This window comes from Anabrus simplex, chromosome 1, assembly GCF_040414725.1.
Source record: "Anabrus simplex isolate iqAnaSimp1 chromosome 1, ASM4041472v1, whole genome shotgun sequence".
Taxonomy (NCBI): Eukaryota; Metazoa; Arthropoda; class Insecta; order Orthoptera; family Tettigoniidae; genus Anabrus; species Anabrus simplex.
In genome coordinates, this window is record NC_090265.1 from 858,614,131 (window position 1) to 858,902,488 (window position 288,358).

The 288,358-nt window shown below is 39.1% G+C and overlaps 3 protein-coding genes across 6 annotated transcripts; 2 read left to right on the forward strand and 1 right to left on the reverse strand.

Moving 5' to 3' along the window:
• The first annotated feature begins 33,803 nt into the window (after nt 1-33,803).
• On the forward strand, nt 33,804-163,759 carry LOC136874214 (CCAAT/enhancer-binding protein zeta). The gene is made up of 15 exons (XM_067147859.2): nt 33,804-34,128; nt 34,221-34,329; nt 43,393-43,584; nt 45,536-45,810; nt 51,092-51,237; nt 53,316-53,451; nt 56,632-56,834; nt 77,648-77,795; nt 91,720-91,890; nt 99,463-99,739; nt 112,202-112,439; nt 122,954-123,132; nt 133,782-133,999; nt 148,349-148,496; nt 161,749-163,759. The coding sequence occupies exons 1-15, from the start codon at nt 34,021-34,023 to the stop codon at nt 161,859-161,861; spliced, it is 2,661 nt and encodes an 886-aa protein (XP_067003960.2). The 5' UTR covers nt 33,804-34,020; the 3' UTR covers nt 161,862-163,759.
• A 14,904-nt stretch (nt 163,760-178,663) lies between these two features.
• On the reverse strand, nt 178,664-213,261 carry Elp5 (Elongator complex protein 5). 4 transcript variants are annotated; one of them, XM_067136455.2, is made up of 6 exons: nt 212,930-213,261; nt 212,608-212,787; nt 202,730-202,897; nt 202,457-202,605; nt 199,630-199,814; nt 178,664-180,274 (listed from the first exon to the last, which is right to left on the reverse strand). In XM_067136455.2, exons 1-6 carry the CDS (start codon nt 212,982-212,984, stop codon nt 180,166-180,168), a joined length of 846 nt encoding a protein of 281 aa, XP_066992556.1. In that variant the 5' UTR covers nt 212,985-213,261; the 3' UTR covers nt 178,664-180,165. The 4 variants fall into 4 exon arrangements, with proteins under 4 accessions (XP_066992556.1, XP_066992555.1, XP_066992558.1 ...); XM_067136454.2 differs by having other exon boundaries at nt 202,457-202,644; XM_067136456.2 differs by lacking the exon at nt 178,664-180,274 and adding an exon at nt 180,326-180,483 and having other exon boundaries at nt 202,457-202,644.
• Nucleotides 213,262-229,413: 16,152 nt separating this feature from the next.
• CycC (cyclin C) lies at nt 229,414-280,365 on the forward strand. Its single transcript, XM_067136458.2, has 5 exons — nt 229,414-229,768; nt 230,592-230,698; nt 265,059-265,265; nt 272,346-272,597; nt 279,969-280,365. The coding sequence occupies exons 1-5, from the start codon at nt 229,737-229,739 to the stop codon at nt 280,169-280,171; spliced, it is 801 nt and encodes a 266-aa protein (XP_066992559.1). The 5' UTR covers nt 229,414-229,736; the 3' UTR covers nt 280,172-280,365.
• Nucleotides 280,366-288,358: the final 7,993 nt, after the last annotated feature.

Consider the following 288,358-nt stretch of genomic DNA (forward strand, 5'->3'; position numbering starts at 1 on the left):
GGGTAGTTTGTGACGGTCTAAGGTTTGATGAAGTGTCTTTGGTGAATGACGTTGTAGGTTTCTCTTTATCTTTTATCTCTAGCAGGGGCGTATTCTCCTTGAATGCAAGGCATTCATTACATGCGTTATGATAACACAAAGAACTGTCTGATGTACGATTTTAGGTTGTTTCAAGTCGAATATTAACGATTTGAACTCTCAGAAGTTCAAAAGGTCCGCGCAGCTGTACTAGTTCCGTTGCTTGACTACGTGTGGTGCTGGTGTAGTCTCGCCGTCTACACCACTCTAGGAAGAAAGAGACAGATAATGTAGAAGTTAAGGATGTAAGGCATTCAATCTTAAAATTGTATTCGGTGGCAGACGTAGTTCTGAAACCCTCCGAACGATGTCGCTGCAATTGAATCTTGGTCAGAATTTGTCACACCATACCCGTGCTACCCTCTGCCATCTGTTAGCAACTTGGAGAAAGTCGGCATCTTTACAGCGAACGGGACCCACAGATTACCCCCCAGCGAGAACCCAACGTGACGAAACTGACCAATGCCACTGGGGTGACTTACCTCCAGTGCTTGAATTGTGGCTAACTAGTGAGTTAATTCATTGTGTTTTCGGTGTTTTATTATATTTTGCGCACATGTGGTATTAACGATGGATGAGTCTAAAACGGATATAATTGTAAATCAGTTTGAAAAACCATTTACCGGCCGTTCGTTTGATGAAAAGATTCAAATAGTTGAATTTCTTCTTCTTCTGCTTAATCTGCTTACCCTCCAGGGTTGGCTTTTCCCTCGGACTCAGCGAGGGATCCCTCCTCTACCTCCTCAAGGGCAGTGTACTGGAGCTTCAGAATCTGGGTCTTGGGATACAACTGGGGAGGATGACCAGTACCTCGCCTCACCTGCTATGCTGAACAGGGGCCTTGCGGGGGATGGGAAGATTGGAAGGGATAGACAAGGAAGAGGGAAGGAAGCGGCCGTAGCCTGAAGTTAGGTACCATCCAGGCATTTGCCTGGAGGAGAATTGGGAAACCACGGAAAACCACTTCGAGGATGGCTGAGATGGGAATCGAGCCCACCTCTACTCAGTTGACCTCCCGAGGCTGAGTGGACCCCGTTCCAGCCCTCGTACCACTTTTCAAATTTCGTGGCAGTGCCGGGAATCGAACCCAGGCCTCCGGAGTGGCAGCTAATCACACTAACTACTACACCACAGAGGCGGACCCTCGTAAATTTAAAAACAGAAAACAAGAATTGTGTACGCACGTTCAATCCAGAAACTTACAGTAAATTTGTTTGGCTCGAGTTCACCTACATATAATTAGGGTGAGTAGAATTGAAATTTACTTAATACATTGTGTTAACTGCATGGTTACTAGTTGCATGCCTCAGTGGAGATTCCAGGATACGCCACTGATCTCTAGATATTCTTGATATGCTCTTCTAGGTAAACTGTACATTATTGAAGAATTTTCTTTCTCTACCATTTTCTCTTTGATGTCAGTTTCTAGGAAGTTTACCCTTTGTGCCAGTTGGTCTATACGAGGATTCTTACTTACGATTTCCTCCAGTTCAAGCATCAATTGGTGCATTGCATCTCCTTGTAATTTTATTTACTTTAGTGTTGTTTTGAATTTTTCGCAAAGCCGTATTAGTTTGCAATTACTTCTACTGATGATATCGAATTCTCCTTGTTTTAAGCCCTCACGGGCTTTGGGATACCAGAGTTCACAGGCGCCTTCACAATGAATTGCTTGCAAGCCTAGTTCCTAATCCTGTCTGCAAGTGCCGCATTTATCTAAATTCTGGCAACCGTCTTGGTCGTGTTTACGGATAGGCATCTTGATCTATGCGGCCGTTAGGGATGTAGGCAGAGAACGTTCGCGCCAGATAGCGCTCGTGTATTACCGGGTAAGCGCAAGGCGATCGTCTTTGGTTTCTCCCAGTCAGCTGCGAGAAATGTTCAGATTGTGACCTAATTTTCTAAGCCAAAGCCGATTATATCTTCTCTAATTTTACTCCAAGACTATATTAATGAATTGTACAGGTATATCCCCTAGTATATTGTGGACGAATTTCAGCGTTTACGCGTTAAACAGCTGCAAAATGAGCTACGGAGCAGAAGCGTACAAACTAGCGGGAGGAAGAAACAATTAGTTCAGCGGTAATTACAACATTCTAACACGCTTTATTATCCAAATAATGAATAGGAGTCAGCATGCCTTTTCCTAAGGATTACAATTATTTGAGTATCGTACATTGATAAATATATAAATATACCTCCACAAGAGTTAAATCATAAATAGAGATTTAAATACGCACTTACTCCACTTTCTTATAGACTTCGATTCATGCACTTCTTTAGATTGATGTCTTACATGAAACTGCAGATACAGCCTTGTCCATCACCAAAGGCATGTGAATTTCGTGAGTTTTTCAGTGCCGGTTCCTTTGAAGATTTGACCATCAGCCATAAGGCGAAAATCACTATCACAAATAAGCATTTGATGGCTAATTTTGTATTTAGAAAATAAGAAATAGATGGAGCACCTGTTTCCAACTACAAATCATTGTGTAATGCTGAATACAGACTTTTCAGTGAAAATGTTTATTTCAATCGGGTGAAATTCTAATATGGAGTGCTGTGAAACCCGGGTACACAAAACATAAGACCTATAATGTCAAGCTTATTTTAGAATTACCTGCAGACATTATAGGAGGGGAATGTGAATGTGTTGCTGGAGCAGGACCCATGGCAAGTTGTAAGCATATTGCTGCTGTAAGCTATGCATTAAAGCACTTATTCAGTGTTCAGAAAAATGTACCCAAACTTTACACCATCCCCCTTCCAAATGGTTGAGGTCAGTTAACCCTATGAAAATGGAATGATTGCTCTTGGAACAAGTTTTCCAGGAACCCTGCCATGATGTTAGGACATTGTCATGAGTTAATAAGCCTGGATATCAGCAATATGTTGAAAGTATTGTGAAAAGTTCTCAACATAAGGTAGCTTTTCCTTATTCTCTCAAAGAGAACAGGCCAGCTGCTTTGATGTCATTTACGACCACCATTATGGTATGGATCCATGTGCAACACAAGCTGAAAATCTTGTAGGAATCAATGATGAGGAAAGGAATGAAATTGAGGAAAATACTAGATAACAATCCCAGAAAAGTCGATGGTTCAAAGAGAGGAAATATCATTTGACAGCAAGTAATTTTATTCAAGGGAAGTTTGTTTTGCTCCAGTGATATGAAATGGGGACCTCAAATGGAAGACTCAGCAAGGGACAGGTATTCTCAGCTAACAGGCCACATAGTCCAAACATATGGCTTCATTATTCATCCTACCAGACATTATCTGGCAGCATCTTTTGATGGATTAGTTGGACAGGATAGAGTCTTGGAGCTTAAAGGTTTACCAAGTAATAAAAATGAAGCAATTTCAATCAAATGTGTTCCATACTTGGGAAAGAGCAGTGGTGCACTGATACTCAAGAAAAATCACAACCGTTACTTCCAAATGCAAGGCCAGCTGTTTGTTACAGGCAGATATTATTGTAGCTTTGTTGTGTACACTGTTGTTGACATGCTAGTGTTGGAAATGGAGAGAGATGACATTTTCATTCATGTAATGGTGGCAAAATTAGACAAGTTTTACCAAGAATATTTTGGTCCAGTCATCCTAACCTGACATAATGGTTTTCCTGAAATTGCATAACATAAAACATACAAATATTATCCTCCCTGAAAAACGAATTTTCCTAACATGCAATTTGGACTGCAGTATTTTGTATGTTTTAGCAAGTCCTATAGCCCATTCGATGTATATTCTTTTAGAGGCTATCCTCGTTGTTTCAATGTTTTGTGATGGAGTAAACTGTCTTTGAATTTCAGAAATGGTGGGATATTCAATGCTACAACTTTAGTGCATAACAGATACTGAATGTTTAACCCCCTATCTGCCATAACTGAATATCCTTCTTCCAAGTGATCCAACATTCCTGATCTGTTAAATAACTGCCTAACTGACATTGCCCCACCATATGCATCAGATATGAAACTTATGAAACCAGATGGATTTATACCTATTAATACCTTCGTTGTGTTTGCATTTTTGTATCTAGAACATGTAGCTTGCTGCGCTGTAGAATTCTTTGGTTTTGCTATTATAATCTCAGTTTCATCAATTATAACTCTAGTCGAGGGGTACGTCTGTCTAAAAGCAAGGGGGCTGTTTTCAAGGACAGTTTCTCTACCAGGCCAAATGTTCAACTCTTTAAATTGGCAGTACATGACATTAAACCAACCATTAAATATTCTCCCAACAGTAGTTTTATGGATTCCAAAGTTAAGGCCTAGTTCCTGGTCAGATTTGTTGGTCCACAGCTTCATAACTGTCAGGAAGAAACACACTCTGGGTTCAAGAGGGAATATCTGTAAATTGTATCAGTTTTCTCCCAAAATAGCAAACACCAAATTAAAATGTTGGACGTCTATAAACCCTGTATAAAGCACTACGGCATCAATATTATTTATTATTTGCTCAACAACCAAATTACCGGTAATACTTGTCTGTGTACTGACGTATTTGAAAATGGGATTCACAAATGTTACATTCACTTCTTCGGGTATATTATCGATTTCTTTCCGTACTTCAATGGGGATGATTTCTGCAGATTCCGATATTGTAAGCTTATCGTGGTAGTCCGGCGATTTTCTGGTGTATGGCCTCTTCCTTGTTTTTGTTGTGTTCGTGGTCCACGGAAAAAGCGATGGAACAGCGCCGTTTTAATCTCGCTCTCTCACCTTTAAATACAAACGAATAAATTCGATAGCTGTTACTGAAATGCCTAATCACATTATAGGTATAAAATAGGAATTATTTCCGTTCGTCAATTGCACTTACGCAACAAAGTTTTCCTGAAGTCTTCGGGTTGAAAATGGTGGGAACACACTTTAATATTTTCTGACATATTCTTCTCACCGAATTTTTTCCCTCTAATAGCATGTAACCATTTCTTCCTCATTTCTTTATTTTGTGGAAACTAATGAAACGAAAAGGGGCTTCCCTGATGTTTTGCAAAGGGGAACACTGCATTAGCTCGGCATAGTCACGAAAATAAAAATTTAAACAACTTAAATTCCTGGATATTAGCGACATGAGTACACAGGAGACAAATGAAGAGCGCCTTGCGCTAACCCAGTACAACAGCAGTGCACTCTATCGGTGCTAGTTCTATACATCCCTAATAACGAAATCCAATATGGCGACGTTAACGGAGAAAAGAACACGTGTAAAATGAATATTATATAACAGTTAAAATCTTGATTTGCAACTTTCACTAACACAACCTATTGAAAAGAAGCACTTTCGAAATATAAACCATTCACTATATTTGTTATGTGGGACCACAGACATTATTTAATCGATGGAAAATATCTACGTCAATGACACTCGACAATCACCGCTACCGCGATAAACTTCTTCATTTCCTTCGGAATATTATGATCGTGGTTAAATATTAAACCACCAGAATTGGAAACAATATATACACCGTATATCACCATGAATTTAGAGCAACGTTATTCCAAATACAGTAGAGACAATACGCGACACTTAAGGATTTAGCCTTGTTAAAATGGGAGACAATTCGACGGTGGCGTTCGTAGTGACTTGACCTGAAAAGTCGCGCCAAATTCAAATATCAATGGAAATGCATATACGAAAATGGATACATAAATTACGTCTAGAAAGAACGTATTATTGAGATATTAACTTCGAAGTTGCTAAGGCAATTCTGGACAAATGAATGAAGAATTCTTTAAAAGGTTTTTATTTAAAGACTGAAATTAGAATATAAAAAAGGTGTGAAATGGACTGCTGTGAAATGGCTTGATCTTTCATTTATGCATTACTTTTTTTGCTTTAGCATTCCTTCCTGAACTTTTACGGTTAGATTTGTCTTTCTTCACATTTAAAAACATTGTATCATCACATTAAGACACTTGTCAATAAAAATATCGGCACATTCCTTACACACATGATGCAATGAATTACATTTAAAAGCTGGACAAATTTCCTCTTAACATGAAGCCTACTAACAGAAAGAAAATATATAAAATCTCGGCTTTAATCTGAGAAGAGGGATAAAAGAATGTAAAGTATGAAAATATTGTCGATAGTGATGCTTTGAGGAATATTTAGGCCTACGTACATTTAGAGTAAAAATGTAACATACCATTGGGTGTATAGTTGAGGATTTTTAAAGTCGCTGGCCTGGAAATGATCTGAACAGATCTTTTAATTCTTATATAAGTGTAACGTCTCTTCTTTCTCGTACACCTTATCAAAATCACTTCTGTGACATTTCAAAACCCACAGATCACACCTACAACAACACATCGGTATTGAAGGTTAACTGCTGCACTATACAATAAAATATGTGTGTTATATTTTAAGCCAGTTAAAATATGGTTCGAGCAGATCAGAAGATTATGAAGTACTATAAAAATCTCTTTGTCACTGGAAGAATATATATGCAAACACAATATTACTTACATTTTCTTGTCACGAGGGTAGCGAAAGAAAGACAGTTCATTCTTCTCTACTTCATAGTTACTGCAGCCAAACACAGCACATACCTTTCCCTCATGTTGGGAGGAGATATCAAGGAATGACACACGCTACTATTTAATTATGTCAACTCACTGAAAACGTATAAATAACACCAAAAACTTCACACAAAAATACACGTGCTCTTATGACAGAATCAGTAGTTTTCAGGTCTACTCGCTAGAGAGAGCTCCAATAGCTGTCCCTCGATATCTCGCTCAGTGTCGCGTATTGTCTCTACTGTATTTGGTTATACTCTATTAACTGCACCAATCACATACAAATCTTCACACTAGTGATGGGCAAAACTCTCGTTCGAGATACTCGAGACTGACGTCACCACTCTCGATGCATCTTCGAGATCTACGTAGAGATGGGCATAACTCTCGTTTGAGGTACTCGAGCCTGACGTCACTTTCTCGATGCATCTCGAGGCACGCTCCAATTGAACCTCAGCCAGGACGAATATAGTAGAAACAGAAATGATTAGTAAACATTGAACTCGAGCTTTTAGCGTGGCTCAGTTGTCTAAATATCATCGTTGGGCATTATCCTCCGCTACGTTTTGTGGTGGTTCGAATCTTATCTTCAAATATTTTTGTTTGTTCTTGTTTTGCAATCGGAGTTTCTGCTAACAAACACACAGCTGTTCGTGCAGAAACAACCAGATCGCTAATAGAAGTAATTGTAACGTTATTGAATATACAAAATAACCAATAGATAATAAAATCTCTTCCCCTTGAACACATGCAATATAAATCAATCAAAATGTAAACAAACCTGATTACCTCGTGGCCATGACATCAGATCAGTTAGCTTTGTATCTGTATTGCACTGAAAATAGTACTCATAATAATGTTATTTGTTTTACGTCCGTCCTAAATGCTAGTTCTTGACAGACGCCGGTGTGTGGGAATTATGTCCCGCAGGAGTTCTTTAACTTGCTGGAAGCCAACGACATAAAACAGTACACTGACAGAAAATATTGAACACACTGTGATAAAAGTGTACGTGTTTCTACAGAGGGTTATCGCATTACTGTGTTTTGTGTTGTATGTTTCGGTTATTACATATTACAGGCTCTGCTACTCTGGGTTTTGTGTTGTACGTTTTGGTTATTGAATATTGCAGGCCTTTTCTCTGTTGTGAAGGTATTTTCACAAAAAAAAAGTTTGTTTGCGGTAATGAAACCGAATAAATAATCATTTAATTACCGTTTCTACTCAATAACGAGCCACCGGAGACCATGGGGTATCTTCTACCATTATACACAGATGGTTTCCCTGAACAATTTCCGAAAATTTGTCGATGAGTTCGGCTTCATCCTGTATATGTGCCTTCAGGTCCGATAATATTGTGGCTGGTCTTGAATGATCCTTTTCAAGGAAACGATCTATTTGTTACCATACTTATATGAAAGTATCGATAGTCCAGAAGAAGACTTAACCCGAGAACGAGTCCCTCTTCGGATACATGCCCACACAAACCAGTATATGCCATTACCGGTATATTTTACTTTCTGTTCAAATTATTACACAACTCGGTGCGTCGTAAAAGAAATCGTTTCAATAAAATGTTAAAAATATATCACACTCTTCATTACTATTTATTTTCCATACCCAGTCCCCGAACCATAGGAACTAATCAATGAAGGATAAAATATCAATATCTTACCTAGCCGAGAATCGAACCCAGAGGCCCTTGGACTAAACGCCAGCACGCTAACCATTTTGCCACGGAAGCGGACAGAGCATAAGTAAAATGCAGGAAGTACAGGTAGGTAAGTTGACTGCGAGTAGATTATAAAGTAGTTGGCGTATCGTCGTTAGTTGTTATAATGATGTTATTTGCTTTACGTCACACTAACTACTTATTAAGGTTTTCGGAGACGTCATTAGTTGATCAGCAGGCGAAGTATAGTCGAGGGATAACATACCGCATGCGCATGATGTTCCGATTTAAACTTCGAGATAGGATTACGAGTCATGGACTGCATCAGTTCAAGACCAACTACAATTACATCAGACCGTAATCCAGAAAAAATGGCGGATATCGGTGTGCGATATGAGAGATTGTGGGAAAGGTTATGCATGCTTATTCCTAGTCATCTAAAGAAAATATCACAAGTCGAACGTCATGAAATACAACTCACTAACTCCAAATATGAATAATTAAACACCAAAAGTAGCTTTATCGCGTATTGTTAGTCTAAATGAAATTTCAGAGGGGAAAATAACGAAGGGGGAATTATTGTACCAATGTCCGGTTGAAACAGACACAGAGTATAAAAATATTTCACATATAAATCTCCGGTCAGAAAATACGATATATAGATGTCAACAAAGAACATTATTAACCTTACATGAAATACTATGTAACACCACCATTAACCATAGCCAATTATGTAACATTTCTCCAACAAAATTTCAACCCTCCAAAATCCACCTGTATTGTTGAGTAAGTAGCCTACAAGCTATATTTGTATGATACACTTGACCAACTAAACCACTCAGAATTGATGCCATAATAATATTTTATATAAAAAGAACATAATCCTCATGTTCACTCACGGGAAATGGGGTTAGGTTTAATTTACGCATGTTCATTTTAAAACGTTGAAAATTAATTACATTCTTGCACCACCGTCCAAGATTAATTTAGTCTCTAAATCATAAATCTTGGTCATGATTTTCCGGATCTTTCTGGGACTGGTTTAATTTTCTTTGTAGTTAGGTACCTATGTTGGCTGATTGGGCAAATGCTAGGATATGCATCATTAGTTTTAACTTCGGAAATTTGCTCGGCAATCGAATTAGATCACCACCTTCTCTGGGTATATAATGTCTTCCCTCACAATACATTTTATTTCGGAAATGATTAACCTGGATCTGGCCAGCGTGCCATATATGGCACGTCAAACTACACCGTTTTCTTGGTCTCTTATTATTGAAACCGCGTGCTCTGTATTGTTTACTGCGGTATTGTCGTGTTCAGAGAAGTCCCGCCTAACATCTTATGTGGTTTGTTTTAGTATCTCGTTCTGCTTGGTACGTTATAGCTAAATAAAAAAGAAGTCTTGTTTTCACGATTGCCAGTAATGGCAGCATGTTTGAAGTAAGTAATTCCTGCTTTACTTCTATAGTTATTTATATGGAGCCTGCTGTGCTGTATTTTTCTCTAAGGTGCTTATATGTGTGGGGATTAGCTAAGATATATCTTGGTGATGATTGGTGTCCTTTCATTTGAAGTAGAAGTTTGGTGGTACTTATCTGGCACGCTGGGCGGTAATGCTGTCTTTCTGCCCGGCACAACTCAGCCTATAATTGTTGTAGTTCTGATGTTCCTTTTTGTTTATTTCATTCTTTTTTATCAACCTAGCAATGCATAATGGTGTAGGCTGTAAGTTATATGTTTTTATTGAACAATTTTTAATCACGCAGATTAAAATTTTCACAAAAATTGACACTACATTGCGGCTTTCTTGTCGAAATGTATCTTTTATGCAGTTATTCATCCTATCTCTTCACGTGCTTCACATTTATGGGTTCATGCGTTTTTCTAGGAGAATCTCATTACGAGTAGTATTCTCCTTGTTGGAAAATGATGAATTTTCCGCCATAGGAAAAGTATTCATCGGGCCTCCAGATGCTGTAGTTTTGTCGGATGAAGATGAAGGTGGCTTTGCCGACAATTTACCTGGTAGCCAGCTTCGAGCGAACTCAGAAAAAAAAGTGGTGGTGGGCAATATATGCCTGGCTCGTCGATGAATGGCAGCTGAAACACATGTTTTGAGAAGGTATTTCTCATCTTGATTTTCGATGAGCATTTGTCCAGACTTATCCCACATGCTACAAAGCTACTTCCTTTTTCAGTAGATCTCATTGTTTTGGACATAATTCAGTGCAGTACGATGGAATGCATCACTGACCTTCTACAATTCCAGGAGCGAAGGGAAAATTGCCTTCCTAGGCCTAGAACCCAGTGTACCATGTGCAATATAGGTTTATGTGTAGACTGTTTTACTGATTATCATACGCACAAAGGTAATAAGTATTGTGTACTTGCCTTTCAGAACATCACCGTTAATGCAGACTGTCTGATTGCCTCAAGATGTAATAATTGATTAGGGTAGCTTGTGAGATTTCAGCATTATTATTTAAAATATAAATTCATTTCCTCCTACTATTAACAACTCAAGTCATTTACAACCCCTATAAAATCATCTCTCGCACAATTAATCAAACATCTAGGTATTTTTAATAGTTATGGGACAACATTATTTTTGTAATATGTGCAAATATTGAAGAAAAACTTGTATACTGATGATTTACAAAAGAAAGTATTGGATAAAAGCATATCGGTAAGCCAAATGCAGAATACTTCCTAATTCCCGTATGTGAAACAAAAGACAGCATTACCGCCCAGCGTGCCATATATGGCACGGGCCTTTTCTCGGAAATTACATGTCGAATAAATAAAATTAAAACTTTTTCAAGATCTTCATATGCACATTATCCAACGCTAAAAGTTACAAGTTGATTCTCAAAGAATAAAATCTTGGGCGGATTTAATGCACATAACATTATTAGGCCTATGATTCGGTTCGAAGTTTTCCTTACGAATGCTCTTAACCCAATTTTGACCTAATACTAGGTCTTTTGGAAACGGGAACATTGAAGCTCTTACTTACATCCAGGCACACAGCACATTAAACTATAAACATATTGCATAGGTAACTAAAGATGAAGAAAATACTTTCAGCGAAGAACAAGAGAATCAACATTAACCTAATCACCACCGATATTGTTGAAATAAATAAGCTCTTTGAGAACAAACAGATTCTTATGGCACTGAAAGAGAATCCATAACCTTCTTAAGACTATAAATAAATATAATGTACGATTAATAATATTCAAATTTCCGTAAATATCTGGTAACAACACGGCTTACACAAATCAAAACAAACCCATGCTATCACTCCAGCTGCCGTCATTATGGACAGTTTCTATAGGTCGGTTAAGGTCTGAGATATTGTAGTTGGTCTTGATCAGTTGCTCGATATGTCTTGTCTTGTCTTGTCTTGATCGTATAATTTGATGGGCTTCGCTTGGGAGCGGTATACCCAGCCACGCATCCTCTAAACAAACACCAAAGATGGAGGAGACGGAAACAGGATATGGAAAATGTAAAAAGGGGGATAAGGAATTCAACTACATATCTACTACACAGGAAAAGCACAAGGACACAAGGTACTAGACTTCACGCCAGAGTGACCGATACTTTGCGACTTTCTACCAATCACAAACTAGACCAGGTCGACACATAAGGGGAAAAAGAAAAACAACAACACCGAACCTACAGTAAACAGTTAGTGTCATAAAGGAAATTCGAGAGGGCAATTACCGTAGTAGGCGTAGGATCGGGTATCCAACACGTCAATTGAATGGGTAACGCGAATTGTGTGCGAAAAAAAGGTTGTAACCATTTACGCCTGCTAATTTCGAGTAACGGACATTGAAAAAGTAGATGATTAATGGTAGCAATCGACGTACGACACTGACAGAGGTTAGACGCGACCAACTTCATCCGAAATAATTGATCCGGCGTGCACATGTGGTTAAGCCTCAAACGGACAAGATTCGTAATATGACGTCGAGTATAAGGATGTTTTGTAAACCACGGAGAACGTGGGACATTCGGAAGAATTGTGAATAAGTTCCGTCCTTTTCGACACGCGGGGTTACTCCACTCAGTCTGCCAAATCTGTCGTAGAGTCTCGCAACAACCGCTCCAAAATTCCATGAAGGGCAACATCAAATAAAACGCCACACCCTGACCATGCGCAGCAGCCTGAGCTAAGCGATCAGCCTGTTCATTACCAGTGATATGGGAATGACCCGGAACCCAGATAAATTTAATCTTTTTACCTCGTTGATGGAGATCGAAACAAATTTTTCGAAGATTTTGAATGTACCAATGTGAGCGGTAATTGGGATTGTGTAAAGCCTGAATCACACTCAAGGAATCAGAAGCAATAGAGGCAGTTTCGAGGCGGGAGTACTTAACGTATAAGAGGGCTTGACGGATGGTGAAAGCTTCAGCCGTAAAGATAGAAGTCTCTGACGGGAGGGAGAATTGTTTACCTAGAACAAGATCTGGGGAGAAAAAGGCCGCCCCCACACCTGGGGGGGGGGTGCAAATTTTGGACCCATCAGTATAGAAGACTGGTGCTAATGTGTGAACATCCTGTGCCAAAATGTGATGGACATATTTCCGAGCACTTTGTGTCCGAGCCGGGCCAAAAGATGGGACCTCCCCTGACGTGGGGAGTATCATGTCAGGGACATAGTAGTTTGCCTGAAAGGGAAAAATTTAGTTAGCTGTGGACGGGTTACGCAGAATAGAGTTGCGAATATAGCTAAATTTCCAATAAGCCCAAGCCAGCGCGGGGAATCTGTGTAACGGAGTACCCATATCTTGATAATAACGAACGAGCAAAGATAATTTAGGGATGAGAGGGGAGAGTTTAGAGAAAAAGTCCGTAGAAGAAACTTGGTTGCTAGCAATTTTCGCCGCAGATTTAAGGGGAATTCCGCAGCTTCAACCAGGGTGGCATTGTTGGGGGAAGATGGTCGAGCCCCAAGACAAAGTTTAACAAACTGTACTTGCAATGAATCCAAGTGATTAAGTTTATTCTTGGCCGCCGTGTCGATAAACCCCGAGCCATAATCCAAAGACGATCGAATAATGTTACGATATAACAGAAGCATCGTACTAGGATCGGATCCCCAAGACCTATGTCGTAGGGCAACAAAGAGTGATTTTTTAGGAAAGACTTATCCACCAGGTATTTGAGGTGGGAGTGCCATAGTAATTTCCGGTCAAGGTAAATACCAAGATATTTAGTAGACTGGACTATCGGGATCGAAAACCCTTGGAAGAGAATAGGCGGGTGATCTGTACGCCGAGCCCAAGAGAAAACAATCGCACGACATTTGGCGAAAGATACCTCTAAGTTATGATCATGGAGCCACTTTCCAAAATCCAGTAACGTCAGATGTAATGACTTATAAACCTCTTCAAGTTGTGGAAGCCTGAGATATATCACGAGATCGTCAGCAAATTGGATCATACGTGCTCTGCGTGTAATAATGTTCTCGAGGGACATCGAATAGATTGAGAAGAGAATAGGACTTAGGATATCCCCTTGAGGGAGCCCCGTAGAGGTCATACGTGCTGAGATTTGTGGGAAGTGTTTGAGTTGAAGTGATCTGTGCCTTAGCATATTCAACAGGAGATTAATAAGGAGCGGCGGAAAATTGTAATTTAGCAATTTTTGGAGTAGCATTTTTAGGTCAACATGATCATATGCTCCCCGTAAGTCAAAGAAAATTGCCAACAAAGGTTCCTTTCGACAGCGTGCTAAACTAATATCTGTAACCAAAAGATTAATGGCATCAGAGGAAGAACGACCCGGGAGGAAGGCAAATTGATATTTTGGTAACAGGTTAGAGAAATCGAGAGACCATTTGAGGCGTTCCAGAAGGATTTTTTGGAAAAGTTTCCTAAGGCATTGGCCCAGGTAGATACCCCTATAACTATCAGTAAGGAGAGGATTTTTACCTGGTTTCAACAGGGGTACGAGATAAAAGTCATTTCATGTGCAAGGGGTTCGAGCCGTCTCAAGGCAATGATTGAAAATGTGAAGTAAGTGTTGCCTAGCTAGAAGGGGGAGTTGCTTTAATACGGAATAAGAGATCGCATCCCGTCCAGGTGTCGAATTGTTGGAAGTATTGATAACCAGATTTAATTCTTCTATGTCAATTGGGCTCATGAGTGACGAAAAGGTATTGGAACTAGGAGGGATAACGAAACCATACTGAGGGTCTACCGAATCCGGCGTGAGGTGATGAAAAAAGGTTATCAAAGCATCCATATTGAAATGTATAGTAGACGGTGGATTAAGGAGGTGGTTCGATAGACCAGCTATTGCTCTCCATATATGTTTGGACGGTGTCTGCCTATTTAACGAGGCAATGAAAGTTTTCCAAGCTCGGCGGCGTTTATCATTAGAAACCTTTTTTGATTGTGCTACTATGACTTTATAATGTAAATAAGATTGGAACGTACCCAAACGTCGAAAGGAGCGCAAAGCTGCTTTCCGGCGTGATATTAAGGCGGTGCATTCCGCGTTCCACCAGCGTGCATAAATGATAGATTTATGTGGGAAATATGGTTGTAGTGGATGGTAGAGATCTAGATATTCAGTGATAATAGCTGTGAAGGAACTGTAGGACACCGGTTGACCTCCTAAGGCTGCAAACTTGTGGACTAAAAAAATGTTGAAACTGAGAAGAATTGAAGTGGCGCATTCGTCTGCTTACTTTAACCGGGGGTTGAGCGGCGGGGAGACTGTCAGCCAACCCAATAAAGATAGGGAAATGGTCGCTGGAATGGGTGTCCTTGACAACCTCCCATTCCACACGGTGCGCCAGATTACTCGAACAGATAGTTAAATCCACAGCAATTTTATGCGTAGAAGGGGGCGTAACGCGAGTAGGTGACCCATCATTCAAAATCCGTAAATGATGTGATGCCGCTAATTTAGCTATTTTATTGCCCTTAGGACACGAAACGTCACATCCCCAACTCCGATGGTGCCCGTTTAAATCGCCCCCCAGAAGAAAGGGGTGCGGCAGGTGTGAGAAAAAAGTCGCCCAATCAGCATAAGTGCCTTGAATTCTCGGGGGGCAATAGATGGAAATAAAATGGATGTTGTCGATCACAATAGCGGACGCCTGTGTACCAGGTATTTTATACGTTAATGATACCGACGAGTATGGTAGGCTGTTATCGACCAAAATACACGCCCCGTCAAAACCATAATTGTCATGACGAATAACAGTATAATGGGGTATATGAAAATGTTTGGCCGGAGCCAACCAAGTTTCACTGATGAAAATGATATGAGGTTTGTAAGAATCAATGAGTAAGAATAATTCATGTCTCTTGTGAACTACGCTACGTGCATTCCACTGAAGAATGATCATTTAACGATATAAATGATACTAATGAATGGAGTAGTGACTGAACTTCCTCTTGCATGGTGAGGAGCATTTTAGACCATTTAGCATCGTTTTCAGCCGCCCGGGCATAAGCAGAGAGTTTGTTTGAAATAGCTGTAATGGTAGCCGATACCGGGTTCGAGGCCCGGGAACTGTCTTGCTTTGAGTATACAGTAGAATCTACATGCCTGGAAGTGGCCGGGAGGTTCGTCCCCGATATGGAAGGTATAGGATGTATAGCAGTTGTGACAGAGGGAGGCTGTTTGAGAAGAGCACGATATCCCTTGACATCGTAACCTGGCGAACGATCCGGACTAGGTGGAGGCGATGAAACGACCGCCGTAAATTTTCGCTTTCTCGTCGGCTGGGGTTGAGGAAACGGCGAAGTGCTCGGAAGCGGAGGAATGTTGTATAAGGTCAAAAGGGGGTTGAATCTATTGGCTGTCGGAGTAAAAAAGGACGCTGAGGATAACTAAGAGACGTCCAACGCCTGCTTTTTTTTTCAGTTCCTGTTGCCGTTTATGTTCTGGGCATTGAAGGGAACCTACGGAATGTTCTCTTGAACAATTGAGACAACGTCGGGTAGAATTCTTACATTCTGTAGTTTCATGTTCATGTGCGCAATTAGCGCATCGAGGGAGTTGGGCCCTACAGTTTTTTCTGGTATGGCCGTATCGTTGGCATCGCCGGCAAATCGTCGGCTGGAAAACAAATGGTTCGACCTGGGTACGAACCCGGTAGATGGAAATGAAAGCAGGGAGAGTCTGGCTGCGAAACGTGAGTTTAATGGTACCAGTTGGAATGTAACTGACGCGGCCATCCTGAAAGGAGCGTCGGTTCATTCTCTGTGCTTCGACTAAGGGGGCGGTTGATTCAGCAACCTTACAAATTTCCTCGACCGATAAATCTTTATCAACCCCTCGAATAACGCCTATCTTATAGAGTGTCGCGGAAGGAATAAACGCTTTAAGGTTTTTTTCCTTTAAGATAGGGTTGGTGAGAAAATTGTTAGCTTTTGTTCGTGAATTAAACTCAATTTGGATCCTATGGCGACCTCGCCGAGCAAGTTGAGTAACACCCTCAAATTTACGATCATAAACAATTTTTCCCAAAGCCATGGGATGTATGCTGCCCAATTTCTTACCGTCAGCAATGGCCTCCACAAATACTACGTAGGGTCCCGTATGTGTCTCATCATATGTCTGTGTGTCAGGTTTCAGAGAATACACATCAACATTAGGAGAGGGAGCACGGTTATTAACAGGTGGTGTTGGGTCATTTAACACGAGGGTGTTATCCAAAGAGAACTCACGACTATCTACCTCAATTGACTCCTTCTCCATACTCTGTCCCCCACTCGACTCCGCCGTGAGGTTCGGAGGGAGTTAGGAAATTAATACATATAATTACTCACAAGACTCCCACACCACTCCCAAGGAAGCGAAGAAACTTGAACACCTTACCAAAACCGAACCTACTCGCACACTATACCGATTAATACGCTAGCACCGATAGTCACGTCCACTCGCCACCGGGAACCAGCGCGAACTGATGCTCGATATGCATTGAGCGCTCTCGATACGTTTCCCAGCACTGGCTCGAGACAAAGAGCTCATGCGCCTGACGTCACTATACGACATCTGAAAGTGTCATGTGAGTTTTCATTTTCATACCATAAACACGTATACTTCTCTTAAAAATAGCCTTCTCTTCAATATTATTCATTTGGAAAAATACTACACCAGATATTTTACCTAGCTGTTTAATAACACCACAACAATCAAATGATTTTGGTTTTATATTAGTATGAACTGTAGGTTGCTGCAAACTAGAAACATTTGAAGACAGCTTCACGATGGCATCGTTAGAAGATTGTTGCAAATGTATGTCTTCCACTACAACAGCAGAAGTCTCAAAACCATCATCTCCTCATGCTTCTCCCAGGCTAAATAATACAGGTATACCAACTTTTATTAAAGAAAATAACACCTCTGAATCAACATTTTGCCAATAACATGAATGTTTTCTTTGTGAAAGACGGCTTTCTTAGTCTTACTGTTCATTTGGAATGAAATTGAGCCACCAACAGCAGACACACATTCAATAATACCTCAAAAGAGGAAAACTGTTCAAGGATGTCACTTCTAAATGGGTAACTTTATAATTGCGCTCTTTAAATCCAGTATAATTGATTGCTGTAAAAGAAACAGGCATTCCATTAGAAACCAATGTCAAGAGAGATGTCCTCTTAGAAACTGCTTCACCATTTATAAATAGCTCCTTTATGTATATTACAGCCTTTTCTTCCATACTGTCAATATAGAATGTAATTATACCATAAGATTCAGTCAGGATGAGCAATGTGCCATGGTGTTTTACACCTTGATCAATCGGTACTGATGAGGTACAGCAAGGAACATTTTCCTGTGATACTTCTACAGCCACAGCAATAAAATTAAAACCAGGTGTTGTACAATGGATGACCTTAATTGCAACAGGCATAGAAATATGAAGCAAATCCGACATAAGGCTGTCTTTTGATATTCTTTCCTTGTTAATGAAGACACTGTTTCTAAAATATATGGCTCTTTCAGCCTTGCCATTGACATGAAATCCAACAATCCTAGCTTCATTTCCTATCTTCTGAATAATACCATTCCAGACTTCTTCATTCTCAATGTTGTCAACAGTAGAAGGACAACAAGCTAAACCTTTAAGTCTCGGAATTACTACTGAAGTAGCAATAAAATCACAATTTTCCTCTTCAAAACCACTATACGACATCAGGGTTTCAAAGTTTCGCTCATACTGGAGGTAGTGTGTGTGTGTGTGTGTGTGTGTGTGTGTGTGTGTGTGTGTGTGTGTGTGTGTTAATTTTGAATGTACTTGATGAAGATCGGTGTATATTCATCGTTGATTTATTTAACAATATTATTCCCATTATAAGCAGTGTAGGATACGTGACATTGAACACCAAAGAGGATACAGAACAACAAAAAAGTAGGAATGAAAGGTCTATAGTTAAGACATGATGTCGTGTTATATCTTTCCTTGTTAATGAAGACACTGTTTCTAAAATATATGGCTCTTTCAGCCTTGCCATTGACATGAAATCCAACAATCCCAGCTTCATTTCCTACCTTCTGAATAATACCATTCCAGACTTCTTCATTCTCAATGTTGTCAACAGTAGAAGGACAACAAGCTAAACCTTTAAGTCTCGGAATTACTACTGAAGTAGCAATAAAATCACAATTTTTCTCTTCAAAACCACTATACGACATCAGGGTTTCAAAGTTTCGCTCATACTGGAGGTAGTGTTTGTGTGTGTGTTAATTTTGAATGTACTTGATGAAGATCGGTGTATATTCATCGTTGATTTATTTAACAATATTATTCCCATTATAAGCAGTGTAGGATACGTGACATTGAACACCAAAGAGGATACAGAACCACAAAAAAAGTAGGAATGAAAGGACTATAGTTAAGACATGATGTCGTGTTATCATAGTGTTCAGTGTTGTATATAGTAAGTTAATTATAATCTGGGAATATAAATATAAATGTGCAAGAGCAGTGTGAAAACTGTGATTGGTGCATATGATGCTGACGAACTCAATGTCCTAAAATTTAATGTGATCTGTGATTATCCATCGATCTAACCGTGTGTTTCATCTGATAAAGTGATAATTTGGAAACTACAAGAGAGTTACTCCGTATTCAAGTGTTCAGTTTTGTAGATACGGAGATAAATTAATTTAAGGCATTATTTTATTTATTCGTGATAAGTGTGTACGACTTAGTGCGAATATCCTTACATTACAGAAAACCAATTTAAAAATCTGCGTGAGCCATTGTTGATTTGAACAAGTATATCGATAGTGACGGTTTACTATTTGAAATCACGGCCTACCAGATCGAAGGAAAGACGATCGAAGTGCCCTAACACCAAAGTGACATATCAATATACCAAGTGTAGAGATAGTATTATAAAGTGATAGTGATTGTAAAGTTTAGTGCAGTGAGTCAATAGAAAGTTGAAGTGGTAAGGAATACAACGTAGAAATATCTTAAGACTTAAAACAATCATTTACTGAACATACGAAAAGATCCGCCATTTTGGGACCCAGAGTACATAGATACATAGATATACCAGGCGACCAGGCAACTGACCAGAGTGTCGACATGGAGAAAGTGGTAAACTGTGCCACCTGTGCGAAGGAAGTTCGTTCCAATGAAGAATCAATAGAATGCGAAGAATGCGATAGATGGCAACACCTTGAATGTAGTGGACTAACGAGAGGGGAATTCAACATCATGCAGAGGGAGCATTGCAAGCTCATATGAATTTGTGTGGATTGCAAACCACGCACCATAAAACGGAAAGATATAGAACAATCAATAATGACGAAACTCACGCAAAAAAAAAACAAGACGTAATGAACAACATGATCGCAAATATTGGAGTAATAATGAGAGAAGAGATCCAAATAGCAATAAAGACAGAATTTGACCAATGCCTCCCAAGAGTAACTGCAAGACGAAAAGCACCAAACATACCAAAAAGGGTGGAGAATGATGAACCGACTAGAAACGCCGAACATAGTCCAAATGTAGAAAATCAAAATGGTGAAAGCAGAGACAAAGAGAGAAGAGACATCGTTAAATTACCCAATGATCAAGACAAAGAAGATGGTATGAATCAAAGTGAACCGATACAGGACATCTCTACACAACGGAAGAATGACCGGGACACTGTAGAATAAAGGGCCGAGTTGCGAAGGAGACAGAAATGGAAAGTAGATGAATCCACAGGAACTAAACCGGATGATAGCTACGAGCTAAGGGCTGCGGAACGAAAAGTCTGGCTATTTATTGGTAGAGCAAGCAAGGGAACTTCAACAGAATCAATAAAGAAATATCTAGATAAAAACAAAAATAGAAGGGGAGACAGAATGTGAAGAACTCAGAACGGTTGGCAACAGGAAATCCTTCAAGGTAGGGATACCATACAAATATATGGATCTTGTATATAGTACAGACTTCTGGCCAAAGGATATAATGTTCCGAAGATTTCACTTCAAGCGAAGCCAAGGAAGAAATGAATTCGAATTTCCGCCCCAACACTAATAAAACTACACAGCTAAAACTACTGCTATGGAACACGGAAGGTGCGAGAAATGCCTCGATACATATTCCCCACGAAACACTTTTAAACATAGATATTATAATTGCAACAGAGACTTTCCTCTTAGAAACAGTACACATCCAAGGATTTTACAGTACACATTCATTCGCAAAGTCTACCGACGGTAGGGCGGAGGGAGGTGTTTCATGTTTCTTCAAACGGACTATTGGAAAGATAACCAGCGCCACGAAAGAAGACAATTTTCTAATTACAAGAACAACACTTCTCACAACAGTAGACCTGTACATGCCTCCACACTGGACAACGGAAGATGCAATAGAACGTCTAATGAAAGCATTGACGGAGGTGAAACATGATGTGTCAGTCCTTTTAGCAGGAGATCTTAACTGCAGAATAGATAAAATCAGTAATAAGACTGAACTGATTCTGGAAACACTCAGCGAGGAAGGCTTCAAACTTATAAACGACCCAGAACTCAAAACATACTTCGCACACAACGGCACCAGTTCAATTGATTTAGTATTTTATAGAGGAAAATATGTCCGAAATCTGGCCCAAGAAGGTTTATGGTCGTCTTCTGCAGCACCAATCAGAAAACATATTCCCATTGAAACTACATATGAAATAGAAAATATGCAGATAAAATACATTACTAAGACCACCAACGACAGACCATCAAGAAAGATTTATATAAATATCCTCAAACAAAACTAGACGCAAATAGAAACTTCAGTGCAGCTCATAGATGAGGGCAACACACTGGAGCATTAGAACTAATCAATAACATACTTCAACAAGCTCTTATTCCACCAAGACAACGTAGAGCTCAGCCCTGGTTTAATAAAAAATGTTACAAAATGCGTACGGAAACACTAGAAGCGTTATACGTAGCCAAAACGACAGGAAGAGATGAATATCTTAAAACCTATGCAACTAAGAGGAGAAATTACAAGCAACTTTTGAAGGAAACGAAAAACTGCATTCGTGGAAGAAGCGAATAGAATCGCAGAAGCAGCAAAGAAAGACCCATTTATTGCCCTGAGGAAACGAAATGTAACACAAGCCACAGTTATACCGATGAACGAATGGGAAGAACACTTCAAGAAAATACTAAATCAACAGAACATTAATGTAGCTGTGTGCAGAAGCATAACTGAGGAACGGACTCAAAATCCACCACCGATAACACCAGAAGAGATCACAGACGTCATCACTAAAGCGAAAAGTAGGAAAGCCCCTGGGCCAGATAATATTTGCATGGAAATCTTAAAAGACTCATTGGAAACACTACTTCCTTTACGAATCAATCTCTGCAACAAATGCCTGCAATCAGGGACAATACCGGAAAGCTGGAGAACTGCGAAGATTAAAATGCTATACAAAGGTAAAGGGGAAACAAATGACACAAATTCATACAGAGGAATAGCACTGGAGAATAACATCTTAAAAATCTATACTAAAATACTAACGAGGAGACTTGAACAGGAAGTAGACCCAAAAATACCAGAATGCCAATTCGGGTTCTGAAAGGGTAGAAACACAACACAAGCTGTAAAATTTCTTCTGGACGAGATAGAATCAGCACTAAGGATGCCCAAGGGAAAATACTACGCAGTCGTCATTGATTAAAAAAGGCTTTTGATCTTATAGACAGAAAACAACTACTACAAAACATCGAAGACATGATTGGAAAGACACACTACATTAGTAAAATAATAGAACACATCTTGACATACAACGACATTGTAGTAGATGATGGAATAACAACATCTAACAAAATCAGGCAGACAAATGGTGTACTACAAGGGGACCCCATTTGCCCAACACTGTTTAATATAGCCACTGCGAACATCACCAATATCCTTCGAAATACAATGGAGACGACTCTCCTGATGTACGTCGACGATATGGTCATAGCGGGCCCCAACAAAGAGGAATTACAGACGACATTAAACGCCCTGGCAAAATGGGCACTGGAGAATGGTTTCGAGATAAACATGAAGAAATCAGCGCAGATGACATTCAGGAAAGGGGGAACAGCATCACCAAAGGACACGCTGTTATTGAACAACGAAGAGATGGAAGTGGTTAATAAATTTAAATACCTAGGCATCACCCTGCAGACAACGGGTCGATCATTCAGCTACCATGTGGAAGAAAGGACAACAACGGCTATTAAATACATATGTGGACTCAAAAACCTTCATCGCTTATCGCTGAATACAGCTATGACTCTTTTCGACGCCACAATAACACCAATAATAACATATGGCATAGAACTAATATGGGAAAATCTAACGTACAAGAACCTGAGAGAATTGAAAAGGTGAAAGCAATATTCATAAAGCACTGCCTGCGAATAAGGAAGTATGCACCATCGAGACTTGCCTATGAATTAGCAAGAGAGACCTTCTTCATAGAGGATATCAGGTATAAGCTCAGCCTGCCATCTACTGACGCTTACCAGGCACTTCTAGCTGCTATACAAAGGAAACGAATGGGCATCGACTTGGAATTTTACAGTACCGATGCTATGCAAGACAGATCATGGACAAACGCTGACGAAAAACAAAGACACACAATCACAGGACTAGCTATTCATGGCTACCACCACAAATTATGTAGCAATAAGAAATTCCACCTACCAAACGGGAATTGCATATGTTCGCTCTGTGGAAAGTGCTGCGAAAAATACCACATTGAGTTATGTTCAAAAAGGACCAAAAGCATCACGCAAATTAGCAAAGAATAGTTTCAAATTTGATGTAATCATATTGTATATGCCCTTTCGGGTGCTTTTCCTATTAATAACTATACGACATCGAGATAGCATTATGAGGCACGTACTGCATCGCCTGCTCAGAATGCATCGAGAGCTTTCCATCACGCGAACCATCAAGTTCACACACCCAAGACCAACTACAATTATATCAGACCGTAATCCAGAAGAAACATGGCGGACATCGGTGTGCGATATGAGAGGTTGAGGGGAAGGTTATGCATGTTTATTTTGAGTCACCTAAAGAAAATATCACAAGTCAAACGTCATGAAATGCAACTCACTAACTCAAAATATGAATAATTAAACACCAAAAGTAGCGTTATCGCGTATTGTAAGTCTAAATGTATTTTCAGGGGGGGAGGACATAACTGTATCAACATCAGGTTGAAACAGACACAGAATATAAAAATATTTCACATATGAATCTCCGGTCAGCAAATAAGATATATAGATGTCAACAAAGAACATTATTAACCTTACATGAAATACTATGTAACACTACCATTAACTACAGCCCATTATGTAAAACACGCAAACAAATTTTTCCAATAGTATTTCAACCCTCAGAATCCACGTGTATTGTTGAGTAGGTACAAGCTATATTTGTATGATACACATGACCAACTAAAACACTCGTCAACTTAAAACTCACCAGAATCGATGGCATAATTGTATTTTATATAAAAATACATAATCCTCACGTTCACTCACGGGAAATGGGGTTAGGTTTAGTTTACGCATGTTCATTGTAAAACGTTGAAAATTAATTACATCATTCTTGCACCACCGTTTAAGATTAATTTAGTCTCTAAATCATAAATCTTGGTCATGATTTTCCGGATCTTTCTGGGACTAATTAAATTTTCTCTGTAGTAAGATACGTTGGCTGATAGGGCAAATGCTAGGATAGGCACCATTAGTTTTAACTTCGGAAGTTTGCGCGGCACTCGAATGTGATCACCACCTTCTATGGGTAAATAATGTCTTCCCTGACAATACATTTGATTTCAAAAATGATAAAATGATTAATGTACACAACATTTTTTGTCCAATTTTGCCGTAATACTAGGTATTCTGGAAACGGGAACACTGAAGTTCTTACTTACATCCAGGCACACAGCAATTAAACTATAAACATATTGCATGCGAAACTAAAAATGAAGAAAATACTTTCAGAGGAGAACACGAGAATCAATATTAACCTAATAACCAGCGATATTGTTAGAATAATTCAGCTCTTTAAGAACAAACAACTTATTGCGGCACTGAAAGAGGATCTATAACCTTCTTAAGACTAAAAATAAATATAATGTACAATTAATAATATACAAATTTCCGTAAATATTTGGTAACAACACGGCATACACAAATCAAAACAAACGCATGCTAGCACTCGAGCTGCCGCCATTATGGACAGTTTCAATAGGTCGGTTAAGGTCTGAGATATTGTAGTTGGTCTTGACCGTTGCCTACGTTGTAATACAAGGCCTGGAAATAGAGCCCGTAAAACGCTATGGAAGTGGTTACACTGAAGTTCAATGCCGGGCCGCTAGGTTCGCTTTCTTGCTCCCTGTCTACCAGGCTCGCGCCTTTGAACGTGTTCATTAAGTTAACTGTGTTGGTTGTGAATGTATTATGTATTTGTCTGATGTTAAGCATTCGCAGTTCCAGTCATGGTTTATTCACGAGAAATTAGTGGAATTTCGTTTCACAATTTCCAGTGAATGTTCAATGTTCGAAACATTTTAGGAAAAGGCTAGAAAAGCAACAGATAGGGAATCTGCCACCTGGGCGACTGCCCTAAATGCAGATCAGTATTAATTGATTGATTGATTGATTGATTGATTGATTGATTGGTTGGTTGGTTGGTTGATTGATTGATTGATTGATTGATTGATTGATTGATTGATTGATTGATTGATTGATTGAGATACGAATTCAAGCTGATCGAAGTAGGCCTCTGTTCCTAAGTTTTGATCCGAGGTAAGTTACATCATAAGAATCGGGCGATCCCAAAATTTGTCACTGGACTTTTTTTAAACTATGCTACGGTGACCGGCAATCATTTGAGAGGCATCTTCAAACTCAGAAATCTTAAATTAGGAAACCAAGCAGGAAAATAATTTGCCCAACAAATTTCACAAAAATGAAAGTAGCAAGAGCTAAAAATATTGTATTTTCCCCTGAAACAATCTCTGGTTTGAAAATTATGGAGGTGGTTTTGCCCGAGAGCATAAAATACAGTTTAAAATAAGCCATTTGTTTTATGGAGCATTTTATTAAATTGTTCAATGCGCATAACGTCTACAACACCTCACATGGGACATATTCAGGAACGAGAACAAACGAGCATCTTTTAACCGGGCGATTTGGTCGTACGGTTAGGGGCGCGCGGCTTTGAGCTTGCATCCGGGAGATAGTGGGTTCGAATCCCACTGTCGGCAGCCCTGAAGATGGTTTTCCGTGGTTTCCCATTTTGACACCAGGCAAATGCTGGGGCTGTACCTTAATTAAGGCCACGGCCGCTTCCTTCCAACTCCTAGGCCTTTCCTATCCCACCGTCCCCATAATACCTATCTGTGTCGGTGCGATGTAAAGCCACTAGCAAAAGAAAATAATCTTTTAGTACTGAAGATGAACTCCTCAGTTCGTTAACTAATGATTTCCTGTCATATATTAAGAAACTTAAAATGCATTCAGAGAAAGTAAAAACGAATCATGAGAGAAATGTATCAGGCACAGATCTTGACTACCCAGGCCACTGTGGCCTGCGTAAAATACCTCATAAGTATACATTTGCATTATGCATTGACGAGAAACCTAACGAGCTATGACATCGAGCTCTTCTTCAGCTACCTAAGACGCCAAGCGGAATACAATGACATTATGGTTCGTGTGGCAAAAGAAAAAAACAGACTGTAAAGGCTGTTTAGAACATATCTGTTCTCCAGCTACTCAAAGTCCAACATTGTGTCTTATTCGTTTTCAAGATCGAGGAGCCCTCAGATACCGAAAATCATCATCTGTGGCACTTCTGCAGTGAACGACGGAATTTGTCACTTCCGCTACGCAGTACTTGTCCCGAAGAGAGTTACTAAAAGGTGTACGTTTATTTTTTCGAAAGACATGTTCAACAGTGAAATTAAGTGTGGAAAGTGTAAAGGCTACAAACCACCTCTTTTTCTACTATGAAAATTTCTGAGACCTCTGTTAGACAACATTGCGTTGAGCCACTCAAGTAGAAGAGAGAAAGTTTTGAAACTTGATAAGAAGCCCCTCAGAAGGAAAGTTTTGAGACTTCATTGACATATCCAAGCCAATGCAGCACCGCTCTATAAATAAAGTACTGTTAATACTCGCAAAAACATTCAGTTCTTTTTATTTAGGATATACTTATTGACATATACGGCCATGCGAATACAAGGGGGGCAACACCGCGATCCTAGCGGCTGAATGGTGAACTAGGAAGCAACCCGTTTCCAGGAGTGCATTTCAAGGCCTTGTATTATAGCCAGGGGGGTGACACTTCATAGGGAGCGTCCGAAGCAGTTCTGAGATGGGCCAATCGATCTCCGCCAACTAATGAAAACTAAAATTCTCTTTTAGAGGGTTAATTTAGAAGGCAGAGGTTGGCATTACACATTCAGTTGCGTGGTACAGCAATTTCAAAACACAACACCGTTATCGTTGCGCTTGAAGGGACCTTGGTCGCATGGTATGTAATAGTGCTTGTTAGACGAAAATTTGTTGAGATTCTTTCGCATTGAACGAGATTTTTGATCCAGTTTTTTGAGAGTATGGCGTGAAATTATAATTATGCGCGTTCTTAGTGTAAAGAAATAGTCTTATGATCATGAACGTAGTGCACATTGAACTACCTAGCTGTTGCGAGTAAACGTCTGTGTGATTGTGCTTCTTACCTGCTGTTTGGAATAAATAAATTCAAAATATAAACTGTGTGCATTATGTTGTGTTTTACTTTCATCCTTTCCTTCTCGTGTTTTCCATTCCCATACATAAAAGTCGTGGGAAGGGTTCAACGAACGAAAGAATGAGGTTATGCTAGATCGTGATTTAGGCAAGAATGGGCGTTTTGGGGTTTTATATGAATTGCATTAACATTTTTAGTAATCAATGTTGCATTTATCACTTAATAGATGTAAATTTACATTAAAATGCGAACGGTGAAACAACGATACAAGCTAGTGATATCAGCATTGCCAACATACAAATACGGTAATTGCAATTTACTTTTCAAGTAAAAGACACGAGAGAAGCTTTAGATACAACTTTCTTACCGAAATACAATCATTATCTCTATCACAATTAAAATTTTAACAAAGTAACAACTATCATCATAGTGTTTACTACGAGGTACTATCGCGGGATTTATTTCCTTATGTTGGCAGAGAGAAAGTGGCCACTGTAGCTTCCATGACCTGTTTTCTCAGCCAACTTTATTATACAGGAGTGACGGATCTATTTCTCTTATATGATCCTTGATTATAGCGTAGGCACCGGTCTTGACACACCCAAAACCCTTCGATTTATAATGTCGACTACAGTCACGCAGTGACAGTGATACGGTACACTACTCTACTTGTGCGAGTTAGAGGTGCGCGGTAGTGGTAACCACTTGTGCTTTCGTTCGCGTGTGGTGCGGGAGTGCCGAGCAATGGAGTCCGACAGTGGAGGGACGTCGGCGGTAACCGGGAATTCCTTACGAGTGGAGCGTGAAATCGTAGTACCTATGGAAGAAGAATCCATCACCAATTCATCCAGTACTACGACACGACAGCAAGATTCTCAGTCCACTGAGTCTGATGTACAGAGAAGTAATACCGAAGTGGTAAACCGTTCTAATTCTGAACAATCTAATAATCAATCCGAGACGCCCCAAGTGGCTCCTGCACCGGAATACTATAATCGATTTCATCATGGGCCTTTCTTTGTCTTTGTTGAATCCATTAACGAACAAAACATCGCCAATTTACATCCTATGGCACTTGGTCGCCGTTTTTATGAAACCAAACTCAATGTCAAATCGATTCAACGTAAAGGCCGTAATCGCCTGCAAGTTACCTTTCATACGGCTTCTCAAGCAAACGCATTTCTAAGTAATCCTATGCTTGAAACGCTCAAAATTAAAGCGTTCATCCCATCCTCACAAGTATTAAGAGTCGGCATTATTCGAGGAGTCGAAAAGGGTTTATCGAATGATGACATATTACAGTACCTGGAATCCGAGGCACCAGTGAAAAGTGTGCAACGACTTAATCGCCGTGTCGTCCAAGATGGGGAAACCCAATACCTGCCTACGGGTTCAGTAAAAATTGTTTTTAGATCCCAAACATTACCCTCCCATGTCGCCTTATATAAGGTGTACATGGAAGTTGAACCATACATATTTTCACCCATTCGCTGCCGCAAATGCCAGCGATATGGCCACACCCTTCGACAATGTCAAGCGAAATATGCTCGTTGTGGGAAATGTGCTCAACAACATGAAACCCAGGCATGTACGGAACAATTTACGCAATGTGCGTACTGTAAAAAAAATCACGTCACAGGTTCATCAATTTGTCCAGAACATAAATATCAGGTCACCATTAAAAAATTAATGAGTACTGAACACATATCCTTTCCTGAAGCCAAAGCCCGAATCGCCCTTCCTGTTTATCATTCAGAGCAACAAGACCTCCAGTTCCCTCCTCTATCGTCAAATCCCCCATCCCCTTCGACTCCCAATCCGCGTAAGCGCAAGTTCACCCAAGTAATTATGCAATCTCCCCCTCCTACACCCGAACCCGGTTTCGACCGTCAAGGATACATGGCCATTCTACGAAACGAACCGTCAGTTCCAGTACATTCGATTCCATCAACGAGTGCCATACAACAACCTCTGTCTATAACATATCCCTCAAGTGCACCCACATCTGCTAGGCAGCAACCCTCTGCAACCCCTCAAGATATACATTATCCTCCTTCCAAGGAACGCCTACAACAAGAAATCCAGCAATTGCTGGTAATGCTAATTCAAAGCATGGGCCACGAGCCTCAACTTCACCATGTCCTATATAAGCTACGAGACTCCATCATGACCATACTAGCATGATTACTCTACTTCAATGGAATTGTCGAAGTGCCACCTCTAAAAGACATGAGTTACAAATCTTGCTGAATGAAACACGAGCTCATTTTATCTGTTTACAAGAAACGTGGTTTCAACCTCATATCATTTTTCGATTACGAAATTATCAAGTTTTCCGACATGATGGTAACGGCTTTGATGGAGTTGCCACATGTGTACATACTTCCTTATCAGTTACACATTTCCCTTTACAACATATCATCCCGCACACCTATGCTGTAGGAATAGTACACCATAACACATGTTTCATCAACATTTATTGCCCTCCCCACATTTACATTACTCAGAACCAATGGATGCATTTTATCCAACAATTTGACACATTTCCACATCTTTTTCTTCTCGGTGATTTTAATTGCCACCACACTGAATGGGGATGCATGGTCGATACAATCAAAGGTTCTAACTTACTTACTATTTCAACTCATCAGAATTTGTTTCTTTTAAATGACGGCTCCCCGACCCGTTTAACTCCGCCTGGATCTCCACCCAGCGCAGTAGACCTTACTTTCTGCCGCACCACTATGGCCCCTGTTACCACCTGGCATACATTATCTGATACGCACACTAGTGACCATTTCCCCATTCTCATCACATACGGTATTCACCCACCACATTCCCAGTTTCAGGCACCCTCCTGTATAAGTAACGTCCGATCTTATAAAAACTTCAATGTTTCTAATTACCAATCATACCTCAATTATATCTTGCAGCAGAAACATACGTCCCCTCTTTCCTTTTCCCTTTTAATCCCTTATTTAACCCAATATTTAAACATGTTTCATCCGTGCCGACCATTAAAAGTGACGACCCATCCACAGCAATACGAACTAAAATGGTGGGACAAAGAATGTCACGATCTTATTCATAAGCGCAAACTATTATTCAAACTATATCGCCAATCGATGACGCAGCAGCATTATTTTCAATTGCGCAACCATATCGCGAAAACTAAACTCGTCTTTAATGCCAAAAAGCGAAAAGCTTGGCAATCTTTTATTTCTCAATTAACCCCACAACTTCCAGCAACGAAATTTTGGAACGCGATCCGCATGATCACGAGAACTTTCCAATACCAAACTTCTTCTCCTTATCCGCGACAAGTTCTAGAAGATTTTTTATACACCCTTGCCCCGGTTACCGCCAATCCATTCTTTCTACCCACCTCACAGCATAATTCTTGTCCTTTTATTTCCCTTTTGAATCCAATTACCTATAATGAATTACACTCTGTATTATGTACCGTCAATAGCTCATCACCAGGACCTGATGCAATTACTTATCAAATGCTCAAGGCCTTACCCCCCCATGTCCAAATTTATCTACTCAAATATTATAATAGTATTTTCGAGACATTACATGTACCCGCATCATGGAACGAGTTTTTCATCACACCCATCCTGAAACCAACAAAACGACCTACCGAACCTGACAATTTCCGAGGCATAGTTCTGGGATCGTGTATACGCAAAGTTTTTTGTAAAATACTTATGAAACGCATGGTGTGGGTATTGGAATATCACTCGCTATTACCCAAATATCAGTTTGCCTTTCGACGGGGTAACAGTACACAAGACCCTATCATAATTTTCTTACTCGACATCTTATTAGCAAAATGGCGGAAACAATCTATCGTAGCAGTCTTTTTGGATATTAAAGGTGCATATGATGCTGTATTATTGCATATCCTCTGGGAGAAATTATTTAGTGTTGGATTCCCCATCCAATTTATTTCTATTTTAAATCAACTATTTACCAACCGCCGGTTAACTATTAAATCTCCCCAACACACAATTGATAGCCGTTACACATCACAAGGTTTACCACAGGGATCGATCCTCAGTGGAATTCTGTTTGCCCTGTACATGAAAGAGCTCGAATCTCTTGTGCTACCACACGCCCGTATTCTAGCTTACGCGGATGATTATGTTATTTATTGTGCTGACTCCCACATTGACCTTTGTAGAGACAAAATATCTCAGGTTCTAAGTTTAGTCTTTCAGTGGCTAACGGCTCATGGACTTTCCCTTTCTATATCCAAATGTGCCGCAATGATCTTTACACATAAACGAACCTTTGATAAAAGCCCTATTAACTTTGACACCTATAGCATCCCCTTGGTTTCACAACACTTATATTTAGGAATTTATATCGATCAAAAACTCACATGGCAAGCTCATATAAGACACCTTATTAGGAAATCAGATCGTTATATCACCATTTTACGAACGGTAACGAAACGTGCATGGGGTGCTGACCCTTTGTCAGCACTGCAGCTATATCATGCAACCATTCGGTCCATACTTGATTATAGCGCCCATATTATTGACTTAACCCCTCAACATAGTTTATTAGCGTTGGATCGTCTCCAATTTACAGCACTACGTATCAGCGTGGGTGCCCTCCGCACAACACCAACTAACGCTTTATTAGTAGAAACGCGGAAGAACCACTGTACATCCGCAGGATAAAACTATCCAAAAAATTCCTACTTAAACACATTAGTAGAACGAACTCCCTTATTGTCCCAAAATTACAATTATTATATGAATATTATCAGCAGCGTCCTCCTCCCAATCATAGGTATCCCGCCATATATATGGCTTATGCTGAAATCCACCATCTTACTGAAACTATATTTCGTACACCACGTATTAATACGTATTCATACCACTATAATATTCAAACATTCCGTCCTTCTGTTATCATTGCCCCTTCTGATGCATCAACCCAATCACTGGCTGCACCTTATCCCACATTAAATGTTCATAAGAAATTTAAAAGTTCCATAACTACACCAGATTACCACCTATTTACCGATGGGTCAAAATCTAATACTGGAGTCGGAGCGGCATTTTACGATCCTCAACTACTCATTAGCTTTAAATATCCGTTACCTAATAATTTAACTATTTTTACAGCAGAATTATATGCCATATATCAGGCCCTTGTATATGCTCAACAGTTACAATCCAAAAAAATAAATATATTCAGCGATTCCCAAAGTGTTTTACAAGCTCTGCATTCACTCGCCCCTCATACAAATACATATGTCTACGAAGTCAAATCTCTTCTATTCCAACTTGAAACATCCGGTTTTGTTATAACGTTAATATGGATCAAAGGGCATAATCGGCACGTAGACAATGACATGGCCGATATAGCAGCGAAAGATGCTAGTGCAGATACCGCGAATATATTACAAATCAAAATTCCGATTCTCGACTTCTTTCCAAATATCAAAGCTGCAGCTCAACACACATGGCGCACACAATGGCGATTATCTGCTCGTACAAAAGGACAATATTACTACCAACTTCAACCGAGTATTCCCACACTACCGTGGTTTGCAAATGGTACGTATACACGACGTCACATTACTAATATCATCCGACTACGATTTAATCATGCCCTCACCCCAGTATATTTAACTCGATTTCACATTACGAACGACCCAACTTGTTCCTGTGGAGAATCTGAGTGCGATAGTGACCACCTGTTCTTTCATTGCCCCCAATATGCACATCACCAGACCATTTTGATGCAGAAACTACTTAAAGTTCCAATATCTTTCCCTACAAGACTTTCAGTTTTGTTGCACCAACCTTCGCCTACGATCATTACTATTTTAAATGAGTACCTTGATAACACTCGTATAAAATTGTAATCACGATTTAGTTTTGCAGTTGGTTTTGTTCCGACATGTTTATGAGGTGGCACTTCTCAATGTCCCTGGTGAGTAGATACTGTTTCAAGGTTCTTATTATTTGCCGATCTCGTACAGCGTCACTTACTAAGTTCTTTGTGTCTTTGCTCAGTCCCGAATGTACTACCTCCATAACCCTCCTCATACCCGATATAATCTTACTTCCTTAAGTGCATCTATCTTCGTGTGATCCCGCTAAAATCGGACATTTGTGTTGTAAACGTGTGTTTTTGTGATATAAGTGTAACATATTAATGATCTTGTGACTGGGAAATAGTCTTTTCAATCCCAAATAAATATCCGCAAGACAAGACAAGACAAGAATGTCGACTACGCAAGTTTCGATTGGTTGATGGCTTGGATCGACACAGCTGCTTTTGCACGTGGTCGTGTTGTGTATTGAATGGGATTTGTGGGGTTTTACTATGGGAAATGCTCTTTATGTTTGGAAAGAAAATAACTGCAATGCAAGGCGTGTACGACATTGAGTTTTTGTTAATAATATAGGATTTAAACTGAGCTGTTAAACCGTATATCGCAGTAAGTATTGAACAGAATGGGGAAAATAAGGAAGAAAAGTAAGGTTAAGGATATGTCAGTTGATGACGGATTCTTCGAAGTTGCTGAAGTGACGAGGAAGTGGTACGAAAATTCATCCTTAGGTGTAAGTTAATAATTTTTGTTACATTTATTTTCGTATAAAATTAAACTATATGTTAATTGTATAAGAATTAAAATGGAATGTGATTTTTATAGTCTTCAGATGATTACATTGGAGATTCTACGCTCTCAGATTCCGAGATCAAGGAGTTAAGAGCAGAAGCTATAAGGGCCCTGGAAAATGAGGATCTTGCTTATAGCAACAGTGAGTGAAATATTGCTTATTTTAATGTTATCATCTTAACATGGTAAAACTCCCGGACGAAGGATGTCATTTCCGTCCCTTCTCTTTCATATGTGAAATATTGCTTATTTTAATGTTATCATCTTAACATGGTAAAACTCTCGGACGAAGGATGTCATTTCCGTCCCTTCTCTTTCATATGTGGGTATGCATTTAAATATCGCCGTTGATCCAGATGGGTAACCAGTGGTCGGAACGGCAGTGACACTCACCGTTTGAGAGTTTTACTCGGCAAATCTTCACTAACTAGTTTGCAAAGGAGAAGTTAAAATTCAACATGGAAAGCCAATGGTGTGGATTGGTTAGGTCTGCTCTTGACATGACCATTGGGCTGGATTGGTCATGTCTGATTAGTGACAAGGCCATTGGGCTGGGAGCAAGCAAAGGGGGATCTGCAGGCATTTAGTCCCCAGGTTAGCGCTACAAAGCAGCCCACAACGTTCTGGTATCCTTCTGTGACAGTACCTGAGTAGTGACAAAACTATTGGTCTGGATTGGTTAGGTCCCAGCCCGATGATCTTGTTACTAGCTGGACCTAACCATTCCAGACCAATGGGCTTGTCAGTAGTATGGTCTTTTCAGTATCCAGACTTACGTTCATACACCTGAGCCGTACCTATCTATCACAAACGGTCATCCACATTTCAAATACCACTTTCTTTTTTTGGCCACACTATTCATTTAACGTTGGTAATACTTGAGTAAAGGCCTGCCGATATGAATTACAATACGAGAGGCGTTTGAAAAGTCCATGCAAAAATAAAAACTACTTACGTGTTTGGGGTAACCCTTTTTTTATTTTTCGACATTTTTCAGTTTAGAGCCATCTTCAGTGAACTTATTAAAAGCTACATAGTTAAATTTAAAAGAATGTTATAAAAAAAAAACACAATGAAAAAATAATATACAAAAACATGTGCAACATGATGTTGATAAAATGTAAGGTTGTAGCGAGGTTGAGGATCTCAGAGTCAGAAAGCACAGTAGTCATACTAAAAACGGGGACGAAAATCACAAAATAAAATTTGAGGAATGGTCTGTCTTCAATTGAGTCACATGCTCGAAAAGTCTAGTTGGCAACATAAGTCGTCGTCATTATCATCATCATCATTTCCCATTATCCAGCTATAGCCTGGTAGGGGCAAATATGGTTCGTCTCCACTTTTTTAGTCTTTCCACCACTCCTCCTCCAACACTGTGTCGCAGTCCAGCTTTGTTTCTCTAATACTGCATTGGATTGTGTCCTTTACAAATATTAAAAATGACATGCAAATTCTAAGTACTAACCCCAAGAGCCCCTTACTCAATATAATGGAAGAATTTTATATAAACCTAGATCAGTATGTCAACCCAAATTTTAATTTGAACGAACTCACAGAAAAAACCAACATCCTTTTTGATGCAGTCATCCCCCTCTTAAAAAATAATTACCTAAAAAGAGTTAAGAAGCAACACCCGACACACATAAAAGAACCGCCAAGAGATACCCCCAACTCCAGTCTCACTCTCCCAGCAGCCGCTCCTTCTACCCCTTCAAACTTCCCCTCCGCAGCCACAAGCAACAGCTCTAGACAAACACGCAACAGTACTCAACGTGCTGCCGTGTAATGCACAACAGTGTCAACATCTATTGTAAGTACAACGCACACTCTTTTACCTCTAACTTAAAACCTAGTAGACGCAACTTCTCACACACTTCGTTTCTACTTACAGATAAATACGGCCTACAACATAAAAGGAAGAAGCCTTCACGCTATCTTTCAAAATTCAAGACGTCAAGTATTGTAAAACAAATTGACACTTGACAAAATTATACAACATCAAATTAAGAAGCACGTCACTAAAAACAAAAATTTGTATTCTTAAAAACGCATTTTATTATCAACTCAGCATTAGTATATATTATGAATCTTGTACATATATATTGACAATGCCTCAAACTGAACACTAGACAACTACCCAATTCCTCAAAAAGAGTGTCTAAGTCATTCCAAGACGCTCATACTACCAGCAGAGGAACACGGTGAAATAAACAATATAGTTATCACAAGAATAAACATCCGAAATGTTTTAATCAATTAGCCATAAGTTTTAACGCAAAAATAGTGGACACTTCAAGAATACTACTATCAGTGCATACATAACATTGCAAGTTCCAGTTTTTACGCTGATCAAAATAACAAAAACATTTGCAAATGACATGTCTTTTTATACTACGTAATACTTTTATAATCCAAGAAAAGAGGACTTATTTTATTATTTTAATTGTATCATTTGTTTTAGATGGTCTGTTGAATCGGACAATTGTCACAACTGTACAATATTTCCCATTGTGATGCTTTTTTAAGAACTATATTTGTAATTGTCAGCTGAGGATGACCCTTGAAGGGTCGAAACCGGTACTGTGAATGATAGTATGTAAACAAATGTATTGACAAGGTGGAGGCTTCAGAATAAATCTTATGTTGTAGCTACAATCAATACGGAAATGAAACTTATAAACTTTTGAGTTGTCGCGTGATAGGCGATCTACGCGCATATGAAAATGAGGCCCTACCTAGGATGAATAAATTCTAATGTTTAATTTGGCAAACAGACAGCCCCCGAACCGTTGGAATTAACCAAGGAAAGTTAAAATCCTCGACCTAATCGAGACTCCATGAACCAAAGGCCAACATGTGCTAACCATTTAGCTCATACTATACATACCGGTATCAAAATATTGCAACCATGATATAAGCCTACGAGATGAAAATAAAAAGTGTGAGTTTTATGCTGTTGCATTTCACATTTCTTTGCACATTTTGTAATAATTGATAACCTTTAAGTTCAGTTCTCTTATTGCAAATTAAAGATATACGTGGATATTACAGCTATAACCTGTATTTAGGAAAAGATTCCGTAGACCCTTTGCGAATGATAGGTTAGATACCCAACACAACGCGGCTCCCATAGCCTAGCACAGACGATGTCACAGAGCTTAGAAATTCAACGCGGCGCATCTCGAACGATGTCACAATGGCTTGTGTGAAGATGCCAACTTAGGAACTGAACTAGTTACAAGACTAGGCTATGGCTTAGTTAGATCTGGCTTGTAACAAGACTATTGGGCAGAGGGCAACAAAGCGGTCAACAGGCCTCTAGCATCCCACACACTCCACAAGGTACAACGCGATTAATTGCCCTGTGACTAAGTAAAACGTATCTGGCGCACTGTGCGATTTTCTCTTTTTTCCAACAAAATTGGCAGCCCTAGCCAGTCTATACCAACACAGAAAATTGTGGCGAATTTGAGTTTGACGTCTACGTTTTAATTCAAGTAAATAAGAATACTGCTAATGGTCGGTTAGTGGGCCGAGGAGAAGTTAGTTGGCACCAGGGAGTTCGTAGTGAGGTTGCGCATGAATAACCTACGCACAGCAGCCTACAAGATCCTTGTTCAAGACTAGCAACTCCGAATCGCTTGTACATTCTCGCATAACAAGTTGCCACTATTATATGCTAAGAGTATTGAGCAGTCCCTCTAAAATAAAAAAAATTGCGTATATTTTTCTTATGTACGATCGATCAATGCGGGAAAATTGTGACCGAGGACAAATAATCTTTCGATGATCGATGCAATAAAACGCTAGTTCAAGAAACGATGGATGTGGGGAAATTTAACATTGGTTTACATGAAACATTTTTGGGACCAAATAAATTCAAAAATGAATACGGGAAAACGGCAGTTCTGGGAACAATGCATCGAGGTTCTACTGTATTTGACTTGTATTAGTATTGTTTATAATCCCCCCCCCCCCCATGCCGTTCTTTTTCATTATGTCTCAAGACTGTTACACATGCGCATGTTAAAAATTTTCAGCTTAAGGATCTTTCGGATTTCTCTTTTTGAAAGTTGGCAGGTATGCTAAAGACAACGGGTTGGGATATAGTACCATATCTGAAATACTTATTTGATTATTGTTTGCATGAAGGAGCTAGACTATACCAAATGAATGGAGAGTTGCTATAGTAGCCCCTGTGTATAAAGGAAAGGGTGATAGACATAAAGCTGAAAATTACAGGCCAGTCAGTTTGATGTGCATTGCATGTAAGCTTTGGTTATCAATGTATGGAATTGTCTGAGATGTAAAGAAGTGCCAGATGAGATTATAGCTTGAGTAAAATAACTATATCGAGGAACAAAGAGTTGAGTGAAAATTCAAGGAGGCAGACCAAGTTGTTTTGAAGCCAAGAGCAGAGTCCAACAAGGAAGTTGTTTATCTCTTCATTACTATAATGGGTGAGGTTATAAAAGCAGTGAAAATGATCAGACAACGCATGTACTTTTGTATTTGCTGATGATGTTATGATGTTATTGCTGTGGAGTGAGACAGAAGCAGAACAAGCTAAACTAGATGTTTGGCTAGAAGAATTTGAAAGAATGGGAATGATGATCAGCCAAACTAAAACTGTTGGTTTAGTGATGAGTTGAAATACTGAAACAGTCCAAAATGAAGAAGTAGATATTATTAATAACTTCAGGTACTTAGGGAGCTTTGTTTCTTCTGACAGTACCATAAACCAAGAAATAGGCAACAGAATACAAGCTGAATAAAATTTCTACCATTCCCGTTCTTCAACTACTTTGGGATGACTCATTTCCCCAAGCTGCCAAGCTCACACTTTACAAAACGTATCTTGTGCCAATTCTAGCATATGGACTGGAAGCAGCAACATTGACTAGATCTGCAAAAAGTTGCCTACAAGCCAGTGAAATTAAGTTCCTTTGTTCTTTTCTCCAAAAGACAAGGAGAGATAAAATAAGGAATGAAAATATCCACCAACAACGTGGATTGGACAAGAGTCTGTTGGAAACCTTAGAATTAAGCAAATTATGATGGTATGGACATATGAGAAGGATGGCTCCAATTAGGAATGTTTTCGGGAAGAGTCCCAGAGAGAGACTTCATGATAGTTAGGAAAAGTGAATTTTCAGAAGAGACTGCAACAATGTGATGTAAATTGGCAGTAAAAAGTAGAACATGTGCTGTGGATGGACAGGATGAACTTGAAGAGGCTTGTAAATACCTGCATCTGGCTTGCTGGAACAGAGAATTAATGATGATGATCTACAGTAAATTTTTGTGACACAAGTGATGATATGAGACTTCAGTTTTAGTTATGTACCATTTTGAGGTACGAGTAATAGCATGTTAAAGTGTAACTATTCTTACTTTCAGTTGCAACTCACTGCATAGAATCTGAAGTACCAAATTCCAGCATCATGTGTGTTGTTTTCATTCTTCAGTTTTAGTGGTATATATTACGGACAATAAAGTTTGGTGAATAGTCCTGTACTATCAACTTAGGGCCGGTTCTACCATCTGCTGGTAAAGTGGCTGGCAGCTGCCCGGGAGGTAAACTACCTGGAGGTGTAAATCGGCTGGTACTTTGGCTTGCGTCCAACCACCTCCGTGCAAGCGCTAGGTAGCTACCCGGAGCTAGACACCGATATACGAAGTTGGCTAGACTGATTTTCAGCGACTTCTCGCTTTCGAGTGTGGTGCTATCTATCGTCAGATGCATGAAACTCATTTCGATTGTCTTATTTCCCTGTGCTTGCGTTTGCTGATTATCACCAAAAAGCCTAATAAGGGGAGTCTTAAGAGTTTCGTAATTTTAATCTATGATCTTCAATATCAATACCTAATTGGGATTAAAATCCTTTTTGAACAGTATTCTCGTAGTAGATTGATCAAGTCGCTCGCTCCGTAATAGAAGGTACACAGGTTTTCATTGTATTTCTAATTTACATTTTAAAATGTTTTCGTTCCCTGCCGTTGTTCTTAACTCTCTTTTACGCGCTTCCATATACGTAGGCCTATATACGCACGCACATCTTCTTTACGGACTGATTGCCTTTGAGCATTCTATCTGCAGGCTTCTGTGAATTGATTAAGTATCTCCACGATGGTCTATTTGCAACTAGTTCTGTGACATCGTTTAATTCCACATGCTTCCATTTATTGATAAAGCATTTCATCATCATCATCATCTGTTTACCCTCCAGGTTCGGTTTTTCCCTCGGACTTAGCGAGGGATCCCACCTCTACCGCCTCAAGGGCAGTGTCCTGGAGCTTCAGACTCTTGGTCGGGGGATACAACTGGGGAGTATGACCAGTACCTAGCCCAGGCGGCCTCATCTGCTATGCTGAACAGGGGCCTTGCGGAGGGATGGGAAGATTGGAAGGGATAGGCAAGGAAGAGGGAAGGAAGCGGCCGTGGCCTTAAGTTAGGTACCATCCCGGCATTCGCCTGGAGGAGAAGTGGGAAACCACAGAAAACCACTTCCAGGATGGCTGAGGTGGGAATCGAACCCACCTCTACTCAGTTGACCTCCCGAGGCTGAGTGGACCCCGTTCCAGCCCTCGTACCACTTTTCAAATTTCGTGGCAGAGCCGGGAATCGAACCCGGGCCTCCGGGGGTGGGAGCTAATCACGCTAACCACTACACCACAGAGGCGGACATAAAGCATTTCATTCTAATGTTTAACTTTATGAAGATAAAGTTGGAAGGTACTGTAAATGTAAAGAACTAATCGGGATAAATATCCATTCATAGGAAGAGGAATTCGGGAATGGAATAGTTTCCAATTTCTTCAAAATAATTTACAAGAAGGCTATGTAAACAACTAATAGGGAATCTGCTACCTGGGCGACAGTCCTATGTGCTATTAATCATAACACCACTTTCTATAAGTACCGTAGCATACATATAAAGCAATTTCCTAGTAGATATAATATTGTGATTAAATATTTCAATGAAATATATTGTTAACAAAAGAACGTATGAAACGAGGCATACAGATTAACACAACGCTAATAATGGAAATAAAAAAGATTTGTCATAATAGAGACTCGAACCTGCATACCTCACATTACAAAGTAAACGTGTTAGCCATTACGCTACGAGAACACTTACATTGTTAGGGTACATACATTAAGTTATACCTCGTCTCTGAAAACTGAAAAAGTAGAAAATTAAAGCCCATTTGAAATTATTTCCAAATATATTTTGATTTTATATCCTTTTAAAGTTTCTTTACGAAAGCTTGACTTATAAAATGTGTTCCCTACTAAGCTACCGATGCGAGAGGCTGGTGTGACCGTTGCAACACAAGGGAAGCATTAATGTTCAAGATCCTGCAATACAATATCGGCCACTGTTACAGCATCATGCTTTTTCAGTATACTAAGCTAATTTAAGTTGTATGTCACCAGAAATACAGCTAATAATGTTCAACTCTCAAAACTTGCCCGGCAGGTAAAGTCTTATCGGGCCCTCGAAGTGGCCGATAAATTACGCGCCGGGTAACTACGATTTATGCTGCCGATAGCGCTACCTGGGGGTGGTCGAACGGAAACATCCTTTTACGCGGAGGGCAAATTACGCGCTACTTTACCAGTAGGTGGTAGAACCGGCCCATAGATGAACAATGCACAGCAGTGACCTTACTGTCCTTTGAAATAGTCCCTTCCCATAACTATGCACTGCTAAGATTGGCTATACATGTCATGGAAACTTTGCAAGAAGGCTTCCTTTAGGATGGTGTTCAAAAGCCTCTTCACGTTTCGTTGGATGTCAGGAATATCGTCAAATCTCTTTACTTTCAAAGCGAGCTTGAGTCGTGAGAATAGGAAGAAGTCTGGAGGATTGAGATCTGGCGAGTATAGGGGCTGTTCAATTTGCACCACCCCCTTTTTTGCCATGAACTGTTTGATGATATTGGCTGTGCGTGGGCGAGTGTTGTCATGGACAAAAAACCATGAACCTTGTTGTGCGTACTGGGGTTGTACCCTACGTAGATGTTTCATGAAACGGGTCAAAATTTCAGTGTACCGTGCAGCATTCAACGTCATTCCCTCAGGTAGAAATTCTTTGTGGATAATGCCTTGATTATGGAAAAAGGTGATGGGCATCGTTTTGATGCGTGACTTTTCGGCTCTGACCTTTTTCCGATGAGGGGATCCCGGAGGACGCCATTCCATGCTTTGTCGTTTCGTTTCAGGGTTGTACCTGAGACACCATGTTTCATCTTTAGTGATGATACAGATCAAGAAATTTGGTGTCACATCTGCCATTTCGACAAAATCCTGTGAAGCCTCTAAATGTGCCTGCTTCTAATCGTCAGTCAAGTGATGTGGCACAAGACGAGAACACGTTTTCCTCTTCCCTAACTTCTAGGTAACGGTTTGTCGCATGGATTCATGGTTAATCTGCAGTTCATCCGCTATCATGCGCACAGTTAATCGCTGATCGTTCGTAATTAATGTCCTCACCTTCTCAGTGTTTTCGTTACTGGCGGTGGTCACCGGTCTTCCGCTACGGGGTTTGTCAGAAATGCTTTCCTGGCCTCCTCGAAAACGGGCGTACCACTTGAACACACACTTCAAGGACAGTGCTTGATCTTCATAAACACGTACCAGCATCGCGTGCGTTTCTTTCGGTGTCTTGCCAAGCTTAAAACAAAACTGTACATTGATCTTTTGGTCGTTCATGTCCCTGTTCTCAGTTCAGAGCCAATGCACTAAACACACACTATGTCAGACAGGTCTTACGTGGCATACACACGATGCTCAACTGAACAACGTTGGGAGCAGGTGGTCAAAACCTGCTGCCACGCAGGTGCAGTGTTGCCAGTGTTGCCGGATTGGCCGTTCTGACTTCATTCACCGGTACTAGCGTTTCTTGCTGATCGTGGTGTTATGTGCCCACTCTCAGGTATTTTCTATTAGTTGATGGGCAAAAGCTAGTTAAAATATGTGATGATTCCTACCTAGCGTGGAAAGTTAAAATAATTAATTTGATAATTATGATTAGGCCTATGCTTGTTGTTTAAAGGGGCCTAACATCGAAGGTCTTCGGCCCCAAAAATTAATTTAAGAACAAGAACCATTGTATGATAAAACTGACCTTTTGGTAGTATTGTGATTAGTAATATTCAGAAATGATAATATTATTTCTCTCTTTGTTTGATTTAGGAAGTAGCAAGTTACCTGGAAAATCAAACTATGAATGGTTACGAACTATCATGACAAAAGGAACAGTGTCTGACCGAATTGCAGCAAATACGATTATGATCCAGAATTCTCCAGTTCATAATTTGTCCACCCTGCGAAACTTGGTCAACATGGTTAAAGTTGGAAAGAAAAAGGAATGCATCACAGTTATAGGTAAGAAGTTTAATATTACATCGGTTGTGTGTGATAGGAAAGTTTTTGATGATATGATACCATGCTTGGCAACAGTTGTTATGTAACAAAGATAATATAGATTGTGCTTGCTGTCTTGGATGACTGTTTCAAATCATCACCCATCCTTCAGATTTATTTTGCTGCTGTTGTTGTTTCCCTGTTCTAGTTCCAGGGAACTATCTACTTGGTTATGGTTGACCATTCTGAAACATAATAGGGTTGTTAAATTAGAGCCTGTTGAATATCTCTCACTTTTGATGGGAACTTTTCACTTTTTTCTTCAGCTTATATGAAGTATTTCATGACTAATTTTGACTGTTAGTCTGAGAAGTGTGTATGCCGTTTCTGGAGCCCCACAATTTTTTTATTTTTTAGGTGAAAATTCCAACCCAGAATCTACTGGTATTTGAAACTTGACTGACTGGATCGACAGCCAGCAGATAAGCCACTGTAGTCATGTCCACCTTACTTATGACACTGTCTCTCATACAGAAAAGGACTGATAATTTTTTGTGTCAACAGTGTACTAAGCAGAGTTACCAGATATTTTCTTATTCTATGTTCACTTTCAAGTGAGTTTTATGACTTTGGATTGTCAGCTTTTTAAGATTTTTCCCACCTGTTCTTGTTGCATATTATAAACTTCATTTTAGTCTGTATTGACTGAGTATTACTTGAAAATTGTGTGACAGATACCTTGAGGTTCCTCCTACTCAATGCAACTTATAATCTTATACATTCCAAAAGATTAAAAGTTGTATTGAATCTTAAAGATTACAAAAGATTTGAAGTTGTATTGAATAGGTGGAACCTCAAGGTATCTGTCATGCAATTTTCACTTATTCTTGTTCAGTCAAATACCCTATTATTCCATAGAATGATTTGATGTACAGTAAAACTCCGCTAACTGAAATAAAGGGGTGTTAAGCGATTTGTATTCAAGATTTTGATTAATAAGTAAAAGGTGATCTTTGACATCGAATAGTAGGAAACGACCCGTACAGTAGTTTACATTGAAATAATTGTTTTGGTTGATTGTATTTAAGTTATAATACTAATTTACAGAAGCAAAATGTCAAACCAGTATACTAGAACAAAATCAATATGTACGTAACTTATTATTCTCAAGTACTATACTGAGTTTTTTTCAAAAAAGGACATTTCTGACTGGGCAAGTGGCCATGCGGTTAGGGACATGCAGCTGTGAGCTTGCATCCAGGAGATAGTGGGTTCGAAACCCACTGTCGGCAGCCCAGAAGATGTTTTCCATGGTTTCATATTTTCACACCAGGCAAATGCTGGAGACTGTACTATAATTAAGGCCATGGCTGCTTCCTTTCCACTCCTAGACCTTTCCTATCCCACCGTTGCCATAAGACTGATCTGTGTCGGTGCGACGTAAGGCAAAATGTAAAAAAACACACCTAGGCCTATATTTAGAGTTCAGCAAACACTGATTAGGCCTACATGATTAAACACCGGCTGGATAGTGACTTAAGGCCCAAGGGCACTGCCTCAGTGAATCACCCTTGTTGTTTTTGCTCTTAAAACTTAACTAATATTCTAGGCCCACATGATTGGACACTGGGTAGGTAGTGACTCGGGGCTACTGCCTCAGTAACTCACTGTCATTGTCTTTGTTCTTTACATTTAGGTAGATAACTTAACAAATATACTTTACAACATTGGTTAATGATGGTTTCAATTACGGGAGCTTTTGCAGTAATTGTTAATATTTTGTTTAGTTTTTCCTCCCTTGATAATTCTGAACTGTTATATGTTCTGTTTTCTTGTATATTATTTTTCCCAAATGAACACGCTATGTATTTTTCTAGTTAATGTTTGATTTACTATGTTTTACTTGCCTTCTTTCTTTTAATGATCTTTTATATTTTAAAACTTAATTATATTCATAATATTTCTTTGCCAGAAACACTGACAGAGTTATTCCTCACGGACCTGCTTGTTCCTGACAAAAAACTGCGGACCTTTGAGAACTGTCCTCTTGCTGCTGTATCTCAGCTAAAGGGATCATCAAGAAGTTCAAGACTGATTCATTGGTATTTTGAGGATCAGTTGAAGGAGCTATATCGAACATTCATCCAAGCACTTCAGACTGCTGCTCAAGATACAGTTGAAACTAACAAAGAGAAAGCTATTACTGCTATGTATAAATTACTGGCTGGAAATCCAGAACAAGAAAGTGTAAGACACTTTTCTTTTACTTCTCGGTTATCAGTTTAGTTTGTGTGGTAGTTGTTTATTGATTAACTTGAATTTGATTAACTTAAAAGTTAGGAATAATTGTGATTTCTTGTGATACTTATTGTTCCAACTTTGAAATAAACCAGTTTTGTTCTTAAGTGGTTAAGCCTGTTCAATAATAGGTTTTAGAAGCTTGAGGTTTGAATTCTGGTACTGCGAACAGCTACAGTAAAACCTCATTAAAATGTTTCTGCTGGCAACAAGGCAAAAAGAATTTGTTAAACAAGAAAAACATACTATTGAATATCCAATTAAAAACTATCAACTGAACGATTTGTCCATGTGGTTATGGTCACTCAGCTGTGAGCTTGCATTCGAGAGCTAGTGGGTTAAAATCCCACTGTTGGCGGCCCTGAAGATGGTTTTCCATTCTCACACCAGGTAAATGCTGGGGCCTTACCTTAATTAAGGCCATAGCCGCTTTCTTCCCACTCCTATCCCATTGTCACCATAAGTCTTATCTGTGTTGGTGCGACGTAAAGCAAATTTTAAAAACAAACCTACCAAATAGGGATATGGAACTGCTTCACACTTATTTTTCAATGTGCATGCATTTTATGTAGTAGGGCCTATACAGTAAATACAATGAAAGCTCTATCTTCCATTACTAAAGATGAGAGAGAGTATTAAAATGTGTGGAGTACATACCTTTTCCACTGGGGCCTGTAAAAGCATGGCAGGACTTTTTGCGCTGGAGCCCATAAAAGTAACATCATCATGGAATATCGATAATTACATACTGTCAGTCTAGCAGTTTCTATTTTTATAGGAATGGTACACTGCTTTGCATTGAAATAAAAACAGTTCCACTGGTACGGTCATGTCAGAAGATGTGATGAACACCATCTAGTACAGGAAGCTCTTGCCACTTAACACATTGCTGTCCGGCCCATCTGACGTATAACTGGCCCCTGTGGCCGGAAGGTTTTGGCAGAGACGTGGAGTTATTGCAGGGTATCATAATTTAATAATTTTAGATTCATTCACAGTCATATCTGTCCACTTTAAAGTTTTTGGTGAGATTTTATATCTCGGTTCATTCTGGTATTGATATCTGTTTGATTCCTCCACCATATATGCCAACAAATCATTACAAATGAACAACTTGACATCACAACCTATATTTTCAGGTTCACTCGGCAAAATTTTAACGCCAGGCGTCCACGAGAAAGACTCCAAAAACAGTATAATATCCTGTTAGGCCACTCACTGCCAGAAATAGGGAGAATATTATCAACAGTACTTACATCTAGACCATCTTTGCTATCTGAAGCATCAGGTCATTGCTCACATGGTGCAATAAACGTGTCATTCAACGCATCACTTCCACATAAATGCATGACACTAGCACTAGAATTATCATTAGACAATTCATCTTCATTCTCCTCACAATCACGGGAAACATATGACAAATTATCAGCGTATAATTCATGTAGGCCTATAATATCACCAGGAGTCAGTCCACTGTTTTTGTTTACCAGGGCTGCCATTTTGTTTACTAGCATTGATGGATACACGGAAGATATTCGAAGGCAAAAACAAATGCAACTGACGCACTAAAACGGGCAAAACCAGTACTGAAAGAAGCATAGTTTTTCTACCATTTAGGCACATCAACGATAATCTCCAAATAGTTCCTCAATAACCGTTAGATGGCGTCAGAAGATAGACTTGCACAAACACGTATTTATACGTGATCGGCTGCAGAGCACCGTGCTTGAAAACACGTATTGATACGTGAGCAGACAGCATTGTGTTAAGAGCTGAAGAGAGGAAGAGTGTGTGCTAAGGCAACATGGAATTGAACTGCCGAGGCTGCTTTAAGGGAAAGTGAAGTGTTGCTTGATCTAGTGCAAGAATATTAGCAATACTCTCTCCGAGTCAGATGAGCTAATCCTGAGTGTACTCGGGAGTGCCCGTTTTATGGGTACATATATGGCCAGGAAAGAAGAAGGTACTCTGCTGTGTATAACTTTTTATTGGAAGATATCACTCACCTAGATAGAATTAAAGCTATGTAGTAACGAAAAAGATGAGTTGAGGAGTATTGTTGTAAACTGTGTTATGTCCACAGAACAGAATTTTACTGGAACAGCAAAAAAACTGGTAGCAAACAAACAAACAAACAATGTACACTATCTCTAAATACTCAAATAGAAGTATAACTACATTAGGTGTGTATCAAGAATCTGCTGAAAATGAAATTGCTTCAAAATTGGTTCTGAATATAACACGGTTTGATCCTCACAATATGGTAATCGGGTTGATAATGAGACATGTAACTGGTCAAATTCCTATGTAATTAAAAAGAAACCACTGTTGTTATTACATGCACTTTATAATGCAGGTCAATTAGGTTGTTAAAGTGGAAAATCACACTGTTATTGTTAACAGTAGCTTGAGGGTACACTCTTTACTTTCACAAACTTTACATTCTGTTTATGCCTCTGGTTTGCTCCAAACAGTTTCATACGTCTCTATTGAAATCTTGCTCATTGTCACCAACAGCAGTTCCTGCATCAACAATGTGCAAGTAAAACTCTAAATCCCAGTTGTGTCTTCAGTTGCCTCCGAAACATTTCTTCAAGATGTTTTTCATGTCATTAATCTTTGCTTCATTCACTCTGCTGATGGATGCAATTTGAAATGAATATGACACAAGGTTCATCGGTTTCTCTTGTTTCAGGATGAGCATGGATTTCTTTGAAGGGTCATTAAACTGATAGTGGGCTCCATTTTAAATCTCATAGCTTCACCCTTCCTTCTTTTTTTTTTTTTTTTTTTTTAATACTTCTTATGTAAAACTTGTTTCATTTCATTTATGCCATCTAATTTCTTGAACTATTCACTCTGTAACTTGAAATAGCTTGAAATTTTTCATGTCCCAGTCTTCTCCTAAATAATGAACTTCTCCCAGTGACTGATGAATATTTTGATAGTCCCAAGGTGTCTACAGCTCAGAGTATTTTCGGAGCTGTTTCTCATCAACACCAAAAACTTTTATCTGCAGGTAGGAATGAATGGCCCCTGACAGGGAAGAAAACTGGAATGTTCTTTAACTGCTGAGGAGCTTTTGTAAGTAGGTAAAATACTAGAACATGAATAAAATGAATATTTCTAGTTTGGCTGCAACAGCCATCTTGAAAAGTTTTATGTCGATTTTCTTGGGGGAGGGGGGAATGTTTACTTTTTCAGAAAATTGTAAAAACATGAAGTGATCTCATCTGTGCCCCAACCGGCCTCGTTCTTTATCCAGACATAAAAATGAGGGGTTTATTAAAAAAAAAATATTTTTTTTACAAGTTGCTTTACATCGCACCGACACAGATAGGTCTTATGGCGACGGTGGGATAGGAAAGGGTTAGGGAGTGGGAAAGAAATGGCCATGGCCTTATTTAAGGTACAGCCCCAGTATTTGCCTGGTGTAAAAATGGTAAACCACGGAAAACCATATTCAGGACCGCCGACAGTGGGGTTCAGGTTTGAACCCACTATCTCCCGAATACTGGATACTGGCCGCACTTAAGCGACTGCAGCTATTGAGCTCGGTGGGTTTAATTTTTAATTACTGTAATGCAAAACACATAGCAACTTACTTGCCGTGAATACTGGGCTTCATTGATGGATAATTTTGAAAACAACTGTACTTGCTGCATGTCGAAACATACATGTTTTTTTTTTTTTTTTTCATGTGGCCTCCGGAGAGGCCTGGTGCAGGATTTTTGTCTTGACCCCTGTAGGTGACCTGCGCGTCATGATGAGGATGAAATGATGATGAAGACGGCACATACACCCAGTCCCCGTGCCAGGGAATTAACCAATTATGGTTAAAATTCCTGACCCTTCCGCAAATTTAACCCGGGATCCCTGTGACCAAAGGCCAGCATGCTAACCATTTAGCCATGGAGCCGGACATATGCTGATGGATCTTTTCAGTTCATCTCACTTTAGTCTGTGGAATGTTTTAACTCTGAATTTGTGGCCGCCCAATTCGGTGATGGAATTATCTTCCTCCTTCCCTGTTGCAGTAACTAATTTGTGCTGCATTTGAAGACACGACGGTATTTACAAGGTTTTCAACACATTAGTTGATTAACAATAATACCGTATTTTGCAGTTTTTTGGCTCCCTTTTTTGGCTTTGAGTGCACACAAAAATCATATAAGAAGGACGTCTCCATGTACATTACTGTTGGCATTATATTGGCACACCAAGCCTCAGACATTTTTTGAAATATTGAGATGTCATTGATTTGCCGATGACAAGTGGTGATAACCTGTTCCATGCCACTCTTGTTGCAGCATAGCAGGACAGTTAATCTCTCCTTAGATTCCCGTCGTGGCAAGTCTTTCCTCTGTATGCTAGAATCTTGTCAGGAAGCAGGCCGAGAAGGTGTCTCATTTTGTCAGCAATGAATTCATCGTTGGGCTCAGTCTTTCAGCTGTGAGGGTGGGTTTACAGTAGTCCAATTTTTAGCAGCAGTTCTTACTACCATATTGACTTGGAAGTGTGATGTTTCCTCAGCAGTGAGTCAGGAAATATAGAATAACAAAGTCATCACAGTCAAAGAGGAATAGAATCATGATGGGAAAGATGAAGAAAGGGCAATGGGGAGACATGAAAGAGGGAAAGAATAGGTAGAAAGATAAGGAGAAGAAAGGGGGTGTTAAATGAAATCATCGGTTCAAATGGAAATGGATCCAACCGTGGGAATTTTGTGAATTATAGCATCAGGGACTGTTTCATAAACTAGTGTCACCAATTAGTCACAAGAATACAAATTTTGCAAAGACGAAATAGAGTCGTGAAGGATGGGGTAAAGAACTACTTACCCAGGTATTGCTTAACTGATAGCCAGGGTTTCTTGTACAGAATACCAGGAATTTAACTTTGTCACAAAAAAGTGTTGTTTCCTATTTTTAGCCAAATTTGTATTTTATTACTAATTCAAAACAGCTATGAAAAGTATTTTTATAGTTTATGGTACTTTGTGAAAATTTGAATTTTGTTGTGCAGGAAACCAAGGATTAAACATTTATTGGCAAGAAAATGCATAATTTTATATTGTTAGCCAAATTTGCATTTTCTTGCTGATTCAGAATAACTAAATATCATATGCCGAGATCAATAAAACATTAGGCATTAATATTTACCAGTTCTCTTATCATTTTGAATTTTTTGGTGATGATCATTACTCAACACTGTCATCTTTATGTTACAGTTGCTGCTGACATGTATTGTTAACAAATTAGGTGATCCAAGTCCAAAGGTTTCTTCAAAGACTATACACTGTTTGACCAGACTTCTGCAGCAACACCCTAACATGAAATTTGTTGTCATGCAGGAGATAGAGAAATTACTTTTCAGGTGAGTCACAGTTAGATCTTTAGATGTGGAGATTTGAGAAAAGAAAAACCTAAAATGCTTGAACTGTTATCAACATTCTTTCTTTTCGTAATAGGGGCCCATGACCTTAGATGTTAGGCCCCTTTAAACAACAAGCATCATCATCTTCTTTTCTTAATTAATGTGAGTAGTACAATACAGCAAATACTGCAAAAAAATAAGAAATCGTGGAAGAATTAAAACATGATATATACATATGCCAAAAATTTGCCCATGTTTCTGGCATACATGCTGACTAGTGTTAGATCAAGTTATGTGTATTGATGTGAGCATGTTGGTGTGAGGACAGAGTGCAGTTCTGTGGGCTCTTTGTTGTCTGGTGTTCACTACTGTCATGAAAGGCATGTCTTTCTCACAGGACCCTTTCTTCAGGTGTCTTAGATCTTCTAGTCCCATTCCATAGGCTTCCATGACTTCCATGCAGTCTAGGTTTCTGCATGGCCAGAGCACAGTTTTCCTTTGAGTTTCAGACATTCTGAGCCGTTGGGTAATTTGGTCCCATAGTTCATTCCTGGTGTTCTTGGGGTCTGCATCAAGGAGTACTAAAGCGTGCAGAAAAGTACAGTAGAAGTCTGCTATAGCGAGTACGGCATATAACGAGAATACCATTATAACGACAAGTTTTGTCTGTCCCTTCAAAAGTCCTGTATTAAACCGTGTATTAACCTATGGTTACAGCAAGAGCCCTATCACTGATGCATCCGTTATTATGAGCGATTAGCGCGCACAATTTTTTGTTACCGATATTTATGCACCCCAGCGATTATGCTTAGTACAATCAATCACCTTTGGTATCATTTCCTCGCTATGTCCACTAGCGAGCTCTCTTGTCGACATTCGAAGGGGATGATGGAGTCGATTAGTAATACCCGTCGACTGCTGTTCTCTATAGAAAATTCGAAATGAAAGAGGATAACACATTTTCTTAATAAATGCGTAAATAACGTGGTCGATAGCAGTTATTAATATTACATGTGATAAATATCATTTTTGATCTGTATTGATTATATTTGATTGAAATAATAACAATAAGTTAATTTATTAATTTGACCACCTAATCAATACAATAAGTCTTGTCTTTGTTGATTTACATTGACATGTTAACTAGAATGGTACATGTTTTGCCTTGTATATAGGCGTCATCAGCCATTGCCTTAACCTTGAAATAAAATCAGGCACCTGATTTACATATAAATGAAATAACACTAATTTTTTTAAAACCTTGGAGAGACTTGAACTAAAATTAACATATGATAAAAGACTTGTATAATGTTGGTTTTAAAGATATTGCAATGAGTGAGGAGTTTACAATAATTGGTAAAAGTATTTGCAATATTGACATTAGAAGGCTACTATTATAATTAAAATGAACAAAGCAACAGTCTGTTATAAACAAGTGATAAGATTGCTATACAGTTATGTTTTTTATTTACCTGAAACTGTTAATTGAATATTTAATTGCATTAAAATTTGTTCCATTAAATTTTCGGCGCGCTGCATGATTACTGTGTTTCCCTGCAAACTATGTTATAAAACTTGGAATGCTTTTCCGTAACTCACGTATAAGTGAAGTCATGCTGGAAAGCAAATTCTGGTGTCTTAATACACTGGATTCGATCTTATACCTTGCATCTCGCATATACGTTGTATTGGTACAGTATATTGAAATTCCAGCCAGTTCAACAGGGTCACATTCCATTTAGCTCATTAGGTCTGGAAATATTCTAGGATTTGGAATTACCTACCTGCCTTTTACGAAACAAGGAGAGAGAGCTACTGCGACTAAGATACGGGGAGGATTACAGGAGACAATTCAACCTTGAGCTGAGAGCAGGCTTTCATGCAATTCCATATTAAAAATTAGGGTGTGTGATGTATGTGATGGTGGAGACACATGTGGAAATTCAATGTAAGTGTTGTATCATATTCTAATATTCTGTTTATCAAGTTTTTCCTTCTTGCTCTATCCTATACTTGACTAAATAAATGAAATGTGAAGTTTAATAGTAATATAATGTTTTGCTTTTAATTGTCTCCAGACCTAACGTCAGTTCCCGAGCTCAGTATTATGGAATATGTTTCCTAACACTGTTTATACTATCACGAGAAGACATGGACTTGGCTGTTAATCTCATCAACTTATATTTTTCTTTCTTCAAAGCCTGCCTGAAGAGGGTAAGTATCTAATAATAGCCTTGTGTAGTGGCCATAAAGTTAGTTTTTCTTTCTGAATGTCCATAGTGTGCAAAAGGGGGGTACCAGTAAAGTAAGATCTACCTACCGAGTGAGTTGGCCGTATGATTAGGAGCACATGGCTGTGAGCTTGCATTCGGGAGGTAATGGGTTTGAACCCCACTGTCAGCAGCTTTGAAGATGGTCTTCCATGGTTTCCCATTTTCACACCAGGCCACAGCTGCTTCTTTTCCACTCCTACCCCTTTCCTATCCCATTGTTGCCATAAGACCTATCTTTGTCGGTGCAACTTGAAAAAAAAAAGAACCACTTAAGAGCAACAAAATGTAATGAAGACAAATATTCGTCTTCCATCGTCTCCTTTCCTCACACTGTCAATTCTCCATCCTCTCCATCCAAATAGAGTAGTATACTCAGTTTCAGTTCCTAATATGCTGTTGTGCATATTTGTTGATGATGATGTTGTTTAAGTCATCAGTCCATAAACTGGTTTGATGCAGCTCTCTGTGCCACCCTATCCTGTGCTAACCTGATGATATCTCTCCATTATCGTTAGCCTTTTGCAAGGGTTTCTACTAAGTTCAGAGGTAAGCTAGCATGTTTGAGATCGTTGGTGAACGATCACCGCCAGGTGTTCTGTGGTCCGTTCTGCTCCCGGAAGGACCCAGAACATGGCTACATGAGATATGCGATGTTTGTGCATATGTAGAACATGGAAATCCAGCTGGAGCTGATGGCGAGCAACAGTGACACGTGTTTGTTAGACATTTTTACAAATTGTCAAATCGTATTTAATTATCCTCCTGATCAATACGTAATGTACATCTAGTTAAGATGAGCTTTTAATTAGTCATGTTTTAACCCAACATAGGGTCATCCTCAGTAAAATACATTATAGTGATCTAAAATACATTAGACACACGATCGTATACAGTGCTTGTTAAAAAGAGTTTTTCTTTAAAAATCATGATAAAATTAAAATATGAGGTCATGATCGTTACACAAGTTTTTGTACTGGAGGTCTTTTTGTTGTAACTTCCTCACTGCCTCTTGATGCAATTCAAATATATCTGTACACTGTTGACTCTCAATTATTTTGTTAAGTCAGAGGCTAACATTATGTGAGTTGCTAGTGAAGTTGAACCATCTGATTCATAATCTGTAATGTGGATAATGAAACCAATTTAAGAATTAAAAAAGAATTGTAACCAACAGGAAAACCAAATTAAAAAGAACTGTAACCAACAGGAACATTTAAAGCAAGTTTTTTGATGACGAAAATAACTTACGTTGTGTGGCCCGCTTGACCTTCCTGTGTTTGCTGACTGCGGAGTCCAGCTCTCGATTGACGCTCCCGCAGTCGAGTTTTGTGATCTGCTGTTAGGAGGAGGTGGAGTAGGGAAATGGGTTGGAACTTGTGGGAGTGTGGGAGTAGTAACTGAAATTAAATACGGAAATGATGCAGAAACCAGGAAAGACAAGTTTAGGAATGAAAAAGTCTGAGAGGAGGTGGTAATTAGTGATGGGATATTTGATTCATTTTACTGAATCGATTCATTTGATTCCACTCACGTTACTGAATCGATGCAGTGATCCAATTCACGGCACATTAGTCACCGTTCATTGCACCTGTGTACTGTATACTGATACGACAGCAGCAACAACATTCAATGCTTGCTGAATGAATGAATGAATGAATACCGATCTGCATTTAGGGCAGTCGCCCAGGTGGCAGATTCCCTATCTGTTGCTTTCCTAGCCTTTTCCTAAATGATTTCAAAGAAATTGGAAATTTATTGAACGTCTCCCTTGGTAAGTTATTCCAATCCCTAACTCCCCTTCCCAGTTTGTCCTCTTGAATTCCAACTTTATCTTCATATTGTGATCTTTCCTACTTTTATAAACGCCACTCAAACTTATTCGTCTACTAATGTCATTCCACGCCTTCTCTCCGCTGACAGCTCGGAACATACCACTTAGTCGAGCAGCTCTTCTTCTTTATCTCAGTTCTTCCCAACCCAAACTTCGCAACATTTTTGTAACACTACTCTTTTGTCGGAAATCACCCAGAACAAATCGAGCTGCTTTTCTTTGGATTTCTTCCAGTTCTTGAATCAGGTAATCCTGGTGAGGGTCTCATACACTGGAACCATACTCTAGTTGGGGTCTTACCAGAGACTTATATGCACTCTCCTTTACATCCTTACTACAACCCCTAAACACCCTCATAACCATGTGCAGAGGTCGGTACCCTTTATTTACAATCCCATTTATGTGATTACCCCAGTGAAGATCTTTCCTTATATTAACACCTAGATACTTACAGCCAGACATGTAGGTAGCCCATGAGCATCAACTAGAAAGACCTGCATCAGGTGCCTACGGATGCCACACAACATCACATCACCAAGGAACATTTTTTTCAGTATTTTGTTTTATTTTTGTATTTATACATGCTCCTAAACAATGTTCTAAGTTTTCTTTAATTTAAGGTTCAAATGTTTTTCATTTTCTAAATTCATTAAAATTAACTTATTTTGATTTATTTTATTTTTATGTTTGAAATTTAAATTATTTCATATTTAGTTCATTAATTATTTATTTAACTTCAGTTATTCTATTTATTGTATTTTAATGTTAACTATTTTAATTATGTTGTTTACCGGGCGAATTGGCCGTGTGGTTAGGGACGCGCAGCTGTGAGCTTGCATCCGGGATATACAGGAGTGGATTTGAACCCCACTATTGGCAGCCCTGAATATAGTTTTCCGTGGTTTCTCATTTTCACATCAGGCACTTGCTGGGGCTGTACTTTAATTGAAGCCACGCCCGCTTTGTTCCCACTCCTAGCCCTTTCCTATCCCATTGTTGCCATAAGACATATCTATGTCACTGCGACGTAAAACAAATTCTAAAAAAGTTCTTTTGTTTATTTGAGATTGAAACATAATGTGGTTAAGTGAAAGGGAGAGTCTGGAACTATAACTTTGCCTCCCTCTAACAAGGCACTAATAAGTAAAATAAATGAATAGTTTTGTGTTTTTTAGTTTGACTGTGGTAAGAAACTGGATGTTTCATTTCAAATAGTGAAAATTTTCCACACAAATATTGCTTGTTGAGATATGAGCTGATCCCAGTAACAGCTGATGAATTCTTGTTTAGGGTGACATTGACACTCGCCTTATGAGTGCCTTATTGATGGGAGTCAATAGAGCATATCCATTTGCGAAGGAGAAATTGGTGGGGATTGAAGAGCAGATTGAGACTGTGTACAAGGTAGTTCACATTGCCAGCTTCAATGTCAGTGTGCATGCCCTTCGTCTGCTCTATCAGGTTGCTGACTACACCAGTGCTGTATCTGACAGGTGAGTTTTCCATCCATGTCTTTCAGTCTTTTCAGTGTTTATCTAATTACAAAAAATGGAAAATAAACCCTGGATATTTTTACAAACAAATTATAACCAAAAGTTAGAGCTGAGGGTCTTACACGTTTGGTACATTTGCATGTGAAAATAAGCTGTCCTCCTTGCCTCTTACGCCTGGCAACACTGAGGGATATTCCGCGCAGTAGAAAGATATGCATTTGTTGTTCAGAATAATAACATCATAGGTCTGTTAAAACCTGTAACGTAATTGTTTACTAGGCTCCTGGAATTTAACACTGTAGTTGACACAATCACAGGCAAGGGGTGCTGTACAGCATTCTAATACCCTTGGAGATCACAGAAATCCCCAAGATGGAGAGATAACACAACGTACTGTTATCCTCTCATTCCTGTTGCCAATATGCGCACTTCCCTTAATTGGTTAATGCATGTGGTGTTTTGCATACATTAAAGAACTGCAAGTTAAAATGAATACCAGTAAAGAAAAGCAACTACAATAATTTACTGTGAGAGAAAAACTGAAGGTTATTGCTGAAGCAGAAATAATAGGAAATCGTGTTGCAGGTGGAAATTACGACATAGACAAAGGCCACATTTCAGACAGGAGGAATAAGAAAGATTTATTTTCCAAAGGTAACCCCAACAGAAGAGCATTTCATGGCAAGAAACCGTGCTGGCCGATGCTTGAAGAAAAGTTACTGGAATACATCATGAGCAAACAACAGCTTGTTACACCATATCTACAGAAATGCGCAAACTCGACACAATTCAGTTTGTCAGGGAAAACAACATTGAAGATTTCAAAGCAAGTCACTCATGGACTGAAAATATTTTTACTGGTATAATTGATTAAGTTTGCATCATCATTCTACTATTCCTCAACGTCCACATTTGTACATTGAGAAGGATACTGAATTTTCAGCATTTCATTGTGTACTTGTGAAAAAAATTTGTGTGTCACGAACTTCCATCATAGGCTAATAGCATGATGGGGTGGCCACACCCAAAGGCATTTTAGAGCTACTACCAGCATTTGATAAAGCTGCTCTTAACATGGAGTACAGATGCCTCTTGCAGCTGCCCCTAACCTGGCAACAGATGCTGCAATGTGATAGAGTATGGAAAAATACTGGAAATATAACAAAGACCAAATTCTGACCTCCATTGACCTGAAGAAAACATATGCTTGTATTCCCAAAGATAGGATTTGGTTGGCCCTGGAAGAAAACCAGAAGGTACCACATAAAATGATCCAGATGAAAAGAGATATGTCCAACAAATGTACCTGTAAAGTTCGGACCAAAGTAAGAGAGAGGGAGAATTCGAAGTTAGAATGAACTACTTTCTACCAGTCTTGACGTATGGAGCCGAAACTTGGGTAACGACCGAAGCAGAGGAAAGTAAAATCCAGGCAAGTGAGATGAAATTCCTAAGAAGTACCGGTATGCTGGCCGAGACAAGACAGGACCAAATACAAAACATGGAAATACGAGGAACACTGAAGTGTATGCGGAATGGAAGATAGAGTAGAATGATAGAGGAATTTATAAATTGTGCATCTACACATACCATTCAGTCTGGTGTCTGTCTGGAGTGAGTGAGTCTTGAATGTGATAAATGCATGTGAAAGTAAGCACAACGAGACAGTCACGAGTCCGCATGTTTTGGTACGTGTTACAGTACAATCGTGAGTAAAAACGGTGTTGATCGACAACTCAAACATGAATGGACTTGAGATTATTTGTAAAATGCAGTGGAACTTTGTTAGTACGTTTTTTAAGGAACTGAAAAATTTGGACGTGAAATATGGGAAAAACGTACTACAAAAAATGCTATTTACGTGTTAAAAACAAGAACACAGCATGGACGTGGATGTGCATGTTAAATCGCCAACCTTAATAATTAGTTACATGCACTACTTTAGTCAGAACAAACATGTTATCAGCAACTTACTCGGGGAAGAAATAACAACGTAAAAACGAAAATGAATTGCTGTACCTCTTTACTGTAATGTATTCCAACTGCTGCACATTACACAGCACACTATAATGTATTTATAAATAAATAAATAAATACTGCACATTACACAGTTTTGAAAAACATATCCAGAGTGGACTGGCTTTTCTTTTATTCAAGTTTACATAGAACCGAATCCATCTTAATCACTAAAGCCATGTCATCATCATCGGCAACAAAACTGATGTTGTGTCACACCCCCCCACTCGCTACAATAACACATCGAGATACATGACATAATCACAAATACCTACTTCACTTACCTCTCTTCATAAATTGCCATGGATGGACTGGAACAAACTAAGACAGTTCGGAGCTGGACCCACGCGTAGATAAAAAGGGGAGAGAAGGACAGAAAGGCAAGAAGAACCCATAACCCCCATGAATAAAAGAATGGATTAAAAAAGGGGGGTTTATTATCAACACACAATACTAAAATGAAAACAAGAAAATGGGATGCTGCTTTGAAAGGTTACTTGCATAAGTGCAGGCAAAATGCATATTGAGTAGGACCATGTTCAACAACATACAGTAGAACCTCGATTATACGTTCCCGGAAACTACGTTTTCCCGTATTATCCATTCAAATTACGTGGTCCTGTGAGCATCCTAATTAAATCATGTTGTAAATATCCTGCATTATCCATTCCTCGAAGAAACTATTTCCCGTATCAACCGTTCAGAAATTTCAGTCCCATCAACACTAAATCCTCGATCTCGCGTTTTTCAAGAAACTGTATCTCACGAAAGGTGTTAACTTAGCATCGCATGCGGGTGGTATGGTTTAGAGAATCTAAATCATAAAGCAGAGTGTGTCCACAGCAATTGGAAGGAGACAGAGCTCATTTAGACAGCTCTACTTGAAGACGGAAGACATATTTCTTTTTTTGTGATGTTTAGCCAAATTGTTGATGGTTCATTCATTCCCGGATTTTCCGTTTTCCCGTGTTGTACGTTTTTTTCGGTGGTCCCTTCAAAAGCGGAGAATCGAGGTTCCACTGTAGTAGGTTTCTGTATTTCTCGGCGAGAGTGCACACAGTCACCCAATTCAATTCAGTACGACCACATACAAATACAGACTTGTTCCAAAAATGCATGAAAATGTGACGTAGAACACGTTACCAAAGGAACCAGAAAATGGAACCACCATGGGATAAGATAATCGTATAAATACGAACCGCACACATATCAAAAGTTAGTATTCCCATGCTCCGAACGAGTGTCAACTCAATGCTAGTGCGTCACAACAACAATGCAAAAGCACAGCCTCCCAAAGGAGCAGAATCAGTATTCAAGAAGATATTGCCACAGTTACAAAAACAAAATGCAAGCGCCGACAATAGAGCAGATAACGGCCTAGAAATATAAAATAGCAATTACGTAGGCCCAAACTGGCCAAGTAAAATGAAAGCAGAAAAAAAAAAATTTACGAGATACGGAGAGTACTATAAACAGCAGACAGCACAGGCACGCACACAGACATACGGACAAGAACAGAGGCCCAATAAAAAATCGACCCAGACTAGGTCGGCGTGTCAAGGCACGCGATGTATACGTTCGTGCAAGATGGCGATGAATATAATGGACTCACGAGCTTTGTTCGAACACCACAAAAACAATGCTTGACCGCCGCAACAAAAAAAAAAGGCAGGGTTGATCCAAATATAATCGTAGCAGTCATAACTTTCGTCGACCCACTACCCAGGATATTCAAGTTGCCTCACGTGGACAAACATGGATTAAACTCCATAGCGTCAAATCATACAAAATACCAATGCTCAACCATGATTCAAAACAACGAGAAAACAGAAGTGCATGGTTTCAAAACCCACAAACACACAGACCAAAACAAACGGATAGGTAGATACTACTCTCTGCTCTTGCACATGTGCACACAAACAAAGAAAGAAAAATCTAAAATACACGCAAAATAAATTAACTAAGAGCCCGCAAAGACAGGTAATAAAAGACTACGGAAATGCAGTCACATAGAATCGTTCTTGTAACTATGGCACGTGAAATAAAATAAAATGAAATACCTGGGAGCAGCTAATGGCGACTACAACAATCAAGGAGAAGTAAAAATAAAGGAAGTGCATCACCGAGGCAGGTTTGGTGCGGCACAAGTGTCATATTGTGTCAATTGCTTCTAGCGCTTTTGAAAGTGTAGGCAGAGGTGTGGATTCTGGTTCGTCCTCTTCTTCACTTCCTTCCTGTTGCCTATCGGCTATCTGCTGATCGAGAATTTAGTCAATCGTTAGAGACTGACAGACCACAACACCGTCATTACTGTCTATATAAGCATCAGACCTTATGTTGTCGGCTATCTGTCATTGCAAGGTTTCCGTTTATAGGCATGACGTCATCTGCAACAATGTAACAGAAACTGGCCGTGTTAAAACACTTCTTGATGGTGTTCGGTTCAGCTGAATCCCAAACAGATTTTACAAAATGCATCGCTTCCAGTACTGTTGTTTTCCTTGTAGTTGTTTGAAGAGATGCGAACCGCTTCTAAAGGAGCCGCTTCATGTATTTTTGTTTCATGCATTTGATGATGCCACATAAGGCGGCTAGTGCAGTTAACTGGGGAAAATAATTTCATGTTCTGTAGATACGCAGTGCCAGTGGGATGTGCTGCAAATTGGTCAACGAACAGCAGGAGATTCCTGTTCTGAGCACCCATTTTGCATCCAGCATGCGTAAATATTGCTCAAATATTGCAGTTGTCGTCTAGGTGTTTGCATTGGATGTGTACTTGAAAGGAAATGTTCACACGTTTCTAAAGCAGCGTGGACTTCTCACTTATCTTAATACCAAGCTCGATAGCTGCAGTCGCTTAAGTGCGGCCAGTATCCAGTATTCGGGAGATAGTAGGTTCGAACCCCACTGTCGGCAGCCCTGAAAATGGTTTTCCGTGGTTTCCCATTTTCACACCAGGCAAATGCTGGGGCTGTACCTTAATTTTTTTTTTTTTTTTTTTGCTAGGGGCTTTACGTCGCACTGACACAGATAGGTCTTATGGCGACGATGGGATAGGAAAGGCCTAGGAGTTGAAAGGAAGCGGCCGTGGCCTTAATTAAGGTACAGCCCCAGCATTTGCCTGGTGTGAAAATGGGAAACCACGGAAAACCATTTTCAGGGCTGCCGATAGTGGGATTCGAACCTACTATCTCCCGGATGCAAGCTCACAGCCGCGCGCCTCTACGCGCACGGCCAACTCGCCCGGTGTGTACCTTAATTAAGGCCACGGCTGCTTCCTTCCCACTCCTAGCCGTTTCCTGTCCCATCGTCACCGTAAGACCTATCTGTCAGATCAAAAATTAGATGGAAGGCTTTTCCGGCGTTTGCTCTATTAACCAGCGTTTCGTCTTAGGTCTGACACTAGACTCTTCAGAGTGGGATGTGTCAGACCCTACCCACTGACGCTGGGGTGTATGCAGGTGAACTTATCAGAAGCTTATTTATGAAGCACAGTCTGATAACTGCATACGGGAGATAAAACTCACTCCCCGTATGCAGTTATCAGACTGTGCTTCATAAATAAGCTTCTGATAAGTTCACCTGCATACACCCCAGCGTCAGTGGGTAGGGTCTGACACATCCCACTCTGAAGAGTCTAGTGTCAGACCTAAGACGAAACGCTGGTTAATAGAGCAAACGCCGGAAAAGCCTTCCATCTAATTTTTGATCTGATTTTTGATATGCTCTATTGGTGGAAAAGAATCTAATTCCCTCCATGGGAACTTAGAAAGACCTATCTGTGTCGGTGCAACGTAAAACAACTAGAAAAAAAAAAAAAAAAACTTTTGTTAATACCAGTGGAAACAACTTTTCCATTCCACTTTCATTGCAGCTCAACAGACTGTCGGTCTCCCTTTACTCATCCTTCCCTCATGACATTGTTCTCCTTTAAATTCCAGGTTTTTGTTAGGTAAGAGATGAAAAAAAAAAAAAAAAATAGCCTGTTTTGTCTGCATTGAAAACTTCATGAGGACTGTACTTTTTGAGAAGCTGAGGAAGTGTTGTACTTTTCACTGCTTCTACTGTATCAGTATTCACAGTAGCAGCCTTGCCTCACACGCATCCGTTCATCAGCTGATGCCAATTCTTGAACCGTTCGAAGCTTTAAAATCAGTGATGCCCATCTGTGCTGCTAAATTAAGGGCCTGTGCTCAAACCATGGTTTTGTTTATTGGCACGTTTGAAGCACAGGCTTACTTGAACCAACTCTATAACATGTATTCCAGTTCAGAATACTGTCCCTCTCACGCATGTTTCCTTTTGTCACTCGCTTTTTCTTCAAATGCACGTTCTATTTCCTTCCTTTTGCCAAGAATCTTGTTCATTGTAGACGGAGGAATATTCCACTTTCGCACTGTATCCACACGTTTCATGTGAGGATTACATTCTATGTCTTGATTATATTTCAGCTTATCATTGTTGGTTATCTGCCATACTTTCTTCTTTTTCTTTATGATAAGCACAATATACGAAATAAACTTTTATCATATCACTGAAATTCACAAGCAATGAGGTGAGAAAATTTGTGTCATACCATTGAGATGCTCCTGAGTACAATACAGTATAAAAGGTCACCAGATCTAGCAAAAGAAATTCCAACACTGACAAGAACAAAACAATCACTTGTTCGCTAGCTTAGAAGAAAATTTTTTTTAAACATTTAACTGAACAGAAAACTTCCATCTACTGTGTGTACTGTATTGACTACGGACACAAAAACTGAGCAGAATTTTGTGTGAAAGAATGAGTGTAAAATATTTACATTTTCTTGTGATTTATCTTAATACAATATTTCCTGTCTTACTCTTTAATATACATTTGTCCAATAGTACTTCATATTAGCACAATTGTAGTGAATAGTATGATTTTTACAAAGTGGTTTCAAATGAGTCATAGATTGAGCTAGTGGAGTGGTTGGTACTCAAAACTGGTTGTTTTCTGGTGTTGGTTTATCCGTTAATTCCTCAACTATACAACTACTGCCCTGTGGTGAGTGCTCTTGTGATGATGAATGTAAATAAAAGTGATACCCGAGAAAAATATCCTCCCCTATAAACCATGTGACCTTGCCACAGTGGGCAGGCTTGTGTGTCACAATGAAGCAGGTAGCCAAGTCGAAAGGGGAGTGGCAGCCTTTCTGAAGTTTCAAGGGCGGCAGTCGGGGTGATCGACTGATATGGCCTTGTAATAGTATTTAACATGATTTAGCTATGTTGATATCGCTACATGGCTGAAAGCAGTGGGAAATTACAGCTGTAACTAACTCCAGAGTATGTGCAGCATTCTTTCTGTGAAATAATTATGTACCATATTTACTCGCTTATAACACTTCCCTTAATTTTCAACTAGATATTGGTGGGGGGGGGGATGCAAAAACATCTTTCAGGTGACCAGGCATCAAGTGCACTATTTCAGCTAATGGTAAAATCCCATGATTCTGCACCACTGGACTTGGCTATACTCTTTTCCCCTACTCTGGATTTGTCAATGCCCTTCCAGCTTCTGAGATCTGCATCCCATGCAGCTGCATGTGGTATGTAATTAAGAAGCATCCAATACACAAGCAAGAGTGAAAATGAACAAGATAAAAAGTTTTACATTATCCTTCAAGTTGAATGTTTTAGCATATGCTGCAGAAAATGGAGTGAGAGTGGCGAGTTGTAAATACAAAGTGCAGCTGCCTATGATTTGTTATTAGCGTAATAACTGGAGAGATAAATTATTGGGAGCAAAGAAAACTAATTCCTTCTCCAGTGTGAAGAAAGGAAAATACACAAATGTGGACATGAAAGTTCTTTTCAAACAATAAATTTCATGACAGTTCTGTATTAACTTACAAACTCTTAGTTTTTAATTCTTAAAGAATTTTAGTTACTACCTTTCAATTACTTAGCAGAATAACGCTCACAATTTAAGAGAGAAACTTAGTCATACAAAATTGCTTTGGTACATGTTTCACCTTTTTATGGTCATCCTCAGCCAATTACAAAACATGGAAATGACATCCTAAAAGCTATTAATGAAATACGGTACAGTAATAAAACGAATAACATGTGTACATGAAAAGTTTTTAAAAGTGTTTTTTTAAATACATTTTTTCATACTCATTACCATAAATATTGAACAAATTCAGATTTTTTCAGTTTGTCAAACCTCTGTTCTTTTTAATTATGTGCATTTATTTTAATTTCCTATGAATACAACTAAAGATTTTTGAAAACTATTTCAATACCTATACTGGTATTCCTCTACCCAATGAAACGGTCAGTTTGCCTTAACACATTCTGGTCTAGACTTTAAAATCTCTACCTATCACTCTGATCTGGAGATTTTTTGTTCTTTTTCAAAATATTGTTTTACTTTTTAATCATTGCAGTTGACTTGATTTTGTATTTGATTGGATTGACTTTTTACAGTAATTTGTATATAAAGGTCAAGCATAGCTTCGTGTTTCTTATTTTTAAAAATAATGACCATGTTCTTACAAAAACATGTAAGTTTGACACAGAAAAATTGTTTATAGAATTTCCTGAAAACACATTTGTTGTATGATAATGTTTAAGACCATCTTTAAAACAACCGTGTTTCAAATACTTTGTTCTACATGCGATATGGCTGAAAATGATCTTTAAATAGGTCAAAACTAGTCCCGTTAAATGTTTATTTAATAAACAATATTTAATTTGTATTGAAAAGCTGGAATAACTCACTTATTATTTTATTTGGTTTAATTGAAGAATAAGCCGTACTACAGCATCGGTTGGTCCTGGGACTACATGCTCCACAGATAATTTTCACGTGGTGTTATTATCAGGCTGCATGGGAAGCTGTGCCACAAACCTCTGATATTGAATGGTTCATTACACTTAAAACTGTTGTAGCGATTAAATGGCTCATCTGGTCGGGGCAGTTCTGGTTTCAGTTTGTGTGTAAACGAACTAATGAATACAATGAAGAACAAACATCAATAACACACACGTAGTGATCTTATAACCAAAATGAACATTTTATTCGTAGACTACTAGCCAAATGAGCTCTTCGGCTCTCGATATATCACTTGTGATCCTTGCCCATGTGTGGTAGCATTAGAAAGCTGTCTCAGAGCCTGAGAGGACGATACCACAATAGTTACTCTAAGGGCCGGTTGCATAAAAGTTAATCTGAGTTCAACCACCCGAAACTGATTTCCAGTCAAGCTGAACTTAGAATTTTGGTTGTATGAACATTAATCCAAGATCATGTCTTCTTGATGGAAGATCAAATCTGACTGGTGAATTTTCTCAGATTAACCTGGTTGAACTAAGTTCAGCAGAAGGAATATAATTATTATTTTTGTGAGAAATAAATCTGTTTAGGTGTCTATGACATAATAACAAAGAAAAATAATAAATAGGCCTACTGTTGATTAAAGTAAAATGATAAGTAGGCCTAATGCTAATTGTAATTATTTGAACAATAATCCTACTATTAACAAGTTGTTTGTTCTCCACTGTTTTATGCTTGGGGCCTATAGGTTATGCTATTTTCAGATTTCAGATTACTCTGACGTTTCGTCCGAGAATGGAGAGTTTGAACTCCAAAGAGCTCCTCGCATGTTTCAACATAGAAGGAATCCCTTGTTAGAACTAAATGATCAACAATTTAAAATACGGTTTCGATTAGGAAAACGTGTAGTTGAAGAACTAGAACAAAGATTACATCTACAATTAAGGACACAAACTAAACGAAATCATGCACTGAATCCAATGTTCATGATCCTTCTCACACTAAAGATTTTACACAACTGGAAGCTTCCAAATAGTAATTGGAGATGTATTCAATGTAAATAAAGGAACTGCAAGTAGGACTATACACAAAGTCACTAGAGAGATTGCAGCTCTAAAACCTCAATTCATCAAGATGCCTGCTGAGGAGGGTGAAGTAAGAAGGACATATCTTTTTCCTCTTTCTTAAAATTTGCAGTACGCGTCTTCTTGTTACTCATCTTTCTTTTCCATTTTGCGGCTTTGTTTACGTATCGCAGACAAATGAATGTCGAATGGCGTCGAGAATTGTCGATCGTTTCTATCTAAATCGCATGTTCGATACAACTCGATTCGATACAATCGCAATTATCTCTCTTGTTTAGCAATGTTGTCAACTCTGTTTCGTCGACCTTAGATCAAACCTGAACTTGGTTCAGTGATCTCAGATTAGTGTTATACAACTCACACAGAGAAAAGAACGAAGTTCATTTCCGATCTTCGATTAAAACTGAACTACAGTTAGCGATTTTTATGCAACCGGCCCTAAGAGTCATAGGCCTAAAGTGGAGTTAAAATGGGAATTTAAAAAAATCTTCATGGGCGACGTCACAGAAACGCAGTGAAACAGTTCCTAACCTGTCCCCATCTATATATTTTTTAAAATTTTGAATGTCAAACGCTATGAGCAAACACTAAATATTTACTAGGTTGTAAGGATTTCTATGAGTGCAGTGTCCAAAATGATACTCCAACCACCACATCTCCATATTGTGCAGCCATGTTTAGAGAGTAGTGCCTTCTTAGATAGAAACGCTCATGCATAGTTTGTTCCCAATTTTTAATGTCTTGTTGAACTCTACTGTGGGCTGTGCTCACAGTGTGACTGAAATATAATTTCTACCGCTGCAGGCTATGTTCTCACTTTCGAGGGAATTATTTGTGTTCAAATGTTCCAGCTTGCTGTAGGGGTTCTTTTCTGTGTAAAACTGAGACAGTTGATCAGCTGAATAACTTAAAATAGTTACAATTAGTAACATTATGCTGTGACTGTTGGTCACGTTCAACATTACGAAACATGTCTCCGTACGTCATTCATTAAATATCAAAATGAAGATAGGGCCTTTCAATGAAGTGTTCAAAGCACAATGCAGTGTAACATTGAGCACATTTGACTATAGCCTCATCAGTGCACTTACCATCTTCAATGTTGTACCAAATGTCAGAGCATAACGTTGCTAACTGCAACTTCTTGTTTGATCAAATGCGTTATTTTAAACAAAAAAGAACCCCACAGCCATTTTCAGCTATTTCAAGCTTTCCTACGAATTTTCTTGCAATTCAGAGCATTCAGACACAAAAATTCCCTCTTTAGACTGGAATGTGTTAAATAATTACAGTACTGTGTTGTTGCATCAGATTACCAGTGTTTGAAACAGATTTTCTCAAAATTCAGCAAATTCAATCTAACAGCTTAAAATAGCAAATACTCAGTTTTCAAGCGAGGAACTTCTGGTTTCCAAGAAAATGATCATTATATTATGTATTGTCGCATATCGAGATATATGGAGGTCACAGCCATGATTGGACCTGACGGATGGCAGAACACCCTATGATGATGATGATGATGATGATGATGATGATGATGATGATGATGATATGTACTATCAAAATATAAAAGTCGTGCGGTTAGGAGTGCACGGCTGTGAGCTCACATCCGGGAGATAGTGGGTTCGAACCCCACTGTCGGCAGCCCTGAAGATGGTTTTCCGTGGTTTTCCATTTTCACACCACAGCCACTACCTTCCCATTCCTAGGCCTTTCCTCTCCACTCGTCCCCATAAGACCTATCTGTGTCGGTGCAACGTAAAGCAAAAAAAAAAGCAAAATATAAAATAAACAGTAAATAATTTTTTTGCTATAAGGTGCAATTTGCTGGTGATTGCCACATACTCCTGATATTATAAGCAATTACAATTAGTAATTGAGGGAACGCTTTATGTATTTGAAATCTTAATTTTTGAGACAGTATTAAATAATGTGAGCCTCCCCCTTATAAACATTTTGAACTGGCCTGTGAGCCCTAGAATATCTGTGTCAATGGACTGCTCGACATACCGTTTTAAACTAATGTAGGCCGCGCGCAGTATCTCCTAGCTCTGTTTGGTCGCGCATGCGCAGGCCTACGACCAGGCAAACTTGCCCGCTCCTTGCTTGCCGACGCGAGAGTCAGTTCGCTTCAGTCCGCCATGTCGAACTGGTGTGGTTTTGTGTCCGGCGTCATGGAGTCGTGGTGTACCTGGAATCCTCCGTAATCTTCACGTTAACGGGGATTTTCCCCGTACGAACTAGTTGAAGACCTCCTGCCTTTTCTTTTGAGCATTTTTTTTTTTTGGATTTATTTTTCGTCTGGATACTTCACAACGAGGTCTGGATGCTGGCGGTGTGACTGTTTTTCTTCATCAACAATGTCAGGTTATAATTCTTCTCATTTCTTCATCACCAAAGGTATGTACCAGTGTTTGACACACTTTAAACGTCGTCCTGAAGAGGATTTTGATATTTTCGAAGATTTCTGGAAAAAAAATAATAATAATAATAATAAATATTTGGACTTCGCCGTTAAATTAATTCCTATTTGCGTGTGTGGTATCGAAAATCTGAAAAACAGTTTCGGCAGCTAATCACAGTAATGTGGAAGGTTCACCATGAACTAAATTGGAATTATTAATCTAAAATTTTACTGATCTACTTTTGGCACTTCCAAATTGTAACCTTCTTTGTAAACCAAGGTACAGTCTCCAAGGTACCGAGCTTTACCTTTTCGGCTTTCTGTTTGCTTCCCTGTGTTTTGTTTTCTAATTTGTTTGGTATGTTTTCTTCTCCCCTCCCCCTTCTGGGGTTTTTGGGTGAATTAAATTATTTTCTCTAGCCTGTTTTCCTCCGTGTTTTTGGTGGCGTTGCTTTTGTTTTCTGGTTTCCTTGTCAACGGTTCGTGTGTGGATTGTTGTCGGGTTAAGAGTTGTCTGGCGTGTTGAGCCTGTGTGGATCTTGAATTATATATATTTCGGGGTTGAGTGTATCGTTTACTGTTTAAATTAATTTATTTATTTTCTCCTCCTTTTATGTTGTGTTACCATTTCCTTGCCCCGCGTGAGGAGGTATTTTAACGTAAAATTCTGTTTGTCTTGGAAACTGTCCTTGGTGGAAACTGAACGATTTCAAATTTGGTAATTATGAGAAGCGACCGCGTTGAAGATCCATTTTATGGAATAATTGTTAACTTAATACTTTCTTAAATTTATTTAACTATCCGTGATCGATCACATTTAATTTAAAGGTAACATTTATGTAAGAAAGTCTATTGGTTTTCCGTTGTTTTCTGATCACATTTAATTAGGTACGGAGGTCACCCTTTCTTTCTTGTTGTTTTCATTAAGTTCTCTATTTATTATCTGTTAAAGAGTATTTATTTTTCATTAATTGTTATTTAGTAATGAATTAATTTTCTTTTAAACCCCACCTGGGTATATTCTAATTTATTTTACTTATTGTTAATTTCCTTTTCCATTTTTCAACCTTACGTTGATTTTATTTACATTTTGGCATTACGTTTTAAAATAAACTTAGGCTTTATCATCTTAATGACTTGGTTTGTTACCTACCTTTTGCCCTTCCATTAAATTTCTTCAACCTTATTGAAGTGTCGGTTTTCATTCGCCACGTTCGGTGGAGCACTGCCACCGTTTTTCTTGTGCGTTTATTTCCACGGCCTTTAAGTCGTCTTCCTCAGCTGTTTCCGGTAAGTTTTTCTTTGGTTTCTTGTTTTTTTAATATTGTGACTGTACTTTGTTGTTGCTCTTCTTGTGCCCATCTTCTCCCTCGTGTTCGCTATAACTCCCATTTTGGGGCGGACACGCTAACAACCTTCTCACCAGGGTCTCTCTCTCTCTCTCTCTCTCTCTTCCTCTCTCTTCTTCTCTCACCCTGGTGGGTAAGGTTATTCACCTCATCACCCCTAGGTGGTACCGGGGTCCTAGAGGGTGGTGAGCGGTGAGAGTGGTATCAGAGCGGTGGTTGTTTGTTGTTCCACTGTTGTTGCTCTGCTGCCTAATCTCTGTTGTTTCTGCCTTGTGCAGCCTAATTTTCCTCCCTTTCTACCCTTGCTTGGTGCAGTGCTGTAGTGAATATGTTGGTGAATGAAAATCAAAGACTTAAGAAACAAAAAGTGTTATTGTCAATAACTATTGTAAAAGGAAATGCAAGGATCTCGTGTAATTCCCTATGTTATTTGTTTCATGTACCTGTGTTTTGGAGTTCCCTGTTGCTTTCAACTGTGTTTATGCTGAGCTGTATGGACTTATCTACTTGCTGATTATGATTTTGAAACCCTTCGGGTACCTGTGCTGTGAATTCTGCTTCTGTCTTGCTGTTTCGAGGTGACCTGTAAATTTTTTCTTCCTTTTTCCTGGCGGATTTGGTGAGTGACTGCATGTAATTAATTATTCTGGGTTGGTGGAAGTTGTAATTATTGAACAACTTGTAATAGAGTATGACTTGGTTGACTCAGGGCTACTGGTGTACTACCGCTTGGTACATGTCCTGTATTATGCGTACTGGCTGTCAACCTTGTATTTTTGCTGCCTACCTGCATACTGTGGTTGCGATTTCGGTGGGAATTAATCTGGTTTTATCGTGGAGAGTTTTTCTGATCATTATGTTATGTGAAGGTTGCTCGGTTGCTTTTGGAGAGTGACATAGTGTGTCCTGGGATCACTTTATTGTGTTAACTGTTCTGGCCTTGCTTTGGGCTCCGAGACTTAGTGTTGTTATTATCATTTCTAGCATATTTCCTGTATGGTACCTCGGTGGTGTACATGCTAACCGTTTATTTGTCTTCTAAATTTAATACCTTCTTACTGCGTTAACTCTGGTGTGTGATTCTGATTATAATTTGACCTGGCCACTAAGCATGTCCAAATATGTCTACTTATATGTGTAAACGGTTATGTGCTGAAGTGTACGGTGATGTGTTATGCCCTTTCATGGTTTTGAACTGTGACCTGGTGTTTTGGCGTTGATGGTCGTATGTGCTTTTCATTTAATTGGGACTGTGTGGGTAAAGTTATTTGCCCCTACTAACTTATGGCTAACCTCTGTTGTTTCCATGCCAGTAACCGTTCTTGGCTGTTAGTAGCTGATAATCTAGTGGACAACATCATGGTATTTTGAAACTTTTCAAGCCTGTAATGTTTCTGTGCTCTTTGGTTGTTTTTTAATTTGGAAAATGCTTAACCTTACTCGTCTATTGTTATTTCTTTAAATTTGGTTTAAGTTTCTGTTATCTGAAGTGTAGTTGGCTTTTAGTGTGGCGTTAAATATGCACCCTTGTGAGATCATGTCTGGTTTATTTGACCTGTTACTAGAGACGTGTTCCCATCCTTGTGTGGAATTTGGTATATTGAATCTGCCTATATGATGTGCTTCAATCATTACCGAGCTTTGTGTGTTTGTGCCTTGGCTGAGTGCTGTGTGTTGTTGGCTTGAGTGTCTTTTCATTTCATCATCCCATCCGTGAATATGTATGTATGCCTGGTCTTGGTTTGTGATTGGAGTTATCCTTTCTGTCAACTGTTTTTGAGGCAGTTATCAGTTATGGTTGGGCCATGTTGGCCGGTATTAGGTTGGGATAACTGGATGGCCTTGTGCCTGAGCTATTATAGTTTTAACTGGTTTTTTTTTCCTTCCTGATTTTTGGTCGACCGTGTTTCACTATTTCTGGTGTGTCGTGAACCATCTTCCTCGTGTAACCTATCAACTAGTTCAAGGATATTTATCTGGTGTCTGGGCCACTTCAAGTTTTGCTACTCGGAACTTGCCTTGCTGTGTAGTAATTAATCTGACTGACCTTTTCTGAACTACTGCTTTGGATTTCATCCTGCTGTAAACATTACTTGGTGGTTTAGTGTTTCTTATGCCCGATTATTCACTCCATTTTGGTATCGTGCACTGCCATGGTAATTATAGGCCTAGAATATGTGTTGTCAAAATTTTGTTAACCTATTGGTACTTATCTAATTCCTTTGAGTTGTGGGTTCAAGTATTCCTTACCATATCTACTTGTCGGGTCTTGTGTTGTTGTTGATGATCCTCTGCCTGAGGGGTGGTATATGCCCTTTTGAACCTTCATTGGGATGGCTTTGGACATATGTAAGGTGGTTGTGTTGTGACGGTACCGTGGATTATTTTTGGGGATTTATTTTGGGGTGGCATGAGAACTTCACGGCATGTTGTTGAGGATGTTTGTGTTCCTTTAATCCCTTTGTGGAGCTGACGCATGTCCGGTGTGGTTTGTCATGGTTGGGTTATTCTTTTGTGTTGTATTATTTGGTGATGTTGGCACCTTGGTATGGGCAGTGTTCGTGTCTGTCTTTGATTTACCTCCGTGTTCTGTGGATATGGCCATTTCTTCTACATGAATCTACTACTCTCAGAATTAGCTTGTTGGTTTTCAGTAATGTGTCTGTTTGGTTTGCTCGGGTTTTTCTTTCCCTGTCTCCATGCATTTCCTATTGATCTGATGTCGTGTCTGTAATTTCTTCATCTGTAAAGCTCATTTTAATTTTACCTACCACTCTATGGTGTTTCATTGTTCACAGTGGATCTCTTGTGTCTGTTGACTTTGGTGTTTGTCATCTCACCGTGCTCTGGGTTTACTACTCTGGTATGGGACGGAGTAGTGCTCCCTTGGTCGGTACTGGAATCTTCCTGCGAGTAGATTATGGGGTCTTCTTGTAGAGTACTGCCTTCTTCATGCTACTGTGAGCATTTTCCATGGACTCGCCTCGTATTCCGCCACTTATGTTTTATTTGCTTGCTCTCCTGGTGGATAGGAGAAAGTACCTGTGGCCGTATTGGGACAGTGTGATGGGAAAGTCACGTATGTGTAGACCGGGTAATGCCGAGACCCTATTGGGTATCCGGTAGTGTACGTTGTGTGCGTCATTGCTCGATATTTTCCATTTTGGTCTTCCGATCTGAGGTTTTACTTTGCCTTTTAATTTGATTGGCTGGCCATTGTGAAATTAATTGTATTTAAGGTTCTGTGTAGTAGGTTGGTTACTGATTCCAGATTGTGTTCCCTCCTGTGATTCTTCTATCCCTATTTCTGTTCCGTTAATTCCAGGTTGCTTATTTGTGACTAATGATGTGTGCGGTTGCTTGGTGTTGCTTGGCTGATTTGTTGTCGATGACAGACTGTTCGCGAACCCTCCATCTGGATACCTTAAGAAGTCTCCAACAGGTCCAGTCAATCCTTCCCTTGCTCTAAACATGTTAACCCTTTTAAGCCTTGGATTTTCCATATTTAATATCCTAACTCTGACTTCTTGAAGCTGGATTTATCTATTGCGTTTTGGTTTCTTGTCCTCACTCTTATTCAACTAGGTGGTGTATTTTGATGTGGGAAGTTGAACCTGTATTTGAAATTTTTTTTGCCCTAATGCTCTTGTCAGTGCATCTTGGAATCTGTTAGTGATTGATTCTTCACTGTGTCTTAGCCCTGTATCTACTAAATTCTAACCTTGGGCTTAACCTGCTTTCATTGGAGTATGCCTGTGTAATGACCTTTGTCTAGATGAAAAACCTTCTCGACCTATGTCATATTTATTTATGTTTAGTTAGTGGTGGTAAGCCGTTGTACTGTGGTGATGGTACTTGTGGACTAGGTGTTGTTTCACTCAGAGTTTCTGATCTGAACTTCTCTGGAAAATTGCTTTTTGGCACTGAGGTCATGGCACCTTATGTTGTGGTTGATGCTCTTGATTATGGGTTGTTGTTTTTGCGGTGATTTTAATTCTGGGTATTTGATTGTTAACCGAATCGAGTGTCGAAGTTTGAGGTCTTGTTTGGCTATGGTGATGGGTGTGGTTGCTCGTTCCATTCTGGTATTATGGATACTCCGTGTACTAACTGGTGCTTACCTCGTTGACTACCTACTGCTGTGTTTTGAGTGGTGTACCGTGGCCCTGACTCAATCAAGCGTAACAAAACTGTGTTGATCTAATATTTGCGGTTCTCTTATTTTGAAGATTTCATTCACCAATTGCGCTTTTCTTTGGTCCTCCCCTGGTCCCGTTGTGCGTTTCTTTCCCCTGTTGTCCCCCTTTTGCAACTCGAGATCATGCATTCCCTTAATATCATAGGAGACTTGTAAAGGTATTCATGCATTAAAAATTAATTTACCACCGTGCTTGAGAAAATAACCTGGATGCGTGGACTTATAACCATGTGGTTTTTGTTTAATTTTGGTCAGTATATCTGTGATTAGTGTGAGAGTTGGCAAACCTCAAGGTGAACTGCGTCATGTGTCATAACCTATATCATTGTGTGATGCATTGAAAACATGTATGTTAGGTGAACCTGAAACTTTGGTGAACTCTGGTCATTGTGCTCTCTATTTGGTGATAAACATTATTCTGGTGATTTACCGTGTGCTCGGTTAACGTTTCTGGACACTGATGTTGATCGCACCCCGCCTATTATTTCTAAAAACTATGTGATATGGAACTGTGTCTTGGACTATTAACCTGGTCATGTGAACTCCTAACTAAAACGAGTTAATCTTGGTGGTCGTTTTCTGTTGGACAACTCCGCCCAAATTTAGTGTATGTGTGACCACCTCATCATTGATGGCATGTGCATGAGATTTTGTCGTCGATTCGGGGCGGGAGGGCTGAGACAGTATTAAATAATGTGAGCCTCCCCCTTATAAACATTTTGAACTGGCCTGTGAGCCCTAGAATATCTGTGTCAATGGACTGCTCGACATACCGTTTTAAACTAATGTAGGCCGCGCGCAGTATCTCCTAGCTCTGTTTGGTCGCGCATGCGCAGGCCTACGACCAGGCAAACTTGCCCGCTCCTTGCTTGCCGACGCGAGAGTCAGTTCGCTTCAGTCCGCCATGTCGAACTGGTGTGGTTTTGTGTCCGGCGTCATGGAGTCGTGGTGTACCTGGAATCCTCCGTAATCTTCACGTTAACGGGGATTTTCCCCGTACGAACTAGTTGAAGACCTCCTGCCTTTTCTTTTGAGCATTTTTTTTTTTGGATTTATTTTTCGTCTGGATACTTCACAACGAGGTCTGGATGCTGGCGGTGTGACTGTTTTTCTTCATCAACAATGTCAGGTTATAATTCTTCTCATTTCTTCATCACCAAAGGTATGTACCAGTGTTTGACACACTTTAAACGTCGTCCTGAAGAGGATTTTGATATTTTCGAAGATTTCTGGAAAAATAATAATAATAATAATAATAAATATTTGGACTTCGCCGTTAAATTAATTCCTATTTGCGTGTGTGGTATCGAAAATCTGAAAAACAGTTTCGGCAGCTAATCACAGTAATGTGGAAGGTTCACCATGAACTAAATTGGAATTATTAATCTAAAATTTTACTGATCTACTTTTGGCACTTCCAAATTGTAACCTTCTTTGTAAACCAAGGTACAGTCTCCAAGGTACCGAGCTTTACCTTTTCGGCTTTCTGTTTGCTTCCCTGTGTTTTGTTTTCTAATTTGTTTGGTATGTTTTCTTCTCCCCTCCCCCTTCTGGGGTTTTTGGGTGAATTAAATTATTTTCTCTAGCCTCTTTTCCTCCGTGTTTTTGGTGGCGTTGCTTTTGTTTTCTGGTTTCCTTGTCAACGGTTCGTGTGTGGATTGTTGTCGGGTTAAGAGTTGTCTGGCGTGTTGAGCCTGTGTGGATCTTGAATTATATATATTTCGGGGTTGAGTGTATCGTTTACTGTTTAAATTAATTTATTTATTTTCTCCTCCTTTTATGTTGTGTTACCATTTCCTTGCCCCGCGTGAGGAGGTATTTTAACGTAAAATTCTGTTTGTCTTGGAAACTGTCCTTGGTGGAAACTGAACGATTTCAAATTTGGTAATTATGAGAAGCGACCGCGTTGAAGATCCATTTTATGGAATAATTGTTAACTTAATACTTTCTTAAATTTATTTAACTATCCGTGATCGATCACATTTAATTTAAAGGTAACATTTATGTAAGAAAGTCTATTGGTTTTCCGTTGTTTTCTGATCACATTTAATTAGGTACGGAGGTCACCCTTTCTTTCTTGTTGTTTTCATTAAGTTCTCTATTTATTATCTGTTAAAGAGTATTTATTTTTCATTAATTGTTATTTAGTAATGAATTAATTTTCTTTTAAACCCCACCTGGGTATATTCTAATTTATTTTACTTATTGTTAATTTCCTTTTCCATTTTTCAACCTTACGTTGATTTTATTTACATTTTGGCATTACGTTTTAAAATAAACTTAGGCTTTATCATCTTAATGACTTGGTTTGTTACCTACCTTTTGCCCTTCCATTAAATTTCTTCAACCTTATTGAAGTGTCGGTTTTCATTCGCCACGTTCGGTGGAGCACTGCCACCGTTTTTCTTGTGCGTTTATTTCCACGGCCTTTAAGTCGTCTTCCTCAGCTGTTTCCGGTAAGTTTTTCTTTGGTTTCTTGTTTTTTTAATATTGTGACTGTACTTTGTTGTTGCTCTTCTTGTGCCCATCTTCTCCCTCGTGTTCGCTATAACTCCCATTTTGGGGCGGACACGCTAACAACCTTCTCACCAGGGTCTCTCTCTCTCTCTCTCTCTCTTCCTCTCTCTTCTTCTCTCACCCTGGTGGGTAAGGTTATTCACCTCATCACCCCTAGGTGGTACCGGGGTCCTAGAGGGTGGTGAGCGGTGAGATTTTAATATATTCATTCTGAACAATGATGTGTGTAATATTAGAATTGTTTTAAGTTTCATTTTTCTTTGAGCATGCAAAATGTTACAACTGTCACCTGTTTAGCTCTCTTGAAATGAATGCTTCTGAATTACAATGCTGTATACTCTAAAAATAATTTTCTACCTTCTTTAATGTAATTTACATTTCTTTAAATTTAGTAATTTGTATTTTGTTAATATGGAAACTCATTTTTTCTTTACCAGGTTCTATTCAGCTTTATATAAAAAGTTAGTGGACCCTCAGCTTTGTTCATCATCTCATCAAGCTATGTTCCTTAACCTTGTTTTCCGAGCGCTAAAGCAGGATGTTTCGGATAACAGAGTGAAAGCTTTCATTAAAAGACTGCTTCAGGTGAGTTTATATGAAAATGTTTATGTGATATTTGTTGTAAATCGCACTGGCACAGGCCAGTCTTATGGTGACAAGGGGATAGGAAAGAGCTAGGACTGAGAAGGAAGCGACAATGGCCTTAATTTTGGTACAGTAGAAGTCCATTATAGCGAGAATTTATAACAGCGAAAAATTTACTCGGTATAACGGATTGTCGTTATATCCGATTTTTGCATAAAAGTCGGAAAACCCTTCATGCACTTTAAAATCGGTATCAAACGGCAATCAGTTTGTTCAAAACTTGCGTTACCGCAGATGATATCCACACTACGGCTTACTTGTTTGTTATTTTTTGTAATCCGATACTACGTAAAAGTGTATGTTTAATTTCATTCTGAAAAAAATATAGTTCCTTATTTCTCCGAATCCAAGATGAACCCCACTTTTTCCTTCAAAAATATTTAATCAAGCTCAAAAAGAAGTTTGTAAAATCGTACAGGCCTACGCATTTTTAGACTATTTTTAGACGCCGAACATTTACTTTCGTCACGCCGTATTTCATTTTTTTATGCAGCTGCACAATTATTCTTTATTTCCGCGGGTTAAGGGACCATTAACTTAACATTGGCATCATAATACCGAAGAGAACTCGTTGAAAATTTACCGGCAATACCGATTCCATGCGTCTCTACAATACACCGATCCATCAGGAAATTATTCTTGCTGTCTATAAAACTGTTATTTTAATGCAGCGTCAGATATAACCGGCTACCGCTACACGCACGTCTCGCTTGTCGGGTGCGACCAAATTCAACGGCTAGCGATGTATAGGCCTAATCGCGAACGTTGAAAGTCAACGAACGAGTTTATTGCGCCACGGTATGGCCAACCGCCCTTGCGTTTTTCGTGCACATACCTCACAATTTCATCATCGACTTCTTTAAAGCGTCCTTGTTGCGGACCACTGAATGCATTTTTTGTACAGTACGCGTTTTTTTAGCTCTTTGTCTTCAAGCTAACGCCAAATATTGGCTTTAGTTAGGCCTATGCCGTATTTTCTTGCGGCTGCACAATTATTCTACATTTCCGAGTGTTTAATAAACATTAACTTAAAATTGGCATCAAAATATCGACTAGAACCCGTTGAAAATTTGCCGGCAATACCTTTTCCACGTATCTTTACAATACGACTATCCATCATGAAAATATTCCTGCTGTCTATAAACATTAATTTTGCTAAGCGTCAAGTACAATAGACGCGTTATGACTCTGCCACTGAGTAGCCATGGCTTTTCTTAGAATTCGAAGGGTCGCATGTTTTGACGCCATTCTGCAGATTTGAGAAACACACAGGTACTGTACACTGTACAACCGGTAGCGATGTGTAGTAAAGAGGCGGTCGTTTATTGTCAATGAGTTCTGTGCGCGTGTGAAAAGAAGCAGCGTGGTTACCGCGGTAGTTGCCAGTGATATCCATTAACTCACTGTTAGGCCGCGAATGCAACAACCCTTGAGTTTTCGCATGAGATTCTGCGAAAAAAAAAAGTCTTTAATTCGGAGAAATACGGTATCACTCCAGAGATTTCTGTGGCAAACACCTCAGATTTCTTCTTCAAACAGCGTCACCTAACCTAACCGTATATGTAGCCTACCATGAAAACATATTTGAAACGCATGTAGAGAAGATATGAAATATCCTCTGAAATCAGTGATGTACTCTGCCATATCTTGAGGTGTATGACATTCTTACGTAATTTCCGTATATAACACTAAAATTAAGATATCGTTTATTCAGTCTTTATTTTTACGAGTTAACAACTGCTATCGGCCACGTTATTTACGCATTTATTACGAAAACGTGTTATACTCTTTCATTTCGAATTTTCTTTAGAGAACAGCAGTCGATGGGTATTACTAATCAACTCCAACATCGCCTTTGAATGTCAACGAGAGAGCTCGCAAATGCACAAAGTGAGAAAACTGTACCGTACCGAAGATGATCGATCGCATCTTGTTACAAACGTTTCAGTTTTCTTATTCAAACAGCGTCACGTATCCTACATACGATGAAAACACACTTCAAGCGCCGGTAGAGAAATTATACCTTTCTCGGTATAAATTTTCATAATAGCCTTTCCGTAATTTAACCAGACACGACAAAATACAAACTACCCTATGAAATCAATTAAGCACTCTGCCATATCTCGAGGTGTATCTCATTCTTACTTAATTGCAGTATTTAGCCTCAAAATTAAGCGGTCGTTTAGTCAGCCTTAATTTTTAACGAGTTAACAACCGTTATTGGACACGTTATTTCCGCATTTATTATGAAAATATGCTCTCTTTCATTTCGAATTTTCTTTACGGAACAGCTGTCGACGGATATTATTAATCGACTCCGACATCGCCTTCGAATGTCAACGAGAGAAATCGCTAGTGCACATAGCGAGGAAACGATGCCGAAGGTAATCGATCGCATGCAATATCATCGCTGGGGTGCATAAATATTGGTAACGGAAAAAATCACGCGCGCTTAATCGCTCGTAGTAACGGATGCGCCAGTGATAGGGTTCTCGCTGTAACCGAAGGACGATACACAGTTTAATATAGGAATTTTGAAGGGACCGAAAAAAGTCGTCGCTATAACGGAGTTCTCGTTATATGCCGTACTCGCTATAGCGGACTTCTACTGTACATCCTCAGCATATGCCTGATGTGAAACTGGAGAACCATGGAAAATACTTCTAAACTGCCAAGAGTGGGGTTCGAACCCACTATCCCCCGAATGCAAGCCAACAGCTACACTAAAAGCTTGTTAATTGGAAGTCATTGGGATGCAGAAATCGGATGTCAAATTGACCAGCTCATAATTCAGAAATGCTAACCCTTGTCGTATCACGAAATATTGTAAGACCCATCACTACATGCAGTCACCTTGCTTCACAGTTTAAACCTTTCAGATGTAATGGAAAAGAACTATTTCCAAAATGTATCCAACAAGGTGCATATATTCACCTCATACATATAACTCTCTGGCCAGGAAAGGAAAAAAAAAAACATATTTCAAAGACGAGGGAGAAATCTATGCTGGCCCCCCTGTGCAAGTACTCTATTCATTAGATTACTGTACTGTGTGCAATTTTAGATGCTTTGTATGTGCATGGAAAGTGCCCGATGCCCTTAAAACATCGTGGCTTATCAAACTTCCCTATGATACGTAGAGGAAGTCTCAGGCTTCCGCCTGCATTGCAACACAGGATAGTGACCCTATCCTTGTACAATTTCTGTCACGACTCGTCTCTCCTTTAAAACCGTAAGTCCGTTTGGGTTCGGCATTTAAAAAACAATGCATTTTCATCGGCATTGACTGTATTAGTCAGTTCTCTGGATAGTGTCAACATGGGTATGAAAATGATGAAAATTATCAATTGCTATAGAATTGTTTGGTGTGTATGAACTGATGATATGAGCCATGCTTTCTCGCCAACTGTTGGCATCACATTGTTCACGGATTCTGCTTCTGCGTACACTGCCTGCTACGTGATATTGTTGCATTCCATAAAACGCTGAAGCCACCCATTTGAACACGAACGCCAGTCCCATCTTTAATGCAAATTCATTTGCATTCTCCATAATAACCTCTCCATCAACAGGGATATGTTTGCTCGAACATGCCAAAACAACTTGATCAAATCCACTTCCAAATCAAAGTATTTAGCTCCTTGAATGTTCATTCCCTTTGCAGTATTTGCACCCTGCATTTCCTGAGCTTCTACGCTCTAAGGATTTTAAAAGATGTTGAAGCGTGGACACAGGAATTCCAAATTATTTTGTATTTCAGTTTGTTTTTTATCCTTCTCGATCTCACTTATAATTTTTATCTTTTTACTTGTGTCTGAAAGAATGAACATGTGTACCCTAAACTAAAATACCATAACTAACAATAACCTAAAATACAGTATTATAGGTCTTTTCTGCTCTGATGGTGGGCAGCCTACATGCTGTCAGGGGAAGTGGGGTGCGCGCAGTATTTTACTGTTCAGTCAGCCAAAAGATCGCCTGGCAGTGGCGTTGAGAACTACTCAGTTGCCTGGGAAGTTTGCTGTGCTCACTTCGCTCTGTGAACTGCTGTGTTGTCGAGTAGCCTTGCAGTGTGCGTGTGGATATTACCAAATACAGTAGAGACAATACGCGACACTTCCGGATTTAGCCTTGTTAAAATGGGAAACAAGTCACAAGTGGCGCTCCTAGTGGCTTGACCTGAAAATTTGCTCTAAATTCAAATATCAATGGAAATGTATATACGGAAATGGATAAATAAATTACGTCTAGAAAGAAAGTGTTACTAAGATATTAACTTCAAAGTTGCTAAAGCAATTCTGGATAAATGAATTAAGAGTTATTTAACAGGTTATTATTTAAAGACTGAAATTAGACATATAATCGAGATGTGGAATGGACTGCTGTGAAAAGGCTTGATCTTTCATTTATGCATTATGTTTTTAGCTTTAAAATTCCTGCCTGAACGTTCACGGCTAGATTTTTCTTTTTTCTCATTTAAAAGCATTGTATCATCACATTAAAACACTTGTCATTAAAAATATCAGCTCATTCCTTACACACATGATTAAATGAATTTACATTTAAAAGCTGGACAATTTTAACTTGAAGCCTACTAACAGATAGAAAATCTATAAATTTGCCTCAAAAACATTAAAACTTTCCCTATAAGCAATTCTTGCCATAATGCCTTTACACTAGGGTAAAGCAAATTTGCATCATCATATTGTTTCAACAAAATATGTACATTTCTTAAATCACCCATATTTTCTTCAGTGCTTGACAACGCATTACGGCATTCCAAATGGGGTAACTTGGAACACAACCAGCCACACTCATATGCATATGTAGTTTCCTGAATTAAATCAAACCCACAGATCACACCTACAAACAATACATCGGTATTGAAGGTTAACTGCTGCACTATACAATAAAATATGTGTATTACATTTTAAGCCAGTTAAAATATGTGTCAAGCATGTCAGAAGATTATGAAGTACTATAAAAACCTCTTTGTCACTGGAGGAATATATATGCAAACACAATATTACTTACATTTTCTTGTCACGAGGGAAATGGAAGAAAGACCGTGCATTCTTCTCTACTTCATATTTATTGCAGCCAAACACAGCACATTCCTTTCCCCTCATGTTGAGAGGAGATATCAAGGAATGACACACGCTACTATTTAATTATGTCAACTCACTGAAAACGCATAAATAACACCAAAAACTTCACACACAAATACACATGCTCTTATGACAGAATCAGTATTTCTCAGGTGAGTCCACTAGAGAGCGCTCTAATAGCTGTCCCTCAGTATCTTGCTGAGTGTCACGTATTGTCTCTACTGTATTCGGTATTACTAAGACCTTGCTTGACAAGTTTGTTTTAGGATAATTCTTGTTTTATGAGTAATTCTTGCCACGTCCTTTACTGCGTTCTTCGCTTAGCATGTTCATATCGTGTGATGTGATGTTAGTTTGTTTCTATTTGCACTGCTCTATGCTGCTGTTGTTGTTATATGTAATAACTGCACTATATATCTTACAATGGTGAAGAGGAAGGAGATAAGGAGCCAGGGTAGAAAAATGATCAGCAATGTTCATGAATATTTTCAAAAGGAAGCAGAAAATAATGGCCCTTTAGTGAGTGTGTATAAAGTGCAGCAGAGAGTGTCGGAAGCTTGTTAAGTTTGTACGCTAACTGTTCAGCATATAGTAAAGGAAGGTAAAGACAGTACCCAGTCATCTGGTTCCATCTCTTTTCAATTACCACGCAAACAAATCAAAAGGAACTGTATAACAAAAGCAGTTCACGGACTCCATAAAGATGTAATAAGATGAACTCTCCTCAGTTGTTACGTAAAAGGTGAATACCCAACACTGAACAAATGTGTTGTGTAACTCTACTTTTGAACAAATGATTTTTCGGTCTGTTGTCAGTGCACTTTTTATATGCATTATATGCATCATACTACATTGAAGATACAATAAAATATTATAAATAATTAAATAAATAAAAATAATAAAACTCATCCACAGGCCATACTCGAACTATAAGATACGAAGCTCTGTATTTCAATGTTATGTGGATTTCAACACAATTTTAAAACGTGCGCGGGCGCTTCTGGCAAAGTTGTAATAGTGGCCTCTGTTTCTTTCCCTTAACGGCCTCTCACATCGTGCTGGATTGGTCAGCCCCATGCTCTCCGCTTTCCCTGACAGCATGTAGTAAAATATAACTACAGGGTACATAACTGTTCACTAAAGGTTCAGTAAAATGAGTAACTACTAGAATGCAAAAAAACAAAACAAAAAAAAAAACACTATGCTTTTACTGAACTTAACAACTCTGAAGTACACTGTAGACACACCGAAGTGAGTGAAAGTGCGGAAAGCTACTCCTGCATATTCCAGAAGTTGTATTCTATCTTGACACAGGGAAATTTTAAATTTAAATTACATGTAAAAGGCTATTTTTTTAAAATGTCAAGAATAGTTTGAATTGAAAGTTTGAATTTCAGTAATGGGACTGACATTGACAAGGTAAATGTACTACTACTGCTGTTCTTAAAATTGTTAATCAGATATTAACAGCTTTTGAAAATAAGCAGGCGATCTCTTTGGTGTTATGTGATCTAAGTAAAGCTTTTGATTGTATTAATCATGTAATCTTACTTGCAAAGCTTGAGATGTATGGTGTCGAGTATCCCTCACTGAACATAATTAAGTCATACTTAAATAACAGATATCAGTTTAACTCAATAAAAAATAGGTACTCCACTTTAACCCTTACCCCTCGAATTAAAGTTCTCTGCGTTGCCTCTACTACTCGTATTTTAAATGTACATTTTTGTCTTATATGACCTGTATTAATCTTTCACGATTTTGGAGATAGCACTTGGTTTTAAATGATGTGGTTAGGCTATACACGTTTACAGCAAGCTATACTGGAGCAAATAAAAGCAATATGTGGAATTTAAGACGAATTATTTTGGATTATTATTATTATTATTATTATTATTATTATTATTACCGTTATCGCATACTGATTGGTTTCGTTAATAATTTAGTGTACAAATTATCGCTAAAAAGCAATTGAAAAACTCTATTCAGTCTCTGTTTTCATACCTCGCGGTAGTTTGTAGGCTGAAACCACTGTAAACGGCAATTTCTTGAAATCCGAATCTTTTGATTTATAATTGTGCCAGCCGTCAGCATAAGGTACATGTTTGGTTACGGTACACAAACCGACCATCGTCAGTTCACTTTTAGGCAACGTGAAATGCTATTAGATATATTCATTAGGAGCAGAGGTGCGAAAATACTGAGGTTTTGTGTGTTGCCTGACATATGCAACATATATATGACTAGAAGAGCACATGGCAGCCATGTTTGTTTACTATCGCTCGAGCTTTCATGTGCGTAATTTGACAGCTGACGGCTACACTGCCATCTAAATAATGGATTTTTGACTGACTGTCGAATAGTATCTGGATTCTACAAAGTTCCACGCGGAACCAAAAGATGGCAGTAGAGTATATCATCGTGTATTTTGTCGGCTAAGAGTCGGCAGACGAGTGGTGGGCGATAAAATTCCATGTCGGGTCTCCCCCGACATGCGACCGGAACGGGAATATCGTAATGTCGGGCCTCACCCGACAGACGAGTGGTAAAGGTTAAAGAATGTTACAGCTGGTGTGCTACAGGGCTCTGTCCTCGGTCCATTTTTATTCATTGTGGCAGTCAATGGTTTACTGCAAAATGTCAAATGTCATGCTTTTATATCGTATGCGGATGATACAATGTTAATTACAAAACACCAGAGCATCTCAGGTTTGCATAAGATGTCACAGGATGCTCTTGCAACTGCAATGCATTGGTTTTCATCCAATATGCTGTTGTGCAATGAGGATAAAACTCAATTTCTCACACTAGGATTATCCAAAGATATTGAAAGTCAGTCAGTCAAACTTTTGGGTTTTCATATTGATGCCAAATTGAACTGGGAAACACACATTGATCATGTTTGTAAAAAAAATATCAAGAGTGGCCTATTTGATATGGAAATTGAGGGATTTAGTTAGCAGTGACTACATAAGGATGGCATATTTTGGTCTCTTCCAGTCACACATTACTTATGGACTGTTATTTTGGGGGCATTCTTCTTATGTACCGTAAAGTGGGGTAACTTCAGCCATACAGGGTAACTTCGGCCACTGACGAATAGCAACACTTATTTTCTCCTGCCTCCTATACTGAAAAAGATAAACCACTTGCAACAACTAAAATGCACGTACAAAAGAATGCTCTATCAACACTCGGTAGTCCAAAGAACATTGGCGGGCTCATTTCTTAGTCAATCAATTTTTTTTGCAGCCCCGACTATTGTCCTGTCTGGTAACAGCAGAAAACAAACTGTTCTCTAGCCCCAGCATTTGATTCTCCATTCCAGTGGTTTATGGGGTCAAAATGTAAGTACGTCTGGTAACTGATCAACCCAATTTGATGCATTTTATTTAAATAGGTTTTTTAGGGAATAGTTTTGTGTTAAAAGTTGTCCCCTTCCGGGGTAATTTCGGCCATGCCAAGAACATACAGGAAAAATTACGCGGCCGCAGGTATTGTAATTACAATCCTGTTTACTTCAAGAATGCTTTAGAAGACATTAATAAAGCCACAATAACATTAAATGGGGAAGTTTATCCCGACAGTGAGGGGAAAGACAGTTCCCATTTTCAATGATAAATAGACAGATATCAGTTGACATGGACGATGCACATCTAAGAATTTGATTGACGGCCCAGATATTTTCTAATTTAGAAAACAGTGTATTATGAGGACAGTCTACAAGATTGTTTCTTTTCCGATCTCTTTTTCTCTCCATTAATTGGGCTTTATGATTTTCACACCTTTCATTTATTATCTTCTGTAATATTAAAAATATTTATGCAATGCAACATTAGTCCGCACACCTTTTAGCGATATTTCTTTGTACGGGTTTGAGGGATAAGGAGGGAGATTTCCTGGTTCCGGAATTACTGCCAACTGAATGGAAATGAAATCTGAATTGAATCTATAATATGATCGATTGATATGAATTTTTTTAAACCTTTATTATTTTAAGCCAACAACTGTGTCATACACACATTATATAACATTTCTCGATGCAAACCTTGTTCCTAGCATGAATTCTCTAGTTTGGCTTTGCTGTGTAAACAACAACAGTACTAGTGCGTAAAGTGTACACCAGATGTCACACAGTGATGCATAAGTGATTCATAGTTTGTGTTTCAAAGGTTTCCAGTACGAATCTCAAAGATATCCGAGGTCGACCGATTCAGCACTCGGGTGTCCGTGTATCACTAAAAGGTGCGCGTACTATAATTTGTAATGTCATACAATGCTTATACGCTTAGGCTGAATAAAATAGTCTCTTCTTTATGGAAAATGTGAATTTGATCACTATACTTCTGTTTCACCACAAATCATTTTAATTTTTTTGTGACTGTTAATACTGGGTGTTCTTCAGGTTTTTAAAAAACATTCGCAGTGGCTGAAGTAGCACTACATCGAAGAAAACTTAGTTTTTTTAGTTATTGTTATGGTGGTCAAAGTTACCCCAAAAGATGTGGTAACTCCGGCCACTCTTTCGATAATCATAATTCATTCCTGCATAAGAATTAGAATTATGTTCATATTTAGAAAACCGGGCGAGTTGGCCGTGCGCGTTGAGGCGCGCGGCTGTGAGCTTGCATCCGGGAGATAGTAGGTTCGAATCCCACTATCGGCAGCCCTGAAGATGGTTTTCCGTGGTTTCCCATTTTCACACCAGGCAAATGCTGGGGCTGTACCTTAATTAAGGCCACGGCCGCTTCCTTCCAACTCCTAGGCCTTTCCTATCCCATCGTCGCCATAAGACCTATCTGTGTCGGAGCGACGTAAAGCCCCTAGCAAAAAAAAGCATATTTAGAAATGAAGAACAAACATGGCAGGACTTATATTATATTTTTCAGAAAATTAGAGGGAATATTTCACATTTTAGTTTTAAAAATATACGAAAAAGTGGCCGAAGTTTCCCCGTTTTACGGTATATAATATTCTTCTAATACAAAAAAACGTTGTCCGAACAATGTGTAGGACTGGTGCAATTGACCATTGTCAACCTCTCTTCATTAAGCTTAAAATACTGACAATTATAAATTTGTATACTATTTACATATCTTTGACATATGTTAAAAACAACATAAATGAATTCAGTACTAGGGAAAACATTCACCTTCATGATACTCGGGGCAAAGCAGACATTGACATCCCAATTCACAGGCTGTCAAAAACTGCTCACTCACGTAAAATCATTGTTTAAGATTATTTAATAAATTACCACATTCTGCACAGTCCACTCCTTTAAATAATTTTAAAAGAAAAATGTATGATTGGTTAATAGAAAATCCATTTTATAATACCTCTGAATTCTTAAAAATGCATAATGTTAGTATTAAGTTTTAATAAAAGGTGGATGTTCATTTAGCCTTAGTAATATTAAGTAATAAATTATTATCAGTTGACGAAGCCTATTTCATTGTATATGGTCAATAGCAAATAAAGATTCTTGATTCTTGATTGTTCTTCGAATTATGAATTGTCCGTATTTCGAATTAAACTAAATAACATGCAAAACCTTACTTCATGTTTCCGGAAACGAGAAGTTCTTCGAATTAGGTGGAATTTTTACTTGCAAACTATCAACCTCATGGTCCATACTGATATATTGTAAAGTGAAGTAAACCTATGAATCCACCTAATCGGTACAATATATTTTTTGCCTTAGGCAAGTTTACATTTCAGTAGTATATGTTTCGTTTAGTAACTAAACATCAGTTACGTGTTCAGGTGACATAATTAAAGGGTATAAAAACATATTCTTCTCATATTAGTCTTAAAACATTCAGACCATCATAAAAAAATTGACTCTGTAAAGTCTTGAAGGGGATGGGGGGATGAAATTAACTATATATAGTCTTAGATTAAAAACTTATTGCCTAAAACACTTGTGATAATATATCCAAATATTTTTAAAAATATAGTCGTCGTGTTAGCATGCGATCTCAAATCTACTGAGAAAAACAAAAAAAATATTCCCGTCCTCTTATAGAGTTGTCTTGTTTAAATGATTCCGTGTAATGTACAGATGAAGAAAACTGGAGATGTTTGCAGTAAAATTTGACACTTTATTGGAGTAAAAAAGAGTATGGATGTCTTTCATTTGACCGTGCTTATTAGGTGGTTTGCAACTTGATCCTAATATTGGAAGTGTCACTCTTGCCTCATATTTCTTGGGAGTAGTCTCCCGGCCGTTGCTTCAGCTCTCCGTCTGATGTTGTACTGCTGTACTCTACATGCATCAGTGCAACACCAGATGGAGAGTTGAAGCTTTCAGTTTATTGCACTGTCTGTTAGCTAGAGTTTAAACTATTTGTTATCATATCATTGATGTTAGTGCCGATAATTTTTTTCCACTTTTACAACTATTTTAACCATGAAAACAACCGATGTACACGGGTAATCTTACGCATGCACCTAGAGACTATTGACATGGTGGCGTGCCCATGGCAATGTGCCCTGTGTGACAACAAAGTATTTCAACATTTATATGCAGATTTGTTATCTGATATGCCACATTGGAGCCCTGAGAACTCTTGTAGTTTCTCAGTTGACAATAGGTGACAGGCTCCGAGAATTCTCGCTTTTATGCGCCTTGTATTTCCTTGATAATTGATACAATAGCTGGTGAGTTTGAGAGTTCCAAACGGTGTAGTTATGGAATAAAAACTATTGCTATTGCTGTATTTTTCTTTTTTAAACCTTCATGTTTTTAACAAATTAATATCAGATAGGTAGAGCTATTCCCTGGAGCTCCATTGTGGATGTCAACATGTCACACACATTCAGTTGCTGATGGATACCAATATTTGCGATTAATTATGTGCAGACCGGTTATCATAGGTACCAAGTGACAGTGAATTGGACATTTCTAATGCTAAATGGCTAACACTAAATGGGAAGCAACCGTAACCTTGCATACTTGATTACAATAAGTACACCAAAGGCACAAACAGGGCATTCCTACTACACTGTGCTTAGATAGACTATTAAATGGAGCCACAAACTCCACTGCTTTGAAAGGTATCATACTATACAGACTACTAAGCAACCTTGTGAGTACATGTTCCAAGTGTGAGGTCAACATCTTGAATACTTTTCGAGTTTTGATAGTTTGAGTGCAGCAGTGTAATTTCTTTCTTGGAGGTTTGAACTATCCGGTCTGCATGGGGTAGCAGCCTCTGTTTGAGGCCCCCCTTCAGTGTGTAAAACGAAACAGCTTAGATGTGCAGTCACGAGTGAAATGTGTCAGTTGAACATTATAACAAGAAAGAATTAAAAATTACTGGTTGTAAGGTGTGTTTTTGAATGAAATAATTTCCGTCCCAGAAAAATTCATATTTACTCGCGCAAGTTGGTTATAAACTACATGTAAGTATATTTTGAAATGCTGCTGTACTCTACTAGACCGAGCTCGATAGCTGCAGTCGCTTAAGTGCTGCCAGTATCCAGCATTCGGAAGATAGTAGGTTCGAACCCCACTGTCGGCAGCCCTGAAGGTGGTTTTCCGTGGTTTCCCATTTTCACACCAGGCAAATGCTGGGGCTGTACCTTAATTAAGGCCATGGCTGCTTCCTTCCCACTCCTAGCCCTTTCCTGTCCCATTGTCGCCATAAGACCTATCTGTGTCGATGCGACGTAAAGCAACTTTTAAAAAATAAAATAAAAAAAAGGGCTCTACTAGTGAAGATTACGATGCGACAAGTTACTTCATTTGATAATTTATTGTAATTTCAATATAAATATTTAACAGAGCTATACAATTACAAAAAAAAAAAAAAAAAAAAAAATCAAAATTTCCCTTTGATTTGTTGGGGGGTTTATTCGCATATATACAGTATTTATTCTTTTTTCTCGTTTCTATTGCTCCCTTTGCTTACACTAACCTGTCAGTATGTTCTTCGATATGTGTGTTTCTGTACCTCTTCCTATTTATGACGTGTTTATGAATGTGGTGTACCGATATGATGCGAAGTGGAGAATTGCTTTTTGTGGTCACGTGATGTTGCATGTGCTTGTTTCTGTCTCTGTTATATATGATTTGATTCGACACTTATTTGTTCTTTTCCAGGGCATTGGAATCCTTTTCTCCATTTGTGGTTGTTTTGAGTTCCTAATCTTACACACCTGTATTTATCTTTCTTATGTTTCTTCCCTTCCCTATTTTTGTCCAGCTTTCTTCTTATCCCACACTTCCTGCATCAAGATTGAAGATTTGTCAAGATGGCCCTTCAGTGACTGTTTATGCTTGCCCTCCTGATGAAGCTGGGAAGCAGAAACAAGTTCATCTGGGGCTGAGAAGAGTTGGATGTGGAAGAAATGGGATTGATGAAGGGAGAGCCTGTCTGTTAAAAAATGGCAGTGTATGAAGATACGGAGATTTGTCCTTGTCCTTTCGTGTTTTTATATTTGTCATTGTCTTTTCTTTCTGATGCTCCCTCTTCCCTCATTGACCTGCCATTGTGTTTATCATATCATGTGTTCCTTTTCTTGTTCCTGTATCTAGTATATGACATGCTTGTCTATTTTTAAAGTGCCATTGGAAGGGATAGCACTATGTAGTAAAACACTGTTGATTTGTTTTGCATGGTTTACTTTTAATATCATCACGATGTTGTTTCCCGTCCTTCATTTATTTATAATTTTATTCCCTTAATTCATTTTGCTTATTGTATTTCAAACTGAGTAAGAAATTGAAGACTTTCTTTATCTCTTTGCAGGTGTGCTTATATGTACCTGTTCCATTAGTATGTGGGATTTTGTACCTGATATCACAATTAGTCCATAATAACAAAGCCTTACTTTCACTGACGATGAAAGCTAGCACTTTCAGTATCCCAGAAAATGCTGATGATGAAGAAGATGAGCACTATGAAGATGTGAAAATTGAGGTGATTTACCTTAATCTTGGTATTTAATTTCTTAGTACTTTGTAACTTTAGTGTAGGTGGTTTAACCTCTTGGCCAGGCTTGATGAGTTAACTTGTCTGCCAATATCATCATCATCATCATCCTAAACCATCTCCAGTTTCCTAGGTGTGGTATTTGAGCCTCCTCCATCTCATCCTGTCCTTGTACCATTCCTCCTCCACCAACTTGTCCCAATCATGACCTCTCAGCAGTACATCGTTCTTAACTAAATCTATCCATTTCCTTTGTGGCCTTCCCACTGGTCATCTTCCTTCTACTTTTCTGTCAAATTCCTTCCTTGCAGTTCTGTTAACTGGCATCCTCTTCATGTGACCAAACCACTTCAGTCTTGATATCTAAATCTTATTGAGGAGAGAATCATCTATTCCTACTTCTCTAATTTTCTCATTCCTAATCTTGTCTTTCCTGGTTTTCTGGATCATAGTGCGTAGGAATTTCATTTCAGCTGCCTGGAGTTTGGAATTATCTCTCTTGGTCAGTGTTGTGGTTTCGAGACTGTATGTAAGAATTGGTGTATTGTCTGCCAATAGTCGTTACTTATTCAGGGTAATGACGAGTTGACTCGTTCACTGCCTAGGGAAACTTCTCTAATGGGCTGGATGAGCTAGCATGTTGAGGGTAGTTCAATAATCGTTTTACAATAGTCAGAAGTTTTCATATTTAATGCTCAATACTGTGTCATGATATTTCTGTTTTACACATCTATTGCTTCTACTGTATTTCTGTTTATAAAGGCTACATGCCTCAAGACTTACCGTTGCAAATAGAGAATCGTGGAAGAATTAATGTCTGTATTCCAGATTTACGAGCTTTTGTGCAATTTTAAGTATGGCCTTTGCATTTTTTAGTGCTTTTTCTTATTATATCGTTACAGTTGTCATAAGACACAAACAAGTAATGATAATTTAGAGTATTACAGGACAATAGCATCATTGTAGCTGTTGTTTCTTAGGGTCGGAATTACTTTCAATTCAACATAATTCAAAGAAGTCTAGCAAAACATTGAATTATTGTATGGATCATGAAACATAAACCATACAAGACTGGATAACTCATCTTCCACATATGCGTACATGTATAATGGGCGGGACAAGTTACTTTGTCACCTTCATCAAGATATTAGGCATGTCAAATAAACTAATTTTTTGTCAAAACATATTCCCTGCTACGAATGTCCATTTCTCAGCAGTAACTTGATTCCCATCCCTCCATTTTAATAACTGATGAAGAAAGAGAAAGGTTTCCAAGATTGAAGAATGGAAAACGTCAAGAAAAGTGGGAAAATAAGACTTGTTACACTTTGCAAATAAGAACAAGGCTGATCAAGGATGAACAGAATTATAGCAAATCTAATTTCCAATCATTTATGTACACTTTTGCTCTACGAGCTGTAATAATGGAGATACTCACCAAGTTAGATTTTAATGTGTAAGTCCATCAACAGCGGGCATCACTGACAGTGAAAAATATTGTTCATTTGCCATGGTAACAAACTGGCGACGATGATGGTGGTTTGTTACATAAGCTGCAGAACTGTATAGTCATGAGCCCCTTTTCATCAGGAAGATAATGACTGTCGAAACAAGAATAACATGAAGGATCAATCACTTGCAGAGTTACAGCAAAATGAATCATAAGAGAGAGAGAGAGGAAGAGAGAGAGAGAGAAGGTGTTAAATGTGATCTGTTTCTTCTGCTGCCACTCATGGCATTGCTCTTGCAGTTATGAAAACTAACCAGTCAATGACAGGTGCATAACAGCTGGTCTTCTGTATAAATAAAATAACAAATTTTTTCTGTAAACTTCAAATTTTTGTCACATATTTTGTTTTTATCTCAGATTAGGTATGCAAAGGTCAAAAACAGGTTCAGTTCAATTTTTGTTTGTTTGTTAGTTTGTAGCAATATCACAGGTAAATGGTTGAGCAGAATTTCTCAGAACTTGGTATTAGAGTTCAGGGATACCTGGGTTATGCATTAGGCAGTATATTATTATATTAGTATGCAGTAGCGAAGTGATATTAAGGAGACCAAAGCAGAAAGTGACAAACTTTTACCTTTCTTTCTTTCTTTCTTGCGAACGGGCCAAACTTAGAACCACGCCAATACCACTTCACTTCCTTCCTATCATCCCTTCTTCCTTCCTCTTTCTCTACAGTGCCTTCATTCTTTCAGATTGTTGCGCTCATCTTTCTTCGGTCCATCTTCGCCCTCTGCGCTCTTTCTTTTCTTCAACAAGAACTTTTATGTTGGAAATTCTTTTCCTGTATTGGTCTCTATCACGACATTCTTCATCTGCAATTCCTAACCTCTTGAGTTCTTCCTTCAACTGCTTGGCATATCCCCCCTGGCTTTTCAAGTAGTATATTTTATTAAAAATTTGTTTATTTAACCTTGCTGGATCCATTCTGACCATGTGTCCATAGAATCGCAGCCGTCTTTTCCTTATTGTTGTTTGTAGGTCTTCTGTTATTTTGTATATCTCCTTATTGGATCGTAATCTGTAGTTTCCCTCTACCACCCTTGGGCTGTAAAACCTCCTTAATATTCTCCTTTCAATCTTTAGTAGTTTTTCCAGGTTTGTTAGTGTTGCTGTCTCCATCCCATACAGAATCACTGGTTTTAACACAGCAGGGTCTTAGTTTGGCATTAATGGAAAGATTCTTTTTGTTGTAAATGGCTTTGGTGGCAGTGTTTGGACTTTCCAACTTAAGTCTCCTGCTGCTTTGTGACCTTCACGTTGCCATATTTTGTCTTCATTGTTCTCTTCACATAATTCCTGCCTGTGCTCATCTCTGTTTTTGTGAAGGAGATTTTTAACCCTGTTTTCTCGGCTATCTCCTGTAGTTCATTTATCTGTGTTATTGCTTCCTGTTCTGTCTCAGCGAAGAGTGCCAAATCATCAGCAAAGGCCAAACATTTGGGTTTGACATGTTTATTTTTACTACCTATTATAGCACCTGAGTCATTATGTTTCCACAGTGTTTTCATGACCTTATCTAGAACCACGTTGTACAGTGTTGGTGATAAGCTGTCACCCTGTCTCAGACCTGTTTTTATCTGGAAGGGTTTGCTGATCTCTCCTCGAAATTTCACTTTGGATATGGTGTTTATGAATGTTAACCTAAGTAAGTTGAGTGTTTTTTGATCAATGCTATATTGTCTCAAAATGTCCATCAATGTGTGTCTATCTGTTGAATTGTATGCTTTTTGAAAGTCAATGAAGGAGTTGAAGATGTTCTTTGATCACGCATTGTAATATTTTATTATCATTTTTAGACTCAAGATTTGATCCTGACAAGAGCGCCCTCTCCTGAAGCCACCCTGATACTCTCCCAACTTGTGGTCAGTTTGCTGTGTCAGTCTGTTCAGTAGGAGTTTAGGAAAATCTTATACGTGACAGATAAAAGTGATATTCCTCGGTAGTTGTTGATGTCTGTTTTCGGTCCCTTTTTATGTAGCGGGTGTATTAAAGCCACTAGCCAGTCCTCTGGTATTTTTTCATCTATTCCAATATTCCGGAACAGTTCTGTCACTTCATTGATAAAGGCATCATTGGCTATATTCCACAGTTCTGCAATTACTCAATCTTCACCAGATGCTTTGTTGTTCTTTAGGGAGTTTATTACTTTGCTTGCCTCTTCCTCGTCTGGTGGTTCGGAATCTGGATTCTGGATTGCCCTTCTCGATCCCCAATTTTTCCCATGGCAATTTACAAAGTACTTTGCAGGGATCTCACAGTTATCTTTAATGTTCAGGGCAAGAGCCGTTCATTTTCTTGAAATGCATGCTATATAGCCCTTGATTTTATTTTTAAAGACCCTATGGAATAATCTGGTGTTGTTTTTCTTGAAGTTTTCATCCATTTCTGTGACTTCTGCCCTAAGGTGTTCTCATCTGACTCTTCTCAGTGTTTGGTGTGTTTGTTTCCTTATTTCTCGTGATTTTTCCAAATTTGTCACAGTCTTATTCTTGTTCCATGATTTCCACGACTCAAATCTTTCTTTGATTACATTTTTGCAAGCTATATTCCACCATACATGCTTGCTTCGACGTTTCATAGATGCTAATTCAACTGCTGGCTCCTGCAGATTTTTTGTCACCTTAGCTTTTTCCTGTCTTCTTCCCTCTTTTCTTGGATGAGTAATTCACGGTCAATTTTTGGCACTCTATTGCCACAGGTATGTGTTTTTCATCTGGTTATGAAATTCATCTTAATCTGTGATAGTTACAATCTGATGTTACATTAACTGCTTTTCTAACTTTGACGTTATGAATTTCCTTGTAATTGTTCTTGGTTATCCCTACATGGTCCAGTTGAAATTCGCCTAGCAAGGGGTTTGGTGATACCCATGTTTTCTTTTTGTTGGGGTGTGCTTTGAAATGGTTAGACTTGAGTTATAAGTTGTTCATGTTGCATAAATTGATCAGTCTTTCTCCGTTTTTATTCGTCCTATTGTATTGTATTGTATTGTATTGTCCAACTATTTCAATGTACTTCCTTTCCCACACTTGTGTATTTAAGTTCCCCAGGAGAATTTTGATGTTATTTTTTGGGATCTTTAGTATTTCATCCCCCAGTTTGTCCCAAAACTCTTCAACCAAATCGGGGTTCTTTTTATTATCCTCATTTATTGGTGCCTGAGCGTTTATCAGCGTGTATTTCTTGTTCGCTGATTTGATCGTCATGAGTGATAGTCTTGAGTTTACACTTTTGAAGTCGACTTATTGTTTACTACAAAGGCTGTTCCCAGTTGCGGGACTTTTTCATGATCGTTTTTCCGGTCTTACCTTTGAAGATTCCGAACCCATCTCATTCAAAGGGTTCTTCATCCATGTACCGTGTTTCCTGGAGGGCCGGTATTGAGATGTCAAGTGTATGTAGCTCCGCTGTTAACTGTTTGTTTTCCAACCTGAATAAGGGAGTTGATGTTGAATGTTCCAAAATAGTATTTTCTCTTATTCTTGAATTTAGCAGTGTTCTTGTGGTGCTCCGATTCACTCACAAGCTTTAAAATGTCAGGCACTCTGGAATCTGAAACCCTGATTTTGTCTTCAGGGTAATTTAATTCGTAAGAAGCTTGTTCCATGATATTAATGTTCATTTTAGGGGTTGGACATAGTCCAACATTGTACAACTAATGTTGTTAGCCTTAGAGGGCCTCACGATGTTTTCTGGCAAAAGGCAGGCATTTCCTCCTACCTTAAATAGGTATGGTTTTCCGACCAATACTCGGGTGGCTAATTGCAATGATTACCCACTGGGCGATGGGGTCGCCACATCCCTACGCCTATAAACTTTTTCCTTTAATATTAACTGTATCAAAAAACTGTACATACTAAAAGTTATACAAAATATAATTTATAATTTTTTATGTTTCATGTATTTTACTGTATACAGAATAATAATGAAGATTATTAGAATTTTCACACACTTGCAAATACGGTCTTTACAGATCTGTCTAAAACATGTATTCAAAAATTAAAGAATATCCCTTTTCCAGTATGTTATCTCAGATTCATTTTTATCATACAAGTTCATGTAATGGAGATAATAATCACAAATTTAGAGTTATATTGATAAGTCCATCAAAGCTGACATGGAAATGTTGTTCTTGCATGTTATAAATCTCATTCCGTATTGACGGTTATAAAAAGGAGGATAATATAAGACTCTTTTATTTGTGAAGTGAAATGTTGTTCTGTCATTACGGAACGAACCAACATGTATTTGATACCCACTTCTGCAGTTGATCCATTTTTCTCAATCATGTCACTTGTGCCCCTTGGTTTATCACCCCTTCGTACAAATATCCAGATAGCACTTGTAAACTGTAAAGGTGTTTTGTCTAAGATATGTATGTTTTGAAACTTACATGTTATTTGCATGGCGAGAATAGATAATAGTTCCTGGTCTAGTATGTTGCCATTTCTTGATGGATGCAGTACTTTTGCATCTATCTTTTGGCACAGGCCAGAACAAAATATAGCTTCCACTCCCAGTCTCGTCCACAGCTGTGACAGTATGGGAGCTGCTGGGGTATGGGTAGTGCTGGGTAATGACATTTGCAACATGACTAGTATGTCTGACTTTACAAAAGTTGTTGCTGATATGGTCAGTGGTGCTGCAAATAGCACTTTCTGGCCCATTGAGGAAAGCAATGGCAACATTCCTCACTCCTCATCTTGTCTAGTATGTCTCAATTTGGTGCCACCTTTGGTTTTTGTTTTTTCTCAATAACCGCATAACCTTCAGTAATACTGTAGGTTCCTATCAGCCTCTGGGCTGATGACCTAATAGACAGACAGCACTGAATCTGATTAATTAGATAATTTAACCAATCAATCACCGCAGATCTGCAGTCAGGGCAGTCACTCAGGTGGCAGATTCCCTATCGGTTGTTTATCTAGTCTTTTCTTAAATAATTTCGAAGAACTTGATAATTTATTGAATATCTCCATTGGTAAATTATTCCAATCCCTAACTCCTCTTCCTGTAAGTAAATATTTTCCCCAATAAAATTCCAACTTTATCTTCATATTGTGATCTTTTCTACGTTTAAAAACACCACCCAACCCTATTTTTCTGCTATTGTCATTCCATGCCATCTTCTCCTTTAGCAGGTTGGCAATCCCTATTTGCTAACATGGCGGGACCATGCGCTTGGTCTTCCACTGCTAAGCAGAGTCCTGGAGGGGCGTGCCAATCCAGCTAATGAGCCCAAATAGCACATCTGGGCGATACTCTGCAAAATGCACACGGCCTAACCACCCAAAAGCTGGTTCTATTCCTGTGATTGTAAGATCTGCAGCCGTGAAAGCCATTTTTTATAAAAATAAAAATGTTAGAAAAGACTTGTCTGAGACAGTGTAAGACAAAACCAATTGGAATAAAAATCAAAATTAGGTGCCGATGACCTTCGATGTTAGGCCCCTTAAAACAAGCATCATCATCATCATCAAAAATCAAAATTTTAGAACAGACTTGTCCAGGACAGTGCAACATAAACCAGAAGAAATAAAAATGTCAGAACTTTTTTTCTATTTGTTTTATGTTGCACGGATGCAGACAGTCGTATTATTATTATTATTATTATGATGATGATGGTGATGATGATGGGAGAAAGGTGAGCTAGGATTGGGAAGGAAGCGACCATGGCCTTAATTAAGATACGGCCACAACATTTGTCTGATGTGAAAATGAGAAACGGAAAACTACCTTTAGCGTTGCTGACTGTAGGGTTCGAACCCACTATCTCCCAAATGTAAGCTCACAGCTACGTGATCTGTACCACGCAGCCAACTTATGTGGTGAAGTAGTAGAACAACAGATCTGTTTATTCAACCCCATAAATTTTGTGTGTGTACAAGTTGAGTTGTAAATGACCTCGCTGTACAGACAAATATGCTGAATATAAATATATAACCTGAACAGTATAGATGTTTAGACTAATTGCATCTCATTGGATGGTATTTAAATGATAGTAGTTCAGGTAGCGAACACTAATTAGCTAAAATTGCTTATGATTTCAGGAAACTGAAGAGTCACACACCGTTCCAGATCAGCAAATTGAAAGCAAACCAAAGGATGTGCCACAAGTTGAGGAGAAACCAGTTACTGCTACCTGGTTCCATTGCCAGAATTTAAAACGCAAGGGTACTAAATCATCTACAGCGCTGGGTCTATATGATCCTTATCAACGGAATCCTCTTTTTGCTGGTGGAGATTTCTGTGCATATACTGAACTTATGGACCTCTGCCATCACTTTCATCCCACTGTCTCACTTTTTGCCAGCAAAATTCTTCAAGGTATGTAGACTGATCTTAAGAGTATTCAGAGTATTGACTACAGTGAAACCTCATTAGTGCTTTCCTCATTAACACGTTTCCCTGCTTAGCACATCATAAATTCGAAGTCCCGATTCTTAATACCAATATAAATGGTCCGTTATTGGACATTATAAATTTTCCAGCTAGCTCATTCTTGGTTGCCAACGTTTCGCCCTCGTGTGCTAGGGTGGGCTCATCAGTTGGTACCTAGCACACCTACCAATACGCTGGCCAGTGCATACCGTGGAGGCCACTGCGTAGGCTAACTGGAGCCACCGGCAGTGCCAATGCACTAAGAGACTTTGTCTCATCACTAAAAATTGATGCCTGCTTGGCCATCAGATGATATAGATGTTGATTCCCATAGGGAATCTGAAATATTTGTCCTGAATGAGCAAATTTATAATACCAATATAAATGGTCCGTTATTGGACATTATAAATTTTCCAGCTAGCTCATTCTTGGTTGCCAACGTTTCGCCCTCGTGTGCTAGGGTGGGCTCATCAGTTGGTACCTAGCACACCTACCAATACGCTGGCCAGTGCATACCGTGGAGGCCACTGCGTAGGCTAACTGGAGCCACCGGCAGTGCCAATGCACTAAGAGACTTTGTCTCATCACTAAAAATTGATGCCTGCTTGGCCATCAGATGATATAGATGTTGATTCCCATAGGGAATCTGAAATATTTGTCCTGAATGAGCAAATTTATAATATCAATATAAATGGTCCGTTATTGGACATTATAAATTTTCGTCCCGGTTCTTGTCGTATTTAAATCTATATAAAAATACTTTACAAATAAAAAGTATTTATATGATCCTCCTCTTCAATACAAAACAATGTCTATACATGTTTCAGCTTATTCTGAAGGCCATCCTCAGTAGAAGTTCAATGTTACATTTATACAAACAAATAAAAACCAGTGATGAAGTGTGTGGAATTCAAATACAATGGTCATGATTGATAAAGTAAAAACATGTTGAGCTAAAAAATCCTCTCGTCCGAAAATTAATCTGACTTTTTAAAAAGCGAAACACTGTGTTGCGCAGCATAGTGAGACCGTCAATATAGGGAATTAAGTGTGCATCACCTGTAATGGGAAAATAAGAGAGAGTGAATGGATGGAACAAAAACCAAAAATATTGTGTGAAAAGAAAAGGCTCAATCAACTTACTCGTTAAAAAGGCTGTCGTCTCAAATGGTATGACCTTGTCGGTCTCATGTCACTTAACACTGAGCTTGTGTGTAGCTTACAGCATGTCAGAGCTGATGTGGTTGGGTGGGAAAGCGGAAGGGGGAGGGGTAAGGTACGGGAGGGGGATATTGAGGGAAGGGCGGGTCTAGTTCTGGAACGTTGGTAGTGAAACTCGTTTTTACTAATAAATTGTTGACAAATGAACGGGACAAGGGTTTCCAATAAAACATTTTTCTTCTCGTTGATTTCATTTAGGTTGTGTAAGGTATTGTTGTATTGAAATGAAATGGCGTATGGCTTCTAGTGCCGGGAGTGTCCGAGGACAAGTTCGGCTCGCCAGGTGCAGGTCTTTTGATTCGACTCCCGTAGGTGACCTGCGCGTCGTGATGAGGATGAAATGATGATGAAGACGACGCATACATCCAGCCCCAGTGCCAGAGAAATTAACTAATTAAGGTTAAAATTCCCGACCCTGCCGGGAATCAAACCCGGGACCCCTGTGGCCAAAGGCCAGCACGCTAACCATTTAGCCATGGAGCCGGACATTGTTGTATTGATCAATATCAATATAAATATTCTCCAGTATATTGAGTAAGGGACCTTTCTGTTCATAATGTAAAACCTTTAAATCCTGGTCAATTGTGTATTTATGATTTTGTTCCTTACAATGTTCGCTCATGGTTGAGTAGCGGTTATATTTCAAGGCGTTAAGATGTTCGGTGTATCTTATATTGAAGCTATGGCCTTTTGTCCCACGTACATTGAAAAACAAGACTGGCACTTTAATTTATATATCCCAGAGTTCATAAATTTGCTGTTGCCATTGACGGCATGGGAATTAAAAACCTTTTTGCATTGGTGTGAGTGGCCTTGTAAGTTATTTTTAAGTTATGCTTTTTAAAAATATTAGTAATTGGATATATGTTATTATTACTGAAGGTAAATGAGGTAAATTTCTCTTTAGGGGGAGGTTCCTTTTCCAAGGTGGTCTTGGGTTTACTTCTAAATTTATTAAGAATTTTGTTCGCGAAGGCTTTATTGAAACCATTACATTCAGCTATTGTATAAATGGTGATTTCTTTTCTAAAATTCTTACGAGATAAAAGAACATTAAGTGCTCGGAAAATCATGTTATTAAAAGCTGCCTTCTTATCCGTCATGAATTTTCACTATTACCACTTAGTATGTTCACATTTTTCCTAGCCATTAAAATGTTATTTGTCATCCCCTGTGAAGCAAACTTGATTTCTAACTCAGGTAAGAGTCATCGCCACAGTTGCATGATTACAGAAAAAGTGAGCCTATGTGTGCTTGTATTCCATTCAGAAGTTAGAAATGTATTTTGTGTTGAGTGGCACAGTGAAGTTTTTTCATGTGCTACGGGAGCCTACATCTGGATTAGGAACATAATCGTGTGAAATTGACTAGCATGGTCCATATTTGTCTTGTGATAGCATAGATTAGCTACTATGCTATGTCTCACGTCGTTCCATCTTAAGTGATGGGTCGACGAACGAGGCTTCTCCACCAGTTCCGGTCTCTGAACTTCTCTCCTTCTTCAATGTTTTCCAAAGTATGTCGTCGCTGTTCGATGTCAGTCTTCACCATGTCCTTGTACCAGAGTCTTGGTCGCCCTCTTAGCCTTTTGTCTTGAAATCTTGTGTCGGTAATCTGTTATCTCCCATGCGTCGCATATGTCCATACCATCTCAGTCGCTGCGCTGTTATTTTGTCCTGCAGTCTCACAACTTGAGCCTGCTTGTGGATTCCCTCCTTACGGACTCCGTCCCTCCGTGTTTTACCAATCATACTACGGACAAATCTCATTTCTGATGCCTGGATTTTACTAACATCTTTATTTCTCATGGTCCATGTTTCGCAACCATAGGTCAGGATTGGTACGTAATAGGTTTCATATATGACTCTCTTACATTTTGTTGGTATTTTCTTGTTCCATATTATGTCTTTAACTATTTTGTAGAAGTTGCTACCTGTCTGAATTCTGTGGAAAATTTCCTTGTCTGTAGAACCAGTATCAGAGATAACACTTCCAAGATATTTGAATTGATGGTTCATCTGTAGCTGTTTCCCCTCCATTTCAATATGTCCCACTGGTTGTCCGTATCTTTTCATAACATAACCCCACTTTTCTCTTGGCTGAAGAGAGTCCATATCCTTTAGCAGCTTCTGTCCAGGATTTTATTTGTTCTTGAAGGTCTTCTTTAGAGTCTCCCCACAAGCATATGTCATCAGCAAACAAGATAACTTTCATTTTCTTACCTCCAATGGTTTGGTGAACTTTTCTCTGAATCTTGTTTATCACAGTGATAAAACACTGCTCTGTCTTAATCAGATTTTATATCAAAGGTTTCAGTCATTCCTACAGGTGTTTTGACTTTACTATGGGTTTCTTCATACAAATTCTTGATCCTGTGTATCATGTCATTCTGTATTCCACTTTTCTTCAGTGTTTCCCACACCTTCTCTCTGTTCACAGCATCAAATGCTTTCTTAATTTCCAGAAAGACTAACCACAAATCTCGGTTGTGTTCATAGTATTTTTCCATTAACTGATGGACGGTAAAGATTAAATCAATCGTTGATCTCCCCTTCCTGAATCCATACTGTTCTTCGAAGAGGTTCTCTTCAATATGGGGTCTGATTTTATGCTCTATAATTCTTTCATGAAGTTTACCAACTTGAGATGTTAAAGTGAAGCCTCTATAGTTGAAACATTTCTTTCTATCTCCTTTCTTGAAAATTGGAATTATGATGCCTGTTTTCCAAACAACTGGTACATCCCCTTCTTTCCAGATCTTACAAAAATGTCTGTAGATCCGATGTTTTCTAGAAATGCCCATAGCCTTGATCATTTCTCCATTAATTTCATCAGCACCAGCCGATTTTCCGGTTTTGATGTATTTCCAGGCATATTCTACATCAATCCATGTTAAGTCCAACCTGTTGTCAGAGGCAGACTTGTATGAGATCGTACTGTTTTTTTCGTGTAGGCTGCATGCAATTCACATTTAGCAATTCATCAAAGTAAGTCGTCCAAGTCTCTTTGATCTTATCATCTTCAGTGATCAGATTTTCATTATCATCTCTTAGGTATTTGGAGTGTTTTTTATTTCTTTTTCTATTTTTCATCTTTTTACATTAACACCCTCTTTCAGTTCATCACTCCACTTCAACCATTTCTCTCGTTCTTCTGTAACAACTTGTTTTGCTTGTTTTTTAGCAACCCTGTATAGTTCCCTATTATGGTCAGTCCGGTCCTTGAAATATTTTCTAAACATGTTGTTCTTGTTCAGGACAGCAGTTCTTGTTCTGTCATTCCACCCTGGAGTTTCCTTCCATCATCTTGTCCCACTGGTTTGTCTATATACCTTCCCAGTTATCATTACTAGATTTTCTTTCAGATCCTTCCATTCCTCCTCAGCTGTTCTTTCATCTGTCTTTGGTATTACTGTTTTGATGTTTTCTTGGAACTCTATTATTTTATCATTGTCCTTCAGCTTCCAGGTCTTGAGTTTCTTTACCTGTGTGGTTCTTACTTCTTCTTACTTCTTTTATCTTGTTAAACTTGAAGTATCAAATGAGGAGTCTTATGATCACTTTTCAGAGAGAATAGGAATCACTTTTACATCTAACAGTCTAGTTTGTAGTTGTTTCTCGATGAAAATATGGTCTATAAGAGATTCACTTTTTCCATCCCATCCATATCTTGTGACCTTATGGCTTTTTTGTTTTTGATACCATGAGTCCCCTATTACAAGTTTATCCCTCAGACAGAGATCAAGGAGTCTAGTTCCTTCTGGGTTTTGTGGACTGCATCCATGTGCTTCTAGAATACTTTCAGATCCATCTCTCACAGTCGCTACTTGAGCATTCATATCCCTTATGATAATCGTTCCATCTCCTCTTATTCTTTCTTCTATGTCTTCAAAATGTTCTTTTTCCTCACCTTAACAACCAGTCTGCAGTGCATGGCACTGAATGATGTTGATGTTCTGGGAAGAATCCAATTTTAGCATTATGTGAAGAATCCGATCAAAAACTACATGATCTTTCATTTGATGATCCGTAACAACACCAATTCCATTTTTTGTTTGATCTCCACCTGACCAGAATAGATGATATCCCTCTCTGAGGTCCTTTGATCCTTTTCCTTTCCACTTGGTTTCACTGAGTCCCAGTATGTTTATGTTCTTTGTTTTCATTAAGTCTACACATTCCTCTATTTTGCCAGTTAGTGTCAGAATGTTCAGTGTGGCAATTTTGATTACAGTCTCATATCGAGTTTTGTGTGTTCTCCTCTTTGGTTGTGATGAAACATCGGGTATTGAACCATTATTAATATCATTACCAAAGAGGGAATTAGAGTCATTATTCTGCTTATTACAATATTTCCATCCGAGGCTTCGTTAAGTTTTGAAAGCAATTCCAAATTATTCAGAAGTTGACTTGCTGGGCCTATCACTTCCGAAGATTTTTCTGTCAGGGTTATCTCCCTTAGCCTTTAATAGTCCCCTATCAACCTGCAAGGCAGCAGGCCCTGAGTCAGTTCTCAGGGATCAGATATTGCCTCTTCCGCCAGATCCACCGTACCAGTGATTTTCACTTCCGCCTTCACTGCCATTGAGGTCTTCACCCGTATCCCTCGGCATGGGTTCTGTGTTATACCCTACGGGACTGGGTCCCCGACTGAACTCAGCCATCCTGTCACTCCAGCCTACTGAAGTGTAGGGTACCCATCCCCGCGACGTGGATACGCCAGACAGGAATTACTCAAGTGGAGGAATAGGGAAGATGACCCTATCTCCCTTGAGCCGAGTTAATGGTTGTGTATGGTGCCACAACCAAAGGCGATAGGCTAGGTACAGATACGGAAAAAGTGAAAGTCCTTTCTAATGAAGAAAAGATTAAAATCTTTCAGAAAGTGGACTGGCATTCGCACCTTTAAGCGCGCAGAGTTCGCGAATGTTGAACTCGCACCTTCGAGTTTCGACTCGGTCAAAGTTTTCAGAATGGCAGCCAAAGTCATTCTGTCGCAGTCGTACCATCGCACATGGCCAAGTATAACCGCCAATTCATTGTCTAAGAGTGTGATCAGAAAATAATGTTTCATAACCCACTGCTCCAAAATAAAAGGCTTCTACAGTGGAACCTCGATTATCCGTTCACAGAAACTACGTCTTCCCGGTTATGCGTTCAAATTACGTGGTCCCACGAGCATGGTAATTAAATCACGTTGTAAAAATCCCCCGTTATCCGTTCCTCGAAGAAACTATTTCCCAGATCAACCATCCAGAAATTTCAGTCCCATCAACGCTAAATCCTCGATCAAGTGTTTTTCAATAAACTTTATCTCACGAAAGGACAGCTAAGGCATACTTATGGATCTTGGCATTAACACCTCGTCATTGCGATAATTAGAGTAAGTAGGTACTGTACTGGAAAAGCGATCGGCGGTGAACTTGCATAGGTGACCATCTTAGCATCGCATTCGGGTGGTATTGTTTAGAGAATCTCGGAAAGTGGCCACAGCAACTGTAAGGAGACACAGCGCATTTCGACAGCTCTACTTGCCATAGAATCTCAAGGATAATTTAATAAAACCACCCATTCAATACATATGGATCTTGGCGTTAACGCCCCGTCATTGCGATAATTAGAGTAAGTAGGTACTGTACTGGAAAAGCGATTGGCGTTACTTGTAATAGCTCTACGTGAAGACGGAACGAGTTATAAAGCGTCCACATTATGTCCAGGGTTAGGTGTTATATTTTACTTTTTTCGATTGTAATGCCGAACAGGTTTTCGGCACTTACCTCAGGGCACTGTATAGTCACTGTGCTTTCAGGCATGAATCAAAACTGTTCCTTCTTAACACAAATCTAGTGTTTTAATATTATCGTATACCGGTACGATCATGTTATCGAGACCAGAACAGATGTTACACCTTACATACAAAAAGCCATGGGAGGTCGTGGGATCGCCTATTACTGTTTCAGTCCTAATATAAGATTGGGAATTTTACGTTTTCGTGTTAAAATGTCAAAAACCGCACAGTCGTTTTATTTGCGCATGATACATTTAAATGATTTGTATCATTTCCAACTTGCACTGACATGTGCAGCGAGTGCGCTTTCTAGCTGAGTTCAAGGTCATGAATAACCATAATTTCTGAAGTTTTGATGAATTTGTTTCCCTTCCCAATTTGATTGGATTGAATATAATTCATTCGAGAACTTTCGAGTATCGATACTTACATTCAAAACCATGTTCTCGAGTTCAACATAATCTTTAAAAGTCGATGTAGGCCTAATTTACGTGGTAAAAGATTTCCAGAAACTGACTACGAGCAGTATACCGTAGATTATATTACAATGGAAGATTAAGAAAAGAGGGGATTTTGCTATCATGTTGGGCGGTTTTGTATCTAAAGTGCTTCATTTTCTTCTTCTTTCTTGCAAACCTACCAAACTTAGGACCACGCAAATACCACTTCACTTCCTTCTTATCATCCCTTCTTCCTTCCTCTTTCTCCACAGTGCCTTCATTCTTTCAGAATGTTGCGCTCTTCTCTCTTCAATCCATCTTCCCCCTCTGCGCTATTTCTTTTCTTTATTTTATTTTCTTTATTTTATTAGATGAGAGAATTAAAAACAACTTGTGGTCGATTGTTGTTTGGCTTGGCGTTATTATATTTTTCAAAGAGTTTGGTTAATCAAAGTTGCTGAACTGAAAGATGCTTTCATGGGAAAATGTAAAATTGAACATAAAGTATCAAGATTTTAACTCGCGTACCGGTAATTAATGTTTGATGCCGGTTCAGTGGTCTAACTTGCTTGCCTCTCATCCGGAGGGCCCGAGTTCGATTCCCGGCCACGTCAGGCATTTTTACCTGGATATAAGGGCTTGTTCCAGTTCCACTCAGCCTACGTGATTACCTTTAATTGAGGAGCTATTAATGGTGAGATGGCGATCCCAGTCTAGAAAGCCAGGAATAACAGCCGAGAGGATTCGTCACACTGACCATATGTTATCTCTTAATCTGCAGGCCTTCGGGCTAAGCAGCGGTCGCTTGGCAAGCAAAGGCCCATTGGGGCTGTAGTTTGGTTTGGGAGTGTTTGTAAGATTATAATTATACATATTTCTTTTTTGTGATTTTTAGCCAAATTGTTGATGGTTTTCTCATTCCTGAATTTTCTGTTTTTCCATGTTGTACGTTTTATTTTCGTGGTCTCTCCAAAAATGGAGAATCAAGGTTCCACTGTACTTACATTTGTTTTAGAACGAGTGTGATCTGCAATAATACATGGATATTTTTATTGGCCCCCGTGCATATGTTTTCACACTGTTCAGTGCATTTGTTATTTTATAAGCCCCAACAGAAAAGGTTTTCATATTTGTTCTCTCGGGTTTTTCACACCTTTCAATACTTTCCTTTCATCTTGAAAAATGGCAGATATAGTTTTTCACTCTACCCGCGGATACACGACGTAAAATGCCTTCATAATTCCAGTATAAAATGGTCCATTATTGGACATTATAAATTTTCCAGCTAACTCATTCCTGGTTGCCAGCGTTTCGCCCCACTGTGCTAAAAATTAAATATGTTAAAAATTAAATATTTGAAAAGGAGGTTCAACCTATTCAATACTTGAAAGAAATGCAGTAATCACATTCCTATTTAAATGGGACCGGTTTCGACCTTAGTCCAGGTCATCATCAGCCGTAAAAACATGTACAATGTTTATGAATATTGGAGATCAGTTTCACACTCTGATAGGCACAAAGACACGACACCACATTCTGTCATGCACAAAGTCACAACACTATCAACTAATATACGAAGATCAAAAAAAAAAAAACTTGAAGTCGCAGACGAATAGATTTGTAGTAGAAAGCCGCCAGCTCCTGGTGATCAGCGCGGCACATTCAAGGTCATGCGCAGCGGTCGGACGCCAAAATAGAGTGGAGAATGTTATGAAGGTCCAGAATTTGTTACGGTTGCGGGAAGTTAAGCACGTATATAAAAATATACGACGCAAATCAAGTACTCATTCAATTATTCTGATTTGCGTCGTATATTTTTATATACGTGCTTAACTTCCCGCAACCGTAACAAATTCTGGACCTTCATAACATTCTCCACTCTATTTTGGCGTCCGACCGCTGCACATGACCTTGAATGTGCCGCGCTGATCACCAGGAGCTGGCGGCTTTCTACTACAAATCTATTCGTCTGCGACTTCAAGTTTTTTTTTTTGATCTTCGTATATTAGTTGATAGTGTTGTGACTTTGTGCATGACAGAATGTGGTGTCGTGTCTTTGTGCCTATCAGAGTGTGAAACTGATCTCCAATATTCATAAACATTGTACATGTTTTTACGGGTGATGATGACCTGGACTAAGGTCGAAACCGGTCCCATTTAAATAGGAATGTGATTACTGCATTTCTTTCTTTTAAGTATTGAATAGGTTGAACCTCCTTTTCAAATATTTAATTTTTAACATCAATAATTTCAATACGGAACAATGAAATTTTTATCTTTAAATCCACTGTGCTAAGTTGGACTCATCAGTTGGTAAATAGTACACCCACAAAGACGCATGGCTAGTGCATACCGCGGAGGTCACTGCATAGGCTACTTGAATTTTTGGAAATGAGACAAAGTCTCTCAAGTGCATTGGCAATGCCGGTTACTTCAAGTAGCCTATGCAGTGGCCTCCACGGTATGCACTAGTATGCACTAGCCATGCGTCTTGGTGGGTGTGCTATTTACCAACTGATGAGCCCAACTTAGCACACTGGAGTGAAGCACTGCCAACCAGGAATGAGTTAGCTGGAAAATTTATGATGTCCAATAACGGACCATTTATATTGGTATTATAAATTTACTCATATGGGATAAATATTTCAGGTTCCCTATGGGAACATCATCTATGTCATCTGATAGCCAGGCAGGCATCAATTTTTGGAAACGAGACAAAGTCTCTCAAGTGCATTGGCACTGCTGGTGGCTTCAAGTAGCCTACACAGTGGCCTCCACGATATGCACTAGCCATGCATCTTGGTGGGTGTACTATTTACCAATGAGCCCAACTTAGCACACTGGGGTGAAGCACTGCCAACCAGAATGAGTTACCCGGAAAATTTATAATGTCCAATAACGGACCATTTACAGTATATTCGTATTATAACTTTACTCATTCGGGACAAATATTTCAGGTTCCCTATGGGAATCAACATCATCTGATGGCCAGGCAGGCATCAATTTTTATAAATGAGACGAAGTCTCTCAAGTGCATTGGCACTGCCGGTGGCTTCAAGTAGTCTACGCAGTGGCTTCCACGGTATGCACTAGCCATGCATCTTGGTGGGTGTGCTATTTACCAACTGATGAGCCCAACTTAGCACACCGGGGCAAAACGCTGGCAACCAGGAATGAGTTAGCTGGAAAATTTATAATGTCCAATAATGGATCATTTATATTGGTATTATAAATTTACTCATTCGGGACAAATATTTCAGGTTCCCTATTGGAATCAACATCTATATCAAATGCCTTCATGTTGGAAAAAAACGTATCTAGTGTTTCCATATCGCTGTTGGATATTTTTTATTTTTATATATCAGTAGTACGTTTTCTCGCTTAACACGTTCGTTTTTGTTGTCCCCTGCAGAAATGTCTTAACGAAGTTTTACTGTATTTAATTGTCATGCTTTTTACCATACTATGCTAGGTGTCTGGTAAATAGGGTAGAAATACAATTTTAATTTTGTGTATACACTTCAGGGTTTTGCTTGTCCGACTCGTTGGCTGAATGGTCAGCGTACTGGCCTTCGGTTCCGAGGGTCCTGGGTTCGATTCCCGGCCGGGTCGGGGATTTTAACCTTCATTGGTTAATTCCATTGGCCCGGGGGCTGGGTGTTTGTGCTGTCCCCAACATCCCTGCAACTCACACACCACATATAACACTATCCTCCACCACAATAACACATGGCAGATGCCACCCACCCTCATCGGAGGGTCTGCCTTGCAAGGGCTGCACCCAGCTAAAAATAGCCACACGAAATTATTATTAGGGTTTTGCTTCATTATTCATTTAGGTATAGATTCAGTTCAGTTTTTGTATATATGTCTGTTTGTTACAAAATCACAAAACAGTTGACCAGAATTTCTCAAAACTGTATATTTAGCCCCTCAGTGACGGGGAACATTTGAGTGCCGCTTTACCCAGTGGACGGAGACAATTCAGGTGTAAACACCGAGAGAATGCAGGGATCTCATTAAAAATTCACTGTTACTACAGTTTAGCTCAGATTATTTTCAAACATTTACAGTAGAGACTCAAAAGAATGTAGTTTACATTATTGAGTTTATATTTGCCTTATAGTCTACTAATGGAGAAGAGACCTTCCACGTTTTATACAGAATGAAAGTGTTCTTGTATTTGCATGAGTTGTTTCACAATGCATTGAAAACTAGGACGATCATAGCATCGGAAACTTTGTGTGTAAGAACTGGGAACAATAGTTCAAAGATTTATTTAGTACAACTTCCAGGTTAATGGGACGATAAGTTAATGAGAAAGAGGGCATGTTCTTTGGTGTGCTTTTCATCCGTTCTTTGATTTGCAAGACTGTCTTGTGACATTCAATGGTCCTTTTCCTGGTATCAAGCATTGTTCTGAGACAAAACAGAGATCGGGTTATGAAGGAAAACTTAGAGAAAGTCTTCATTGTTCACTGCAACAGTGAGTTATTTTAGCCCTGGTTTGTTTCAACATGACTGGGAGTGATTTTTTTTTTTCCAACACATAGGCCTACTTAAAATTTTGTGACATTGAAACAATATTTAAAAAAATTTTGTACGTGTTTTTCAATTTTTAACTGTATAAGAAAATTATTTTCAAGATTCTTAACAGATAAAAATCCACTCTGTAGTAATTTTTTAACCCATTATGCCATAAAAAAGAAGCCAATAATGCCCTCAAGTAGTAGCAGTTCCAACGAACGAAGTACATCCCTAGTAACAAATGAGCATCACACTGTGGCACCTGCCAGTATGATGGAGCGGTGCAAGCCGTGCGTGCTGAGGAAGTTTTGTTTTACCATTTATCCTCTTCATAGCCATGTATCATTTTTTATAAAATGTAGTTATTTTCTTTCATAATAGAAATGCATCTTATGTTGTTCAGTTTGGTTTCTAATGGCATTTTCCTTTCTAGGTGAAACAATTTCCTACTCTGGTGATCCTCTCCAAGATTTCACTCTTTCAAGATTTCTGGATAGATTTGTGTTCAAGAATCCTAAAAAGCAAGCAGCCCACGAAGATAAGCCAAATGTGAAATTCTCTCGGAAATCTAGTTATCAGCCTTTGGGTATTAAGAGCCTGGCTGTTAATAGTGCTAGCTATCTCAGCTGTGAAGAATCTGCTATACCAGTAGAGGAGTTGTTCATGTATAAGTAAGTTTATTTATATTTATTTATATACACAGTAAAAATGTCAAATGAATGAGCCTGTATTGGTACAGGCCTTTCAGAATTGTTTGGAAATGTATGCCCTTATTCCATATGGTGTGGATGACAAGTGTATGAACAGTTATGTAACTTAATATCATCGCACACCTTCAGGGTATCTACACGTGATGGTGTTACATGACACGGGACATGCAAATAAACAACCATTCACATCAAAATACAAGAAATGGAAGCGCACTTACCTTAAATCAGTTCTTAAAAGATGTAAGATAAAATAGGACAACAAAACAGGCCTGAGGAGGTCAGGCGAATCAAGCAATTATAGTTAGGAAACTGAATCACTGACTGAAATGAGAACACTAGTTTAAGAGAAGATTTAAGAACTTTAATTCACTAAAAGGAATTGAATTTACTAACATCAGTCGATACCCTTGGTAATTAAGGGAAGAAATAGATAATAAAACTTCAACTAAAGTTGATTGAGATAAACAAATGTATCACAAAGAAAAAGAAAAATGGATACAACACTTGGTCTGATCCATAATTCATGATAATAAGCTAAGGATCTTTCACAATTAAGTGCTTTTCTTCCAATACAAATAGAAGTCAATTAAATGAGTCCAAAAGGGCTTCTGTATGACTCGCTTCAATATTTGAAAGACATAATAGTGGAACTCTATAATGACAGGAATCGATGGAGGCATATTGTCCACAAAAGTCCTACCGGCCTGCTGGAAGGATACACAGATGATGATGATGATGATGATGATGATGATGATGAATAGTTGAAAAATGGATAAATACTTAAGCCATCAAAGTAAGAAAAATTTCAAGAATTACGTTGAGCAGAACTAATCAAGAATGTATCATGAAGCACATGAGTAAAATTCAAAATGTGAGAGTCAAACCAAAGATCAAATGTAATAAGGAATGCTCCAAGTATAAATATAATAAAAGACAGAGAAATTACACTCTAACAGATCTTGACGCCACAAACATAATTCTTTCAGAATCATATCAGACTAACAAAGAAACACGTCATCACTAGAGTCTGGATTTCCATGCAAATGCATGTTTATAAATAAGTTCGTTACACTTCACAAACTTTGCAGATATTCGTTTTATGACTTAACAATTCCAAATAACCATTTTTTTCCCTGCATGTTTGCATGTTTTAGCCTTTTTAGGAGAAAACCCATGCATAATGCATATTTTGAATATTTTGGATTTAATAGTGAATATTTGGATGTTTATATTGCATATATGACTTTTCTTCTAACTTTGGCACATATGTACTGTTAACTTGCATGACAGTGCCTTTTATGAATGTTGGTTTGCAGAATTTTGAGACCATTTCTCCACATTATACAGTATATCTATTATTGAGAGACAAAGAGAAAGAGAATGTACTCCTGGCATCCTAACTGACAACCAAAGTTAGTACATAGGGTAGACGTCCTTTCTTATCACTTTCTTATCTGTTTGAGTAAACATTGTTGTAAGCCGGAAGGCCTCACGTCGATCACTGTAATTTTTAGGAGTAAGGTGTCCCATTTATAGATTGCTATAAATTGAACTGTAAATTGTGCATAATTAAATGACAGCTCATTTTTCCGTCTATGTTACGACAAACAAAATGAAATTTGTATCACACTTCTGGGATGCCACGGTACTGAGATAGTAGCTTACAAAACTTGGTTTTAAACTGAAACCTCTTCAGTTGTTATCCTAGAATTTCCTACCCGGAACTTTCACTCATCACACGTCTTTGTTATCCCAGCAGTCAATCATTAACAGTTATTGAAGACATTCAGATGTATCTGCAGTCATGACACAGAGAAATAGCTGCGGCAACTACAGATAAGTTGAACAAAGTGGTCCGTTCAAATCCTGATTTTGAATTCATCAAGATTATAAAAAGACGTATTATGCTGAAAATGCAAAAGATGTACAATTTGACCTCATTTTGTCCAAATGTCTTCATTTAAGTTGCACCTGTCACTTCTTGTGATGAAGAAAGGTAATTTTCTGAGGTTAAGACTATGCTGACAGGTGAACGGATGAGCTTAAATCAAGCCAATTAGAAGAAATCAGTTGTACAATGTTTCAAAAGGAACTGAAAATTTAGCCATATTGAATTCGATTGTAATAGTGCATATTCTCCAGTTTATTGTGCATGTTTTGCCATATGATAGTGCATGAATGCGTGCATATTTTGAGATTTGTTATTGCATGGAAATCTGGGCTCTAGTCACCACATATCAAAAACAATGGGACACGTCCCCTCAATGCAAATCATCGCAGTCATGGCAACCCGATCATGTGACATAGAAGAAAAGAAATGTGGCAGACCATATCAGAACTGAAGCTAGGCACAAGAACTACAGTAGAAGTCCGCTATAACGAGTATGGCATATAGCGAGAACCCCGTTATAACGATAATGTATGTATGTCCCTTCAAAATTCCTATATTTTACTCTGTATTATCCTTTGGTTACAGCAAGAGCCCTATCACTGACGCACCTGTTATTACAAGTGATTATGCGCGCTTGATTTTTTCCGTTGCCAGTATTTATGCACCCAGTCATTATACTGCATGCGATCGATCATCTTCGGTATTGTTTTCTCACTTTGCCCGCTAAAGAGCTCTCTCATCGATATTCGAAGGCAATGCCAGAGTCGATTAATACCCGTCGACTGCTCTTCCGCAAGTAAAATGAAAATGAAAGAGGAGAACATGTTTTCATAATAAATGCAAATGAAAGAGGAGAATATGTTTTCATAATAAATGCGTGAATAACGTGTCCGATAATTGTTGTTAACTCGTTAAAGATAAACGCTGAATAAACGATCGCTTAATTTTAATGCTAAATACCGCAATTGAGTGAGAATAGGATGGGTCTACACCTCAAGATATGGCAGAGTGCGTCATTGATTACGAGGTTAGTTTATATTTTCTCGCATTCATTAAATTACGGAAAGGCTATTATCATGTAAATTTATAGCGAGAAGGTTATAATTTCTCTGCTGGCATATAGTAGAGTTAAGTTAGGATAGATGACGCTATTTGAATAACAAAAATGAAATGTTTGCCACAAAATGCGATTGATCATCTTCGGTACGGTATAGTTTTCGCGCTATGTGCATTTGTAAGCTCTCTCATCGACATTTGAAGGCAATGTTGGAGTCAATTAGTAATACCGGTCGACAGCTGTTCTCTAAAGAAAATTCGAAACGAAAGAGGATAACACATTTTCGTAATAAATGCATAAATAACGTGGCTGATAACAGTTGTTAACTCGTTAAAAATAAAGGCTGAAGTAAACGATCTCTTAATTTTAATGGTACGGTATACCATATATTGAAATTAAGTAAGAATGTGGTATACCTCAAGATATGGCAGGGTACATCACTGATTTCAGAGGATAGTTTATATTTTCTCACGTCTAGTTAAATTTTGGAAAGCTATTCCCATGTCAATTGTTAGCGAGAAGGTTATCATTTCTCTACAAGTGTTTCAAATAGGTTTTCATGATACATATACAGTTAGGTTAGGTGACGCCGTTTGAAGAAGAAAAATGAAATATTTGCCACAGAAGCCTCTGGAGTGATACGGTATTTCTCCAAATCCAAGGCGACGTTTCTTTCTCAGAATCTCATGTGAAAAATCAAGGGCTATTTTGCATTCACGGCCTGATAGTAATGAACACCACTGGCAACTACCACAGTAACCATGCTGTTTCTTTCCACCCCCGCACGCACGCACACAAAACTCGTTGACAAACGACCGCCTCTTTATCATACATCGCTAGCCACGGCGACCGGTTGTACAATGCCTATGTGTAACGTCATTGGATCTCGGGAAATAGTGAAGAGAGAATGACATTCTATTATCCTATTGTTCTCTAATCTACAGAATAGCATCAAAACATTAGAGCCTTCGAATTCTTAGGAAGGCCACGGCTACTCGGTAGCAGAGTTATAACGCGTCTTCTGTACCTGACGCTTAGTAAAATTACGTTTTATAGACAGCAGGAATATTTTCGTGGTGGATCGTCGTATTGTAAAGATACGTGGAACAGGTATTGCCGGCAAATTTTCAATGGGTTCTCGTCGATGTTATGATGCCAATTTTAAGTTAATGGCTATTAAACACTCGGGAATATATAATAATTGTGCAGCCGCAAGAAAATACGGCATAAGCCTAACTAAAGCCAATATTCGGCGTTACCGTGAAGACAAAGATAGCTTAAAAATGCGTACCTACTGCACAGAAAAATTATTCAGAGGCCTGCAACAAGGTTGCTTTAAAGAATATTATAGATAAGAAAGGTTCCACCTTATCAATACAAGTTTTATTTATGTAAGATTCTACTTACAGTACCGGTTTTGACTTTTTATACAGTCATCCTCAGCTGTACATTAGTACCTTCACATAAGTCAAAGTTAGTTAATATGCCTTGCCTAATAGAAAAGAATCAAGATGCTTTAAAGAAGTCGAAGATGAAATTGTGAGGTATGTGCACAAAAATGCAAGGACGGAATTGCCATGCCGTGGTGCAATAAACTCGTTTGTCGACTTTCGAAGTCCGCGATTAAGGTCTATACATTGCTAGCCACTGAAGTTGACTGAATCCGCCAAGCAAGACGTGCGTGTAGCGGCAGCCGTTATATCTGACGCTGAGTGAAAGTAACAGTTTTACAGTAAGCAAGAATCTTTTCCTGATGGATCGCCGTATTGTAGAGACGCGTGGAATGTGTATTGCCGGCAAATTTTCAGTGAGTTCCCTTCGATATATTGATGCCAATTTTAAATTAATGGTTATTAAACCCGCTGAAATAAAGCATAATTGTACAACCGCAAAAAATACGGCATAACTAAAGCCAATGTTTGGCGTCTACAAATAGTCTAAAAATGTATACAGTATAAGAAAAACATTCATATGATTTTACAAAGCACTTTTTAAGCATGATTAAAATTTTTTGAAGGAAAAAGTGGGGGTCGTCTTGGATTCGAAGAAATACGGTAATATATATCTTTCGGAATGAAATTAAACACACACTTTCACGTAGTATCGGATTTTGGAAAAAACAAACAAGTAAGCCATAGTGTGGATATTATCCGCGAAAAAGCAACATTTGAACAAAGATTGCCATTTCATACTGATTTTAATGTGTATGGGGGTTTTTCCGACTTTTTCAAAAAAAAGGATATAACGACAATCCGCTATAGCGAGTAAATTTTTCGCTGTTATGAATTCTTGCTATAACGGACTTCTACTGTATTTTCAACTCATTCTTTTTTGAAGTAACCTTTGTTGGTATTTAAGAAATATCTATATATATATAAAATAAGAGTTTTGTCTGTACATTGCTCAGAATTTGAAAATAATGGTATTTCTGTATCGGCCATGTCCACAGTAACAAGAAAATGCACTTTTTTTACTTTTCCGTAATTTCTGTCTGTCTGTCTGTCTGTCTGTCTGTCTGTCTGTCTGTCTGTCTGTCTGTCTGTCTGTCTGTCTGTCTGTATGTCTGTATGTATGTATGTACACGTATCACAAGAAAACGGTTGAACAGAATTTAATGAAAATCGGTATGTGAAGTCGGGGGATGAGCCTCTATAATCTAGGCTATAAATAATTTTACTAACGCTGAGTGAAATGGTAGTTTAGGGGAAGGCCTAAAATTGAATTCTCACCGGGCGAGTTGGCCGTGCGTGTAGAGGCGCGCGACTGTGAGCTTGCATCCGGGAGATAGTAGGTTCGAATCCCACTATCGGCAGCCCTGAAGATGGTTTTCCGTGGTTTCCCATTTTCACACCAGGCAAATGCTGGGGCTGTACCTTAATTAAGGCCACGGCCGCTTCCTTCCAACTCCTAGGCCTTTCCTATCCCATCGTCGCCATAAGACCTATCTGTGTCGGTGCGACGTAAAGCCCCTAGCAAAAAAAAAAAAAAAAAAAAAATTGAATTCTCAACTATTTATGTTATTAGTGGTCGTACTTTAAAGAAAATGGATATGCAAAGTTGGGAAATAAGTTTCTACAATCTAGGCTATCAATAATTGTATTCACGCTGAAAAAAATGGTAGTTTAGGGGAAAGCCTAAAATTTAATTCTCAAATATTGTTGTTATTAGTAGTCCTATCTTGATGAAAATCGGTATGCAAAGTCAGGAAATAAGTCGCTATAGTCTAGGCCGTAAATTATTTTTATTCAGGCTGAGTGAAATGGTAGTTTAGAGGAAGGCCTAAAATGTAATTCTCAAATATTTCTTATTAGAAGTGTAATCGATGAATGCTACATAACTAAGGTTATATAGAATTAAATTTCCTATTATTCATGTCTTATACATTGTTACCGTACTGGCTATGATCACAAAGATATTAATGAATTTGGATTTTTGTTACTAAGTCCATATCAGTGCCGAGTAACGAGAAAATGGGTAAACCGTATTTAATGAAAATCGGTATGTTAAGTCGGAGAATAAGAAACTAGTTTAAGGTATAAAATATTTTACAAATCACAGAGTCGAAAGAAAACTAACTGTGAAGGCCTACTATATAGAAAACTCATAACATTGATCAACAATAACATTACATTAACCATTGTTTGTCGTGATGTGCTTTGTGTCTTCTGTTGCCCCTCATCTCCGGTAGATAGGATTACTGCTGCATACAGAGTATTTTTTATTTGATTTACGTCGCACCGACATAGATAGGTTTTATGGCGACGATGGGATATGAAAGGGCTAGGCGTCCCTTAGGCCTTAATTAAGGTACAGACCCAGCATTTGACTGGTGTGAAAGTGGGAAACCACGGAATACCATCTTCAGCACTGCCGACAATGGGGTTCAAATCCACTATCTCTCGGATGCAAGCTCACAGCTGCGCACCGCTAACCACAAGGTCAACTCGCCCAGTCGTACAGAGTGTAACAGCCTGCCTGAATATTGATGGGAAGTAGGTGGGGAGTTAGATAACTTTCTTCTTTAGCATGCCATTCCCCTGGTTTATAAATTTTCTGATACTACTGGTACGTAACACACTGGATCATCATAGTATTCGGGCTATTCAGTCCCTACTCTGAGGCACTGATTGGAATGAACAGTGTTGTGCATATTTAGCGGAATAATGGCAGATGAGTGTTCATGGCCTGCGACCTGGTCATCCCAGCTCTGGAACTTTGGACTATTAGATTGGGACCGCAATCTAACCGCAGCACTGTTCGTTAAAAGTGATAAAACGTGCGGCTTTCCATTTGATCGAGTATTTTATACGATAGCATTGCTTTTAATCGCTAAATTCATACTTACGTTTTTGTAATGACCTATGTTGATTTCAGTTAGGGAAACCACAAAGTAAGTCTTTCTGAGAATCCCGTAGCGAAGCACGGGTACATCAGCTAGTAAAATATAAGTTAAGAAAGAGGTCAAGTAATCTAAACCACCATCGAATCAGTACATAATAAGAAAATTGCCAAGGTAATTCAAATAAGGAACAACGTCCACATAGACTACCCATTACAATAGAATGTCTTAAAGCGAACTCAAATAACCCAAATCGGGCAGTTTAAATAGGTAAATATAGATAATAACAATAATACAGTAGAACCCCGTTTATCTAAAATAAAGGGGGTGGAGCCACTTCGGTTGACGCGTTTCTTCGGATGACACATGATAAATATTTTCAGAAGTTTATTATTATTTTTTTAAAATATATCATTCTTGAAATATAACGTCGAAATAAAAATGCATAAACTCTGTTAAGCAAAGGTGCATACTGTAGATTAACATTACAATGTGTACATAATGTCACTCGTATAAATCCAATGATTTTCTTCTGAATTTTCTTAGTACAGCGCTGTCGTGCAGCTATGTCGTGCCATTGTCTTATTAACAATACACCAGCTGGTGTAGATTCATTGCTTTGTTCAACAAAGCGCAAATAAATCTGAAATAATTAAACAGTTTATTTTGCAATGGGGTAAGAAAAGCATTGGAACTACAGTATAGAACCGCAAAGCCAGTGGAACGACCGTGATTTCCTAACAGAAGCTGCAGCATAGTGCGACCAGTAAATAAGGTGAAACTCCCGCAACTGAAGCAACGTTAACCACAGTCTACATAATCTTCATGACGAATAATACAGTAATAATAATAATAATAATAATTCCTGCTTCTTCAAGAAAAAATGTATCATGGAACGAAGTAGAGGGTAAGACACTGTTTTGATTTATGCTACACGTGCGTTCTGGCAGAAGTCATAATGTAAAAATAGGGTTTGCCTAGTAGCTCTCAGCATATATACCAAGAGAATTACTGATATCGACGGCTAAGAACGAGAAGGTAAAAACAAAATATTAAAATACAATTTTGCCAGAGTATTTCGGTTAAGCGGGGTTCTACTGTAGTAATAATTCCAAACTTTTAATTTGCAGGATAGGTCAGAGAGGTTAAAACATAATTCCAGTCGAGTAAATTACATTCTCATTATCATGGTTTTCATTTCACCATTACTTCTTGATTATGAAGGTTATATAGCTCCAGAATAATTTGGGATTTCCATACTTTTCACCGTACACGACAAATCATAGTCACCAAAATTCTAGGTAGAGTAAAATATTCAGCTTACTTGATTTTTTGATTTATCCCATCAGTGCTCCAAGGAAGGACTGATGACAATACTTACAATAAACACATGTAGGAATAAGAGGAATAGCATTACTGTGTCATTGCATGAAGATTTATGAGAAGATAATCTTACAAAAAAATCAAGAAGAAGATAGATTCACAATTAAGAGAAGAACAATTAGATTTAGAGCTAGACAGGTAGTAGAAAAGAAATGGGAATTTGCATTCATAGATATACAAAAGGCTTATGACATGGTTAGAAGAGAAGAGATGTGGCAAGGGTTGAATAGAATGAAATTGTCAAGCGAAATGCAATTCAGAATTAGAAACATGTATTAGAAACGTGCATTCTGGCAGAAGTCATAATGTAAAAATAGGGTTTGCCTAGTAGCTCTCAGCATATATACCAAGAGAATTACTGATATCGACGGCTAAGAACGAGAAGGTAAAAACAAAATATTAAAATACAATAAACACATGTAGGAATAAGAGGAATAGCATTACTGTGTCATTGCATGAAGATTTATGAGAAGATGTGTTATAATAGATGGCAAAAAATAAGCATGGTTTAGAACAGACAGAGGAGTTCAACAAGGAAGTGCACTTTCATCAGTACTTTTTAATATAGTGATGGACAACATTATGAGGAAAGTTCACCAAGGGTCAACAGCAAATGATATGAAAGTCATAGCATATGTATGTAGATGATATAATAATATGGGAAGAAAATGAACAAAAATTGGAAGAACAACTAAATACCTGGCAGAGGGCAATTGAAGAAGCAGGCATGGAAATAAGTTTAATGAAAATCAGTAGAGAAAACAAAAAAATAAAAGATGTTAGATGTAATGGAAAAATTCTTAAAGAAGTAGATGCCTTTAATTACCTAGGAAGTAAGCTAACTGGGAAAGGAAACATCAAGGAATTTTTTTTTTTGAGAGTATAGGAAATTGCTCAAAATTTTATTACTGTGTATCAGACATAATTAGAAATTGGAAAGAATCTACCAAAGCAAAAATCATGATATATAAATCATATTATTTGCCAATATTGACCTATGGATCAGAATGTTGGACTTCGACAAAGAAAGATCTGAGTAGATTACAAGCGACAGGGATGCGCTTTCTACAAGGGATCTTTGGTAAAACAAGGAGGGACAAGATAAGAAATGAAACCATACGAAACACGCTACAGATCAACCCTCTAAAAGAAAATATGGAGAGAAATAGGCTCAAATGGTTCGGGCACGTCAAAAAAATGGTACAAGAAAGATTACCAAGAAGAGCTCTGGAATGGACAGAATCTGGAAGAAGACCAATTGGAAGACCACGAACAAGATGGAGGGATCAGGTGGAGGATGATGTAAATCGGAGAGGACTACAGTGGCAGACAGTGATGAACGATAGAATGTGGGGAAAAAAGAGAAGATTGGAAGAGGCTCTGTGAACGACCTGCGTAAGCAGAAACGTATCAGGAAGAAGAAGAAGAAGGGGGAGGAGGTTTATCCAGTCATTCTTCATCAGTATGTTTTTTGGCCAATGACCTAACTGTTAGGCCCCTTGAAACAACAAGTATCATCATCATATTTTTCACTTGTTTGTACCTACCCATTACTTGTAATTGGTAGTAAGTCAAGCATTCGAACTCCCACTGAAGATGGTTTTCCATGTTTTCCCATTTTCACTCCCGGCAGATACTGGGGCTGTACTTTAATGAAGGCCACGGCCGCTTCCTTCCAACTCCAAGCCGTTTCCTATCCCATCGTTGCCATAAAACCTGTCTGTGTTGGTACAACATAAAGCAAATTGTTAAAAAGTAAGTAGAGTTATTCTTTAAGTATAATGCAGTAAGATTTCTCTTGACAGATATTTATCAAAGAAGAAAGCTGCCAAAACTGACGCAGATGAAGATGCTGAGAGTGACGTTGATAGTGTGGGCAGTGAGGAATTTGAGAGTATGATGGACAACTTGATGGGAGGGAAAGAAAAGCAGATAGACTATGCTGATGAAGTGGGAGACAAACTGGCTCCAAGCAAAGACCAAGGTAATTACAGTGAAACATCTGTTTTAGACTTTTAAAGAGATGTTAGTGCAAAATAGGGGAAAGTTGTAGATGTTTGTTTCTATGAGAAATGAGCACTTCTGCTGCTATGTTTACTTCCAAAGTGGCCTTGTTTGTTTATTACATTATTAGGTATACGAATTGCAGCTATAAATGTATTTAGAAATTCACAGTATGTTGTTATTTCCTTTTCCCTCTTAACCTTTACACTTTCTCTTGTTCTCAACTTCGTTGTATGTCCTGTAAGTAATAGAGGAGAATAATAGCATGTGTTAATATATTATATCAAATAAGGACTAGCCTACTGGAAACATTTTATAGTGCCTAAAATAGGGGCTTTTGCCTATTTTTGACTAAACATACCTAAGTAAAAATTGACCTTTCTAAACTTTGCCCATGCTCTGAAGTGTTATTTGTTTCTAATGCCCTTCTTGACTGAAACATAGTTTCCTATTTTTCTGTACTGGGTACTGCATATGGTGTAATGTAACTACATTAATAATATCAATTTCATCCACAGAAGTATTTTGAACAGACAGATACAAACATCAATATGCTAAATATTATTGTGAAGGAAAGGTAAGAGACACTGCAGTTCATTCACGAATTGGATTTAATTTCACATGCTGTGTCACTTTCAAACACAGTAATACATCTGCGGTCATTGTTATTATTTTCCTTACATTTGTTGGTCTCCAAAAGATATTGATTACAGATCTTTGTAGATAATATTGCCAGTGCATTACAAAGGAATTTTGAGAAACAGTCCATGTAGCAAGGAATGAAGAAGTGCACGACTGCTCGATTAGTTTAAGAGGAAGCAATTCTGCGTTAAGAAGTACACTAGAGTACTACAGACAAGCATAGTGTTGCAAATTCCATGCAGCAGTAATATCTGTACTCCATCTAGGATGTACTGGGGTTGAGTTTTTTTTAATGAGTGTGTGATATATTATAAGAATCTCCCAGGTGCACTTTTCTCGGAAACAGTTTTACCTAGAGATATAATGTTTGTTGTGTATATCCACAGGGTTCGTATTTACATGAAAGTTGAGTTATATTTTGATAATGATTGAAATTAAGTGTGATGAAATATTAAATGGTAGGAATATACAGTACCATGTGCTCAATTTTTGAGCGACTATACATGGTGATTTGCTCACAAGCACTCATTTACATTGGATAGCAATTTTTAGGACAAGGATACAGTACCAAAGGTAAACAATCAAAGTTTTCTTCCATTTGTTTGTGGCTGAAGGGGTATACAGATTTAACTTACTACAGGAAAACAATCCATCCTTTGTGTAACAAATGGGAAATATTTCACGCAGTTGACAGCGTTATATCCTCAGCTGAGTTACTGGAGACTATTCATATCACTGTTTATTGGGTTTATCAGGATAAAATGTCACACCGCAGAAATTACATGTCCTGTGATGCAAAAGTGTTTGTGATTCATAGTACTGCCATAGTGTACACAGAAATGTTGTCTCAGGTTTCCCTGACTTTCCCTGACCTACTAAGAAAAATTTCTCTAACTCACGAAAACTGAGCGGCAAGTTAATTCGCTGAACAACATGTTTTACAAGGAACAAAAAAGAGGAAATTCCAGCCTCCACCATTCCCATAGCTGGCCTAATTCTCTCTCCACTTCCTTTTTTTTTTTTCCAATTATTTATGGAAAAACATTGATATGCGCTTTCTATATATATATATTCCAAGGAACAAAGTACAGCTGACTTATTAATAGAGTAATTCAATTGAAATATGAAAATAAAATTATTTTACCACAGCAATCTAATACTATTTCATGTGGATTTAAAGCACTCTTGAGATCAAAAGTAATTAACTTGGGTTTCTAATATAGGCGGATAAAGTATAATGAATTCCAATTAGTCTAGATCTACAGTAGAAGTCCGCTATAGCGAGTACGATATATAACAAGAAATCCATTATACTGACAATGTTTTGCTGCCCCTTCAAAATTCCTATATTAAACTGTGCATTATCTTTCGGTTACAGCGAGATCCCTATCACTGACGCATCTATTATTACGACGATTAAGCGCACGATTTTCTCCGTTACCGATATTAATGCACCCCAGTAATTATGTTGCATGCAATCGATTATCTTCGGTATTGTTTCCTCGCTATGTCCTCTAGCGAGTTCTCTCGTCGACAATTTCCAATTCGAAGGCGATGTTGGAGTCGATTAATAATACCCGTCGACTGCTGTTCCGTAAAGAAAATTTGAATTGAAAGAGAACATATTTTCGTAATAAATGCGTAAATAACTATTCCGATAACAGTTCTTAACTCGTTAAAAATAAAGGCCGACTAAACGATCGCTTAATTTTAATTATAAATACTGCAATTAAGTAAAAATGGGATACAGCTCGAGATACGGCAGAGTGCATAATTGATTTCAGAGGTTAGTTTATATTTTCTCGCGTCTGGTTAAATTACAGAGAGTTAATATCATTTAAATTTTTTCGGGTCTGGTTAAATTACGGAAGGTTAATATCATTTAAATTTATAGCGAGAAGGTTATCATTTCTCTACTGGTGCTGGAAGTATGTTTTCATCATATGTATAGTACGGTTAAGTTAGGATGGGTGACGCTGTTTTAATAAGGAAACTGAAACGTTTGCCACAAAATGTGATCGATCATCTTTGGTACCGTATAGTTTTCTCATTATGTGCATTTGCAAGCTCTCTCATGGACATTCGAAGGCAATGTGGAGTCGATTAGTAATACCCAACGACTGCTGTTCTCTAAAGAAAATTCTAAATGAAAGAGGATAAAAAATGCGTAAATAACGTGGCCAACAACAGTTGTTAACTCGTTAAAAGTAACGGCTGAAGTAAACGATCTCTTAATTTTAATGTTATATATTGAAATTAATTAAGAATGTGATACACCTCAAGATCTGGCAGAGTAGGCCTATATCACTGATTTCAGAGATAGTTCATGTTTTCTCGCGTCTAGTTAAATTTCGGAAAGGCTATTCACATGTAAATTTTTAGCGAGGATAACTCATTTCTGTACATGCGTTTCAAGTATGTTTTAATGACACATATATGGTTAGGTTAGGTGACGCCTTTTGAAGAAGGAAACTCTGGAGTGATACCGTATTTCTCCGAATCCAAGCCGACGTTTTTTTCCCCTCAGAATCTCATGCGAAAAATCAAGGATGTCTTGCATTCGCGGCCTAATATTAATGAATACCACTGGCAACTACGGCGGTAACCATGCTGCTTCTTTTCACCCCCGCACGTGCACATGCACACAAAATTTGTTGACAATAAACGACCATGACAACCGGTTGTACGGTGCCTGTGTGTGACGTCACTGGATCTCGGGAAATAGTGAAGAGAGAATGACATTCTATTAGCCTCTACAAAAACGTTTCTCAAATCTGCAGAATGGCAACTCAGTGGCAGAGTTATAACGCGTCTACTATACATGACTCTTAATAAAATTAAGTTTTATAGACAGCAGGATTATTTTCTTGATGGATAGTCATAAAGGTACGTGGAACAGGTATTGCTGGCAAATTTTCAACGGGTTCTCATCGATATTATCATGCCAATTTTAAGTTAATTGTTATTAAATTGTTATTAAACACTCGGAAATGTAGAATGATTGTGCATCTGCAAGAAAATATGGCATAGGCCTAAGTTAAGCCAATATTTGGCATCAGCGTGAAGACAAAGATAGCTAAAAAAATGTGTACTGAACAAAAAATGCATTCAGTGGTCCGCAATAAGGACGCTTTAAAGAAGTCAATGAAATTGTGGGGTATGTGCTTGAAAATCGCAAAGGTCGAATGGCCATACCGTGGCGCAATAAACTCTTTCGTTGAACTTCAACGTTTGTGATTAGGCCTATACATCGCTAGCCGGTTATATTACAAGTAATAAATCTCATTAAGGACACTAGGTTTGGGGCCCTGCCCTAACTTTAGGCTAAGATTTTTTTCGGCTGATGATGCTTACGACAGTTAAGCGAAACATGTCCCATCTTACAACGCCTGTTGTAATGTTTATATCCTAATATAAGGAAAGATAAGTATTGGAAAGGTGGTGTTAACTATTATTCTTGTTTTAAGTTTCATAGCCGGTTATATCTTACGCTGAGTAAAAGTACCGTAACACTTTTATAGACAGCAATAATATTTTCCTGATGGATCGCCATATTGTAGAGATACATGGAATAGGTATTGCTGGCAAATTTTCAACAGGTTCTCTTTGGTATTATGATGCCAATTTTAAGTTAATGGTCATTAAACCTGCAGAAGAATAATTGTGCAGCTGCAAAAATGTGGTATAATGAAAGCCAATGTTTGGCGTCTAAAAATGCGTGCTGTACAACAAAGGCATTCATATGATTTTACAAAGCACTTTTTGAGCCTGATTTAAATTTTTTGAAGGAAAAAGTGGAGTTCGTCATGGATCGGAGAAGTACGGTACTGTAATTTTTTCAGAATGAAACGTAGTATCAGATTTCGAAAAGTAATAAACAAGTAAGCCGTAGTGTGAATATCATTTGTGGAAAAACACGTTTTGAACGAACTGATTGCCGTTTCATACCGATTTTAATGTGAATGGGTGGTTTTTCCGACTTTTATACAAAAATCAGATATAACGACAATCTGCTATAGCGAGTAAATTTTCTGCTGTTGTGAATTCTCGCTATAACGGACTTCTACTGTATATTCAAAACAGTTTTCAAATTTGAACGCAAATCAGTCAAAGGCATCATAGGTTTCTGACTTCAATATCTTTTGAGAAAAGGTTCAGCTTCTGGCAAACTAAAAGCACTTAATTTAGCCTTAAGTAGTGGATTCTTCACAGTTTCTCTAAGGTATTGAAGGTTTTTTTTTTCTTCTTTTTTTTTCAGTGTACTCTTTCACAGATTTGTCAATGTGATCATATTGTTTAAGAGCTTGATCACCGAGCTCGATAGCTGCAGTCGCTTAAGTGCGGCCGGTATCCAGTAATTGGGAGATAATGGGTTTGAGCCCCACTTGCGGCAGCCCTGAAGATGGTTTTCCGTGGTTTCCCATTTTCACACCAGCAAATGCCTGGGCTGTACCTTAATTAAGGCCACAACCGCTTCCTTCCAATTCCTAGCCCTTTCCTGTCCCATCGTCGCTATAAAACCTATCTGTGTCGATGCGACGTAAAGCAAAAAAAAAAAAAAAAAAAGCTTGATCAACACAGCGTCCATTTTCCAACCATCTATTGCAGTGAACTTGTAAGGAAATACGGTGCTTGTTGTTATGTCTATATATTTAGCACGTCGAGCAGGGCTATCTTTAAAAAGAATAGTGCAGAGATCTGAAAAAATAAAAAGGTCCCAGTCACTTTTTGTAATCCCAGTTTTCATGGCTCAATTCACTGTATGCAAATTGCATATGTCTATATCAAGAAGAGATTTGGCCTCGGGGTTTAGCACTTGCAAATGATTTTCAAGTTTTTAGAAATAAAACTGAGGTTTAACATTTGGCCTATCCATTGAGACTTGCAAAATTTGCCTAAAGGTAAGGACAGTCCATCTATAAACCCATCTAATAAGTGATCCACAGTTGCCTTGCCAAAAAGTACACTACTCCAATACCTTGTTGCAACTTTTGAAGATTTACATCCCTAAACCTTGCACACAAGTCCACTTGTCCTCTTTGGACAAATGTGTGTGATGACTCATCAAAACAAACAATGTAGTCAGAGTAAACTTAAAATCTTTAAAACATGGAGCTGATCCATTATTTACGAGGGCGTTTTTTTTTTTCCAACCTCCGGAGCGTCATAATTGAAAGACAAGTGTACGTATCCAAATGTTAGGTACAAATGTGGTTACTTTTCAACATAATCACCACGAAGGTTGAGGCATTTGTCATACCTGTGGGCAAGCTTTTCGATCCCCTCTGCACAGTATGTTGCCGCTAGTGAGTTCAGATAGGCCCGAACGTTGGTTTGAAGATCTTCATCCTGCTGGAACCTCTGCCCTCCCAGCCACTTTTTCAGTCCCGGGAAGAGGTGGAAGTCACTCGGCGCTAAATCGGTACTGTGCGGTGGGTGGTCAAAAACGTCCCACCGAAATTCCTCCCGCAGAAGTTGTTGGGTGACACGAGCACTGTGAGGGCGTGCGTTGTCATGAATGAAGAGGATTCCAGACGTCAGCATGCCTCGTCGTTTGTTCTGTATGGCCTTCCGCAGTCGTCGTAAAGTCTGGCAATAAACAGCTGCATTGATCGTAGGCCCCCGTTCCATGATCTCAACAAGCAACACACCTTTTTGGTCCCAAAAGACTGTAGCCATCATCTTCCTGTCGTTGAAGGTTTGCTTAAACTTCTTTGGTTTGTTTGGTGAGTGCGTGTGCATCCATTGACGTGATTGTTGTTTTGTTTCGGTGGTGACGAACGAAACCCAAGTCTTATCGCCAGTCACAATTTTCTTCAACAAATCGCCACCTTCAGCCTCATAACAGGTAAGAAACGTCAATGCTGCTGTCATCCGGCGACTTTTGTAGTCATCAGACAACATCTTTGGAACCCATCGGGCGCACAATTTCCTGTAGCGCAGGTCTTCTGTTAGGATCTTGTAAACAGATGACCTTGAAACTGCAGGAAATTTCTCACACAACTCGCTTACGGTAAACCTTTGGTTCTTGTGAACCTCTTGGTCAATTTCGTGAACAATATCATCTGTAGCTACAGACTTGCGTCCTTGCCCCCCTTCATCGTGAACATTGGTCCGGCCTTCTTTGAACTTCTTTGAACACCATCACTCATAACGTTTGCACCGTATACTCGACTCATTCGTCGATGAATGTCAGCTGCACTATTCCCTTCTGCTTGAAGGAAACATATCACACTACGCACCTCACATTTGGCGGGAGCGCCAATAGTAGCGGCCATGTTTCCGTGCCAATACTTCGGCTCACACTGGTGTGAGGAAGTTGGCTGTGGCCACGGGTAGAGGGGAGGACTTGCACAGTCACCTTCCATGCGCGAACAGCTCCCACAGCTTGTGTGGTTCTTTACCTGCGCGATTGGAGGTTAAAAAAAAAAACACCTTCGTATAACATAGGAAGCTTTAGTCTTGCCCATAGTAAAGATTTGAGCAATTTTTCTGTCTGGGAACATTGTTTTGAATGATGAGGTGGTTTCATCACAAGAGTTCAGAAACGTCTTTCCAGTGACAACCTGGTGAACCCCTATGGCTTCAGCTGATATACCATCATCTTTATTCACACTGCAAGTCTTTAAACTCCTTTGACTTGTTTCTGGTGCTGCTAATTCCTTTGTAGCTGTGGATGTAGTGCTAACTCTTGGCTGCATATCTTCAAGTGGAGATGGAGTAGAGGTATTCTTTGCAAAGAAAGACATTGTTGGCTGGGAAGACTTAGCTTTCATGTGTCTTATATGAGTAGGTCCTTTAGCATGAGAAGTGACTACTTGTTTGCCCATATTGAATGGTGTACAACACACTTTACAATATGCTGAATTTGCATCATTTACCAATATGTCCAACCAATCAGTCAGTTCAGGAAACACTTTACTGTCTAGCCAAAGTTTATTAAATGCACCCTGCTTGTAGCCATTGTCATGAGTTTCAAGAAAACATCCTAGAATTGAAATAAAAAAGAATAACATAAAAATGGTTGAAAGAAAAGACACTAGAGCACATCAGAAATTGTAGAATTATTATGCACTTCTTGTGAAAAAATACCTGGAAAAGAAATGCTGACATATCAAATACCACCGAAATGAACAAGGATCGAACCTACCAAATTGGGGTCAGAAGGCCAGCGCCTCAACCGTCTGAATCATACAACCCCCTCAAATCCATCATTGAGGAAGATTTCTCTGACTTTAGAGATTTTTTTGTCTATTTCCCTGACTTTCCCTGACCAACATTTTTTCCTCTGATTTTTCCTGACTCTCCAGAATGTGGACACTATGTACTGTGCCATGATTCATATTAAAGTACTTCATGTGGCAAAAGCAAATTTTAAAGCAGTACTGATTTCCTGAGCCTCTGTGGCTCAGGCAGCAGCGCACCGGCCTCTCACCGCTGGGTTTCGTGGTTCAAATCCCGGTCACTCCATGTGAGATTTGCGCTAGACAAAGCGGGGGTGGGACAGGTTTTTCTCCGAGTACTCTGGTTTTCCCTGTCATATTTCCTTCCAGCAACCCTCTCCAATATAATTTCATCTGTCATTCATTAATCATTGCCTCAGGGGAGTGCGAAGGCTTCAGCAGCCGGCACAATTCCTGTCCTCGCCGCTAGATGGGGACTTTCATTCCATTCCTGACCCAGTCGAATGACTGGAAACAGGCTGTGGATTTTCATTTTCACTGATTTCCTCATGTTGCTGATTTGTTGTGCTACTGATACCATAAATAATACTGTACTACGATTTTTATTGTGCTGGGTTGTATGATTCAGACGGTTGAGGCGCTGGCCCAATTTGGTAGGTTCGATCCTTGTTCATTTCGGTGGTATTTGATATGTCAGCCTTGTGTTGGTAGATGTACTGACACGTAAAAGGACTCCTGACAGACTAAATTCTGGCACCTTGGCGTCTCTGAAAACCGTAGTAGTAGTGGTGGTGGTGGTGGTGGTGGTGGTAGTAGTAGTAGTAGTAGTAGTAGTAGTAGTAGTAGTAGTAGTAGTAGTAGTTAGTGGGACATAAAGTTAATAACATTATTATATTTATTATTTGATTTTCCTTGTGAAAAGTTTAAAGCCTGTTTTTAATTTTGGGTGTCTAATTTTTGCAGCCTATTTTAGATGCCTAAAACTTAATTGCTCATGCTGATCCAGTTCTGAATTTTGATACACAAATTTGCTAAAGGGCATGTTTTGTAAGATATGTCCATGAAATGGTCCATAAGAAAAATCTGAATATAGGCATGCTTACTAACCACTTAACCATGGAGCTGGGCATTAATGCATGCAAAGAGATCATACAGGAAGAAGAGAAGCATAACATGGTTCCTCAACAAACTTATTCCACCAGTACATATTAAGAATAGCTACCAACAGTATCTGTTTTTTGCCTGGGGTGGCCTAGTCCAACCAGTGAAGGAAATGTGAAACAATGCTGGAAATAAAATCCCCAGAAAAGATATTGGAAGATAATGTGAAATTTAGGGAAGCCCGGCATACTGTTAACCAAGCTGACCTCTATTTGTCCTATCAGTTGACTGATGAGAAATGTGTTTGTGACAGTGGCGATGATGAAGATTATGGGGATGCACTGCCACTTCACAGGTTGAATCACCAGGCTTTGTTCACTTGGTACAAAATGGACAAGTCAGCCCGGATAGGTTATGAGGCTGTGTCAAGAGATTGGGAGTCAAGTCTATAATCACAGGAATGAAGAAATTGGAGTAACCTTCAAACTCTGTTTCTAAGCCCAAGAATGGTCAAATGCAGCAGCAGTGGCAAGTGGTATTAAGTAATTGCCGGGGAAAGAACTATTCAAAATTCTAATTAGGGCACTGAAGAACATAGAAAGTCCGATAATACCACTCGTGAAGTATGAAAGGGAATGCAGTCCTTGAAGCTGTTGCCAACTCCAGGCAGATGAGGGTTTCATCCCCTTCCTTCCTCCCATTGGAGTGAACGTCCTCTTCCTGCAGCTGCAGAAGGTCCACATTTCAGAGCTACCTCAGCCGTCTCTTGCAGACATGACTCGCGGAGCATTGACCAGAAGCCCCATAGTTACTGCTCTGAGGAGTCCACCAGGCACATCAGTCCATCATATGTGCCTTAATGTTCTAGAATCAATAGAAAGTCTTTCTATGAAAGGAAAGAAGAAAACTTCCTTTGCTTATTATGGATGGAATGAAGCTAATACCAATACTGGCAGCACAAAAACATATAGTGTTTCTGCCCCTAAGAAGGTCGTTCACCTGCCTGCTCTGAAGGCTTTGCAGCAACATAAAGGAAACATTTTAAAAAATCTCACATACGAAGCTGACAAATTGAGGGAAGCTCAATGTTCATGGGTACTTTAAGTTGATGCCCATGGGTGACCTGCACGTCTGTGAGAATGTGTTACGTACGTGATAGGGGCAGCAACCAACAGTGTGGCCGTGCGGTTAGGATCGAATAGCTGCAAGCTTGCATTCGGGAGATAGTGGGGTTTGAACCCCATTGTCGACAGCCCCGAAGACGGTTTTCCACGTTTCCCCATTTTCACACCGGGCGAATGCTGTGACTCTACCTTATTTAAGGCCATAGCTGCTTCCTTCCCACTCCTAGCCCTTTCCTATCTCATCCTCGCTGTAAGATCTATCTGTATCGGTGTGATGTAAAGCAAGTTGTTAAAAAAAAAAAAAAAGACATCTGTTGAGGTTTCAATCAGCCTTCAGGCTGAGAACTCAACAACAGTGGAAGATACAGCTCACTGTATTGACATGTTAAATTACCTTTGTGACATGTCCAGCAACTGCTCGGTTAATTATTTCATTAGTGCAGCTTTCTCTGCTAGAATTTTGATACTAGGTGGCATTGCACTCTAGAAGAGGTTATAGATTACAACTATTATTTAATTCATTTAAATACATTTAAGTTACTCATTCATTCATTTTTTTTTTTTTTTTTTTTTTACAGATTCTGGAGAAGAGTCAGAGGATGAGGAAGATGACAGACCTGCAAATTATGGGAGTGACAATAGCTTGGAGGATGATGATAGTGCTGAGGAGATTGTTTTTGATGATGATGGTGAAGAAGATGAAGATATACAGTTTGATATAAATAATTTACCTGATGATGATGATGATGATGACGATATCTTTGAAGATGGTAGAAAAGAAGTTAAAGGAAAGAAGGTAATTTTTATGTTTCCTGATCTGTTTATAATTTGACGAACTCTTTAAGCACGTGAGCCAGCCCTATGGTGTTGCGGTACTGTGCCTGCTTCTTACCTAGAGGCCTCAACTTCGATTCCTTTCTAGTCCAGGCGTTTCAATTCTTGACTGAAGGCTGGAGCAGGTTTCACTCAGCCTCATTACACCAATGTAGGAGCTGTCTGATGGGAGAGGCAACGGTGTATAGGCATTGCACCATACTGATGTTTTTATCGGCTATCATCTGTTTTTTATTTTTTTTCACTAACAAGACCCCATTTGGAACAGATGGCTTCTTGCATATCTTTCTCTCTCTCTCTCTCTCTCTCTCTCTCTCTCTCTCTCTCACACACACTCACACACTCATTCTCTTACCGGGTGAGTTGGCCGTGCGGTTAGGGGCGTGCGGCTGTGAGCTTGCATTCAGGTGATAGTGGGTTCGAATTCCACTGTCAGCAGCCCTGAAGATGGTTTTCCGTGGTTTCCCACTTTCACACCAGGCAAATGCTGGGGCTGTACCTTAATTAAGGACACGGCTACTTCCTTCCAACTCCTAGGCCTTTCCTATCCTATCATTGCCATAAGACCTATCTGTGTCATTGCAAATCCCCATGCTACAGTTGTCGCTAATCATCAGCAGTTGCTTAGGACGCAGTGTGTGATGTGATATTATCCATGGTCAGCTGATCGTCCAATCCATGCTACCCCAATGACTGAATGGACCAGTGTATGTGACCTCCTTGAGGGACATGCTGCTTGTATTAGTGGAACATGTGCCCCTAGGAGATCACCGTGTGGTTCATGTTTGGTAGTGCTCCAATGCACTTCAGTTGGCCTGTACAATGGTTTCTGGTTACCGCCTTACCACGACGGTGGATTGGGCATCAAGGTCCAATACATTGGCCTGTCCAGTCTCCTGATCTTAATCCACTGGACTTTTATCTGTGGGGACACATAAAACGTGTGGTGTGCATTAATCTGGGTAATGACATTAATGACCTGGTACACCGTATTAATAATGCTAGTGCAGCTATTTGACAGGACCCATGTATCTTCGAGGGACTTTGCTAGTCAGTGTTGGGACTGCTGTTTTTGGACACTGAATATCTCTTGTGATGTGGCCAATGTGGTCTGTTGATGTGGTTCTGCAACTCAGTAACAGCACATTATAGGACATATGTTCATAGGATCATTTTTGTTTCTGTTTGATCCCAGGAATCACCAGTCCTCCCCCACCCACACTTGTTACAGTGTTTGTTAAATGTTGCAGCATTTATCTATGAGGTGGTGGTTGTGATTATTGTTTTAAGAGGAAGTACAACTAGGCAACCCTCCTGTATTAACACTGATCAGAAGGGAGAAAGGAAGAGGTCCGACACTTTGAAGAATGAAGCTATCGGCAAAAAGGTAAGGAAGGGCATGAAAATGAAACTCCCTGTGTCTCACAAACCTAATACCGCTGGGGTCAGAAGAGAGCAAGAATTGACCCAGGGGGATCAGAAAGATAATTTTAAGGAATGATACAAGTAAGTGGAAGTAATGCTAGACTCATCTAAGGGCAAAGTTGGCCTATGTTCCCAAGTTGAAAGCCCGTGATCCCCCTTTTAGTCTTACGACAGCCAGAGAATGCTGTGGATATATTCTACTGCAACCACCCACAGGGGTTTTATCTATGAGGAAGACTAACACAGTATATTTTATTTATTCTCTTCTTCATCCATTCCCCTTTCCAGATTCTCTCTGGGTAGGGTAGTGTACCAAAGCCCTCCACCTTACTCGATCTTTCCACCATTCCTCTTCTTGTTCTTTATTGCTATCGACTCCTCTATTTGTAATACAGTCCACAACAGAGCTCTTCGATCTCATTCTAGGTCTCCCCTAGGCCACTTTTCAGTCTGTATCCATGAAAGTTCTGTTTGGTATTCTCTCTCCTGGCATTCTCATCATGTGTCCAAACCATTTTAGTTTTGCTAAATCAATCTCTTCTTGAAGTTTACACACTCCCACGCTTCTCGTTATTTCCTCATTTCGTATTCCATCTTGTCTTGTCTTTCCCTGTATGCTCCTCAAGAACCTCATTTCAGCTGCTTGTATCTTACTTTGGTTCCGCTTAGTCAACGTCCAGGCTGCTGAAGCATAGGTCATTATAGGTTTATAATAGGATGAGTGTAAAACCTTATAAGAATAAATTGACAAGAGGGTCCACTTTTTCAATACAATATATCAAGTAAATGATATTACAGAAGTTTTTTTTTTTTTTTTTTTTTTTTTTGCTATTTTGTTTTACGTCGCACCGACACAGATATGTCTTATGGTGACGATAGGATATTACAGAAGTCTTGCACTTCATTGTCACATCTTTGTTCCATACAATGTCTCTCATACACTGGTAGAAACTTGCAGACTGCTGTATTCTTAAATCAGTTCCACTACTTCAGAGGTTCATTTCCTATTTTTATCACTCCCCTGGATTTTCTGTTACCTCTCATCATGCTTTTCGCAGTACTAAATCAACTCTTCTCTTCACTTCTCTTCATTATCTCCCCAAACTACAATGTCATCAGCAAAGAGCATCCATTTATCTTCAGCATTCCCCATCTCTGTCCTGGGTACGAAGGGTATTATTTCCCTTTAGACTTTACTTGCTCGCCTATCATCTTCTCCTTGATATTATGTAGAATTCTATCTATGATGATAATGAAGAGTACGGGAGACAATACACTTCCCTGTCTTAAGCCTGTCTCAACTCTGAACCATTCAGTTTGACCTACTTTGGTTCTAACACAGCTTTTGCAGTTAATAATAATTTTGTATGGCTATTTCTAGCCGGGTGAAGCCCTTGTAAGGCAGACCCTCCGATGAGGGTGGGCAGCATCTGCCATGTGTAGGTAACTGCGTGTTATTGTGGTGGAGGATAGTGTTATGTGTGGTGTGTGAGTTGCAGGGATGTTGGGGACAGCACTAACACCCAGCCCCGAGCCACTGGAATTAACCAATGAAGGTTAAAATCCCCGACCCGGCCAGGAATCGAACCCGGGACCCTCTGAAACGAAGGCCAGTACGCTGACCATTCAGCCAACGAGTCGGACAGCTTTTGCAGTTGATACAACGCTATTACCACCTGCATTGTTTCATTCCCAATCTGTACCTCTGTCAATGTTTTCAATACCAAACTCCTTGAGACACTGTCATATGCCTTTTCAATATCTAGAAACATTACCTCCATGTCCTTTCCATATTCCCAATACCTTTCCATTATTTGACGCAATGTAAATGTTGCATCAAATGTGGGCCTGCCTCTTCTGAATCCATACTGGAGTTCTGGCAATTTTCCCTCTACTCTGTCTCTTATTTGTTTATCGAAGATTCTTTCAAGGATATAACTGTATGAGGTATCTGCGTCACTCCTCTGTAATTTTCACATTGCTTCCTGTCTCCTTTCTTGAAAGTTGGTATAATGACCTCTTTCTTCCACTCTTTTGGAACATTCTTTTCTCTCCATATCACTCTGAAGAGTCTATATAACCACTGTAGACCAACTGCTCCTGCTGCTATTATCATTTCTATGGTGACCTCGTCAATTCCAGCTGCCTTGCCTCGTTTCATTCTTTTAGTGGCCCACTCAATCTCTACCATGGACACCTCGTTTTCCTTATCTTCCATCTGCACTAAATCTGGTTCTTCGATTTCTCCGTGTACGGAGGTATTTTGCACGTTGTAAAGCTGTTCAAAGTATTTTCCCCACCTTTGCAATATATCTTGCTTCTTCAATTTTAATGAAGTTAGCACCTCCACGTGGGTTTCTCTTCTTTTTAACCCACTGGAATCATCTTTTTGCTTCCGGTTGTATCTTCTTGCAGAGTATCAGTGAATTGTTGCCAGCATTTCTTTTTCTCTTCTTGAACCACCTTCGTGCACTCCTTCTTGCAGTGCCTGTATTCTGTTGTTCTGTTTCTCAGCCATCTTTTCCAAGCTTGTTTGTTCCTTTTAACTACTGTATATCTTTTACCCTGTCATTCCATCAGGGTGTTTCTTGATCTTTCTTCCTTCCTGATACTCTTCCATAGGTCTTTTCTGCAGACTGTCCGGCTCCTTGGCTGAATGGTCAGCGCAGTCTTCTTCGGTTCAGAGGGCCCCGGGTTTGATTCCCGGCCGGGTCGCAGATTTTAATCTTAAATGGTTAATACCCTTGACTCGGGGACTGGGTGTTTGTGCTGTCCACAACATCGCTGCAACTCACACACCACACATAACACTATCCTCCACCACAATAACACGCAGTTACCTACACATGGCAGATGCCGCTCGCCCTCATCGGAGGTTCTGCCTTACAAGGGTTGCACCCGGCTAGAAATAGCCATACGAAATTATATATACTGTATCCTGCAGACTCCACCATGACTGTTTTAAAGTATGCCCATTCTTCTTCGACCCTTCTGATGTTTTCTTTAGGTATACTTGTTTAAATGTGTGTCCTGGAACTCATTTATTTCTTTCTCCTGCAATTTCCACATCCTTAGCTTTCTTTGCCTAATCTTAGTCATCTCTTGTATCTTTCCCATCTTTAACTCAGCTATCACAACTCTGCGATCTCCTTTTTTTTTTTTTTCCTTTGAAAGATTCACTTGGGAGGGCTATTACATCTACTGACATTTTCCTGTTACCTTTCTCGACCAAAATGTAATCTATCACAGTTAGATTTTGTTATCCCAACTACAGTAAAACCTCAATTATCCATTCTAATGCCCGGGAAGGGGTGAACGGTTAATAATAAAAATAATTTTAAAAACGGATAATCCATACTACTGATTTTAATGGACTTTACAGTATATAAAATACATACCATATAACCTTAAAAAAATGCAGTGCATTAAACCCTTCTTTAAAACCAAAATGTAGTCAAAGCTACGACAATACATTCTAAATATTCACTTAAATTACCAGTCCACGAACCTACTACGCTGGCGTAGCAGGGGGAGAGGTGGTACTCCCACATGGTGCATCCCAGCTGGCGGATAGGGGGGGGGGGGTTCCTAACCGGCTTGCCGGTGGACTTGAGCGAAATAAAATACCTCTCGCAGACCAAACACACAACCTCCTGTGGGTGGGGGACGCAGACAAAGAATACACCCACGTATTTTAGATACCAAAAAGATTTGTGATTAGTAGCAAATGAGAGCGTGACGGCTTTTACAGTACCTGTGATTAGTAGGACTATATGAGCGATACCATGGGATGACGGAACCCATGGTTCTGACTTGCTTATGATTAGTACCCACTATATGAGGAACTCCACGGGATAGTACGAGTCCTTGTGGTTAGTACACTTAGGTGATGAACACCATAGGTTTGCGTTGCCTGTCAATGTGCGAAGCACAGTAGGACTGTAATACATGTGTGTTACCTGTGAGTAGTACCATAATGTGTGGAATACCGCGAGTCTACGCTACTCTTGATTAGTGCCAGTACCGCAACATGACAAATACCATGGTTCTACTTTTCTAGTGATAAGTACCATTATGAGGGGCCGATGACTTGGATTTTGGACTCCTTTCGACTACAAGCATCATCGATTCAGTATCGTGCTATAGAAGCAGTCGCTTGGTCAGTAATACTATTGTTTTATGCCAGCTTCTGTGCATGTGAGGCACTCTGGGTCGGTTCCACTGATCGTTTTAAATTCATATCCATCCATTCATTCTTTGTCCTCGCGTTTTGTATTGTGGTCAGTGGAGGATTTTGGATATTTTAATTTTAAATTTAATTTTGTCTCATTAGGGGCCGATGACCTAGATGTTAGGCCCCTTTAAACAACAAGCATCAATCAAATTACCAGCAGACCATAAATAATTTACCTGGTGTCATTTAAGCTGCTTTAAAAAATTCCGTTACTTTTTTTGCACTCTTCTACAACTTTTCTTCTTTATGTCCATTCTGAGCTTTCTAATTACAAGAATGTCTAAAAAGTCTGTATCGTCCTCTGCTCCAAGAATTCCATTAACGCGTCAGCCGACTCCAGTGCGATCTGGAGCGGTACGTGATTGGTTGTGACGCACTCTTCTTCCCCATCCTCCTCACTTTTACTCATCACTTCGCAGCCGACTGACGAGTTCTTGTTCGCGCTTTTATTTACTATTTCGTCATCAGTTAATATGTGATGCCCAGGCAATACATTGTTAGTATGAAGCCAGTCCTCTGTGTTACTTTCATCCAAAATTAATGTTATTTTCAATAGTCTTCAGGATATCTTTGATCATCAATCCCTCATTTTCATCTTCAGTGAACCCATGAAAATCGTTGGCGAGCTCTTCGACATCTACATACAATTTTCTCCGCGATCGAGTGATGTTCTGAGTGGTTATCAGATCCCATGATTTCTGGGCAAGATAAAGCGCTTCTTTAAGAGAGTTTTTTTCCCTGAACTCAACCATCGACGTTTCTTCAGAAAGTAAGAGGGCTAACCATTCCTGCTTATAATGCGCCTTAAAGGTTGCGATGACGCCTTGGTCCATCGGCTGAATTAATGAAATTACATTAGGTGGCAAATAGGAAACAAAATGTTTCCATCCTCTGATTTCAACTCTGTATCAGCAGGGTGAGAGGGTGATTATCAAGAAAAAGGACGGCCTGTAATGGCAAGCCTTTGGACACCAAGAAATCTCGAGCCCACGGAACAAACTTATTATGGAACCAAATCTTGAAAATATCGCGTGTCATCTATGCAGATTTGTTATGGTAATAATTTACTAGGAAATATTTTATCACTGTTCCTTTGAAAGAACGCAGATTTTTTGCTTTACCAACAACAGCTAATTTTAATCCATGGTCGCCACTAGCATTTGCACAGCACAAGATGGTAACACGCTCGTTACTAGATTTGTGACCAGGAGCTGATTTCCTTCAGCAGCTGCTAGTCTTTTACTGGGTAAGCACTTCCAATAAAGTCTAGTTTCATCGGCATTGTACACTTGACTTGGAACGAAATTGTGTCTCTCAATTATGCGCTTAAACTCGTATCTAGTTTTCTGCTGCACTGCTGTCACCACTTAGTTTTTCTCCTTCGATGTGTAATTCTCGAATGCCATGTCTGTCCTTAAATCTCTGTAGCCAACCATTGGACACTGGTGAGGACCCTGAGAGCCCCATCTTTTCATGAAGAATTTGTGCCTGCCTTGTTATCATAGGACCACTAATTACACCTTCTCCTCTCTTTTGCTGAAACCACGTGAATAACGCACCATCCAGTTCTTTTAAAGATGATGCTTTCATTGTTTTTCTTTTAGCGAGTCCATGCAAACTGTCAGAACTCACCGCAAACTGCAACACTTTGTCTTTATTCTTCATTAGGTCGCACACCCTTGTCACACCCACACCAAATTCTGATGCTAAATTTGAGACTAGTTCACCTTTCTTTAACCTTTCGATTAAATTCACTTTATTTTGTATGGTTAAAACTACACGTTACCTTTTTACTGCAGATTTCGATCTCAACATTTCTCAACTGTTAGAACGAAAAATACGGGAGTTAGGGATTGGAATAACTTACCAAGGGAGATTTTCAATAAATTTCCAATTTCTTTGCAATCATTTAAGAAAAGGCTGTGAAAACAACAGATAGAGGATCTGCCACCTGGCCAACTGCCCTAAATGCAGATCAGTAGTGATTGATTTTGTATCTGTAAATGTTCAACTTAAACAGTCACTCTCACATTCCTTTTTTTTTTTTTTAATGCTATTTGTTCCGGGCATTGACCTATAGAGATCTTTTGCTTCTACTTGCACCATGTGATATGAACTTGCGTATAATTGGAATGGAGGAAGTGTAGTGTGTTGAATGTGAGGAAAGGAATGTTAAGGACAACACAAACACCCAGTCCCCAGGCCAGCGATATTAGTCATTTCCAGCTAAAAACCCCTGACCCAGCTGGGAATCGAACCCAGGGCCGCCGGGTGACAGGCGGATGCATTGCCCCCTACATTGTGGGGCCGGACTCACATTTCCTTACTTTGCACTACAGTACAGAAAGTAGCTCATGTGTCTACTAATAGCGGAGGTTGACTATGGCGGACCGCTAGGCTGGTTTCCGATTCCTGTGCATTGTGAAATATTTATAATGCAGTAGCCTGTGGTGAAAATACACTGACTGACAGAGCAAATGCAACACCAAGAAGGAGTGGTTCGAAAGGGATGAAAGTTGGGGAAAAACAGAGACGGCACGGACGAATAATTGATGTTTATTTCAAACCGATATGCAGGTTACACAATGCGCACGGCATCGACTCAGTAGGATGTAGGACCACCGCGAGCGGCGATGCACGCAGAAACACGTCGAGGTACAGAGTCAATAAGAGTGCGGATGGTGTCCTGAGGGATGGTTCTCCATTCTCTGTCAACCATTTGCCACAGTTGGTCGTCCGTACGAGGCTGGGGCAGAGTTTGCAAACGGCGTCCAATGAGATCCCACACGTGTTCGGAGAGTACGCTGGCCACGGAAGCATCTGTACACTTCGTAGAGCCTGTTGGGAGATGTGAGCAGTGTGTGGGCGAGCATTATCCTGCTGAAACAGAGCATTGGGCAGCCCCTGAAGGTACGGGAGTGCCACCGGCCGCAGCACATGCTGCACGTAGCGGTGGGCATTTAACGTGCCTTGAATACGCACTAGAGGTGACGTGGAATCATACGCAATAGCGCCCCAAACCATGATGCCGCGTTGTCTAGCGGTAGGGTGCTCCACAGTTACTGCCGGATTTGACCTTTCTCCACGCCTACGCCACACTCTTCTGCGGTGACTATCACTGACAGAACAGAAGCGTGACTCATCGGAGAACACGACGTTCCGCCATTCCCTCGTCCAAGTCGCTCTAGCCCGGCACCATGCCAGGCGTGCACGTCTATGCTGTGGAGTCAATGGTAGTCTTCTGAGCGGACGCCGGGAGTGCAGGCCTCCTTCAACCAATCGACAGGAAATTGTTCTGGTCGATATTGGAACAGCCAGGGTGTCTTGCACATGCTGAAGAATGGCGGTTGACGTGGCGTGCGGGGCTGCCACCGCTTGGCGGCGGATGCGCCGATCCTCGCGTGCTGACGTCACTCGGGCTGCGCCTGGACCCCTCGCACGTGCCACATGTCCCTGCGCCAACCCTCTTCGCCACAGGCGCTGCACCGTGGACACATCCCTATGGGTATCGGCTGCGATTTGACGAAGCGACCAACCTGCCCTTCTCAGCCCGATCACCATACCCTTCGTAAAGTCGTCTGTCTGCTGGAAATGCCTCCGTTGACGGCGGCCTGGCATTCTTAGCTATACACGTGTCCTTTGGCACACGACAACACGTTCTACAATGACTGTCGGCTGAGAAATCATTGTATGAAGTGGGCCATTCGCCAACGCCGTGTCCCATTTATCGTTCGCTACGTGCGCAGCACAGCAGCGCATTTCACATCATGAGCATACCTCAGTGACGTCAGTCTACCCTGCAATTGGCATAAAGTTCTGACCACTCCTTCTTGGTGTTGCATTTGCTCTGTCAGTCAGTGTATTTAACCTTGACAGAGAACGATATGAAAGATCTACGTACAGTACTTGGAGATGTTACACGCTACCAAATAAGTTGTAGGTATCATTCTGAAGTAGAAATGACCAGCATACCATACTCTACGCTCCGTGGGCTGGGAGAGGGCACATTACAGTACATTATTCGTCAACAATGGAATGCATAATTAAGTTTGTGACTGTTGAATTTGAATAGCATCCCTCTTCTTTTGTAACAATTAAAAGTTAAATAATTTTACACAACATAAAATTACATAGGAAAAATATGTATGAAGTCATGTCTCCAGTGCCAATTGCCGGTCTATGCGCGTGTACGTACAGTAGTTACTGTACGTTGTGATCGTGGACTCGGGAGTCAGAGAGTCAGTGTATAGTTGCTCCAAAATAGCATACTGTATCGCTGTGCAGTTAGGAGCGCGCAGCTGTGAGCTTGCATCCGGGAGATAGTGGGTTTGAATTCCACTGTCAGCAGCCCTGAAGATGGTTTTCCGTGGTTTCCCATTTTCACACCAAGCAAATGCTGGGACTGTACCTTAATTAAGGCCACGGCTGCTTCCTTCCAACTCCTAGCCCTTTCCTATCCCATCGTCGCCATAAGACCTATCTGTGTCAGTGCGACGTAAAGCCACTAGCAAAAAAAAAAAAAAAAAAAAAAAACAGGAATACTGTATCAAGATACCTTGACATCAAGAGCTGGGCTGAGTGGCTCAGATGGTTGAAGCAATGGCCTTGTGACCCCAACTTGGCAGGTTCGATCGTAGCTCAGTCTGCTGGTATTTGAAGGTGCTCAGATATGTCAGCCTTGTGTTGGTAGATTTACTGGCACGTAAAAGAACTTCCGCGAGACAAAATTTCGGCACCTCGGCGTCTCCAAAAACCGTCGAAGTGGTTAGTGGGACGTAAAACCAATAACATTATTATTGTTGTTATTATTATTATTATTATTATTATTGACATCAAGAGTATGCTCATTCAGTTTTGGAGCGACTGTACATTGCTTTAAAAAATCGAGATTTTTTTTTTTTTGGCGACGGATAATCCTTGGAATGGTTAATCGAGGGAGAGATAATCAAGGTTTTACTGTATATCTTGTTATCTCCCGACTGTTTTTCTTTCGAAACCATGTGTTACCAATGATCGGCTCATTTCTTCTACAAAAGAGTACCGAAATATCTCCAGCCTTCTTTCTCTTCCCATTTCCAAATGGACCTATAATCTCTTCATCTCCTTTTCTTTCCTGACCTACATGGGCATTCATGTCTCCTATCACACAACTTGCTTGTCCTGTATATGGCCTTCCAGATATTCAAGGTATTCTTCTAGATCCATATCTGTATTTCCTGTTTGTGGAGCATACCCTTGAATTATATCTACTACAAGTTTCAAGTCTCAGTCTGACCTTAATCAACCTGTCATTTATGTTTTCCACCAATTCTAGGTATTAGGTCTTTTCTAATTATGAGTCCTACGCCATTTTTGGCTTCTCTTCCTCCACTATAGTATAAGGTGTATCCTTTCCTTAGTTTCCTCTCACCTTTTCCTTTCCACTTGATCTCACTGATTCCCAGCAATGCTATATCTTTGTCAACCATATAAAATCTACAATTTCTTCCACTTTGCCTGTTAGTGTCACTACATTGATGGTCGCTATCTTGATGTATTTGGTATAGTATTCTCCTGACCGTGTCGAATATGATCGGATTACTAAGGACACTGATTGTTGTCCTCCGACATGTCAGTTATGTGGTGAGCTGTTTGATAACAGAACCCTAATTATAGATATTTTTATTTAGGAGGGTATTTGAGCAAAATTTTACCTAGCGGAGTGGCTGCGTGTGTTAACGTGTTGAGGCTATGGAACTCCCCTTCCTAAACGAATATTTGCCCCAATTTGTCCTTGAATTCCAAATTTATCTTCATATTGTAATCTTTCCTACTTCTAAAAATACCACTCAGACTTATTCGTCTACTAATGTCATTCTACTCCATCTCTCCACTGACAGCTTAGAATATACCACTTAGTAGAGCAGCTTGTCTTACTCCTTCAGAGCTTTCAATGGTACCATTTTATAAGAACCATATCTATAAACACCGGTCCCATGGTGTAGGGGTAGCATGCCTGCCTCTTACCCGGAGGCCCCGGTTTCGATTCCCGGCCAGGTCAGGGATTTTTACCTGGACCTGAGGGCTGGTTCGAGGTCCACTCAGCCTACGTGATTAGAATTGAGGAGCTATCTGATGGTGAGATAGTGGCCCCGGTCTAGGAAGCCAAGAATAACGGCCGAGAGGATTTGTTGTGCTGACCACACGACACCTCGTATTCTGCAGACCTTCGGGCTGAGCAGCAGTTGCTTGGTAGGCCAAGGCCCTTCAAGGGCTATAGTGCCATGAGGTTTTTTTTTTTCAAACATTTGTTGTTGTTTTTATCTTGGAAATCGCTGTAATTCCATTGTCTCTTTTGTATATTTTATTACTTCAGCTGGAGTCTTGTTATATTATTTTCGTCATGCCTCGTCTTGAATCCATTAACACGTTGAATATCATATGTCACCCCTCATGGGGTGACACGGTACTGTGTCCAGGCTTCTCAACTTCAAGCTATCACGCAAAACTAGCGCTACCATCCGCTGTTGCTTGCATTGCGTGTTTTCGTAAAGTGTTTGTAGGCAGTATTTCCGTGTTGTCTCCTCTTTGCGAGAAAAAAAAAAAAGTTGCCATATCTTATGACTCGATCCTTGTACGAACATTTGACTAGTCTCGTTCCTTCAAGTAGAGCTGTTGAAAAGGCTCTGTCTCCTTCCAGTAGTTGCTGCCACTCTCTGCTTTATGATTTCCGAGGATTCTCTAAATAATTCCACCCAAATGCGATGCTAAGATAGTCCCTTATGCAAATTCACTGTCGATCGCTTTTCCATTACAGTATTTGCTCTAATTATCGCAGTGACGGGATGTTAACACCAAGATCCATAGGTGTGCTGTAGCTGTCCTTTCGTGAGATACTGTTTCTTGAAAAATGCCTTATGGAGTATTTAGCATTGATGGGACTGGCCGGATGATCCAGGAAATCGTTTCTTCGAGGAACGGATAATGCAGGATTTTTACAACGTGATTTAATTAGGATGCTTGCGGGACCACATAATCCAAACTAATAATCCTGGAAAACATAGTTTCCGGGAACGGATAATCGAGGTTCCACTGTAATAGCCTAATAATAGTAGCACAGTAAACAAAATTAGAACAGAGCTATTCCCATAAATACACCCTGTGCCATTAATGATCCCACGATGCAGTTTGTGGATGGGAAATATCACGATGCTTTAGATCTGTCATTGATACCATTTTGTACAATCTATAAATACACTGCCATTTTTGTTGTTGATTTTGTGGTTTCTTCTCCCATGCTGTTGTGATTACATTTTGTACTAATCTGAACCAAAATAAATATGTAATTCATAAGACAAATGTGATGGTATTTCATGTGCCACCATGTATGACAGGTGAATAAACATCATCGTAGAATATGCATGTGAAGATGGTTTTCCATGGTTTCCCATTTTCACACCAGGCAAATGCCGGGGCTGTACCTTAATTAAGGCCACGGCCACTTCCTTCCACTTCCTAGGCCTTTCCTATCCCATTGTCACCATAAGACCTATCTGTGTCGGTGCGACATGAAGCAAATAGCAAAAAATAGAATATGCATGGGTTTGATCAAGTGTTATCTGTTATTGAGAAAAGGATCTAGAACACCTGTGTAATTAAGATCACATAGGGGCTGTCTGGATCAGAAAATCAAATGTGTTTTAAGTTGCTCTGAGATTTGATGGTATGATGGTAGCCAAGCAGGAATGGCAGTTTCATACTAAAGTAGTTATAGGAGTCATAGAAGGTTTAACCTTTCATCATTATTGTTCATTGTTTACATGGAAAGGCATAAATTGGGAATTTCCTTGATCCAAATTTTTGTGGAAACAACTTGCAGTCTGATATGCAGGGAATATGATATGAAAACCTGCATTACCAAGATAATTGTGATTTTTGTGTGGAGGAGACTTTAGATTGAAAATCAAGTAAATTATACTAATTTGCAGAAGGTGGATAATTACAAGTTCTTAAGTGCTGTATATTTTCCCAGTATGGTAGCAGAGTGTAACAAATAGCAAAGTGAAACAAATTGAATCAGGGTCTAACAAAGCAGTTCTGTTGTAATTTGTATGAAGTTCGTTTGCAGACCAAATAATCCTTACATTGCTCAGTACTTTGGCAGAAATTACTATAGAGGAGTTGCACATGGGTGAAATCAGTTCTCCCCCAAGAAAATGGCGAGAATGATTGCCGGTACAAACAGGTGGGAGTAATGACAAGAAGGTTTTCATAATAAAGAAATTATGGGTATATTAGGAATGAACTCCTTGGATTAGGTTGTAGGAGGAGATTATTATAGTTAAAATGTAGTGTAAATGCATAACATTTTATTTTTAAGCATGTAAAATAGGCCAGGAGAGACTATTACACTGATTTGTTGTACAGAATATTTTAAGTCTCTGTAATTTATATTTTTTTGTTTCTACTATAAGGTTTGGTAAAATAAATATAAGATCTTAGAAGAAAGCTGACAATATGATATTTCATTAGACTTGTTCTCTTTAACAATAACCTATGTATTTAAGCTACCTAATGGTATATTGAGCTGTTACTGGTTTAAGTTAACAACCATCTGGACAGTATGTTTGTATCTTATATAAATAGATCTAAAAATAATGTTCTCTCTTTTAGGGCAAGAAGAGAAAGGATTTTATGAAAGGAAGTCTCAGTCGCAGTGTATTTGCATCAGCTGATGAATTTGCGGAAATGCTTGAAGATGCTGGCGACACTAATCTCAAATTGGGTGGTTTAGCATCAATGTCAAATAAAGACAAAGCAGGTAAAGAAAGATTACTTATTTCTTACTTTTTGAAACTTGATATAGTTCTTAATTTCATTGATGTCCGACTTGTTGGCTGTATGGTCAGCGTACTGGCCTTAGGTTCAGAGGGTCCCGGGTTCGATTCCCGGCCGGGCCGGGGATTTTAACCTTAATTGGTTAACTCCAGTGGCTCGGGGGCTGGGTGTGTGTGGCGTATTCAGCATTAGAAATCATCCTAGGTAGGGCCCTCATCTTCACAGACATGCAGGTCACCTAATAGGCCGTCTACGAGAAAAAGACCCGCACCAGGCCTCTCTGGAGGCCGTACACCATTATTATTACTTCATTGATGTAAATTTCATCCTAAGTCATAGAACAACTATACTGTATCATTTTTTTGTGTAAAAATTCTATAAATTCTCTGAAACGTTTTAAGAAAAAGCTTGTGCGTGATGGTACATATGAAATTCTGTGTTAACAGTGACATATTACAAAATTATCGTCATTATTTGAAAATATGTAAAACAGTTAAAAGACTGAGGAAGTGTTGAGCTATGCAGTCCATGAACAAATTTCTGAATTGCTTTCATAGTAGATTTTTATCTTGTTCTGTGCAACTTTGATTCCATTTAAGAAATGAAAAATCACATTTTATGTTTACATATATTTTAAGAAAATGGCCAAACAAAAAAATATAGTTGAGGTATGGAAATAAACGTGTTAGATGTGCCAATCAAAGAAAAAGTAAATGAGATTGATGCATTAGTTTGGGCATGGTGGAGCAGTAAATTTCCCATTTAAAATGTATGGGAGAAGAGTACGAGATAAATTTTTGCTAAGATGTCAGAAGGCTGAGAACAAAATGACTCTTGCAGAAGGCAGGGAGAACATAGATAGTGCCACGGTATGGTGGACTGAATGATCACACCTGAAAGGCAGGAATTGTGACCATTCTTCGCTACACCACCAAGCTCTTTGCTGTTTTGGTTATCAGTAAGTAAACAATATGTATGTATACGAAGTTTAAATGTTTTGCTTTCCAGATGTACTAAATGAACCATCACACATTACTCACTCTTCTGTACATTCCATTTGAGTTAAATTATTCCAGTAAACTATATATATCTGGAATAGGCAGTACTAGCAGCGAATTGTGTTCGGTAACAGTCTATGTGAGCGACACTCATTTCGTGTGTACGTTTATTTCTTACACATTGAACTCGTAATGCCATTCACTATACCTTTTTAATTATTTACCTTGCAAAAGCTATCATTCCCCTTTTCTACATTGCATCAGACTTGGTGTGTGCATGGTAAATATTTTATTGCACACTACCTTAACACATTGCTTTCTTGCTTGATATGAGTGTACTCTCTTACTTGACTGAAAAGCTTTGCAGTAGAGCACCTACATGGTGTGATTAACACAGTACAACCCCAGTACAGTAATAGCATACCTGCCAACTTTTAGAAACCAAAAATAGGAAGATTTTTAATTCTTGGATTTCATCGCATATATTCCACCACAGTCTAGGTGAAAAAAGGTCAGGATAAAAGGCATATATATCTACAGTTACAATACAAATTGACCATTAAATTTAAAATCTTAAACTAATAAAACAAAAAAATGGTTACAAGAAAATGTACCTATTCATTCTCATGTATGATACATACGATTAATAATAATTATGTCACACTGACGCATGCAATAAAATGCATAATACCGTATTTTCTCACGTAATTAACGCACCTTTTTGACGAAAAATACAGGCGAAAACTTCGGATGCATAAATTATTCAAGGAATTCAGGTATTTAAAAATTATTTATAATTCATTTACATTTAAAAGATACATCAAATGTAAACACAACTAGTTCCACTCATTTGCGGTTATCGTCATTTGGCGTAAAATTCCGGCATCAGATTTTTTCTGAAAAGTCAAATAAGGGCACATCCGATAAGTTAGACACGTTGGTTTGAAGTACCGACACTGGAAAAAATTCTTCCCGTTACGAGCTGACAATACGACCTGAAGTGAAATAAACATGAACTAATAAAAGTACAATTCATGTAATGTCATAACAATAACATACCGGTACCGGAAAAAAAAAAAGAAAACTGACCAACACGAGAAGGGTCGGGCATCGAAGGAGGGACCCTGCTCGATTACCCCAAACAGTTCGTATCCAATCCTGTACGAGTGACGTGTCCATCCACCCTTTTTCTTGAATAAGAACGTGGATCACTCGCGGAAATTTTGCTTTTGTTTAGGCATTGTTTTTCGTTTTAGAACAATGTAAGGTGCAAAGCTTTCTGACATCAGCTGTTACAGCAAGCATTGCATTACATCGTTGTTTTTCGCTTCCGGTAGTGCACTCGATGGGTTCCTTTCTTACAGACTGTTCGACTTAGTGGCATAAGGAAAGTGATTGGCGTCTGATCTGCGGTTCCTATTTGGGAAATCACTTTACGCTTCTCAATAACAAAGCGATGAAAATGGTAAAAATCATTCGTCATTTCTTGGCATAATGTTGTTCTTCGTCGAAGAGAAGTCCATTTCTCTTCACATAATTAATCAAGCCTCGGCTAACCTTCAAATCCAAGACACTGATTCCACGTGCAGCGGCTATTTCTCATTCTTTAAAATACAGCATTTCGTGAGAAACGGCTTATCCAACGCTTGCGTAACAAAATCATATATTTAAGCAGATAATCATCTACTTGCGGAAACTTGCCGCTTTTTGGTCCGCGAAATCCTTTGCGAGATTTGTTGGTCGCTTGAAGTGCACTTCTGTTACCGCGATAGCGCACGTTGCATTTGGACACTGAATACTTGCTGCCCGCTGCCCTAATCCCGTATGTTTCGGTGTAACTGATCACCGCGAGTTTGTATGATGCAGTATTACTCGAATACTGTGGACTAACAATTTTGAGATCACAGAATGTCCCGTACCCGAAACACTCGTAAAATATATTTGTATCAGACTGGAATAGAGCATCGCTAGTTACTTCGGGTCTGATTCTCTCACTGAACTAGTGCAGTGGGATTTCCTGCCGGCTAATAACAGCACGTTGCCCTGTATTTGGAATGCCTGCTTTCGCAATAGGAAGGCTGCTATCTGCGTAGTTGACATCTTTATTTGGAAACGCATCCGGAGCTGAATGATGGATGTTCATAGTTGTGGGTGCGTCAAATACGGGAACATTTCTTTTTCTCCACTTTGGGCCCCAAAAGATTGGGATGTGTAAATTATTCAAGGGCGTTAATTATGCGAGAAAATACCGTAGTTTCCTTTTTCAGACAGTAAAATGAACGGAAATTTATAGATATCTCTGAAAACTTTGAGATGACATTTGTTATATTTTTTGGGCATAAAGAGAAGAGAAAACACCATAAACTGGCACCGACAAAACCCTCTTAAAAAATTTCAACCTATTAAAATTATGCACTTAAATTCGCGAAACTACCACATACAAACCAATTCAATATCTCCCATACATTATTAACATACGACTTTGACAGAGGGGGAAAGCATAGAAACGCAAGAAAAAACACGTGGCCTACAACTCCGACGAAACCTACGAACAGAAACTATGTCAACACGCGCGAACAGCACAATAAGAAACTCATTTTTTCGTGAGTCGCTAGCGCACACTCGTCTCTCTTGCTTGCAGGACGATTGCCATCCCGAATCTCCAGCTGTATAAAGCGCACACGCTGCTGTGGTGAGCTGGAAACAGGATACACGAAGGCGAAGGACGAAACACTCGCGAAATAAAGCATCAAATAAATACGCTTCAAAATGAGGTTTCGTAAATTACACAAGCACATAAGAATTTATCCTAGGGGGAAGTATTGGCCGTACTGGAGGTTATATCGGTCAAAAATAGGAAGAAGTAAAAATAAATCGGAAAATCGGAAGACGAGTTAAAAAACGGAAAGTTTCCGGGTAAATCGGGAGGGTTGGCAGGTATGTAATAGGAACTGTTGAGCTGTGGTGTGTTCACATTATCTGAAAAAACATTTAATACTATATTTACAGTACAGCAAACATCAAACAACAATGAACTGCAACTTGTTCAAGAAATCTCGAGATGCAAAGGTGGAGGGGAAAATTGCCTTCAAGGGTGAATAGGAGTTGACAGTTTTCATCAGGCTTCATTGATGAAGACGTATCTATGATCCAATATCAACCTCATGACAGTCATGAAGATAGAAGCAGTGAAGGAGAAGATGCCACAGAGGACCTTGTGTCACATTTAAATGCGGCATACAGCAGCATGAATAACCAATGCTGATTGATGTGATGTTTATGCAATGCTGGCTAAATATCATATCATTAAGCAGGTTTAGTTCCTTATGCTTGTCGGTTAGATTATCGCAGGAAAGATGTTTTAGTCGAGCATTGTAAGTTGGGGAAGGATTCAAAATTCGAAGAACCTTTGCGTCTTGAAGTTAGTGTTCCTAGAGTGTTCACATTGAAAAACACATTATCAAATACTAATTACGTGAAGGATTCAAAAGAAGAGTTTATTTTGGACACAACTACTGTGTTCGTGAAAGCTAACATACCAGTAAAGAAGTCAATCCTCCTACCGAATCCATACTTAGCTTAATATGTTCGCAGAAGAGGAGATTTACCATAAACAAACCAGATCCGTCAGAAATACATTCCCATGATCGGTAAAGGAAGGAGGGAAACAAATAAGGAAGAGCTAAAAAGCAAGGACATGTTTCTGCTATATGCCGAAACAATTTCATCCTACTTCGTCCATCTGTACCATCAGCTGAAATGAGCACCCATCTGGCTGCCTCTGTTGTTCTAAATTCTGACAATAGTCAAAATTGCGCCAGTGCTATGTTAGAAACTCTGAATTCCTATAAAACTGAATGGGAGTGTGTAGTGGCAGTAGTTACGGATCTGTACGCTATATGACAGAATGTTTACCTACTCTTCAAGGACTTATTGAAGAAGTACTGTAGGTCATGTCCAGTGCTGGGCTCATACAGTCAACGTTGTCGGCTGCATATTTGAAAACGAGCTGGACAAATTGAACATGTGTATGGACAAAGAATACCTTTTTAAATATTCGTAAAAACAACTACACTGCATTTCTAAGAGAAAAATATAAAAACACAGAACGAGGATGCAATTCTGTCTTTCCTTATGCCTGTGTGTACAAGATGGTATTCCTGGTTTAAGGCTGCAATGTATGTGGCCACACATGTAGAAGATCTGGTAGTATTTTTTAAAATACTGGAAGATTCAAATTCTGGAGTCAGATTTTTCTAACAAACATAGACTTACTTCAGCCATACAAATTGTACTGGCAGTTATTCCCGTCAGCGTTTTAGAAAGAAGCAGTGAGCCTATGGGGTTGGACACAAAAGCACAAGAAGATGCCAATTCACAGTTTTATTACATAAAACGGGACCACTTTTCATCACTTCATTTACAACTTGTAATAAACAATTACGGTAAATAGACAGGTTGCTTTATAACAACAGCTTGCAGAATAATGTTAATATGGCATGGGCTCTACTACCCTTAACCTATTAATATGACACTCAATAACAGTGGGCACCTGCCCTGATAACATAAAACATAGTGTTACAATATACCACTTCTGGAGGGTTTCTTGATATGTTAAAACTGGGCTAGCACCTGGTCATTATTGGATGACTCACAGTTATCTCACATTTACCCATTAGTGACGAATTAGCATGCCTCATGAGAAATAACACTACGAGCTTGAGGCTTAATCACCCACAAGATTAACAAGGAAAACCTAGTTCTCCCCAAATACACTGGTACTTTAAATTCTCTGCAAATGCCCCTACTAAGAGGAGAAAATAAGTTACAATAAACAATGTTTACAACCTTGGGGATTAACACCTTTGCTACAATTTGAGTGAAACTAAGGGGAATTTACATTAATCTGTCCCCATGAATATGGACGATATCACCTACTAACGACTAAGGTTGTAGCATACCTTAATACCATAATACAAGACTAGTTTAGAACAAAATATAAAAGGATAAGATAAGGGACAGAAGCCCTTTAAAAATCTTAACTTACCGGGGCTTTACACGTACTCAGAGTTATACATGCTTTCAAAATTGTCTTCTGGTACCTCAAGCCCTCCTTTAACACGCTACGCCGGGGTAAAATCTAATGTTCTTACCTCCATGGCAAGAGTGCTAGGTTCGACGTTGCGGCAGGACCAGCCCGCAATGAGCAGCGTGCGAGCGGTGAACAAAGAATGACCGTGAGCTCTTGACACCGTGAGCCTGCCCGAGCCAGGACAAGGTCACGTACTAAGGGACCCGCCTCTCATTGGAGCAGTAAGAGGGGCAGGGCGTTCCTTACTATGGCATGGATCTAACAGGGATACTGCCAACATACGGCGGGCGAGTACTCCAGAGCGGGAAAACATTCCCTACCGGGCGAGTTGGCCGTGCGTGTAGAGGCGCACGGCTGTGAGCTTGCATCCGGGAGATAGTAGGTTCGAATCCTACTATCGGCAGCCCTAAAGATGGTTTTCCATGGTTTCCCATTTTCACACCAGGCAAATGCTGGGGCTGTACCTTAATTAAGGCCACGGCCGCTTCCTTCCAACTCCTAGGCCTTTCCTATCCCATCGTCGCCATAAGACCTATCTGTGTCGGTGCGACGTAACGCCCGTAGCAAAAAAAAAAACATTCCCTTACTCTGGAGCCATGAGGGATGAGGAAGAACCTTTATTATGGTAAGGAAAATAAAGTAAGAGAATATCACATACAATAAAACACGTACAAATATGAATAAAAATGAACACACAGCTTGCAAGCACAATCACACAAGATGGGAGCAGATAAAATGAGAAGGACCGAGCTCGATAGCTGCAGTCGCTTAACTGCGGGCAGTATCCAGTATTCGGGAGATAGTGGGTTCGAACCCCACTATCGGCAGCCCTGAAAATGGTTTTCCGTGGTTTCCCATTTTCACACCAGGCAAATGCTGGGGCTGTACTTTAATTAAGGCCACAGCCGCTTCCTTCCCTGTCCCATCGTCGCCATAAGATCTATCTGTGTCGGTGCGACGTACAGCCAATAGCAAAAAAAAAAAAAAAAAAAATGAGAAGGTGGAGGAGGGAAGAAGTTTCCCACGGCACACAAATTATAAAATTACAACAGTGTATGTTTCTGTTGTTAGTGCCTCTCTTATGGACTACTTAATTTCTTGGAGGGATCTATGTACCCAGCAATTCATGTACTAGCTGGGAAGCTAGGTGACCTTGAGGTAAAGCTCAAGCTATTAGGTAATGGTGGAATATTCAACCAGATGATCATCCAGAACTTGAAACAGATATAATGGTTCAGTCCAAGCTTATGTGTGTTGCCCAGTCAACTCTAGTAAAAACCAGGGACTTTAAGGACCATGGATGCAGTCAGGAAGGCTGTAGAAGTCATTGGGTCATTGTTTGATCCTCGGCATCCACCTAAGAACCTATCTTGTACAGAACTGCTTCAGTTTCAGAAGAATGCTCCATTTTTTAAGAGGATTGAGTCTCAAACAGTTTTTAGAGGCTCGCAGCATTTAACTGACTGCCATCAAGAACCTACTGCGCCAAGAAGATTGTGTGAATGTTCCAGAGATCCTCATGGGATTAAGGTTTGCACACTGAGACTATACAACTGCTGCATTGAAATGTGTGTGGTATTCATGTTCAAATATGGATTCTGAAAGGCTGCTTTAAAAATATAGTCTCGTAGTAAGTGATGAAATGAAATGCCGAGAGGCCTCGTGCAGGTCTTTTGATTTGACTCCCGTAGGTGACCTGCGCATAATGATGAGGATGAAATGATGATGAATACAGCACATACACCCAGTCCCATGCCAGAGGAATTAACCAATTATGGTTGAAATTCCCGACCCTGCCGGGAATCGAATCCGGGACCCCTGTGACCAAAGGCCAGCACACTAACCATTTAGCCATGGAGTTGGACATAGTAAGTGATAGGGGGCGATGATGGGGAGCTGCAAATGCTGACACACTGACCATGATTTACATGATTTCTGCAGTATTCCGATAAAACGGAGAAAGGTACCTTGTATTCATTCAAAATATGTTTTGAGATGCTGCATGAAGGTGAATGTAAAATTTAAAATGTGGCTCTGTTATAAGTGTTTTCTCGTTCTTCCATAGGCACATTTAACCCTTAAGCACACGCGCCAAACCTTAGGACGCAGATACACGCGTGGGAGTGCTTTCCACCCCACATATAATTGTATTGTAAAATATGAATTGCTGTATTAATTGGAAATTTTAAGATAGATTATGTAAGAATGACTCTTTCTGCGGGGATCCAGCCTGAAAGATATAAGAGCGGGGAGAGCACAGGAAAGTTATTTGTACATTTCACTAGGAAATAAAATGACCTGGGGTGGATTCCACCCCATACGCGTGTGTTTGAGAGTTAATGGTTTGCCTGCTATCTTGTTTTTTACTTTATATTTTATTAATTTAAAAGTTTTTAAATGCACAAACCTGATCACTTTCCAAATTTTAACTTTTTTCTGAGGAAATAATAAAAACACAAAACACCACATTTTGATTTTTAAATCAACAAATCTGTTAAAATAAAACACTTTATAACACCTCTACTAATAATGCACATCTATTTGTTCTTGGCTGTATCACACTTCGCCACCTAAAAGGAGGTCCAGATTCCCAACTAAGAGTTGATCCATGATATTCACTCCATATTTTGGAAGCATTGGGGCTTTATCTGTTTCCACTAATTTCCTGGCTTTGAACGGTTCTGGTTTGATACTCGAAACTGACTCTGGTGTTAGTGGTACTCTATTTATTTCCCTGTAAGAAGCCGATACATTTGCTCTCCCAGTGCTGTCGATTCGTTGGTGTTCAGAATATCTTTATTTATTTCATTCTCATAATAAAGTTTTCTCAAAGCCGAACATTTGTACCCAGTATTGGAAATGTCTCCCTTCTGTTGCATCAGCCTTTATAGGCAATAATCTGCTGTTGTCTGTTAGGTCATCAGCCCAGAGGCTGGTTGGATCCTCAAATAGCACCACCAAAAGTTATGTGGTTATAAGGAATCCCCAAAAACCAATGGCAGCACCAAAATGAGGCGTACTAGGCAAGATGAGGAGTGAGGTAGTTTGCCATTGCTTTCCTCACTGGGTCAGAAAGTACTATTGCAGCACGACTGACCCTATGAGCAGCACCTTTCATAACACACAGATGCACTAGTCATGCTCTGAATGTCATTACCCAGCACTACCCATACCCCAGCAACTTCCATATTGTCACAGCCATGGATGTTGACTGGGACTTCGGTGGAAGCTACACTTTACTCTGGCCTGTGCCAAGAGATGGATGCAAAAGTACTGTATCCATCAAGAAATGACAGCAGGTAGACAATAATCTGCTAAGTGCACTTAATTGTGTCTTGTGTAGACACCGAGCGGCATGTATATAATTTTCAGGCCCTTCAGGACTGCACAATGTCTGTCTCTCTTGATTACAAACAGGGTATGTACCTTGTATGCTTTAGAAACAGGTAGGTACCTTTAATGGTGGTAAGGAATACCCTCATTACCATGTGAAGGGATCTGTAAACCTTTCTTTACAACCTCATTAAGGTTTTTATCCCAATGAAGATCATTCCTTATATTAACACCTAGGTACTTACAGTGATCTCCATGAGGTACTATCACACTACTTGATACAAACTGGAAAAGATCCAAAGAAGAGCAGCTCGATTTGTTCTGGATGATTTCCGACAAAAGAGTAGTGTACAAAAATGTTGTAAACTTTGGGCTGGGAAGACTTGAGAGTAAGGAGATGAGATGCTTGACTGTATAGTATGTTTAAGAATTTTAAAGTGTTCTCCTAATCAATACACTTCACAAGTGAAAATACATGTAATTTTAATGTTTAAGCGTAAGACGGTACATGTTTTGTCTTACTAGAAGACTTCTTATTACTAAAAAGAATAAAAGTAAAATCGCTATTGAATGCATTGAATACTATTGAGTACATAAACTTACCTTCTGAGGAATCTTTAGAAAATGCCTGTGTGACAGTTTGTTTTGGTTACTTTCTACAAAATTTCTTAAGAATATTTTAAAATGCACACTTAAAAGAACAACTACAGTACAATCTTTCTTTGTAAAAACTTTGTTAAGAACAGCAGCTGATTGTAGCTTGATATGAGTTTGTGTGCTTTCAAATTGTCTGAGCACCGGAAACTTTTGAAAAGAAATCTAGTCAATAACAAGATTCTATTTGTTTCTTCCCTATGGCTGACTGCCTCCCGAGCTAAGCGTTAGTTCTGCCTCCCGAGCTAAGCGTTAGTTTGTTCTTTACAGTAAACAAGCCGTACTACCATACTCTTTACAGTAAACAAACAGTACTAATGCTTAGCTTGAGAGGCAGTCAGTCATAGGGAAGAAACAAATAGGATCTTGTTATTGAGCAGATTTCTTTTCAAAAGCTTCTGGCGCTCAATTTGACAGAACCAACAGTCAGCGAGGTCCCTTTTCTCTCCCACCCCCTGAGCTACAACTCGACAACAAACACACAATCAGTACACTGAAACTCAAATAAAGTTACAATCAGCTGTTAACTGTTTTTTGCAAATTTTTACAAAGAATGATTGTACTCTAGTTGTTCTTTTAAGTGTGCATTTTAAAATATTCTTAAGAAATTTTGTAGAATGTAACCAAAACAAACTGTCGCACAGAGATTCTCTAAAGATTCCTCAGAAGACAAGTTGATACACTCAGTAGTGATTTTACTGTTAAGTTATTACTTTTAGTATGACGCAACGGCTAAAGAAGTCTTCCAGTAAGATGAAACGTACTGTATTATGTGTAGACATTAAAATTACATGTATTTTGACTTGTGTAGTGATATGTATTGATTAGGTGGACACTTCAAATAAAGTTCTTAATACACACCCTTACAATGAAATTTGTCACTTGAGTGGTATGTTCCGAGCTGTGGAATGACATTCGTAAATGAATAATTTTGAGTGGAGCTTTTAAAAGTGGGAAAGATCATAATAAAAAGATAAAGTTGGAATTCAAGAGGACAAACTGGGGGAAATATTCATTTATAGGATGAGAAATAAGGGATGGCAATAATTTATCAAGGGAAATGGTCAATAAATGTATAAGTTCTTTGAAAACATTTAAGAAAAGGCTAGATAAACAAATGATAGTGAATCTGCCACCTGGGCAACAGCTGTAAATACAGATCATTGTTGATTGGTTGGTTGGATTGATTAATTAATTTATTAATTAATTAATTGTTTGGTCAAAACTCAGTTGTAATATTTTCACTTTCAGAAGAATTCACCTGTAAATTTCTCGCTTGAAATTTCAGGCTCTTCTTGACATTGTAAAGTTAAGAAAGAGAAAAGAAAAACTAACTGATAAGATTTGTTTCCATTAGAAAACCGTGTCTTAGGTACGACATTGTAACTGGTGTAAAACCTTCAATTGTTATGTTTAATATATTTTAATTATAGTTTATTTCATGCTAAGTTATCTTTTATTAAATGTTAAACATGACTAGTACATGGTTTCCCTGTAACTATGTAGTATAAATTTGTATAACCTCAAATACATATTGTGTATAAGTTTAACCTCAAAATCTATATAGTCGAAAGCGGTAGAAAATTCTATAGTGTTTGTATATTAGATTTATTGTACCAAAATGTGGTATATATGAAAGGTTCTGGAAACTTACTGTAATGTTTATTATCCAGAGACATTAGGAATGTTGTAGAGATTTCCATGTGTATTGGTAAACAGTAAACGAAAGTTCGAGTTGGATCCATTACTGGAGTACTCCATTCGACTAGCTGGTTGATCGATGCTTCGAGTGTGTTCCGTTAGAGTGTTGTAAGAACTCTTCCAGAAATTGATAATTCTAGATGATTGATCGAATAGTATATATATATCGAGCTGCTAGTCAGTCAAGTCAGGACTCGGTCAGTGTTGGACTCGGAGTCGGGTTGGACTCGAAGGCAAGTGATGGACTGCGAGTTACTTTTGGGCTCCAAGGTGGAGTCGGTGAGTTCAAGAGAGTGTATGTTATAGTGCGCGAATCAGTGTTGTTGATATCTGTACTTGTCAGAATCGACTTCAGGGTACTCCGCTATTAAGAGTTGCAGTGTCACTTGCTAGTATATATAATTGTGTGTTGTGACTTACCGTGTAAATAAAGTAATTTATACAAGGAAGTGAACGTATTCTTGTGTGATATTTATTTACGTAAAATAAAATTGCATCGCAGAACGATAACCGCCATCTTTTACAACAAAACAAGGTAGACAATGAAATGCTACTGTCTAGCATTGATTTTCTAATAACTGTTTACATTAGAAAATCACCATCTGTTGCTCGATACTTAAACTTCTTGGAATTGTTAGGAGCTGTTTTCAAGCAAGCTAGTATGTCTGTTGATCTATATATGGGTAATTCTGTTTACCCACTTATAGGTGAGCTAGAAACTTGAAATTTGACAAACTTATAGCTTTTAGTCTGTAACAGAGTGGAAAATTACAAAAAGTTCAAATGTTTAATTTTATGGCAGGCATATTTGTACATCTATCATAAGAATGCCAAATTTTATGATTCTAGCTGCTCTATAAGCAAGAAAACATGAAAAATGTACAAAACTCACTAAATCTAAGTTTCTACCTCAGTCTAAGATATAACTGATGGAGATACTACAAAAAATCATAGGACCAAAACTATAGATCTTTTTAACTTTGATAAGCCTGTAGCTGTCCGTTAGCTGTGGAAAATAATTAAAAAACATGTGAAAAAAGTATCAAATTTGCCCGAAATCTAACATTCCGACTCTCTAAGGTATAACTGTTGAAGATATGACAAAAAGTCATAGGACCAAACTGGTAGATCTCTCAAAATCCGATTCTACTGTTGCAATCAGTTTTTTTATACCACTTACTGTAAGCTACAGTAAACCTCAAAAGAAAAGTGTGCCCATCATGCTGTAAAAGCACACATACACTGCTACAAATTAATTTTCCCAAAAAACGAGACTCTGACAAATCAATTTCTAGACCCAAAAATCCCCTAGTCTGTGATTTTCATTGAAATTGTTACGAGCCATTTTGAGAAAGCTACTTACATACCCACAAGTATCACCTGATTACATCAGGTACCACCACAAGTTTGTTTATTTGCTTGCTTCCATTTAATATTTTCTTTTCTTGTCTTTGTAGGTGTGAAGCAGCTGAAGTGGGAAATGGACAGGGACCACTGGTTAAAAGGTCCAAAGCAACGAAAACGGAAAGGACAGCCAATCTCAAGGTTCCGCAAGAAATTAAAACGGTGATTATTCAAGTTGTCTGAAGAGAAAGATTTTGTACAAAGAGTTTTAATTGTGATGTACAGTACAGTATTTGTAAATTTTTCAAGGCAAATTATTTTATGTTTACCAGATCAAAACTTTAAATAATAAAACATGATTTTAAGAATATGTTTACAGAATAACAGTCTTAGAATTCCTTATTGTAAGGTCACACTCAAACCCTTTTGATATATCCAAGTACCAATAATATGCAAGTCTGACAAAGTCACTCTTGTTACTAGTGAGCTTAAAAATCTAATACCAAGTGTGCTGTAACAAAAATCTTGGGCAAGGAACTCTGTAGGAATTTAGGATGAAATTATGATTGCTGTTTTAAGGGGCCATACATTGAGGTCATCAGGCCATGAAGAATGAAATGCAAGAATTTTCTGAATACAGTGCATTAGTCCTCGCAACTTGTAGATCTTACACTGTAATTGTGGAGCATTAGAAATAAAACAGTTTGTCAAATGGCATTATAATTAGCTATATTATAAAGAATTTTGAGGACAAATATTTACATGTAAAACCAAATCATTGTCATACAGTTTAGAAAGTCAATGGAAATTACACTGATAAGAAATGCAGGGAAGTCTTTGTTCTTACAATCTCTTAAGTACACACAACAAATTGAATGTAATCCCTGTTCTGGTGGACCATCATCTTCACGTCTAGTGCCACCAACACCACAATGTTGTCAACACTAATCTCTCTTCTAATAACAATCTTATTGGTTTTGTCCCACTCACTACTTCTATGATTTCTGGAGACAATTAGGTGCTAAAATTTTGTCGCAAAGGAGTTATTTTATGCGCCAATAAATCTATCGAAACAAGACTGGCCTATCTGAGCATCTTAACATCTTCACTCCCATAGAGAAGTAGGGTCTTTAAGCATGCTGTCTTCTGTGGTCGGTAGATGAGTAAAGTCGTTTAGCGCTATGCTTGTGTGTTTGGAGACCAGAAGAATTCTACAGAGTTTTTCTTCCTGTAGATGACTCGAGTGTCCTCTTTTCTTGACTCTGTACATCCCTCCCTGTGTGTTCTTTAACTCATTGTTTAAAATCAATTTAGGCGCTTCTCAAACAGTGAAATAAGAAGTGACTGCGGTTGTGTAGTACACAAAGCTTCAAACAGGAGTAAATTTTGTAGTAATAGAGTGATTCCAGAAGAAGAAATATGTGGTATTTTGCACAATGATGATTCAGGTGATATAACAGCAGATGAGGAAAGTGAGCGTGATTATGTGCACAGTGAAAGCGCTGGAAGGCTGAATAATAATCCAGACAGGAGCAATGACCCAAAGTCTCCTTTCTTTCATCCATCGGTTCTAATATTTGACGTACGTAGGGGTATAATAAAAACACTATAGAAAACATGGTTACATCTTTTGTAATTTTTTTTTTCCAATGATTTCTTTAAATATTTGTGTGAGCAAACTAATTTGACAGTCAGGTGACTGCATCGGCACAAAGGCCATCCTGTGGATGTTTGAGATGAAGACATTTCTGGGGCTTGTCTTTATTAACGGTATTGTTAACAAACCTACACTTAAATAAAATGTATTGGACTGAAGATCCTCTTTTCAGCACTCCTGTTTTTTGCTGTAAACATGCCACACAATAGATTCGAGGCAATAATGTAATTTTTACATTTCAGTGACAGTAGTCAGATTTCAAGCACCAATGACAGGTTGTATAAAATTAATTCAATCCTCCGTATGTTGTGTGACAACTTTTTAGAAGTTTACACACTGTAGTGTCTTTTTCGGGTTGTTACCTTTTTTCATGCTTTGGTAACAGAATTACCGAATTATATTGTACCACAAAGAGGACACATTATTATCCATTTCAGTACTTTCAAGGTAGCGAGCAGAGTGAAAGAAGCAGTGCTAGAGCTGCCAGAGGTTATCTGTTGTAAGCACACACACACACACACACACACACACACACACACACACACACACACACACACAAAAAAGAGAGAAAGAGGAGAGGAGAGGATGCAAAGGGAAAACACTGCAAGACAGAGCAGGCACACTTTCCTGAACAACCAACAATTTTAAGAAATATATTTTTCGTTTGAAAGATAACAAGTAAATAGAACAAGCTTACAATGGGAATTTAAAAAAAAAAATCTTTTACAAGATCTCTTCGTTTTACAGCACGAATTTTAATGTTATTGAAAATACATGACTAGAATTTGGGACGAATCAAGTTCATAGAATTATCCCTATTAAGTTACCAACGCAGCATTCCCACATCAAGAAAAACACTTACAATAAAGGCCACAATAAAAATGACACCACCAGGGTGTTTCTAGAACTTTCTTAAACAACAAACATGAAAGAAAGAGAACTATTGAGGTCTGGCAAAAAGAGAAAGATGGTATGGGGAGGGAAGAAAGGGGAAAAGTCTGACTGCTTAGTTAGAAAAAGTTTCTTACACCAATACGAGGTGCATTAAGTTCCCTTAGACACTCGTAACATCAAAGTTCTTGTCCACACGTAATTTTTCTTGTAAAGAAGCAAAGAGGATTGTAAGTTCTCGTGTAGAAAGAGAAAATTTACTAGGCCATTCCAAGGCCGCATGGTTATTAATGCAAGTGGTGCCTGAAGGGCAAAACAGGAATGAAAAAGTTCCAGTATGTGTTTCGGACGAAAGTTAATTATTGCTCACCCAATCCACATGTTGACAATTTTAGATTCCAGTTAGACGGAAATATTGAACTGCATGTGGACCAGCCTCACGAGGTCAGTGCTCCTCCATACTATTACACAGTCGATGCCAGACTGGTGAGCCAGGGCCATAGTTAGTCCTTTTATAGGAGAATAAAAGGGCAGAGGAGGCACATCAAGAAGGTTCCGTGACGTAGCGGATGACGTAGTGTGGAAAGAATTGGAAGCCAGCGAATGCACAGTATGCGATGAACTCATACAGCGGATGGAGTAGATGCAGATAGGCGAGCAAGAAGATGGCGTATATAGTGAAATATATTTAACAGCAGGCAGCAGATGACGTTGGCAGATGAACAGGTAGAAAAGTTGATGCTAGTATTATGTTGGGAATACGTTACATACTCCCGCCACCAGGTGGAATCCGAACGATGGAAGACGATGGTCTGTCGATGTTGCTGAGAGGCGCCCTCTCAGGAGAACGGCAATTGTCGATGATGATAAACGCAGTATCAGGAACAAAAAAAACAAAGAGGCAGCAGAAAAGTTGGAAGTACATAGAAAAATAAGGAGGGAAAAGGTAGAAAAAAAGGGTGGAGCGGGGGCGGAATTAGAAGGAAAAGGAGATGACAGCAAATGGGACGGTCCGGACTGATTACAATTATCAGTTACAATTTTTTTATTATAGTGGCCATAAGTACATTAAAATATTTCCCATGAGAAAAAAAGGGCAAAACACTCGCAAGAAAGAAAATTTGAATGTAAGATTCACGGGACAGTCTGACATGAAAGAGGGGCGGGTGGAGGGAGTGGGACTGTGTGAGCAAAAGAATACAAAAAATACTTACTAATATATATATAAATCATCAAATGTGGACAAGAGCAACAAAAAGAAATGTGTTTTAAACAGTAACTAAGAACCAGGCTCTCTCTCCCTCCCTCTGTGGCAGATAGGTAGTAGTAGGAGGGGGTGGGGGAAAGAATAACAGAATTAAGTAGAAAATTTGAATGAGGAGGCATTGGATGTTGTCTAAAAGATGAAGGATTGATATCCGAATCGGTTAATAAATCCAAAAAGGTTGCAGAAGTATGAAGATGAAGTACAGAAGTCCGTTATAGAGAGAATTCATAACAGCGAAAATTTTATATATGTTATATCCGATTTTGGTATAAAAGTCGGAAAACCCTCCACATACATTAAAATCGGTATGAAACAGCAAACTAGTATTTCCGCGGATGATATCCATACTACGGCTTGTTTGTTATTTTTCGAAATCCGATACTACGTGAAAATGTATGTCTATAATTTCATTCTGAAAATTTGTAGTACCGTACCGTATTTCTCCAAATCCAAGATGACCCCCACTTTTTCCTTCATAAAATTTTAATCAGGCTCAAAAAGTGCTTTGAAAAAACATTTGAATGCTTTCATTGTACAGTACACATTTTTCGACTGTTTTCAGACACCGAACATTGGCTTTCATTATGCCACTTTTTTTGCGGCTGCACAATTATACTTTATTTCTGCAGGTTTAATGACCATTAACTATAAATTGGCATCATAATACCGAAGAGAACCCGTTGAAAATTTGCCGGCAATACATATCCTATGCGTTTCTACAATACGACGATCCATCAGGAAAATATTCTTGCTGTTACTTTTACTTAGCGTCAGGTAACCGGCTACCGCTACAAGCACATCTCGCTTGCCGGGTTCGGCCAACTTCAGCGGCTAGCGATGTGTAGGCCTAATCACAGACGTTGAAGGTCAATGAACTAGATTATTGCGCCGCGGTGTGGCCATTCTGCCCTTGCGTTTTTTGTGCACATACCTCACAATTTCATCTTCGACTTCTTTTAAGCGTCATTGTTGCGGCCCACTGAATGCATTTTTTGTACAGAAGACCTACGCATTTTTTTTAGCTATCTTTGTCTTCATGCTAACGCCGAATGTTGGTTTTAGTTAGGTCTATGCCGTATTTTCTTGCGGCTGCACAATAGGGATGTATAGAACTAGCACTGATAGAGCGCACTGCTGTTGTACTGGGTAAGCGCAATGCGCTCTTCATTTGTCTTCTGTGTACTCATGCCGCTAAATATCCATGAATTTAAGTTGCTTAAATTGTTATTTTCGTGATTATGCTGAGCTATTGCAGTGTTCCTCTTTGAAAAATCAGGGAAGCTCATTTTCGTTTCACCAGTTTCCACAAAATAAAGAAATGAGGAAGAAATGGTTACATGCTATTAGAAGGAAAAATTTCGGTGAGAAGAATCTGACCGAAAATATTAAAGTGTGTTCCCATTATTTTCAATCCAGTGTCTTCACGAAAACTTGGTTGGGTAAGTGCGATTTACGAAGGGAAATAATTCCTATTTTCTACCTACAAATTGATTAGGCATTTTGATAACAACCCGAATTTGTGCGTTTGTATTTAAAGGTGAGAGATCAAGATTAAAACTGGGCGCTGTTCCATCGCTTTTTCCGTGGACCACGAACAGAACAAAAACAAGGAAGAGGCCATACACCAGAAAATTGCTGGATTACCACGAAAAGCCTACAATATCGGAATATACAGAAATCACCTCCTTTGAAGTACGGGAAGAAATCGTGAATATACCGGAAGAAGTGAATGTTACATTTTTGTGGCTCCCATTTTCAAAGACATCAGCACTCAAAGAATACTACAGGTAATTTGGTTGTTGAGCAAACAATGCATAATCCTGATGCCATATTGCTTTATCCAGGATTTGCAGACGTCCAACATTGTAATTTGGTGTTTGCTGTTCTGGGAGAAACAGATACAATTTACAGATATTCCCTCTTGAACCCAGACTGTGTTTCTTCTTGACAGTTATGAAGCTAAGGACCAACAAATCTGACAAAGAACTAGGCCTTAACTTCGGAATCCATAAAACTACTGTTGGGAGAATATTTAGTGTTTGGATCAATTTCATGTACTGCCAATTTAAAGAATTGAACATTTGGCCTGATAGAGAAAATGCCCTTGAAAACAGCTCCCTTGCTTTCAGACAGAAATACCCCTCTACTAGAGTTATAACTGGTGCAACTGAGATTATAATGGCAAAACTTGTTCCAAGGGCAAACATTCCACTTTCATAGGGCTAACTGGCCTCAACCGTTTGGTAGGGGGATGCATTTTGGCTGCATGTTTTTGATGGTGGTGGTGGTGATTATTGTTTTAAGAGGAAGTACAACTAGGCAACCATCCTCTATATAACACTAATCAGAGAGAAAAATGGAAGGGGTCCGACACTTCGAAAAATGAAGGTATCGGCCAAAGAAAGGCAAGGGCCATGAAGGGCATGAAAATGAAAGACTCCCTAGCCCTCGCAAATCTAATAGCGTCGGGGTCGGAAAAGAACAAGAGTGGACCAAGGGAGGTCGGATAGGATAGATGAAAGTGAGGAGCCTGGCACAAGTAAGTGGAAGCAATGCCAGTACTCAGCTGAGGGTCGCGTGGTCGCCAACCCACGCTCCCAAGTTCAGAGCCCCTGGAGCCCCTTCTAGTCGCCTCTTACGACAGGCAGGGGGTACCGTAGGAGTTATTCTACTGCCCCCACCCACAGGGGGAGCATGTTTTTGAACACTGAATAATACCAGTCTTGGGAAAGTGCTCTAATGCGTAGCTTACAGCAGCAATGTGCTTATAACATGTCTTGGGGCCTGCTACAGCAAAACGTTCACATTCCCTCCTATAATGTCACCAGGTACTCCTAAAATAAGCCTCACATTATAGGTCTTATGTTTTGTGTACTCGGATTTCACAGCACTGCATTTTAGAATTTTACCCGACTGAAATTAACCTTTTATAAACAAAAACTTTTCACTGAAAAGTCTGTATCCAGCATAACACAATGATTTGTAGTTGGAAACAGATGCTCCATCTATTTCCGATTTTCTAAATAGGAAATAATCCATCAGATGGAAATTTGTGATAGTGATCTTCACCTTATGGCTGATGGTCAAATATTCAAAGGAACCAGCACTGGGAAACTCAAGAATATTCACATGCTTTTGGTGATGGACAAAGGCTGTATCTGCAGTTTCATGTAAGTCATCAACCTTAAAAAAAATACATGAATCGAAGTTTATACGCAAGGGGAGCAAGTGCGTGTTTAAATATCTATTTATGATTTAAGTCTTGTGGATGTACATATATTTATCAATGCGCAATGCTCAAAGGCATGCTGACTCCTATTCATTATTTGGATAATAAAGCGTGTTAGAATTTTCTAATTACCGTTGTACTAATTCTTCCTTCCTCCCGCTGTTTAAGGTTTAAACGCTGAAAATCGTCCGTAATATACTAGGGGATATACCTATACAATTAAATATAGTCTTGGAGTAAAATTAGAGAAGATACAATTGGCTTTAGCTTAGAAAACTCGGTCACATTCTATACATTACTCATAGCTGACTGGAAGAAACATAAGACGATCGCCTTGCGCTTACCCAGTACACGAGCGCTATCTGACGCAAACTTTCTCTGCCTACATCCCTATTATTCTGCATTTTAGAGTGTTTAATAACCATTAAAATAGACATAATAATATCGACAAGAACTTTTTTAAAATTTTCCGGCAATACCTCTTCCACCTATATTTACAATACAACTATACATCACGAAAATATTCCTGCTGTCTATAAACTTAATTTTACTAAGCGTCAGGCACAGTCAAATTTCACAAGTTCAGTATAAATATTCGTTCTTTCTCGTACATGCAAATACATGGCCACAATTACGGATAAACTATTAGGTATAAACATGTAGTCCAGTATTGCCTTTATTCACTTAGACTAAGGTAAATAAAAAATCATTAGCAATTTTATCACTATTCAAATGTTCAAATAATGCAAAATATATTTACAACATTTAGATTGATATTGTTACTGACCAGAATAATAGACCTGATACTTTTTTGGGGTTTATGCCATGTGAAAGAGGGAAACTACATTTTGCAAATAACGTACTTATTTAAGATCTCTTTTTGCTGACATGGATTTACAACATTTTAACTTGTAGACAGTCTTACAGCTAGTTCTACAAATACAGTTGCTAAATTAGTATTAAATCAAAGGAAATAAAAAATTTAAATCAGCAGAGTGGTGTCTGGGAAAGTACCCATCACACTTGCTGCATTATCCTGTTGAATTGCAATTCTAACTCGCAGGCATTCAGTGGAACATAGGTCTCCTGTTAGAGAATTTAGTTGTCTACCAAAATCTACAATAATACTTCCTTACACCATGATTCCATTGTTTCCACCAAAAACATTACAAATAAATAAATCTACAATAATACTTCCTTACACCATGATTCCATTGTTTCCACCAAAAATATTACAAATAAATAAATCCTAATTTATATTTATTCAGTTTGCTATATACAGTCGATTCTGCAGCAAAGCCAGCAAGGTTAGATATATGAGGCAGATGGGAAATTGCCAAAATTGTAAGTCGTTCATTTTATTTCTGTGTCCGGTCAGTGATATCCCACAAGAGGGATACATTTACTGACCAGAGTAATATCAATATTATTATATTAATGCTATTAGAAAAATCATCAGTCAAAGTTCACTTCTGAAAAAGTGGTGTGAAATCTCTGCAAAACTTAAATTTACCCTACAATCTGTTTCTTTTCACATGGTATAAACACAGAAGATATCATGTTTATATTACATTAATAATAATGGCTAGAGACGGGAATTATAGGCACAAATAGGTTAGAATGCAAACGTATTTGAAGAAGGCGCAAGTGTAATCTAGCCGCTCTACAGTTATGTCGGGGAGTTGCATAAATTTTAGGGGTTCTGTTTGTCCAGATCGATAATATATATGCAAATCTCACCGCAGAACCATCATGCGGATAACATGCACCTGCGCCTTGGTTAAATACGTTTGCATTCTAACCTATTCGTGCCTATAATTCACATCTCTAATAATGGCGTATGGCCTTCGGAGAGGCCTGGTGCAGGTCTTTTGCCTTATGGGCAACCTGCGTGTCTGTTAGGATGGGGCCCTATCTATGATGAAATCTAATGCTGAAGATGGTACACATCCAGCCCTGAGCCATTGAAATTATTAAAATAAAGGTTCAAATGCCCAACCTGGCCAGGAATTCAACCCGGGACCCCTTGGAACAAAGGCTAGCCATTTAGCCAGAGGAGCCAGATTATATTAAATTTAATTATTATACTTCTTCATGGAGGTTGAGTTTTCATGTTGCAAAACAATGATACATATTCATTTCAAGTGCTGTACATGGTAGATTTGATACCAGCTCTTTGACCAAACACTTTAGTGCAGAACCAATAAACTTGCTCTCCTGATGGCCCTGTTTCATACAACATCTTTCACTAATATTATTAGTAAGAAACCAATAATATTAACTAATAATATTAGTATTATATTTCATAAAATTATTAGCTAATAATATTAGTTATTAGTTTATGAGTCGAAATTATTAGTAGATGTTCCTAATAATACTAGTAAATTGTTTCATAGACATCACGACTAATAAAAGTTACTCATATTAAGTTATTAGGATTATTTCCATGAGTGTATTTTGACTCATATTTCATATTATTAGTGAAACCAAAGTGAGCGGTATTTTAATATTTTGGCATAAAATCATAAAGATCACTGAAATGGTCGACTCTGATTCAAATAGTGATAAGGAACGAGTGTAGGTATTCACCGTTCAATAAATGTTACGTTAAAAACAGCCTGTACTGTAATATAACAAACATATGAATACAATGGGAGATTTAGGTTAGGTTACAGAACTACTGAGTATTTGCTTGATAGGATTGGTAATAGAACGTTCCACTGCAAGGAATGAAGCATAACCTTAAAATAACAGCTTCGCATTGCACTCCACCGCTTGGTAGTGATACACCGTATCATTGTGTTTCTCTAGTGCAGTTCTGCTCGGACACTCCAGGTATCCTTTAAAATCTTGGCTTATATCACAAATAAACCAAGATGATGCTGGTGATGATTATTGTTTTAAGGGGAAGTAGGCTACAACTAGGCAACCATCATCTATAATAACACTAATCAAATAGAAAAATGGAAAGGATCAGACATTTTGAAAAATGAAGGTATCGACTAAAGAAAGAGAAGGGCCATGATGGGCGTGAAAATGAAAGACTCTCTCGGCCTTGCAACCTAATACTGTCAGGGTCGGAAAAGAACAAGAGTTGAACAAGGGAGGTTAGAAGGGTAGATGAAAATGAGCCTGGCAGAAGTAAGTTAAAGCAATGGCAGGACTCATCTCAGTGCCCCATGTTCACCAACACACACTCCCAAGTTGAGTGCCCTGGGACCCCTTTAGTCGCCTCTTACGACAGCAGGGCTGTTATCTTGCCGCCCCCACCAATAAGGCGTAGTAAACAAAGATTTTGCTAGTCCATCTCAGAGATTTTTAAGAACACACGAAATAAAAAAGTGAAAGGAACAAGGAGGGTTATAGTGTGCAAAAGGCTGCGAATAGTTGACGCTTTAACTCAATCACTTTCTGCAAAGTAACTTTCTTCTCTCACATTATTTTCACTTCTTTTATCCATTTTCACACGTATCTAATTCATAACAATGAAAATATCAAGTGAGCCTTTTGAACATGTGGATTAATAGTCGGTTGTAGTCAAGCATTAGCCTACTGCGAGGAACAAACCCAAACCAAGAACATATGCAACAGACCGATTGTAACCTCCATTTGTATCAGCTGACTAATGAACTAATATTATTAGTGAAGATATTTTATTAGTCATGTGTAAATCTTTATGAAACAGAATTTGGTTAACTAATAATTATTTTTATGTGTTCTAATATTATTAGCTAATATTATTAGTTAGTTCTATGAAACAGGGCCCGCTGGGCAGGGAATAGGCAGGATTTTATTTCTCCATCCCCACTGCTCTACCACTATCTTGATGTCCATACCAGACTTAGTGGACTGCTGTGAAAGGAGGCATTATATATGCCTTAGGGCTGGTTTACACGGGTAGAGTAGCGAGGCGAGTAGAGTGGATAGTAGCGCTACTAGCATCGTGTAAACGACCGGGATAGTAGCAAGTAGAGTAGAGTAGTTAGTAGGCAGTAGAGTAGAGTGGGTTTCCGCTGCGGTAAAGTAACTCTACCACTATCCTTCCCCCTCCACCGGAACCGAGCTCCGAGAGCTGGCGGAGAAGTCCGAGGACGTTCGATTTTTCAGCTGACGCGTCATTCGACTGCTGTATTTGCATGTGTGTATATTCGGTGGTATTACGTCGAGCGTTTATTTGGCGGCAAAATGAAGTGGACGGAAGAAGAAACTTGCAAATTTGTGGAGCTCTACAGCGAAAAAGAATGTTTATGGAACATAAACAGCGTTACTTATAGAAATAAGAATATGAGACGGGCGGCGGAAGAGGACTTGATTGCGAAAATGGGTAAAGAGGGTTTTGGGTTAACGGAACTGAAACAGAAAATAAAAAAATTACGATGTACATACAATCAAATACTCATGAAAATACGAAGATCCAAGAAGTCTGGAGGTGGTGCCGCAGACATCTACACTCGAAGATGCAACATAAAATATAAACAAGTGTCAGCTGGATTTTCACTTAATATGAAGATTTCTCAAGTTTCAATGTTACACAGCGTGTTCATCATGTGTCTCGACATGTTTAAGTTAGGCAATACAATGGTGCAGGACTGTGTACATTAACCATATTAATAACATACATAGGGATCTTCTACATATCACTTGCCACTGCCGTTAATTTTCAGCAATAACAGTAATTTCCCCAACAAATTGAATAGTTTCCATATGTTGTTTGGAATATCCAAAATAATTATTGTTTATAGTACAGTGTCAGATCTAGAAGCTTAAGCTCTACACCTGGGCCGTACAAGCAACGAACAAAAAAAAAAAAGATCAGTAATTGGGATATTTATGGCGAAGAAGCTACTGCAAATTACGCCTACGCCAGCGTAATGTACAGTGTACGTATGGCCGGTTACGTCTCAAAACTCACGTGCAAAAATTAGTAGCAAATGGTATCAAAACTCACGACTGCAAACTAATAGCTAAATTAATATTCCAATGAGTCTCAAAATCCACGACTCCGGATAGCAGGTGCCTGCGATGACGGCAGGAGGGGTGAGGTGAGGTGAGCGGTGACTCACTGACCAGGCCTCTCCTGAGGCCACAATACCATTAACATTAAATTTATATCAAAAGGAAAAATACGTTATATTACCTTTAAGACCACAGAAAAATGTTTTGATGATGATGATGATGATAATAATAATAATAATAATAATAATAATAATAATAATAATAACACACCTCTGTGCCATTCACCGACCATTATTTTCCGCTGTGTGTTGGGGTGGCAGAGTAACATCCACAGTACCCTCTGCCTATCGTAAGAGGTGACTAAAAGGGGCCCCAGGGGTACTTACATTTTTTAGAAAAGGCCCTTGTCTTTCTTTGCCCGAAACCTTCATTTTCTCGAAGTATGGGCCACCTTCCATTTTTTCCCTCTGATTAGTATTAATAGAGGATGGCTGCCCAGTTGCACTCCCTCTTAAAACAGTAATCACCACCACCACCTTTTCCTTCATTGTTTTCAACACTTATTGATTTTTAATGAACCTTTCCACATTTTCTTGGCTGGGGAAAGAACCACCATCATAAAATATCATCAACATCAGCGCTGTGTAGTCTTTTTTAAGTCATATAGCAACAGAACGTCAAAGATAGCGATTGGCTACTTCGCTATATTTCAGATAAAATTCTGACACATTTTAATTTATGATTTTATAAATTTGGTGAGCCAAGTAGTCAATACTACAAGTATATAACATTGCGCATCGTGTAATCGCGTGGGGGCGTGATGTAATATATTAATCTATGCTAAGTAAGGCATCTGGGAGTACATAACTCAGTCATACGTGTGGAGCATGCGTTCATATTATTTTCGGAAAGCGTATCAGAGACCGTTCATCATACTCGCCCACTTTCTGAAGGGAATGGAGATAAGTAATTTAATTTCCCTGCGATGAGATTCATGACCAAATTAATCTCTAATGAAACTAAATGAGTGAATTAACAGTCGTAATATTTAATATCGGTAAAATAAAGTTTCTTATATAAGTAAATGCCGTCTTCTGGCCTCATAATAGAACTAAGCCCCGGTAATTACTACCAACTGAAAATTTATTTTAATTAGCAGCAGGCAATATACCTACTTTAATTTTATGTCGTCCGGCTGCATGGATACATGGTTAGCATGCTGGCCTGTGGTCCAATGGGTCCAGGGAGTCCCAGGTTCGACTCCTGGCCGGGATTTTCACTTTCATTTGTTAATTCCTATGGCTCGGGAACTGAGTGTTTGTGCCGTCTTCAGCATTGGACTTCATGGATTGCAAAAAAAGAGGCATATTTCTATTTTTCATCTATTCACATAATTCAATCGATTATCCATCCGACACACTTACACCGAAAAATGTATTCATGACGCAACCAATTATTCTACGCGATATAACTGAATGATATTTGAAATTCATTTGATTATTTATTCCATTATTTAAATAACCGGATGGAAGCTATTTGATTTTTTAAAAATATCCGATTATATCATCACTAGTAGGGTGGGCATATATCCATTCAAAGAAGAATTGGTCCTGCTCGTGAGGTTTGAGACTGGCCCAGATAGAGAAACCTATTCTTGCTAATCCTCTTCTTAGAATTCGTGAATTTTGATACTCGTGAGTTTTGAGACTCGTGGGTTCTGAGACGACACACTGATGGCCAATGGGTATTCTGTCTATATCTTTGGAAATTAATTCTGTAAAATTTCATTCGGATAAGATTTAGGTTGGCTGAAATATATATATAAACAAAAATGAAATAGAAACATCACTACAGTCTAACTGGGGAAAGGAGTACCTCACCCCTTCACCGTGGAACAAAAACCTTCGCCAGAATTATGATCTATAATTAGACTGGAGCTCGTTCATATAGTTTTATCTTAGAAATCACCACTACAGTATTCACAGACGAAGACTAGTAAAATCCTGAGGGGATGATTACATTGTCGTTACTTTCTGTACAATAATGAATAAAGTCATAACAATTCAATCGTTTGTGTTCCTGGGTTAAAATACATGCTTGTACTGCCAGGGAACTGCTCCTTCATTAACAAAATGATTCCTGAGACGATCCCTCATGTTCTTGGCCAACTGTGTCGAGTTTGTACCCCCATATTTCTCCAAATTGCCAAGTTCTCTCAGAATTAATGCCGATGCCCCGAGTGTATCTCTCCTACTAAGCCAGCCTCTTACCCATTCCCTTTTTTCCTCATTTACTTCTTCTTCTAACGCTTCACTAACCTCTTGCAGTAATATGTTTGTAAATGTCTTTAAACACTTCCTTACGATGTGCTTACGTCTTGACATGGTGCTACTACTGTACTCTACTCTACTGTATGACTCTACTCCCGTATGAACGATACGAGTGTCAACTCTACCAGACAGCGGTAGAGTAGAGTAACGTGGCTACTCTACTAACTACTCTACTCGCCTCGCTACTCTACCCGTGTAAACCAGCCCTTACTCCTCTTTACTGGGAGTGATGAGTCCATTTACCAGTTGTTACTTAATCGAGTAATCACGAGTTGACTTGTCCAGTGTCTCCTGAAACTGTTCTCTAATGGATGGGACAAGTAACGTGCACCATTATATTGTATAACAGGAATTAATTGAGGGATGTTCCACCATTCAACACAATATATAATACATAATATTTATTAAGTGAAAACCAGTTTTGATTCCCTTGGAATCATCATTTCACAGTAAATAAATAAATCAAAGGATCTTAACAACAATCAACATGAAATCTGCCTTTAAATATATTTACAATGGTTGACATGGGTTATATGACATGAATGAATGAATGAATGAATGAATGAATGAATGAAAACCTACAACCTGTTTTCCAGTCAGTGACTGGGTCAGGGATGTAATGAATGAAGCAGATATAGGCTATTAGTACAATGGGGTCACCACTCACAAAGTATTTATTAATGACTTATATCATCATAATAATTTCTTCGCTCCAGCAAGCCAGGTGCGGTTGTGTACGAGCCTCCTCCAGTTTGTTCTATCCGTCCACAGATGCTGTTCATATATGCGACACCAGTTCACATCTCCATTTTCAAGGTCCTTCATTATCTGCTTTTCCCAAACATCACAAGGTCCTCCTCTTGGTCTCTTCCCAGGAACATTGTGGTCAAAGTATGTTCGAGGAGTCCTGTGAGGGTTCATTCTTTTCATTTGACCATTCCATTGCAATCTCTTCACTTCAAGAGTCTCCAGCAACCTTCTTTCCAATCCAATCTGTTGTCGGATATCCACATTCCTTATTTTATCCATTTTTGTTTTTTTGTAGACAAGAACGGAGAAACTTAATTTCTGTTGCCTGAAGACGACTCTTTGTTGGTTCAGTAAGTGTTGCTGCTTCCAGGCCATGCGTCAATATAGGTACTAGATATATTTTGTACAAGCTGATCTTGGAAACTAACGGAAATGTTTCATCCCAAAGTATTTGATGTACAGCGTGATAGAATTTGGAAGCTTTCTGTATTCTGTTACTAATCTCTTGATGTATGGTATTGTCTGATGACAGAACACTACCTAAATACTGGAAGTTGTCTACACTATCCATCTCATCTCCAATTCTTAGATGAACAGTTTGAGAGTTTCTACTCATCAACTGTCTTAGTTTTGCTGATTTTGAGACCTAAAGTTGTAAAAGCTTCATGCCAGAGATCTAGTCTAGTTTGTACTTCCGCTTCTGTCTCACCCCATACCATTACATCATCAGCAAAAACCAGGGCATTAGTTGTTGGATCCTTTCTCTTAACCGCTTTTAAAACTTCATCCATTATGATTATGAAGAGAAGTGGTGAAAGACAACTACCATGCTGGACTCCACTCTTCGTTTCAAACCAGCCTGACCTTCCATCCTGGACCTGGACACAACACTTGGTTTCATCATATAATCATTGTACTCATGCTATGATGTCATCGAGCACTTTCTTATGTCTCAAACATTCCCATATATGCCTGCGTGGTACATGGTCATATGCTTTCTCGATGTCCAGGAAAACGGTTATAAGTGTTTTACCTTTCTCCCAATACTTCTCATAGAGCATTCTGGTGGCAAAAATGAGGTCTATAGTTGATCTATGAGGTCTAAACCCATGTTGTACCTCCTCAAGTGTAGGTTCAACATATTTTCTAATCCTGCTCTCAAGGATGGATTCGTAGATTTTGAGGCCATGTGACAGCAGAGTTATACCTCTGTAGTTGGTACATTTCTTTCTATCACCTTTTTTCAACAATGGGATGATGACTCCTTGCTTCCAGTCACTGGGTATTACATTCTCTTTCCAGATTCTATTTAGTACCCTGTACATCCACTGTTGTCCTACCTCTCCTAGTGCTTTGATCATCTCAACACTTAATTCATCTGATCCAATTGATGTGTTGTTTTTCAGCTTAGATATTGCTGTCTCTACTTCCAACCATGTCAGATTTGTGGTATTTGTGCTATAGATGCTATGAAATGAGAATGGAGAGTGTTGCCGGAATGAAAGATGACAGGGAAAACCGGATTACCCAGAGAAAAACCTGTCCCGCCTCTGCTTTGTCCAGCACAAATCTCGCATGGAGTGACAGGGATTTGAACCATGGTATCCAATGGTGAGAGGCCGACGCGTTGCCGTCTGAGCCAAGGAGGCTGTTATATGACATAAAACACATTAATATTTACAGGACGTCCTAGGATCCAGGTCACAGATGACTGCAGTGCATTTGTACCATTATATTGTTGAAAGTAGTTCAATGATCATTTTACAAATGTCAGTAGTTTCCAGATTTGATGTGGAATGCTGTGTGGTAATATTTCTGTTTTACACGTCTACTGCATCTGCTGCAGTTCAGATCGTAAGAGTTCCACGCTTCAAGCCTAACTATTGTAAATAGAAACCTGTAGAAAAATTTATTTCTGTATTGCAAACCTACAAGATTCTGTGTAACATAATGTACAACCTTTACAATGTTTAATGCTTTTCTTATTACATGTTTACAATTGTCATTAGACACATTCAAATAAGGTAATAACAATGTAGAGTATTATAGGACAACACAGTCATTTTAGTGTCAGAAAAATTTGTCTTGCTGAAATATAGTTTAAAGAAGTTGAAATTTGGAAGAAAAAAAACACATAAATAGTGCAATTTATGTATATTTTAAGAAAGGAGCTAAGGATTCCCCCTAATGCACACCTACTACCAATCATTCAAAGGCAAATACTGAAATTCGACAAGACGGCACTGAGAAGCATCAAATTAATTTAAAAAGCCACCTAATCGATACTTTATTTTTTGCCTTAGGCAAAATTTAAAATACATTAGGACACACAGAACATGTTTCGACCACTTAGTGGTCATCTTTAGCCGTATATAAATATCTTAGATGAAAACATTTGGACAGTAAGCACATTAAACCTTAAAACTATGTCCCATGGGATCCTAAAAAAACTACTGCTCTGGAAGCTTTAATGGAAGGAAGTGAAAGACTTTTATTCAAGTACAAATGTTTTTTTTTTTAAAGTGCCTCACCATAGATGCTTAAGATATTTTTTCAAATATGTTTATTAGTAAACAAAGTTTTTTAACATCACTGTAGATGCAAATTTTAATTAAGTATACTTCTCACAAATGCCTGAAGATTGTTACAAACACTGACTTTTTATTCATGCCACCTAGTGTTATTACAAAAGTGTTTCACTATAGATGCTTTTAAATAAGTATTTTAGTATATAAGTTTTTTAAACACAATTGTAGACATGAATTGTAATGTAAGTATCATTCAAACCTACTGCCTTACCCCCTCCCCCCCTCACCCCCTCCTACCATTAAAGCACCCAGAGCAATAGTTTTTAGGATCCCATGGGACATAGTTTTAAGGTTTAATGTGCTTATTGTCCAAATGTTTTCATCCAAGATATTTATATACAGCTGAAGATGACCAGTAAGTGGTCGAAACATGTTCTGTGTGTGCTAATATATTTTTGATTTTGTCTAAGGCAAAAAAATAAAGTATCGATTAGGTGGCTTTTTAAATTACGGTAATTTGATTATACTCATCGATACGGCCATGAAGTGGACAGCTTGTAATACTGAGAAGCATATCATTCAGGGCAAAGTTGATGAAAAACGGCTGAGGAGGCATGCCCCGAACCAGTACACTGACCAGATAAAGAGTTTGACAAATATGCCACTTGAAAGAATAATGCACACAGCTGAAGACCGAGGTATATGGTGAAGTATTGTTCAAGGAATTGCGCGATAAAGGGTCATGACATTTAAAATTGAATCATAACCAAGAAGAAGACTGTACTCTTGAGTCAATCACTCTTAAGAGAAGAAAGTAAGCCTGATATTACTCATCCTCACACACCAGTTAAGCAGTCTGAGGTAGTACAAATGTTGAACTACAGAATGAACAAGACAGTTCACAAAAAAAAATCAATTATCTTCAAACATCCAGATCATCATCTGGATCTTCTTCGTCCCAATCATCAGCTGCATCAGGCTGGTAGAATACCTGGCCTCCACCTCCTTCTCCACCAGCTTTCTCTCCACACCTGAAATGAAAAAATAAAACTTTATATAAATTCTTTATTAACCCATACGAAACTATTGGCTATGAGTCTGTGTAACACTTTTTAATACTCAGTTTGTTCGAAGTGAAGTATGTAACTGGAATGGTTTGGATCAAGGACTGAGACAGATACCCTAGAACATGTCTGTACAGTCCATCTATGAGACAGCGGTGGGCAGGAAGCACAGCATTCTACATAAAAATAGTTATTATTAAGTCTTCTTATTACTGAGTACCTACAATGAAGTACAAGAAAATGCATAGTTAAAAATACAATAATGCCCCCACCACCAACAGAAAAAAACAAGATGCTTTGCAAAATTTGAAAACTGCTCTTTTATAAACAAATATTAGTTGTTCATTTTATCAGAATGCACTGTTATGATCAACAAATTATAAAACCATAGTATGACAATGAAACATGACTACTGATTATTAACTGTTAATGAACTAATGCGTAGGCTATGTTATGTAACCGAAGTTTAAGTTGTGAAATTCCATGGAAATGAAGCTCTCTTATCAAAAGCACATTACTTATCGGTACTAAATGGAGAAGGGAAGGTATGAAGCCATTACCTGATCTCTTGGAATAAAAATACAATACAGTAATTAGCTTCTGTTCAAACAGAAAAAAAAATAAAATTTGCCTTATGAGAGCAAAGACTAGATTCAAATTCTGTTCACAAGATTATAGAGATAAGAAATTGTTTTTGAAGAGATTTATTACGATTATCATCAATATAGGTACCACTCATTATTAGTGAAAATGTAAAAAATTCAGCGTTTAGGGATGTTAAAACAAATGCCAAGAAATACATCACAAAATTGGCTAAAAATTCTTCAACAAGGATCTCCAAGGATCTTTTAAGCTATTTCTTCAGAAACACATAGACTAAACAATACATATCAGCAATAACATTAAGACACCTGGTTTTTGGCATTAATATTTATGACAGCATGAGAAATAATGAAGAGTGAAGTACACACTAATGAATATAAATATTAAATCAAATACAGTAGAGACAATATGCGACATTCAGCGAGATATCCGGGAACAACTATTAGAGCTCTCTCTACCGGATTGACCAGAGAACTACTGATTCTGTCATAAGAGCACATGTATTTGTGTGTGAAGTTTTTGGTGTTATTTATGCATTTTCAGTGAGTTGACATAATTAAATAGTAGCGTGTCATTCCTTGATATCTCCTCTCAACATGAGGGGATAGGTATGTGCTGTGTTTGGCTGCAGTAACTATGAAGTAGAGAAGAATGCGCGGTCTTTTTTCCGTTTCCCTCGTGACAAGAAAATGTACGTAATATTGTGTTTGCATATATATTCTTCCATTGACAAAGCAATTTTTATAGTACTTCATAATCGTTCGACCTGCTCGACCCATATTTTAACTGGCTTAAAATATACACATATTTTATTGTATAGTGCAGCAGTTAACCTTCAATACAGATGTGTTGTTGTAGGTGTGATCTATGGGTTTGATTTAATTCAGGAAAATACATATGCATATGAGTGTGGCTGGTTGTGTTCCAAGTTACCCCATTTGGAATGCCATAATGCGTTGTCAAGCACTGAAGAAAATATGGGTGATTTAAGAAATGTACATATTTTGTTGAAACAATATGATGCAAATTTGCTTTACCCTAATATAATGGCATTATGGCAAGTATTGCTTATAGGGAAAGTTTGAATGTTTTTGAGGCTAAATTTATAGAGTTTCTTTCTGTTAGTAGGCTTCAAGTTAAAAGGAAAATTGTCCAACTCTCAAATGTGAATTCATTTAATCATGTGTGTAAGGAATGTGCTGATATTTTTGTTGACAAGTGTTTTAATATAATGATACAATGTTTTTAAATGAGAAAAAAGAAAAATCTAGCCGTGAACGTTCAGGCAGGAATTCTAAAGCTAAGAAAAGTAATGCATAAATGAAAGATCAGCCCTTTCACAGCAGTCCATTTCACATCTTGATTATATGTCTAATTTCAGTCTTTAAATAATAACCTGTTAAATAATTCTTCATTCATTTATCCAGAATTGCTTTAGCAACTTTGAAGTTAATATCTCAGTAACACTTTCTTTCTAGACGTAATTTATTTATCCATTTCTGTATATACATTTCCATTGATATTTGAATTTAGCACGAATTTTCAGGTCAAGCCACTAGGAGCACCACTTGCGACTTGTCTCCCATTTTAACAAGGCTAAATCTGGAAGTGTCGCGTATTGTCTCTACTGTATTTGGTTAAATTGATGTGCTTTTACTGGAAAAATGTATGTACAATTTTAAGACAATTTTACTTCTTACTTTGAAACTGTATTCCATAATATTTTTTCAGTATTTCATAAAAAATATACCACAGAGGTTATAGTTAATTTTTAGAAGGTAACAAATCCAAATTTTTAAGGGAAGATTTTCTTGATAATGATCAAAATCTAGCCTAGAGTAGCCTATATTCTAAAATTTGAAGTACTGTAATTTGGTATAAGTTTTAAAACAACACAGCCTAGAATTTCTATATTTCAGAACACTACAATAATCAAAGCCTTGCCCTCAAAATAAAAATACTACAATGCTAAATTTTGCATGGCTTTTATGATAAAATATGATTTTTTAAATCATGTTTTTTTTTCCTTCACTGCATTGCAACTGATCACAACAGGGCTTTTTCATTAATGAAATAATAAGGTTTTCTCTGCAAAATATCTTTATTCTTTGAATTTAATTCCCTTGCCCATTTCTCCATGACAATCAATGTAGCCTGTTCCCATTCCACACAATGGAAAGAGTGATCTGGACTATGACAGAAGTATCAAAACCATACTTAACAAAAAAGATATTTTATCTTACTTGAGGAAGGACTGTTCATCAGGAATACTACTGCATGCAATAGTTTCTGCGAGGCATGTAAATGAACGAATGATGTGGGTAGGTTCAGCAGGTTTAGCAGTTGGAGGAATCAGGATAACAATTGTCTCAGGCTATTCACCATGTGAAGGTGCAGACAAGCACGAAGATGACAAGTTCTATGAAGCATTGAGAGACATTGTAGTCAGAGTCACCAGCAAGGATAGGATAGTGATAATGGGTGGTTTCAATGCGAGAGTTCAAAATAGAACTGAAGGATATGAGCTTGGGAAGATATGGAAGATAATAGGAATGGGAAGCATTTACTAGACATCTGAGCTAGTATGAGATTAACAGTTATGAATACATTCTTACATTCTACACATGGGCGGGTAGGCACATCAAATCCATAACAGACTACTGTATATCACAGCTCCACCCAAGCTTATTTGTTTACTAATGCCATTCCACCGCTCGGAACATACCACTTTAGTTAAGTGTCTCGTCTCCTTACTCTCAAGCCTTCCCAACCCAAGTTTGCAACATTTTCGTAACCCTACTCTTTTGTCGGAAATCGGCCACAATAATCGTGCTGCTTTCCTTCAGATTTTTTTCGGTTCTCATATCACGTAGGCCTGGTGTGGGTCCCATACACTAGAACCATACTCTATTTGGGGTCTTACCAGAGATTTATATGCCCTCTCCTTTACATCCTCACTATAATCCCTAAATATCCTCATAATGTGAATAGCTCTGCAACCTTTCTTTACAACCTTATTAATGTAATTACCCCTGTACCGGGGGTTACTGTACAGCTCAATGCCGCACATTCAAAATCAGCACCTTAATAAACTCCTCTATCGATCAAAAAGTGAAACAAATAACACAAGTTGGAACTTTAATCAGAAGATGTCACCACTGAAATACTAAGTAATGTTGTTTTTGTGAAGTTTCCTAAACTGACTGAATTTCTCCTTGCTTTGTTTGCAATACATCAAGAAGTCTGAACATTTTTCCACAGATGACACTACCAAAAACTCTGATCATGCACTCTGGTGCAAGGTGGAAGAACTTATAACTTAAAGAAGTTTTGTATTTCTAGGTTTTTATACCTGAATCTATGTTCACTTATTTTTGGATTGGCAATACTTCCTTTTCTTCCCGTCAGTTTTGAATCGGACCAATCTTTTGGTAATTAATTTTCAACCAATCCCGCATTTCTTGTTCATTTTTGACTCTACCAATAAAAATTAAGAGGGTGTGACCTGATTAGTCTTGAATTCTCTCGAAACTTCCCTGAGGGTATATAAACTGCGGCTTTTCATATTTCCTTGTCAATTGATCATCGTCTTTCTGTGTGTGTGTGTGTGTGTGTGTGTGTGTGTGTGTGTGTGTGTGTGTGTGTGTGTGTGTGTGTGTGTGTCAAGGCAGGAGGCGGGGCCACCTCTTTCTTCGGTCAGCAGAACATCTATAAGGTAATGGCCACGTAAATTCTATCTTTCTTGCTACCTCCACAGCTTTAATCGAGGGGAAGGTCCGAGTCTTTAATTATGTAACAATACTTTTCTAAAATGTAACTTTTCTTTCGGCTAATGTAAACACTTCATATAATCTTTAATTGTAAATTGGGGATAGAGAGTGAGTTATCCTCTCAAGCTCACCTTCATCTTGGTTTGAGGTGATTACATTTTCGTAACTGTGTTCTCATGTATTTCTATGCGAGCCACCTCAGTAGTTTGGGAATAGCCTCTATTTCTTCGGCCGAGAGCCCTGTAGTTAATTTTTTCATTATCTCGGAGCGCAGTGGATGCCTCCATTCAGTTTGTGTTCGGGCCGTTTGTTTAACCTGTTCTTTTTCGCAAAGGCCTTGTAGGTTGGGTACTAGATACCCCTGTATAAAATTATTTTCAATTTGTAAGTTGTGCCTTGAGAGGCCAGAGATTGTAAGATTTTGATGTTGCCTTGAGTAGGCTGGAAGAAACTGTGAGCCTGTAAGCTTTTTTTCCAAAGTTTTGTAAGAGTAACGAGCGCCTATGGAAGGCTAGATATTGTATTTTGGGAGCAAGTGCTCTTGAATTAGGGGATTTCTGCCCTTGAGTAAATGATTCCTTGTTTGAATTAAAGTTGTAAACTGGATCTGGTATATCTCGAATTGTAAAACTAGGGGCTTGAAACCCAGAATCTGTGAAAATCACTAATCCTGGATTTTCCTGGTCTTGTTTCAAGATTGCTAATTGTACCTGTTATATTGTTATTTGTTGAATTTTGAAATTCTAAAGAAATATAACCTTTGATTAAGTTTTAAATTAATTTTGATATTGTAGATAGACCCATTCACCCCTGGCACCTTCTTTAACCACTTTCTGCTCCACAGGTATCCCTGTAACAACCCCAATGGAGATTATTCCTTATATTAACACCTACGTACTTATAGTGATTCCCCACCCCCACTGACACAGTAATTTAAATTGAGAGGACTTTTTCCCCTGGTGAAACTTACAGCCTGACTTTTCGTTCCGTCTGCTGTCCATCTCACAACATTGTCGAGGTCTTTTTTTAGTCGTTCAAAACACTGTAACTTATTTACTACTCTACACAGTATAATCATCTGCAAATAACCTTATCTGTGATTCCAGTTCTTTACTCATATAATTTTTATATACAGCATATAAGAAAACATAAAGGTCTAATAATTCTGTCTCTTAATCATTATAGGATCAGATAACACTTCACCTAATCTAATTCTCTGAGTACTATTTACTAGAAATTTATCCACCCATTCAACCACTCTTTTGTCTAGTCCAGTAGCCTCATTTTCTTCAGTAATTTCCCATGATCTACCCTATCAAAAGGATTGTTTAGGTCAACAGCGATACAGTCCATTTCATCTCCTGAATCTAAAATATCTGCTATATCCTGCTGGAATCCTACAAGTTGAGCTCACTGGAATGACCTTTCCTAAACTGCTTTCTATCAAATCAATTAGTAATCTTGCAAACTTGTCTAGTGTATACAGGATGTACCCATGATGTTACAAACTTTCAGGGATGATGGAGGACAGCAAATGGATCAATTTGAGATAAGGAACCGTAGTCCAGAAACGGTTGAGTCAAAAGTTATTAATAATCCAATTGTTTAACGTCTGTCTGTTCTTAACAGACGCTGGGGTGTCGGAATTTCGTCCCACAGTAGTTCTTTAACGTGCCAGAAGCCAGCGGCATGGGGTTGTCACCTTTAAACACCCTTAAAAGCCACTGACCTCAATCGGGTTTGAATCTGTTAACGTGATGCTGTTCAATCTACACTGGGGAGATTCGAACGGGTACGACAGAACTTTGTGCGACGATGCCATGCCTTCATTGATGAAACGGGATGCCATTTCAAACATTTGTTGCAAATGGAGCAGCATGTGAAACTTGTGCAGGTAAACAGAAATAAGTAGAATTTTAATACGTAGACTTTCACGACCACTAAATGACATTATGATAATTATTTGGGGATATTAGGTTGTGTAATATTAATTATCAGCTGACGCGTTTTGATCCTGTCACCAAGATCGTCTTCAGAGCAGTAACAAAGCATAATGGCAACTGTCACTTCATAGTAACCAGACTCAAGATAGAAGGTAGCAACAAGGGTTAAAGAACATCGCAGACACTTACGTCTTTGCCAGCCAGAGAAGTCTGCTGTGGCAGAACATGCCATACATAATGACCATTAAATAAGTTTTGATGCAACTTCTGTCATTTATAAAGAGTAACATTTTATTCCTAGAATCATTCGTGAGGCGATAGAAACTGCTAAACGCCCAAATAATTTTTACAAACGTGACTGCTATATACTGAGTAGATCATGGCCCTGGAATGAACTATATTCCTAACAGGGTATCTTGAGTCTGGTGACTATGGAGTGACAGTCGCTATTATGCTTTGTTACTGCTCTGAAGCGATGCTGGTTGCAGGATTGAAATGCGTCAGCTGATAATTAATATTACATGACCTAATATCCCCAAATAATTATCATAAGTAGAATTTTGCTTAACTTTTGACTCAATAGTTTCCAGAATACAGTTCCTTATCTCAAATTGATCCATCTGCCAACCTCCAACATCCCTCAAAGTTTGTAACATCAGCACGGATACACCCTATATATATAATTTTTTTTTTGGTGATATCTGAAGCCAACTCTTTTCAGTTTCGACTCAGTTAATTTATAAATCCATCAGTCTGCCAAAATTAATTTTGAATAAATACATTTATAAACTATCTGGAAAAGAAAACATCATCATCATTCAACCATCTCCAGTTTCTCGGGTGTGGTGTAAGAGCACTCTCCATTTCTGTCTGCACAGGCACATTCCTTCCTCTTGAACTTTACGCCATTCTACGCCTCTTTCCCGCAAATCATCTTTTATTTGGGACATCCATCTTGTCCTTGGCCTGGCTCTAGGTCGCTTACCCTCCAGGTACCTTTCAAACCATTCCCTTGCTACTCTCTTCGGATCCATTCTCTTCAAGTAATCGAAGCATTTCAATCTTGATGTTGCAAGAGTTGCATAAAGAGGTTCCATTTGGACGTCTTTCTGGATCATATCATTTCTGATCTAATCTTGTCTTGTTTTCTAAAGCGTTCTGAAGCGTTGGCCTCAGAAATTCCATTTATGCAGCTTGGAGTCTGCTATTATCCCATCTGTCAAGTTTCCAGTTCATATGTTGCTATCAATACGAAGTAGGCCTGATACAGTCTTCTTAGATATCAAAGATTGTCCCAAAGGAGGTTCCTGACTTGTTGGTAAAAATGGTCTCCTTTCTGAACACTGTTCGTGATTTCAGCTGATCTTCAGCCATTTTAGGTCTGAATGCTGCTAAGGTATTGGAAGTGATCGACTTCTAATTTCTTTCTATCCAGCATAATGTTCGTATGTCTTCCTTGTCTGCTCACTTTCATTGCTACTGTTTTCGTAGGACTGATTTTAAGGCCAAACTCTTTAAATTGATACTTCCAGGTGTTTAGTTTCGCTGTACTTCATTGTCTGTGCAACCCCACATCACCACATAGACTGCAAAAGTAAATGCCTGAAAATAATTTCTGAAATTATGTTGTTTCACCCTCTTTATGATTTAATCCATTACAGTGATTAATAATAATGGTGACAATGCACTGCCTTGTTGCACTCCCGTATTTGTAACAAAACAATCCAAATATCCACTCCCTATTTGGACACAGCTCTGACAATGGTCATAGAGCATTTTCACATCCCTGATAAGAGATTCTGGTACTTTTCTTCTTGTTAAGACATTCCCAGATCTTGTACCTAGGCAAGCTGTCATAAGCCTCTTCTATATCCAAGAAAACAAAGATGATATCTCTTCCTTTCTCCCAGTATTTCTCCATAATCATCCTAACAGCCAAGATGAGGTCTGTGGCATTCTATTACCCCTGAATCCATATTGTTTTTCTTCTAGCTGAGGTTCAATGATGCTCCTTAACTGTTTGTCAATTATTTTCTCCATCAGTTTAATACATGAGACAAGAATCTGATTCCTCTGTAGTTGCCACACTTATGCCTACTTCCCTTTTTTGAAGAAGGAAACCATAATGCCCTTTGCCCATTCCTCTGGAATCTTTTCTTTCTTCCAGATGGTATTCATAACTCAGAAAAGGCAATGAAGTCCATGGATTCCTGCAGCACTGAGTGAGTTTGGCCGGGCAGTTAGGGTTGCACAACTGTGACCTTGCATTCGGGAGGTTGTGGTTTTGAACCCCGCTATCAGCAGCTCTGAAGATGGTTTTCCATAGTTTCACATTTTCACACCAGGATGTGCTTTAATTACGGCTATGACCACTTCCTTCCCACTCCTAGCCCTTTCCTATCCCAATGTCGCCATAAGACCTATCTGTGTCAGTGCAACGTAAAGCAAATCATAATAACAATTAAAAAGAGAAAGAAAAGAAAATGATTCCTTTAGCCTTTATCATTTCGACACTCACTTCGTCCATGCCAGATGACTTACCATATGCATACTTTTCAAGGTGTTTTCAACTTCAAACCAGCCTAGAAGAGGTTCATGCTGCACTCTCAACTCCTGAACCATCTCCTTTACCATTATATAGCTGAGCAAAATATATCCTCATTTCTTTTTGTATATCTTTCTCTTGGACAATATAAATTTTCCAGCTAACTCATTACTGGTTGCCAGCGTTTCGCCCCAATGTGCTAAGTTGGGCTCATCAGTTGGTAAGTAGCATACCCACCAATACGCATAGCTAGTGCACAACGTGGAGGCCACTGCGTAGGCTATTTGGAGCCACTGGCAGTGCCAACGCACTATGGGAGACTTTGTCTCAATACCAAAAATTGATGCCTGCCTGGTCATCAGGTGATATAGATGTTGATTCCCACACCGAACCTCATAGTGCATATCTGATTTGTAGTGAACTAAGTATCTCTAGGCCTAGGGTAGAGAAAGTGAAATCTGTCTGCAAACGAATAAGGGTAGAAAATCTCCAGGACGAGGAAATTAGACAGAAGTACACGGATATGATTAGTGAGAAGTTTCGAACAGTAGACAGTAAGCAGGTTCAGGATAAAGAAAGTGAATGGGTGGCATACAGGGATGCTGTAGTAGAAACAGTAAGGGAATGCCTAGGAACAACTGTGTGTAAAGATGGGAAAAGGCGAACATCTTGGTGGAATGATGAAGTGAGAGCAGCTTGTAAACGTAAAAAGGCTTATCAGAAACGGCTCCAAACAAGGGCCGAGACAGACAGGGATTTGTACGTAGATGAAAGAAACAAAGCGAAACACACAGTTGTTGAATCCAAAAAGAAGTCATGGGAAGATTTTGGTAACAACCTAGAAAGGCTAGGTCAAGCAGCAGGGAAACCTTTCTGGACAGTAATAAAGAATCTTAGGAAGGGAGGGGAAAAGGAAATGAACAGTGTTTTGAGTCATTGTCATAAAGCAGCAGGAATAGATGAAATTAGACCTGAAATGGTGAAGTATAGTGGGAAGGCTGGGATGAAATGGCTTCATAGAGTAGTAAAATTAGCATGGAGTGTTGGTAAGGTACCTTCAGATTGGGCAAAAGCAGTAATTGCACCTATCTATAAGCAAGGGAACAGAAAGGATTGCAACAACTATCGAGGTATCTCATTGATTAGTGTACCAGGCAAAATATTCACTGGCATCTTGGAAGGGAGGGTGCAATCAGTCGTTGAGAGGAAGTTGGATGAAAACCAGTGTGGTTTCAGACCACAGAGAGGCTGTCAGGATCAGATTTTCAGTATGCGCCAGGTAATTGAAAAATGCTACGATAGGAATAAGCAGTTGTGTTTATGTTTCATAGATCTAGAGAAAGCATATGACAGGGTACCGAGGGAAAAGATGTTCGCCATACTGGGGAACTATGGAATTAAAGGTAGATTATTAAAAGCAATCAAAGGCATTTATGTTGACAAATGGGCTTCAGTGAGAATTGATGGTAAAATGAGTTCTTGGTTCAGGGTACTTACAGGGGTTAGAAAAGGTTGTAATCTTTCACCTTTGTTGTTCGTAGTTTACATGGATCATCTGCTGAAAGGTATCAAATGGCAGGGAGGGATTCAGTTAGGTGGAAATGTAGTAAGCAGTCTGGCCTATGCTGACGACTTGGTCTTAATGGCAGATTGTGCCGAAAGCCTGCAGTCTAATATCTTGGAACTTGAAAATAGGTGCAATGAGTATGGTATGAAAATTAGCCTTTCAAAGACTAAATTGATGTTAGTAGGTAAGAAATTCAACAGAATTGAATGTCAGATTGGTGATACAAAGCTAGAACAGGTCAATAATTTCAAGTATTTAGGTTGTGTGTTCTCCCAGGATGGTAATATAGTAAGTGAGATTGAATCAAGGTGTAGTAAAGCTAATGCAGTAAGCTCGCAGTTGCGATCAGCAGTATTCTGTAAGAAGGAAGTCAACTCCCAGACGAAACTATCTTTACATCAGTCTGTTTTCAGACCAACTTTGCTTTACGGAAGCGAAAGCTGGGTGGACTGGGATATCTTATTCATAAGTTAGAAGTAACAGACATGAAAGTAGCAAGAATGATTGCTGGCACAAACAGGTGGGAACAATGGCAGGAGGGTATTCGGAATGAGGAGTAAAGGCTAATTTAGGAATGAACTCGATGGATGAAGCTGTATGCATAAACCGGCTTCGGTGGTGGGGTCATGCGAGGCGAATGGAGGAGGATAGGTTACCTAGGAGAATAATGGACTCTGCTATGGAGGGTAAGAGAAGTAGAGGTAGACCAAGACGACGATGGTTAGAGTCGGTTTCTAACGATTTAAAGATAAGAGGTATAGAAATGAGGCCACAGCACTAGTTGCAAATCGAGGATTGTGGCGACGTTTAATAAATTCACAGAGGTTTGCAGACTGAACGCTGAAAGACATAACAGTCTATAATGATAACGTATGTATGTATGTATGTATGTATGTATGTATCCTTTTGGTTCTCCTTATCTCTTTCCTTCCTCTCTGGAAAGTCTCATTCCACCAGCAAGTTTCCTTCTCGTTGATTTTGGTGCTCATTTTTTCAACCATATTGACTGTAGTGCCCACAATTATTTCTTTAAATCTATTCCACTCTTCCTGGCCTGTTCTTAATTCATAGTGTGGTAAATTTATTCTGTGCAAAATAAAAATGAAAGTAAAGAAATATTGTCTAGGATAGTACACAAAGATCACACAACAATAAGGTAATTAATATAAGCCTACTTTCCTTACAATAAGGTAAACCTAAAAAGCCATTATGATAAGTGGAAAATGGTAATTAAGTTGTTCCTTTTTCAGATAAAATTCTGTTACCATATGTTTTCTTTTTCAGGTAGTTTATAAATTTATTTAAAAAAATTAATATTGACAGACTGAAGAACCTAACAGTTATAAATAAATATTTAATATAATCAGAAAGAATGTTTTTCCAACATATCAAGCTGACTGTCCTGTAATTATCCACTTTATGTTTATCCCCTATTCCCTTGTACCCTGGGGCTACTATTGCAACTCTCCATTCATTTAGTGTTGCTCCTTCATGCAAACAGTAATCAAATAAGTATTTCAGATATGGCACTAAATAACAACTCATTGTCTTTAATACCGTATAATCCCAAATACCACCCGCCACTGAATAATACCCGCACCCTACATTTGAGATGACAAAATACAGAAAAAAATCAAAAATCAAATAACTTACATACCTATTTATTCAAATATACCACAAATATAAATTCAAACAGCTTACAATTAATAAAATCATCATAAAAATTGTAAATAAAATCTGTTTAATGCTCAGATCATTCACAATTCACCGTCGTCATCTGAAGTTTCACCATAGGTACTTTTGTCGCTGGCATCTTTCCACAAATAGTCGTCCTCACTACTGTCCACTGAATTTGAAATTCCAAGTTTCTTAAAGATTTTGGACACTAGATCGCTGGGAATGCGCGCCCATGCGGTCTTGATCCAGCTGCATATTAGTCTCACTTCAGGCCTCTTCATTCGTCCGGTTGATGTTAATGCGTGATCACCATTAGACATCCATTCGGTGTACAACTGTTTCATTGCAGTTTTGAAAGGCCGGTTCACGCACACATTTAACAGCTGCAGAATAGAAGTGAGTATTCCAGAAATTATTGCAAGATCAGTTTTTCCTTTCCCCATCATATCTTTTACGGCGTCAGTTGTATGTCCTTAGTAACTGTCCAACACGAGCATGTTTCGTTTTTGTAACAAAGCTTCCGGGCGATTTTGCCAAAAGCACTTCACCCAGTCCTCAACTAATGCACTGACCATCCAGCCGGACTTACATGTTCTAACTATAACACCGGACGGCAAGTTTCCTTTCGGAAGTGTTTTCCTTTTCAGAACCACACATGGAAGAAGTTTGGTTCCATCCACTTATACGCACAACATTACCGTGCATCGTTGCTTTTCATTACCCCTGTTAGAATCCTTCGTATCCACTGTATTTTCCAACGGTATTTCAAAATAGACAGGTGTTCAGCATTCCCAATTTGTGACAGCAAATAAAAATTTTGCTTCCTCAAATGAATAATGTGACGCTGAAAGGCCTTTAATTTTTCTTCATACGCCCCGGGGAGAAGTTGTGAAATAGACTACATCTCCGAATGCACAATCCCTTTCTTTAATAAAAGTTATGGATCCATCTAAGGCTTGCAGTAAAACCCTGTGTTTTGAGTTCTTCTGAGATCTCTAGTGCTTTCAATTGACACATTTCACTAGAAACACCATTTCCTAACTCACGTTTTTCTATCACAAATTTGTGGAGTCTTTCTTCAATTTCCGGAAACACTGCACTCCGCTCGCGGAATGCTCTGGAATCGCTGTTACTTTTTAGAAGTTTTCCTTCTTCTTCCGCCAATCACGAATACACGATTCATCAATATCGTACTTTATTCCAACAGCACGATTTCCGTATATTTCAGCTTCGCTTACAACTTTAAGTTTCTCATGCACAGTAAATGACCGCAGACGCCGTTTTGAATCCATCACTTACTATCGAGGCGGCACTTTAACAGGACAGATACGGAACTCGAATGTGAGCAAGGTAGATTTCCGTAACTAACAGTCTCGACTCTCACAAAGTATGATATCCCGCGAGATCAGCTATTCGCGAATCCAGCATGCCAACAACACGTGAAACAAATGACGATCAAGTATCCACAGCAGCGGCTTTCATGTTTACCCATATTCTTTGATTTACCGTATTTCATTACCTTACATTTCGCGTTTACATGCCACTGTAACCGTATTGAGAAAAAAATTGATCATGTTTTCTAGAATGCAACTGAAACACAATAAGACCTGAATGCCCATTTACATGTGATATATTGAGTACGGTACCCATATTCAAATCTATTTCAATACTGCATGTAAATATAGTAAATATTTACGAAAATGAACGGCTTGAATACAACCCGCACCCAAGATTTAGAACAAATATTTTGGGGGGGAAAGTGCGGGTGGTATTCGGGATTATAGGTATATCCCCAGGAATTTTCTCAATCCCAACTGCTTTTCAAGCCTTCAAATTTTTTATCTTTTTGTAAATGTCTTTAATATTATATGTAAATTTCAGTAATCTGCCAGTATTAGTCACCTCCTTTATCTGGACATTACCCTTATATGCAACTACCTTTACATACAATACATACAACAGCACCATCTGCTCTCTGAAAACCTAAAAGTAGTTAGCGGGACGTAAAGCAAATAACATTAAGCGTCGTCTGCAGCCCACCTACTCACTAGACTCTCAGACACCACAACACAACAGCTCGTCGTTCAGACCTAGGTGGGACACTAGGAGTCAGCAAGGGAAGCCGCTATCATAAGCGTGTGGGTAAATGGACCTGTGTTGGTGTTTGCTGTTGTATCATCCTGCTGTTGTATACTGTTGAGCTGTTGCTGTTCAGTTGTTCACTGCATGTGACTGTGTGAATTACTGGACTGTCTCTGGAGTCGAACCACGGAATAGTCATCGTATGTTATGTAACCAGTAGCACCGTGTTCAAATCTGGCGGTCAACACACAGCTGCTACATGAGGTGACTGGATTTGGGGAAGAGAAAGCAAGGATTAGCCGTCTCCTGGTATAACAATGGGCCGGACCGCCTGCTGTGCCGTAAGGAAGAGAGACTTGTAAATAGACAACAATTAGTACATGTGGCTATTCATGGTTAATTAGAATTGTGTGTGTGTGCATTTATTGGGTCATCCTGAAATAAATTAGAGTAAAGAAACAGACAGGGTTTTATTTGTAACAAACTGGTGTCGGAAGTTAGAAGAAACCGCATGTAATCAGGAGACCAGATATTGCAGGTTTAGACCGCCATCGGGAGCATTCCAGAACATCGGTGTATAGTGAATACACACACATATTAATCTTCAAGTTTTCATCCTGGGTTAATTGTTTGTGGGTTACTGTAGTCACGTCCTAGTTCGTGAACCATGGACAACGGCTGAGTGGCCTAGTAAGTGGTCCTGACAGTCGGGATACCAGTTGCTATGGAATGGGAGTGGGCATCTCAGACATATTCTGAGTCCAGGCCCTCCTTGTGCTCAGGCGGCTAGGACTATACAATCCACCGGTGGTCCATAACCCGTTAGAGGAGAGATTCTCACTTGGACTATGTGCAAGTAGGGTAGCATCCTGCTTCATGAATTTACCAAGCTCAGAACATTTTAAGCAAGCCTCGGACCTATGGGAATAACGGACTCCCACTGCCATTTGACAGGCGAGGGACTCCTTGGAAACAACTTGGCGAACGAAATGGAATTTGAAGGGGAGCTATCAATATTAATGAGGCTTATGGAATAAAGTAGAACTGGCTGAATCAGCAAAGAGGATGCATGTGGATATGCTAGGAGTAAGTGATAAGGGGAGATAACGAGGAAGAGATAGGAGATTATAAAGTGTACTTGACGTGTGTTAGAAAGGGAAGGGCAGAGTCTGGGGTAGGGCTGTTTATCAAGAATACCATTGCATGCAACATAGTTTCTGTTAGGCACGTAAATGAGCGAATGATGTGGGTAGATTTGTTGGTTGGAGGAATTAGGACCAGAATTGTTTCCATGTATTCACTGTGTGAGGGTGCAGATGAAGTTGAAGTTGACAAGTTTTATGAAGCATTGAGTGACATCGTGGTCAGGGTCAACAGCAAGGATAGAATAGTGCTAATGGGCAATTTCAATGTGAGAGTTGGAAATAGAACTAAAGGATACAAAAGGGTGATTGGTAAATGTGGGGAAGATATGGAAGCTAATGGGAATGGAAAGCGTTTGCTGGACTTGTGTGCTAGTATGGGTTTAGCAGTTATGAATACATTCTTCAAGCATAAGACTATTCACAGCTACACATTGGAGGCTAGGGGTACCAAATACATAATAGATTATATCTTAACCGACTTCAAATTCAGGAAGTCTGTTAGGAATATAAGAGTTTTCCGGGGATTTTTCGATGATATAGACTACTGTCTGATCTGTAGTGAACTAAGTATCTCTAGGCCTAGGATAGAGAAAGTAAAATCTGTCTGCAAATGAATAAGGGTGGAAAATCTCCAGGACGAGGAAATTAGACAGAAGTGCATGGATATGATTAGTGAGAAGTTTCAAACAGTAGAGAGTAAGCAGGTTCAGCATATAGAAAGAGAATGGGTGGCATACAGGGATGCTGTAGTAGAAACAGCAAGGGAATGCCTAGCAACAACTGTGTGTAAAGATAGTAAAAATCTTGGTGGAATGATGAAGTGAGAGCAGCATGTAAACGTAAAAAGAAGGCTTACCAGAAATAGCTTCAAACAAGGGCCGTTGCAGACAGGGAATTGTATGTTGATGAAAGAAACAGAGCGAAACAAATAGTTGTTGAATCCAAAAAGAAGTCATGGGAAGATTTTGGTAACAACCTAGAAAGGCTAGGTCAAGCAGCAGGGAAACCTTTCTGGACGGTAATAAAGAATCTTAGGAAGGGAGGGAAAAAGGAAATGAACAGTGTTTTGAGTCATTGTCATAAAGCAGCAGGAATAGATGAAATTAGACCTGAAATGGTGAAGTATAGTGGGAAGGCTGGGATGAAATGGCTTCATAGAGTAGTAAAATTAGCATGGAGTGTTGGTAAGGTACCTTCAGATTGGGCAAAAGCAGTAATTGCACCTATCTATAAGCAAGGGAACAGGAAGGATTGCAACAACTATCGAGGTATCTCATTGATTAGTGTACCAGGCAAAGTATTCACTGGTATCTTGGAAGGGAGGGTGCGATCAGTCGTTGAGAGGAAGTTGGATGAAAACCTATGTGGTTTCAGACCACAGAGAGGCTGTCAGGATCAGATTTTCAGTATGCGCCAGGTAATTGAAAAATACTACAATAGGAATAGGCAGATGTGTTTATGTTTCATAGATCTAGAGTATAGAAAGGGTAAAACAATATACATACCTTGGAACCATAATAAATGAAGACTGGGATTGCTCACAAGAAGTCAAGGTACGCATTGGAAAAGCAAGAAGTGTGTTCCAGAAAATGAGTAATGTGTTTAAAAGCCACAATCTAACTTTAGGGACTAAAATCAGACTTCTGCACTGTTATGTATTTTCTGTTCTTTTATATGGTGTAGAGATATGGACCTTAAATAAAAACACAGAGAAGAAGCTGGAGGCTTTTGAAACATGGCTTTATAGGCGGATCCTGAGAATATCTTGGACCCAGAGAATTACAAACGTGGAAGTAATGAGAAGGATGAACACAACACCTCAGTTGATCAAGATAGTGAAATGCCGAAAGCTGCAGTATCTGGGACATATAATGCGCAACACAGATAGATACAACCTACTCCAAAAAATACTCCAGGGGAAAATCAACAGCAAAAGAGGTCCTGGAAGAAGAAGAATATCTTGGCTTGACAATCTTAGAGGCTGGTGCAATATGTCATCAGTTGAACTGTTCCGCTCTGCCACAAACAAGACGAAAATAGCCATCATGATCGCCAACATCCGAAACGGATAGGCACCGAAAGAAGAAGAAGAAGATCTAGAGAGAGCATATGACAGGGTACCGAGGGAAAAGATGTTCGCCATACTGGGGAACTATGGAATTAAAGGTAGATTATTAAAAGCAATCAAAGGCATTTATGTTGACAATTGGGCTTCAGTTAGAATTGATGGTAGAATGAGTTCTTGGTTCAGGGTACTTACAGGGGTTAGAAAAGGTTGTAATCTTTCACCTTTGTTGTTCGTAGTTTACATGGATCATCTGCTGAAAGGTATCAAATGGCAGGGAGGGATTCAATTAGGTGGAAATGTAGTAAGCAGTCTGGCCTATGCTGACGACTTGGTCTTAATGGCAGATTGTGCCGAAAGCCTGAAGTCTAATATCTTGGAACTTGAAAATAGGTGCAATGAGTATGGTATGAAAATTAGCCTTTCAAAGACTAAATTGATGTTAGTAGGTAAGAAATTCAACAGAATTGAATGTCAGATTGGTGATACAAAGCTAGAACAGGTCGATAATTTCAAGTATTTAGGTTGTGTGTTCTCCCAGGATGGTAATATAGTAAGTGAGATTGAATCAAGGTGTAGTAAAGCTAATGCAGTGAGCTCGCAGTTGCGATCAGTAGTATTCTGTAAGAAGGAAGTCAACTCCCAGACGAAACTATCTTTACATCAGTCTGTTTTCAGACCAACTTTGCTTTACGGAAGCGAAAGCTGGGTGGACTCGGGATATCTTATTCATAAGTTAGAAGTAACAGACATGAAAGTAGCAAGAATGATTGCTGGTACAAACAGGTGGGAACAATGGCAGGAGGGTACTTGGAATGAGGAGATAAAGGCTAATTTAGGAATGAATTCGATGGATGAAGCTGTACGCATAAACCGGCTTCGGTGGTGGGGTCATGTGAGGCGAATGGAGGAGGATAGGTTACCTAGGAGAATAATGGACTCTGCTATGTAGGGTAAGAGAAGTAGAGGTAGACCAAGACGACGATGGTTAGAGTCGGTTTCTAACGATTTAAATATAAGAGGTATAGAACTAAAGGAGGCCACAACACTAGTTGCAAATAGAGGCTTGTGGCGATGTTGAATAAATTCACAGAGGCTTGCAGACTGAACGCTGAAAGGCATAACAGTCTATAATGATAATGTATGTATGTATGTATGTATGAATGTTAATTACTGCATGCGAGTTGAGACCAGAGGCTACACGAAAATGGAGGTTCAGTTAAATTTGCTCTTCGATATGATGAAGAAAATGGAGAAGAAGATTGGAAGAAGGCCACCAGAGGATGATAGAAAGCATGAATGAAGGCCAGCAGAGGTTGATAAATAAGTTGGAAGAAGGTTATAGGAAGATGGAAGAAAGCCAGGAGAGGATGATAAAGGAGATAAAAGACAGTCAGAAGAAGATGGAAGATGATGACCAGCAGAAGACAAGGAGTCATTAATTTTATTCAATAACCTGCTAATCACCCATACTAATACCTGAAAGTACGTAAATCACAAAAATACTTCTTGACACACTCATGGTAGTTTATACCGGCTACTCTGCCTGCACAATTTTGTGTCTTAGAAGTGGGCATCTATCGGCAAGTAGTTGTGTTATATGAGAAACAGTTTCATGACCAGTGCAGCCCTCTATTTCCACCTTTCTGTAATGATGTGAGTTAGGAATAGAACACATGATCTGCACAGAAGAGAATCTCTTTTACAAATGAGGAATTCAGGTTTGAGCCCAAGGTGTGGTCGTATTTTAAAACTGTTCACCTAGGATTATGACAGCTCTGAAGCTGTTACTAAGATTCTAAAACACTTTATAATTCGGATATCTCAGTTGATATGATATCATAAATGGAAGTCTTAGTTAAAAAAAAAAAAAAAAAAAAAAAAAAAAAAAATTAAAAAAACACAGATCCCTCAGAATGACTCACTTGAGGTAAGGTAGAACAAGTTGGCTGCGTGCTCTTATCTCCTCCTCATGCAGCCCAAGCTTGAAAGTTGTCAGTTCATCCATACTGTTAACTGAATCTACTACAGCAGGCACAGGTATATCAGGTAAGTGTTGTACATCAGAGCTCGTTACATGTCCTTCTCCATCAAAGTAGAACTGCTCTATCTAAAATGAATCTGACAATATACTCAATACATTCTGGACTGAAAAAGATACTTTTCAAGGAAACTAACAGATGACTAGCATACCCCTTTCCACACAGATATTTTCTTTGAAATTTGAATTTTTTTCTTAATTCAATGTACGTAATTTTGAACCTAGATTTCAGGAAAAATAATTTTAAAATATTTTCTTCGCCGTTCGTGGAAAACAAGCTGCACGATCATGCTAGTTAGGGTTTATTTGAGCACATTTCTTTGCTGAATGACACATGTTGAGAATATGAAATTCTGTAAATGGATGATTTTTATTTACAGTGAATCAAATATATGAAGTAAAATAGGTTATAAAACATCAATATAGGACTTACATAAACAGAATATTCTTTGAAAAGTAGTCTTCGGTTCGATGCCGGTTGGGGACTCTGTGATTGACGTGTAGGTAAATGATTACAGATGATAATCAATAGAATCATTATCTCCTGTGTGTTCTTCCTCTTCATCAATATCGCCACCGTGATGAGAATCATCAGAATCATTGCCTACGTGTGAAGATATAGGTTCAGGTACCCACTCAGCATCATCACCATCTTCACTGAGTAAGTCCTTACAATCAGATGCATAGGTTAACCTCGCTATTTCTTCATCTGATATCTCTAAAATTCATATAAATACATGTATTTTGTATTCCCATAAGTATACTAATGCTTAATTAGAGAAATCTTCCCAGATTACTAATGATCACTTTTGAGGTTAGAAACACATCATTACCTCAAATTAAACCCTAACCCACAACATCGTGCTAGTTACAGATTGACAGTTTATTATAACCACTAGGTTCAAAAAATAGCATTGTTAAGGATATGTATACCTTCTATGATGATTCTAGGATGTTTTAAAAAGATTCACAATGAAATCAATACGTAAAAGACAATAACAAAGGGACAATTTAACTTGAGGCCGCATGGTATGTTTTGTTTACAAAAGTTTAAACACATATGCTGCCTCCTTTTGCCCAACTATTGAAATAAAAACAGCTGCAATACGAAGCGCGGAACCGCACGGTCATTCCAGCCCGGTGTGACGCACGGAAACAGGCTAGTTTTCTTTTAATAAAATAAAAACCCAACCCGCACGATCGTGTGGCTCAGGGTGGAAAGGGATAAAAGAGTATTTCTGCAATACAAAATAGTTCCTGCATGTCATACACACTACCTGATCAAAAGTATCCGGACACCCCTCTGTAGACGTAAACTAGAACCTACATGTCACTACGACAGCCACTACTGCTATCAAGGTGGCTTGATGTTGTTCAGTGCTACGAGATACCTTCAGAATGGGTGGAGCAACAGGGATTCTTGACTTCAAACATGGAATGATTTGTTATTACATCAGTAACCAGTCATGGCCATTTCTGCCCTTCTTGAGGTGCCCTAGTCGATCGTCAGGAATGTGGTTGTGAAACAGGAAGCCACAACCACAATAAAACTATGGCCAGTTAGGCCACTTGTGCCGAATATCATGAACCATCGACCACTGAAGAAAGAGGTGTGGGATAATCGCCTGGGATTTCTTTTTTTTTTTTACAATTTGTTTTGCATTGCACTGACACAAATAGGTCTTACAGTGACGATGGGACAGGAAAGGGCGAAGAGTGGGAAAGAATCAACCGTGGCCTCGATTAAGGTACAGCTCCAGCATTTGCCTGATGTGAAAGTGGAAAACCACGGAAAACCATCTTCAGGGCTACTGACAGTGGAGTTCAAACCCACTATCTTCTGAATGCAAGCTGACAGCTACATGACCCAAACTGCGCAGCCACTTGCTTGGTCCTGGGAATTCTGTAGAGCTACCAATTGTGTAGCTAACACCATGAGTGTGCAGGGAGTTATGAGGACTGGGGTTCAAGGTGCACGCACAAAAATGTATTTTTCCCCAGTGAATGCTAAGCACAGTGTTCGGTGGTGTAAAGAGCGCGAACATTGGTCTGTGTGGAGATGTGTGATTTTGACCAGTGAATCATGCTATACCCTGCAGTAGTCAGATAGGTTTGGGTGTAGTGAATGCCAGGCAATCAACACATGCCAGCCTGTGCAGTGTCCACAATGAAAGGCGGGGATATAGTGTAGGAGTGCTTTTCACGGGATGGACTTGGTCCTTTTGTAATACTACACAGCACCCTAAAGGCAGAAGGAAATAACGACATTTTGACCAGCTGCAACTTGTCTACAGTAGAGGACCAGTTTAGATGTGATCATTGTGTGTTTCAACATTATAATGCTACTTGCCTTCTGGAAATTGACTCAATCCTATAAAATACCTATACAATGAACTAGAATGGTAACTTCGCTCCAGGCCCCAACAACCCACATCACTAATTACACTTACTACAAGACTGGGGGAAGAATGGTCTCCCCTTCTACCGTGATGATATGACATTTCGTAGGTACTCTCACACCCTATATATCCCCTAATGGACAGTATAACCAAGGACCACTTAGAAGACAAGTTCAGTTTTGATCAGATAGTGTGTAGGTACATATCAACTTGTTCACTTTGTGCTAAAGCGTAGTGTACTGCTAGGGTAGCTGAAATGTTACTTCATTCCATTAAAGAAATATCATGAAAGAAGTATCAATCAAAGCATACCTTTCTAATAACTTTTCCTCCTGGCTTTTTATGGGTAATTCTTACAACTGGGTATCCAAGACTGCCTCTCAGAGGGGGTTCAACCTGTATGTATGTTGAAGCTAAGTGCTGAAGTCGTAAAACACTGGATTCCCTCTCAGGCAAGAAATCTTCATGAACCAAACATATAAGCTGCTTTAGATTAACTCCTATAAAAGTAATAATAAAAATTACCACTGTCAATAACATTAATAAGAATACACTCCAATGGCAAGAACTTTATTAGTAACTGACCTGGAAAGAGAGGTCTAGAAACCAATGTATGCAAATCTCTGTAACACTGAGCAAATCCATAACTAAAGAGGAGGGGAGAGAGTGAATCAATGGCCACAATAATGTCTCCATCATTTCTTCCCACTACTCTCTTTACAGTCTCCAACAAACTGCAATCTTCATTACCACCTACGAAAAAGAATTTTAAAAAATAGCATGGTTAAAAGAAAGGAAGTATAATAATTTCTTCATACTTAGTGCAAAATTATACTTATTCTGTAAGTATCAAACTTGAAGACTCAGCCACTTACAATATTACGTGGTGTACTAAGACCACATCTGTGAACAGCAATCTGCCAACAGTTGATAACATGAAAGCAGATACATAAAGACAGGAGCATGAAAAGGAACACATAATAGGGTGAAGAAGGAGCAATGGAAAAATTAGACAAGGACAATCTTTACATCTTCATACGCTGCTGTTTTCAAATTAGAGGGCTATCTCCAGTCAATCCCAAATTTTATACATCTATGTATTCTCAAACAACGACAAGCTTATTTCTGCTTACCAGCTTCATCAGGAGGGAGGCATCAACATCAACTGAGGAGCCATTTTAATAGATCTTCAGTCCTGAGGTAGGAAATGTGAGATAATAAGAAAGCTGGATAAAGACAGGAAAAGGGAAGAGACAAAATATATGAAGATAAATACAGATGGTAAAAGTCTAGGAACATACATCAACTAAATTTACTCTTCTGAATATCAAAAGAGTATGGAAGATTAGTGGTGGTGGTGGTGGCGGAGATTATTGCTTTAAGAGGAAGTACAACTAGGCAACCATCCTCTATATAACACTAATCAGAGAGAAAAAATGGAAGGGATCCGACAATTTGAAAAATGAAGATATCGGCCAAACAAAGACAAGAGCACGAAAGGCATGAAAATGAAAGACTCTCTAGGCCTCGAATGCTTTAATACCAATATAATGGTCCGTTATTGGACATTATAAATTTTCCAGCTAACTCATTCTTGGCTGCCTGCGTTTCGCCCTTGTGTGCTAAGTTAGGCTCGTCAGTTGGGACTTAGCACACCACCCAAGACGCAAGGCTAGTGCATACCGTGGAGGCCACTGCATAGGCTACTTGAAGCCACCAGCAGTGCCAATGCACTATGAGAGCTAAGTCTCAATTTTAATACCGTCGGGGTCAGAAAAGAGCTGATCAAGGGAGGCCGGACAGGTTGGATGAAAGTGAGGAGCCTGGGACAAGTAAGTGGAAGCAATGCCAGGACTCAGCTAAGGGCCCTGTGGTCACCAACCCATGCTCCCAAATTGAGAGCACCTGGGGTCCCTTTTAGTTCCCTCTTACGACAGGCAAGGAATACCGCCCCCATCCACCATCAGAGGTCTTTAAACATACCTACAATCACAACAATGATTGCCAAGATTTTTGCCTGCCCTTAAAAACTGGGCTAACTTGGACGGGATTGAACTTGTAAACTTCGGATCATGACTCAGATACTGAGCCAGGTAAACAATTAGCAATTATTGCCCAACTGACTTCAGCAAGTAATATTATTACTGAAAACGTACATGCCTATCCAATACTGTACTCTAAAATATTTAAAAATACTAATCAAAAGTGAACCACAAAAAATATATTAATTATTGCATTTAATTAAAAACAAAGGTTTTCAACCTGATGGACAGAATCATTAAAGAATCTTATCGGACAAGAGCACCCAATCGCCCTAATAATACAGAACATCCCAGCAGTCAACTATGTCACCATCAACGATAACTTTAATTCAGAAGAGATAGCCCAATGGAATGGAGTCCTCCAAAATGACCCCTTAAACCCCTTTCTGTTTAATACAGCTACATAGGCAATAGTAAATGGTGTAAAAAAAAAAAAAGACAATAAATATATAACAGTCTATTCTATGCGAATGGCATTGTTATTGCTTTGGAAATGTACGGAAAGGACTGGACAATCTTACCCATAAATGTAGTTGCGAACTGTGCGATCAACAATGTGGAAAATATCACATCTACTGGTACATGAAAAGGACAAGAATAGCTTACAGCAAAGAAATACAGTGTGCAGTGTTCTCCCCAGAAATTTTAGTCAGCCGGGTGGCAGGAATGAGTAGCCGGGCGGGGAATACTACATAAAAAGTGAATATGGTAAAATATGAATTTATTCCCTTCAGAGCATTAACAACAATATCAGACTGACATTAACTGCAAAACTGAACTATTTTAGTGTTGACATGATATGGGCTTTTGGGTTTAGAACAGTCAAGATTATCTTCTGAAGACACGGAGCAAAGTTCTCTGCGAAACGTAAAGATTTTCACCTTGTTTTCTTGACATGGCATAAACCCATAAGGCCATATCATGTCTACAAGTACGGGCCGTGAAAGCATCAGTGTTAATACGAGGGTCGAGTCATAAGTCATGGCAACTATTTTTTTTTCTCGCGAACAGGAGACAACACAGAAAATCTAAGATATGCATTTGGAAATACAGGGCATGTACTTATGCATAGTGACTGAATACAAATTCTGACTTCAGGAGATTCTCGCAGGAAAGTGACAGAACACAGGCCATTGGTAAACATTGTTTTATTACGGTACAGACAGGAAATACACAAGACTACATACAAAGGACAGGTCTCCACTGGTTATAGACCTTCAAAATAATCACCCAAGGCTTCCACTGTGCGGTGCCAGCGGTGGGGCAGGCGCTGAATACCATTAGCTGCATGTGTATCGCTAACGTGTGACACCTCTCTCCGAAATGCTGTTACGATGTCCTCTTTGTTAGCAAACCGTTGTCCACATAATGGCTTCTTGACTTCGGGGATTAGATCATAGTCACATGGGCTCAGATCAGGCGAATAAGGCGAGTGTGGAAGAACCTCCCATCCCCACCGTTGTAAGCGACGATCGTTGCTCCTGCTTGTTTACTTCTATCTTGTGATGCTCTCACTCACACACTGAACTTGGGGGCATGCTTAGACCCACACTGCTGTTTACATACACCATCTTGTGGCATCATACGCAAGTACATACTGTACGTTTCCAAATGCATATCTTAGATTTTCCGTGTTGTCTCCTGTTCGTGAGAAAAAAATTAGTTGCCATGACTTATGACTCAACCTACGTATTTTAGTGTTATTATCACGAACAAGACATTGCAGAGTATTTTGAACTTCTAGTGTTACACTGCTTGTTCATAATCATGTAACACCAGGGCTTACCACTCGATGTTGTGGAGTGCCCTATGGGTTTGACATCATATGGAATCAAGTGATTACATGCGATTCCACGTTAATCCAGACACCGGTTCGCACACAACTCTACATGATAGACAAGCTAAACATTTAAACTCCGATGTAATCGATGCCAATATGCTGATAATGATCATTTTAATAATCAGTTTTACAGTAGGCCTAGTTACATTTTAACTTGGAGTACCCAATGACTCAAATATGTATTAATATTATGTAACTGGCATACATCTAGGTTATGTTAGCCAGACGGTCTGTAAAAACGGCAGGGCATTGCGCCCATTAAAAAGATTCTAGGGAGAACACTAGTGTGTGTTTGCATTATAGTATATATTGTATCATTTTGCTCACAGAAGTGAGTTAAACACTAAGAAGTAATAAGCATGTAGGATTTTTGAGTGAAATAGTGCAATATATTCTGTAATGTAGTTTGTCAAGCAGATCATGGCAAAGGCCTTGTACTAAATGCCAAGACATCATTCATCATTATTATTATTATTATTATTATTATTATTATTATTATTATTATTCTGTCACCCTTGCCCAGGGAGCTCCTGGGTAGGGCAGATGATCACTGAACTTCATTTTGTCCTCTCCTTCCACCACTCTTCTTTGTACCGTATACGACTTCTACCTCTACTTGTAGTTTTCCAATATCCTTAATCTGATCCCCCCACCTCTTTATTATTATTATTAATTTAGCAAATCACATCTTTACATATTTATCTAAGATTGCTTAGTAAATTAGGGTAAAGACAGAATTCAGGATAAAGAAGAGAACATACGGTTTCAATTGCCTAAAACTATAGTTGCTTATTATACTAAATCCAACCAAGTAGCATGTATTTTATTATCCATATATGAAACCAGATATTACTGAATGTTATAATTAAAGCACATCAGGTGTGGACACTATCGAACATGTGAAGGGGGAGATTATGTATACCAAATTTGGTATGAAGATATGCTTTTGTTACTTTCAGTCATAATATCAACAGTAAAAAAATCTCTCATTGTTTTTCCGTAAGTTATGCACAAAAAAACAACAGTTAAACGAAAGGATGGTCATCTCAAGACTACCAAAGCAATTACTTATATTTTAGTAAGAACCCCTAAAGTCAACCAGCTCAACACTAAGGTGGCCAACAGCTGAGAAAGAAGAGAAGAGTAAACCAACTGCACATTACTCTGGTCATAGTAAAAGTCCATTTTGTAGGTAAAACAGTGTTAGAGTAGCGAATGCACATATCAGTGATGTTAGAAAAGATGTGAAAAAGGGCAATAAAACCCACTTGTTTTGGTAGAAATGCACACCTGTACATTTTCTTTACACACAAAGAACAACAGCTTTCTTATTTCCAAATACCGAGTAAATTGGCCGTGGAGTTAGGGTTGTGTAGCAGTGAACTTGTATTCGGGAAATGGTGGGTTCAAATCCCACCATCAGCAGCCCTGAAAATGGTTTTCCGTGGTTTCCCACTTTCACACCAGGCAATTGCTGGGATTGTACCTTAATTAAGGCCACGGCCACTACCTTCACAATCCTAGCCCTATCCTTGCATCGCCAAAACTCTCTGATGTATTAGTGCGACATTAAATCATTAGGAAAAAAAATCATTGAAGTCAAACTCGGTGTGGAGGTTTGTGTGCTTCAGTGATCCTGAGGGCTGTTTCAGCTTAAGGTCTCCCGTGCTAAATTTGGCCTCGTAGTAGAGCCAGGTTATTAAGGTGACCCCAAGATGCCTCCATGCTATTTCTACTTCATTCCTATTTCTTCCTTTCTTCCCTGTCCAACCAGTGGCATATACTGAGGGCTACCAAGGCTATTGGTGAAGCCCAAACCTCAAATGATAACGATTGAAATCTAAAGCACATTATAATGTAAGCATCTGGCTCATTGTTCCATTTACAAAACTTGAATGCAATGAGTTGAAACGTCGCAAGTATTTCTGAGAGCAAGGCATCGGAGACTGATCTTGCAGCCCAGACACTGCATCCCTCTCCCCTCGTGCAGCTTGCTGCTGAATGCCTAATAGGTGCGGGGACCGGGGGAATAGATGTGCTACGCTTCGCTTCATCAGATCACCACTGCTAACAAAGGAGAGATAGCTCAAAGACTCTACGTTCACCGAAAGTTTCTGAATGGACACCTGTGTTTCTCATTGTGTATAATTCCTCACCTCATACTTCTAACTTAATTATACAGATAACAGAGAGCTGGTATTTTACTCCCTTTTGCTTCTAGGCCTACTTATAGAAAGACACTGGAAGGCTGCTGTTATAGGAATAATATATGTAGTTTTCTGTTTATAGGCAGATCTGCTAAAATGAAATGCAATCTTTCACGTTTAGTGTTTTCTTTGGTTGGTTGGAATTGAACCCGTGATCATGGGTCGGACACCACCATTGATCTACCGAGGAAACTAATAACCAGTGAACGATGGGTATGACCGCTGGTAATGTTGTAAAATTCAAAATTTTAATTTAATAATAATAATGATGATGTTACCATTGATGCTTTCACGGCCCGTACTTATAGACATGATATAGGCTTTTTGGGCTTATGCCATGTTAAGAAAATAAGATGAAATTCTTTATGTTTTGCATAGAACTCGGCATCTTCAGAAGAAAATCTTGACAGTTCACGAGGAAGACTTCTCCAAGAATGGAAGTTTGAATTTAGACGTTAGTAATAGAAATGTAAGTGGTATGTTCATTCATCACTATATGGCTCACCATACGCGGTACAGCGCTAGCATCTGAAACGGAAGCTGACGGCACCATCAGAATCAGTCTGAGAGGGGGTCACATAACATCCCTCTGTGGGTGCGGGCGGTAGAATAACACCCACAGTATCCCCTGCCTGTTGTAAGAGGCGACTAAAAGGGGCCCAAGGGGCTCTGAACTTCGGAGTGTGGGTTGGCGACCACAGGGCCCTTAACTGAGTCCTGGCATTGCTTCCACTTACTTGTGCCAGGCTCCTCACTTTCATCTGTCCTATCCGACCTCCCTTCGTTAACTCTTGTTCTTTTCCGACCCCGACGGTATTACGTATGGAGGCCTAGGGTGTCTTTCATTTTCACGCCCTTCGTGGCCCTTGTCTTCCTTTGGCCGATACCTTCATTTTTTTAAGTGTCAGATCCCTTCCATGTTTCCCTCTGATTAGTGTTATATAGAGGATGATGGTTGCCTAGTTGTACTTCCTCTTAAAACAAAAATCACCACCACTACCACCGGTCACATTACACGTGTACACAAGTCTGGAATGAAACATCTGGTGATGAGGAACATACGAATTTGGAAAACACCGAAACAAAACAATAGTAAAGGAACAAGGAAGGCAACTACCTACGTAAATCCTTAATGGCTAGCAACCACGTATTAATTGATAGCCAGTGTCCCTGTTGAAATTGTTAGGATTTCTACGTATTTCCACAGCTTCCCGTATAATCCTGGACCTGTAGTGTCTAATGTGGGTAAGAGCTCGAGCATCATGGAACACGACATCATGACCCGACGATAGGGCGTGCTCATCTATTTCTGAATTGTCTGGCTGGTTGAAACGTTGTTTGTGTTCCTTGATACGAGTACCAATGGACCGGCATGTTTGGCCAATGTATACCTTACCCAAAGTCCAGGGAATTTTGTATACCCCAGGATGTAAAAGTCCTTGTCCTTGGTTTTACCTAGACTGAGCAATTTTAGTGATGGTGCCATACACAGTTTTTATATTGTGTTTGCGGAGGAACTTGGCAGTTCGATCTGTGGTGTTGTGAATGTAAGGCAGGTAGGCAGTTCCCTTCACTTCATTCTGTGAGCTTTGCTCGGTCATCCCTCCAGGATGCAGGGGTCTATGAATCTGCATATTGCTGTAACCATTACCCTTGAACGTGACTTTGAGTGTGTCCATCTCTTTCTGGATGGCTCACAAATTCGTATAGCCCTCTTGGTGAGTGTTGTTAGAATGCCATATTTTTGTGCTGGATGGTGGTGAGAATCTGCACAAAGATAGGGATTTGTGTGGATAAGCTTACGATAGACGGTATGTAATAAGAATCCGTCTGGTTTCTTTCTTATTAGAACATCAAAGAAAGGAAGGCATCTGTCCGACTCCATCTCCATAGTTTAATTGAAGAATATTGCTGATTTAGGTGGTTTAGAAATAGATGAAAATTCTCAGGACCTTCTGTCCAGACCACAAATGTATCATCAACCAAGTCATAGGTTTGACGGGTGCTGAAACTATATCCTCTGCCTCAAAATGCTCCATAAAGAAATTAGCCAAAATGGGCAAAAGTGGACTTTCCATAGCCAACCTGTCCGTCTGTTTGTAAACTTTCCCACCCCACAAGAAATAGTTGGAAGTCATGCAGTGGTAAATAGCTTAGTAATGTCCTCAGGAAACAGATGTTCAATGAGAGACATGACCGAGTCAATCGGCACTTTGCACTTTAGTGAAAAAGAACTCCACATCGAAAGTCACTAAACGTGCATTAGGTTGAAGGGTTATGGTTGACGACTTGTTGACGAAATACAGAGTGTCCCTAACGTATGATTCAGTATGGCCTATGTGCGGCTGAAGCATTTTGCTTAGGTATTTAGTCAGAGCATACATATGAGAACCTATCGCACTAACAATAGGTCTGAGGGGACCGTCTTCTTTATGGATCTTTGGAAGTCCATATAATCTAGGTGGCAATGAGTCCCCTGGGGACAGATGTTTAGCCTCCTCTTTTGGAACTGAGGATTGCCTTAAGAGCTTCACAGTGGTAGGGTCGCATGAGCTCAGTCTGTAAACAGGCTCTGACAATATAGCCCGGATCTTATTCTTATACTTACCAGTGTCCATAACCTCCGTCACAATACCCTTATCAGCTGAGAGAATGGTCAGTTCAGAATCATCTCCAAGTTCCTTCAGAGCTCTCCTCTCATCTCTTATTAAATTGGGCGTGCGTACAACAGCAGACCTTACGAGTCTCACGTATTTCTGTCTTAACTCCTCAGCCTCATCCAAAGGAAGTTTGTGGATGCCTGCCTCAATGGAAGTAATTAACTCCTCAATGGGAATTTTAGAGGGAGCGACAGCAAAATTAAGACACCTAGCTAGAACTGCCGTTTGGTTCTCGTCCCAGGATTTCTTGGAAAGACTGACAACAGTTTTATTAGCATCTGGGTTTGTGCAAGAGACTGCCTGTTTCTGAGCCAATCGGAGGAACTTAGATTTCTGTCTGAATGACACCTGGTAGCAGTAATGCGATCGAAAGACAACCACAATTTCTGCAAGAGAATGTTGCTTAACAGCAGGTGTAAGTGTAAGTGAAACAACCCTCGGGAGACCGAGTTCAGTTCCTTACGAGTGTAATGCACTCTCTCAATCACAAGAGCCTTGCTAGCGCGCTGATATAATCTCCTGGCCTTAGAAGGCTTCAAAATTCAGCAAATTAAGGAGAAAGAAATCTATTCTTAAAAGATTAAGCTCTTTAAGTCTTAAGGCTTTTTCAATCGAGAAATTACCAGCGTTTCGCCCCAGTATAGCAGTGGGCTTATCAGTTGGAATGCTACACCCTTCCAAGACGCTGGCGCTAGTGCGCCGTTGAGACACCACTGCAAGCCTCCTATGTAGGACAATGAAGTGACGGTGCATTAGGGGAAGCATGTGCGTCCACTTGTATAAATGCCTGCCTTTGGCCTATTTAAAAAAATAAGGTTCCTAGAAGGAAACCAAGTAGCCTATGCAGTGGACAGTTCCTAGGGTCGGTAGGTGCAGAGTGGGTCTCGGGCCTTAAGTGGCCACAGCTGGTCCGTGGTCCAACAGCTCTGCACACTGTCGTGACGGGTTTTTATGACCGGATGCCCTTCCTGACGTCAACCTCATCAGAGGAGTTCATGAAATGAAATGAATTACGTGAGATATATGATAGTAGGGTGAGGGTGAAACCCGGTGCCAGCACATAGCCTACTCCTGTCGAATAGCACCAAGGGGTCTGCTCAAGGCTTAACTTAATGTCCCCATCCGACGGACAGATCACCATCAACAGCGTCATATGCCCTTACTCCATATGAGCACTGTGCAGAGGTTTGGAATTTAATCCAGGCTTTTGGCATGTAATCTAGTGATTAGAAATTGTATACCACCACCTCCCCTACCCTGCCCTGCTGGCCAACATTCTGATGGTGAAAATTTTTTCGACCAACGGGACTCGAACCGGCTAACCTCGGTGTCAGATCGTTTAGACTTCAGTGCCTTAACGATCATGGCCACCAGGCGGGCAGATGTATGTTTACCTGTATTTTATATAAATTTTCGGGAACTTGAAAGCCGATAGGACATTGGGGGGGGGGGGGGGGGGTGAGAGAGAGAGACACAGACAGGGGTTGATGGACGAATGCACACGAACTCAATTAGCACTTCCCGAATGCATTACGAATTTAGATTTGTTTATTACATTTAGGCTACTGCAATGGACTGGACGTCATAGTGCAGAACCACCAACATAATTCAGCATGAACCACCCCCACTGATAAGCAATAAACCTCCTGTTTGCGAATAACTCAACACAGACGAGAAGGATTTAATTTGAATCGTTAGTTCCTATGTTTCGTACCATTGATCCAACCTCTAGGGTCTGAGAAACAGTCATGAAGTAGAAGGTCAGAACTTTCACAGTTAAGTATAGTCTCGATGGGGTTTTCAAAATACAGTACATGAATGACATGTTTTCCACTTATGCTCATCTGCTGAATGAATGCCTTCCATAAATTACTTCCGCTGTAACTGAGAGAATCTGAAAAGAAGTAAACAAAACATTTGATATTTGTTGTTTAAAGGGGCCCAACAGCTAGGTCATCAGCCCCATAAACAAAACATTTGATGCGAGAGGTAAACGTAAACAGAAATAAAACTGAGCTGATATAGATCACGAATACCTTCTATTATAACGGCGTTGCTTTGATGAATTCCACTGACAAGATATTTCAACATTATGTCTTTTTTATGAATATAAAATAAATACTTCTCAGGTTTTGAAAGCTATCATTCTACACCACCGAAATTTGTACTAATTGACGGGTTTTGTCAACATATAACACTTAATAATTACAGAATGTGTATGATTATAGAGAGGAATACGCTATCAGCATATTTTAAACCATGTTTTAAACTGACATTTCACTTCTTGGAGGCTAATCTGTGTTGTGTTGTCAGATACATCAAAGATACATAACCTCGTGGTCCTGCTGTTCTGTTCTGTTGTCCCAAGACCCACGAGGGACGCAAAGCCTCGATCGATATGTATCGGTGTGGTTGTTGAAGCGAGGTCTCGGTCAGGACGAATAGAAGTCTCGGTCAAGACCTACTACAATATATCAGACCGTAAAATCAAAACCAAGATGGTGGACGTCGTGGGCGCAGTAGCTGCCGACTGATGAAGGTTAGGGTGGAACGCAATAACTTCATTTCAACGATAAACCAACTCACAGTTTTCGGAAATGCCAGAATATAGTCCCGCAGGAATTCTTTTAGCTGTCAGTAAATCTACCGACATGAGGCTGACGTATTTTAATACCTTCAGGTACCACCGAACCGAGCCGGGATCAAACCCGCTAAGTTGGTGTCAGAAGGACAGAGCTTCAACCGTCTGAGCCACTCGAAATTACGCAAACGAAAAGATCAGGTACATATTTTGCGAACGGTGGTAATTTAACACGATAAATGGAACATCATAGGGAAAATCAGAGTTGCACCTATGAATACGCTTCGCCAATAACTACTCATCACGTATAATCAACTACAATCACACATATTCTGCTAGAACAGATGGACAACCCCACAGCAAAAGAGAACAACAATCTGATTATTTAGAAATTCCAATTGCTCAAATAATTTTTCTGTTAGATTTCACTTCGCTGGATAGATATTCCTCAATTTCTTCACTCTCATAAGAACTATGAAACATAACGTGTTGTCTTAGTTTCGAATTGGTGGACAATGTCTAATGTTCAGCACTCAATGAAAGGGAAGTATACCCGAAATGGTTATGCCAACCTAACGAACGGCCCTGGTGATGATAAGCCTTCCTTAATGGAAAATCTTAAAACATACCGGTATGTTGACGTTTGCTACAGCAGAACTTCTAACAATGATGGTAAACTTTGTAATGAAACCTTCAGACACTAGAGATATAATAGGATTTTCCCCGTTGAAGAACACGAGTATAAAAACTCTATTGACTCTAAGCAATGGTGTCTTTAACCTACATGGACGAGCTTCAGTTTGGTGTAGATTGCTTGATAACAGATATCCACAGCATGAATCGGAAGGTACTGGTACAATAAAACCCCTGTGTTACAAATGAAGCTAATCCCTGAAAGTCACCTTTTCTTCTGTCTAACTACAGATTGCTCCATCTGTCACACTATAAGTTTTGTTATACTCCAAGATCCAGCCACCGAGCTCGATAGCTGCAGTCGCTTAAGTGCGGCCAGTATCCAGTATTCGAGAGGTAGTGGGCTCGAATCCCACGGTCAGCAGCCCTGAATATAGTTTTCCATGGTTTCCCATTTTCACACCAGGAAAATTCTGGGGCTGTACCTCAGTGCGACGTAAATCAACTTGTAAAAATGAAAAATCCAGCCAAATGTTTCCGCAGGCAAACACATATTCTTGCAAAATACAATTGCATCTAAATCACGCGACACTTTGAAGCACATAGACACTGACGGAACATCACCATATCAGTTATCATCTATCTGAATGAATTGTTTTTTCGAGGAATGCGAATAGGTCCACCATTTAGAATTAGAAGAAAAAGTGTTCCGTAACCTTAGCCTTACTCTCAGATGATATTTGCACACTACTGGTTTGTACAAATATTCACGACGTATGTTCATAATCCACTTCTAAAGAATAGTTGTATGAGAGGCATTGTTCGATTTAAATCCCGTTCACAACACGATCAAAACATACACATTCTCTCATGACTGCGCACAATTAGAGATCCTATGAGACCACTGATCCCATATGAAGACACTCACCCACTTATATTCTACATAGAAACTAATATTTATCGTCAATTTTTTAAAATTACTCCAACTGAATAAGAAAACAAAAACGAATAGATTCACCATTTTCGGTTGGAAAGAGATTTCCCTATTCACAAATTTTGGTTACACACATACGATAGTTTGGTCTTTGACGTCCATATCTTCCAAATGAATATTACTTATCCATTTCTCCCGTAAATGTCTATCTTCAGGGAATTTAAAAGCTTCAGCAACTGTATAGTTCGATCTACAACCACGAACGCAGCAGGAATGACCCATTTGGTGAAGTGTTAAAGCACGGCAATTATATATATTTATACGGAGCACTCGAATGAGTATTTTGTTGTGCCAATTTACATTTTGCTGTATTCTGTTAGAGTCCTTATTCTGTTTTTGCACTTTAGCAGATGGTAATGGTCGCACTTTTCCTTACACAGTGTACAAATACAGTCATCTGTTGGGTTGTGGAATTTTGTCTTTGCGCATATTTTGTGGTGGAAGCCATATATTGCATATCTTGTTATGACATGTCTTTGCTCTTGGAGTTGTTTGGTCCAGTTTCGATCAATCATGGCGTCATTTCCGTAGATTTCGGGGTCTATTTCCGCTCGTTTCTTAAGAAGTTTTTTTGAAGTTCTTTTAATGGACCGGTAGATGGCAGTGGTAGATTGAGTCGTAGATCCTCAATGAAGTAGGTTTCCCGTGCCAGTACATAAACAAGTCTGGAGGGTGCCAGTTTACCTACTCCTAGGGCCTTCTTCAGGAACCTTACTTTGACCCTTTCTATCCTCCCCAAGTCACCGATTGTCAGGTTGTCCCATATTATTTCGATTTCATATGACACAATTGGGGTTATTGCGGTCTTGAATAAAATCATCGCAGAGTTAAGGGATAGCATAGATATATTCTTTATATTGTGGATGGCTCTGATTGCTGCTGTCGTTCTGTCTATGACGTGGTTATTGAAGGATGTCATGCTCGTTTAGAACGTGATGCCCACGTATTTGAATTTCTTGACCATTTCTAGTGGTTTATTATTTAATGATATAGCGTCGTCCTTGGCGGCCTTGCCACCTTTTCTGAACACCATCTGTACTGTCTTTTCCTGGTTAATTTCAAATTTGTTATCTGAAGCCCAAGCTTCTCACTTCATCACTGTCGACTGTAGTTCTATCTTTGAGCTCGACCCCAGAGCCATGTCATCATAGTACATTATTAGAGTAGTCTCAGGGGAGCCCGTCATTATTTGTGTGATATCTTCCGTTGCTACGTTGAATAGTAGCGGACTTAGAGGGTCTCCTTGGGGTACCCCATTTGTTTGAATTAATTTCCCGGATGAGGATGCTCCATCTTCAATTTGGATAAGGTTGTAGTCTAGTATGGTCTCAACGATTCTCACGAGCGTGTTCTCCCCCAATCATTCGTTTTAATTTTCCTATCAGGATATCTCTGTCGATAAGATCAAAAGCCTTCTTATAGTCAACAAAGACGACGTAGTACTTCCCTTTTGGGTGCCTCAGTACCTCTTCAATTTTTTCTTTCAGGCATGCTGCGGATTGTAACGTGGTTTTTCCTTTGCGAAAGCCTAGTTGGCATTCTGGTATGAATGGGTCTATTTCATTGTTCAGGCGATTCGCTACAATAGTTGCAAATGTTTTGTATAGATTGCTTTCTAAAGCTATACCTCTATATTAGTCGGGGTTGTCAGTTTCTCCTTTCCCTTTGTACAAAATCTTCAGCGTTGCCGTTCTCCAAACTTCCGGTATTTTGCCTAAATTTAGACATTTGTTGAATAGTTCTGTCCAAAGCTGTAGTAAGTGGTCTTGAGTACTTTTTAAGTGTTCGGCAATTATGAACACTATTTATACACTAAAAATACCATTATATGCACTCCTAACAATACACGATACTAATAAACCGTTATAGATTACTATTTTATCAAATATATACTTTATAGTTCAATAACTCGATCAAAATAACACGATTTAACAGAATGTAAACACAGATGTGTACCAACCATATGTCTCAAACGTTCGCCCACGAAGGCGCCATTTTCTCCCAATCGATATTAAGATTAAGGTCTGATCAACGAGCTAGAAAGAGGACTCTTTCTAGCTCGTTGGGTCTGATATATTGTAGTCGGTCTTGTCTCGATTAATGTCCAATGATATCGATGTCATAGATGGCTGGATCAAGACCGACTCCAACACGTTTTGAACTTAAGATGCATTTGTTAACTTACAGTTGCTATTTTGAAAAACCACTAAATTTCATATTTTATAAAAAATGCTGCACTTCTCAATTTTCTGAATTTATTGACTATGTATTTAAACATATATAATTTGATACTGTCTGCTTATAAACTGCTTAGGAAATGTATTGTATATATTACAACGAGCTAGAATAACATAGAGAGGCTGTATACCTGACATCAGCGCTCCCTGCTTGAAGCAAGTTGATAAGAGGCAGCCATGTTAACGGTTGTCAAAACAAAGCGAATTGGCGCGAGAGTGTATGTTGAGGTGACAGGGAGATCGTGAATGCCAATTTAATTCCCAAGTTTTAAGAAGGGAAAAGATAGATTCTCGCTTTCAAGAATGCCAGTCGTAAGCTCAGTGTATGGTTGTATTAATCGGAGTAATAAAACCAAGGATATGTCGTACTTTAAGTAAGTATTACTGAATTATAGCCGAGATTCCTTTTTGTAATTTCTGTTTGTAATTAAATCCATTTTATTGTTTACTTAGCAAAAGTACGGATAGCCACGGTAATTATTTGTCGAATTTTGTTTCAGATTTCGTTTAAAGAACAAGGAATTAACCGAACAATGCGTTGTGAGGGCGAAAAGAGATAAATGGTATCCCACTCAATTCAGTTGCTTATGCTCTGTACATTTCCAGCCCTATTTAATTTTCATTCACATTTACAAATAAAGGAAATGGAACGCCCACCACCAAGAAAATGTAACCACAAAAAATCACTTATTTCGTTCAAACGTACACCAAGTATGATAAATACAGCATTTTACTGCTATTTTTGAAATGTATACAGCCTTTATTGTAGATGTCTGTTGCCTTGGTTTTTAAAATTATGCCACACTTCATAATGGACAACTTTCAAGCTAGTAATCCCAGTATGATATGGTAATGGGAGAAACATGATATCCCCCTATATTATAACAAATAATTACACTAACGATTATTGTGGTAAAAGTATTCATGGGCCGCCTCTGTGGTGCACTGGTTAGCGTGAGCAGCTGCCAACCCTCGAAGCCCGGGTTCGATTCCCAGCTCCGCCATGAAATTTGAAAAGGGGCACGAGGGCTGTAACAGGATTCTATCAGCCTGGGGAGGTCAACTGAGTAGAAGTGGGTTCGACTCCCACCTCAGCCATCCTCGAAGTGATTTTCCGTGGTTTCCCACTTCTCCTCCAGGCAAATGCCGGGATGGTACCTAACTTAAGGCCACGGCTGCTTCCTTCTCCTCCCCACAAGGCCCCTGTTCAGCATAGCAGGTGCAGCCCTCCCTCACAGTTGTATCCCCCGACGCAATGTCTCACGCTTCAGAACACTGTCCTTGAGGTGGTAGAGGTGGGATCCGTCGCTGAGTCCGTGGAAAAAACCAACCCGGGAGGGTAAACAGATTAAGAAAGGAACACAGTACTCATGAGGATGCAATGATTTTAAAAATATGAACAGAATGAGGTTGTAACCTATTATAGGTCCCTATGATTTTAAGGTTTCCTGTCATAAATATTTATGTTCATCGTTTTTATTCTAATTTACGCTTAACCATAACAGCCAAGCAGGGTAACGCTCTTGTTCCGATTTCGAGGCCTATTCGTATGTCACTGTGCGATGATTTCGAACTACCCTACAATCAACTGATCGTGATGTTGGCCTCGTGCCGCAATATGATGAAGTGGCGGTATTCGCTTTCATGCTTCAAGCTTTCGGCAACGGACTTTAATTCTCCCCCAGCGATTCTAAAATGTGCATTTTCTACACTTTTCGACATTTAAAGGCCATGCCCCCTCGCTTGCGTGACAACAGGAAACATGGCGGACGTTCGTTCTATTAGGTTCACCCAGGCAGCGCTTCCGCCTCTCTATGTTATTCTAGCTCGTTGATATATTATGATCTTGTATTTTTAAATATTAGTACGGTACTCTTAGTATTAAGGATTGTATATATCATACTTTTATTTTTCCATTTCTGTTCATGTCTATTTTGCTGTTTATGTATTTTGAATTTTATCAGAGAAATTGTATATTTTGTATAAACTACAAGCCTAACATACCTTATGGTAAAATAGGGTTCACAGCACTTTGGAGATTAAATAATAATAATAATAATAATAATAATAATAATAATAATAATAATAATAATAATAATAATAATAATAATAATAATAATAATAATAATAATAATAATAATAATAATAATAATAATCCTCAGACCTTAATGCTACTCTCGATAGTCCAGGACGGCGAATCGAGTAGCCGGACATGTAGGAAATGTGTGTTTGTTTTGGTTTGTTGTAATGGTATGTAGTCGGTATAATTTCATGAAATTTGACGATAAATGTTAGTTTCTTTGTAGAATATACTGTAAGTGTGCGAGTGTATTTATATGAGTCAGTGGACTCTTACGATCTGTAATTATACGCAGTAATGTGAGAATATGTTTGTTTTGATCTTGTTGTGAACCAGGTGTAAGTTTAACTATGGCAATGTCTATCATAGAACTATTCTTACGTTTTCTACGGATAAAACATTCAAAGAGAAATGGATTAGGAATATGCATCGTAATTATTTTGAAGTCGATGACAAAACTGTAGTGTGCATACATCATTTTGAGAATAAGTCTGATGTTAGAGAATACTTTTCTCTAATTCCAAACGGTGAACCTATTCGTGTTCATCAAGAAATATTAATTTAGATAGAATATAATGCTTGGCTGGATCTTGGAGTATAACGAAACTTATAAGTGTAACAGATGGAGCAATCTGTATACTGTTACACAGAAGAAATAGTGACTAGGAGGGATTAGCTGGGTCCGTAACGCAGGGTTGTACACTACCAACACCTTCCAATTCATGCTGTGCTTATCTGTTATCAAGCAGACTACACCGAACTGAAGCTCGTCCATGTAGTTTAGAGTCAGTAGAGTTTTTGCACTCATATACTTTAATGGGTTAAAATCTATTATATCTTTAGTGTCTGAACGTTTCTTTATTATCATTGTGTGAAGTGCTGCTACATTATGTTAGTATTAGCAGGACCGTTCATTGGGTTAAAATAATCATTTCGGATGTACTTCAGCTGAGTTGCCCAGAACTTCTGACCCCATGTTGGCATGTTCGATCCTGGATCAGTCGGGTGCTCAAATATGTCAGCCTCGTGTCAGTAGATTTACTGGCACATAAAAGAACTCCCACGGGACTAAATTCCGAAAACTGTAAAAAAGAAGTAGTCTAGTGTAACGTAATGCCAATAACTTTATTATTTCATGTGTACTTCTCTTTCATTGGGTGCTGAATATAAGAAAGTGTCCATCACTTCAAAACTAAGGCAACAAATTATGTTTCATAGTTCTCATGAGAGCAAATAATTTGAGGAATTTCGCACCTTAATTTATTTTGGAACATTCAATGATTCATTGATGTATTTTCATCTATCCAGGAAGTGAAATGTAAGAGGAAACGTTATTTGATCAATTGAAATTTCTAAATAATCAGCTTGTTGTTCTCTTTTCTAGTAGAATATGTGTTATTCTAGTTGATTATATGTTGTGCGTACTTGTTGGCGAAGCGCTTTCATACGTGAACAAGTGATTTTCCCGATGATGTTACACTTATCGTTATAACTAACGCCTTTTATATAGTAGGCCTATGTTCGTGTTAGCCAACACCAGCAATCTGGCTACTTTGGCTGCCATGTTTTTTATTACGGTCTGAGAATTGACGTTTGAATCAATGTAGACCAGGCCTTGACCGGCTTCACGTTCTTGAGGAGAGTGAGTACTGTTCGGCAAAGTTCGGTTATTGTGGGGGGAGGAAGGAGAGTTGTTGTTGAAGGCGGGAACGAGTCGAGTGGAGAGGCAGTGGTAGAGGTGGCAAACTATCGATAGTAATCGCCATCGATATTTTCCGATTTGATGAGTTCTACTATCGATAGTAATCGATAGTTTGTCCGGCCCCGCGGAGTAGGGGGCAAAGCGTCCGCCTGTCACGCGGTGGCCCGGGTTCGATTCTCGGCTGGGTCAGGGGTGTTTAATTGTAAATGATTAATATCCCTGGCCTGGGGACTGGGTATTTGTGTCGTCCTTAACGTTCCTTTCCTCACATTCAATACTCTACACTTCCTCCATTCCAATTACACGCAGGTTCATATCACATGGTGCAAGTAGGGGTAAAAGATCTCTATAGGTTGACGCCCCGAACAAACAGCGTTTAAAAAATCGATAGTTTTCAAAAAGTGGAACGAATCATACCATTATGCCTGAAAATAGAACATTTATTGAACACAATCTACAAAAAATCATTACAAAGCACAACCATTTCATGCTATGTAATTTCTGAAATTCAAATCGGAATCACTCATAAATCTCTTCAGTGGCACGTCCGAGACATTCTCGATCTGCAACGCGCTTGCCCACAACGCGACCGCCCAAGCAATTCTTGTTCAGCTGCAGTGTTCATTTTGCGATCGCCCGACATTTTCTTGGGTATTGTAATATATTTGGAAAAATGTTTTACAACATTCTCAACAGCTGGCAGGAGAGTTTTCAGTTGTTTTCATTAAGTCTTTGACCTAAAATGTGCCTTATCTTTTCTCGTCAACATACAATCTCTGACAACTTATAAATCTCAGTTTTTGTCCCGTATTGGCACCAACTCAACTAAGGTTAGGTTGAATGGAGAATCCCACCTTCCAAAATGCTAAATAGTCTTTCTGCCGGCACTGAAGTCGCAGGTACACAGAGATATTTAAATGCACACCTTTGAATTGGAACAAACTCCTCACCAGTTAACTGCAAAACAGCGGTACAATTTCTGTTAGGGTATAAAATAAGCCAATGAGGGGAAAACCCCTATCGTTGACTATCGATAGTAGGCAACTGACTATCGATATCAGGCGATTGTGGTCCCTATCGATAGTTTTCCGCCTCTAGGCAGTGGTAGGCTCATTTTACGCATTGACTGACGGCGTGCTGCATTGTTAGTTTAGTGTGGGTTAGTGTAGCTGATTCGTAATTATTTGTGTTGTATGTTCGGAGATACGGCGGAATATTAATTGAGAGGAATTTTGTATGGAACGAACAATAGCTACCGAAAACGTTGATTATGAATGCGAAAGTACAGTCTGTGAGTATTGTGGTAAAAAAAATCGGCAAAGAGAAATCTCTTGACACATGTCCGAAATATTCATGGTATTGACCCTTCGACTGGAGAATATACTCCAAAGTTGTATTTGTGTGAAGGTTGTGGTAACAAGCTCTCTGCTAAATCTTCTCTTGATCGCCACTTGAAGGTTATTCATGGTCTTGGCTGTATGGAAGCAAATACATTAAAACAATCATCAACGATCTGAATTTAGAGCTGTCGCTCAGGTGGCAGATTCCCTATCAGTTGTTTGCCTTGCCTTTTTAAAATAAGTTTTCAAACAACATGGAAATGTATCAAACATGTCCCCTGATAAATTATTCCAATCCCCAATTCCCCATCCTATAATTGAATATTTGCCCCAATTTCTCCACTTAAATTCCAACTTTATCTTCATAGTATCATCTCTCCCACATTCAAAACCTCCACTCAAGTGTATTCATCTACTAATGTCAGTCCATACCATCTCTCCGGTGACAGTTCAAAACATGCTGCTTCGTAAAGTATCTCACCTCCTTACTCCCAAGTCTTTCCAACCCAAAGTTTGCAACATGTTCGTAAAATAACGCTTTTGTCAGAAATCACCAAGAACAAACAGAGCTCAGTTTCTTTTTTCCAGTTCTCGCGTTAAGTAATCCTGGTGGGGAGTTCCATACACTGGAACGATACTGTAATTTGGGTCTTACAAGAGACTTATGCACCCTCTCCTTCACATCCTTACTGCAACCCCTAAATACCCTCATAATCATATGAAGAAATGCAACCGCTGACAAATATTTCACGTATGGCACTGTATGCCAACCCATTGCCTTAATACACTGACTGACAGAGCAAATGCAACACCAAGAAGGAGTGGTTCGAAAGGGATGAAAGTTGGGGAAAGAAGAGAGACGGCACGGACGAATAATTGATGTTTATTTCAAACCGATATGCAGGTTACACAATGCGCACGGCATCGACTCAGTAGGATGTAGGACCACCGCGAGCGGTGATGCACGCAGAAACACGTCGAGGTACAGAGTCAATAAGAGTGCGGATGGTATCCTGAGGGATGGTTCTCCATTCTCTGTCAACCATTTGCCACAGTTGGTCGTCCGTACGAGGCTGGGGCAGAGTTTGCAAACGGCGTCCAATGAGATCCCACACGTGTTCGATTGGTGAGAGATCCGGAGAGTACGCTGGCCACGGAAGCATCTGTACACCTCGTAGAGCCTGTTGGGAGATGCGAGCAGTGTGTGGGCGGGCATTATCCTGCTGAAACAGAGCATTGGGCAGCCCCTGAAGGTACGGGAGTGCCACCGGCCGCAGCACATGCTGCACGTAGCGGTGGGCATTTAACGTGCCTTGAATACGCACTAGAGGTGACGTGGAATCATACGCAATAGCGCCCCAAACCATGATGCCGCGTTGTCTAGCGGTAGGGTGCTCCACAGTTACTGCCGGATTTGACCTTTCTCCACGCCGACGCCACACTCGTCTGCGGTGACTATCACTGACAGAACAGAAGCGTGACTCATCGGAGAACACGACGTTCCGCCATTCCCTCATCCAAGTCGCTCTAGCCCGGCACCATGCCAGGCGTGCACGTCTATGATGTGGAGTCAATGGTAGTCTTCTGAGCGGACGCCGGGAGTGCAGGCCTCCTTCAACCAATCGACGGGAAATTGTTCTGGTCGATATTGGAACAGCCAGGGTGTCTTGCACATGCTGAAGAATGGCGGTTGACGTGGCGTGCGGGGCTGCCACCGCTTGGCGGCGGATGCGCCGGTCCTCGCGTGCTGACGTCACTCGGGCTGCGCCTGGACCCCTCGCACGTGCCACATGTCCCTGCGCCAACCATCTTCGCCACAGGCGCTGCACCGTGGACACATCCCTATGGGTATCGGCTGCGATTTGACGAAGTGACCAACCTACCCTTCTCAGCCCGATCACCATACCCCTCGTAAAGTCATCTGTCTGCTGGAAATGCCTCCGTTGACGGCGGCCTGGCATTCTTAGCTATATACGTGTCCTGTGGCACACGACAACACGTTCTACAATGACTGTCGGTTGAGAAATCACGGTACGAAGTGGGCCATTCGCCAACGCCGTGTCCTATTTATCGTTCGCTACGTGCGCAGCACAGCGTCGCATTTCACATCATGAGCATACCTCAGTGACGTCAGTCTACCCTGCAATTGGCATAAAGTTCTGACCACTCCTTCTTGGTGTTGCATTTGCTCTGTCAGTCAGTGTATATCCCCAGAAATCTTATCAATTCCAGCTGCTTTTCTATCTAGACAATTGTTAGTAATTCGCCAGTATTAGTCACCTCCTCTGCCTGGACCTTATCCTTATATCCAACTACCATTACATACTGCTGACTGAATACTGAATACTGAATACTTCTGTAAGTCCTCACATATATATCCCCCTTCTTCATTAATGATCCCTGGAATGACTTTCCTGGAACCTGTTTCTGTCTTAAAGTATCTACACGTATCCTTCCAACGTTCCCTAAAATTCATATGACTGCCAATTATGTTCACCATCATGTTATTTCTTGCTGATTTTTTTTGCTAAACTAATGTTAGTTGTTTTAAAGTTCCACTAACAACTTTTACGGTTGTCGGAAACCCCGAGTTGCCGGAATTAAGTTCTGCAGGAGTTCTTTTACGAGCACCTTCAAATACCACCAGACTGAGCCAGGATCGAATCTTGCCAAGTTGGGACCAGAAGGCCAGCGCCTCAATCATCTGAGCCACTCAGCCCGGCTTTGCTAAATTCAAACAAGTTGCTTAATGTTGCACCGACACAGATAGATAGGTTTTATGGCGATGATGGGACAGGAAAGGGCTACGAGTGGGAAGTAAGTTACCAAGGCCTTAATTAAGGCACAGCCCAAGCATTTGCCTGGTGTGAAAATGGGAAACCACGGTAAACCATCTTCAGGGCTGCCTACAGTGGGATTCGAACCCACTATCTCCCTAATACCAGATATTGGCCGCAATTAAGCGACTGCTGCTATCGAGCTCGGTTTTGCTAAATTCAACTTCCTACTAAGTTCCTTCAATCTCTCCCGAGTTCCACAATCATTCCTACTGCTATGTGCCAGCCCCGTGGTAACCCCTTTCGATACTGCCTGGAAGGGGCTAGTGAGTCACATGAATGGGGAGCTACCAGCCGGGTTGGATAGCGGGGACAGCCTTGTTCTCATCGGCTAGATTGCCCGTAAGTTCCTGGGAGATGCAACGAGAATGTTCCGTCTCTACCCACATCACGAATATTCTGGCACACATCACCCGATCTATAAAAATAATTTTTGCTTTATATCGCACCGACACAAACAGGTCTTATGGCGATGATGGGATAGGAAAGACCTAGGAATGGGAAGGAAGCAGCCGTGGCCTTAATTGAGGGACAGCACCAGCATTTTCCTGGGGTGACAATGGGAAACCACAGAAAACCAACTTCAGGGCAGCTGGCAGTGGGGGTTGAACCCACTATCTCCTGGGTGCAAGCGCACAGCTGCCCACTCCTAACCACACGGCCAACTCGCCCGGTCTATATAAAGGAGGCTAGCTGCGGGCAGTCAGTCAGTGTTGGACTCCAGTGTGGAAACAGTGTGGGACTCCGTGGTGGAGTCAGAGGTGAAATCATTGTATTGGGGTTCAGTGGCTGGACTGGGAAGACAGGTTGTTGGCTGTCACCAGTGTCCAACTGAGGTCTGAATGGGGAGTGGTTGCTGCGTCGGAGTGTCGAGCGAGTAGCTGGACTGAAGACGGCTGTTTGGCTGCCGTCATCAGCGTATCGTCGGGAACGGGATGGGGGATTTGTGTGTGGGTTCCCCCCCCTGCAGACTGAGGACCACCGTTGAATCAGCGACTGCAACAGCTATCGTGAGTGTAATTGGAACAGCGTGAATGGTCATTTTGTGAGAAGTATTGTCTGCTGTTTAGCACTGTTGAACTGTTGCTGTTTAGTTGTTCACTGTATTTGACTGTCAGTGGCGTATGCTGGGATCAAGACGTGGGTTACCACTAGACTTAGGTTACCCCTTTTCGTTAGTTGGTTTAGTGAACGTGAAGCCTTCAGCATTTTGAGCTGCAGTCAATAGGGATGTAGGCAGACAAAGTTCGCGCCAGATAGCGCACGTGTACTGCTGGGTAAGCGCAAGGCGATCGTCTTATGTTTGACAAGGACGAGCCGACTGTCGTAGCGGAAGGACGTACGTGCCTCTCGCTCCACTTTCTCTCTCCTTGCCAGGTGCTCAGTACTTTTCAAGTGCTAACCAGGCAGCTGTACTTATTAGTACGACTTCGAAAGAGCTTTTGTTTGAGCTGAGCACTTCTCAGTGCTCGCTTATTCTCTTTCAGGAGGACCAGGATAAAGAAGTCGGACGTGTGGCGATCGCCGCACTACTGCTGGGCAGCGGAGGACAACGTGATGACTACGGTGGACAAAGAGTCGCCTGCACCAGAGCCGGAGCTCCAGCAGGGGGAGCCAGAGATCGAGGTGGAGACGGAGCCGTACAGGGACGGGTGCGACCCCACTGACGACTTCCTCTTCTCCGAAGGCCACACCGACCCGGAGTACGAGGCGCTGCTCGTGTACTACAGGCCGGGGCGCCCTGTACCTTCTGAGCGGGGCCTTGTCTTGGACAGAATGCGGCGCCCTCGCCATGGAGGCAGGATCATCTCGACAACCATGTTCGTCGAGAGCTTCCTACCAGGAGGCCTCATCATCAGGCATTATGACCAGGAGCGGATGCACGACTCAGAGAAGGAGCTTTCTACTCTGTTTCATGTCATTCGTCTACCAGGGAGGGACGGAGTGCCAGGGATGAACGCCGGCGCAGTCAGGGCCGTGACGGAGATCAGGGAGGCCGTCATCCAGACGCCGAGGAAGTTAAGGCATAGGGCGGTTAACACCGACCTAGTCCAGGCCACCCAGCCGTCGACCAGCGACGCCACCACGGAGGTGAAGCATGTTGCCCACTGGCGCCGCGACTGTGCCGCTCGGTACTGCGAAGTGGACGCAGACCGCTCCTCCATGGACCACCTTCACGAAGTGGACGCAGACTCAGGCCTACCAGGAAGGGCCTGTTACCCGGGCGCAATCCAGGAAAGCGCCCGCGACGGCGGACGGCACCACAGCAGTGGAGGAGGACGTCCCCTGGCGTTCTGAGGCTGCTGTCCAGGCCCAGCCTGCCAGCCAGTCTGTCGAGCTGCAGCCCTCGATGTGCGCCCCACAGGACAGGGAACGCTGTCGAGTGCTAGCACCGACCGATGCCGCCACCGCCAGCCAGGAGAAGGAAGGAGAAGGCGACGCAGGGGAGCCACCAGCTACCCCGGGGTCACCAGGCCGGGAGGAGGGCCACCGGGACGAGGCCTCTTCCCCTGCCGAGAAGAAACCCCCGGGAAGAAGACGACGCCGGACCAGGAAACAGAAGGCGACGCCAGCCCATCAGGAGAGGGCCGTCCAGCCGCAACCCAGGACTGCTCCCAGGACAGCAGTCAACCGATGAGCCAATCAGGAGAGGACCTCAGCGGGTAGCGGCAGTCAGGTGAGAGTAAAACACCCCCTCAGCAGCTCTTGCAGTGTTTCCGCTGCCTGAGGTGGGGCCACCGTCAGGTCAGCTGTGGGCTCCAAGTGAGGTGCAACCGCTGTGGTGATCACCACTACACGGCCTGCGCAACACTTAAGGAGGCGCCGGTGTGCGCCAATTGCGCGGGGAGCCACCCGGCCTCCTCCCACCGCAGTTGTCCAGTCTACCGGGCCATGGCCAAGCAGGTGAATCATACCTCAGTGTCCACAACCTTGGGGAAAAAAAAGATACCCTGTTACCCTTCCTCATAGCGTTTGCGAAGTCTCCACTACTTGCTGTGGCGCTGTAGAAATCGGTTAGCCGCGACGAACATTTTGTGCGTATTTTCGATAGTAATTTTGTTAATAATTAAAAATTTACACAATCTTTTTAATAATTCCCATAATTCCTAGTTTCAGCCGGCTAAAGTGGAATAAAAATGTAATGTTTTCTCCGCTTAGCTGCCGCTTCTGTTAAGTTCTGTAAATGGAACAATGTGTCAGATGCTTACATTGTGCTCTAGACTTCCATCATTCTCAAATGAGGTTTGGGCTTCACCGATAGCCTTGGTAGTCCTCAGTATACGCCACTGGTGACTGTGTGAATTCCTGGAGTCGAGCCATGGAGCAACCATCGTGTGTTGTGTGAACAGTAGCCTTGTGTAAAAAAAAAAAAAAAAAAAAAAAAATAGTTGTCTCCACGCAGTTGTTACGTGGGGTGACTGGATTTGGAGAAGTTAAAGCAAGGCGAGGCTGTGAATAGGATTAAAGTTCACGCAAAAATTGACACCTTGCCACCCAATGTTTGTAACATTATAAGTATAAATTATGCAAATCTTACTTGAAATTCCTTTCAGAGGAAATTTGTTTTCATTGCGATGTCTAGGAATCCACCAGCACATTTACTTTTTTTTTTAAATTTGTTTTTGTCACACCGACACAGATGGCGGTGATGGGATTGGAACGGCCTAGGAGTGGGAAGGAAGCGTCCGTGGCCTTAATTACGGTACAGCCCCAGCATTTACCTGGACATGATATATATATTAAGAAAATGCTTGAAAATCCCCTCCAGTGATAAAGAAAGTTTCTGGGCAAAAATCCATATAATTTTAGGAAAATATAACAGTGATTCCAAAAGGCATAGGCTATGAAAGAGTTTTACCTACTTAGAAAACTCACAGAAAACATGAAAGGCCTGGAGTGGGTTAGTACTGAGACATGTTTCCCACATTAGAGACCATTACGTTGGTAGGCTAAACGTTAGTTTTCTTTGTTATATAACCGTAATGTTTATAAACAGTTAAAATATACTAGCGCTTCTGGTGGTGTGGATGTTGGATAAATTGTGTAAAATTTTGTCTCGTGATAATTTTGTGTGGAAAGAATAGTAAATCGTCTTCACGACTGAAGGCCTCTGATTGTAGAGATTTCGTGGTGTTTGCTGGCGGTGGTCTTGTACCTTCGTTGAAATTATACACGGATTTGTGCCAGTAGTATTGATAATTTGCATGAGTACAATTGATAGTTTTGATTTCATGGCATTTTGGAGCATTTTATTAATAAAATAGTGACCTCCAGGAGTATTTGCCATTTGTTTTACCGTATAACCTAACTTCGTTAGCGGGAGCAACTATGGCCCTATTAATCAAATTTCTCTTAATTTATGTCAGCTAGTTTCTTACTGGGCTGTTAATTATCGAATAGGTAATATATTGTATGAGAATTGTCCATACCAACGGACAATGGCTGGGAACTTCTGGCAAAGTTCTCATCAGTAAGTTGACGGAGCTAAATAATATTGTTAATATTATGCTGTTGTGTGTTTTGTAATATTTTATGTGCCCAATAATTTGCTAAATGTCCCTCTGTTGTGTATAATGATGGGAGTTGAAAATATCGGGAGTGGTGTCCATGCAGGTGGGGACCCTCATGTCAATGTATTTGCTCGCAGGTTAGCAGGACTTTAAGTACTAGCATTTTACATCTTTTCAGATATGCAGCAATTGGAAGAGTCTTACTGATATAATGCTATAATTGTCTTTAACGTTTAATGTCGATTGCACTGTGATATTACCTACTGTATTAAAAATATGATTGCACTTGGTCAAGTCAGCGCTATTGTTTGTTTATCGAAGTTGGTTGACGACAGCGGTGCGAGCAGCGGACATGCCAGTGTGCCCAGTAGTCATCCTATGAATCTCACATTACTGACAAGACAAGATCAAGTTTTAGAGAATCATTTTTTAGTGCTACAAATGCAAGAAGACAATAGGAGGAATTCAGAATGGAATGTGTGTTGATCATTCAAGGGCTAGCTGTGTTTAAGCAAAAGGAACTACTGTATCATTAAGGACCGACCAACTAAGCAGTCATATACTTAACTGCCTCCTGCATATTATGACAAATCTCGATGACAGTACTGGACGTAAACAAGGAATAGTAGGTGGTATGGCCAAGTGCAGTCGTATTTTGAACACGTAATGCAAACTTCACTATTGTGGAGTGGCAATATCAGCACCATTTTTTATTTATTTATTTATATACAAGTGTGAACTCTTTTTCCTTGTTAATACTTTTTAATTTTTTTTAAATTTTAGTCAGCAGTGGCTCCTGGACAGGCAAGATCTAATACGTGAACGCCAGTATGATTTGGGCATCTTGACAGAGGAGGAGTATCAGAAGATTTTCATTTTCTTTTGTAATTGTGAGTAATATAATAATGTTTATGATATTTGGTAATTTGTTACTACAGACTTCTGTTTTTTTTCTTTTCCTATTACTTCTTAACAGAAGGAACCTTAGGAAGTCTTTACCAAACTCTCACCAGCAGAGGCACTGCTGTTTGTTCAATTGTCGCTAAGGAAGTACTTATTTCCTGTGAGTGCTACGAACTGAGGGGAAGGGTGTTGGGTGGGTGCACTGTTTAATCAATGTTATGTTAACAAATAATTCATTGCTGTCATAATCAAATTGTAGAAACATAGTGGCCAGTGTCAGTTAAATGGGCACCAAAGTGATGAAGTAGGATTTGGCATGGCAGCCTGAGCTACTCATGACTTTGTGCTAGCCAGTTAAAGCCTGGCATGTAATAATAGTAATAGAGTAAGCAATGGTGTAGTATAGTTATTATCTTCTAGGTAATTTGGAGTGAAAGATTCTTGCTCTATTCCTCTCTCCAATCAGTGGCATTGTATTTGGAAGTATTAGACTCCTTAGCACTAGCCATATGTAGCCAGCTGATTGGAAGTAGAATGAGCATGTTAGTGGTTAAGACCTTGCTTTGCTGTTTGTTATTTATTTATCAGATTGCTACCCATTTCTCCATATTCAAAACATTTTGTTAAAAATACTGTATAGGACTCAATCATAACATTCCGTGCTAGAAAAAAGGCCAAACTCTGGAGTGAAATCAATGTTCTTTTGGATATCTGCAAGTGCCCTCAAACTCAGGAGTGAAATCAATGTTCTCTTGGTTATTTGAAAGTGTCCTCACTGAATCATACGTTCTGATGGATTCATAGTTAATTTAAGTGTTAATAATATAATAATAATAATAATAATAATAATCATATGGCCTCAGCTACCATGTGTAGACTAGTGATGGGACATTAGATTCATTTTACTGAATCGATTCATTTGATTCCGTTCATGTTACTGAATCAATACAGTGATCTGATTCACGGCACATTAGTCACTGCTCCTACTGCATCTGTGTAGTATGTGCTGGCAAGACAGCAGCAAAAGCATTCAGTGCTCGCACCTGCCATCTGATCTTCATACTATGAATTCCTTTCTTAGAAAAAAATGCTAGTCACTCTAATACATCGAAGGTTTCCGGCGACGCAGGGTGGGAAAGATTAGGATTAGGAAGGTAGCCATGGCCTGAATTAAGGTACACTCCCAGCATTTCCTGGTGTGAAAAGGGGGAAACTACGGAAAACCATCTTAACGGCTGCCGACGGTGGGATTCGAACCCACCATCCCCCGAATGCAAGCGCATAGCTACGCAATACTAACCGCACGGCAACTCGCTCAGTCATTTTTGAAAATATGTATTTTTCTATCAGCTGAGGATTTTTTTAAAATCGTCATATTTTGTACAGGCTACCCGAGATGTACAGCAGCCCGATGGTTTTCTGATTCAACATACTGTTGGTTAAGTTATTGCATCTGTCCACATATGATTGAAGTCTTGTGCAACGATGTGACATGTGAACTAAGAGAATACTGAGCCGTTCTTCCCAATATAAAACAGGTAATTTTGAGTGGTCATGAGCATGACTCATAGTCATAGGGCAGGCTAGAGTTGAGTTTGTCAAATGTCAACTAAGTTATAATACTAAGATTCATTAAACTAATAAATAGTATAACCTAATAGCCTACCTACTTACTAGCTACTTCAGAATTATGTTTTGACTACCTTTTTAACACTGCAAATAAATCCATCTAATATTTAAACCTCCCTGTAAGAAGAGGACAGTGAATGCAAATGGGTGTTATTTTCAAATGAGCTGAGTTCGAGAGTCCATTATAGCATACGATTCTTTCAGTGTACCATGGCTCACTGGATGTCTCGCTGCAGCGGAAGCTCGGCTCTCCTTCAGTGTCCAGTTTGCTGATAAGGAGCAGTGTGTATCTTGTGTCTCACTGAGCCGTGCTCGTTCACGATTCTTTCGGTGTGCCATGGCTCACTGTATATCTCGCTGCAGCGGAAGCTCAGCTCTCCGCCAGTGTCCAGTGATAATACCAATATAAATGGTCCGTTATTGGACATTATAAATTTTCCAGCTAACTCATTCTTGGTTGCCAGCGTTTCGCCCTCGTGTGCTAGGGTGGGCTCCTCAGTTGGTACCTAGCACACCTACCAATACGCTGGCTAGTGCATACCGTGGAGGCCACTGCGTAGGCTAACTGGAGCCACCGGCAGTGCCAATGCACTAAGAGACTTTGTCTCATTACCAAAAATTGATGCCTGCTTGGCCATCAGATGATATAGATGTTGATTCCCATAGGGAATCTGAAATATTTGTCCTGAATGAGTAAATTTATAATACCAATATAAATGGTCCGTTATTGGACATTATAAATTTTCCAGCTAACTCATTCTTGGTTGCCAGCGTTTCGCCCTCGTGTGCTAGGGTGGGCTCATCAGTTGGTACCTAGCACACCTACCAATACGCTGGCTAGTGCATACCGTGGAGGCCACTGCGTAGGCTAACTGGAGCCACCGGCAGTGCCAATGCACTAAGAGACTTTATCTCATTACCAAAAATTGATGCCTGCTTGGCCATCAGGTGATATAGATGTTGATTCCCATAGGGAATCTGAAATATTTGTCCTGAATGAGTAAATTTATAATACCAATATAAATGGTCCGTTATTGGACATTATAAATTTTCCAGCTAACTCATTCTTGGTTGCCAGCGTTTCGCCCTCGTGTGCTAGGGTGGGCTCATCAGTTGGTACCTAGCACACCTACCAATACGCTGGCTAGTGCATACGGTGGAGGCCACTGCGTAGGCTAACTGGAGCCACCGGCAGTGCCAATGCACTAAGAGACTTTGTCTCATTACCAAAAATTGATGCCTGCTTGGCCATCAGATGATATAGATGTTGATTCCCATAGGGAATCTGAAATATTTGTCCTGAATGAGTAAATTTATAATACCAATATAAATGGTCCGTTATTGGACATTATAAATTTTCCAGCTAACTCATTCTTGGTTGCCAGCGTTTCGCACTCGTGTGCTAGGGTGGGCTCATCAGTTGGTACCTAGCACACCTACCAATACGCTGGCTAGTGCATACGGTGGAGGCCACTGCGTAGGCTAACTGGAGCCACCGGCAGTGCCAATGCACTAAGAGACTTTGTCTCATTACCAAAAATTGATGCCTGCTTGGCCATCAGATGATATAGATGTTGATTCCCATAGGGAATCTGAAATATTTGTCCTGAATGAGTAAATTTATAATACCAATATAAATGGTCCCATATTGGACATTATAAATTTTCCAGCTAACTCATTCTTGGTTGCCAGCGTTTCGCCTTCGTGTGCTAATGTGGGCTCATCAATTGGTACCTAGCACACCTACCAATACACTGGTTAGTGCATACCGTGGAGGCCACTGCGTAGGCTAACTGGAGCCACCGGCAGTCCCAATGCACTAAGAGACTTTGTCTCATTACCAAAAATTGATGCCTGCTTGGCCATCAGATGATATAGATGTTGATTCCCATAGGGAATCTGAAATATTTGTCCTGAATGAGTAAATTTATAATACCAATATAAATGGTCCGTTATTGGACATTATAAATTTTCCAGCTAACTCATTCTTGGTATGCTACGTACCAACTGATGAGCCCACCCTAGCACACGAGGGCGAAACGCTGGAAACCAAGAATGAGTTAGCTGGAAAATTTATAATGTCCAATAACGGACCATTTATATTAGTATTATAAATTTACTCATTCAGGACAAATATTTCAGATTCCCTATGGAAATCAACATCTATATCATCTGCTGGCCAAGCAGGCATCAATTTTTAGTAATGAGACAAAGTCTCTTAGTGCATTGGCACTGCCGGTGGCTCCAGTTAGCCTACGCAGTGGCCTCCACCGTATGCACTAGCCAACATATTGGTAGGTGTGCTAGGTACCAACTGATGAGCCCACCCTAGCACACGAGGGCGAAACGCTGGCAACCAAGAATGAGTTAGCTGGAAAATTTATAATGTCCAATAACGGACCATTTATATTGGTATTATAAATTTACTCATTCAGGACAAATATTTCAGATTCCCTATGGGAATCAACATCTATATCATCTGATGGCCAAGCAGGCATCAATTTTTGGTAATGAGACAAAGTCTCTTAGTGCATTGGCACTGCCGGTGGCTCCAGTGAGCCGATAAGGAGCCGTGTGTATCTTGTGTCTCACTGAGCCGCGCTCGTTCACGATTCTTTCGATGTGCCATGATTCACTGTCTCGCTGCAGTGGAAACTCTGCTCCCCGTCAACGTCCAGTGAGTGCGCCACTCAGCACTGTCCGCTGGGAGTAAGCTGATATGGTATGTTATAGACAAGAAGGTTTCCACCTTTTCAATACAAATTTATTTATATAAAAATGCAATCTACAGTACCGGTTTCGACCTTTTTACATACGGTCATCCTCAGCTGTACACTATTACCTTCACATAAGTCAAGTTTTATTGATTTGCCTTGTCCATTATAAAAGTCATGATGAAGAGTCTTACGTTCTAATTGGGCATTCTTAAAGTTAAAATTGACTATATATACAATCTAAAATAACTGTGAGTGAATCTTTTTAGGCCTAAAAATTGTATAGGTGAATTATTATTAAATATACAAGTACATTATCATTTTAAAATATGTGGTACATGTTGAATGGCATGTTAAAATATACAGTTCATGTTAAAATCTGTTACAATAAATAGGAACACTTTGTTAATATGGGTTTGATGTCTTGCATTCGTCGAATTTTCTTGTTTTCTCAGTATGAATGGTGAATGTCTGTATTTCATTCGTGAGCGGTGTTCTTATTTTAGTCCTCTATAAATTATGCTTATTCATTAGTTTGATGGAGTTCTTCAATTGTTAACAAGTTTGATGTATGGCCAGAGGTAGTTATGTGCAGCTGTAGTCAAATATTGCCAGAAGTATTGGATCTAGTATATTTTTTGGTAAGTGTCAAATGCAGAATGGTGGATCTTTTCTGGTCTATAGTTGCTGATATGTGTCTGTAAGAAACGAAAGGTAGAATTAAGAATTTATGATCTGAAGAATGCTTGTTTGTGTGTGTGTTTCTAATAGAATACTTACTATTGCTGCTGTGGTTGGGATGTGCTAGCTTTGGCTACCTGGCGTGTACTGTATCGTGTTCTTTTGGTGCTAGTGTCCGCTGCTGCAAGGGGAATGGAGGGGTGGGTGGGGAGAGTTGTTGTCGTAGGAGTAGGGGTGGAGTTGGGCATATCAATTAGCTGCGCAATGGCGCGTGTTGAACGTTGTTTGTTGATTATTTTAATATAATAGTTTTTTAAGGCGGGGATGGCTTTGTTGAATATGGTGTTGTTTTTTCTGTAATTTTGTTTATATTGTAATTAGGATTGGTATATTGATCTAGTGATACGTATAGTTCTTCTGTTATATTGAGTAAGGGGCCTTTGGGGTTTATATTAGGTATTTTCATGTCATTTTCAATGTTTGAAAAATTGTGTTTATATTCGTCAATGTGTTGGCCTATTGCGGAGAAATGATTGTTTTACGGCATTGACATGTTCATTATATCTGATTGCAAAATTCCTACCGTACGTCCTATGTAACTTATTTTGCAGTTGTTGCATTTAATACGGTATATTCCTGAGTGGTGGTATTTATTAGTATTATTGACTGTCTTGGTATTATGTAAGATATTAGTGCTATTGTGTGATGTCTTGAAAGGTATTTTTAGGTTGTGTTTTTTGAATAAGTTAGTGGATATATATGTGTATTATTGAAAGTAAATAGTGCGTAGTCTTTTTGAGGTTTGTCTATTTTCGTTAAACTGATAAATCAAGGGAGTAAGCTGAATTGTGTGCCGTGAGTTCGCCGTTCCTGTGAATCGATTCACTCGGACACTTGAATGAATCGATACACTGCTTCGAATCGTGCATTGAGTAGCCAACACTATTGCAGACATTTTAATTTGACGCCATCTGGCTGTCTGCTCATCAGTTTCCACGTTCTATTTTACTCTAGGCCTGTCAGATGGCAGACTGAGTAAACCGAAACTTTCTTGGGCGTCTGTGGCGAGATTTAATGAATTTTGTCGGGTAAACACCAAACGTGTTACCAGAGATCTTTTACATGCCGACATCGTACGACATGGAGTGTCAAATGGACTTTTTTCTGTCTTAAAAAGTCCGACTACCTCTGCCCGGTTTGAACCAGCTATCTTGGGATCTGGAGGCTGACATTCTACCACTGAAGGGCTTAAATACTGGACGAAAAGTCCCAAAAATCTTGGTAAAGTTTTTGTAAAAGTAGCACACCACTTGAAAGTTGTAAATCAGTATAGGTATAGTATGACTACCATTGTCACCTCAGGCTCAGTAGAAGTCAGATCTTCACAGCTACACACACACCCTTAACAACCTTTGAAATTTTAAATCTACACCGCCTTGGCCACCAGTGTCCATTCTCCCAGTTTCATTAAAAACCAAAAATATGTACTTTATAGAAGTTTCAACGATCATCATCATCATCATCATCATCATCATCATCATCATCATCATCATGTGTCCCACTCCAGTCTCCCTGGTGTGGTTAACAAGCCTCCACTCCTTTCTGTCCTTCCACTTTTCCTGCTCCATTACTTCCGCCACATCCAATCCAGCTTCTCTAATGTCTTTCCAAATCTGATCCATCCACCTTCTTCTCGGTCTTCCAACTGGTCTCTTTCCCTAACTTTTCTTTCCTATTCCCTTCTTGCTACCTGTTCCTTTACTTAGTCTGTTATTAATTTCAGAGTTGATTTCATTACTTCCATTAATAATGCTACCCAGATATGTAAACTGATCCGTAAACTGTGCATGACTACAGTTTTCTTTTTACTAATTACCGTTCCAAACTACTTCAGATTTTCATCCCAAATGTCCAGTCTCCTTTGTACTTCCTTTCCTCCCTTTTCCCAAATCACCACATCATCTGCAAATACGAAAGCATTCACTTCATTTCTACTGATACTCTGTTTTACACGTTTTATAATTTCATCCATCAATATAATAAACAATAATTGCGACAGTGCACTTCCTTGCTTGAGACCTTTTTTTGTATAAAATGTTTCAGAGTCACCACTCCCCACTTGTACACTGCTTTTACTCTCATCATGACGAATATAAGACCAAGTGTGAGGACTAAGCTATTATAGCATGGTAGTTCGTGGCCCCGTCACGGCAAGCACTGCAAGCGATTATATCCAATACGTGCTCCAGTAGTTTCGGCAAGCCGGTTATAGAAACGTGCGTGAGACGTTACTTTTCGAGATATTTCACCGAATAAGTTATATTCCTTGCTTTCAGTTGCTAAACTCAGTTCATTGTGTGTTGCGTACTTCAAGCATGTATCTTATATGGCTTGATTAATTTAATAATTCAGCATGCCGTACTACTTTGTGCCTGGCTGTAAGTCAGGCTATGGTAGAGTAGTTGATGATATGAGATTTTTTTTCACCTCCAAAGGATTGATAGTAAAATCAGATAATTTTACAATGAATGGTGGAAAAGTGGATATCTCTCGCGTGAGATGGAAATTATGTCCAGGGGCAGTGCCTCATATTTTCCCTAATTTGCCGAAATATCTTTCAAGTGAGATTAAATCCCATGATACCCCCGACAGGAAAAAGAACCTAGACACGATTTGGAAAAGAAGAAGACGGGAGTGCAGCAGTGAATGGGGAATTAAAAAAAATCAGTCTACTGTTAATCAACATTTGGGTCATTCTAGAGTACTTTCTGACGCCGAAAAGACAATATTATCGCTCAAAAGGCACATGAAAATATTTATCATTATCTGAAGTGCCTATTTTTTCTTCAGAACGAAGGAGATCCGGCGAGATTTACAATATCGAGCATCAGCCAAATCTTCACGCAAGCTTTCGTTAGTCGAGTAACCGACAAATTGAGTTGGTAAGTAGAGTGTTACCTAGGGGTGTTTGTTTTAATATGCTGTGAGTTATGTGCTATTTATCTTTATATGTACACTCCAGTAACGTGTGCTATCCGCAACATGTGATGAAGTCTGTAGCTCTTGTTTCCATATATGATTTTTTTCCATTGTATCGTGCCGTGGTATTTTAATTGTAATCTCTCACTATTTTTTTAAAAAGACAGTATATATCTTATCAGTTACGGAGTAATACGTTTCCTCTGGCATCAGTCCTAAGACCAGCTGATCGGTACTGTGGAGCTTGCCCACTCGAGCGCTGCCTGGCAGGGCGCACTTGAACTCGAGGAGTCCTCACACTTGTTCTTATATTCGTCATGCTCTCATGATACATTGTTACCGGTTGCTAAATGTGCCACAAAATTGTTAAAGGCATATCAGATTCTAATGTGCATCACTACCAATATTTATGCCCAGTTACATCAACAGTTCTTAATACTTAAGAAGTTGTTAAATAGTTTTAACATTCAAATTAACAAGAAATGTATTTCATCGACAAATGTTATGTGAACAGTAACAACTCTATATGATAAGTCTTCCGGGCTATTCTGTCGTGGTCTACTTCTCTTATTCCTACCAAATGTTTCTGCTGTGGCAGTCACCATTTGTGGCATCGTTGAAGTATTCTCTGCTGTGTCCCACTGGTGACTGTGATGGTTGCTGGGGGGGCAGCTGTATTTATTCCTGAGAATACCACCTCCAATTGGGTCGCGTCGTGCAGTTTGTCATCTGATTGGATATCTGAGCGCACGACCTGGTACTCCCCCTTATACAACTCATGGCTGAAGTCAACTAAGATCAGTGGCATCACAGTCAACCAATCAGAGGGCCTACTGCTTGGCACGATCCAATTGGAGGTCGAGCGCATGCTCCGCTACTTAAAAATTAAATAATTGAAAAGGAGGTTCAACCTATTCAATACTTAAAAGAAGGAAATGCAGTAATCACATTCCTATTTAAATGGGACCGGTTTCGACCTTAGTCCAGGTCATCATCAGCCGTAAAAAGATGTACAATGTTTATGAATATTGGAGATCAGTTTCACACTTTGATAGGCACAAAGACACGACATCACATTCTGTATGCACAAAGTCACAACACTATCAACTAATATACGAAGTTCAAAAATAACTAGAAGTCGCAGACGAATAGATTTGTAGTAGAAAGCCGCCAGCTCCTGGTGATCAGCGCGGCACATTCAAGGTCATGCGCTGCGGTCGAACGCCAAAGTAGAGTGGAGAATGTTTTGAAGGTCTAGAATTTGTCACGGTTGCGGGAAGTTAAGTACGTATATAAAAATATACGATGCAAATCAGAATAATTGAGTGAGTACTTGTACTCCTGCTAAGTTCTTGGAAAACAGTTGACTCGAAAAAACAATTGTAGAGAGAAGAAAAAATGTAGTAAAAAGCGCAATATCGGAAATCAAATGAAAACTTATATGCACAGTGCGCTATTTTTAAATGAAAAATTTTTAGGTTATGATTGAAGTAGTCGAAGTTGGTGCAAGACAAGAGTTAAAATTTGAAAGAGGAGAACCGAAATGAAGGTCGTGTTTTTTTTTTTTTTTTTTTCAATTTCTTTTATTCTTTCTCTTATTTCACTATCACTCTTCCTCGTTTAATTTATTCTTCCTTCTCTAAAAAAAAACCCAAAAAAAAACACGACCTTCATTTCGGTTCTCCTCTTTCAAATTTTAACTCTTGTCTTGCACCAACTTCGACTACTTCAATCATAACCTAAAAATTTTTCATTTAAAAATAGCGCACTGTGCATATAAGTTTTCATTTGTTTTCCGATATTGCGCTTTTTACTACATTTTTTCTTCTCTCTACAATTGTTTTTTCGAGTCAACTGTTTTCCAAGAACTTAGCAGGAGTACAAGTACTCACTCAATTATTCTGATTTGCGTCGTATATTTTTATATACGTACTTAACTTCCCGCAACCGTGACAAATTCTAGACCTTCAAAACATTCTCCACTCTACTTTGGCGTTCGATCGCAGCGCATGACCTTGAATGTGCCGCGCTGATCACCAGGAGCTGGCGGCTTTCTACTACAAATCTATTCGTCTGCGACTTCTAGTTATTTTTGAACTTTGTATATTAGTTGATAGTGTTGTCACTTTGTGCATACAGAATGTTGTGTCGTGTCTTTGTGCCTATCAAAGTGTGAAACTGACCTCCAATATTCATAAACATTGTACATCTTTTTACGGCTGATGATGACCTGGACTAAGTTAAAAATAGGAGAGGATTTCCACCAATCAATACTTATTTATTGTATATATTAAATTACAGGACCGGTTTCGACCTCATATTCAAGGTCATCTTCAGCTGAACCATACATACATATTTATATAATGAAGCTTTGATTAAGATTGTGGTGTTGAAGGAATGCCATATGATGATGATGTACATTTAGTTACATACAAATGGGGCACGTCTTAGCGTGCACTGGCGTATATGTCATTCTGTACAATGTTGCAACTGTATGTCTAAAATGTTGAAGGTCTTAAAACTAGTGTATAAAACACGTCTTTTCCTAAACTAACTTATATATATATGTACAAGATAAAAACAATATATAAAAACGCTTCATGCATATGAACATTCGTTCTTGCTTGGTGGTCAATACATCGACTAACTTCCGTATTTAAGTCTTATTCACAGTTGTGCACTTCAGCTGCTATTCTTAGAGTTTGTAAAATTGCATGGATAAAAGTTTTGTCTTCCTGTGCGTATGTGAGATAAAACACTTTCAATTTAAAATAGGTGCCAAATGTATGGATGAAATTCAAGTAAAATATGTTCAGCTCTGCTGTGTGTGTTGCCCTTTTATTAGAACCAATTCATGTTGTCTTTTTGGCGTCCGTAAATTTGGATGACATTGGTTTCAAAGTAGTGGCTCCTTTCCCATTTGTAGCTGTGCAATGATGTTATGTTTATCTGTGGAAGATAAGATTGAGTTATAAGTGATATTGTGTGGAGGAATGTCTAAGGGTTATGTGTGTGAATTGGAATATGTACTTACTGTTGTTGGTGTAGCTGAGTTGTGTTTGACGTGCGAGCTTGTAATGTACTACTTCGTGTTCTTCTTGGGCTTATACTAGCTGCTGTGAGGGGAAGGGAAGGAGGGGTAGGGAGAGTTGTTGTTGTGGGGGTAGGGATGGAGCTGGGTGTGTTGTTTGGTGTTTTTCTGTTGCTTGTTGCGTTCTGTTTATCGATTAACTTAAGGTAAGGGTTTTTTAGGGCGGGGATAACTGTATTGAAGATGATGTTAGTTTTTTCTGTGATTTCATTTATGTTGTAATTTGGATTGGTATACTGATCTAAAGTGATGTAAAATTCTTCTGTTATGTTGAGCAGGGGGCCTTTGGGGTTTATGTTTAGGATTTGCATATCGTTATCGATGTTTGTGAAACACGAACTCTCCTACCTTTCCCAATGAAATCACTGAACACAAATTCCACCCACCCGTAAAAAATCTCACAAATACGTCTTTTAACGAAATGGAAACTGTTATCTTGAGCAAGGGACCCAAGCACAATTGGGGTAACACATCAACTTTCCAGAACATTACAACTACTATCACCGAAATAGAAAACGCCATACAGAAAATCCCACATGAGCTACGAGACGAAGTCAGATATGATATTAAAAAAAGGCTCCCACAATATATTGACAAAATTCACAGTAATTCCCAAAATAATAAATCAACCAATAAAGTACACATAAACAAACTCAAAGACAAGATAAAACAGAATAATCTACTAATAACGAAAGCCGATAAGGGCAATACCACAGTTATTATCGACAAAGACCAATACATATTGAAAACCAAAGAATGTTTTCAAGATAATACTTTCCTCATCAAACGTAAAGACCCGACCAATAACATACAAAGGAACCTCAAAACCTTATTAAAAAATACACACTTTCTTTTAACAGAAGTAGAATCCTCTAAACTTATAGCAATGAATCCTCAAATACCTACTGCTAAAGCTTATCCCAAAATACACAAAGACCATATTCCAATGAGACCTATTATTAACTACAGAGCAAGCCCAACCTATAAACTTTCGCAATTTATTCAACGATTTCTCAAAAAGCACTACGTATTCTTAGCTAATAAAACAGTACGGAACTCAATAGAATTTTGTAATAGGACAAAAGGATTAAAGATTGAACCATATCACAAACTCGCATCATTTGACATAATAAACATGTACCCAAACATTCCCACAAAACGAACAATAGAAATTATTGAATCTAACCTAAAAAATCATAGCAATCTAAGCACTTTGGAAATAGAAGAGTTCATTAAATTACTTAATTTTGCCATTAGTAACAACTACTTTAAATTCCATGATACTATCTATCAACAACAGGGTTTACCAATGGGATCTCCCGCTTCTGGTATAATTGCCGAAATTTACATAGACTATTTAGAGCACACATTCATCAACAAAATAGACCATATATTTTTTTGGTGTAGATTTGTTGATGATATCTTTATTATCCTCGACAATAGGTCCACAAATGAAACTGATATATTAGATAAACTCAATACAATAGATTCCCATATAAAATTTACCATGGAATCCGAAAACAATCACAAACTGAACTACCTGGACATAACGACAACTAGACATGATGACCACCTTTCTTACAGAATATACAGAAAACCCACGCATACCTCAAATACAATTAAAATGGATTCCGTTCACCCCAACATACACAAAAGAGCAGCCTACTATAGCATGATACACAGAGCATTCAATATACCGTTAACAAAAGAAGATCTAAACAAAGAATTACAATTAATTCATGACATAGCTAAAAACAATGGATTCAAGAAAGACATGGTTAACAAAATCATTCATAAAATAAAATCCCAACCCAAAACCAAACTAACAAAAGCAAACGAACCCAAGAAAGACTATGCACTATTCACTTTCAATAATGTACACATATACCCCATAACTAATATTTTTAAAAAACATAACCTAAGAATAGCATTCAGAACTACACACAATAGTACCAACATCATACACAATGTCAGGACAATCAACAGCAACAACAAATACAACCACTCAGGGGTATACCGCATCAAATGTAATAACTGCGAGACCAGCTATATCGGACGTACCGGTAGAAACTTCCTAACCCGATATAACGAACACATAAACGCAGTGAAACACAATCATTTTTCCTCAATAGGACAACATGTCGCAGACTATAAACACAGTTTCACAAACATCGATAACGATATGCAAATCCTAAACATAAACCCCAAAGGCCCCCTGCTCAACATAACAGAAGAATTTTACATCACTTTAGATCAGTATACCAATCCAAATTACAACATAAATGAAATCACAGAAAAAACTAACATCATCTTCAATACAGTTATCCCCGCCCTAAAAAACCCTTACCTTAAGTTAATCGATAAACAGAACGCAACAAGCAACAGAAAAACACCAAACAACACACCCAGCTCCATCCCTACCCCCACAACAACAACTCTCCCTACCCCTCCTTCCCTTCCCCTCACAGCAGCTAGTATAAGCCCAAGAAGAACACGAAGTAGTACATTACAAGCTCGCACGTCAAACACAACTCAGCTACACCAACAACAGTAAGTACATATTCCAATTCACACACATAACCCTTAGACATTCCTCCACACAATATCACTTATAACTCAATCTTATCTTCCACAGATAAACATAACATCATTGCACAGCTACAAATGGGAAAGGAGCCACTACTTTGAAACCAATGTCATCCAAATTTACGGACGCCAAAAAGACAACATGAATTGGTTCTAATAAAAGGGCAACACACACAGCAGAGCTGAACATATTTTACTTGAATTTCATCCATACATTTGGCACCTATTTTAAATTGAAAGTGTTTTATCTCACATACGCACAGGAAGACAAAACTTTTATCCATGCAATTTTACAAACTCTAAGAATAGCAGCTGAAGTGCACAACTGTGAATAAGACTTAAATACGGAAGTTAGTCGATGTATTGACCACCAAGCAAGAACGAATGTTCATATGCATGAAGTGTTTTTATATATTGTTTTTATCTTGTACATATATATATAAGTTAGTTTAGGAAAAGACGTGTTTTATACACTAGTTTTAAGACCTTCAACATTTTAGACATACAGTTGCAACATTGTACAGAATGACATATACGCCAGTGCACGCTAAGACGTGCCCCATTTGTATGTAACTAAATGTACATCATCATCATATGGCATTCCTTCAACACCACAATCTTAATCAAAGCTTCATTATATAAATATGTATGTATGGTTCAGCTGAAGATGACCTTGAATATGAGGTCGAAACCGGTCCTGTAATTTAATATATACAATAAATAAGTATTGATTGGTGGAAATCCTCTCCTATTTTTAATTGTGCAATTGTCAATACGGAAATGAAAATTATAGATTACGATATCGTAGCCAACCAGGCAAAATGGAGCGCATATAGATTTCGAAACTTAAAGATCAAACTAACGAATGCGATTAAGAGCATTGTTTTTCTGAAGGAATGTCTAAAAAATGACCTAACACCTAAATTCCTGAGAAAATATAACAATAAACACAGGCACACCAAACAAACTCATAATACGCAAAAAAGAACAAACAAAATCTGGCTGAAAGAAGAAATAAAGTTTTTATACCGTAAAAAACAACATCTTAACAACGAACTATACCGAATACATTTAAAGGCATCTAACGAGTTACCACATAGCTATTGGGATAATTTTCAGCAGATCACGACAGAAAAAATCAGGAACTTAGCCACCAAAAAACAGAATACACTAAATAAGAAGTTAGAAGCACTTAAACAACCATCCAAACCAAACCCAAAAACCGAAACTCCGAACACGAACTCTCCTACCTTTCCCAATGAAATCACTGAACACAAATTCCACCCACCCGTAAAAAATCTCACAAATACGTCTTTTAACGAAATGGAAACTGTTATCTTGAGCAAGGGACCCAAGCACAATTGGGGTAACACATCAACTTTCCAGAACATTACAACTACTATCACCGAAATAGAAAACGCCATACAGAAAATCCCACATGAGCTACGAGACGAAGTCAGATATGATATTAAAAAAAGGCTCCCACAATATATTGACAAAATTCACAGTAATTCCCAAAATAATAAATCAACCAATAAAGTACACATAAACAAACTCAAAGACAAGATAAAACAGAATAATCTACTAATAACGAAAGCCGATAAGGGCAATACCACAGTTATTATCGACAAAGACCAATACATATTGAAAACCAAAGAATGTTTTCAAGATAATACTTTCCTCATCAAACGTAAAGACCCGACCAATAACATACAAAGGAACCTCAAAACCTTATTAAAAAATACACACTTTCTTTTAACAGAAGTAGAATCCTCTAAACTTATAGCAATGAATCCTCAAATACCTACTGCTAAAGCTTATCCCAAAATACACAAAGACCATATTCCAATGAGACCTATTATTAACTACAGAGCAAGCCCAACCTATAAACTTTCGCAATTTATTCAACGATTTCTCAAAAAGCACTACGTATTCTTAGCTAATAAAACAGTACGGAACTCAATAGAATTTTGTAATAGGACAAAAGGATTAAAGATTGAACCATATCACAAACTCGCATCATTTGACATAATAAACATGTACCCAAACATTCCCACAAAACGAACAATAGAAATTATTGAATCTAACCTAAAAAATCATAGCAATCTAAGCACTTTGGAAATAGAAGAGTTCATTAAATTACTTAATTTTGCCATTAGTAACAACTACTTTAAATTCCATGATACTATCTATCAACAACAGGGTTTACCAATGGGATCTCCCGCTTCTGGTATAATTGCCGAAATTTACATAGACTATTTAGAGCACACATTCATCAACAAAATAGACCATATATTTTTTTGGTGTAGATTTGTTGATGATATCTTTATTATCCTCGACAATAGGTCCACAAATGAAACTGATATATTAGATAAACTCAATACAATAGATTCCCATATAAAATTTACCATGGAATCCGAAAACAATCACAAACTGAACTACCTGGACATAACGACAACTAGACATGATGACCACCTTTCTTACAGAATATACAGAAAACCCACGCATACCTCAAATACAATTAAAATGGATTCCGTTCACCCCAACATACACAAAAGAGCAGCCTACTATAGCATGATACACAGAGCATTCAATATACCGTTAACAAAAGAAGATCTAAACAAAGAATTACAATTAATTCATGACATAGCTAAAAACAATGGATTCAAGAAAGACATGGTTAACAAAATCATTCATAAAATAAAATCCCAACCCAAAACCAAACTAACAAAAGCAAACGAACCCAAGAAAGACTATGCACTATTCACTTTCAATAATGTACACATATACCCCATAACTAATATTTTTAAAAAACATAACCTAAGAATAGCATTCAGAACTACACACAATAGTACCAACATCATACACAATGTCAGGACAATCAACAGCAACAACAAATACAACCACTCAGGGGTATACCGCATCAAATGTAATAACTGCGAGACCAGCTATATCGGACGTACCGGTAGAAACTTCCTAACCCGATATAACGAACACATAAACGCAGTGAAACACAATCATTTTTCCTCAATAGGACAACATGTCGCAGACTATAAACACAGTTTCACAAACATCGATAACGATATGCAAATCCTAAACATAAACCCCAAAGGCCCCCTGCTCAACATAACAGAAGAATTTTACATCACTTTAGATCAGTATACCAATCCAAATTACAACATAAATGAAATCACAGAAAAAACTAACATCATCTTCAATACAGTTATCCCCGCCCTAAAAAACCCTTACCTTAAGTTAATCGATAAACAGAACGCAACAAGCAACAGAAAAACACCAAACAACACACCCAGCTCCATCCCTACCCCCACAACAACAACTCTCCCTACCCCTCCTTCCCTTCCCCTCACAGCAGCTAGTATAAGCCCAAGAAGAACACGAAGTAGTACATTACAAGCTCGCACGTCAAACACAACTCAGCTACACCAACAACAGTAAGTACATATTCCAATTCACACACATAACCCTTAGACATTCCTCCACACAATATCACTTATAACTCAATCTTATCTTCCACAGATAAACATAACATCATTGCACAGCTACAAATGGGAAAGGAGCCACTACTTTGAAACCAATGTCATCCAAATTTACGGACGCCAAAAAGACAACATGAATTGGTTCTAATAAAAGGGCAACACACACAGCAGAGCTGAACATATTTTACTTGAATTTCATCCATACATTTGGCACCTATTTTAAATTGAAAGTGTTTTATCTCACATACGCACAGGAAGACAAAACTTTTATCCATGCAATTTTACAAACTCTAAGAATAGCAGCTGAAGTGCACAACTGTGAATAAGACTTAAATACGGAAGTTAGTCGATGTATTGACCACCAAGCAAGAACGAATGTTCATATGCATGAAGTGTTTTTATATATTGTTTTTATCTTGTACATATATATATAAGTTAGTTTAGGAAAAGACGTGTTTTATACACTAGTTTTAAGACCTTCAACATTTTAGACATACAGTTGCAACATTGTACAGAATGACATATACGCCAGTGCACGCTAAGACGTGCCCCATTTGTATGTAACTAAATGTACATCATCATCATATGGCATTCCTTCAACACCACAATCTTAATCAAAGCTTCATTATATAAATATGTATGTATGGTTCAGCTGAAGATGACCTTGAATATGAGGTCGAAACCGGTCCTGTAATTTAATATATACAATAAATAAGTATTGATTGGTGGAAATCCTCTCCTATTTTTAATTGTGCAATTGTCAATACGGAAATGAAAATTATAGATTACGATATCGTAGCCAACCAGGCAAAATGGAGCGCATATAGATTTCGAAACTTAAAGATCAAACTAACGAATGCGATTAAGAGCATTGTTTTTCTGAAGGAATGTCTAAAAAATGACCTAACACCTAAATTCCTGAGAAAATATAACAATAAACACAGGCACACCAAACAAACTCATAATACGCAAAAAAGAACAAACAAAATCTGGCTGAAAGAAGAAATAAAGTTTTTATACCGTAAAAAACAACATCTTAACAACGAACTATACCGAATACATTTAAAGGCATCTAACGAGTTACCACATAGCTATTGGGATAATTTTCAGCAGATCACGACAGAAAAAATCAGGAACTTAGCCACCAAAAAACAGAATACACTAAATAAGAAGTTAGAAGCACTTAAACAACCATCCAAACCAAACCCAAAAACCGAAACTCCGAACACGAACTCTCCTACCTTTCCCAATGAAATCACTGAACACAAATTCCACCCACCCGTAAAAAATCTCACAAATACGTCTTTTAACGAAATGGAAACTGTTATCTTGAGCAAGGGACCCAAGCACAATTGGGGTAACACATCAACTTTCCAGAACATTACAACTACTATCACCGAAATAGAAAACGCCATACAGAAAATCCCACATGAGCTACGAGACGAAGTCAGATATGATATTAAAAAAAGGCTCCCACAATATATTGACAAAATTCACAGTAATTCCCAAAATAATAAATCAACCAATAAAGTACACATAAACAAACTCAAAGACAAGATAAAACAGAATAATCTACTAATAACGAAAGCCGATAAGGGCAATACCACAGTTATTATCGACAAAGACCAATACATATTGAAAACCAAAGAATGTTTTCAAGATAATACTTTCCTCATCAAACGTAAAGACCCGACCAATAACATACAAAGGAACCTCAAAACCTTATTAAAAAATACACACTTTCTTTTAACAGAAGTAGAATCCTCTAAACTTATAGCAATGAATCCTCAAATACCTACTGCTAAAGCTTATCCCAAAATACACAAAGACCATATTCCAATGAGACCTATTATTAACTACAGAGCAAGCCCAACCTATAAACTTTCGCAATTTATTCAACGATTTCTCAAAAAGCACTACGTATTCTTAGCTAATAAAACAGTACGGAACTCAATAGAATTTTGTAATAGGACAAAAGGATTAAAGATTGAACCATATCACAAACTCGCATCATTTGACATAATAAACATGTACCCAAACATTCCCACAAAACGAACAATAGAAATTATTGAATCTAACCTAAAAAATCATAGCAATCTAAGCACTTTGGAAATAGAAGAGTTCATTAAATTACTTAATTTTGCCATTAGTAACAACTACTTTAAATTCCATGATACTATCTATCAACAACAGGGTTTACCAATGGGATCTCCCGCTTCTGGTATAATTGCCGAAATTTACATAGACTATTTAGAGCACACATTCATCAACAAAATAGACCATATATTTTTTTGGTGTAGATTTGTTGATGATATCTTTATTATCCTCGACAATAGGTCCACAAATGAAACTGATATATTAGATAAACTCAATACAATAGATTCCCATATAAAATTTACCATGGAATCCGAAAACAATCACAAACTGAACTACCTGGACATAACGACAACTAGACATGATGACCACCTTTCTTACAGAATATACAGAAAACCCACGCATACCTCAAATACAATTAAAATGGATTCCGTTCACCCCAACATACACAAAAGAGCAGCCTACTATAGCATGATACACAGAGCATTCAATATACCGTTAACAAAAGAAGATCTAAACAAAGAATTACAATTAATTCATGACATAGCTAAAAACAATGGATTCAAGAAAGACATGGTTAACAAAATCATTCATAAAATAAAATCCCAACCCAAAACCAAACTAACAAAAGCAAACGAACCCAAGAAAGACTATGCACTATTCACTTTCAATAATGTACACATATACCCCATAACTAATATTTTTAAAAAACATAACCTAAGAATAGCATTCAGAACTACACACAATAGTACCAACATCATACACAATGTCAGGACAATCAACAGCAACAACAAATACAACCACTCAGGGGTATACCGCATCAAATGTAATAACTGCGAGACCAGCTATATCGGACGTACCGGTAGAAACTTCCTAACCCGATATAACGAACACATAAACGCAGTGAAACACAATCATTTTTCCTCAATAGGACAACATGTCGCAGACTATAAACACAGTTTCACAAACATCGATAACGATATGCAAATCCTAAACATAAACCCCAAAGGCCCCCTGCTCAACATAACAGAAGAATTTTACATCACTTTAGATCAGTATACCAATCCAAATTACAACATAAATGAAATCACAGAAAAAACTAACATCATCTTCAATACAGTTATCCCCGCCCTAAAAAACCCTTACCTTAAGTTAATCGATAAACAGAACGCAACAAGCAACAGAAAAACACCAAACAACACACCCAGCTCCATCCCTACCCCCACAACAACAACTCTCCCTACCCCTCCTTCCCTTCCCCTCACAGCAGCTAGTATAAGCCCAAGAAGAACACGAAGTAGTACATTACAAGCTCGCACGTCAAACACAACTCAGCTACACCAACAACAGTAAGTACATATTCCAATTCACACACATAACCCTTAGACATTCCTCCACACAATATCACTTATAACTCAATCTTATCTTCCACAGATAAACATAACATCATTGCACAGCTACAAATGGGAAAGGAGCCACTACTTTGAAACCAATGTCATCCAAATTTACGGACGCCAAAAAGACAACATGAATTGGTTCTAATAAAAGGGCAACACACACAGCAGAGCTGAACATATTTTACTTGAATTTCATCCATACATTTGGCACCTATTTTAAATTGAAAGTGTTTTATCTCACATACGCACAGGAAGACAAAACTTTTATCCATGCAATTTTACAAACTCTAAGAATAGCAGCTGAAGTGCACAACTGTGAATAAGACTTAAATACGGAAGTTAGTCGATGTATTGACCACCAAGCAAGAACGAATGTTCATATGCATGAAGTGTTTTTATATATTGTTTTTATCTTGTACATATATATATAAGTTAGTTTAGGAAAAGACGTGTTTTATACACTAGTTTTAAGACCTTCAACATTTTAGACATACAGTTGCAACATTGTACAGAATGACATATACGCCAGTGCACGCTAAGACGTGCCCCATTTGTATGTAACTAAATGTACATCATCATCATATGGCATTCCTTCAACACCACAATCTTAATCAAAGCTTCATTATATAAATATGTATGTATGGTTCAGCTGAAGATGACCTTGAATATGAGGTCGAAACCGGTCCTGTAATTTAATATATACAATAAATAAGTATTGATTGGTGGAAATCCTCTCCTATTTTTAATTGTGCAATTGTCAATACGGAAATGAAAATTATAGATTACGATATCGTAGCCAACCAGGCAAAATGGAGCGCATATAGATTTCGAAACTTAAAGATCAAACTAACGAATGCGATTAAGAGCATTGTTTTTCTGAAGGAATGTCTAAAAAATGACCTAACACCTAAATTCCTGAGAAAATATAACAATAAACACAGGCACACCAAACAAACTCATAATACGCAAAAAAGAACAAACAAAATCTGGCTGAAAGAAGAAATAAAGTTTTTATACCGTAAAAAACAACATCTTAACAACGAACTATACCGAATACATTTAAAGGCATCTAACGAGTTACCACATAGCTATTGGGATAATTTTCAGCAGATCACGACAGAAAAAATCAGGAACTTAGCCACCAAAAAACAGAATACACTAAATAAGAAGTTAGAAGCACTTAAACAACCATCCAAACCAAACCCAAAAACCGAAACTCCGAACACGAACTCTCCTACCTTTCCCAATGAAATCACTGAACACAAATTCCACCCACCCGTAAAAAATCTCACAAATACGTCTTTTAACGAAATGGAAACTGTTATCTTGAGCAAGGGACCCAAGCACAATTGGGGTAACACATCAACTTTCCAGAACATTACAACTACTATCACCGAAATAGAAAACGCCATACAGAAAATCCCACATGAGCTACGAGACGAAGTCAGATATGATATTAAAAAAAGGCTCCCACAATATATTGACAAAATTCACAGTAATTCCCAAAATAATAAATCAACCAATAAAGTACACATAAACAAACTCAAAGACAAGATAAAACAGAATAATCTACTAATAACGAAAGCCGATAAGGGCAATACCACAGTTATTATCGACAAAGACCAATACATATTGAAAACCAAAGAATGTTTTCAAGATAATACTTTCCTCATCAAACGTAAAGACCCGACCAATAACATACAAAGGAACCTCAAAACCTTATTAAAAAATACACACTTTCTTTTAACAGAAGTAGAATCCTCTAAACTTATAGCAATGAATCCTCAAATACCTACTGCTAAAGCTTATCCCAAAATACACAAAGACCATATTCCAATGAGACCTATTATTAACTACAGAGCAAGCCCAACCTATAAACTTTCGCAATTTATTCAACGATTTCTCAAAAAGCACTACGTATTCTTAGCTAATAAAACAGTACGGAACTCAATAGAATTTTGTAATAGGACAAAAGGATTAAAGATTGAACCATATCACAAACTCGCATCATTTGACATAATAAACATGTACCCAAACATTCCCACAAAACGAACAATAGAAATTATTGAATCTAACCTAAAAAATCATAGCAATCTAAGCACTTTGGAAATAGAAGAGTTCATTAAATTACTTAATTTTGCCATTAGTAACAACTACTTTAAATTCCATGATACTATCTATCAACAACAGGGTTTACCAATGGGATCTCCCGCTTCTGGTATAATTGCCGAAATTTACATAGACTATTTAGAGCACACATTCATCAACAAAATAGACCATATATTTTTTTGGTGTAGATTTGTTGATGATATCTTTATTATCCTCGACAATAGGTCCACAAATGAAACTGATATATTAGATAAACTCAATACAATAGATTCCCATATAAAATTTACCATGGAATCCGAAAACAATCACAAACTGAACTACCTGGACATAACGACAACTAGACATGATGACCACCTTTCTTACAGAATATACAGAAAACCCACGCATACCTCAAATACAATTAAAATGGATTCCGTTCACCCCAACATACACAAAAGAGCAGCCTACTATAGCATGATACACAGAGCATTCAATATACCGTTAACAAAAGAAGATCTAAACAAAGAATTACAATTAATTCATGACATAGCTAAAAACAATGGATTCAAGAAAGACATGGTTAACAAAATCATTCATAAAATAAAATCCCAACCCAAAACCAAACTAACAAAAGCAAACGAACCCAAGAAAGACTATGCACTATTCACTTTCAATAATGTACACATATACCCCATAACTAATATTTTTAAAAAACATAACCTAAGAATAGCATTCAGAACTACACACAATAGTACCAACATCATACACAATGTCAGGACAATCAACAGCAACAACAAATACAACCACTCAGGGGTATACCGCATCAAATGTAATAACTGCGAGACCAGCTATATCGGACGTACCGGTAGAAACTTCCTAACCCGATATAACGAACACATAAACGCAGTGAAACACAATCATTTTTCCTCAATAGGACAACATGTCGCAGACTATAAACACAGTTTCACAAACATCGATAACGATATGCAAATCCTAAACATAAACCCCAAAGGCCCCCTGCTCAACATAACAGAAGAATTTTACATCACTTTAGATCAGTATACCAATCCAAATTACAACATAAATGAAATCACAGAAAAAACTAACATCATCTTCAATACAGTTATCCCCGCCCTAAAAAACCCTTACCTTAAGTTAATCGATAAACAGAACGCAACAAGCAACAGAAAAACACCAAACAACACACCCAGCTCCATCCCTACCCCCACAACAACAACTCTCCCTACCCCTCCTTCCCTTCCCCTCACAGCAGCTAGTATAAGCCCAAGAAGAACACGAAGTAGTACATTACAAGCTCGCACGTCAAACACAACTCAGCTACACCAACAACAGTAAGTACATATTCCAATTCACACACATAACCCTTAGACATTCCTCCACACAATATCACTTATAACTCAATCTTATCTTCCACAGATAAACATAACATCATTGCACAGCTACAAATGGGAAAGGAGCCACTACTTTGAAACCAATGTCATCCAAATTTACGGACGCCAAAAAGACAACATGAATTGGTTCTAATAAAAGGGCAACACACACAGCAGAGCTGAACATATTTTACTTGAATTTCATCCATACATTTGGCACCTATTTTAAATTGAAAGTGTTTTATCTCACATACGCACAGGAAGACAAAACTTTTATCCATGCAATTTTACAAACTCTAAGAATAGCAGCTGAAGTGCACAACTGTGAATAAGACTTAAATACGGAAGTTAGTCGATGTATTGACCACCAAGCAAGAACGAATGTTCATATGCATGAAGTGTTTTTATATATTGTTTTTATCTTGTACATATATATATAAGTTAGTTTAGGAAAAGACGTGTTTTATACACTAGTTTTAAGACCTTCAACATTTTAGACATACAGTTGCAACATTGTACAGAATGACATATACGCCAGTGCACGCTAAGACGTGCCCCATTTGTATGTAACTAAATGTACATCATCATCATATGGCATTCCTTCAACACCACAATCTTAATCAAAGCTTCATTATATAAATATGTATGTATGGTTCAGCTGAAGATGACCTTGAATATGAGGTCGAAACCGGTCCTGTAATTTAATATATACAATAAATAAGTATTGATTGGTGGAAATCCTCTCCTATTTTTAATTGTGCAATTGTCAATACGGAAATGAAAATTATAGATTACGACCTGGACTAAGGTCGAAACCGGTCCCATTTAAATAGGAATGTGATTACTGCATTTCCTTCTTTTAAGTATTGAATAGGTTGAACCTCCTTTCCAATTATTTAATTTTTAACATCAATAATTTCAATACGGAACAATGAAGTTTTTATCTTTAAATGCTCCGCTACTTGACGGAAAACCTGAGATCCGTTATGATACTGATGTACTGGCAATAACATCCCACTTCCATGCTTGCCTCTACAAGGAAGCAATTGAAATACACAAATATCCAGATAACTTTAACAGAAAGGAGGAAGGACTGAAGCTCAGCAAGGGCTGGTACTCCCCTTTATACAACTAATGGCCGAAGCCAACTAAGATCAGTGACATCACAGTCAGCCAATCAGAGGGCCCACTGGTCGGCGCGATCCAATCTGAGGTCGGGCACTCAGATATCCAATCAGATGACAGACAGCATGGCACGCCCCAATTCGAAGCCGCATTCTCGGCTATAAATACAGCCGCCTCCCCAGTAACCATCACAGTCGACAGCGGGACACACCAGAGAGTACTTCGACGATGCCACAGAAGATGGCTACTGCAGCAGTAGTTGAAATGTTTGGTAGGAATGAGAGAAGAACCTGTCAGAATAGCCCGGAAGACTTTTATCATATGAATTTCGCCATGAAAACCTTCATACTTTGATGAGTTACAACTCTAGTTATCACACTCCACACATTGCAGATGGGGACTCTGTGGAGGTTAATGCTCTTTTCTGGTTAGTTTACAGGAGTGCCAATAGGGGCATCTTTAGGTGCTACAAAATGTTACCAGCTGTTAGCAAACTCTTGCGGGGTAGGTTATAAAATTAGTGTGCATTTCATTTTTCTTGTCGTGCGGGCAGTTTGTGCCGCAGCCATAGAAAAAAGCCTCTTGAAGGGAGTGTGGCCCCAAAGTGGCCACTGTTCTCATGACAGATTGGCCTGGATGTGTAAAGATAGGATGCAGCCACTAACAGAGTCTTTACTTGCATTATAATTCTGTGTAGGTTGGTAACAGAAGCTGTGAGTTTAGAATTCTGGGAACGACGTCATGTTGGCCAATGGCAGTGCTAGTAGCTGGTCAACTAATGAACAGTGATGCGTGAAATATTTCATTAGGCCATGAAAGAAAACGCAATTTTTGAGACAGGCAGGTCTTTCCCTGGCATTCATAATGAACACATTCTCTTCTAAAAGCATTTTAGGGTAACATATATATACTCACAAAGTTATGTGTTATATGCTGGAGTGTGTTAACTAGAGGGCTACCACCTTAACAATTTGTTTACTTAGGTTTTGAGGGAAGTGTAGCAACAAAAACGATAGAGGTAGACCAAGGGATGAATATGATAAGCAGATACAAGCAGATGTAGGATGTAGTAGTTATGTAGATACGAAAAGTTAAGCACAGGATAGGGTGACATGGAGGGCTGCATCAAACCAGTCTGTAAACTGATCACCCAAACAACAACATATTTAACACGCACCTGTGTTAAAAATCTAATATTTGCTATCTGATCCAAAATTGCTGCTGTGAATTGCTCTTTGGATACAAATTTGCTATATTTAGATCTGTTGAACAACAGCCCACCTGATTGCTGTGATCATAGAGTTATATGGTCTGACACCGTGGTTAGCAGGTTCGGCAGGTTCGAATTCCATTGGATGAGAAAACAAATTTTACCATCAGAATGTTAGCTGGCAGGGTAGGAGAGGTGGTGATATACAATTAGCCTACTAATCTCTAGATTGCATGCCAAAAGTCTGGATTCAATTTTAAACCTCTCCACAGTGTTTATATGGAGCGAGGGCATATACTTACTTCTTCTTGTTTCCGAATTTGGCTGCCTATGGACCGCATTGAACCTAAGGCTTTCTCTTCTTCTTCTTCTTCTTCTTCTTCTTCTTCTTCTTCTTCTTCTTCTTCTTCTTCTTCTCCTTCTTCTTCTTCTTCTTCTTCCAGAACCTCTTCATCCTTTCACTTCTAATCTTCCTTTCTTTCTCAGATATAACCAATTTGGGTCTACATTTTGGTGTTTTCTCCTGGAATGTTTTGATGCTGTCCACGTGGCTTCTAAATTCTTTTCTGTTGTGAATCATATCCATTGTAAGTCCATTTTCTATTGCATCTCTTTTTACCTCTTCTACCCATTTCATCGAAGCTTTCAGTCCAGTGATGTGCTTGAATATTTTCTTAGTTAGCCGTTTGTCATCCATTCTTTCTAGATGTCCATAGAATTTTAGCCTTCGCTTTCGTATGGTGACAGTGATTTTTTCGGTGTTTTTGTGGAGATCATCATTTTTTCCATTCCTCCACTCGCGATTAGCATTTTTCTGTGGTCCTAAAATTTTCCTTAAGATTCTCCTCTCCTTTTTTTTCGAGATCTTGAAGCTCACCCTTTTTATTTATTCATTGTCAGCAAAATTTTGAAAGAAGTCCACCTTTTCAGTACAACATTTTCTACAGTAGAAGAATGTCAACAGATTGACAGCCACCAGTGTCAGTTTCCCCAGGTTCATTAAAAACTCAAATATGTACTTTCAAGAGATTTCAACCTTCCTCTATCGGAAATGGTGTTCAACAAATCTGTATACAAATTTGCACTGAAAAGGTGACTCCTTTCAAAGTTTCACTTAATATAAGAATTCATTGTCAATACGGGCTCTAAATATGAAACTTATTTCATACTATAGTGAAGGCATATGACGCTGTTGATGGTGATTAATCCATTGGATGGAGACGTTAAGCCTTGAGCAGACTCCTTGATGCTGTTCAACAGGATGGCTATGTGCTGGCACAGAGTTTCACCCTCACCCTTTCTCCTATAATATATGAAGTCATTCATTTCATCTCATTAATTCCTCTGAGGTTGAGATCAGGAAGGGCATCTGGTGTTAAAAATCACTACAAAGATTCATCTCACTTCACACCCGGCCCTATAGAGAAACAGGATAAGGGTTGGATATACAGATCTGTAGAACAACATTTCTGATAGAGGAAGGATTTTGTGACAAAGATTTTGAAAATGATTGATGCAGAATTTCTACTAAGATACAGGTTATCGGAAACTGTTGTTGGTAAGGAAGTTGATAAAAATCGAGTGAAATTAGAATATCCTGCTAACAAATTTTTGTTTTTCTCCCATGCTGCAGATACTGATAACTTTAAGATTTTATGCTACTGTCTGTTTTCATGTAATATTTGGAGGTAATGTAGTAAAGGTACAGTTATTAGAATTGTTAACAGAGGTTCTGCAGCGATAGTGTCCATGAGAAGGTACACAACATTCCCTACAGTAGAAGAACGTCAACATATTATTGATGACTTCTATGGAACATGGCATTTTGCTGGTGTTTTAGGTGTAATAGATTGTACACTCATAAGAATCCAGTCACCTGGAGGCAATAGAGTTGAAATATACTGCAGTTGGGTGGGATGCTTTTCTAATAATATTCAAGTGATTAATGATCCTAAACTCCAAATCAGGGATGTAGTTCCTAGAAGACCAGTTTCTGTAAATGACAGTAACTACAGTGACTTCCATATCAGTGTTTGATGTGGGAACAAGTTACAAAAGAATAGTGGTGGTGGTGGATACCTTTTAAGCCTACAGTTTCATCCTGAAACAAGACCTCATGTTCCTGGCCAAAGGGTAGTCAGCACACTGGTGGTAGTGCCCTAAGATGTTCTCTTTTCCCACTTTTTTTTTCTTTAGGATTAACCCAGGAAGGACTTGCAGTACCATATGGTATCATAATTATCAAAAAGTGCGCCATAATTATGGTAACATTGCACGTTGAATAAAAGACGGACCTTTTAAGGATCATTCAGTACAGTTAGCATATGTCTGTGTTATGTGCCGTGTTTAATAAACAGTGTTCTGAAATGACAATGACTGCTCATCCGAGGTAAGTAGCATTGTTTGCTGTACAACAGAGTGTGCACACACTTCAACACATGAAATGTGTTTGTAATAGATGAAAGGAATGTCAGAAATACCAATGAATATATTAGCTTGATCTGGGAAGGGAAGAAACGTACCTATACTGTATGGTACTACACATCTTTTAAAGTAGCATTTCATTCTCTTCCTTTATTTTTATACTACAAAGTGAATTATTACAAAGGTCAGGTTTCATAAATGTATGCGTATGATTTGTACAGATAGATTTTTATTACAAATTTCAAGAGCTACATGTGTTCAGAAATGTTAGCATATTAACTTAGTTCATAGTGAGGGTTACTGTAGTCACATCCTAGTTCGTGCACCATGGGCAAATGCTGAGTGACCTAGTAAGTGGTCCTGAGAGTCGGGATACCAGTTGCTATGGAATGGGAGTGGGCATCTCGGACATATTCTGAATCATGGCTCTCTTTGTGCTCAGATGGCTAGGACTATACAATCCACCGCTGGTCCCTAACCTGTTAGAGGAGAGATCCTCACTTGGACTATGTGTAAGTAGGGTAGCATCCTGCTTCATGAATTTAGTGAGCTCAGAACATTTTAACCAAGCCTCGGACCTATGGGAGTAACGGAGTCCCACTCTCATTTGACAGGCGATGGACTTCTTAGAAACAACTTGGCAAACAAAATGGAATTCGATGGGGAGCTATCAATATTAATGGGGCTTACGGAAGAAAGATAGAACTGGCTGAATCAGCAAAGAGGATGCATCTGGATGTGCTAGGAGTAAGTGATATTCGGGTAAGGGGAGATAACGAGGCAGAGATAGGAGATTATAAAGTGTACTTGAGTACTTGACGGGTGTTAGAAAGGGAAGGGCAGAGTACGGGTAGGGCTGTTTATCAGGAATACCATTGCATGCAACATAGTTTCTGTTAGGCACATAAATGAGCAAATGATGTGGGTAGATTAGGCAGTTGGAGGAATTCAGGCAAGAATTTTCTCGGTGTATTCACCATGTGAGGGTGCAGATGGGGATGAAGTTGACAAGTTTTATAAAGCATTGAGTGACATTGTAGTCAGGGTCAACGACAAGGATAGTGCTAATGGGCGATTTCAATGCGAGAGTTGGAAATAGAACTAAAGGATACAAAAGGATGATTGGTAAATGTGGGGAAGATATGGAAGCTAATGGGAATGGAAAGCGTTTGCTGGACTTGTGTGCTAGTATGGGTTTAGCAGTTATGAATACATTCTTCAAGCATAAGACTATTCACTGCTACACATTGGAGGCTAGGGGTACCAAATACATAATAGATTATATCTTAACCGACTTCAAATTCAGGAAGTCTGTTAGGAATGTAAGAGTTTTCCGGGGATTTTTCGATGATATAGACTACTGTCTGATCTGTAGTGAACTAAGTATCTCTAGGCCTAGGATAGAGAAAGTAAAATCTGTCTGCAAATGAATAAGGGTAGAAAATCTCCAGGACGAGGAAATTAGACAGAAGTGCATGGATATGATTAGTGAGAAGTTTCAAACAGTAGAGAGTAAGCAGGTTCAGGATATAGAAAGAGAATGGGTGGCATACAGGGATGCTGTAGTAGAAACAGCAAGGGAATGCCTAGGAACAACTGTGTATAAAGATAGTAAAAATCTTGGTGGAATGATGAAGTGAGAGCAGCATGTAAACGTAAAAAGAAGGCTTACCAGAAATAGCTCCAAACAAGGGCCGTTGCAGACAGGGAATTGAATGTTGATGAAAGAAAGAGGGCGAAACAAAGAGATGTTGAATCCAAAAGGAAGTCATCGGAAGATTTTGGGAATAACCTGGAAAGGCTAGGTTAAGCAGCAGGGAAACCTTTCTGGACAGTAATAAAGAATCTTAGGAAGGGAGGGGAAAAAGGAAATGAACAATGTTTTGGGTAATTCAGGTGAACTCATAATAGATCCCGGGGAATCACTGGAGAGGTGGAGGGAATATTTTGAACATCTTCTCAACGTAAAAGGAAATCTTCCTGGTGGTGCTGCAAACAGCCAAGCTCAGAGGGAGGAGGAAAATGATGTTGGTGAAATTATGCTTGAGGAAGTGGAAAGGATAGTAAATAAACTCCATTGTCATAAAGCAGCAGGAATAGAAGAAATTAGACCTGAAATGGTGAAGTATAATGGGAATACAGGGATAAAATGGCTTCTTAGAGTAGTAAGATCAGCATGGAGTTTTGGTAAGGTACCTTCAGATTGGACAAAAGCAGTAATTGCACCTATCTCTCAGTAAGGGAACAGGAAGGATTGCAGCAACTATCGAGGTATCTCCTTGATTAGTATACCAGGCAAAGTATTCACTGGCATCTTGGAAGGGAGGGTGTGATCAGTGGTTGAGAAGAAGTTGGATGAAAACCTGTGTGGTTTCAGACCACAGAGGGGATGTCAGGAGCAGTTTTCAGTATGCGCCAGGTAATTGAAAAATGCTACGTGAGGAACACACAGTTATGTTTGTTTCATAGATCTAGAGAAAGCATATGACAGGGTACCGAGGGAAAAGATGTTTGCCATACTAGGGGACTATGGATCATTTATGTTGACAATTGGGCTTCAGTGAGAATTGATGGCAGAATGAGTTCTTGGTTCAGGGTACATACAGGGGTTAGACAAGGCTGTAATCTTTCACCTTTGCTGTTCGTAGTTTACATGGATCATCTACTGAAAGGTATAAAGTGGCAGGCAGGGATTCAGTTAAGTGGAAATATAGTAAACAGTCTAGTCTATGCTGACGACTTGGTCTTAATGGCAGATTGTGTCGAAAGCCTGCAGTCTAATATCTTGGAACTTGAAAATAGGTGCAATGAGTATGGTATGAAAATTAGCCTTTCGAAGACTAAATTGATGTCAGTAGGTAAGAAATTCAATAGAATTGAATGTTAAATTGGTGATACAAAGCTGGAACAGGTAGATAATTTCAAGTATTTAGGTTGTTTGTTCTCCCAGGATTGAATGAAGGTGTCGTGAAGCTAATGCAGTGAGCTCGCAGTTGCGATCAACGGTATTCTGTAAGAAGGAAGTCAGCTCCTGGACAAAACTATTTTTACATCGGTCTGTTTTCAGACCAACTTTGCTTTGTCTGAGCGAAAGCTGGGTGGACTGAGGATATTTTATTCATAAGTTAGAAGTAAGACATGAAAGTAGCGAGAATGATTGCTGGTACAAACAGGTGGGAACAATGGCAGGAGGGTACTCGGAATGATGGGTTAAAGGCTAAGTTAGGATTGAATTCGACGGATGGAGCTGTACACATCTAACCGGCTTCGGTGGTGGGGTCATGTGAAGTGAATGGAAAAGGATAGGTTACTTAGGAGAATATTGGACTCTGTTATGGAGGGTAAAAGAAGTAGAGGGAGACCAAGACAACGATGGTTAGATTCAGTTTCTAACGATTTAAAGATAAGAGGTATAGAACTAAATGAGGCCACAGCACTAGTTGCAAATAGAGGATTGTGGCAACGTTTAGTAAATTCACAGAGGCTTGCAGACTGAATGCTGAAAGGCATAACAGTCTATAATGATAATGTATGTATGTAACTTAGTAATTAGCTTCCTTCTTCAGTGGCCTCACATTGGAGGAAGCATTACATACACATGAAGAGGATGGCAAAGACCTTAGGGACATACACACTGAACCCCTGAATGTGGCTGTTCATTCTGATGAGGACTCTGCAGGGGAGAATGAAGGGGATTTCGTAGATAACCTTACAGGATAGCAGTTGCACAATTTTACCAAAATAGTTTTCAGCCACAAACGTGATAATGCAATATTCCCCTTGAAGTGGATTTCTTGCCAAGTGAAAAGCCTAAAAGTACCTTGAGTCCTCTCAATATGGACCCAGGATGATCTCCAGATTGAATCCCACCGTTTCCCAAGACTACTCCTCACTCTGGGTACTTACAGGGGTTAGACAAGGCTGTAATCTTCCTCCTTTGCTGTTCGTAGTTTACATGGATCATCTGCTGAAGGGTATAAAGTGGCAGGCAGGGATTCAGTTAGGTGGAAATGTAGTAAGCAGTCTGGCCTATGCTGACGACATGGATTTTTTGAGTACTTCTTTGACACTGGAGTAAAGTCCTATGAACAGAACAATACTGTAGGTCAATTGTTAGCTATTCCTCGTGCAACTTTTACTGATACCTGGGCTCCCTATTGCTGAATTGGTAGACCTCGGTTATCTTCGAGATTTGTGTTGGCAGCCTGTGAAACACAAACTATGAATCGCTTATGCATAGCTGTGAGACATCTGGCATACACTTTACGTACTAGTACTGTTGTTTTTTTACACAGCAAAGCCAAATTCATGCTAGGAACATGATTTGCATCGAGAAATGTTATTTGTGTGTGTGTGACACAGTTGTTGGCTTAAGATGATAAACGTGTAGAAAATTCATATCGATTGATCATATTATCGATTCAGTTCAGATTTCATTTCCATTCAGTTGGCAGTATTACCAGAACCAGGAGAGCTCCCTTCTCACTCCTCATCCCCGTAACACCAGGTACCGTATCATTAAAAGTTGCGTGAGTAATATACAGAATAGGTCTGTATGTGTAGAAATAATTCCACTTGTTTTCTTGTAATAATAAACTAAATGTAGCCCAGTTTTGTAAACAGTTGTAATAATAGTTGACAAATATATTTTCTTTTTTAAATACATTTTTGGGTTATCTTTTTTCATCCAGATAGAAAACTACAGTAGGTCACATGTAACTTAAATATATTACCAAACTTTGCAAAATTAGCTCTCGATGTAACTTGCAGTACTATATGGTACCAGGCTATTACTGGTAACCCATAGAACCAATAGCTTTTCTTGGCGTCCCTATCAATGAATATCTTCAGATTTGATAAAATGAACCAAACCAAACCCCTTGGCACTACAGCCCTTGAAGGGCCATGGCCTACCAAGTGACCGCTGCTCAGCCCGAAGGCCTGCAGATTGCGAGGTGTCGTGTGGTCAGCACGACGAATCCCCTCGACCGTTATTCTTGGATTTCTAGACCGAGGCCGCCATCTCACCATCAGATAGCTCCTCAATTCTAATCACGTAGGCTGAGTGGACCTTGAACCAGCCCTCAGGTCCAGGTAAAAATCCCTGACCTGGCCGGGAATCAAACCCGGGGCCTCCGGGTAAGAGGCAAGCACGCTGCCTCTACACCACGGGGCCGGCTGATAAAATGAACCAGTTAAGAGAAAAATAAAAACTTGGGTGTCTAAGGAGATATTTCAATACTTATTTGTATACATGCTTGTGTGTAACTGTTAGGTTGTAAACTAAGTAAATAAATGGTTCTTTCCTTTCTTATTCGTACAAATATTGTGGGTGAATTCAGTGTATTACATCTTAAAGTTCTTGTAAGTAAATAGGCAGTTCGTTGTTCATTAAAGAAAGGATTCTTTTAAATTTGTGATTGTTTGGTATTTAATTCTAGTGATTCAGATCCTTGGTGAACAGCTGAAGTTAAGGCAGCAAGTTATTGCAACTGCTACAGTATTTTTCAAAAGGTTCTATGCTCGTAATTCCCTCAAGTGCATAGATCCTTTGCTGCTGGCACCAACATGTGTGTTCTTGGCTTCCAAAGTTGAGGAGTTTGGAGTAATCTCGAACAGCCGACTCATTACAACATGTCAAACTGTAGGTAAGTGAACTGGTTTTGACTAAGCTCAGGGTGTAAACTGTATTTTGAGTATACGAGTACATGCAGTCTGTGTATCCAGAGAGTAAATATTGCTCAAAAGGGTGTACAAACACAGATATTATTGAACACACAGATGTGAATGTTTTGAACTTGTGCATAGGCGGTTACGAACGTTTATTCACAGAAAATGCAAGCTGGTTAACCAAGGGGTTCTTCAACATCATCTTAATTGAGTGAATGGGATTCAATTCTTACTGGCAGCATTGATTTTTTCCTAGCATAAGAAATTAAAAGTTTTTGAACATTTTGGAATTTTTTCAGATTTGCTACAAGGAGCGTAGCCAACCTCGTAGTGTAGGATTAGCATGGCTACCCTATCTGCAATAGGGTTTGATTTCTGACCAGTTCAGGAATTTTTATTCTGAGCTGGAATGGTGCTTAACTCAACCTCGCGAGACCCACTAAGGAACTAGTTAATACATGAGATACTAGATCCGGTTAGGAAAGCCAAGCAATATGGCTGAAGATGTTGTGTTGACTATGTGAAATTCCAGTATCTGCATCCCTTGTGGCTAGGCAGGGGCCTGTTCCACCAACGAACTTTGCAACTTTTCACTTTGCACTTTTCAGTTCAGATTTTGTTCCACATCACTTTTCAGATTTAGCTTGCAAAGTGAAAAGTTAGGAATCTTTTCACTTTTCAAGCCTGTTATGTTCCTCCATTGGTACAGAAATGCAAAGTGCAAAGAAATGAAGTGAAAATTTTTCAGAAATCTTGCAAAGAGATGATTCCCTTTTCAGCTATTAATTAACAAGTATGTACACTAGTTTCTCAGCGTAGAATTTGTGTTAGTGGTATAAACATGTTACGACAAGAGCTTTTGTTATCAAGTGAGTACAGTGATGAAGAATCCAACAAGAGAATATACAAAGACAGGATTAATTTTCATAATCTCACTTCAGCAGAATTTCACTAGTATTTTTGTGTTACCCCAATACAGGCTGACAAGGAATTGAAATCTTCTAAGACCACAAAGTCTACTCGGAAGCTATCTAAACTATCTGACAACTGACTTCTGGAATGGTAAGCAAAAGCATAATATTTTGCATGCAATAATTGTCTTTTATTCATATGCTGACTTGTAAGCTCAAGCTCAAATACTGCTGGGAGAGCGGCCTAGCGGAGGAACCGATGAACTAGGGGAGTGATTACACTTCTTCCTTCTACTCGCTATGCCATGGTGGAATGAGAAGGTGAGAGAAGCAGTGAAAGGAAAAAAAGAGAGCATGGCAAGAATGGAATAGAGATAAAAAAGAAAGCAAAAGGAAGTATCTTGATAATAAAAGTAAATGTAAGAAATTGGTAAGAGAATAAAAGAGAGAAAATAATTTACACAAAAGATGGAAACAGATGGAGGTGGCAGTAAAAGAATGTTGTATGGAATTATGTGAAGTAATGGAATGAAAGAGTTTATACAAAGCTGTTGAAAGAGGAAGAAATAAAGAGAAGATGGGAGGAGTATTTTGAGAAATTGTGCAGAGGAGAGAGGCAGTAGTAATACAGTGTGATGATTCAACAGTAGAAGATGATATAACAATGTTACAGGTTGAATTAGCATTCCGTAAAATTAAATGGGGAAGGCACCAGGGATGCATGAAATTAGTATGAAAATGATAAAGGCTGCTGGTCCTGTTGGGCTACAATGGCTGTACAGACTGCTAAAGTGCATATGGAAGCAGAAACATGTGCCAGAAAACTGAGTAAAGGCCGACAAAAAGGTGTGTGATAACTATAGGGGAATCATACTCTTATCACAAGTGGCAAAAATACTGGAAAGGATGTTAGTGAGGAGAATGAGAAGAAAGGTAAAAAGAGAGTTGCAAGAGGAACTGTATGGCATTATAAGTGGAAGATCTACAATGAACCCAATTGTCAGCATAAGGCAATTAATGAAAAAGAATTGGGAATTTGAAAAGGATCTGGCCGCGGCATTCATAGATCTAGAAATTGTTACAATAATAAAAACCACCTTTCCAATACTTAGTAATCCTTTATATTTAGGATAAAGCCATTAACATGTTAAAAATAGGACATGTTTCGCTCATGCTTTGTGAGCATCATCAGCCAAAATAACTTAATTCAAGGTAGGTCAGGGCCCTGGTCCCAGTACATCTATACTAATATTATAAAGAGGAAAAATTTGTTTGTTTGTAACGAATAGACTCAAAAACTACTGAACCGATTTTAAAAATTACTTCACCTATAGAAAGCTACATTGCAAGTGACTAACATGGGCTGTATTTTATTTTCAAAACAATTCGAGTTGGGGGCACAGGGGGGGGGGGGGAGATATAAAAATAATAGGCTAATATAGGCAAAATATCGAATTTGTCGTATAAGGACGAGACAAAGCTCAATTTAATCCTCTTGACGCAAATAACAAACTCGGTAAGCCCTACGGGCCCTAAAACCAACCATCACGGAGATATTGGCTCCACACTACCCCTGCTCTAGGAATCGGATAAAGTAATGAACTGCCGTAACCATGGCATCGTCAGCTCTAGGATTCTACAGCAGTGAAATTATCTACAATAAATCACGAAAACCTAACATGTTACAGACATGAAAATTGATATTTGGAATCGCCCTTAAAAATAAAAGAACACAAATATTCGTTTTCAGAAAATCCGCTTAAAGGGGAGGGGTGTGAAAAGAAGTGAGGAAGGAGTTGAATTATTTATGTCAGGATACACATATCTCAAAAAATGAATTACAGACTTTAAAATTGGTACATCGAATTTCCTTTAAAAATGAACACACTTTCCTGGAAAAGCCACTTAAGGGGGTGAAAAGAATAAAAAAAGCGGGTGAATTTTTAAAATGAGTATCTTCTATCGCTTTACCCACACCTGTGGGGTTGCGGGTGCGAACTGCGTAGCACATGTGGATTTAATTCTGTTTTACGGCTGGATGCCCGTCCTGACGTCAACCGTATGTGTAGGGATGTAATTTATACTTCTACACTAATATTATAAAGAGGAAAAATTTGTATATTTGTTTGTAACGGATAGACTCAAAAAATACGGAACCGATTTTAAAAATTACTTCACCTATAGAAAGTTACATTGCCAGTGAGTAAGATGGGCTGTATTTCATTTTCAAAACAATTCGAGGGGGGGGGGGCGATGGGGGGATATATAAAAATATTAAAATAATAGGCTAATATAGGCAAAATCAAATTTTGCCGTACAAGGACGAGACAAAGCTCATTTTAAGCCCCTTGACGCAAAGAACAAAACTCGGTAAACCCTACGGGTCCGTAAACAATGTTTTAAGGCCCTAAAACCAACCGTTGTGGAGGTGCTGGAACCACACTACCCCTGCTCTAGGAATCGGATAAAGAAACGAACGGCCGTAACCATGGCAACGTCAGCTCCAGGATTCTATAGCAGCTAGATTATGCATGTACGTTTGGGCATAGCTGCCAGCCAAAATTGATACACATATGACTAACTATCTGGAAAAATAAACTATTGGGTAAGACGCTCGTAGCACTCCTTTGGGCGGGGATGGAAAGGGAGTAAGTATAAAAATAATAGCCCCGGAGGTCTCCGTAGTACGGCGACCAGCGGTTGCCGACGGGCCTCCGTTTTTGCGTACTGGCTTAGGTTTCAGCATTTTGCGGAGTCTGTTACCTATAGTTTAAACTATTTTATCTCAAATCATGGAGTAGTAGTATCACTGATGTTATTAGTGCCGATATTTTGGTCCACTTTTACGATCATTGTAACCATGAAAACAACCTATATACTGTACACAATTGTTAAGATGGTGCGCCCATGACTTGAATAAATTTATCAACATTTATAATCAGATTCATTATTTGATGTGCGACATGAGTGACAAGCCCTGACAATTATAATTCTCGATGATTGTAGTAGTTTTTATGCATCGTGTATTTTCTTGATCATTTGTAATAGTTACGAAATGTCGGATCAAACAAATACATTCAATAATATTTATATTTGTGGTACTATGTAGCGGAAGTATACTTACACTAAAGCTGCAGCTTTGTGAAGGGAGCATGTATATCTAGGTGGGAATGAAGGGAAATCATGGTAGAAAAAGATCTTACTGGTCGACGCTAATTAAGAACAAATATTTAGAGGCCCCCATGAAGAAGAGGAGAAGAAGATACTTACTATAATTCCAAACATGACAAATAAATTCTACGTACTTAAGTAAATACACCAGTGATATAAATATCTAAAGAATCACATCGATAGTATGAGTAACTAAAGCCAGTTTCTGATAACCCGTACGAAGAACGGGTACTTCTGCTAGTATAATGTAAAAATGTCTAATAATACTTTTGCTTGAGAAAGAACTCTTGAATCTCTAAGAGTAACAATTGAGAGCACCATACAGGTGTCCGAGTATTTATGAAATAATAGATTCCTATATGTGTTCACAGCCAAATTTAATCAAGATCCACTAGAACGGCACTTTGGTATACTGCGCTCATTAAGTTGTGACGACCACCTTTCAACAATAGATTTACACATTTTGCAATCTATTTATATCCCAACCAAACTTGCCCTGTCATCGGGTAGTAATTGTGAGCCCAAATTTGAATTGACATTGACATCATTATTTGTCAATCAAATGAGAACATTGGCTAAGAAGACAGGAGAGACAAATAAGGCTGTAGTAGGAAATGCACAAAAGAAAATAAGACAAGCACTAGACTTCTCTGAGAACATGAATGACCTCTTACCGGACTGGGAGAACAATTTAGGTCTAATTAACACTGACAGCTGCAGTCTTGCAAAGGAGTGTTTGATTTATTATCTTGGAGGATATATATAGTACACAATGTATCCAAGATCATAAAATGTCATAAATGTGTCAGCCTGCTTCACGGAAAGCTTACAGAAGAAATACTTGCTGCAGCCCTCACATTTATTAGAGAACTATAGCAATAAATACAACACTTTCCTCACCCATCCTTCAAGAGCAGTTTATAATGTGTTCGTGCAAGTTGAAAGTGTAGTGGAACAAAAACTCTCCTGTGAACATAGTCTATGGAGCAATGTATTTTACAAGTGTTTGGACAGTTTGCACAGTATCACTATTAATTCGAAAGAATTAGGATGCTGCAATGACCATGTTGCGGACATTATCCCTAAACTTGTGTTACATTATATGAACTGTTGATTTTATTTTGTAACAAGCGTTTCATATGACAACAGTTGGTCAAATTCTTTGAAGAAAGTCTGTTTTCATGGTCATGTATTAAATTTACTAGAAAAACAGCTTGCAGGAAGGATAGACCATATCACAGCTAATGTGATAAGAGAAACATTGATTTGCCAGAAATTATACCATGGCATGATATAGGCAACGTAATAGTTTTGTATGAGTAGTGGTGATAACTAGATTAATGTTCATGTACAAATTAAATACTGACTATAGAAAATTAGGTCAAACTTATTTCCAAAACGATATTGTGTTATCGTAGGTTAATGCTGCTAGAGAGGTGATTAATTATTGTTCCTGTGAATTCCTAGCTGGACCGTCAGAGAAGTGTAAGCATATTTTAGCTGTTCTTTATGTAGTTAACTCAGAACATATCTCTCTTGACAAACTATCAGCCGTGTGAATGATCTTGACCTCGTATGTCAAATGCAAGGAAAGATAAATATAACAAGGGGAAGAGAGTAGAAGAACTCTCCACAAAAAAGGTAGAGGCTTGATCTCTTTAAATATGGAGTAAAAATTCAGACTCGCTTAGTTGCCAATGAATTGCTAGGACATTTTGTACCAATGTCACAGTTGTTGATCAGATTGATGCATGTGAAAATGTTATAACATTATTAATGAAACAGGAGACTATATCTGTGTTATGAGTGTAGTGGTAACAGTTCTCCATTAGCAAATTATTTTTATAACAATTAATTACAATATGATTATGATTTTTGTCTTTGAAAACCGTAAAAGTTCTTAATGGGATGTAAAACCAGTAACATTATTATTATTATTATTATTATTATTATTATTATTATTATTATTATTATTATTATTATTATTATTGTAATATTCAAACACTTTCTTTTCTTTACCAAAAGTTACCTTGAGACTTAGTTTTCTAATGAGTGATCAGGTCTATTACTTTGTATTTCAGCTGTGAGCTTGCATTCGGGAGAGAGTGGGTTCGAACCCCACTGTCGGCAGCCCTGAAGATGGTTTTCCATGGTTTCCCATTTTCACACCAGGCAAATGCTAGGGCTGTACCGTAATTAAGGCCACAGCCACTTCCTTCCTTTTGGCCCTTTCCTATCCCATTGTGATATAAAACCTATCTGTGTAGTTGCGACGTAAAGCCAATTGTAACTTTGTTTCCTGTTTTGCATTTAATTCGTTATATTTGCTTTCAGATTCATTCAAAAGATGTAGAGCTGTAAAATGTGCATTACACATAGTTAACAAGGTTCTTCTGATGGCTATAGTCAAATTGAGAGGACCGTATGGCAAAATAATAATAATAATAACAATAATAATAATAATAAAGTCTGTACTTTGATTTTTTTCTACACTACTTTCCAATGTTTATATAGGACCCAAAGTCACTGGGAGCCAAAGGATGGACCATTATCCCATGACATCATCCTTTCTCCTTAATAACATCTTTGTTGTATGCTGTAAATAGTACTAAACAACATTTGGTTAAAAGCTGCTCTTTTTTGTTGCAGTTTTAAGAAGGAATATTTTATTTTCTATTGGTATACAGCTATAGTTTTAATACTCTTGGATTGGAATGTGCTTCATCAATCCAACTCAGTGTAATTGATTTGTTTCACTGGCAAAAATCAGTGAAACATTTTTAGCATCATATTCTGAATTTAAATAATTGTCAATTTAGAAGGCTTAGAAGCAATTTGATTTTGAGTTCATAAACCATATAATCATACAGATGTGTGATGCTGTTGTTTATTATAAATAATATAAATATTCAGTGCAAAGTAGTAGTGTGGAATTCATGGACATTGTCATTATTTTTTGAATATATCTGTTTGCAGTGAAGAACAAATTCAGCTATGCATACACTCAAGAATTTCCATATCGTACAAACCATATTTTGGAATGTGAATTTTACCTCCTCGAGAACCTGGATTGTTGTTTGATTGTATATCAGCCATATCGGCCATTACTGCAACTAATTCAGGACATTGGGCATGAAGATCAACTTTTATCACTTGCATGGCGTGTTGTCAACGACAGCTTACGCACTGATGTCTGCCTCCTGTATCCACCATACCAGATTGCTCTAGGTAAGATTCTTTAAAAAAAAGTAATTTGTATGGTGTGGTAACTCAGTGACATTGTCTTGCTTTTCACTAGGGTGGAGGGTATGAGGGTCAAATGGCTTTGCTGCAAGCTATTTGTCATGATGTTCATGGTTCAAAATCTGATCAATTCATGTGGGATTTTAAAATTGAGAAGTCACATCCCTGAGGTTCAGATTCCACATAAAACTGGAGTTCCTGTGTTTATGACCATTCACATAAAATTACAAACTTGAATTTTCCCCCCCTCATCAAGATGACTGCAGTTCGAATCCTGCTCAGTGCATGCAGGATATTTTAAAAGAAAGTCACATCCCCTTGTTTCAGATTCTTCATGAAACTATTGATTGTAAGGCACGCACATGCTTTTGGTTCGCTTTTTCCTTCCACTTTTACTATGACTGTGAGCTCATATTGGTCAATGTGAGCTTTGAGAAAAATCCCATTAAGGTGGAAGAATGTTTGTTTAGTATGAACGTATTTACTCATGTATTAGACCCCCTTTTTTCCCCCACTTTTACAGACAAATAAAAGTAGGGTCCAGTATGCAATAACCTCTAATTTTGTGCAGTGAACATACAACTTCTAGGCTATAAAGAGCTATAAATTGTACATGCAAACATTCTGCACTATTCTCTAAGAAACCTATGAATGTATTGGAGTTATACTGGCTATTTCTAATTGTAAAAAGACAATAAATGGTGAAAACAACTTTTAGGCCTTCTTGGAAAGTAAATATAGTCAGTTTTAGTTACTCAGATCAGGTCATTCATTTCATCTTATTAATTTCTCTGATGAGGTTGACGTCAGGAAGGGCATACGGTCGTAAAAACTTGCTATGAAGATTCGTCTCACATCGTACTCGTCCCGGTAGAGAAAAGGGATAATATTGATACAAAATAAATTAACGGCCAGTTATTTGTCTCTGTCAGTTAAGCTGTAGGCCTACCACACACTAAACCTGAATAAACCTGATCACTGCTTTCATTTGAATTATCGTCTTGTGCCGCCAACTTCCCCGCTGCTGGTGTGTCGTCATTCCACATGACGTCATCTTCACTGCCATCTCATCAGCCATGCACTGTAATCAAGAGCATTCTATTAAACTATTAACTATTAAAAATATTTTCGTTCCCGACTATAGCCTCTTCAATCCTGGGTGGGACTGCGAGATCAGAAAATATATCTGTTTTGTTTTTTAGGTCCTTAGGCTCATTTTAAACACAAATTCAAAAATAAAAATAATCCTAAGTGAGCGGTGACCGTGAAATGAACGGTCCACATATGTAGTCCTCAGGACTGGTTTGTGATGAAAGGGGTAAATATTGCCATTAGTGAAAAATTGAAAAATCTTTTATTTTCCAAGCGTATACAATTAAATATGTTAAAAGGAACACAATGAAGGAATTTTAATGATAATATTCTGCAAATTCCAAATAATATTCAGAACACACACAAATAAAAATCATTTTCCACTGTCATAGCATGAAAATTCTGATATCCTCCAACTTGACTCAGTATCATGTTGTTCATTAACAGACTTGTGTTAATGACAACTGCTGGAGTACTGTAATTTTGCAAATATAACCATATACAATAGAAAATATTTAACTAACACCAGACAAGAGGCAACAATGTCACAAAAACTCCTAAAATATTCCAAGGTTTTTCAGTTTGTGATTTCAAATCCACTTTCTGCGTACGTTCATCTTCTGATAACTCAGCATCACCATTTTTAACAGTTCTTGGTCAGTTAAAACCATATTGCTTGAAAGAAACCACATAACTTATAAATAAAACACAATTGCAATTGGAACCTGAAGTCCACATATGTGGACCATATATTTTTGATGTTGTACTGAACACAGTGTTAAAAAGAAAAAAAAAACTACATACATTATCACAGCTATCCTTCAAGCTTTCTTTGCAAATAAAAATTCTGAATCCAAGTACTAATCTGTAACTGAATTTATTTCTACTTCCTTGAAAGGCAGTCACCTATTGGCGCCATTTTACTGTTTTCGCAGAACATGAGTTGGCAAAGAATAACACAACTTTATGTAGATTCACAGTGGTGCCTTCTGGAGTTGAAACTAGGTATTAGAAAGTCCACAGCAGAGGACTCTGGTTCTCAGTTGTTGAAATCTTGCACCAAGGAAGTAAAATAAAATTATAAAATGTAGTCCTCATATGTGGACCCAAGGAATGAAGAGGATAAGAGTCCAGACAGTGAGAATCTATTCCCGAATGGTTTCTGGAGATGGTCTCTGATATTCTCAGTCGGTGTATATCTAGCAGAAGCTACTCCTTCCGAATAAAGCCGTGATGTAGAAAGGGGGCCAAACCACCAGCAGACAACTAGCGTATGTCATGAGTGTACTTCTGCATGTAATACATAGTGACTGGAAGCATTTTTTGGATAACTGCAGCTGTTGAAAGCCAGATCCTTATTTTAAAGTATATTTCATGCTTATTCTCTACATTTTTCACATTAGGATTTATCTAAACAGCTGTAAATGAGATAAGAGAGACTGCATTGTTCAGGTTAGGTATACTATCAAGTGCCCAGATAGTGTCAGTACGGAAGTGCAATATTTGTTCATCCTGTCATTCAGGTCTTGTCAGCATCTGTAACAGATCACAATAACATTGAAATAATAACAGTTGAGCTTAGTAATTGCACTATCTCATCAGTGTATAAGCCACCAGGTATTGATGTTTCCTTTATGCCCCCTAATAACTTTTGCAAAAAAACTACGAAATTTGTATTCGGCGATTTCAACAGTCATAGTACAGTTTGGGGTTATGCACATGATGATGGAAATGGGGACGCTGTATTGCTGTGGGCTGATAATTTCCAACTTAGCCTTATACATGACATTAAGCTTCCACCAAGTTTCAACAGTGGTCGATGGAAAGCGGTTACAATCCAGATTTTCGCCAGTGAACATGTATCTCAGCAGTGTGCGAAATCAGTCTGTTCTCCCCTACCTAACTCTCAATATCGCCCTATTATGTGCCAAATAACCACTCTAACATGACCGATTACAGTACCTTTTCGGAGAAGGTTTAACTTCAAAAAGGCTAATTGGGAAAAATTTAGCAACACACTTGACAGCTTCATACGGGAGATTCCTCCAGAACCAGAATCTTACAGCACTTTTGTTGATGCAGTATCGAGAGCCTCACGTTTATCAATACCCAGAGGTTGCAGAGCACACTACTACCAAGGTTTAACTGCTGATGCAAAAGTCTACCTAGAGAACTACCTTGCCCTCTTCAAAGTGAACCCTTTCAGAAAAGAGACAATTTCAGCCGGACATGACTTACTCTCTTCAATCTCAGAAAACAAAAGAAAAACTTGGTTGAAACTGATGGAGAAAACAGGTTTCTCAGTTAATAGTCAAAAGGCTTGGAGACTTCTGAAAAAACTGAACAGTGACCCAACCAAATGTTCATTCTATGCTAATGTTACTGCCGATCATATTGCTTCACAGTTGCCTAATAATGGCAAATCACGATCAACTATTAGGAAATCAGAGTCAAAAATTGTGACCGGGGAATCTGAGGCTATCAGTACTTTAGCCAGACCACTTAATCTCAGTGAATTAGAAACTGGTATTACAATGTGCAAAAGTGGTAAAGCTGCAGGTTTGGACGATATCTACACTGAGCAAATAAAGCACTTCGGTTCTGAAACAAAGTTGTGGCTCGTGGAATTATTCAACAAATGCCTAGCATCATCCAACATCCCAAAGATTTGGTGGAAGGCACGGATGTTTGCAATCCTAAAACCAGGCAAAAACCCTGAAGATCCAAAAGTTATAGACCAATATCTCTTCTATGCCACTTGTATAAAATCATGGAATGAATGATTTTGAATCGCCTTACTGAAGTTATTGACCCACTTCCTATCTCACAGCAGGCAGGATTTAGACCTGGAAGAAATTGCACCTCCCAGATTTTACATCTAACTCAGCACATTGAAGATGGCTTTGAGTTTTAAAAAAGTCACAGGCGTCGCATTTGTTGATCTCACAGCGGCGTATGACACGGTAAACCACAGACTCCTGTTAAAAAAATTTCACAGTCTTAATAAAGATCTTGAGTTAATACGACTGGTAGCTACACTTCTTCATAACCGCCGATTCTTTGTTGAATTTCAGGGTTGGCGAACTCAAAAGAACGGCTTGCCTCAAGGAAGTGTACTGGCGCCTTTGTTATTTAATATATACACAAATGATCAGCCACAGCCTCAAGACATCAAGAGTTTTATCTATGCTGATGACCTTGCTCTCGGTGTCCAGTCAGATAGTTTTGAAGAGATAGACTGCACTCTGAAAGCTGCCCTAGAAGAACTCGACAACTGCTATGATCAAAACCAACTTGTGCCAAACCTGAGCAAAACGCAAGTTTGTGCATTCCATCTACGACATCGACAAGCCAACAAAACTCGTTGTGACATGGAAGGGAGCTATGCTAGACCACTGCTTCCATCCCAAATACTTGGGCATCACTCTCGATCACAGTCTCGCCTTCAAGGTGCACTGTATGAATGTAAAACAAAAGATCTCTTCCAGGAACACACTACTTAGAAAACTTGTTGGATCTACTTGGGGCACACACCCACAAACTGTTAGAACTACTGCACTAGCCTTATGTTACTTCGCCAGTGAATATGCCTGTCCAGCGTGGTACAAATCTGCCCACGCAAAACAGATTGATGTGGCACTCAATGAAAGCTGTAGAATAATTACTGGTGTCCTGAAGCCAACTCCTCTCGAGAAAATCAATTACCTTGCCGGTATTGCTCCTTGTGACGTCAGGAGAGAGGTTGCTGCTAACAACGAAAGGCTTAAAACAAATTTAATGCCTTCACATCCACTCTTTGGATACCAACCTGCCCTACGAAGATTGAAGTCCAGGAAGGCATTTTTCACATCTTCAGAACACCTGGAAGGATCATCGGACAAAGCCAGGATTACCAAATGGAAACAAAAGACCCCTGGCCTTTTGAAATGGATGGAACCACGGGAAGTGTTGCCTCCCGGTCACACCGAGGACTGGTTGACATGGAGGTCCTTAAACAGACTTAGATCTGGAGTGGGTAGAACCAGAGCGACTCTACAGAAATGATTTAAAGTTAAAAACTTCATGATCGTTCCGTATTGAATAGAGAAATAAGAAGATGTACAATATTAGAAGGATCCTCCTTTCAATACTCCGTTGTAAGTTGAACTAAAAAGAAGTCACAACTTGTTTATTGGGACCGGTTGCGACACATTACAAGTGTCATCATCAGCCAAATAGTAAAATAGGGCAAGATATAAAGATCTTAAAACAACTAATACATTGAACACAGGCAAAAAATTAACATTGATTCATATCGTAGCAATTCAGTTAATGTCCAAAACACAATGATCGCAGTCAAGAGAGTAAACAGAACATCATTGTCTTGCACCGAAAACAAGGTCAAGTATGCACTTATGTAGAGTCGTTGCTTGTGAACTTCAACTATATTTGTTTTCGGCGCAAGACAATGATGTTCTGTTTACTCTCTTGACTGCGATCATTGTGTTTTGGACATTAACTGAATTGCTACGATATGAATCAATGTTAATTTTTTGCCTGTGTTCAATGTATTAGTTGTTTTAAGATCTTTATATCTTGCCCTATTTTACTATTTGGCTGATGATGACACTTGTAATGTGTCGAAACCGGTCCCAATAAACAAGTTGTGACTTCTTTTTAGTTCAACTTACAACGGAGTATTGAAAGGTGGATCCTTCTAATATTGTACATCTTCTACAGAAATGGAACTTCCCCATCAATACAGCCTTTTGTGACTGTGGTGAACTTCAAACAACTGAACACCTGCTGTGTTGTCCCTTGTGTTCATCAAACTGCACAATGGAAAACTTGGTGCTGGCTAATCCAAATGCCCTCGAAGTGGCCAAATTTTGGGCCGAATCTGTATGACATATATTGTTGTAGACCTTTTACTTGTTTATATTTGTGTATATAGTTTGTTTCTTTTAAATGTAGTATTATTCTATTGTACTTCTGATTCGAATAAAGAAAGAAAGTAGTTCCACGATGGAAGGAATAAAAGTTTGCCGCATTTATAGATATCTACATGTGTGGCGGTAATGAGTTTTTTAAATCATAATATAATTTTGTACATTCATTGTCTCCATTTTTTAATTTTGTATTTGGAGTCTCTGAAAATCGTTAAAAGCCGGGATGTAAAATTATTATTATTTGTTAGGTACGTTGGCGAGTAAAACAATATTTATGATTGGATTGTTTTTATCACGTTTTAAACTTACTTCTCTCAAAAAATATATATATATATATATTGGCCGAGTTACGAGACCTTAAATGATCACTTTGTTAATGATGTCGTCTGCTATATTAGTAGCAACAACCGTGTATAGTTAATTAAAGTAAGCTTGTTTTCTCATAGCGAGTGGGTGCAGCTCTTTTTAGACATGAGCTCAGTGGAGGGGAGTTGCATGTACCATTTTTACCACATATCAACCTTCCTGCCATTCGTAAATCGCTGGCAGTACGGTACCGGCAATCGAACTTAGGCTCTTGAGAATGGCAGCTAATTGTGCTAACCATTACCCTGGTGGACATTCTTAACTACAAAACACAGACATATAGCATGACTGACGTGTGCTTGTAATGCGCGGGTCGGACACAAAGCTATTCACCTATTTGTGCTGACATCAGAGCTGCAGTAGGCGTACGCTATGGAGGCGGACATTTCTTCACTATGAAACACAGATGTACTGCATGAATTTGACGGGTGTTTTCATTACATGGGTCGTATGGACGAAACTATTCACAAATTTGTGTGATGTCATCGGAGCTGCAGTAAGGCTTGTACCCGCTTCAAAGCAGAATCGTTGTTCTCTGGTGAATTACATTGGGAGGGGTCTTGCATATGAGATTTATTTTTTCATTTTTCTTCGTCTCGAAAATCCAGGGGGTCTAATACACGAGTATATACGGTAATTTTTACTATCATATGATGCACCTTAAGTGGTATGATCTCTATGTAGTGGGAAACAATGAAATGTTTCTTACCTTGCTGTAACTACAGGACTTCAACTTCATTGTTATATTTTTGAGGGTACTATAAATATGGGACCCTTTAAATGATATTGACATAATGTAACTTCTTTTTGTGTTTTGTCTGATTGTTGTAATTCTTGTAGTATTTTGTTCAATGAAAACATGTAGTTGTGCATACATAATATTCCCTATTACAAAAGTGTGTATCAACTGTACTGGTATCTTTGTCACATTTTTCATAAATTCATTTTTTTATTTTTTTTATTTTTACAGGCTGCCTTCAAATTGCCTGTGTCATTCTTCATAAGGATCTCAAAATGTGGTTTGCTGAACTAAATGTAGATATTGAAAAAATTCAAGAAGTTGCTAGATATGTAGTCAATTTGTTTGAATTATGGAAATCTTATGATGAGAAAAAAGATATTCAAGCTTTACTTGCAAAAATGCCAAAACCTAAAACTCAGCCAAGTAGATAATAAAGGAGTCAGTTTATAACTTAATGAATTATTGTCTAAAATTGTTGTGAAGATTAATTAAATTTAACTTTAATATGTATATGTGATATGATTGAGAACTTGAACTTCATAAGGCTGAAAATATTGTATGACTTCTGTGTTCTGAGGAATAAATGTGTTACAAAGCTAATTAAATGTTTTGTGAAACGCTTTTAGTAATGTTGATATGAAACCTCATCGTTTTGACTTCCTAACCCCAAATTTCTCATAGATTAGTTTAGCATGCACAGTCTGAGAGTAAATTACTCCAGAAGGAATATCTACTTTAAAAGTCCATACTACAGAATTAAACTACTATGGGAGTTATTTACTCTGGAAGTAATGTCGGAGAGCTGAAGTACGATTTCATCTTTTAGTTACTACTATAGAAGTTGTATTCATTACTCGTGGAGTACTGATGTGTATGCGTGTTTTCTTTAAAGAAATCTTAATGGATAAGGTTGTGTGCGATAGGAAATGGGGGTGGGGGGGCGTAAGCGAAAAAGATCAAGAGAGAGAGAGTATCGTAGAGATACTGAAGATCTATGCAGAAATATACAGTGTAAGAAACACAACATAAAGATACTGGATAAGAAACGAAAAACGAGGAAAACCATGGCAGAAGAATTCAATGCTTTGAGTGATGGAAAACGCAGTGAAAGAAACTCAAAATTCTGTAAAACATACATAAATCATCTTTGTTCACTGTTACGCCTTTCAGCATTCAGTCTGCAAGCCTCTGTGAATTTACTAACCACTGCCAGAATCCTCTATTTATAACTAGTTCTATGGCCTTGTTTAGTTTTGTACCTCTTATTTTTAAATCATTAGATGCCAGGCTGAGTGGCTCAGATGGTTGAGGCCAACTTGGCAGGTTCGAGATCCTGGCTCAGTCTGGTGGTATTTGAAGGTGTTTAAATACGTCAGCCTCGTGTTGGTAGATTTACTGACACGTAAAAGAACTCTTGTGCGGCAAAATTCCAGCACCTCAGCATCTCCAAAAACTGTAAAAGTAGTTAATGGAAGGCTTTTGACAAAATGTATTGGCTCATACGTCTTCATATGAGAACTTCACGCTATAACTGCCAATGATTACTATCAAGTTTAGAGTCGTAGTTACTGGTACTACAGGAGGATCGGTCTCGAGATTCTCGCGAGAGTCCCGAGATCTGCGACGTCAGTCTCGAGAGTCTCGATCGAGAGCGTTGCCCATCACTAGTGCCAGGTGCAGAAGTGATCCTACCCCAGATTAGATTCATCTAAACCAGAAAGAATTCAATCAATTGCAGCTTCACCTACGGAGAAATACCTCAACCTCCTATGACAAAAGTAGCAATTCGGCTATCCACCCCAACTCCAAAAGCATCTCGAATAGCTAAATACAATAGAAACAGAAGGAAATCTATCTTGCTGAGGAAGTCAATTAATAGATATAAGAAAGTAATGTATAAGCTTTGACAGAACTGAAAGAATTAACATCTGAGAAGAAGGTGAAACAACAAAATACAGAAGAAAGTAGATCAACTAGATCTGTGCAGAAAGAAAAATGAGAAATTTGGGGAGACTACTTTGAAAAAACTGTTTTATGATATAGAAAAGCACCTAATGGTTACATTTTAATTAGGTGGTCGCTTAAAACTTCCACACCTTGACCACACTAATGGAGAGACTGCAACACCTTGAAAATGTAAACGATTCTTCAAAATATTATAGATGACAGGTACGGAATAAGTAATACGTAATTTAAACCGATTTTTCTCTTTTATCATTTTTACGAGATTATATCAGGTGAATATCAACATACTTGTGTTCTTACAGCGTATTTTGAAACTCTCCGCGACTCCATCTGCTGACCAGCATTTCCAGTCCCTGTATATCACGTAGGCAACGGTTGGTTCTAATTTTCTTCTTCTTCTTCTTCTTCGTTTTTCCTTATGACTGAGGCGTCGTGACTATCATAATATTCAGTCATCTAGCCGATGAACCATACTCCGCCATTCTTCCCTATCTAAAGCTTTCAATGTGGTTGCTCTGAGAGAACTTTGTAGGGGGCCGTTCACCATCTCGGCACATGTCCAAAGTAGCGTACGATCCACTGGGAGACCTTACACGATAGACAAACTTTTATCTGAAGTTGGTTCAGGATTGATGTGTTCGTGCGATGAGCTGTCCAAGGAATCCTCAACATTTTCCTCCAGCACCACATTTCAAAGCTTTCTATCCGTTCACGATCACGTTTGAGGATGGTCCACGTCTCTGCGCCATACAGGAATACTGAGAAGACTAGAGATTCAACGAGCTTCTTTTTTCTATTGATGGTGATGTTGTTATCTTTCCAGATCAGTGGCGTACGCTGAGTCCAAGACGTGGGCTACCACTAGACTTAGGTTACCCCTTTGCAATGGTTGGTTTTGTGAATGACAAGCCTTTTAAGCGTTTTGAGCTACAACGAAGAACATTTGCCTTATGGATAATACAGGATAAACAGGGGCATAATTACCCATACTACATGGCCATAAGAGTAAAAGAGAAAAGGTTGCACCGACCATTAACAAAAGGCAAGGAGGCGAAACTCCAACACTCCTTATAGAAATTACGAAAAACCTAAGTGGGCTTATGGCCCAAAGATACATAGGTTAATCCCATACTACAAGATGGTGACTAAAGGAGGAACCTTTAAAGCCAAGACGAGACTTACAGAATTTAGAGTTTGAAAACTTTAGTCACCCAATTGCAAGGTTGAATGGGAGACGGCAGATGGCCACCACTCTTCTTTTCCTTACATTACATGTTTCCCTGTAGGGAATAGAAAACATAGTCCACAGACTTCGCCGAAAGTCCTACATTTAAACCACCAGTTTACAAAATTATATTAAAAGAAAACGGCTAAAACCATCCCCTCAAACTACTCGCAGGGGTATCACATGTTTAGGAAAATTCTGCCATTACTTTGTATCGCTGGATATTCTTCAAGCAGGCCGCACCTCTGCCTCCTAGGCCTCCGTCAAGTCACACTCCCAGGCACTGGAGCAATTCAGGCAAGACGGCCCTAAAAGTGCCCTGCTTATGTAGTTCTGTAAGGGGAAGCTTCCCGGTCAAATTGAACCACGCTTTGATCATAGGCTGGATTCCTGTACACAACCCCAATTTCGATTGGCTAGAGAGCATATTTACAAGCATCTGATATTTAGATTACAGTAGAGGAGGAACCAGTTGAAGTGTTGAAAACTTCGGTACATAAAAAAAACAGTTTTCAGAAAAAGGTTACCAATAACAAATATGAAATTCCCTAAGTTCTAGGTTTGGTGCGTGAGAGTGCGGTAGCAAATCGATGTTAGAGCCATCTAACTGCTGAAGACGAAATTCTTTGGAAGTTTACTAGTTCAAGTCCGTTGGCATAGATGACCGTAGAGAAGGCGCACAGTTTAAATAGCCGGGGAACCGCTAGTATTATTATTATTATCATCATCATCTTCATACACTTCATACACACTAAACACATCACACTACCATCCACCACAGAAACACGTAATACTGATGACGTCCCACCACACAGCGTTGGTGTAAGGAAGGATATTCAGCCGTAAAACTAGGTCTAACTACGGTACAGGCTGACTAATGAATTTAGTAATAGGACAGGAATAATAATAACAATAATAATTTTACTTTCCCCCTGTGGGTGAGGCCGGTAGAATACACTCATGTATCTCTAGCCCGTCGTAAAAGGGGTCTCAGAGGCTTTCATTTTTGTAGCATTTTTGAGCCTGACATTGTTTCCAGTTATTTGTGTCAGGCTACTCGCTTTCATATTTCTTATCCGACCTCCCTTGGTCAACTGTTGTTCTTTTTCTGTTCCGACGGTGTTAGGTTTCCGAGGCTTGGGGAGTCTTTCATTTTCAAGCCCTTTATGGTGCTTGTATTTCTTTGGGCAATACATTCATTCTAAGCATTGTTGGAACTTCAAATTTTGCTTAGGATGGTTACCCAGTTATTCTTCTCCTTGAGTCAATGGAAACTTGATACTGCATTCCTTCAGACCATTTACAAATGAACCTGACAAATTAAAGAATGGTGTACATGAAATAAAGGCATTAGTGTAAGTAACCACCAAACACACACTTTCCTTGAAATACAGTATACTGGTGCTTCAAATTTTGCACAATGAATGATGATGACATTACATAGATAATAATAGTTTGTATGTAGATGCGATAATAAGCTTTGGGGCTTTTTTATCACAGAGAACTTTGCTCTGCGTCTTCAAAAGATAATCTCGTTTGTTCACGAGTAAGACCTCTAAAAATTAATGAAGGTTTGAATGACATGGACCACGGCCGACTGGATCCCTCGCTGGGCTCAGCTAGCTAGAGCGACGCATCAAGACGGCCGTGCTCGAACTTACGATTGCTTTACTGTTGTCTATAGTAAGTGGTACCCTCGTTCGCCACTAGATGGCTCCCTATGCGCAGTGCGAACCATCTTGTGAAGAGGAGAATACGAATTTGGAAAAAATCGGAAAGAAATAATAACAGTGAAAGGACACCTATATAAATTCTTAATGGCTGGCAACCGCGTATTATTTAAGTGACAAAGGGTGTCCCTATTTCCACAGCTTCCTGTATAATCTCAGACCTGTAGTGTTTGGTGTGGGTAAGAGCTCGAACATCGGGTCGGCGGATGCAGGGTGAGTCTGGGCCTACAAGTGGTCACGGCTGGTCCGTGGTCCAACAGCTCTGCACTCTGACCGACCAACAGAGCAGAGGAGGGGTGGCCACGGCTCTACGTCTCTCAGTTCGGGAGACGGAGAGGGGCTGGTCCTCACCTTCGGCTGTCTTGAAAATTGTTTTCCATGGTTTTCCATTCTCCTGCACTAAGGTGAATGCCGAGACAGTTCCTAGTATAGGCAACGAACGCCCACCCCCTCACTTTCTCCAAGCATCTCATGGTCTGAGAGACGACGTCACCGTCTAAGAGGCTCACCTCCCCCTTCAAGGAAGGAATGAAAACATGTTAGTAGTAGTTGAACATCTTGGAACGCGACATAGATAGGGCGTGCTCAGCTTTTGCCGATTCGTCTGGCTGGTTGAGACGGATATTACGTTGGTGTTCCTTGATACGAGTACCAATGGAACCGGAATGTTTGGCCAATGTATACCTTGCCGCAAGTACAGGGAATTTTGTACACCCCGGGGTGTATTTTGTATGGCTTATTACTAAGAGTGGTGCAGCCTTTGTAAGGCAGACCCTTCAACGATGACAGGTACCATGTGTTATAAGTACAATGTACCTTTAAAAATATAAGGAAACAAGATCTTGCACGGAGAAACTTTATTTTACAGGCAGATAAAAGAATACATAGTAGTACACATAATTATTCAACATACTCACTGTTCGTATCCAAGCTCTTGTTCCTCTACATTAAGACATCGATGTTGGTTAAAACAGAAATCTGCTTCAGTTTCTGAAGCCACGTCATGAGGTTCATCCTCGTGCTTCAACAACGATCCGAAGAGATGGAAATCACGGAGACCTGGTCGGACGGTCATCGCTCAGCTCAGCTCGACAAGGTTTGCCTTTTTCTAGGCGAGATAAAGAGAATAGAGCTGTGTTAGTATGTGACTTTTTTGTGGTGTGGGGGTGCCGTGAGGCTCCGCCCCGCCTCACAGCCCGTGGTGACCTACCTGTTTGGACAAATGACCGACAAGCGAGTACTAACGCAGGAACATAGCCTAGTACAAGAGTACAGAATAACTTGAGGTGCAAAGGCTAGTCTTCTGCCAGCTACGTCCACCCCTCTGCAAAGGAGAAGTTATGAGAAACCTCCCTAAACCCACCAGGCAATTCCATATCTCCTTTCGGCACTGGTTACCCTGTCGCGGTCATACCAAGACATCCCTGGCGTTAGACCACTGCCGCTCAAGAGCCACTGTCACTCCCGGTGCATGGCCGCCTGCAAGGCTTTCAAGGTAGAAAATGGAAAAGATAATAAAATAAAAAAGAAATTTTGACGCGCGGTCGAGAGAGAATAATAAAAAGTAGTCTTGCAAACGACCATGCGGATGGCCAGTAATGCGAAAGCTCTTCCTAAAGGAGCTACTTCGCATACCAAATTAGGATATTACTGCAGTCACCACTTATAACATTAAGGACGGACCGCATAGAGAATGTGGTGCCGCACCATTGTTGTCATAGCTCTGGTGGTGGTGCTGAATATTGTTTTAAGAGGACATACAACCGGGCAATCATCCTCCTATAACACTAATCAGAGGGTGGGGGGAGAGTAAAGGGGATCCGACAATTAGAAAAATGAAGGTATCGGCCAAAGAAAGACAAAGTCCACTACGGGCATGAAAATGAAAGACTCCCTAGGCCTCGTAACCTAATACCGTCGCGGTCTGAAATGAACAAGAGTTGATCAACTGAGGTCGGGTAGGACAGATGAAAGTGAGAAGCCTGGCACAAGCAATGCCAGAGCTCAGCAAAATACCCCGTGGTCGCCAACCCACTCCCCCAAGTTAAGAGTCCCTGGAGCCCCTTTTAGTAGCCTCGTACGACAGGCAGGAGATATCGTGGGTGTTATTCTATTGCCCCCACCCACAAGGCAAGTTAAAGTATATTAAAGCTCTCCCACAAATTTTACGTCTGGTAGAGGAGAAATAACTGACATGGCGAGGATTCATCTCTGGTCTTCTGGAGGTAATTCCCGTAATATTAACGTTGTTACTGCTCATTGTTTGACTAGATACAAAGGAATAGTACAGGGCAAGGTATATTGCGGAAATCGTATTAAGGAGGTTGTCAAGAAAGATTACAGATTTCTCCACACGGTTATGAGGGTATTTAGGGGTGTAGTAAGAATGCAAAGGAGAGGGCGTATCTCTGGTAAGACCCCAGTGCATGGGATTCTCACCAGGACTACTTGATACGAGAACTGGAAATAATTCAAAGGAAAGCTGCACGATTTGTCCTGGGTGTTTTCCAACAAAGGTGTAGTGTTACGAAAATGTACAAACTTTGGGCTGAGAAGACTTGGGAGTAAGGAGACGAGATGCTCGACTATATGGTATGTTTCGAGCTGTGAGTGGTGTGTTCGCGTGGAATGATATAAGTAGACGAATAAGCTTGAGTAGTGTTTTAAAAGTAGGAAAGAAGTACTTATGAAGATAAAGTTGGCGTTCAAGGGGAAATTAGGGCAACTATTCATTTATAGGAACAGGAGTATAATATAATGGCGTATGGCCTCCGGAGAGGCCTGGTGCAGGTCTTCTTCTAGTAGACGGCCTATTAGGCGACCTGCATGTCTGTGAAAATGAGGGCCCTACCTAGGATGATTTCTAATGTTGAATACGCCACACAGACCCAGCCCCCGAGCCATTGGAAGTAACCATTATAACATTATAATGTGCTTTAGACTTCCATCGTTCTCAATTGAGGTTTGGGCTTCACCGATAGCTTTGCCCTCAGTATGCGCCACTGTTCCAGATCTTCCGCAGACGGATCATAGCTACCTTTGCTATTTCAATTCTTCTCTTTATTTCATCTTTGGAACCACCAGAATTGGATAATAAGGAGCCCAGATATACGTTCTGATGTACAACTTCAGAACCTCCAATCTGCTGGATATGTGGACTGTTGTTGTTCTTACGATCAACAATCATGACTTTGGTTTTCTGTCGATTTAGGCGTAATCCAATTCCAAGGCTTGCTTCCTCCACTCTCTTGATCAGCTCTGTCAACTCCTGTTCAGATGATGCTATCAAGGTGGTGTCATCAGCAAATCTCAAGTTGTTGATCTTGCATCCCCCAATGGAAAATCCGTTGTCCCAGTCATCTAATGCAGTTATCATTGCATATTCACCATAGAGATTGAAAAGTAAGAAGCTGATGATCACTGCCACATACTGCACCTGGACAGGTTTTGGTGTCCATTACAGAAGACGTCCATCATGAACTGATCAGGATGTAGTCAATCTGATTTTTATATTGACCATCAGGCGAAGTCCATGTGTACATGTGCTGGATGTGATGCTTGAAGACTGTGTTAGTTATAGTGAACCTGTTTTGAATTGCAAATTCAAGAAGCCTGTTTCCCCGTTCATTTCTTTCTCCAATTCCATATCTTCCTACCGATGTTCTGACATGCTCATCATGTTGTGTAGAACCAATTTT

Excerpts from the sequence above, each read along its gene's own strand:
- CycC (XM_067136458.2), top strand. The coding sequence starts at position 229,737 with ATGGCTGGGAACTTCTGGCAAAGTTCTCATCA. Across the intron at positions 230,699-265,058 it reads TTTCATTTTCTTTTGTAATT|TGATTCAGATCCTTGGTGAA; the intron begins GTGAGTAATATA and ends ATTTAATTCTAG. Across the intron at positions 272,598-279,968 it reads ACCATACCAGATTGCTCTAG|GCTGCCTTCAAATTGCCTGT; the intron begins GTAAGATTCTTT and ends TTATTTTTACAG.
- LOC136874214 (XM_067147859.2), top strand. The coding sequence starts at position 34,021 with ATGGGGAAAATAAGGAAGAAAAGTAAGGTTAAGGATATGTCAGTTGAT. Across the intron at positions 53,452-56,631 it reads TCAAAGCCTGCCTGAAGAGG|GGTGACATTGACACTCGCCT; the intron begins GTAAGTATCTAA and ends ATTCTTGTTTAG. Across the intron at positions 123,133-133,781 it reads GGCTCCAAGCAAAGACCAAG|ATTCTGGAGAAGAGTCAGAG; the intron begins GTAATTACAGTG and ends TTTTTTTTACAG.
- Elp5 (XM_067136454.2), bottom strand. The coding sequence starts at position 212,984 with ATGTTGAAATATCTTGTCAGTGGAATTCATCAAAGCAACGCCGTTATA. Across the intron at positions 202,898-212,607 it reads CCCTAGAGGTTGGATCAATG|GTGGTAATGAAGATTGCAGT; the intron begins GTACGAAACATA and ends TCTTTTTCGTAG. Across the intron at positions 199,815-202,456 it reads GAGGAAAAGTTATTAGAAAG|ATAGAGCAGTTCTACTTTGA; the intron begins GTATGCTTTGAT and ends GATTCATTTTAG.